General features: G+C 39.5%; 1 protein-coding gene across 1 annotated transcript; it reads right to left on the bottom strand.

Annotated features, from left to right (window-relative positions):
- Nucleotides 1-80,609: 80,609 nt before the first annotated feature.
- On the bottom strand, nt 80,610-224,438 carry Ikzf2 (IKAROS family zinc finger 2). The gene is made up of 8 exons (XM_057761398.1): nt 224,344-224,438; nt 224,021-224,069; nt 223,123-223,227; nt 129,229-129,495; nt 122,090-122,257; nt 96,002-96,139; nt 89,943-90,086; nt 80,610-85,359 (listed from the first exon to the last, which is right to left on the bottom strand). The coding sequence occupies exons 1-8, from the start codon at nt 224,392-224,394 to the stop codon at nt 84,635-84,637; spliced, it is 1,647 nt and encodes a 548-aa protein (XP_057617381.1). The 5' UTR covers nt 224,395-224,438; the 3' UTR covers nt 80,610-84,634.
- Between the last annotated feature and the right edge of the window lie 63,920 nt (nt 224,439-288,358).

The following is a 288,358-nucleotide window of genomic DNA, read 5'->3' as shown; positions in this document are numbered from 1 at the left end:
CTTGAAGGTCTGAGAACCTTCAAGCTGATGGTATTGGCTCAGCCTGAAGGTTGACAGGATCAAGATCTAAGATGAGCTGGTGGTCCAGTTTGAATCAAAAGGCATGAAAAGTCAATATCCCTGTTCAAAGGATACCATACTGGAAGAATTAAACAAAATTAATGTATTTATTTGGATCTATTCTGTCCTACCTTTAATAAGGCAAACTAATTTTCTCGTTCTAGCCACAAAACACTAATTAATTCTGAACACACTCTTATAGATATACTCAGAGTAATCCTTGATCAAACATCAGAACATTCCAAGGCCCGGTCAAGTAGATGTTGATGTACAGCCTGGACATTCACACATGCTGTCCTTCTATGCCCTGGAGCCGTCCCCCTTTTACCACTCATCTGCCAAGGACTATCTTTTCTGGAAGTTTTCGTTTATAGATTTCTTCCCACTCTCAACTGCCTCTAAGACTCAGAGTCAAGCCATGTCTGAGTCCAGGGTAAGTTGGTGTATTATACCAGTGCTTACCCAATTAGGTATATTTCTTTTGGTAACATCAGCCACAGATAGAATTCTTGTCATATTTTTCAGCAGATCTCCCTATATCCTAGCTAACTAATAATTTTATTTTTTCACTGACGTTCAGAATTTTTTTTCCTAATTGAAAGATGCTTGAGGATTATTCTCACAAAAGAATTTGCTACTGAAACCTGGGCATTGGTATTGTATTTGAGGACTTGCTTAGCTGAGACAGTGGTGACTTTCTGAAGCACTGTTCTGCTGGCTAGATAAAGAAACCTGGATTCTCACATTTATATAGATTTTTCCTGGAAACCCGTAGACGGTTTACTCATTACTACATGTGTTCAGTATGATATCAAGTAGGTTGCAAGCTGTGCTTGCAAGGGGACAATTACCGTCAGGCTACTGGAAAGACTGTACTAGTTAATGAAGATACCAAGCAGACAATGATGCTTTCCTCCCATGGTGTCTAGCATGCCCATTGGTTGATTTCAGCCAATCACATTCTGACCATGGTAGAAAAGATGGAACTAAATAGACAGCAATTACAAGAAAGTGCAGGTTTCTGAGGAGCTGGAGATGCTCTCTGCCAGTGAGTTATTAGCTCCCGTCAGCAAGCATACTTAGAAGAAAGTTATGACCATGTGGAGGAAGGGTCAGGAGGTGAGAAGGAATTGGGGATTCTCTCTCTGATTAGACCAGCCCATGTCATTCTACCTGTAGAGCAGACTGCAGTCTTTGATCTTTCAGCTACTCTAAGCATCACCAGGTATCCTTATAGGACCTCCCCAGGCTGGACCAATGATATCAGGTCTTCATTTCTTCAGTACACTTACTTCCATGCCTCCTTTCTGTGGATGTCTCCCTTTTCAAAACCTCCTCTTTGCTTACCTGGACTCCTTATATTTTCAGGGTTTGGAGCAAAAGTACAAAGAGAAATCAACATCTTATGTAAGTGTTTGTAAGTTTAAACATTTAAACAAAATGTTTCATCCTGGGTTCTAGACTATAAAGTGAGGTTCAAATCTCTGATACACACTGCCTTTAGACAGTCACACTGAAAAAAAAATGTTATGCACGGAGACCTAGCCTTAACCTCAGGTTTTCTACTTCTACTAAATTTCTTAATGTTCGTGCTCCCAGCTCTATATTGTCCTGTTTAACAAGCATACACACTGAGTAAACATCTATGGTAGCCTTTAAGTAAAGCTTTATAACCTCATACCAGAAAAATACTTTCCACAAACCATGAGCCAGTGAACAAACAGGCTAGCGCAGGTCCAAAAGGTTCAGATCCTTTCAGGTAGAGCGTTCCAGTGAGTCTCTGGAGCCCAGACAGTGGTCTTAGAAGGGAATGTGCAGATTAAGGGAAAGGGGCCAGCCAGCCAGTAACCAGAGTCAAATATCAAAGGCCGGAGCCTAGGGCAGCATTTTCTCTTTGCTCAGGGCAAAGCAGGGGTTGGAGTGAGGTTGACAGGAGCTCTTATAGCTTAACTCAGAAAATTTAAAGCCATGTAGCTGAGAAAATACAGAGACTAGCACCCAGTGGAAAATTCTCCCAACTAGAAGGGTCAGCGTTAAAAGCTGCGGTCTTGGGAAATTTCCACACAAGCGGGCATCTGCCGAGGTTGGAAAAAACTCAAGTCCTTCACACAGCTACTGGGTGTCAAGTGCAGAAATTAGATTGCAGATATCCTGTGCTATTTTAACTAGGCTCTGAAGCTTAGCACGAAACAGACTTACAGGAGAGGCAAGTAGAGCACCAAGAGTGTTACCGCAACCTGCAAAAAAGAATCCAGATCACATGAGGCCAGAGAGGAGTACAAGAGAGACGGCGTTCAAATAGTGAGATTTTATTTCCAGGCATATATCTGTCCAAAACTATGGTTGCAAAAGTTGTGAGCCCGAATGCTAGTATTCAAAATGTATTTCCATTTCCTTACAGAAAAATAATTTTAAAAATTAGTTATGTGTTTAGGAAATGGGGATGGGGTGAGGGTGGGGACAAAGTTGTGCACCTGGTGGGAAAGTGCTACTTAGCTTTTGAAAATAATTTTGAAGGATACAAAGGTTTCTCCCATCGACAGTTTCGCTCCAGGGTTTGTTTTCTGAAGCTGCCCGGAGCACCGAATTCAAGAAAAAAAAAGAAAAACAGGTGTGTATATTTCCTATGGGAATCTGTCATCTCCTTTGGTTCCTCCCACTGATAAGAAAGAAAAAAATCCGAATTTCCTTCTTCCAGTCTTGCTCCAACATGTCAAAGAGACACCCACACCTGCTCCACTGTCCACACATGTCACTCATCAGGGCGCTGGTGGGGTTTGCTTTGGGAGGGAACAGCAAAAGGACAATCAGCAATTACCTGCAGAGCTGGGCATGGCCTCAGGTGGTTTCCTTGTCTGATGGCTCAGAGTTACAAAACTGGGAAGAGTCAGGGCACATTAGCCGCGTGACTCCCTTGCTGGGAATGAGGCTGGGAAACATCCATTCAGGTTTGTCAGCTCTAGGCACAGCCCAGAGAATGCTAAACGCAAACGCCGCCACTCCCGCCTGCTTCTGAATGATTTGCACACTCGTGGACAAAACCACAGACTAGAAAGAAATTACCCTGACAACTTCTTTTTACAAAATGTTGTATTTTCTCAGGGCTCCAGTCGGGACTTGTTCCCAAGACACACTTGTGGCGATGAGCGGGAGAGTTGCTCATCAGAATTTACTCAGAGTTGTGACCTCGCTAGACTTCACTTGCCTCATGGAAAGCAACTACTGAGATTTCTAATCACAGTTTAAATAATAAGTATGTTTTAAAAGAAACACTATAAGGGAAGTATGCATTTGTTTGGTGTGGGTCCTCCTGCCCTATATTATAGTGATATTTTATGTTTTATAAACAAAGCTTGCCTGAAGATCAGAAGGTAAAACTAAGTCCTTAGAGGCCAGCCATCACACACTTTTAATCCCAGGTGGGGAGACAGGCAGCTGGAGCTCTGTGAGTTCAAGGCTACCCTGGGCTACACAAGATCAATGCAGAAGCAGATCCTAGTGGTATTGGCTTGCACATTTAATGCTAGCACTAGAGAGGAATATAAGCTGGAACGAGACAGGAACTCATTCTCTCTTTCAGTCTGAGGAATTCTTAGAGTAAGAGCTCTCTAGTGGCTTGGCTGCTTTGCTTTTCTGACCTTCAGATTGAACCCCAATATCTGTCTCTGAGTTTTTAATAATTGTGTTACATTATATGTCCAAATTCTCTTCTCCAGAACTTCCAAGTAAGATACATTATATTGCTAATGTGACTTTGAAGGCGTGCCTAGCCACAGCCTTCCACATATGGAATGCAGCCTGTGTGATCAGGAAGATCAATGCAGCTATCTGATCCTTCCACGATGAGGGCAGACTGGTCTAAATGAGCAAGGCGGAAAGACTGGGAAGTGCTGGAAGTGTTGTGGTGTCTTTGAAGACGAAGGACAATGTCCATAGCCAAGGTGTCCAGACAGTCTCTGCAGGCCAGGCTGCAGGACTGGACGCAGCAGCCAGATCACACACCAATTGCGGCCCAGGAAAGACTTCTGACCTATAAATGAATGTGTTAACGATATTTCAGTCACAAATTCATTAAAACCAGTAATAAAACACAAGTGCATTTAAAAAGCAAAAAAGGAAAAAAAATCTACTCAAACCGTATGGTGTGCAGAACCGTATGTAGAGTCTACAGAAGCGACCAAAGAATGTCTTTTCACACTGTTGATGCTCCCTATTGTGTTCAAACGACGGTTTGTGAAATTATATGCACCGTACTTAGGCTTCAGCAGAAGTGTTTTTGTTTAAAGTTAACAGTCAATTTGTAGACTTGAAAAACATGATCCCATCAGTAGACAAAGACTTACTTAAAATAGTGTCACCAACTCAACACTGCTCAAGGAGAGAGCTTGCCAGTTTGTTCTGGTTATTTGAATAGTCAATGAGTAAAGGCTTACATGTTTTGGAAATGGAGTTTTTGTGCATATGTGTAGTCAACAGGAAATACCGTAAGAGTAATTAAACCCAAAGCCCCAAATAGATAGAACAGCTTACCACACGAAGAATATTTCCTAAAGCCTGATTTCCTCTGCTGTTTACTCTGACACAACCTACCGTAACCAGGCAGGTGCATGCAGGAAGGAGTCTGAAGTGAGTGCTCACCCCACACTCAACCGATTAGAAACTCTGTTGACTTCAGTAGATAAGGAACAGGTAGGGCATTTTTTTAAAGAAGAGAAGATAAATGAGTCACAGTGCCACAAGTGAATCAAAATCCACAACTATACATCGATGTGGGTAATTGTCTCTCATCTGAGACACCATGCTTAGTAGGAGGGAATCTCTCCTGAAGAGAAGCTGGGTTATCAGGGCCGGCGCTTCCCTGCTTACATGTGACTGACCAGTGTAGATGCACGCACTGCGTGTGGAAGGAACACTTAGAGGAAAAATCTAGTCTGGAAAATGAGCGTCTAGAATGTTCATACACCAGATTTAGCGAAAATCCTGCAATAGGTTCCCCAGTGTTTATGGCTGGTGGAATAAGGTGAAGTCTTTGGGTTGGAAGGTGGAGGCCCAAATTCTGTCATTTATTTGTTTATTTGTTGTTTTTGTGTGACAAATTACAAGCAAAAGGGGGCTGTGAATTTTTTTTGAGGACTTCACAATGAATCAAGTGTAATAGCACAGCAAGAGGGTCCTGATCCATCCTGATACAGACTGGGCAAGCAGAATCATAAGAAAATTGACCTCAATTTTCCAGAGTTAAGAACAGCTAGGAACTCCTCTTTTGGTGCATGAGTTGAGGGAGCCTGAAATGCTTGGAGAAAAGGGGTAATTTCCGAATCTGTGCTTACGATTCTTATCTTTCCGGTGCTGGCCAGCATTGTCATTCTCTCTTCCTTCTTGGTCGACCGATCAGGCGATGACCATGCTTTGAAAAGCTGCCTACAATTTATCCACACTGTCCTTGAGCCTGCTTGCCATCCTTCTCCCTCTGCTCTCGGAACTCTACAGGCCAGCCCGACTGTACCCTGCGTCTTCAGCATTATCACTAGTGATCTATTAAGACTCCCAAACAACAGTCTGTGAACTCTCGTCTCCCAGATCCCCTCAGCAAGCTTAGATAAGTTTTGTTTACTCCCTTCCTTTCTTTAAACAGGAGATCATAGGCATACATGCAATTATCCGTTCAATACAACATAGACACTTGCAGTTTATGACCGCCAAAGCCTCCTAAAGGAAGCATGCGTCTGTTTTCCCCCTAAGCTCCTGCCTTAAAGGATTGCTCCACCCTGTGCTGGGGGTGCCAAGAGCTTCAAGAAGAGAGGGAGTGTACTGATGCATTTGCCTTGTTGTCCGAGAGAGCTTGGATCTCTCCATGAGTTGCTGAGGAGCTGCAAAGCAAATACGCGCCAACAGCTCTGAATCCCAGTGGTGTTTAATGACAACCTTCCCATGTTTGCCAACTTGCTGCTTAACAGCAATCCTGTTGACACTGGGTAAAAGGCTTTCCAGGTCCTCCCAGGTAAATAACCCATTTCTCCGGATCACCTGGCTGCCCAGTTGAACTCTTTTATGAATACACCCAGGATTCAGAAAGATGAGTCATTCTTTTTGACAAATGTACCTTGACACATTCTAGAGTTCCTTTCTTTGTGCTACGTATCCACGTACTAATTTCAGCAAAGATGGCTGTGGGCAGGCATCTGTTTTACCTGACCATCTGAGGTAACCACCTCATTTTCCTGGACCATTGTCATGTGCCTCACTTTAAATATATTTAGTGCATGCATGCTATTACTTAGGGAGATGAAAGCCCCTTTTTCTTGGGCCGGAAACTTCTGCATTTTCCACCCACCACTTTCAGTGGAATCTGGTGATGTGCTTCTAGAAAGATAAGCGATTTTCATGTCATTAAATAATTATAACCAAATCGTGGATTTTTACACTGAGCAAGTGGGAGAAGTGTTAGTTTCTCTTAAGAAGGACAGCAATGAGTTTTGTGAAACAGAATTGTCAACAAAGAAAAAGACAACAACGGAAGGTAGATGAACAACTTTAAATTGTGGCTGGCTAGGCTGAAAAGGTAATTTAACCCCTTTCAGGGCAGTCTGGCAAAATGCCTGCAGGAATGGAGGACAAACTGGTGGAAGCAAAGGGTGGAGAGGGTAGTTTGTTGGATTGGCTAATTAAGCCCTTCCCTAACAGCCAAGAAGGAAATGGATTACCTGGGGCTGTGAGGAAGAGACCTATGGCCAACAAGCCAAGTGGCCTGCCCAAATCCTGCCAGGCAGTGTAAAAGTAATTCCAGCTCATGGCAGTCTTACTCAAGGTAGAAACTGGTAGGGAAATCTAGAGAAAGATCAGCAAGAGCTTTTACTTTGACAGGCAAAATAAGATAATGGGAAAAATGATTAAAGGTGACTTGAGATTGCTAGAACAAACTGTAAATGCCATAATTCGGACTCGGACTGGAGGCGGGCAGATCAACTAAGGGTTCTGAACTAAGAATCCACCGTCAGAAGAACATACATGGCAGCCGTATAGTGAAGCTGCCGAGGAGAGAGGCCCATTGCATGTGACTACTCTTGTTCCATGCTTACGGCATACAGGTAAGGCTCCTGTATGTTAACATCCTATAGTTAGTGGCAAAATCCATGGGTTCCAGAACCTGTTGAAACTTCTTTGGAAACCTGAAACTTGGGAAGTGGATGCATGAGGAGGCCCTATAGAGAATCACTAATTAACCACGGAAGGGATTACAAACTAGTAAAACAAACAAAGAGCCTAAGTATAATCAGGTCTAAATGTGTTTGAGAACTAATTTTAGTGTTCACCCTCCCAATTTGTTTTTATATTTAATTTTTTCTGAGAGCGCTTATTTTTATTTTTTAAATTGTTTTTATAGAGCTATATATTTCTCTCAGCCTCCTCCCTTCCTCCTCCCTCTCCTTCTACCCTCTGGTTTATTTTTAAAGTATAGCCTAATCACTCTGTAGTCACAATTTAAAAAAAATAGTAAAGGACACCCTGCAAATGTTGTGAAAACGATATAATTCATGTTATTCCCCTAATTTAAATTCTGGAAATGTGCCAGGAAGTGGTAGTGCACACCTTAAATCCTAGCACTCAGCAGGCGAGGCAGGTGAATCTCTGTCTGGTCTACAGCGTGCCTTCCGGGAGAGCCAGAGATATCAGAGAAATCTTGTCTCTAAAAAAAGAAAAAAATTCTAGGAAATGTTATTCAACTATGTTTAATAACTTAAAATGAAGACTTGTAATATTTCTATCTATAGATCACAAAGAAAATTTAAGCTATGCAGCATTAGCGGATCCTAACATTCTCACAAAGGAATTGAAGATTGCATATATAAGTGTTAAAATTACATATGTCTGTGAGTACATAATTATATTATATGTAACAGTTAACAGTCTTGTGCACACACACATGTATGTATGTATGTATGTATGTATGTATGTATGTATGTACATATGGACTAGAAAGAGAGCCCGACAGTTAAGAACATTGGCTGTTCTTTCAGAGGACTCAGGTTCATTTCCCATCGTCTGCTTGGCAGCTCAGAACTGTCCATATCTCCAGTTCCAGGGCATCCAGTGCTCTCTTCTGGCACTAGGTATGCTTATGGTGTACAGACATATATGTAGGCAAGCTACACAGAAAATAAATACGTAAACAATTAGAAAATAGTATGAGGTGACCATTTTCTGAGGCTTTGGCTTTTTCACACAAAATTAAGGTAAAGACTCCTGGTAAGTATTCTGCATGTTTAATAAGGGTCATCATCTATGGGACTTCTTCATTAATTATTGAGTCAGAATAACTTAACATTTATGGGGTAGCCAAGAAGTCTCTCTTCTGTACATTCATAATTCACCCCAGATGTCACTATCTTGAAATACATGATTATAAAGCAACTTCTCAATTATTATTATCAGTGTTTAGTGCTCATGGACAAATAATGATTGAGACACATTTTTTTTTAAAAAAATGGATTCTCAATCAAGACAGAAAACTAAAAGCAAGCATGAAATTAGTTCCAAATCACTTAATGCATGGTGATGATTTGTGAACTTTTCCCACTAATTTGTTATTTCCTCAACTGCTGCTATTGTTTCCCATTGTATGGAATAACAGCACAGCACGCAAACACGATGACACAGAGCTGTGACAAAATGCACAGGAGCCCAAACGGCAAGCACTGTGGTGCCTGGAGAGAGCGAGGATACCGTGAGAAGCTAATAGTTTACAATTTTCTTCTTAAAAGTGGTCATGATTTTGATCTTAGGAGTTACGCAGGCTAATTTTATGTCAGCTTGACACAGACTAAAATCATTTGAGGGAAGAGAACCCCGTTTGAGAAAACACCTGCGAAACATTGATCTGTAGGCAAGTCTATGGGGACATTTTTTAAAATTAGTGCTTGGCGATGGAGGGTCCTGCCTGTGGTTGCTCTGGGCATCCCTGGGCTGGTCAGTCCTGGGTTCTATATAAAAAAAGAAAAACAGGCTGAGCAAGCCATGAAGAACAGTCAGTAAGTGACACTCCTTCATGATCTCTGTGTCAGCTCCTGTCTCCAAGTTTCTACTTGGAGAATTAACTTCCCTTAGGGATCAACTGTGACCTGAAAGTGTAGCCAACTAAACCCTGTCCTCCCCAAGTTGCTTTGCTCATAGTGTTTCATCACAGCAATAGCAAACCTGACTATGGCATGAGAATCTAGGTATTTTGATAATGAAAGTAAACTAGTTGAAAAGAAGCCAGTGTTAGCAAATGGAAGGTCAGATATCAATACGGAAGTGTCAAGGGGCTTTGACCAAGGAGGACGCATATGATAAATATTAACTGTGGTAACAATATTATCTATTTTGCTATTAATTACCAGCACCTGAAAGGAGAAAACTCATGCAAATATTAACTTTTAAAAGGAAAGAATGAAATAAAATTCCATGGAAAATGAAATATATGCTCAAAAATAAAAACATAAAACAGAGAAAACTCAGTAGAATCTTTATAATAGAAACTCAAAATGTCAAGAACACATTTTACAGAAAAGCAGTGTATCCTGTTGCTTGTTCTAGGTATACAGTTAAAAAATAGACTATAGTGCTTGAAGTAGGAAGTGTCTTGAGGCAGAAGGAACACTGTGCTGATGAAAACATCGATGGTGGGTGCCAGATGGACCAGACCTTGTTTCTTTTTAATTTTATGTGCATTGGTGTTTTGCCTTCATGTGTGTCTGTGTGAGGATGTCAGATCCTTTCCCTGGAACTGTAGTTGCAGGCAGTTGTGAGCTTTCACGAGGATGCTGGGAATTGTACCTGAATCCTCTAGAAGAGCATTTGATGCTCTTAACCACTGAGTCATCGCTCCAGCCCCAGACTGTTTGTTAAACAAAAGAGGCCACAGTCATGATCAAGCCCACACTGCATTCCTGTAGCCAGGATTCAGGAATAAGTTAAGAAAGCTCCAAGCAGAGTGCTCTGCATCTCACTTCAAAAAACATTGTAGGAAATGTTGTCAGTGGTTGTTGTTGGAGGCTGCTTGTTCATTTCCCAGCTACCCAGACTCCCGAAATAATCACATAGAAACCATATTATTTCAAATACTGTTTGGCCAATAGCTTAAGTGTATTTCTGGCTAACTCATACCTTAAATTAACCCATCTCCATTAATCTGTGTATTGCCACAAGGCTGTGGCTTACAGGGTAAAGTTCCTGTATTTGTCTCCAGCGGGGCTACATGGCTTCTCTCTAACTCTGCCTTCTTTCTCCCAAAATTCAGTTTAGTTTTCCCTGCCTAGTTCTGTTCTGCCCTGATATAGGTCCAAAGCAGTTCTTTATTAACAATGGTATTCACAGCATACAGAGGGAAATCCCATATCACCTCCCGGTTTCTGTTTAAATATAAAAGGAAGGCTTTAACTTTAACCTAGTAAAATTACATATAACAAAAGTTATCAAGCAAGAATTACAATTCTACTTTCTCTTTCATCAAAACTAAGGAAAACTATAACTATATATTCTTCACCTCCATCAAAGACTCCAGAAGGATATAATATTACCTAAGCAAACAGGAAGTGCATTGTAAGCAACTTCCAAAACTATAGAATTGACAGAGACACCTTGCTTCCTGGACAATCACCTTTGGGGCATTCATCTTCAGCCTATTGTTTCATAGAATCCAGCAGACTTTTCCATGAAGCAAGAAATTTCAAAGACATTCCACCTATATTGGCAGTTTGTCTGTCACTTTTTTCTGTTTCCTGCAGAATGTCTAGCAGACTCTCTCATGAAGCAGGAACCCCGAAGGATCATCTTACCTTTAGGCAATTTCAGCAATCATTTCTCTGTGGGTCCTGCATGTCCAGTTCATATAGGATAGCATCAAGCAGTCCAGGCAAGAGCAGTTTCTCGCCCAAATGGCTGGCAAACTTCATAAGGAGCCGTTTTGATGCCCATCATCCTCTTGAAGTAGATTAGTGCTGCCAGGAGCAGATGTGTCTCACTGTCATGAAAAGTTCTAATTTCTTAAAACATTTTAAATGCCATATTGTGAAGTCTTTGAAAGGTTTGTCTGTCCATCTGAAATACATCTCGGTATGTATAGAAAACCTAAGTAACATGACTACAAATTTAACCACTATAGATGACTACTTATATTATATTTCTTAATTATATACTACATTTTTAAATGAGTTGGACAAACACAATACCTTAATCAAGAGCAGAAATATACATATACACAGTATAAATAAATTGACCTTAAATTTGTATCAATAAACCAAGATTCATACCAATGCAAATCTCTATAGCATATCCCCCTTCAAATGTAAACATAGATTTATAGACAATCATTTAGGTGTAGTTCTTTACTAATTGCTTCCTGCTTTTTGTTGAGTGAAGTATTTTGGGGGGTATTCATGGCAACCTTTTGGGAGGTCTTGGTCCATCAAACCATATTAATCTAGAAGGATTCCACAGGTTCCCATCCTCTGTGGAAACAAAAGAAAAACTTATTTTCCAAAACAACATATCCGTAGACTCATTTTTTTTGTTTGTTTGTTTTTTGGGTTTTTTTGTTTTTTGTTTTTTTTTTTTGTTTTGTTTTGTTTTTTTTGAGACAGGGTTTCACTATAGTTTTAGAACCTGTCTTGGATCTAGCTCTTGCAAACCAGGCTGGCCTCAAACTCACAGAGATCTGCCTGTCTCTGCCTCCCGAGTGCTGGGATTAAAAGCATACCCCACTACCGCCTGGCTGTAGACCCATATTTTAAAATCAAAATACCTTTAGAATATATAGGTTGGTTTAGGTTAGCAGCCTATACAATGAAATGTCTCTCGTTATGTAGCTCTTTAACAGTCAAAAAATTCAAAGAAAATATAATAATATACATAATCCAGACTCTCTGTGTATATTCTATCTTTATGTGGCTTATTTTTCTTTGCTTCTTTTAATCTGTAACTGTCTATAGTCTGTCTCTTAAAAGACTTTAACTTTTTAAAAAACCATTTACTTCTTTTTATAACCATCTATATTTTTTCTTTTCTCTCCCAAGCCTACGTACATTTATCCAACACTGCGACTCATTTAGAGGTCTTCTTTATCTGAATCTGTCTTTATTGTGTATTTGTAATCTTTTTCTAACCAGGATGGCTTCTTAAAAAGTTAAGTGCTTCTTACAAATCTAAGTGGTAGTATTGCTAGGGCAAATATGACCCTGCCTGCTTGCTCCACCCAGTACAACATGGCAGAAGTTGGTTCACTACCTCTGAGACTGCTGGGTGGGAGCCATACTCATCACCTCAACTCTGATAACCAGTTGGCCTATGTTGCCACCAAGTAACTAGCAACACGCTGCCCACAAACCCCATTTATATGCTCTGCTTCCTGAAAGATCCGTAGTTCATGCTGGCAGCATAGCCCAGATAGCTGTCATTTCAAAACCATTTCAAAAGCTACTGCTGAATCAGGAAATCCTCTCTTAAAGGAGCCAAGACATTAAGCTGTGCTTAACTCTGTTTTGTTTTGTTTTGCCTAGAATTCCTTCCCAAACTCTCAGGTTTTAAGTGGATTTTAGTTTGCCATGTTGGCATCAGAAAGTTAATTAAAGCACCAACTTGCCCTTTAGGGAACTTCCATTCAACTCATGGCCTTCTGCCAGTTCCAGTCTCACTGAATGCAGAAAAGCCAAGGACACATCAGATCACCCTCCTGCAATGGTCCTTGAAATTTATTTATACCACTCCTCCAATACCCATTTTTTTCCTTCTGTTTTTCTGACTTTTAACAACTTTATATGTATTTGCATTGGTCCCTTGGTTTTACTCATGAACATATTTAGTCACTTAAAAAAAATGTTATAAAATAGTTTGGCTTTTGCAGTTTGGTTTGGTTGGGTGAAGTAATGGTTGGATGCCCAGACCATATTGTCAAACACACTATAGCAGTGTATACCATAGGCTGGCATATATCTGCTGGCAGCCAGGGCAGATCTGCCCTCATCTTCCGCAACACTGTTCCAGTCCTATTCTCTTGCAAATGGGATACATGCAGATATTTTCATCATGTTAGTGAAAGAAAAAGGCAAAGCTACTTAGGCAGTGAGAGTATGAACCTTAGCATAAACCTGAGTAATGCAGAAGATGTTACCCACTGAATCAGATTAGTGCTATATGTGGTATCATTTCTTAATAATTACAAGAAGAGATACTGGAAGTTCACATTATGAAAAAGAATGCTTAAAAGGAATCCCACGCTAGCTTAGAATTGAGAAATAGATGGTTATTTATCTAGGGGTAGATTCACAAATCAGAATCCTCTGTGTTAAGGGCCGTGACACTTGTCCACAGAATTGTGCATTATCACTCCTGCTATAGGAAAGTCTCCCTTTGAATTTTGTTCCCTAAAAATCACTTGCAATAGTTAGGTGAGTACACAGTAATTTTTCTTAAAGATGTGGGCAAGAAGGAGAAAACTGTTATTTAGCTCAATATAGAAATATATAGTGTGTCTGGTTCAAAGTGTTCCCCAAGTTCCTCTTCCTTTTATTTTATTCAGCTGAGCAAGTATGCATAAAAAAGTAAGCACAGCAATTGAAGAAACCAAATACACAGATGATTGTATATTCCTGATTATCTCTTTTAGTGATATACCAAAGAAGTCCACTAAAATGTATACCTTGCTTTTTTCTGTCCCCCCCCCCCACTTTGTTAGACCCTTCAGGAACGGGAATAGTGCAGAATTCTATTCAGAGTTTGTTATTCCCTACATAAGACAAAGTAGCTGTAGCATGTGTCTATGGGTTTTAAATGTCCAATTAATCACTTAATTTGTCCCCATTGTATTAGATCATCCTCATTATTGCAGACTCAATCTTCCTGTCTCCGGAAGTCCTATAGAGAGACTTGGAAACATAGTATGGCTTCCCCTTGCAAATACTCTCAAAGCCCCAAGATTGGCCATGCTAGGATATTTTATTTGGGAAGGAAAAGAGATATATGCCTTTTTGATTATCTACTTTGTGCAAAGCATAGCACATCAATACTCAACCCAGGAAATAGGTATCCATGCTCCAAATTATACCTGAGGATTCTGAGACTAAAAAACAAAATTCCGTGGAGATGGGAGTAGGGTCAGGGAATGAACCCAGATCAGACAGCTGGAAAAAATAATGTAACTTTTCTATCACACCCAAGTTTCAGGTGGAAAAGATGTTAAATGTATTTTCCAAAAGTTTCACTTCTAGACTGTGGGGAATTTTGTTACTGTAACTTTTTAAACACATTCATATTCTCCCAGCAGGCAATGAGAGCCTATTGTGCTAGCTGGGCCAGATGGCTGCAAGGAAGTTCTTCTTTAGCAGATCTGGGGCACATTTAGGACTTCATTTCAGGACTCTGCAAGCTCTGAGCTACAAAATATACCCTGAAATCAATCGGCAAATTGCATGCTTGAAGCAAACTGGAAACTAGATTTCTAAATTCATGACAGGTTTGGAGGAGGTGAAGGAGTTTGAAGATCAGGACTAACCCACAGGCAGATGTGTGCACACCTGCTTCTATCTGCCAGTGGATAACACACCCTTGATTTTATAGCTGTGCCTTTGGAAGCTACTTTGGAAGAATGGAGATGTAGCATTGTGGCTGTCCTGTTGCTTAGTTTTTTGTTGTTGTTGTTTTGTTGTTGTTTGTTTGTTTGTTTTTGTTTATTGTGGTAAATCATATAACATAAACTTATCAGTGGTGTTCACTGTATTCAGCATTATGCGATAAGTTTCATCCATGCCCAGAATTCTGTCATCACCCTCAACAAATCCTCCAGCCAGTAATCAATCTCCCATTACTTCCCCCCAGTCTACCATCTGTCTCTATGAACCCCAAATAAATGTTTTCATCTATAAGAGCTGCTGTGGTCATGGCATCAGTATGTACATACTTCCCACCAGTCTATACCTTCAATCATGTCAAACCTGACCTTTGGTATCATCACTTAGTATGGTAATTTGAATGTAATTGGCCAATACGGCCATAATCTCATAGGGCATGGCACTATTAGGAAGTGTGGTTGTGTTGGAGTGGGTATGGCCTTGTGGAAGGAAGTGTGTCACTGTGGGGGCAGGCTTTGAGATTTCCTATGCTCAGGATACCACCCAGTGTCTCAGTTGACTTCCTATTCCCTGCAAGCCAACATGTAGTCAGCACCATGTCTACCTTCACATAGCCATGATCCTCACCATGATAACAATAGACTGAATCTCTGAAACTATAAGCGAGCCACACCAAATAAGTGTTTTCATCTATCAGAGTTGCTGTGGTCATGGTGTCTTTTCACGGCAATAAAAACCCTAAGACATTTAGATAGTATTTAAAGTTTATCCACTGTTGTAATTAAATATTCAGCTCTTTGTGGCTCGTCATTGTCACCACCGAGTAGAGGCATAGCAGCATGTTCTACTGAAACATCTAGAAATACCAGAGATAGAGACAATAAAAACATCCCATCTACAAAGCTAAAACAAAAATATTTGTTTTCATAATCTCCATAAATATATCATCAAATTTCAAGGTGATAAAAGATAAGCTTTATGTATACATTCAACATTGTACATACTAATATTTTGAGGCTAGCCATAATTACTTTGAAATGTTCTTATTTAGTAAAGCCTTAACCAGGTTCTATTATATTAAAAATACTGAGTGGAGCAGGGAGGTGGTTGCGCAAGCCTTTAATCCCAGCACTCAGGAGGCAGAAGCAGGCAGATCTCTGTGAGTTAAGAGACCAGCCTGATCTACAGAGTGTGTTCCAGGACAGCCAGTGTGACACAGAGAAACCCTGTTTTGAAAACCAAAGCAAACTAAACCACACCAAACAAAACAAAACTGAGTGAAACCAACCACTTTTTGATAGGATTTATAGTCCACTACAAAAGATAGCACCCATGGCTGGTATCATAGGTCCTAGAAAAGAAAATAGTATTATTGTTTGGCTGAATTATAGTAATAACCCACCCCTAGACCTTATCTTTATACCAAAAGGTTCCTGCATCTCTCCGGCCCCTTTAGAAAAGCTTATTTTGCAGTAGAGAGCAGTTAGTAAAGGGACACACAGCCAGTCAACACAAACAGAAGAGACTGTGGAGTCTTCAGCTCTAAATGGGGCATCTATATCGTACCCCATCCTCTCCCCAAGGCTCGGGGATCATCCTGGAAATGAGGGCAGAAAGACTGTGAGAGTCCGACAGAGTCAATGCCTAGAGCAACATAGTGTCTTTGGAAATGACAGCACAGATGCATGGATGGACTCTGAGTAACCACAGCTGCACGCCCAAGGCTTGCACAATGTCGGAGGGATTCCTGACATCTTATCCCTATCTGAGCAGTTTGGAAACTGATGACTGTTGGAGGAGTCTTCAGGTTTTCTTCAGGATTACAGTCCTTGGATGGTCACCCAAGCTTCAGTAGATGGTTCCACACCCATGGACGTGCACACAGCACTAAATGGTCTCAATGGTCATTGAATGGTTTTCTTAAGGGGAGGGAGGAGCACATAAAGTTGGGAGGGAAAAGTAGTGGTGAGAGTAAGAGGGCAGCTGAAAAAGAAAGTTTGTTCAAATATATCATAAGTACAAATGAAATATTAAATAAAATATTAAACATTATTTAGTACCATATACTATACTTTAAAATATCTGAAAATCATGTCTCTTCTCTTTCTCTTCTCTCCGAACTTGGAATGTTGCCTCTTCCTGCAACCACATATACATGGTTCAGGTGCCAGTGAAATGGTGAGGCAAGATCAAAACAAAACAGAATGCTTCTGCGGAGAAGCGTGTGGTCCTGATAAATACAGTTACACTAGGGTGTTGAATACATAGGGGTGTTGAAGATATGAACGAAGGCAGAGCTACCAAAGGTCACACTGTCTTGCGGCCAGAAGCCATGGATGGATGGAGCAGATCCAGCTTAGTCAGCACATGGAACTAAACCTGTGTCATGAGAGTGAGGGACAAGTCACAGTGCGGTCCTTTGTATCTGCTGCAGCCCCCCTTTCAGACCCAGGCAATGGCCTGTGTGTAACCATGCAGCCAGGTTTTGTTGAGGCCATGACTCAGGAAACAGATCCTGGGATCTGTTGGGGTACTGGAACTCACTGGGAGGTCAAGCCTGTCAGGACCAAAATGGCTGTTTTTCCCCAGGGTGGAAGAGTCAGTGGGAACAATAAAGGAGAGGGACTGCAGGTTTGGTGTCACACCAGTCTTGTGGCGCCGCAGAAGCATAAGATGATAACAGCCTGGTCCCTGGGGCTCCAAGGCTGCAATGTGGCTGGCACCATCTTCAATTACCACACACCCAATGCTATGCTTCCTGTAGCAATGGGCAGTCTCAGGGGTGAGTCCCAATTCCTGTGAGTGGGCACTGTATACATCACCATTTCTGATGCTGATGCCCCCTCTGAGCAGGTTTTCGGAGTTGCTCAGGTACCCAGTATCTTGAGCCAAGAGCCAGCAGTTGATGTGGGGTCTGTAGCATCTTCTGTTTGGTTTTGAGGAGCTGCAGATCCTCTAAGTCTTTGTGTGGTCTCTACACGGTGAATACTGCAGTCCTCAGGGATGTACTTGTATTTTGTATTTTGATAAATTTATCTGTATCTCAAGCTTAAACTTAGTGCTACCTATGACTATCAGGAAGGAGATTGCTGATTGCATCTGAGGGCTGTGACAAATTCTGGAAATCAGATGGATACATGGGGGTCTCAATATTCACATCACCATGTTTCAAGAGACAACTTAGTTTTTCCTCTTCCTGATGTACTTGTTCCATTGGCCAGTTCTAGGATCATAGACTTTGGCCAGGATCATGTCATCCACATCCCTCAGGATCTGTATATGTCTGTCCTGAACAGCATAACCCATGTGCAAGTTCAATAGTGAACTGAACTTGCACTCACCTGCGAGTTGCTAGCTATGTGGCCCAAGTCACTGAAGAGTTAATGTCCTTAGTACTCAAATGTTTGGGGGCCACCAAATACTCCTACCCGGATGATCCCTTATTGCTCCACGACGCTGATTTCTGACACGGGATGGGACAGGTGGCAGGAATGTGAAGCTTTAGCTATCCAAGGTTAATTTCAATCAGTTGGTCATACTGGAAGCTGAAGGAAGAGCCCAGCTGATTCTTGAATTCATCGGTTATATTGGAAATAGCTGCCTGTCTATCTCACTTAAACAGTCCTTTATCCTGGTGTTCTATGAGAACTGAAGTGGTAGTCTGTATTTGTGTTCATGAGTTTTTGTCATGGCAGTGGAGAGGACGTAGTCTGCCAGGCCTATGGTCTCCCATACTAGAAGAACCTGAGCCACCGTTCTCTGCAAGAGCACCTGCGACCTTCCCGATCACATCTTTGACTGGGGTCCACTGAAGAGGAGTCAGAGAGTTGCGCACTGCACAGCTTGGATCGTGTGTCCAGATTGTGCATAATTTTCCCACAAGATCTAGAGGATTCCATATCCAGGTCTTCAGAAGTGCCCAACATACTTTGTATTCACAGTTTGAGGGAAAGATATGTATTTCCTAGTCTAAATCTGAGTTTATGTCTTTTATTTGGGCACACTTCTCACTCCCAAGATGGTCTTTGATCAGATGCTCACCGTGAATGGCAAACACATCTTAGATCTGCCTCCCTTGGGTATTAACTTCAGCTTGGCTACCTGAGTTATGGCATCTGGCAAGGAACATCTTGCCTCATTCAGTTTCTTGGAAAGCCAGGTCACGTTTCTACACAGACTTTTCTCCAAGAGAGTCAGAAGCTATTTGGAAACGGTGTTTCTCTAACAGGCCACAATGGATGTCCACTGGGGTCAAAGCAGCTTCTCCCTGCCTTGATGAGCTGTCCATCCAGAGATTTCTGCCACCAGGTAAAGAATAGGCTGTAAAGCATCAATCTGTGAAGGATGACGGAAAAGCTGTGCTAGCTGTGTGACTTACGCCTCTCACCAGCCACCATCTTTCTAAACTGCGCTGTATATATAGTAAGGAAACACGTGGTTAAAAATGAAGAACTACTGGTGCTCACAATGAGTACTACCCACCCCTGACCCCAAGTCATTCCTATTCCAGGGGAACTATTAAGGTCTAAATATAATGGAGAGTGTATTATGAACAATGTGTTCCCAGAGAAATAATGCTTAGAGCCCAGTCTACAAAACAAAGCAAATCAGGGGAGGGAGTTAAAATATAGCATTCCATAATTTCTGACAGACATATTTTCCTGTTTTTTCATATCTCATAAACTGAAAAGCATCTTATAATCAACATAAAGAATCAGAAAATAGAAAGATATAAAATATATCTTTGCTTGCCTGGGGTTGGTTTTCTTTCTTTTGAGCAAATGTTTATTTGATTTGGGGTTTTATTTTTTAATGATTTCTTTATGAAACTTCTCTTTCCCACTGTTAATGATTATGAACCTAGAATTAAAATGGCGCAAGGAGCATTGCATTTTTCCCCTGACCATTAGTGAGGAATACCGGGCACTATAACAGAAAGATCTAGAATTGTCGTGCATAGCTGAGCCCACTTTGTGACATACTGGAGTACCTGCCTGCCTGGGTTTGAATCATAACCTCTTCTACCTAGCTAGCCTTTTGATTTAGATTACAAAGCAATTACTTCAGCATTACTAAGCCTCATTTTCTGCAAGTGATGGATACTGCTGTCTCCCTGAGTGTTGCTGAGAGTTGACTTTAACATAAATAAATCACTTAAAATAGTGCCTGGCACTGTCAAAACTTTCTTAGCTGTTCACTGGTACCATTGTGTCTCCCACATTGCGATGTTCTCTCTGGGTACCTGCTGTTAACTTTTTCTCCTATTGGAGACAAACATACACTTACATTTTTACTTTGAGTTTTCCTTCAGAATACCAGGTATCTATGTATATCCAACTGTTTATTCTGCTTGATTTTACTAACAGGGTCTCAACATTAATGCATCCCCAAAAGAGCTTCATTTTTAGCCTTCATCTAATTGCTATCCCAATCTCACCAAAATCTACCAATGATTAGAATTCACCTTTAAATTAACACCTTCGTCTTTTGGACCCATATCTAATTAATCTATCAAGCCTTCTAGATTACCTTCCAGTCCTTTCTTCAAAATAAACCCAAATCTGACAATTTCTAAGTAAAATCACATTTACTTTGTTTGGGTCAATGCAGAAACTTTGGCAAACAATTGCAGTAGCGTCCCTGGCTTCTTAGTCTTGGTTTTACTCCCTTTTTTCTCCAAGCAGAAGTGGTTCTTTTAAATGGTGGACATCCACATGCTTGGTCAACACCTTCCCGTGGCTTTCTTCACTCAGAGCAGAAGTTCTGACACGACCCCAATGTGGGAGCTGCTGGGGGCTCACAGCACTGTCTGTTCACTGATTCCAGCATCTCTATTCTGCTGCAGCACCTGGATTTCTTCATTGGCTCTTACACCATCTGGATCTTGCCATTCTCTTCGTCCAAGTATCCCACACTTCCCCCTCTCCTTCCCTTAGCTCTCTTTGGAATAGGTCTTCTTTGGCTACCTTGTGGGAAGAGGCTCCGCCTTCCTTCCCATGCTGCACTTTGTTTTCCCTCACTTCAGCCTTCCTTGTGCTCATCACCACTTGTTGCTTAGCCTCTGCTCTCGAAGAGGAAAAGACATTTTTATTCACAATCCCTCAGGTCTAAAATAGTGGCTGGATTTAACAAGGGATCAGCAAACACTGAATAAGTGAAGAAAACAATTGATGTTTTACTCAGAATGCTCTTTCTTTGTTGGGGTCTTTATTTGAGTGTCTCGGTTTCCCAAAACAAATGGATTTACGTTTGTTTTAGGGATCTGTGAGAATTTTAAACTTAGACTAAATGGAACATTTCCCTCCTAAAGTCAGCAAAATGCTTTCAGCTTTTCTCTTATCATATTTTTTCCCAGAGATCTGGATACTGTTTCTCACTTGTTTGGAGCCAATCAATGTCACCCTATAGGCTGCCAAAGCTGTTGCTGAGTGACAAGGCTTTCCATCCCTCAGCGAGCTTAAAGCACAGCCTGCTCTGCTCCCACAGTTGCTGTGAACTATGTGTAGAAATCTGGGATTGATCAAGCCAGAGTTGCAAAGGAGGAAGCACAGGCGAGGCACGTTCAGGCTCTGTGTCAGTTCAGGGCTCCTCCAGGTCATTCCTGTGCTTGTGAAGGAAAAGCATCATGAGCTTTTCATGAAAGTTCTCTCTGCAGCAATGCCCACTGCTCTGCAGGTCTCTGAAGTGACAGAGTGCATCATATCCTTTTGTGGCTTAATTTCTAATAAGATACCATTTGAACCTGAAAAAAAGTCCCCTGTGAGTTTTTCTGGGATAACTGGAGCAGTAAAGATCTCAGAATTTCTGCAGGAAAAAAAAAAAAAAAAAAAAAACCTAACCCTTTCCTGCTGTTAAACCTTTAAACCCAGTGCCTAGCTCTGAAAAACACTAGCAGATTTAATTTTGGCGAGTTAACTCACTTCTCCATGCCTCAGTATTTCTGTCTGTAAAATAGATGTCTGGCTGCCTTGCTAAATGCCAAAGACCTCAGTTATGACTCCTGCTTGGAGGACACTACAGTCTCATCTTTTAACTGCCTTTCTTTGCCACCTGTTACCGTTGCAAACACTCGGGAAGGTATTTTACTTCTCATGAAATACACTGCAGTTTTTCTTCCTGATTTATGGTGCACTGAAATGTGAAAAGAAGCAGGGTTCAAGTGTAAAGTATTCTCATGGTGTAGTGGGGAGCTGCAGGCTGTGTTCCTGCCACCCCAGCTCCTGGTCGCCTGGCTAGCTTATGCCCCGAAATAACAACACACAAACTGTATTCTTTTAAACGCTGCTTGGCCCATTATATCTAGCCTCTTCTCGGCTAACTCTCGCACCTGGACTAGCCCATTTCTAATAATGTGTGTAGCACCCCAAGGTGCGCTTACTGGGAAGATTCTAGCCTACGTCCATCCTGGGTCGGAGCTTCATCGCATCTGCCTTGGAGCACAGCGGCATGGCGTCTGCCCCAGAGAGGAGAGGAAATGGCGTCTGAGCTCACTTCCTCTTCCTCCCAGCATTCTGTTATGTTTACTCCACCCACCTAAAGGCTGGCCAATTAAATGGGCCAAGGGAGTTTCTTTATTAGCCAATGACCTTCCTCCTTCCTCCATCATCATGACATCCTAAATTATCTTCCTTTGAGTTGTCACAATCCGTATGAGTCTTACCAAGTATTATCTTACAAATACATAGGGAAATGTTGGTATTTAGTATTTAATTAATAATATTTTGTTGTGTTTTGTTTTTTTTGAGACAGAGTCTCCTGTGTAGTCCCAGATGCCCTGAAATTCACTATGTAGAGCAGGCTAGACTCAAACTCATAGACATTTCCATACCTCTGTCTCTGGAGCTGGAATTAAAAATATGTACTGCCATATCTGGCTTGATTAATAATAAATTAAATACAATAGTTTATATTAACATTTTAAACATTATCATTTCGTTTATCTCTCTGACATCTACAAGTTCTAGTGCAGAAAACAAGCCGTGAGGACAAATATTTATCATCCAGAGTGGTCTCTTTAAGTTATTAATCATTGCCAGGTTTCCCCCTTGTTGCTTGCCAAGATGTAGTGCTTCATGTATTATCTCAGCCTGGTTCATCCCACGTGTTTCTACAGAAGGTGGACATAGAAAGTGATTCAGACGAATAATGTCGTCCTCGGGGGGTGGGGGGTGGTAAGTTCCACTACTGAATAAAGATGACATGTAACATCCAAAAGAGCCAACTTCCTATTTTCATGAGCTATGAAAAGAGCTGAAGAATTGTGAACAAAGGTAGGCTATCTTCCTTCTGTAGCTCAGCAGAGGCTGCTCCCCAGGGACAGTAGTATCAGGGCTAAGACTAGAAGTTGGGCAGAAGAGAATCTGTATTTAGGAGGAGGATGACCCAAGAGCTCTGTGGTAGAGAGAAATCAAGGGTTCAATGCCCAATGAGAAGGGTAAGCTGGGAAGATCGTGGATAAAGCAGGCGTGGAGCAGATCATGTACTCCAAAGGAGAGAGTTTGGGTTTTTTTTTTTTTTTTCTAAATCCCATCAGAAGCTAAAAGACCTCAAGGAAGAGGATAAATACAGTTTTGCCACCTATTAAGGAAATAAACTGGACAACTGGGTGATTATTCCACTGCAGAGGGAACCAGTTGTGAATGCTATGGGCTCAGGAGTCAAAGTTCTGCTATCAAAACTAAAGGCGGTGGGACATTTCAGACCAAAGTGGTGGTAGGAGAGATAGAGACACTGACAGATGAAATATGTCAGGTGAGGAAAGGAAAAAAGAATTAAATACACATTTTTTAAACTTGTGCAAAAAGGAAAAATGAAGGGAGGCAAACTTGATAAGCTATCAATAGTTGCTGTTAGTATGTTAAACTCGATTGTTTATTGTAAGGAGTATTAATATCAGGCTAACACCCTATTGCATTAGGCTCTGCAAAGATTAAGGCATTTTTGGCATCTATGTAGTGCATGCATTTACAGGGCTGGCAAATCTGATAAGAGCGGGTACCTTATAGAGAGCTGAGAGGAGTGGGTGGCTAGCCAAGATCTGGGGTACTCTAGTCTTTAGAGGTTCCCCTTGCAAAAAGTAACTAGCAGAGAGGAAAAGAGTAGACCATCCAGAGAACACCAAATGACTGACTGGTGATTGACAATTACTAACAAAGACTATTGTGACAGCCCTAAACTCAATCCACTCATTTTTAGGTGCTAGTATCATATCACGGGCTAGAAAACCGGGACACGGTGAGATTCACCGATGTCTTCAGCTTTATACAGGTTGTGAGTGGTAAGCAAGGGCTTCAAATCAAAGCTATGTCAATCCAGACTATTTTCCTAACTCTAAACTGACACCACTACCTGCCTCATTATTTTGCTAATTCCTCCACTTCCTGCATGTGTTTGAAAGGCAAAATAAAATGGCAGAAAGGAACCTATAAGATTCAGGAAGGTCACTGCCTAATGGCTATTTCAGAGCAGCACTGGTACCCAAGTCTAAGACAGATAAAAGGTGATTCAGAATGGAGCAGGTACTAGAGGTCGGGTGGAACCGTATCTATGGCTAGTTCTTGTTAATTCTTTTGTAAAGCAGAAGTCTAGATTACAGATGGAAAGGGACTGGAGACACAAAGAGAGAGTGGTTACGTCTTCTGGGAGGTACAGCCTGGAATGGAGATTAAAGTATAAGCATGTACTGGAATGGCATCTTGGAAAGATGCTGATGAAAGGGGATAGGATCATGTAGGAAAAGTCTTTGGATCACAACACATCCCAGACCTGGGAAGGATGAAGTGATTCAATAGGAAAAGATTGTTTCTATTGTGGAGCCCGGAGAAAGTATCAGGAGCTAAACCAGCAAACTCTGTTGCCGAGAATGCACAAGGAGTGGAGCCTTGCTGTGTCTAGTCATTGATGGGAGTTAACTGGGGAAATCTAGGCCTTCACTCAAGGGCTGCAGTGGACTCAGAGGTGCTGCAGTGTAGCTAGAGGCTGTCTCCCTGCTTCCCTCCCGACAATTCGCCAGCTAGAGCTTTGGGTGAAAGGAGGATAATGGTATTTGGGAAGATTTAGATGGAGAGAAGACTGGGAGGGAAAGACAGATGAGGGGTAGAAGAAGAGAGAACTGACATGAAAGACTGTTTGAAAGCCATAGAGGAAGCCTTCTATAGTATAAGCTTCTGGATACACACACTCACACACACACTTTAAAACGGAGCAACCCAACATGGAAGATAGTACTCTTTTCAGAAATGACACACTGCCAAATAAAATCCAGTGCCAAGTGTGGGATCCAATCCCTCAAGTTGTTGGTCAGGGGTAAAGTCACAGATACTGTCCGCCCAAAAAACAATACAGGCTCTTGACTTGCTCTTGGTTGGTTCCCAGAGCTTTGTAGTAAGATCCTATTGATGAAGATATTACATAGTTTGGTCAAAAGGATATGAAGAAATCACGATGGTATTGACCTCAGAAGGTTCTTCCTGCCAGCTTTCTTTCATAGTCCCTGAAGGTGCTATGCAGGCTGTTAGGGGATGAAAGTCATTAACAGCTGCAACCAGCTGTGAACCCTGAAAGCTACGATAGAACTGGTCTTGTAAGATATTCCTTTGTATACAATAGTAGCATGAATCTTGTGGTGTTAGTTAAGCACTTCCTGATTGGACTTAACAGCCCATTCCACAGGCAAAAACTCATGGCTAATACTGTAAATCTGGTCAAAGACCTTGGATGGGGAGCTCATAGTCGTGAGTAGCGAATCTAGCATTATTATTTTTCTAAATGTCCATAGCTTCACACTGTCTTCTGAATGTATATGTCTACCCCATAGATTAGGACAGTCATGACCCCTCATCGGAGAAGCTTCCCATTACAGTCGATAGTGGTTCACACAGAGACGAGAACGTGATCACAGTGTGAGCAGGTGTCTGTGGAGTGCCGCCCACATGGAAGATAACTAGGTCACAGTTCCTTCTTCCTAGGCTCTGGGGATATAACAGATGATGAAAGTCAGGGGCCAAGGAGGCCTGGGGTTTTCCTAACAGACAGTGCTGTTGTGCTCGCCACATGGCAGCAACTCTGGGATTACCTGCAGCAGAGCATCCAAGGTCTAGCCAGACAGTATTCCAGCGCAAATGGGGGAGGGGCGCATACTCCCCTCCTCCACCAGCCAGTGGAGGTTGCTAAGGGAAGGATAGTCAGTTTTCTTTAGGGATGTGGTAGGTTTGCCATGCTACAAAGACCCCACATGCATGTGCATCTGGGCAACACTAGACTGTTAAAAAACAAACAAGGAGACCGGGAACCGTGTGTTTCCGGCTGTTGCCGGAAAGGTAGCATATGGCATCCTTCCTAGAGCAGTGGTTCTCAGTCTTCCTAATGCTGCCACCCTCAGTACAATTCCTCATGTTGTGGTGACCCCCCAACCATAAAATTATTTTCATCGGTACACTCTAAGTATAATTTCGCAATGCAAATAACTGTGTTTTCTGATGGTCTTAGGCAACCCCTGTGAAAGTGTCATTTAACCCTCCCCAAAGGGGTCTGACCCATAATTGAGAACCACTGCCCTGGAGGTTCTCTCCAATGCCAGCGTGCTGCTGAACATCAAGAGAGAACAGAGGTGACAGAATCACAGACAAAAATCAGCACCGAAATTTAACGTTATTCTATTCATCTGAGGCTAATATGTTTCTTTTCTTTTTCCTGTCTTTTCCTTTGACTGAAGGAAAAACACATCCCAGTATTTCAATGATAACAACGAAAGGATAAAAAGTGAATATCCATTCTGACAGGTGTAAGATGGTATCTTAAAGTTGTCTTGATTTGCATTTCCCTGATTGCTAAGGAAGTTGAGCATGATCTTAAGTGTCTTTTGGCCATTTGAACTTCTTCTGTTGAAAAGTCTCTGTTCAGCTCAGTGCCCCATTTTATAATTGGATTGATTAACCTTTTAAGGTCTAATTTCTTGAGTTCTTTATATATTTTGGATATCAGACCTTTGTCAGTTGCGGGGTTGGTGAAGATCTTCTCCCAGTCAGTGGGTTGCCTTTCTGTCTTAGTGACAGTGTCCTTTGCTAAATAAGAAGGTGAACCCAAAGAAAACATATAAGCATCCCCCTGAATATTAACCTTCATCAGGCGATGAAAGAAGACAGAGACAGAGACCAACATTGGAGCACTGGACTGAAGTCTCACGATCCAAAGGAGGAGCAGAAGGAGACTGAGCACGAGCAAGGAACTCAGGACCGCGAGGGGTGCACCCACACACTGAGGCAAAGGGGATGTTCTATCGGGAACTCACCAAGGCCAGCTGGCCGGGGTCTGAAAAAGCATGGGACAAAACCGGTCTCGCTGAACATAACGGACAATGAGGACTACTGAGAACTGAAGAACAATGGCAATGGGTTCTTGATCCTATTGCACGTAATGGCTTTGTGGGAGCCCAGGTAGTTTGGATGCTCACCTTAATAGACCTGGATGGAGGTGGGTGGTCCTTGGACCTCCCACAGGGCAGAGAAACCTGCTTGCTCTTTGGGCTGAGGAGGGAGGAAGACTTGATTGGGGGAGGGGGAGGGAATGGGAGGTGGTGGTGGGGAAGAGGCAGAAATCTTTAATAATTAAATAAATTAATTAATAAAAAAAGTGAATATCGTGAGGAAGAAAATGTCCCACTGAGTATCAGAACTAGACTTTCAAGCCTTTCAGCTCAACAGGTGAAGAGGAGACGCAAGCGGTGAGCCTGATTTTTAGGTGCTCAGTGGAGTGGATAGATATTTATCCAAAGCTGATGCACAAACGGACAACAGGAGTGTGCAAATGCCAACAAGGCCAGAAGTCGCAGAAATGCAAATTAAAGTCACAATGATATGGCGTTAAACAATAGCACAGTCAACAGTCAAAGAGATTTGAGGCTCCTGGATACTGTGAATGGGAACACAAAATGTTAAAGCTTTTATGGAAAACAAGATGGGGATTAAAACACGGATATACCACACAATCCAACAGTCCTTCTCTGGACAGTTATTCGGCTGGTATTACTATCGAAAGATAATCTCCAATGCTCAATGAAGCATTATCACAGTGGCCAAAATGAAGGAAGTGGAAACAAGCTATGTATCCATCAAAAACAAAGGAGATAAAGGAACTGACAGTTATATAAGAAATATTATTCAGCCTTAAAAAGTAGGCACTTCGGCCATATGCATCAATACGGATGAACTCTGAGGCTACTGTGCTAAGGGAGTTAGTACAATCAGGACAAATACTGGCTCTATTCAGAAGCAGTCTCTAAACCAGCAGAATGGGGTAGAGAGTAGCATCCTGGGGACCAAGAACTGCAGAGAGCAGGACACAGGAAGGTCTGCCCTTCCAAATGGAAAATCCTAGGTACCTGCTGCTCAGCACCACATCCGGGGTTAACAGCATGGAACGAGTCACCATCTAAGAGGGCAGGTCACATATTAGCGCTGCTCTGCATAAAGGGTAAGAGAAAAACTGCGCACTCAGATCTGAACAAAGAAAAGTTTCTTCCATCGAGATTTCTGATCTGTGACCGTCTGAGTGCTCACAACTCAACCTATATTCAAAGAATCAAGGTTCCAAGTTTGGACCTGATAATCAACATGACTGGGCCACATCTTTTTCTTGTTGTTGTTTTCCAGAGAGGGTTTCTCTGTGTAACAGTCCTAGCTGTCCTGGAACTCACTCTGTAGACCAGGCTGGCCTTGAACTCATAGAGATCTGTAGGCTCTGCGTCCTGAGTGCTGGGATTAAATGTGTGCACCACCACAGTCTAGCACCTGCCACATCTTAAAATCTAACTGAATTGTGTAATTAAATGCTGACATAAAATGATTCATGTAGATATTCACTTTTTCTTTTTTTTTTTCTAATGAGTGTAAAATATTCGGTGAACAGGTCAATGTCACTAAAGCTGTTTCTTGAACTGTGTCCCTGATATTGATATAAATAAAAACATAACCAAGAAGCTTACATAACAAGACACCAAAGCAAACTGTGTAAGATCACTTAACTAATTGTTTTTACTTTTTTTAAAAAACCTGGAAACACTTTGAAATAACGTTGTGGCAATCAGCAAACATGGATCAAAGTTTGAGCACATATATTGCAAATCACTAGGTTTATAAAACCCCAGGTTTGTCTTCTGTTTAATGGAATACAAGGTCAGATGCAGAGGTTGCATTAAAGTTTAGGGATGCATGCATTAGGCTCAAAAAAGTGATCAACTAAATGCTTTAAAATGACCCTGACAAAACAACTGAAAGATGACAAATTAAAAACAAATTAAAACAAACAAAATTCACCCTCACAGCTCACCCAAGGTACAGAGTCAACGATTTGTATTTTATCTCTGCTACAGCAAGTGTGTGCACACTATTTGTGAAACAAATACTTTCTGTCTGAATCAACAGGTTTCCCATTGTGTGTGGAGTGATTCCTGAGGTGTCAATTGCTTGGGGGAATTCATGGTGAAAATTACTCTAGTAATCCAGAGCATCATTAAAGTCATAACATTGAAGCGTTCAAAAATATGCACAGCTACTGTGCTCCCTGGGAATTTGGATGGGTAATCCCACATGGTTAATGGTACTTGTTATGTATGCTAGAAAATGATTCCAAAACAACAGAAATCACCAGGGGATAATGAGGGAGTTAAAAGGGAAGGGAACTTTGCTTTCCTGATGAAAATATAGCTCCTTGCGATTTGGGCCACTCTCTGCTAACCCTGTATCCTCTTCAAAGGATCTTAGGTGTTAATTCTGTTCAAGAACTGGACTCTGGAAGCATTCAGTTTCCTCCACCTTTTGTTTCCTATCAACACAATGATGATCTCGCTACAGACGGCTGACTTTGACACCAAGAGTTTCCTATCATACGGTTAAGTGGGTAGAGATGAAGTGTAATTTTGGTGGGAAAAGAGTCTTTGAAACATACTTGGGTGTCAGGGGTCCGAGCATAATATTGCTGCCTCAGAGCCGGTTAGACACAAACAATATCAGATACACAAGCATAAACAATCAGCTCCTCTTAGCTTTGTTGTGTTTTTATTTATGTGTACTTGGGTGTCTCTGAGTGGGTTTGTGCTCATGTCAGGGGGTGCTGGCAGAGATGACATCAGATCCCATTGAGCTGGAGATGCAGACAGTTCTGAGTTGCTTGATGTCTCCGTTTCTCTGAAAAAGCCCTTGTCAACACCGAGCCTTCTCTCGGCTCCTCTTAGGACCTTGTGTTTTTGAAGGGATTTTCCTCCAGGAAGCATAAGAAACCCGGCACTGAATCATGCTATAAGTAATGCCTCAGGCATTTCATTGTCATGAAGAAACAAAGAATAAAATAAAAGGCCTCTCATACTCATCAATTAGGAATGACCACTGCGAAGCAAGACTGACTTTGTGCACTCGGGAGATGGGATTAAGTTCATGCCACAATCTCTTTTCTTTTTGAAAGGTAAATTTCTCCTGGCTTCACAAAACAGCAATAATTATTCAGAATTCCTGAAGCAAACTAACCATTTGTCCAGAGGGCAAAGAAATCCTGCTTGACTGGCTTCTAGTCGAAACCAGTGTCAAGTTCCTGACCTTATGACCTCCCCAGAACAACGCTCACTAGAATAGGAGTGCTACTTTTTAGCTGCTCTTTTGAGTTTTTGTGTTCGTTAGTATGTTTGTTTCTTTGTTTGCTTTTTGTTTTCTATTCTTCAGTAAGAGCAAGCAATGTAGTTGTGTTTGAATTGGCATACCAAAATTACCATATTTTACAGATTGTTATCTTTTAAATGTTGGGTTATATTCTTCTTCATTTCCCTTCCTTAAAGAGACGGTGTTTTGTGAAGGGACCTTTCTTTCTGGGAGTGAATGGTACTGCTCGTAGTGAGGCAGGCATTATTGTGTCTGGGCTCTAGTAGCTTACTTTGTGATATGAAGTCGCTTGTAAACACGCCATCTAAAAATGAAAAGAAGTGTAGTCCGTTTAACAGCTATGAATACAATCCAAAGAAGAAAAGATGAAAATCATAAATGCTCAAAATCTGCTAACATTTTTCTGTTTTCTGAATGGGAATGGCAACATGTTCCCAAAACATGCAGAGAAAAGGATGCGACTACATGCTTAGGAACTCTTTCCTCTGGGAGATGCAGTGTGTGTGTGTGTGTGTATGGCTCCGACAACAACAAACCAAAGCGTGATTCCATCAAATCCCTACTTGAGGAAGCTGCTAGTTTACTAGACTTGCATACAGAGCCTGGGTGAATATGAGTGGGGGCAAAGCAGCTAGAGCATTGGAAAGTCTCCTCCCTCCGGCATGGAAGGAGAGTTTTCCGCAGCTACATAGATGCAGTATGTCCTCTCCCTTGTCCTCAGTTAACCATCCACTCTCTAGCTACTCTAGCTTCCCAAGACCCTGCAGTTAGTGCAGGCCACGAGGTGTGGGAGGAACAGCGGGAACCTCAGGTGAAGTTTCAGTGGTGCGGTGCATTTCTCCCCGTCATTGTGTGAGGAAAAGCCCTATCTCAGGGATATCTTGAAGATTTTTTTTTTTAATTTTCATTTTCTGTGTGCAAATATACATACACAATGCATGTGCATCAGGTTCCCTGGAACTGGAGTTGTAGTTATGAGGCACATACAAGTGCTGCGAAGCCACCACTAGTCATATGCAAAAGCAGCTAGTTCTCTTAAAGTCTTAAACCATTGGGGATAGTTTGGACATTGTCACAGCTGGTCTGATGGAGATAATGATCTTTAATCTCAGTGTCTAGCATTCTCCAATTCTACCTAAGGTAGAGATGCTTAAAATATGGGAAGATCTTGAAGCCTAGATAAAAGCGAGGGGAGTCAACCCCTTGGAAAAAGATTAAGTTAGAAGCGCACAACCAAATCACACAGAATGTCAGAACATGTTTGACTAGATTTCTTGAACAAAGTTTCTCCATATCAGCTAAGTCCTGTGATGAAAGACTGACCACCTCGTGAGTCTCGACCTCTGACTGAAGTCAGTAGCTCCTCCTCCTCGGCCCCATCGCTCTGAGCTCTGCTGCTCTTGTGAAAGATGGGAGCATCAGCAGCCGTGGTGGCAATGACTGTAACTTCATAAACAAATGCTTGTTAGGAAGTGAGCGTTTTACTTCACATTCCACTGAAAGCTGAGCTCCTGAGACTTCACCCACATACTGTGCTGTGCTGCGAAACTCTTGCAGAACTGTGGCGTTTGTTCATGAGGAGATACACATGGTTTCCAAACTGACTCTTGCTGAGGGGTTTCACGGATGCCTGTATGTAACATTCTGTCAATTTCAGCCTTGATTTGTGAGGAAATGCTGCCCATCTTGAACTAACCCTCATAATAAGCTTGGATAACGTACCTATTCCTGAACTCAAAGAATTAAAGTGCTTGGAGGAAGAACTAAGCCGTCTCATCTTGAGACATCCCTCCAGGGCAGGCTGAAGGTATACTTGGAAAAGCAAGGAGAGAGAACTTAGCAGTTTTCCCTCCACAGGAGCTGCTGAGCTGTCAACTCGGCAGCTTTCACAGGAGCTGAACCCACCTTTAAAGAAGAAGCGCTTGAAAGGCTAGCGCCATTAGCCATTCTGATTCTACGTGGTACAGGAAGCATAGGTTCTTATTATACCATGTTCTGTTTTTGATCTCCCCTGTATCAACCACCTCCAGTCTCAGCATAGCAATAGTAGAGAAATTCTCTGATGATAATTGGAAACTGCTCTGTCTTGCCCCTTCTCTGATACAGTCTGACTGTCACCTGAGGTGTCATTTGAGCTGTTCAAAACGGTGGGCATAGGAAGTCTATGTGGATGGTGCAGAAGCAAGTCACAGCACCTTATGAAAGCTTTGGTGGGTAGGCTAGAACACCGGAGCAAGGCATTGTGGGCCTCCATCCTAATATCCTCAAGCCCCAAGCCACACTGCACAGCATCCTTGAAATTCCTGGAGGGCATCGCCTTTACTTTTTGAGCAGACACCACCACGTGTGAAGAAGAGTCATACCACAAACACTGAAGACAGTTTAGCATGAGGTGTTTAAACCCGGTACCTTTGTCATAATAAAAACTGTAACAAGAACAGGAAGCGGCTCAGCCCAAATCCATCTTTATGATAATGATCTCATGAACACGAAGAGCACAGGAAAGGAAATAAAAGTAACCATCCCATCACCACCTTCACAGGATACCTTCCCTAACCTCATCTCAGCTAACCTCCCTGTTCTCCTAGCACCCTACTAACTCGTCCTGACTAACGGGCAAGGCCAATCACAAGACTGACCTTCACATGGCGTGAGGGTGGGAGGGTTGGGCTACAAAATAGCCTGGATCTATCCATGTGCAGGACGAGGTCCACACTCTCAGCGCTGTCTCTGCTCCACTGGAGAACTCCTTATAGCTGCCTCCTGGACAAAAGCAGGTCAGATATAGGAGAACAAAGAGAGCTAAAAAACACAAGAGTTGCCTGGGAACAAGGTGTGTTCGCCACCCTTTATCGGGACAAGGAAACCCTGAACATCCCGTAAATAGAGGCAGTAAACAAAGAGGGCAGCCGGAGGCTTTGCTTCTGTGTAGCTTCGAGAGCTCCTTGGCTCCGGGAGGGAAATGGAGCTTCCAGCTCATGTTCTCACTCTTTCCTATCTAAAGAGGTTGCGATTTGATTCTGGTTCACCTCAAAGAACAAAGGAGGGTTTAAGGGATACAAGGAAGGAAGCCAGGAACAGGTGAGGTCCATCAGAGGCACTCCGAGCTGGCGCTGACACAGCAAACTGCTTCTTGACCTGAGCATCTTTTCCAGGAGGTCTCTCCTGTTTGGAAAATGATTAAGTCACATTATGTGAAATGTATACTAAATCATCGTGCCCCAAGATGACGACTTCAGATATGAGGGGGTGTAGAGAAGAAGGATGTATGAGTTTGCCAAATACTAGGGAAGACGAAAGCCAGATTGCCTGGAGAACTGTGCCCACACCCTGCCTCAACCAAATGTCACTCCCTCTGCCCAGCTGGCTAATAAACTCCTTCCACAGCATCCAAGTCTCTGCACTATACATTTTCTTCTCCTGGGGATTTGTCCCGGCAAGCAAACTGGAGTGTATTTTACATTTATGTATCTCGGTTATCTTTCTCTCGGAGGTGATATTCTACCTACCAAGTGGCCCTGATTGGCTAACGGGGAATGCAATCGTGTTCCTTGCCCTGGCTATTTGTCACTTGCAGAGTGATGTTAGGAGATTCCCAGGCGATTTCACATCTGAAGATTGCAAGCGGTTCTCTCCTTATCAGATGCCATGCAAAATGCTTTCTGTGGGGCACATCAGTTTCCCAAGTATCCTGTCCGATTCCTGAGGCTGATAACACTGAATTTATCGTTCCAGAAAGAGGAAGGAAGCCCTACATTGTAAGTGGGCTAAAAGTAAAGCAGGTTTAGCACCAAAGGTTAGCCATTTGGGAAAGAATCGTATATAAGAAAAAGAATACTGTAAAAAACTGACTTAGTCGTTTTCATCTCTAACAGTTAAGAGATTTGAATGGATTATATATAAATGATGAACTGGGACAACAGGCTGCTTTGCTTATTTTAAAACATTCTATGATCCTCTTTGTTTTTGTGTGTATGTGTGTTTGTATGTGTTTGTGTGTGTGTGTGTACATGTAGCAAGCAGAGGCCAGAGGTTACTGTTGCATGTCTTCCTCAATCAATCTTTATTTTTGTTTATTTATTCTTTTTGATACAGATCCTCTCACTGAAATCAAAATGCATATAATTCAGCTAGCTTGACAGTCAGATCAACCCAGATAACCTCCTGCCTCTGCCTCTCCACCACTGGGATTGTAGGCATTTGCCGCAGAACCTGGCTTTTGTGTGTGAATTGAAGATCACACTCAGGTTTCCTGTTTTGTGAAGCAAGCACTTCACCCCAAACCCTTTATAGTCAGGGGTTATATATGTTGTGTGATCAGGACAACCAGAATCTGGTTTGCGTAGATAATGGACCGCCGTATTTATTTATTCATTACTTATGCATTTGCTGGTGGATGATTGCTTTATTGTTCTGAATCTTCCCCTTTTTTTGTGTACAAATGACTATTTTACACACCCAAATGGCTTTATCACAATTCATTTTCAACCTTGCACTATTGTGGAAATGCCCCTGTGGTGATCACTAGAAAAAGGACCAATCTGACAGCAGGGGAGAAGCTGCTGCCACTGGCTATGCAGCCTTGTGGACTGTCTACTTGGCATTTCTGATTGTGAATGTTCTTCCTTGAAGGTTGAAGAGATTCATCTCTTCCATACTGAGAGACTCCTATAGCTCTAAAGCCCGAGATTCTGGTTTTTTCTCCTTTTTATTTTTTAAAATGTGAGCCCATAACTGTAATAGTACATGCCCTGGATTTTAATGGCCATCACAATGAATACCTTTCTATAGAAAAGCATCCCTCTTCATGATTATAAAGCTTTATACCTCCCATTTCTTATTATTTCATATAGTTTTTTTTTATTTTAACAAGTCAGAGTCTTCAATGTTTTCTTTGTGTCAAATTTTAAGGAAAAATGTCACTAGACCAGGATAGTTATGGAATGAGTTACATGAAATTTAAAGTACAAAAGAATCATGGGGTAGATACAGGTTAGAAGAGATTCTTGCCACCACATTGTATGGACAATATCCAAGGTAAGGAAATTATAGTTTTAACAACTCCACTCGACTCAGGGATGTGGAGCTGGCTCAGGTAGCAACATGCTTGCCCCAGAAAATAAAGACCTTCATTTAACCCCCAGAACCCATGTAGAAATTCTAGACATGGTGGTGCATGTTTGTAATCCCAGTGGTGCTGAAATAGGGGCAGGAAGATCCATGGGACTCACCGCCAGTCAAGTCTAGTCTAATTAGTGAGCTCCAGGCCAGGGAGATACCCTGTCTCAAAGGAGGAAGATGGTGTCATTTCTAAGGTTGACATTTGGGGTTCTCCTTTGCCCTCCACACGTACATGTATGCACACACTTGTGCACCCACACCCATTCAGGAACAGGCACACATACATCCATTAAAAAACAACAGCAGAATTATATACAACTCAATGGGAGAAAAAGTTTTGTATTAATAAAGTTCTAAATTTTATTTGATACAGAGACTTTAATTTCAAAGCCACCATATCCTAATTTTTAAAGAAATAAACCATTTCCTATATACATAATTTGAAGTATACAGGACCCAACATTCCTATTCTGGATAAGTACAATTCACCCAGAAATACCTCTGTGTCTCTACACTAGCTACCACTTAACACAGCTTTTCTCACCGTTGCTATCTGCTGTGCTCCAGCACTCTCTTGGGCAATACAAGTTTCAAAGGATTTCACACTGCGGGACCACAGATAAGAAGGTCCTAGGCTGTGTAGACAATAAGTGCTGACCACAGTAAGGTGTCATTTTCCACCCCAGAATTGGTATGAACTGAAAAGGGAACTTCGTTTTTGCTTATCCAGAGACTTCGTGTCATTTCAAATTACTCCACTTTGACATCCTGTTTCCCAATCCCACAGCCACTTGGGGCTGTTCATTTATTCATTTGAATAGTTGAGTTCACCTCATGTGAAATTCTTTTCCACCTAAAATATTAAGCAGAAATTCCAAGCAGTCACCTTACAGAGTGTGCAGGATATAGACACTTCCTCCCGTGCAAAGACAAACAGTTAACACAATGTTGTCATCCTGCTGTGCTTCTCTCCGAGTTAAATGACATCTTCCTACAGGCTTTAGACTGTGCTCAAATTCCAGGCTGTGTTCTGATGTTAAGATGCCTTTGGCTAACCTTAGAAACTGGTGATCCAGCAGCTATGACTTTGTTACTAAAGATTAGGAAGACCTTAGAAGAAGCAAAGCAAACATTACACACAGATTCCATCTACTACAGAACAAGTAACCAAAGTAATATAAAAAAAGAGCCCCAAACATTTCCCTAAAATCATGTTTTAGTGCTCCATTTGTCAGTCTGAAGGGTTACATGTCACTCACAGTTTTGAAAGCCAGTTCTTTAGGAAAAAAACAACAGTACAACTATGAATTGTGAGGTTGATTAGAGAATTTTTAACAATAGGACACTAATGTTAGCTATTACGGCTACATATCTATGCATTGGCTACATATCCACCCAAAATGTACTTCAGTATTGCTTGTTGCACTTGTATGAGATATAGAAATGTGTGTAGTGCTGGACTGCCTCTACATTTGAGGTACTCTGATAACACCACAGGCCATGAAAATCATTTAATCATACTAACGCAACTGAGTGCAGCATCTAACACCCCCCCCCCCAAACACACCCAAGGAAAAGGGTAAATTTGCAAAGCTGGAGCCAAATTAGTAACATCTCTAGAAAGAGCTCCTTTTGCCTCTACTAGGATGGCGAAGGCTCTGTGAATGGTTGTGTTTTGTGAGGATACTGGAGAAAGTTGAGAAACGAATGAGGCTGAGTGTGCACCTCATTGGCAGGTCGTGGGAAGACAAGGAGCAGCGGAGCGAGCCTGAGAACAACAATGAGAATACTGACAGATGACTTAAAACCCAATTTATGCACGTAGAGGATTTTCAGCAAAGATTTACATGGGCGTGATAATAGAAACCAGTTGGTACTTAGATAAGGCTCCCTGTAGAGAAGGAAGTTTTGTATATGAATGTTGGGGTTGGTAGCTAAGGCCGAAGACAAGAGCCCTACTGAGGACTGTCAATACAGCACGGAGGAACAAGGTGTGGTAATAACTGTGAACCCGGGCATTATTGGGGATTAGGATGCTGGAGCCCAGATATGCTTAATTTCCTGGAAACAGGAAAGACTGATGCTAGGGAAGTAAAAGCTGCCCCCAGTCAACCATAAAACAAATAACATGTTCATCCTTCTTTCTTCCTCTCCCTACATCTCTGGAAGTGGATTTTTAAATAACCAAAAAAAAAAAAAAAATACAAAACAACACAGAACTTGGACCAGGGAGGTGCGTAGAAGTTGGTTCACCCCTTCTTGGGTGTGAACTCACCAGTACTTGGGAGGCAGAGATAGGTGGATCTCTGAGTTTGAGGTCAGCCTGATCTGTAGAGGGAGTTCTAGGACAAAGAGGGCTACACAGAAAAACCCTGTTTCAAAAAAAAAGAAAAGAAAAAAAACAACAAAAAACTCGGAAACATAAAATTCACAATTAAATGAAATGGAACAGTTCCTTAAGTATTTTTATCACACATACTGACATTGAATGGTGGAGAGTAATGGGAAGAGAATATTTAATGGCCAATAGTTACCGGCCATGTTTCATCCTGTACTAGGAGAATTACATTTGTTTTCTTACATTCTATCACCATTCTTCATGTTGATAGATAATCTAGTTAATCTCTTACTGCTTAAATAATAAGGTAATCTACATAATATATAATACTTTTCATCTGCTTAAATGTTTAAAAGAAGGAATGATTTAGGATAAAATGAGTATAAATTAGCAGTGATATAACGATGGTATATTAAGAAAAATGAAAGCTTTTTAATTTTAATAATGGAGTATAACATTAAAAAACATAAACAAGTAACTACTCGTTATTTTCCTTTTTTAAAAAAAAAAGGGAAAATATTCAGCAGAGTAAAAAAGAAACCTTTACAAATTTTGTGGATGATTCAGAATCTTAAGCAAAAGATTCAACATCACCTGAGGCAAAACTCCTATTTCAGAACAATGCTAGGAAAACCAAGACTTTAAGGCAGGCTTTTTTTTTTTTTTTTTTGAAGATTCACTAGTTACCAGGACTTTGTTTTGAGAATGCAAGTACTACTTACAAAATCCACATCACTGTTTACATTCTTAAAGGAACAGAAAATGGCAATCTGATGGGTAAATTTCTTCAAAATAAGTTTGAAGGTAGTTTTCCCAGGAGAGAAGTACTACGTTGTTGATGATTCTGGGTATGCTACCCTTGTCTGTGGTATCTTTCTCTAGTGCAGAGCACAGATAAAAGACTAATTTCAAGTCAGACTAAGTAAGACATATTTTCTGTCTTTCAAATTAAACGACAGAACCACAGTTAGCAAGCGCTCTCACATATCATAGCTGAAAACAAGGATAGAATAGCATAATGTCAGCGCAATATTACATTTAAGTTTGTCTTAAGCAATAGCACAAACTTATTGGGGTTTGTAACATTGGTAGACATGATTGAGAAAAGCCAATGGTAGGCATCTGATAGTCTGATATTATAGTGAATAAATTATAAGAGAATGTGTACAAAATCAGGCAATTTCTTTAAAGGAAGCTGACAAAAGGACTGGTATTCACCAACCAGGAAAACCAGATACAACTTGGAGCTGGCTATTGTGACCTCAACAATGTACTGACCTGAGAACAACAGAAAAGCTTTAAGATAACATATGGGCATATTTACCACCAATACAGTTCAGTGAAAAACGAAGGCAGAACTCAGGATCATCAGAACTACCAAAAGCATCTCCAAGAGCAGGGACTAGAGAAACACCCCAACAAGCCTTATCAAGTGTTAGGGGTACCCAGTGACTGCACAGAAAAGTTCTTTAAATCAGTCCTGACTCAAATGCATCTATTAACTTTTCAATGCCATTTCTCATAGTTTCTTTAAGTTTGATTGAACTTAAAGATTCAATAGGCCAACACTGAATTCATGACTTGGAAAATAAAGACAAGTAGAGGCTCGTCATTACGGACAAAGAGCAGATGCCCCAGCTTTTGGATGTGATGTGCTCCTATGCTGCTGTTTCAAATCCACTGCTAAATAAGACAGCAAACATGTCTTACTCAGCCTGACTTGTTTTAACTTCATAACATCATGTGACACAGGTACATTTGGTCTTTAGAATTATCCACATTTTACTGTAAGAAACGCGGTCATTATTTGCCCAGGGAAAGCAGATATGAAATCTGTATTTAGCACACAGCTCAATCGTCTCGAAATTCTTTCTAAGAATGGTTGTTAAGTGTCAGAGGCAGAAGGATGGACTTTTACATAAAAGCTGAAAATTTCCCTACGCATGTGGAAGCGGGGAAGGCAAACAGATACAACATAGTCTTCAGAGGGAGTTTGGCTGGTATTGTACCTTAACTCCTCACTGTGCTTTGGATAGTAAACATTTTCACCTACTATCTAAAAGACATTGGTTTTCAAAGTATCATATCCCACATACTTCATAAGAAAAATTTAAAATATAAAATTCCCTTGGTCAGAATATCAATTCCTCTGTATCCCTATCCTAATCTTTCCCTTTAAGAGAAAAGACAAGTACACTTTATTATAAATCATGTCCTACTTGGTAATTCGTAACATTTGAAAAGTGAAATGATTAAACTTCACCATATCTATGTCCGTTGTCTGTACAGGTGGATCCCAAGAGGGCACTAGCCAATCAGACAAGCTGAACGATGAGCTAGTCAGTGAGAGTCGCTGCTCAAAAAATAATGTGAAGAGACATCAATCAGAGAAGATACTAGAAATTGAACTCTAACCTCTGTAGGCATGTAAACATGTGTATGCATGTACCACATGTATGTATGCAAATACTCCCATGAACATGAACTTATACTATGTGTGTACACCATGCATGCACACACACTCCAATACACAAAGTACACACACTGCCCACAGATGTTATGACTTCAATGAGATCATGCAATGTAGATTTGTGCCATCCCTTCTTAAAGTATTGCTCTTTCGACTGGTTAAAACAGATCCAATATTGTTAAATAACGGTCGGAATTTTTGCAAAAAAGATGATTCTGCAGAGGGAAAACAAAGGATCTGAATGTGCAGATGATGTTACAATGAGCAGGTGGTGACGTGACAGAGATGCACTGTAGAGTTTGGTGGTATAATCTCCTTTAGGCACAATTAGACTAAAATTTCAACTGCAAACATGTATTTCTATTTCAAATATTCAAGTAAGTGTTCAGAGGTCTAGTGATTGATTATTCATGTTTTTTGGGGAAAATTCTTTACCCCTTGATGAATTATTGAATTTTTCTGAAATTTTAAGGTAATGTAAGGAAATGTAAAATTAATCAATATTAAGCTAGCTTTATAGCATGGGTTTCAAACCTAGCTGTCCATAGCTTCATATCTGAAGACTTTCAGAACTTCAAGGATTGGGATTTGTCATCGCAGGTATTCTTGTCATGTAACCAATGTAACCTGTTATAATTCTAGACACTAATAGATCTGCTACAAACCTGTAACCATTATAATAAAAAATGTACTGTCAGCCTCTCCCTTACCCCTCTTAATTACTTATTTTAGCTAATGCACAAGGATGGGGTGTTACTTTCGCATCTGTCAATTAAAACACATAACAATCAAACACTGAGTTTAACAGGGCAGGAGGCTGCTGGAACTGGCCAATTGGGGCAAGTGATTAATTCTGAAACAGTGAAAGCACAAAGCTTCGGGCTTGCAAGGAAATGATGACTGTGAAATTTGTGACACTTGACTTAAAATCAATGCTCTTGGAAGGTGGTATAATAGCTGTAAGCTGAAAAAAAAAAGTACGTGCAGGGAGAATCAAAGTTGACACAGTGGAACTGCATAGAAAGAAGTGGGTAGGGTAACGACTGCGCTGACGAGCAGTAATGGAACTAACGAGGCATATGGGCATATCGTGATGGAGGCAGAGAGCTCCTACCTTCTGAAGCAATTCGCTCTTCGCTGACTAATTTGCTTACTCATCTCTTCCTAATCTCTTAGGGAGCACTTGGGGGTCTGCTGCTTTATAATATTTCTCAGAACTATCCAAATAATACCGAATAGACTAGTGCGACTAGAGGAAGTGTTAAAAGACCTTTATCTCCTTTAATAAAAAGATGGTCTTCTAATGCCAACACAAACCTCCGAGTCACTTCGCTCAATGAAAAAAAAAACTATTATTTTCCCAGAGACAGTGGGAAATAGCTTGCACTTTAAGAAAAAGGAGTTTTCTTACTTGAGATCAAAGAAGTCTATGCCCTTGTTACATTGTTAAATGTAAGTCATTCCTATATCTTGTTTAGTTTGTAAAGAGACTTGCCAATACTCCCTTTTATGTTCTTTTGACTTAAAAATAGTAGGAGAAGCGTGTACATGTCACTAAATGAGAGTATAAAAGAGCTCCCAAAGATGTTTGTAGCATGACAAGCCAACTTCTTAAAGCACCTGTAGCGCTTGTTCTCGGAAAGCTTACTTAACTCAGCTGTCATGAAGGTATCACTTTGGATGAGTTAAAGGGTCTCAAAAGATAGAGGATTTCTTTTTAATCTTGGTTAAACTGACAACTTGTCCTACTTAAGCAAGTAATGTAAATTTCCTCCCACAGCTTCATGATCGTTAACTCATAATTAAGGTAATAAATATGGAATCACCAAACAGATCAGTGGAAACATCATTGTGCTAAAAATGAGAGGGAATGGTTCTGTTATTCTGTTTCCACTAGTCAGCAGAGATCTGTTCCAATTCCCAATGAGACTTGTATGTAATTACCATAAATCCAGCAACTAGGATGAGAAGGAACGAAAGGACATGGACATGAACACATTTAACAGACCAGGTGAAAAAGAAATTAAAAGTATTCTTTAATACAAAGAATAGTTATAATATTTGCAGTCCACAAACTATCTAAGTAGGCTTCTCAAACATATTTTCACACAAGAATAATTTTTGCAAAGAGGTACTTTCTAATTCTGGGAGAATCAGGGGCCTGGAGCCATAGTTAGTAGAACTTATATAAGTGAGTCAAAACGTCATGTAAAGAAAAAACCCAAGCCGGGCGGTGGTGGCGCACGCCTTTAATCCCAGCACTCAGGAGGCAGAGGCAGGTGGATCTCTGTGAGTTCAAGGCCAGCCTGGTCTACAGGAGCTAATTCTGGGACAGGCACCAAAGCTACAGAGAAACCCTGTCTCGAAAAACCAAAAAAAAAAAAAAAAAAAAAAAAAAAAAAAAAAAAAAAAACCCAGAAGGAAAGCTTTGTGAAGGGCAAAGTCCACAGTCCACTACAACACTGAAGATTTCTGGGGTGGACAGACACCAGGAGCTACCTGGAGACTTGCTTTTTCCTTTAAAGCATCACCAACAATAAGAATGGTAATTCTATCTAGTTTGCTTGTGTTCACCTATCATTCTGTTTGCAAATTGTTTATAGATAGGCCCTTCCACCCTTAAAACAGTCTTATCTGGTAGCAGTCTAAATCATGTCTCTACATGTTATGTGTTTTCTGTCTGTCTACTTCTGAGCTCCACCCAACAAGTGAGTTTTAACATCGCTCAAGATTTTATAAGACTTGATTCAGGTGGGCACCATACCCCACAGGTTGTCTAAAAGTAATGGCAAGGTTATGGAGGACACACTTTCTGGAGAAGGCCCTAAAAGTGCTCTTGGACTGCTAGGTTTGTCCTGACATAAGTGAGAGTAAAATGCACGAAACTCTGTTTCTCTGTGGTTCTTAGCTGCGCAGCCCTGCCCTCTGATCAGACCAATGGGCGCCTTCATAAGACCATCTTCCTTGACACCTGGAATCCCCTCTAGAGCCAAGGCTCTTGACAACCCTAAAATGACTCCCTTAATTAAGATATCTGCTCTTCTATCTGCCCTCCTCCATCTCAACAATCCCAATCCCCCAAGCTCTCCCCAATCCTTCCCTTCTCCCTTCTCTCTCCCCTTCTTCCCTTCTCCCCACTCCACCCCCACCCCCATGCTCCCAACTTTTGCTTGGCGATCTTGTCTGCTTTCAATTTCCAGGAGGATCTATATTTGTTTTTCTTTGGGTTCATCTTATTATTCGGCTTCTCTAGGATCACAAACTATAGGTTCAATGTCCTTTGTTTATGGCTAGAGTCCACTAATGAGTGAGTACATACCATATTCATCTTTTCGGGTCTGGGTTATCTCACTCAGGATAATGTTTCCTATTTCCATCCATTTGCATGCAAAATTCAAGATGTCATTTTTTACCTCTGAGTAGTACTCTAATGTGTATATGTTCCACACTTTCTTTATCCATTCTTCCATGGAGGGGTATCTAAGTTGTTTCCAGGTTCTGGCTATTACAAATAATGCTGCTATGAACATAGTTGAACAAATGCTTTAGGAGGAAGAAGATGAGCAAGGAAGTCAGGACCGTGAGGGGTTGGTTCACCCACTGAGACAGTGTACCTGTTCTAATGAGAGCACACCAAAGCCAACTGGACTGGGACTGAACGAGCATGTGATTAAACCGGACTCTCTGAATGTGGCTGACTGAGAAGCCATGATAATGGCACTGGGATTTGTTTCTACTGCATGTACTGGCTTTTTGGGATCCTAGTCTATTTGGATGCATACCTTCCTAGGCCTGGATGGAGGGGGGAGGACCTTGAACTTCCCACAGGGCAGGGTATCCTGCCCACTCTTAGGACTGGAGCAGGAGGAGGAGGGTGAGTGGGGGAACGGGAGGGAAATGGGATGAGGGGAGGAAGTGGAAATTTTGAACGAAATTATTTATAAAGCAATAAGAAAATAAAATGAGGTGCAAAAATTGGAAAAATATAAATAAACCATGGTGATCTGAAAAAAAAAAAAAAGACCAGCTCCGTCTGCCCACAGAGGATCCTCAGAGCTGGGGTCTCCCTCTGTTGCCTTCTAGCACAGGGGTGTCAGCCACTCCCCTCATCCATCCATCTGCAGGTCTACCAGAGCTGCACGGGGCCTGAAGGGGCTTAGGGAGAGACTGGAGTATGACTGGGTAAAACTATGGGATGTTGGCTGCAATTTAAAATATTTAGAATGATAGATATATGTATATAAATAAAAATTGTTACTGTTAATGAATAGATAATAAAATCTTACTCTGTCTTACCATTAACAAAGCTAATTAAATTTTCTACTCCATATTAAAGTCGTATGTAAGCATACGACAGCTATTCCCCATGTATGTGGTATTAATTTATAATTTTGTCAATACATTCATACTTCTTGCTTCTTAGTGAAGGCAAAAAGTTCTTTTCAACACTATAAATTTGTTCATCTAATACCTGAAGTCTTCTAAAAAATATTAATGATCTTGCTGTTCATCAGATATTTTTAAACTAGGACCGATGTGGACTATGGTTTTCCCGAACACAGCTGCTGGCAAGTCTGAAAATGTCATCCCGGGGAGCTGGAAACAAGTTCACACAGACATTAACCAAAGTGGCATAGACGGTCAAGACCCATAAAGGCTGCTTTAGAAAGTTAATACAATGCAGAAGAGAAACTGCCTACGTCCAGGAAGGTGAGCATCTAAACAGGTTAAGCTCCCACAAAGCCAGTTCATGTATTAGGATCGAAACCTAGTGCCATTGTCCTTGGCTTCTCATCAGCCTTCATTGTCCGCCATGCTCAGAGAGTCCAGTTTCAACCCATGCTTATTCAGTCCCAGACCAGCTGGCCTTGGTGGGCTCCCAATAAATCAGTTCCACTGTCACAGTGGGTGGGTGCATCCCTCGTGGTCCTGATTTCCTTGCTCATGTTCTCCCTCCTTCTGCTCCTCATTTGGACCTTAAGAGCTCAGACTGTTGCTCCAAATTGAGTCTCTGTCTCTACCTCGATCCATCGCCAGATGAAGGTTCTAAGGTGATATGTAAGATATTCATCAGTATAGGATAGGGTCATTTCAGGTTCCCTCTCCTCAGTTGCCCAAGGTACCAGCTGGGGACATCTCCCTGGAAACCTGCGAACCCCTCTAGAGTCATGTCTCTTGATGTAGATAGAAGACCTTCATCTTCCCGCAGGGCAGAGAATTTGGGCTGCTCTTCAGTATCGAGAGGGAGGGGGAATGGTGTGGGGGGAGGAGAAGAGGAGTGGGGATAGGGGGAGGGGAGTGGGGGGAGGGGGCAATATTTGGGAGGAGGGGAGGGAAATGGGAAACGGGGAGCAGGTGGAAATATTAATTAAAAAAAGAATAAAAAAATAAATAAAAAATAAATAAATAAATTTAAAAAAAAAAAAAGAGAAACTGCCTGTGTCTGAAAACTGAAGGCTAAATCCTATATTACAGATAAAAGAATGGATAAAGATGATAGAAATTGCTTAAGAATTACAGTTGATGGAAACAATGACCAAGGGGAGGGAGGTCACCGGACACCTCAGTGTGTTCTGCAGCACCCTTGCCATCTCGGGGGGCCATGCCTGGAAAGAGAGTTTACCTCTTGGAGCACACCCGAGTTCCCAAGGCCACACTGCCCAGCACATCCCCTTCTCAACTCCATGCACGGACCGTGTTGTTGCTCAGATGGACTTTAATTCTGAAAATAGACAATTCCCATCCTCATTGGTGTACCTCCCCATCTCAAGCTTTTATGTGATACACAATGAGTCGTAGGAAATAGTAATGGTCACTCTGGGTGTTATTCTGAAGTTGAATGCTTCACATTTATTTTGAGGAAGTTGGACAATGAAGTACAGAATCACAGCTTTGATTGGTGGCTCCTTTGGGTGACTCTTCATTGCTGTTTATGGCAACTCAGTGCACAGAATCATCCCAGTAAATACATCAATCAAGTGAACAGAATGTGTCTTTCTACCTCAAAAACAGTCTAACAACCTGTCCTTTCTCTTCCACCCTTAGATATTTTTTTCCTTCCTTCCTTCCTTCCTTCCTTCCTTCCTTCCTTCCTTCCTTCCTTCCTTCCTTCCTTCTTTCCTTTTTTTTCTAGATGGGGTTTCTCTGTATAACAGTTCCTGGAACTAGCTCTTGTAGACCAGGGTGGCCTTGAACTCACAGAGATCTACCTGCTTCTGCCTCCCGAATGCTGGGATTAAAGGTGTGTGCCACCACCGCCACAGCTCTTGGATCTTTCAATAGAAAATTTTAAGCCCCTTCTTTCTCCCAATCCTTTGTCTCTAGAACATTTGGGTCATGACGCCATGTTTACTCGAGAGACAGGTTCTCAGAGGATACATCCCTCAAGATGAAAGAAGTGATAGTGGTAGGTAAGGTGGCCTCTACCTGCTGCCTCCCTTGCTCACTGTGCTTGAGAAAAAGATAACTCCAATACAGCTGATGTACACTCATGTACAGGAGGTACAGGTAATAATGAATCTGTTTATAATTACATATGAGCCATGACTGTGAGCTATGGAGTTCAAGGTGAACTGCATGGCCTATTCTGTCCAAGGATTGCATCTTACTTTTCTTATTTGTCTGTTGTGATGTCCTTTCTCCCTCAGATACCTCAGATACCTTCAGAGAAGATCTGGAATCCAGGTGTATCCTACAGAAATGGTGACCCACTAGGGTTATTGGCTAGTGCCAGGGAGAGCTATTTACTTTTACACTGAGAGCGATTTAGGTCAAAGTTATTAAAGACAACGCTAAAACAATTCAACATGTAAACAATTCCGCTCTGCTGTGAGTAGAGAAATTCTTTCAATCTAGACTATCTGCTTAATGTCATTAGAACAATATAGCTATTCTTTGTCAATAGTATGTTCAGGCTTGTCATAACACTGGACAATTTCCAATTGCATCCCAAAAATAGGTCCTTCACTACAGGGAACATTTAGGAGAACTACAAATCCGACACAGGAGTTGCTGATCAAAGACCTGGAATCTTATCCTCCCACGTTATTCAAAACCCAGGGCGCTTGGTGTCAGTTTCTGTGAAGGGAGTGTTCCTTTGGGAGCAAGGACAGAAAGCTCAAACCTGAGCCATGTAAGTGGAGTAGGAAGCGTAGCTGTGAATACAATTTAATTTTTAAAACATAAGGAAATGTCAAGGTACGTACTGTGAAAGGTGAACTCGGGGAATGTGAGAGCTGCAGAGGCCTCAGGGATGAGCTAGTTCAGCCTGCCAAAGCTTAGGAGCAAGCAGGTTCAATCCAGCAGAGCTTTCTCAAGCATCCCAGTGGCAAAAAACTTGGGAGTCACACGATGACTTTGGTTTCATCACCAGCCTGGCATTTGCTAAGATGTGGGGCATTACGTGTACTCCTCTGTTAATCTGTCTCTACCAGTTTTCTCCATTTATGGAATCGGGAGTTTGTAGAACTACTTCTGCATGGATTAAAAACATATACTTATATAAACGAACCACTCATTTCAGTACAACTCACATAATGAAATTCTTTCACAATTATCTACCCAGGAAATTTTATTTTTTTCTTTATGACTTTCAGAATAATTTAAAGAGGATACATTTTCTATTGATATGCTATTCTTTGAAGAAATCGCATTTTTATGGATTTCAGAATTAAAATGCGTTCAGTTTTGGTTGCTGTCTGTCACTTACGTGGGTCTTCAGTATGAGTGTATGGTCAGACCGGAGGACACGAAGTTCTTCAACACACTGCACAAGCCTTCCAAGTATCATCGAGCCTCGAGGAAGGGGAAGAGAGAGAGTTGAATGGCTTCCCCTACTCTTAGATAAGCTTTCTACTCTGTCACCTAAAGGGAAGAGTAGAAATTCATACAAAGAAAAGGTGGGGTCTCCTCATCCCCAGTTCTATAACCCAACAGCCGTAGCTCAAATTGATTTTTTTTTTTTTGAGACAGAGTTTCACTGTGTAGCCTTGGCTGTCCTGAAACTTATTTTATAGACTAGGCTGGCCTCGAGCTCAGAGAACTGCCTGCCTCTGCCTCCTGAGTGTTGGGATTAAAGGCATGTGCCACCATTCCCGGCAGATTTATTTTGTTATTCACATATGAGTGTTTGTCCGAAGGGTTTATGTGTACTACATATGTGTTGTGTCTGCGGAGGACAGAAGAGGATTTTGGATTCCTTGGAACTTGAGTTACAGACAGTTTTAAATTGCCCAAACTGGGTGCTGGTAATTGAGCTCAGGTCCTCTGGAAGAGCGGCAAGTGCTCTTAACCATCCACGCAGCTCTCTGACCCTCAATTTGACTTTCTTACAGCCCTGCCTCTCCTAGAAGTTAACTCCTCAGCTTTGTTCTGTCTGTTATACTGCTCCTGTGTGCCCATTTCACCTTCCTGTGAGATTGTAAATAGTTCAAAGTTCTTGGGAAGTTTTGTTTTCTGTAATTAACTGGTTGACTAAAGAAAGAAACAAAAGTAATGAAGAAAAATACAAAACAAAACACTGTAACTCTGATGAATTTGCCAGGGAAGCAAAAATACACTTTACTCAAGCTGCACCCTTAAACAAACAAGGAGGAGACAGCCAAAGCAAGGGCATTGCGGAGCTCTTCCACTCAACTTATCTTTGACTACTGCAATGGATTCCTAACCAGTTTCTTCGCTACCAATCTGTGTTATCCAATCCACTATACACATGGCCAGTCAAATGATCTTAATATGTTGGGCACTTCAATAATGTTTACCTACATTTACTAAGCATTTCCACTTACGAAAACCAAATACATTTATGATTTAAACAGTTATATCAGGCTGTGAGTGAAATAACAAAAAACGAGAATTTAAAGAGTAAGAAAACAAAGTTTTGCTACAACAGGCAGGTGGTTTATGGGGTGACTCCCTGCAACATCAAGATCTTTGTTAATTATTTTACTAGCAAGCATAGAGTAGTAAGAGTTCGCTTCTCTGCACGCAAATTATGAAGTGAGCATTGCTGTTAGAAACTGTAACTCAGAGAACAAAATAATGGCATGAATCCATTCATCACTTCAGCACATTGATTCCGTACCTACTACATTCCACATACCCAGACTGATAAAAGACTATACAAGCAAAACAAGAAATACTAGCATGCCACGAGAACACTGCTTTTTGTCAACCATGCTTATAGGTGAGCACATACCTTTCAAATTAGTCAGGGTCCAAGCAGGAAACAGATGGATTCAGAATGTATGAGAACAGTTCAATGTCGCCTTTAGGAGGTGGGGTTAAGAAAACCAGGCCACTGAGATGACCCGGGAGATAACAGAGCCCTGCACAACTCCTAAGTTTGAAAGGGAAGCAGGGACCGGTGGTGGTACTAGAACCTAGGGAACTACAGAAAAGATGCTAGCACAGAGAGGAAAGCTTTGAAAGCTCAGAGGTTAGAGCTTGTGGAATGGGTACCTGACCACACGCCTATTCTTTGCTGTGTTTTCTAGCCTGCCTAGAAGTCAGAAAGCAAGAAAACTTTTCTATGGAATACACACTTCAGACATCCAGGCTTCTGGGCATAGTGGAGGAAGAACGCACTCAAAATTCAAGTATCCTAATGACTTTGTCCAACATCCCTTTAAGACTTTGTAATAAATATTTATGTCATCACCATGGGACTGTTAAACAGTACAGACCCATACTGAAGGAGTGATTTTGAGTACATTTTACACTTACCTTTAATTGACATATAAAATGCACATACTTATGTGGTAGCAAATGATGCTTTGACATACATACATACATATATATGTGTATATATATATATATATATATATAAATGTTCAAATAAGGAAAGGCAGGTCTCTTCAAATATTAAGTCATCTTTTTAAAAGTACCATAATTTCCTACCAAGATTCTTAAGGCAAGGTGTCAGAGAAGCTGTCAACATTGATGCTGTTTATAGAAAATGGAAAATTAATGAAGCAAGAAGAAAAAGATCAATTCAAATTGGTTTGACTATATAAAACTTCTAATTTCAGTCATATATATTAATTGCTTGCCATTTATGCCTAATTACCATGTAGTACAATAATGTGTATCATTAAACAAGTGCTAAATTAGCTTCACTGACTTAGTGCTGTGGAGCCTGCTCTAGGAGAGTTTTTGTGAAGTTTAACTCGTGAGCCAAACTCACACCTCTCTTGACTCTAAGAAAAGATTGGCTTCTGTGATATTCTGCCCATTCACCTCCTCTCCAAAGCTGAAGGAAACACAAAGAGGATATTTTGTGGGCAGACCCTACTGAAATAATAGATAACTTAATTTAGTAGTGCATAGAGCCAAACCAAAGGCCAGGATTGGGTGATCAGCTTATCCCAGTCGTGATATAATGTGGGGAAAAGGTCCTGCCAGACCCTTTATAGCTCTTAAGTCATAGCACTCAGCATGCAGCTCCCTGGCACCAGGAGGATCAGATGGGAAAGGGGAGTGCTATCTTTAGCAGATGTATCCTGATCAGTACAGCCACATTCCACTTCACACTTGAACTAATACTGCTTGATGGTGATGCAGAACTCAAGACCAGATTGCTCCCCATCAAACCCGGGATGACTACAGTTATCACAGTGCTTCAGATTTGAATTCCCAGTCATGATCTTATTCGGTTTGTGCTTTATTCTGAGGACTTATCATAAACATTTCATTTTTACCTTGATAAATGGACAATAGATGCCACCCATAAATTCCAGAGCCTTTTAACAGCTCACCAGAGAGTGTCTGAAATATATAACAAATTGTACTTAGAAGTTCAGCTTCACTGTATCAGCTGTTGTAACTCATCCGTAGGCTTACAGCTAAGGGGAGTTCCAGGTTCGAGGCATTTGAAGCATTTATTTTAGAGCCATGTTCCCTTTGATCCTAGGAAAAGAGTTAAGTTACTTTGTCTAACTTTTGGATAAGGATCTATATTCAGAAATTTAAATTATAAATCTCTGTAAACCATGGGCCCAACTACATGGCCTTGCAAGATACTGAACAGCGCTTCCACTGAAGATGTCTTCTTGGGTTTTATCTTCTAGGGTCAGAGGGACTATCGCTGTTACTGATTGCTCACTGTAGAATTTCCCTGTGACAAGTGGGTAAAATGATGGTATCAAGCCCAAGTATAAATCAAAGGAGAAGGGAACATTCTCATATGAAGAAGGGTCTGTTAGCGCTTTGACCTCATCCTTGCCTGGTGATTTGTTATCTTCAGTTCGTCCATCATTTTTTAATAATGGGGATGAGTACATAAATCACTGAAGCATCAACAGACATTAACTGGACATCCCTGGTTAACAGATAACAGAATCAATAGACTTTGGGTGTATGTATTTTTTTTTTTTTAGTTAAGAATATTTACTACAGGGTTGGAGAGATGACCCAGCAGTCAAGAGCACTAGTTCTTGCAAAGGACACAGGTTCAGTTCCCAGAGTTCAGATCTGACCATTTATAACCACCTGCAACTCCAGATCAGACCTCTGCATGCACTGGCACCCATATGGTGCACATATACAAATTCAGGCACATGTATATACACGTAATTTAAAAAAGTGAATTAAAAAGTGGTATATGACATTATACAGAATCTATGGCTACTCTAAACTGCTCACATCTTTTCTAACAATGCCAACATTAATCAATTCTTTGAACAAGCCCTGACTACATGAAAAAGGCAACACAACAGCACAGCAAGAACGAGACAAGGAGATTGGATTTGACACAAACTCATGCTAAGGCTCATCTACTTTTCACTGTGCTGGGAGCCTGAGCAATGCCTCCCAGCCTTCTGGTTATACTTGTTTTTATCTCCATGGAGATGTCTGCCATCTCTGTGTACACAGAAACCCACAGCTTATCCCTGCTCTCTTTTCCTCCTGAAACATCTGTCTTGAGTAATCTTCCTGAAGCAGTGAGCAACTAAGATAAATGAAACGGAAGTATTATTAAAAGCTTGGGCTTGGAGCAGAGACCTATGGGCTGTGGTCAGTAGATCACAGCATGGAAGAGTCAGTTTGGGGTTGGAGACGTTGGCTAGTATGACTTCTTTGATCAGAAATCTATTTCTCCCCTCCTAACGTTTTAACATATTTACTCCTGAACCAACCTTCTAGTGTATGGCATATAAACAAAACGAAAAATCAGATTCCCTATAAAGCATGTCACACTGGGCAGACAATAGTGATGTGCGAAACTTGGTAGATGGTAGTGTCTCTGATACAGCATAAATGTCCATATTAAAAGTGCTATGCCTGGTGAACCAATCCTGGTTATTCCCTGGCATCTCCTCTGGCAACTGTACTTATTTTATTGCCAGTTTTCATCTAATCCATTGTTAGAACAAGGCAAATTTGCTTCTATTTCGTGCTCAGGAATCAGTTGCCCATAACCCTCGTGAGAAGACGTGGTGAGGAGAGATCCTGTGGCAGTGGGAAGGGATGGACAGCGAATGACTAAGTCGGTGCTAAGGAGTGGAGGGTTGTCTGGGTACGTGTATTTTCAAGAATTCTGCTGGCAGAAATTATTTTGTTTTTCTGAGTTTAAAACAATTAACACACGTGCTCCACAGTTTATTCTTTCCTGAGGAGGTTCAGGGGTTAATAATTAAGGATTTCTCCTTTGTGAGGCGTGGGCTGGCCCCTGGCCTTCCATCTCATCCCTTCCAAATTCCTCAAGAGTCTTGTCCCCACACGTTTTACCTTCATCTCTAGAATCTTTGTTTTTTTTCTTCTTCTTCATTACTTTTTTTTTTCTTCTTTCAGACTTCATCATTAGACCTGTAGCTCACTTCACTGTCCCCTCTAGCTAACCGCCTCGTTTATCTGGTTTTCATTTCACGGCTTTCTAAACAAGTCGTTTAAAGTCACGGCACCAAGTTTCTGTCTCTCTCTCTCTCTCTCTTTTTTTTTTTTTTTTTTTTTTTTGACATGCACATTGGAATTCTTTTTGCCCTCTTCTTGGTACGTTTTCATAGATAGTTTTTAACAGCACCCATCTTAAAACCCTGCTGAATTCTTGATTCTCTTTATTCACTTTTTAAACTTTTCACTTGTTTTACATCTGCTGTGGAGTAGTGACTTAATGAGCCATTTGCTCTTTTCTAACAGCTAGATAGTACTTGATAGACTGGACACATACGAAGTGTACTATTGAAGTTCTGACATATTCATATGACATCGCTACAATTATGAACATACGTGTGGCCCTCTAAAATTTAGTCATGGGTGTTTTTAAACAGCTAGGTTATTTTTGACTTGGTTATTATATGTAAACATTTCTATGAACAAGTGTTCAAGTTTCCCTAAGAATATATACATATATACACTTTCAATTTTCCCTTTTTATTTATTGTATGTCTGTGTGCTCACAGGCATGAGACACACACACACAGAGAAAGAGAGAGAGAGAGAGAGAGAGAGCGGATGTGGAGGACAAAGGACATATGTGCATGTTGTGGATATTGGTTCTCTTCCTTTACCATTTATGTCCCAGAGATTGAATTGCAGGCTTGGTAGCAACTGCCTTTGCTTGCTTAGCCATCTTGCCAGCCCTACTTTCATTTTTACTGTTTATTGCATAACTTACATGTTAACATACATGTTAGCTTACATGCTAGCATATTACAATAATGAAAACAACAATAATAATGCGACATCCTGACAACTTACTTTCAAAAAACAAGAATGCTGAACAGGTTACATTTCTGACAGTAAAGCAATGGGAGCCCAGCTCTGTATGAACCTCCTAAGTTCTCTGGGTAAGCAATATACTAACGTCAGCCACTCGTGGGGAGGTCTTGTGGTGGTCCCCTCAGCTTTCCTCTATTTAATAACGATGTTCGACATGGTTTTTGGTTTTTTTTTTCCCAGCTAATTGACATCTGTAACTCTTTCTGAGCGGGCCTGCTCTTTCTTTTTTTGTACTGACTTTGATGCTTCTTTCTTCTAGAAAATTCACTGTATTTTGAATGTTTAGGTCTGTAGTCCATTTGCAGTTAATTTTTATATTGCATGGGAAAAAATTCATTAAATGATGTATGGCTATCCAGTTATTCTAGGAATTGCTGAGAAGACTTTCTGTCCCATCTCTATCCCTCCGTGCCTGTGATGAGGCTCAGATCATCCTTCTGCATGAGTGGGTTTCTCTGTGCTCTGTTGCAGCAGAGTGTCTACCACACACAGATGCCACACTCTTGAATAAAAAGCATTGTGCATCTTGGAATCAGGTCTCAGAAACCCTCCAATTTGGTTCTTGGCCCCCTGGTTTTGCTGAGCCTCTAACTGTGCTTTTCCAGGAATGCACAGAGGTCCACTTGAGATTTTTCTCAGTGTTTTCAATGTTCGGTTTTTTTCGATGTTTGCAATACGCTAATCATACTCAAGCTTCTCCTTTGAGCCCCACGTCTGTAGCTCTTCTGAATCACAGGAAAGAGAATCTTGGCTGTCTCCTCCCCTCACGTGCCATCTTTCTTGAGTACATTTGGTGACATTTAAAATGTTTGTCCTGCTGCTGTTCTCTGTCACTCGGACTTAAAGCAGCTTTCTGGTTTGAACTCTGTCCTCTGGAGCCACAACAACCACATCATAGCTGTTGGCTTTTTCATCCAAACTTGTTGATCATGCACGCGTGCTCCCGTGTCCTATTACTGCTGTTACTCTGCCCACAAGGCCATTTCTTGTTACCGAATAAGCTGATTGTAAGTCTGACTGAATACTCACTTTCAGCCTGGTCCCTGCTTCAATCCTCTTCTTAGATTTATCGCTCCACACCAAAGTTATTTTTCTTTTCTTTTTTTTTTTTTTTCGGTTTTTCGAGACAGGGTTTCTCTGTGGTTTTGGAGCCTGTCCTCTTGTAGACCAGGCTGGTCTCGAACTCACAGAGATCCGCCTGCCTCTGTCTCCCGAGTGCTGGGATTAAAGGCGTGCGCCACCACCGCCCGGCCCCAAAGTTATTTTTTAAGTCATTCTCTGGCCTAAAGTTTTCCAATTCTAGTTTTGCTTTGTCTTCTCTTTCTCCTTATTATCCAGTCAAACTGATTTTCCACACTCACTTTCTGCCTTCTTTGAGATAGGCAATGCTCTACCACTGCGTTAGTTACAGAACTAGCCCAGGCTATTCAAAAAATAAACAAACAAAACAATAAAAACAAAACAAACAATACTAAATCCCAAAGTATTTTCCTTTATACGAGGAGATCTTCAAGAACATGTAAAGATGTTCTAGCAAGGCTATGAAATCATTACTTGATTCTGAATACTTCTGAATCATTACTCGATTGGATCCTGATGTTACTACTCTAAGCTGTACTTTGAGAGTTTTGTTGAACCGGAAAGGTATTCAATTATTTGACAGTAAATGATTTAATTTAAACCTATCATTTCTGTTATACTCTTGTAAGGAACAATATAGGAAAAGAATCTGCAATGAAATGTTGGCCTATAGTGGTGTACACTTTTAATCCCAGCAGAGGCAGAGGTAGGCAAATCTCTGAGTTTGAAGCCAGCCATGTCTAAAGAGTGAGTTCCAGGATTGTAAGTGCTACAGAGAGAAACCCTGTCTTGCAAAACCAAAACAAACAACAAACAAACAAAAACATGTAAACAAGAAAAGAAAAAAGAAAAGTTGGCCTGTAAGAACGATGACATCTCACGAGCATAGGCAAAGGAAGGAGAATTTTTAGAAGCTGCAGTTTACTAAGAAGCCCCCACCCGATCCCCTTTCAAAATCCAACACATTCCATCATCCTTCAGAATTGTTAGGGACAGGTTAGACTCATGGGAAATTCAATTTAAATGTGGGTAGAGGGTGCGTAGCTCAGGTCATGGACAGAGCACTTGCTAGCAGGTTTGGAAAGCCAACAGTTCTGTCTTCTACAACACAGACACATTTATACACACAAACACAGAGAGAGAGAGAGAGACACGGGGTGAGGGGGAGGACACATATGCACATTACCTGCCTATGTATTTTGTAGAAAAGGTAAAAAAAATACAACATTTTCCTAATTAACAATTGGTTTCCACTAATGAAAATAATGCTTGCAGATAAATAAATTTGGTAATAAACATTAAAAAAATTCTCAGAACCTTCCTTAGAGACATGCACCATGAGGTATGTTTGTTGTCTTCCAATTTTCAAGAAGGTGTTGTTCTAGACTTGGAGTAATTCATTCTATATGGATACCATAGACAGCCAGAGATATCTCACTTTGTTATTCTGGGATAGTCTGATTTTTTTTAAATGCAGGTATTTTATCCCCATCAGGACAAAATAAAGTAGTTTCCTGAGCCCAGCATGTGTTCTCCATTTACATACTGGGTTTAGTAACACTGTTTCAGCGATGGAGCCAACACTGGCAATGCAAACCATAGTATCAAGAAGTCAATATGATTCCTACGTTGCAAAGAAGAAAATGAAAAACTTAAAGATTCTAAGATGCAATGCTTCTTAAGCAAAGAACATGAAACAACAGGCTTGACTGAGAGCAAGGACTCTAGAAGGGAATTTTCTGTCGTGTCAAGAACTACATTTGAAATACTAACGGGTAAAGAGAAAAACCAAACAAATGCATTTTTCTAGAATACTTTCTTCCAAGGAGCTCCAGGTTTTTTTTTTTTTGTTTTGTTTTGTTTTGGTTTTTTGGTTTTTTTTTTGTTTTGTTTTTTTTTTTTGGGGGGGGGGGAGGAAGCCTCCCTTATTGTCAAGGACATGCAGGTTCAGGTACCTGAGTTTGTATGGGGGTAAAGGTGTCATAACCTAGGGCATGGCGTTTACAACACCAGGGTCCTGTGCACTATTGCACAGTTCACCTTCAGTATTGTTTCGAATGATGGAGAATTGACTTCTCTGGATTCTCAAGGATAAAAGGAGAGCAGTTTCATTTTCTATTTCACATATGAAGAATGTGGGTGTACAAAGGATATGCCACATCTAAACCTACACAGTAAGACAACCCACAAGGGGCAGTTACATGGTCTGGCTACACAGCAAAGATACCCACATGGGGCAGTTACACGGCCTGGCTACACAGCAAGACAACACACATGGGGCAGTTACATGGTAGTTACTGCTCAGGTCTGCACATCACTCACTGTCTCTGCTCAAGAAAGGTCAGGAAGTGCAGTGCTTTGTATGAGAATGTAAGAAGTTAGGTAAGACAAAGAGCTCGCATGAGAAAACCATTTAGTCTATGTTCTAAGTCAGTGATTCTCAGCCTGTGGGTAGAATAACCCTTGCATAGGGGTTGCCTAAGGCCTTCTGCATATCAAATATTTACATTATGATTCATAATAGTAGCAAAGGAACTGTATTAAAGGGTCACAGCGCTAGGAAGTTGAGAGCCACTGCTCTATGCAATGTGAGGTGAAGGTAACTCTATAAAATCTGCTGTTCCTAAGGAAATTCCTCCACTGTCCAAGGGGTGGGAGATCAACATGAAAAGTTCAACACTAAATAAAAGGCATAAACAGTTTAATAACATGGAAGAGTAAAAGTCAGAAAAGGAGAACGAGAAATAAATCAAATCACAGGGAGCCTGCTATGTGGTTCTGTTAATTTCAAAATGGCATCTTCAACATGAAGAGGTCTGTACAGACTTGAAAAGCAAGAGAGCACGAGAGAGCAGCTTGGGAGAGTGAATTTGTCCATTTAAGCGTGTTTCCCCCCAGCTCTTGCTGCTCATCTGAAACCAAGAAGTAGAGCGGGTCAGGAAAAGGGTTATAGTGAACACTGCAAGATGAAAGATAAGCAACCAGGCAGTTAGAAGCCAAAGCATTTTATCTAGAAGAGCGAGCACGTCTGGCCTTGTTTCCATCTTGATAAGAATTAGATTGGAGAGCTTGTTTGTCTATAGCCTAGGATGGGGAGGAGGGGTGGGAGGACAAAAAGGAGGACAGGGAAGTCTAAGGGAGGGGGGCTACGGCGTGGTGGCACACTGCTAATGTAGCTGTCATTGCCTCTTTTGTGTTTTATGTGTATTTGAACTTTGGGGTGTTAGAAATGTCTATTTCGATAGCACGGGTGTGTTTCTGATATTTGTGAGGACTTTAAATATCAAGAGAGTTGTGGTGGCCTGAACAGGCTCATTATCACTGTAAAATTTTCAGACAAACTGGGTGGCATGGACTTTTAACTCGAAGGAAATGAGAGCTGAGGTTAAGGTCCTTTTAAAGCGCTGTTATTCTAACTCTGATGCATATGTACCATATACTCTATGTTCCCTTAAAGTTGGGTTTTCATTTTAGGCATTTTTAAAAATAAAAAAAAAATAGATTATGGTTATTTCCAAGTTCACCTTGTGATCTGGAATTATAACTTGTTTACAATTGGTGTTTTTACATAATTATCAAAAATGACTAAGATCTAAGATTGCCACTTGGTTGCAAAGATTGCATTATATTATTCTTTGTGATTTTTTTTCCTAACTACTTTTAGAACTTTGTCTAAATAGAATTCATCAGTACAAAATGAAACTCCATCTATAAACAGGCCTTGAAAATCATTTACAGCTAGTCAAAATATTTTTTTCTCATTGTTGTGGATTTATACTTCTGAAGCCATTAGTCATTCAAGTCAATTTTATTGAATATTGGGAGTATTATCCACTCTTGGACTGGAGCTAACAGTCTATACTTAGAATTCTGAGATCAACAAAGACATTTTAGGTTAGACAGAAAACCAAATTTGTAAAAATGACAAGTGGGAAGAGGCCATCTTAAAACAGTATATCCCTCCTTATCTTGCTCCTTAAACTGCCTGGCATATGAGCTCATCTTCTTCATGATCCTGAGGCCTCCTTGATCCCCACAGCACTGCTCAGAAGGCTCTGGGGAATACTTCTTCTCCCAGAGTGTGTGCCCCTTAAAACTTTCCTTCTCTAACCTGTGCTTGGCTATTCTGCTGATCTCAGTCAGTGCAGAAACTTTGAAGATGATTTTGAAGATGTTGTAAGGGTCAACAACAGCCTTGCTGGCCTGGGAGCTCCCGACAGCACATTCTCTCTTTCTGAGTTCCTCCAGTGGGGTGTGGCAGTCTCGAGGCCCTCACTCTGCAGCACTGCATAGAAAGATTGCTGAAAGATAATTGCTTACTCTACCATTCTATGACCTTCTGGGTATTTTGCATTTTACTATATCATAAAAATAATGTTTTTTTGTGTATAATGTAGGAATTTGTAATTATTAAAATAAAAATAAATCTATATTTTTCTAATTTTTTTCAAAATATTCAATACCTGGGACACATTGTTCACTCAATGGTGGGATCACTCTTTTCACATGATTTATTATTTTTAATCTATTAATATCTTTCTATACTGCAAAATATTTAACTACATATTTTTCAATAAAGCATGAACATATGACTTCTTTTAATCAAGCTTATCATTATTTTATCAATTTAACAAATCTTCACGTATTTTAGGCTGTGCTAAGAACTGTTAGGAATACTTACCATGTTTATTCTGGAGTGAAACTCACTTCGTCTGCAATCCCTACTACTCTTTCTGTTCTTAATCACAGAACCCAAGATACAAGGATGTTAAACACCTTGCCCATGCTTGCAGTGCCAGCAAGCAGCGAACCCGAGCTTCCAACTCAGAATGTCATCCTACAAAGATTATCTTCCCAACTCCTGTGATGGGGATGTTGTCATAACAACGCTGTGATGAGAATCCAAAGTTTTTAGGATGAACCTAATGACCTTATACGTGCAATGATAGTCTTTCTAAAGCTCTGAACTTTTCTCTTCCACATAATGTGGAATGCCAGACCTGGGTTAGACAATTTTGGGAACTGTAAATGAAAATTTCTCACAGTTATTCTTAATCTCTTGCATGGTTTTTGGGTCTTTATCTTGCTCGGCCACCCTATGGCAGCTGGTGAGGTTTTATCATACCCTGCTCTTGGTGTAACATCATCTTCTGCCACTTCCCTCTCTATCTTGTATCTTCCCTCTCTTCCCTGGCTGACACGCTTCTCTGACCTCTTTTTTCACTTTGGAGTTTCTTAGCTCACCAAGTGGGTCTCTCCTCATGTTTCAGGCTCCCTGTAAAATCTCATTCAGTCCCATGACTTCAGTCACTATTTAAATTCTTTGCTTCTCCTGAAACATCTCTCCTAAAATTTTCACTTATATACATAATTGTCTACTCATTGAGATTCTCAGATATACTCTCAAAGCTTTTGAAAAATTATGTTTAAACCCGAACTCATCATTTCTTTTCTGTACCTAAATTTCTTCCCATGTATATAATCTGCATTCATAAGAATCTCAGGCAAGCCAAGTACCTGATGTGTCAGTCACTCAATGTTTGGAAAAGGAGGAATGATATTGATTTGTGAATATGCCATGTGATTTAAACATAGAAAATGGTTTAATTCTCAAAACTCTAGTTTTATTATCTGTAAAAAGTGGATAAAGATATTTAGGATACAAAGCTATTGAAAAGAAGAAATGTATATTGTTAGTTCTTCTTGGAGTGTCTGGTCAGAATGACTAAGATCAAAAATCCCGAGAAAAGTTTATGTGGGAAAGGATGTAGAATAAGGGAACACTCCTCCACAGACTTGTACAAACTTGTACAGCCACTTTGGAAATCAGTATGGTGGTTTCTCAAAAAATTGAGAATCAATCTTCCTCAAGACCCATAGATACCACTCTTGGGCATATACCCAAAGGATACTCAATCATACCACAAGGACACTTGCTTAACAATGTTCATAGCAGCATTATTCATAATATCCAGAACTGGAAACAATCTAGATGCCCCTCTACTGAAGAATGGATAAAGAAAATGTGGTACATTTTCACAACGTAGTAAGTCTCAGCTTAAAAAAAGCAATGACATCCTGAAATTTGCAGGCAAATGGACGAAACTAGGGGAAAAAAACCATTCTGAGTGAGGTAACCCAGATTCAGAAAGACAAGCATGGCATGTGCTCACTCATAAGTGGATATTAGATACGAAGAAAAGGGCAACCAGACTACAAGCTAGGTAAGAAGGAGAACCCTAAGGAAGGCACATGGATGGTCCTGGGAAGGGGAATTATATGAGATTTTCTGGGTAAACTGGGGTTGAGGGGTGATGATAAAGGGGAGGCAAAATGGGATGAGAACATGAGGAAATGGGAAGGTTGTGGAGGAAGAAGTATGGAGTGGGAGAGCAATGAAAGAGGTATCTTGATAGAGAGAGCCAATATGATGTCAGGGAGAAACCTGGTGCTAGGGAATTTCCCAAGAATCCACAAGGATGACTCCAGTTAAGACTCCAGGCAATAGTGGAGAGGGTGCCAAAACTGGCCTTCTCCTGTAGCCAGATTGGTGAACACCCAAAATAGCATCATAGGGTCTTCATCCAATAACTGATGAAACCAGATGCAGAGGTCCAAAATGAAGCACCAGGCCGAGTTCTGTGAATTCAGTCAAAGAGCGGGAGGAAGGATATATGAGCAAAGAAGGCCAAGATCATGAAGAAGAAATCTACAGAGACAGCTGAACCAGGTCTTCCATATGTGGGAGACAGTGTTGAAGTTAGGCCTGAGAAGTCCCTGGCAGTAGGAGCTGGGTCTATCGCTGGTACATGAGATATCTTATTGGAGCCCGTTCCCTATGGTGGGATGCCATGGTCAACCTTAATGCAGGGGGAAGGGGCTTGGTCCTGCTCCAACTGAATGCACCAGACTTTGTTGATTCCCCATTTGAGTCCTTACCAGCTGGGAGGAGTGGATGGGAGGGGGGCTGGATGAGGGAAGGCAAGGTGGGATGGAAGGAGGGGTGGTAGGAAGAACCATGGTTGGAATGAAAAATAAAATTAAAAAAAAAAGATAAAGTTTAAAAAAAATTAAATTGTGGGGCATGGTGATATACACTTTAATCCAAACACTAGGGAGGCAGAGGCAGGAGGATCTCGATGAGCTCAAGGTGAGCGTGGCATACATGGCAAGTGCTAGGACAGCCAGGGGTATAAGAGAGAACATGCTTCAAAAACCAAAATAACAAGAGTATTAAGACTTTGTAGATGGGCTGGAGAGATGGCTCAGAGGTTAAGAGCATTGCCTGCTCTTCCAAAGGTCCTGAGTTCAATTCCCAGCAACCACATGGTGGCTTACAACATCTGTAATGGGGTCTGGTGCCCTCTTCTGGCCTGCAGACATACACACAGACAGAACATTGTATACATAAATAAAGAAATATTAAAAACAAAAAGACTTTGTAGATGATGCAAAACTTCTCACAACCAATTAGGTTTTGAATCTATTTTTTGAAGATTTATTTATTTTTATGTGGCATATTGCCTGCATGTATATCTGTGTGAAAGTATCAGATCCCCTGGGACTGGAGTTACAGATGGTTGTGAGATGCCATCTGGGTGCTTAGAGTTTAACCCAGGTCATCTGGAAGAGCAGCCAGTGCTCTTAACCACTGAGCCATCTCTACAGCCGCTGAATCTTGTTGTTTCTGATCTTGAGCTTAACCTTACAAGTCCTTTTTCTCTTTATCATCTCTATTGGTAGTACTGAACTCGAAGCAACTGCAATCTCCTCTAACCTGATATTTCTCAGTCTTCTCTCCCAATGCCCGTAGACATGATGGACGATGTTCAATACGTGGAAATCCCTCGCTCAGTCAAATCTGGTGTTAAGCACAATCCTAGAGTTTAGGCTCCACTCCTCTCTTCCCCTCCAGCTAGAAAGTACTGCATGAGGAAGGCAGGAACAACATTAGTAAAAGAGCGAACTTGAACATCCTCCATCTCCTTAAGTCTTGGAGAAATTTGAGTGCTGTGTTTTTTGTAGCAAATTGCTGTGGCACACCTGCGTGCAAGCTTTGGGAAACCTAACTATTCCCTTTCTAATTCCCATGTGTTAATTATAGGCTCGATACTCTTGTCAAAGCCAGCTAGCTTCCTTTATGCGGAATAATCTCTGTTACACTCATAGTTGTACTTTTAGTATCTTCTGACATAAAACTCAGCCCAGTCTACCTTCAAATGCAAGGTGCTCAGATCTGCCCTTCTCGTGTGTTTTCGGCTTTCCTTATTCTCCATCCACTTTGCAAATGATTTTTCAAATAGCAAAACACTGGCACTCCCATTCACTTTTTCCTCATCTCAATATAGCCTTCAGTCTTAGTGCTTTAGGGTCTACTAGACACTCCCCAGACAGTGACCTCAGTTGGAGACATCTACATGCAGCCTACATACTGTGCGATTTACTGGGTAGTTTTTGTTTGGCAGCAATGGATATTTAGAAACCCTCTTCCTCCTAATTCTCTCACTGCTCCTTTAACGATCTTAATTTTGGTTTCCTTCCCTTTCTATCTGTTCCCTAACACTTCTCCTCAGTCTCCTCCGAAGCAATTGTCCTTTCTTCTCTTCATGTTCTATTCACTGTCCCTGGGAGAAATGCTTTATTTACATTTTATGTTTTCAACTACTGTATGTGTTCAGATGCTGCCTCCTCTCCTCTTCTTCTATGGTGTGTATATGTTGGTGGGTGTACCTACATTTGTATGTGGGGGGGCCACAGGACAACCTCAGGTGTTCCTCAGGAGCTGTCCCACCACCTTTTAAAAAGCCAGTTTCATAATTGCCTGGAGCTCACCCACTTGGCTAGGCTAACTGGTCTGCAAGCGCAGGGATCTGTCTGTTTCCACCTTCCCAGTCCTGGGATTATCAGTGCATGCCATCGTCCCAGATTTTTTTTTTTTTTTTTTTTTTTTTTTTTTTTTTGCAATACTGTTTGGCCAATAGCTTAAGTGTATTTCTAGCTAACTCTTACATCTTAAATTAACCCGTTCCTATTATATTTTTTCTTTTTAAAATTTATTTATTTATTTATTAAAGATTTCTGCCTCCTTCCCACCACTACCTCCCATTACCCTCTCCCTCCCCCAATCAAGTCCCCCTCCCTCGTCAGCCCGAAGAGCAAGCAGGGTTCCCTGCCCTGTGGGAAGTCCAAGGACCACCCACCTCCATCCAGGTCTAGTAAGGTGAACATCCAAACTGCCTAGGCTCCCACAAAGCCAGTACGAGCAGTAGGATCAAAAACCCAGTGCCATTGTTCTTGAGTTCTCAGTAGTCCTCATTGTCTGCTATGTTCAGCGAGTCCGGTTTTATCCCATGCTTTTTCAGACCCAGGCCAGCTGGCCTTGGTGAGTTCCCGATAGAACATCCCCATTGTCTCGGTGTGTGGGTGCACCCCTCGCAGTCCTGAGTTTCTTGCTCGTGCTCTCACTCCTTCTGCTCCTGATTTGGACCTTGAGATTTCAGTCCAAAAGTCAGTACTTCAACTGAGCTATCTCCCAGCTTGCTTTTCTTCTTTCCTGAACTCAATATGCACAGTTGCTCCCAGGACTTTTCTCCTTTATATGTCTTTGGTCACAAGTATAGTGATTCCAGGGAGGAACGCCTTATCTTCTCTATGTTCTCTGCTGTTCCATTAAAGTTGCTGTTTGTACAAACAGCACCACACAACACATTTCTTAAACCAGGAAGTGGGAGACACATTTTCTCTGTCCGAATCAACTGGTGTCATATCTGAACTACAGTTGTATCATGTTAGATTATACTGGTTGATTCTAACGCCTATCATATATCCCCAATTCTGTTGTTTCCCCCTTAGTCCATGCCACCGACATCTCTTTCCTATCGCCCTTGTGTCTCACTTTTTGTTCATGTTTTGCTTGAGGTAACTGCTCCGCTTCCTGTCCCTGCCACCTTCCTTTGCCTTCCTTTTTACTTTAGATTTCCTACTCACTCAAAGGGACCATCTCTTTCCATCAAAGATTTCTAGCATCTGCATCATAATACCCAATTCTTTACCAGAAGTCTTCTTGTCTCATGAGGACAAGCAAAGAATATATAGGGTCTAGAATGAGAGATCAGTTAGAGGACAAATTATTTAACCATTTCACTTAAATGCAATTATGCACCAGTTAGTTGATGGAGCAATGGTCATTAATTTGGATGCTGATGACCCACGCAGCTTTTCTTAGTCACAGGGCACTGTCTGTAAGCTCTCGCTTCCACTTCTCTGAGTGGAGTGAAAAATAAGACACTGACAACCCGGTCTGAATGTGGACTTGTGGGGAATGATATAGCAGTTAAGCTTCCTCCACCCAACTAGAGAGAAATAATTTTTTAGCAATTTATTTTCTTGGCTTTTTCCAAAATAGTCAACTTATTTTCAAAGAAGCAACTCGTTCATTTTACACTCTATTTCACTAAATTATGTAAGTGATGTTTAATTATATTACTTGGTTACAATAATAAGTCAATTGGCATCAACAGTTTGGGAATAAACACAACTAACTCTTGGCAGGGATGCAGCTGAACCCATGAGAGCAGTGTGTGGGCTTACTGGGGCATGGCTACTCACTGTAAGTTTTCTTTTGGCTCAGAATATTAATCAGGTTATTTTCCCAAAGAAAATGGATAGTATTGGTTAATTTGCCAAGTCAGTAGAGTCAATTCTGTTAGGAGCACATCTGCCCACTAAATTGTCTCCTTTCCATGTGTCGTAGAGACACTGTGAACATGGAGAAATATGGATGTCTTAGAAATATGGAAATGAGTGAATAAATACATTAATAGCAACCCATACTTACCTCCCCTCCTCCATCCTTTGATCATAGCTCAGGTGTTAGCAGTTTATGACCCTGGCTTTCCATGGTAAACTCCTAGTTCCCTGCTCCTTACAGCTAATGCACTCACTACTTACTCCCAACATGACATGCCATTCTGAAATAGTCTGATTAACATTTTATTTTGTTTCCTATTAATCTATGGCATACCTCTTGAGTGGAATTAATTAATTTTTATATTTTATGTTTAACATATACATTATATATGCTATTTCCTCCCCCAGTTAATTGAAAGATAAAAGAATACATGAAATAACCCTGCCTCACATTCATGTCATGACTGTAAGCAAGGAAGGAAGACCCCAAAGATGAAATGTCATAAGTAGGATTAAGAAAGCAAATCACACTTAGATCCTTGCTCTGTGTGCTTTAAAGCTCGTATTTTCCTTCAACTATGCTGTCTCCTTTAGTCATCTAGGGAGATAAACTCTCTTGTAGGGAAGGGAGGAAAGTACTTCTTGGCCTCAATCTGTTCTTTACCAATAGCTGCTTGTGTGTATTTACATTTGCTTTGCTTGATATGTTTTCCCCTCAGGCACTCAGAGGTAAACAAGCAAGCAGGAGGGGTTGGGGATGAATGCTTAGGGAAAAGGAATTTGAACCTAAGCAATAAGGAAGATTATGTGGTCTGAACCAGTCAAGCAGAAGCTGAGGGGGGCGATGAGGTTAGAGAGCAAACCTGACGACAGGCTAGAGACTGATCCTAGGGCATTCTTTAACTCATGGGATGAGCACACATGGATAAATTACCCATGTCATTCTTGCAGTCTGTGGAGGATACTGTAGGCCCTGTGTGTGGTTTGGGAAGACTTCCTGTGAGAAACTGATTCCAGGTCGTATCTTGAATAGTAGAGAAAATACAGCTCAGTTTTCAGAAAAAGATCTAATTTACAAGGTAGAAAGGACAGCAAGGTTAAGAAGTTGGGCTAGTGGATGGCTTGGTGAGTAAAGGCACTAGCTACCAAGACTAACGAGTTGGGTTCAATTGTGGGAATCTACGTGGAGAAAGAGAGAAACAGCTCTCACAAGTTGACCTACACACACACACACACACACACACACACAAAGAGAGAGAGAGACAGAGACACACAGAGAGAGACACAAATATATATACACACACACAGACACACACACACACACAAACCACAGAACAAATGTGCCCATACACAATAAACACATAAAATTTATGATTTTCAAAACAAAGATTAAGAAATTGATACAAATAAAAAAGAGCAAATTCAATGTTGCATAGAGGGTGACTGGAACATTATCACCATAGAATCCCTGAAGGCCACAGGGATTCTTGGACTTCATTTGAATCAATCTTTGCCTCACATTCATCTTGGACTTCATTTGAATCAATCTTTGCCTGATACACATCTTAGTTTCTTATGCAATATATCATTTAGTCATTCTTTTAGCTTATAAGCTTGCTGATTTTTTATTTTATTTATTTATTTTTTGCTGATTTTTTAAAAACACTTTTGTTGGTCACTTTCTTGCCAATCTCCAATAATGCAGATTCAAAACTACTTGGATTTTCCCACAAACTCAATTGTCTTTCTAACATTTCATGCTTATGGACACTTGTTGAACACATTATCAAGATGTGCTCATGGACACTTGTCTTTCTAAAGCCTCATTAAGACGTGCTCATGGACACTTGCTCAACTATATTCATAGCAGCTTGATTTGCAATAGCCAGAACCCGGAGAAACCTAGATGTCCCTCAAGGGAGGAGGAATGGGTAAAGAAAATGTAGTACATTTACACAATGTATTATTACTCAGCTGTTAAAAACAAGGACAACAGGAAATTTGAAGGCAAATGGATAGAACTAACCCAGACCGAGAAAGACAAGCATGGTGTATTCACTCATAAGTGGATCTTACCTGTAAAATAAGAATAACCATGCTACTATCCACAGTGCTGAAGAGGACAGGTGAAAAGGAGGGCTCATAGTGGGGGACACCCAGATCTCCCTGGGAAGGGGAAATAGAAGAGATTTCATGGGTGGACTGAGGACGAGCAGGAAGGGGAACATAAACCATCAGGTAGGACAGAGCAGAGGAGGAAAGTACTGAAAAGGGGGAGCTGTCAGAGTCAGGTAAGGGAATCTCCCAGAAATCTACAAGGAAGACCCCAGCTTAGACCCCTGGCAATAGCAGATACCCAGCTTTAACTGGACATCTCCTGAGACCAGACTGGTGCCTACCCAATCTACAGCAACTGACGGAAACAGATGCGGACCCACAGCAGACATTAGACAAACATGAGAGTTCAGGGAATCCTGCAAAAGAGGACGAGAAAGGATTGGAGGAGTCACAGGGGTCAAGGACACCATAAGAAAACACAGAATCAACTAGCCTGGGCTCATAGGAAATGGAGGAGTGGACTGAAGTGGGCTGGAAACAGAGAAGGATGGGGGAGGGACTGAGAGAAGAAAGGGAGGGAGAAACTGCAGCATGGAGGTAAAATCAATCAATCAATAAATTTATATATATAAAATATAAATAAACATATATTAAATATAAATAAATCTATATATGTGTATACACACACATATACATACATACATACATACATATATATATATATATATATATATATATATATGTATATAATGTCCACAGTACATACTGCCCTTCCTACAGTATGCTTTGCTTTATCCAACAATGTTATGGAGGGTTAATCCCCTCAACTTCACCCTTCTATATCATTTTCTTTTACTTTACTTTCTCCCTCTTTTTCTTCTAGTTTTCCTTTTTGCTATTTACAAATTATCTTACTATCCCACAGTGACACAGAGCAGTGATGTGTGGATTTTCCAACTTTCAAAGCATTTTAATCACTTTATCTCCCCCCAAGAGTATACTTTCCTCTGACATGAACTATGTTTACTGAAAGCTATACATGTAAAAACCATATAAAAACATAAAATAATTGTGAATCTCATTTGAATATACCTGCATATGTTCCTGTTAGAGTCTCGGCCTCTCATCTGTTAACTTGGCAGCTTTAGGCAAGACCTGAACTCTTTTGAAGCATCTGGTCATTCTGTATAGAAAACAAGACTGGTGGCAGCAATGAAGCATTGCTTTGAAACATAAATATCGCTATAGCAATTGCCATGTGAATACTATTCCGTAGGTAGCTATGGTCGTGACTATAACACAGAAGTACATACATAGATCTACTATTAAATCAGCAAAATGTAGCTACAAACTGAAATACAAACAGTATTTTAAATGTAAAATACTTTAAATATAAAATACATGCCAGGTTCCAAATGGGTTAATTGGTTAACACGTGTTAATTATTTATTTGTATACTTACAGGTAGGAATAATTTAGACACTTTGACATAAGTAAAATACAGGAACTTAATTTCATTCATTTAAAAAATATGTATGTTTTACCATGGCTACTAAAAGGGTTTTATTTCCTTGGGTTGTTTGTGTTTATGGTGTGTTTCCCATTCCCTCTCTGCTGGAGAAAATGATCACGACCAATCCATGAGTAACTTAGATCCACTCAGAAGTCTTGTCCTAAGCTATTTCTGGCTGCTGATGAGATGTTTTAAAATTTTGAAATTCATTAGAATGAACTTTTTCTCTCTATGTAGCAGAGTAAACTTCTTCTTATCTTTTAAAGATACTGAGAATATTTTAATATCTTTTATCATGCTGTGTATAGAGCTCCTTCTCTCTTGGGATTGTACATATTTTGAAGCTGAGAAAGATAATACATTTTTTATTATAATTTGATATTAAAAGGTGATTTCAATCATTTTCACAAGATGCTCTCCTTAGGTTGGCTACAAAAATGATAAGAATTTACTTGAACATATATATTCCTGAATCTCATTAATTTTAGTATGGTTTGGTTACCTGAATTCCTATATGATAAGATAGAAGAAGGCCTCGTTAATTTAACTCAAAAGTTTTGGAATACCGGAAAGTTAGAGTTCTCTTACTTTTAAAATGTGGTTACAACTGGGTTTTGGTGACACACATCTTTAATCCCAGCACTTGGGAAGCAGAGACGGGTGGGTCTCTGTGAGTTCGAGGCTAGCCTGGAACTAGCTCCAGGAGATCCAGGGCTGTTACACAGAGAAACCCTGTCTCAAAAATAAATAAATAAATAAATAAATAAATAAATAAATAAATAAATAAATAAATAAAATGTGGTTGTAGAGGTTGTCTGAAATTCTGTGTGGAAACAGGGTTGTTCTAGGTAATTAGTTCTGAAGAAAACCTTACATAAATCTATCAAAAGCCTCAGGACATGGGCCTCAGTTTTTAATCTCTGTAAATGGATATGGTGTCTAATAAAATTCAAAGAAGGATAGAAAAGCAGGGAGTATGTAAGTGAAAACTTGTATAGGATTCTGGAGGATCCTACTGAATGACAGTCTACTCTGCATCTCAAAGACAAACCATGAAACATTCCTGGTACAAGAGATGCAGATGGTTAGACTTCCTGAGGCCTTGTTGAAATACAACAGGGATGGGCCAAAGCTTGGGCTCACTGCTTCTGCTCTCCACTTCACCTTTGTGGGCACATTCAGATTCCAAGGGAATGAAAATGCAGGTACATTGCACTTAAAATTCCTCTGCAGTATTATTCCCACCAAACTTCTAAGTTGTCTATCCAAACTCTTCCAAACAAAACCAGAAAAACAAATCCTCTCTTCAGTGACACCATCTCTTCAGTCACACCCTCTCCTCAGGACCTTCCTCTCCTCAGGACCTTCCTCTCTTCAGGACCACTCTCTCTTCAATGGCACCCTCTCTTCAGTGACACCCTCTCTTCAGTGACACCCTCTCTTCAATGACACCCTCTCTTTAGGACCACCCTCTCCTCAGGACCACTCTCTCCTCAGGACCACACTCTTCAGAATCATCTTCTCCTCAGGAGGAGATTGCTGCCCTTCAGACTTTCCTCTACCATAAAATTCCAGAAACTCACTGATGACTTTTCTTGATAAATTTCTTTTTTTATAGGACATTTATACAAATCTCATATTTAACTAAATGAAGTACAGTATTCTATTGACTTTAACCTTTCTATTTTTGTTGTGCAGTCTCATGATATAACCTCACTAAATCTGTGATTTAACCTCTGTCTCTCCTGTCTCTGTCTCTGCACTCTATTCAGATACTACCCCTACTGCATGTTTCCTCTTGGCTATCTCACTGGCCTTTCACACTCAGCATGTTGGATGAGTTCAGCATCTTAGTTCACTTTTCACCTGCTTCATTTTCCATGTTCTTGATAACAATAAACAGCATCACCATGCATCTACCCTTCCCAGTACGAAACTAGAGCCTTATCCTGAACTAACTGCATTCCCACACTACCTACATGCAACCTAGCACAAACCAGTCCAGCACATTCTACCTCCTAGGTATCTTCAGAATCTCACCATCCCTCTCCGTTTCCATACCACTCCCACAACACAAGCTATGGCCTTACCCTAGACTCATGGCAGTTGCTTTGACTTCCAGTCTGGCATCCTTTGCAATCTGATCTCACATGGAACCTCAAGCAAATTTGCAAATCTAATTAGTTACTCCAGAACCACCTTCATGGGCCCCTGTTTCGTTAGATAAAAACTTCAGATCCTTATAACCCCTACCTGGCACTGCGCTTCTCTCGTTTCATCTCTACCGAACTTGCTTCCTTCCCATTTGCAATCTCTAGTAAGCACGCAGTTCTCTACAAGGGACCCTCCATTTTTTCACTGTGGACTGTCTGTTCCTCCTTTGCCCCCTCCCATCCCCACCTCTACATCTGGACTCAGAAGACGCATTTCCTCTGCTTACTGTTTCCTTTTGAGACATGAACGTAGTGGATGATTTTCTAATGGATACAGAAATGGAAACTGATCATGAAGAAAGGAAGCGTATAGGAATAACAGAGGTAGAGTTTATGATCTTTTCAGCTTTCCAAGTGAGCAGCACTTTACTGCTGGGAACAAAATCATCTCAACATTCTGTTCGCTCAAAGTCTGGCCCTACAGTTTAGCTCTAGAGCAACCTGCTCAGATTTCCCCAGGATACAAATTAGCCTTTCTGAAAATCCCACAGTAAACAATGTTCTGAAGGGTAGAGTCCTACAATGGAAGTGGAGACATGGCACTTCCTATTCTTTTTTATTATTATTATTTTTTATTTTATTTTTAAATCCTGCTGGGACTATATACCAACCTGTTTGAGGTACTCAAAAAGCAGCAATCTGGGGAATTGGAGAGATGGCTCAGTGGTTAAGAGCACTGACTGTTCTTCCAGAGGACCCTGGTTCAATTCCCAGCACCCACATGATGGCTCAACACTGTCTGAAGATCCAGTTGCAGGGGATCTGACACCTTCACACCAATGCACATAAAATAAAGTTAAATAGACCATAAAAAATATTTTTAAAAAAAGCAGCAATCTGATTTTCAAAGGATGATGGCATTTTATTTCTTTCATCTTGAATTTAGGCTAAAAGTGGGTTAAAATTAAAATTACGTTTTCAAATGTGTGTATTTTCATATCTGGATACTCTTTGTTCAGTATCAGTAAGTCAGATGATCAAGGATGACTTTCACATTTACACTTTTCCTGGGTCTACTTTACTTACAGTCTGATATCAGAAGGCCTTGCTGTGTCACGATTAGGTTTTTCTACATATAAATCAGACCTGTTTTGTACACTGGGATGGATGAGGTGGGTTCAGTCATTCATTTCTCCCGTCATTCAGACAGTCAATGATGTAGCTGTCCTTGTTTCTACAGATTACTTTTATTATGCAGTGTGGCAGCAATCGTCTGGATAAATGGAATTAATTCAGATCTCATAGATCAAGGAAATTTTAGAGGAGAAAAACAGGTGTTAGGTCAACCCCCCCTAAACAACTGCATTTATGATTTACATGGTTCCCCAAACAGTGAAAATAAATCTGACTTAAAAAATAGGAAAAGTAGAAAAAGGTCTGCTTCAGAGAAATACAAGGATAATTTATAACTCAGCCCACAGAAAACTGCAGAACAAACAGCAGGTAAGCAGGAAGCACAGTCTACATGTTTTAAATGAGGTAGCAGTACATAGGTGATGGTAGTTACGCCCTACCCCTGTCCTTGTGACTGATGGATGATGCTCTCCGTCCTTCAGCAGAATGGCAGAATGCCACTGCTGGTATACGGTCCTCAGTGGGCCGAAATGCATGAGATACTAGTATTGCTACTTAGGAATGTGTTTATAGTGACTAATTATCCTAATTGAGTTATGAACACATTGAAAATGTGGCTAACAAGGTATTTGATATCAATATGAAATATAATTTCAGAAAGGAAAATATGTGTCCTTCATTATCTTCTTCATTTTAGGGGGTGTTTTAAGTGGTTTTATTTGTATAGGATACTTGTGCCATGATTTATCTAAGTCATAGATAATAGAAATATAATATAGTTTATCCATTCAGAACATCTTTACATTCATAAGACATATTGTTCACAAAAAATAAAAATAAACAATATCATTAAGACAGTCTAAAAGACATGTAAAAGAATTTCTATACAGTACCAAAGTTATCACATTTTATCAATATATTGTCTTTAGTGTTCTTTATAAATAAGAAGATAGGGACTAGGATGAGTTAGCAAGAATTAAAATATGTTAGCAAAAATGAGCATTTACTAAAACTAAGACATATTGCACAGCGTGGAGAGTCTTTCATGCAGATATTGAATACATTTTACAAAGTAAAGTATACTAGTGTATAATTAAGGGAGAAGAGGTTTGTTTTCTAGCATGCTATAGTTTAAACTGATATCATATACATATTAGAATCTCAAGTAAAAATAAGAAATTAACAGGTATTTTTCTGTGGAGTGCATGCTTACTATAGAGAATTGAGAAAGGATACATTCTCTACTAGGAAAGTGACTTGAATTCTTCTGGGGGGATCCCCTTTTCCCTTTCTACGTGTGGAAGATGTTTTTCTTTTTATGCTTCTTGTATGACCAAGTTATCCTTTACTCAGCTGTAATCAGTCTTGTCAAAACATTAAAGGAGAAAGTAGAAAACTTTGGGCGTGTGCTTGTAGCTTGGAAAATACATTGGTGTTATGGTATAACCAAACTACCATTTGTCGGGATGATCAAAAGGCAATTTGGCTGAGTGTTTGGAAAAACATGACTCATATGTGTCCCAGTTTTCCCCCTTCTTCCCTGTATTAGCAAATGACAGTGATATGCATGCAGATTGCAATCTGATATAAATAAATAAGTAAAGAGTGCAGGGAGGTGTCAAAAAAGAATAGGCTCTTTGAAAGCCAAAAATGAGGTTACTTACTTAGATTGTAAAAGACAAGGAGGACGCAGTGGTAGGCAAGGCTCCAGCAGCCCTCCTGGAATATGGCAGCAATTTCCAGATCAAAGCCATGAGGATCCAAGTGGCAGTAGATGCCTCATTCCTAGGAAGAGATAACAGGAGGCTGACTTGGATGATAAATATATCGCTCACTTCACAATGCAAACAGATGGAGGTGGATACTGGTACACTTTATGCTTTAAAACTAACAGCAAGATGAGAACTTGGTAGAGAAGTTTTAACACCTGTGAGGATTACCCACAATGCCCTGGTTGCAATTTATACTGCTGCAACATCTGGGTCTCAGAGCCATCGCTTTTGATGAATTCCTACATTTTTAACAGGTTAGGTTCAAGGTTTTTACAGAGAAAGGAGTAAGACATCCAAACATAAGCATTGGAATTCAAGTCTTGAGATAAAAGAATAAACAAAATGAGTTTAGGGATAGGAACTCAATGATAAGTAATTTCATAAACTAGAAAGGGGACTTCAAAGGTAATTCTTAAAAACCCACATTCATTAAAACTAAGTAAAAGGTCTTCTAGAAAGCCCATTGAATAACTTAAAACTTTCAAGATTTTAAATTTCAAAATCATCTTTAGTAAAATTTTAATTTCAGATGATTTTTTTTACACCTTAGTGCTCTTTTTCTTAGTACCCCTCCTTACCTTCCACATTGACGACACCAAGTTAAAAATTCAGAATGAGCAGAACACTAAGGTATTTCTGTTTATAATTTAGTATTCTTTATTTTGCTGGCCACTACTGTGCAACATTGTCTCCTTCCCTTTATTAGTGGAGTTTAACCATCAAATACTGAACAAATTGGTTCAGGAAACAAAACTGGTTTGAGGCAGAAAAACAAAGAGAAAGAGAGCAAATGAATATAGGAAAAACTATAATATAAAGAGAAAAGGCAGAAAAAGAAGTTAAAGCAGTAAAGGAAAAGAGAAAAAAAAGAAAGACAGCCTCTCATTTCCTGCTATGGATATCCATCCCGTTTCCAAGGCATGCATCCACCTTCGCTACCTCCACAAACCAGCATCCCGAGTTACTCATGGGTCATTTTGAAAAGAGAATATTAGAATTAGAGAATTGAGCATCATAAAAAGTACTCATGAATCAAAATCATGTAGGCTTTTATCCTCAGAACCAATAACACTTGGGTCCAAGTCATTGATATTCATTGGCCACTGTTGCCGATCCCTGCCTACACACTAAGTCATTCACTAGGCAATCTTGGCAGAGTTTCAGCTGCTAAATTAAAAGGACAATGCAGAACGGAACCCTCCTCCTGTACCACAGGCTCACCCAAGCTGCAGCAGAACCCAGCCCCTACACCCTTCCCTTACTTCCCTTTTACCTTTGGATCTTCCTAGAGCATTTAAGCAGCCAGCTTCTTCATAGACATTCCAGTTGGTCTGAAGGTCATGTTCAAACAGTTCTTCTAAGGGTTTCTAGAATAAACATCTCAACACCAGTTTGGGCACTATCTGTTTATACTATTTTGAGGGGCTTTTGTCTGATGGGAGGCGTCATCTAAGAGTATGACACGGGAAGAAACGACGCTGGCATGTAGATTTTTCTTGGAGTGACCATCTCTTTGGATTTTCCCCCACCTTTATCCAATTTTACATGGGCTTGTGGGTTTCCAAAGACTTTATTCCCTTTTTGCCCATTAGAAAGTTTAGGCAAACACCGCCCTTAGGCATTGTGAAAGCCTACCTGTCAAATTAAGATTAAAAAACAGAACACTGGGAACTTCCCTTAGGGCTACTATGGGGTTTTGTTGACATTTATGGCAGGAAACAACAGGAGGGGGCATTGTTAAAACATTCTATGAAATTACTTCATCAAGTGACTTGTCCTTCAAGACAGGGCCTTTGGCTTGAGCGTTGTGATAAAGTATATTAGCATAGCAAGATACCATCTTGCTTCTGACAGGATTTCAGTGAAATTCAAGAGCATAAGGGATGTTCAATTAAAAAAAAATTGGCTAGATAAACCAGAGCCTAACATTTCTGATGAAGAAAGGCCCTTCCTAAACCTAATACTAGTAGTAATTTGGTAAGTTTATTCTGCTTGCTATTTTCATACACCATTGTCCAGTCATGGGCTTCTATTTTGAAAGATGCTCTGGCTGAGGTTATACATGTTCATTTGAATTTGTACTATCTCTCATTTGTGTGACATATGGAAATGAATTTATTGAGAACTATTGCAAATATCCACGGATTCTGTAAATATGTACCAATGAAAATGTAACAGCTATCTCAAATGTGTGTGGGACTTTATAAATTGGCACAAGAGCTAAGCGCATAACTAAAGCTGAGTAAAATAAAATTTCAGTCATCTGGACCCTTTTAGATTTCTACTCAGGAATTATCTTTGTAATAGAACAATCTTCTCATGGAAAAGATGGTCCTTGTGAAGCATCACGGGCAGAGCAATAGGAGGCAGAGCTAGCAATCGAATCTACTCAGGGCTACCACCAACCTATGACTTATTTCATTATTTTTAAAATTATTATCCTGTTCTGGTTACTAAAAAATGCTGGTTTATAATATGATTACTGGCCAAAGCACTTGTGTTTACTCCATGGAAATCTGGAGTAAGCTACATTTTCCTTTCCTCATAAATGATGCCTTTTAGAAAAGGAAGAGAGACTCTGACATGGAGGTCCCTTAGATTAATTTTAAAGGTAAAGACAGGATTACATGAGAATTATCCGAAGTATAGTTTTCATGCTTGAAAAAAAAAGTGATACCTTGTTCTCTGCCACAGCGGACCCTACAAAGTGCTAGGGCACAGCTAATGACTAATATGGGGCCCAGTGAGTTCATACACATTCGTGCTGCGGGACAGGACCGAGACACACAAAATGACAAGGACCAAACCATTATTCACAGCTCAGTCTTCAGGGGCTGGAGGGATGGATTTGTGTACAGAAATCTCCACAGAAAGCTTTTATAACAAACCATTTCTGTCAGAAGTTTATTTTATTGGTAAAATATTAAATAATATACAGAATTAAAAACTGCACTTACACTTCTGAAAAGAAATAAATCTTGGACAAATTATATGCTTGTTCCTGAGATTGGCTAAGTTTATTCCAGTAGCTGTGCACTCAGACAGTACAAACGTTTATAATATTAACCCTTTCACAAAGAATTACAAAGGTTCTGCAGCTTCTTTAGTCGTCCACGCACACACACACACATTCACACATGCATATACACACTCACACATCATCTACACAGTATCCACGGACACGCACAGAGAGTGCATGTGTGTGCATTAGAAACAAAGAAAACACAAGTCCCACACTTGAGTCTGCAGTGATGAACTGTTGAGTGGAGGTCTCCCAGTAGGTGTGCAGCAGAGGGACAGCCCACACAGCTGCAGAGGCTGTGGCAGTGCTTCCACAGTAAACCCCATTTTCTGAGGTATTTGAGCCTTAAAAAACAAAAACAAAAACCCTACATTACACTGAGCAAACCTGACATACAAGGTCCGGAATTTTAATTTTACAGATATTTATAGATATATTTCTTTTTAAACAATAGTTTTTATTTCCCCAAATTATTAGTTGAAAAAAATGAGGTTTACTGGTTTGATTTTTTTCTTTTTTTCTTCTAAAAAAATCAAAGTATTCTAGAAACTGTCAAGCAATTAGTCCTTAAAATAGTCTAATTACCTTTGGTATTGTTAAAGAAAAGAAAGGTAAGTAGCCAAGACACATACTGTACAAATGCAGCAAATGCCTTAGAAAGAAATGTCAAAAAATGTTACTTTTTAACAAAACATGTATTTACATTACAGCAGTTTTACTACAGGAACACAGGTATTTAAAAAAAGAAAAAAGAAGAACACGCTACATATAAATATGGATGATACAAAAGATATTCCTCAATCTGCACGAAAACAGGTCTGCTTCAAATATTTAAAAATTTTTCTTCAACAGGTAATATGTATTTAAACCTGACCTAAGTGCTTTGATGTTTATTTTCCAAAAGGAAGAGAAATAAAAACATTAAATATTAGTTATTTAACTTAAGAGCATTATACAAGAATGGGAGAGAAAAGTCCAGTCTGTTAGGATTTCAGTTTCAGGGTATACTTCTCACTCATAATTTCAAAGGTTATTTAGGCTAAACGAAGCTTCCAAAAAACTCAGAAAGTCATTTGTTTCTACGTTTTTTAATTGTTTGATAGTGGAGTGATTTTCATCTTTGCTTGCTGTGTCCTTTGACATGTTAGAATTTCCAACGGTTTCTTTTTGCCAAAGAAGAAATGTCAGACAAAGAAAAATTACCATAGTTTTTAAGACTTCAAGAGTGATATTGCACTTTTATGAAAAGAACGAATATCTGTTAAACTAAACAGAAGAAGCAAAGCCTTCTGAAACTGCAAATAACGCATGGTTTAAAAGGCTGGACTACTTGCACAAGCCCGGGGCTCGGGGACCCCTTCTGAGCTTGGAATATTACCAAAGAACTGTTAAAGTACTTGTCCACCTAGTTGGAAGAAAGCTAACTCTTTGCTTTACATTTTTATTCTCATTCAAAGTGTTGGGAGGGGGGTGTCTATTCTTTTATGACTTGTATTTTAGAAGAAAGCTAAACAATTTAACAACCAAGCAGAAAGGAGTCAGACAGACACTCTGATTACAGAACCTCTGGAGTCACACAGGGTGTCTCATCCTTGAAGATGAATCAAAGAAAGGACTACATAGCTTACTGTTTCAACCCAACCACGCTTTAAAAATATAAAACTACCCTTGAGTATAAAAATACACCAGCAGATTATACAGCTAAGAAATACTACTGAAAAAAATTAAGACTTAATGAATCAGAAGCTCAGAGTTGACCTCCTCTTCTATTAGGAGCATCAGGAAAAACACCCGAGACAACCGAGGAACGGCTGTGAACCGTGGAGACAAAGATGTGAGAACTTACAACCAAAAAGGTGAAAACCTATCTTTGCCATTCAAAAGGGCACGCGATTGATGCACAAAATCTCAAGTGCTCCGCAGTCAAACTTTTCTTTAGATCACAGTTTTGTAATTTGAACAACTTTTTAAAAAGAACAAAACAACAACAAAAGTATCAGCAACCCCTAGACTCTTTCTCTCGTTAGTTACACTGTATTCTTTTCAAAATCCATTTCCAGTAAATGAAACTCAGTGACATCCTAGCATGTGCATAGCAGGGGATTTGGTGACCTCCATCTGCCCAAGTTTTCCTTACTATGTGTTACATGAGGTAAACCGAAGGCCTGATGTACTGCAAACTGGCTTATTTGTACCTATAGGAAGTTTTTACTCTGTACTTAACAAGGCTTTTAGCACATGACCTCTAAATTTTCATATTAATTCATAATATAAAAGTCATCTTAGGAAACTAGATGTTCATGTACCACAGTCTATATGGGATAAAGGTGAATTTATAACAAACATGTCAGAACATATACAAATGGAGTATTATGGGAGAACGACACCATAAATAGAATTTAAAACTCATCTCTAAGTGCATATGAAAAAATATCCACAAACTCACAGTACAGCAAGAGAAAACAAAATAGAAATAGAATGTTACATAAAATTTTTGTGGAAATTGCAAAAATTTAGGTCTCTATAATAAATGTAAAAATGTTCAAGGTGTCATTAATTTGGCCTAAAGTACACCACGACAGAAGGAAACACTAGCATAGTACAGTTTCTTGGTCACACGATGTCTACATCATACAACCAGCAGCTCAGTTTCAGAAAGCTGTCATAGTTTAAGACACCCTCACAAGTGACAGACAGCCCTGTCCTAACATCCGAGATGGCGCTTTGGAGAACAGCTATGTCACATGAATGCTGAGTGTTCTGTTCAAGGAGAAACAAGGATCTGCATTTCTACATTATTTCATAAACCAAGCACCTGCTAGAAGATAGAGGATCTAAGTAAGACTAGAACAACACTAGTTGGGTAAGAAAGATGCAAAACAATACTGTCATGATTGACCCCAAATTCTATGAGAAAACCTTGTGTGATGCAAAACATATTCTACCTCAAGAATAAAGCAAAAACACACGGAACAATTCAGTTCGCTGCTAACTTGTGACTCTGCCTTCTATTTTTCCTCTATCATATAATAGTGTTCAGATATACTATCAAACTAAAAAGATTCAAATCTGATTTCAAAGTTTCCTCTCACTTTTGCCAGCTCAACTGAAAATTTGGAAATGGAAATTCTTTTAGCAGGGTTTTCTCTTTTTTATTTTCTTTTATTTTTTCTTTCCTTTCCTTCTTCTTCTTCTTTTTTTTTGCTAAGAACACAAATGTAAATTAGAGAGTACTTAAATTTTATGTGATTTTTTTAAGAAAAAAATACACAGTAAAAGTGTGGTAGAGCTAAAACAGCTTACCAACACTCTCAGTGCATTTTTAAAAGGCACCAATATAAAATTTTATAAGTATTTAATACATTATATTCAGGATTTAAGAGACCAGTTACTGTATATTTTAATTATTTTGCAGAAACTGGAAGACTAAAATATTTATAAAATAACTTTTATATATACAAAGTTTAAATTTACCCCTTGTTTTTTTTTCCCTTTTGAATATGGGGAGTTTTAACTGTAGAATACATACAGACAGTACTTTTTAAAAATAACATGTGAAATATAACTGATGATGACCACAAATCTACAATTTTATAATAAACAAATAATTCAAGGCTAAGAAACATGTGTAGCCAGGTATCCTTGATAGTCCAAGCGCTGTCCTGAATCTAGGAGCAGGCAGCTTTCCTGGTCCAGCACAGCCTCCTCTGCTTAGCTTCCTACCATAACTTAGCATTTTGGAAATAAGATGAAGTAAGACTTAGAAAATACAAAGTCAAAATTTAGAATACACAAAAGTCGGGGTCTTGTGAAGAGTGGAACTGTGACATGATCAGCACAAATACAAGACCAAGTTGCTAAATTATTTCCTGCATTTTCTTCCTCTCATAAAAAGAATACATATTTCTTTAAATTTTCAGCAGTCAACTTAATATCTTTTCATTGTTTCACTTTTTTTCCCCCCTGGATGTAGAAAACGGAGACTTGGAATCTAAGTTGCCACTAGCCCTAAAGACACACTGATAACATTGGGATTTCTTAATACAACCTGGTAAAGCAGACCTAAGTGCTGATGTATCAGCTGTACTTCTAACTCTAAGCTTCATAACACATCTGGAGATGCTAACCGTCTCTTTCCAGGACTCTTCATTACGAGAATGTGCGATACACATGTGCCTGCAAATGTCATGCCTTCAGTCACCTGTGTGTATGCCAGCCAGCCAGGTTACTTCATCCTAAATCTCAATGATCAACTCTCATTTCCCCATTCTATTCAGAAATTTCTCAACGGAATGTTTGAATGGCAGTGTTCCTGCCTCTCCCTTGGGCTCACCATGCTGGCCACTGTTCTAGAGAGCCTTAATAGCAGCCATTCATCACTATTGCAAAGAGGCAATGTGCTTCTCCAGAAAGAACTGGTGATTAAAAAAAAAAAAAAAATTCTGGGCAAGATTAGGACAGTCATCTGATAAATTTTTGCCCAACTGGAAAACACAGATGATAACCCATTTTCACGCCCCTCAAATACTCTTTGAATTGTAAAATCTTGCTTAAATAAACTGGGCTTGTAACTGCTCGGCAAAGTTGATGTATTTGGTATCTGAACCCCTCACTTATTTTTAGGCGCTATCATGTCACCAATTCTCTTTGGTGGAAACGTCATTGAGAGTCCCTCAGACAGCATTATGTCCACAAAATTTACTATGACCTACAATTCTGAGATCACCTTGTCCTTGTTGTCCCTGTCACGCCTCAGCCATCTATGCCTTATCCTGTACCTTGTGTTATGCATCTTTTAAAAACTGCTAGTGTATCTGCATAGCAAACATTCTGTCATAGCTAATTTCTTTGAATAAATCAGGTTTTCCAACAAGATGGAATTAGAAAGGTAGAGAGTATGTTAGTGCCATCTTCATGGGGGGGGGTCCACAAATCTTTATGTACACTTAAATTCAGCTCAGTCCTAGGGCAGGGAGAGGCGTGGTTCTTAATACAGTAGGTATGAGGAGAGAGAATGAAGAAAATTGATAAAGGATGCCAGCAGAAATTCACACAGCCGAAATTATGAACACTTGGACAGGCATCCAAAAGCTTTGTTAAATTGCAATAAAAACAAAACAAAACAAAAAAACATGAGCCTTGTCATTATTTACCTCCCTCACACAGAAATGGCATTTCCATCATAATTTGGGAGAGAGTGTACAGAGCTAAGCGGGGAAAGGGAGTCTTGAGAAGACCCTTTGTCCCTGAGTGAGCTGTGTTTTCACAAATTACCAAGGGATGACAACAAAATATGAAAAACCCAACATCCGGCATTAGCTCTATCTTTGGGTGTGTTCTCTTACATGTAAAGGAATCCTCTGGACATTTCTCGAGAAATAACCAAGATAGGGCTAGTGAAAGAGCTCAGTCAGAACTTCCCCACCTAGGCCTAGCTATGTTAGAGCTTAAGAAAACGGATGAGAACACAGCTCATGGGTGGCTCGTTCTCCAGTCTCGATACTACCCACAGCACACCGCAGTTGCAAGGTTTCTGCACCCTGTTCAAGGGTCTGCTGAACAATTATTACTGTGTATCGGACCTTCCCCGTTCATAAATGACTATCAGGTAATCCAGTCATGGTCAGACTGTTTTCCTCAAACACAAGCAGTGAGTTATGTCTGCCAAATGCATTCCCCCAAATGACTTAGGATAGTGTGCTCCAATCCCACCCACAAATGCCAGTGAACTCCAGAGAAAAAGCCAGGCACTCACAGAGATCACCTTAAAAGCTACACATATGGAAGTATATGCCTTGTGCAAATAAAGAGAAGACAGAGAATCTACTAAGGGATTGAGATTAATTTCTGACAAGGATTTATAGAGTTGAATTTTTAATTTTTTTTTTAAAGTGCAGGACTTTCACCTGAAGGCTGTCACATTCTCAACTCCAAGAAGGGTAAAAGAAAACTTTGTAGTTCTTTTGTTTGACCTGCGGTGTGATATTCAGGTTACAGAGAAGTTCCCTTTTGTCCGCAGCAAAGGTAGTAACTGTTATTACTGAAGAAATGGTGGAATAAAGAGCCCTAGCTCATAAATGACCTTCCAGTGTTCAAATGACCACATTCAGGTCCAATCAGCAGTTGCTCCAAGATTTTGAAAGAAGGAGCCAGGCTTCTTAAGATCTTCTATTCCAAGAGTCAGAGAGGGATGGACTAAGAACGGAACACTGAGTGGTCACAGCTTGAAGAAAAATACCAGGCGAGGGTTCTCAGAGTGGGATTTCCCCTACTGTTAGCCTAATTACACTTTTCTGCTGACCAGCTAACACTGATTAAATGTGGAGAAAGTGACAATCGTAACACATCTTTAGAAACAAAAACAGATATTAGGCTGCCGTCACATTACAATTGAAAAGAAAATCCCAAATTGTGAAAACCAGAAATCTTCCTGGAAATTGCTGACTGCCTCCTATCCACTCTCGGACCAACCATATGTTATTCTGAAAACTACATAAAAATACTATTTGTTACAGGTGTTAAAAGTAAGGCTGCCAGGGTGTCTATAAAATGCCAGTCATCAAAACTATGGAAAAACAGTGAGCAAGTTTAGAAAAATAAGATCAAAGGACCTCAGGTGTATCGCAGTGGCCCCTAACTACCTGTAGTTTAAAAGTTTTACTATATGATACAGTGTAAAACATACTGAATTATAAATTCCATAGGGGAGGTAAACACAGAACCCACAACAATTCAACTCATCCAAGGAGTTAGTGGAAAAAACAATGTGTTTGTGTTCCATCATCTCTACGAACAGAAAATAAAACGGGCTTACATTTTGAAACATCTTTGAGGGTAAAATTACTTAGAGCATTTCAAATTGCCAGAGTCCTATCCAGAAAACTCTCAATTTCCCTATCTTCCATCACGATCCTGAACATCAATGGCAAACCAGAATATTTTAGGTGAATCTCTGTGAACCAAATGATTTCCCAAAGCAGGACAGGCCTCAATCTGGACGCATGGCAGAAATAGACTGCTTTAAACACCCACAAAATAAACAAGCCAGGTTACCAGTGAGTATCCCACCCCTTTTCTTGGGTTTCTTTCTTACTATAATCAGGCAGAGCAAATGACATTTTGTCCACAAAATAAGAATCATAGCCAGAGACACTATTTAAGGAGAGAGAAGGTCACCATCAGAGGGAAGGTGGGGTTATAAGTGCAGTATCTCTTCATGTGCAGTTCTTCATGGGGGTCCCCTTTGGAATGAAAAGGCCTAGTGGAATGTGTGCTCCCCTCGAACAATGTGTGATGAAAACTCGTAACGGTCCTGGCTTCTGTAGCCACAGATGTTACATTCCAGTGGGTCCCGGTAGCCATGGCAACCCATGTGAATGGTGTACATGACATGGTCTAGGAAAAGGACTCGGCAGTGCTCACACTTGAAGGCCCTTATCTGTTCTCCGTCTCCATTGAAAACCTTATAGATGTCCTTCAGAGAGCCCTTGGTGGCCTTGGTAGCATCCAAGGCCTTGACATCCTCCTTCATGTAAGGTGGGCTTTGCTTCCTCTTGGGGTTTAAGGCAGGGTTTCCTTGGTAGGACTGGTGGTCATCATGGCTGCTTTCTGAGTCAGTAGAATCGAGGCAGCTATTGCTGGGAGAGGCCTCTCTTTCCTGGGGTCGACTCTTTGGTCTGATGAGAGAAATGGGGCCATCCATGTTGTTTTCGTGACTGTCAGACGTCTCCCTGCTAACGGGTCTTTCTATCCTGCTCGGATGATAGACCTGAGAATAAGCTGAGCTTAGAACCGGGGCCACCTCGGCGATTGTGCTTGGTGCATGCTGCATCAGAGGGTGAAGGGCCTCAGCTCCAAGGTAGGTGATTGCATTGTTGATGGCTTGGTCCATCATGTGAGACTGCATCAGCTCAGCCTCCTTCTCATACGTTAAGTTCATATCAAAATGAATATCTGGGTAGCTGAACCGCATCAGCTTTTCCCCTAAAATTAAAAAAAAAAAAAAAAAAAAAAAAAAAAAACGGGAAGAGAAAAGAAAAGGAGAAAACATAAGAAAATCAGTGGTTGGATTAAAAAGGTAAAAAGGTACAAGTTAACTAAACACTTGCTCCATTTTCCACAGGTGAAGTGTTTGGGCATTTTTCGTTCTGTTGAGATGCACAGGTACTGTGACCATGCTAAAGAAATTGGTAATGAGCCATTTGCACTTGCTCTAATGCTGTCCCGGAAATGCCCAGCCTGATAGCTTCTTACTTAAATTTTAACTTTTATTAAAATTTCATTTGCATGACACTCAAGATTATAGGAGAAAGAATAAATTCCAGGTCAAAATGAATTAGAGACTGTGCTCATTTCCACATATCTCAAACACAGGAATGAACTACAAAGCCCAGGAGAGCAGAAGGGATCTGGTCATAGCCTGTGCTGTTTTACTAGAGGAGGAATAATTTGGCTGATTTAACTACTACTTTAGAAAAGAAAAGCTATCGAGTCAATATACATCAGTCAGTAGAATGCAAACAATCATTATTAAAGTGATTTAAAAGCTGATAAAATAAATGTAATTAAAATGTATTAAGAATTGTTTCTAAAAACACTTGTTCACAAAGTTGAAAAGTATTTAAGTTTTGTTTTTTGGGATTGGCGACTTTTCAAAATTCTTTTCTTGTTTTAAGTATATTGTTTCTCCTTTAATATTTACTGCTATTAAAAAAATAAAAAACATTTCCTGAGTATTTTATTTCAACACAAGGTCTGAATATTAACCATGAAGCAGTTTGGGGGCTTCAATCAGAAAAAAAAAAAGCAATATTCCTATTTGGCATAGTAGTTCCTCTCTCTCTCTCTCTCTCTCTCTCTCTCATCTGTTTTTCAAGATAGAGTTTCTTTGGAGCTTTGGAGCCTGTCCTGGAACTAGCTCTTGTAGACCAGGCTAACCCGGAACTCACAGAGATTCACCTGCCTCTGCCTCCCGAGTGCTGGGATTAAAGGTGTGCGCCACCACCTCACTCAACAAGAGGATTCAGAAAGCTGCTGTCGTGAGAGGCCTGGGCTAGAGCAGTGATGGGACAAATGGAGAAAGGTTGATGGAACGGACAGTGCCTTTGCGCGCACTGCTGCTAGCTAGGCCTTTGCGATTCTCTAGACAGAGATAATGAGAAGCAGGAAGCATGAAGGTGAGTCGTCAGTCTTGGGAAACAGAGTGGATGATAGCAAGATAGAAAAGGGGATAGCTTCAGTTTGAAGATCAAGATGCAGAACAGGTACATCTATCTGGTGAGTACTCAGAAGAAGTATCTGGGTGGGAGATACAGATGCGACAGCCTCGGTTGGTAAAGGGCAACTCTAGAAGCGTGACAGTTGATAGCATCACTCAAATGTGGGTAAACTGAAGTAAAGGTCAAGAAGAGTGCTGGGGAAGTTCTTTTGTGTCAACAGTCAGAGCCAAGCTGGATTCTCACACTTTGCAGTGTATCTAGAAGGCCCCGAACCCTGTTTCTCATGGAACGAGGGTTTCATAAGGCCAGAGAATGCAAGCTTCACTCTTCTCTGTATAAAGACCCTAGAATCCCTCAACAACAGCTTCTGGGTGAGTTTCTAAGGTCTGTTCATCCTATGCACCAGCAGTGCTATGGAGAGCACGTGCCTAGGTCGATCCCTAAAAACATCTGATTCTCTACATGTTATCTGTGTGATCCAATAGGCAAACAACTTGTATGTAGATAGGGGCACTATGAGTGTGTGCGTGTGCACATGTGTGTGCGTGTATGAGTGTGTGTGTGGTTTTGAAAATGAAAAGAACCAAGAATGGATCTTCCATGGGGCAATTATGTACTCAGTTCTGAGATCTACTAGGGAGCCTTCAGAATTCTATACATGTGGACAGTTCAGTGAGGGGGAACAGAGAAGCTGTAAGAAAAGGAGAAAGACAAATGTTCTAGAAACCAAGGGAAGAGTGTTTTTCAGATGGGTTTAAGATTTTAACAGTGGCAGGCGCTCTTAGGATGTGTGTGTTGGACACTGCCTCCAAGGAGCTCATTGCATTCAGAACCATGCAAAGGGGTTGCAGCCTTTAAGAGAATACTTTCAGGGAAACCTAGGCAAGAAAGCCAGGTTGCATGCCCCGGAAAAGGAATAGAATGGCATGGGAAGGAGGCACTAAGAATTCCATCTTTGAAGAGGAGAAAGCAGAGAGAGACGTGGGCTGAAGTTAACAGAATTGTCATTGAAGTACAGATAGCAAAGTGAGAAAGATAGAAACAAAATGAGTATAGGACAGAGAACTCAGGGGCACAAACCCCAGGAATTAACCTCAATCAGAAAGAGGGATGCTTCTTTCACTAAAGGAGGGCAAAGCCATGAGGTATTTCCATGGATGCCCACAAACCTAGAGCATTGGTGATGGTATAATGCAATCATCTCATCTGTTCCCTGTGACTATAGACATAAGACTTCCAACGACAGACATACGAAGTGTGTGGACAGTAGAAACATGTGGAAAATGGCCACGTGGGAGTAGGAGAGAAGACTATTGAGGATATGTTGGAAGAATGTCATTACATCCTTCGGGTGGGCAATCTGGTATTTCAGATCAATTGCACATTTACCTATAGTGGCAGTCATTCACAGGAATTTTGCCAGAAATACTTACTGGCAGCTGAGACAGAGTATGGAAAAGATGCTGTGCTTAACTCATGGGACAGTGAGATGTCCCCAGGAGGAGTAGGATGTGGTAAGAGAGTCAAAAATACTGGCAGGCCGTGGTAAAAGGGATGAAGTGTGAATCTCAGCTGTGTAAAGTAGGGTAGAAGAGACAGACAAACAGAAGGTCAGGAATTACTGCCTGGAGAATGCAGGAGGTCAGACAGCAGTGTTTAACTGAGGGGCATGCGAAAAAAGTTCATGCAATGTTTAAATGATGAAAATTTCCATTTTAAGAGCAGTCAAATAGAGAGTTACTCAAATGATGTAGCTATTGTTTGTTGTATATTACCAGAATATATTCCAAATAAAGAAAACAAAAATCAAGTTTAAATAAAAAATATAATGTTATTTTAAAATCATACTGTGGTTTTATAAAATCCTCTCTTTAAGGAATTCCAACACTTGGAAGGGAGAAGCAGATGGATCTCTGATTTCAAGGCCAGCCTGCTCTACACACAAGTTCCAGGCATCAAGGGCTAAAAACACATCCTGTCTCAAAAAACCAAAAAAAAAAAAAAAAAGAAGAAAGAAAGAAAGAAAGAAAGAAAGAAAGAAAGAAAAAAAGAAAAAGCAAAACAAACAAACAAAGTTAGCATTTCTGAGTCAAAGGGAACACACACTGTGACAAAGAATTGGCTAAATAAATTCGGAATTTAGAAATAATAGTAGCTTGTCCTTTCCAACTACATCAGTAGTCGGTTAGGTATGAATATATTCCCTCACAAAGGAATCTCTTTCTAAACCAAAGGAAGACTTGGACATGGTATCTCCTGCTTGCAGCAGCAGCATGCAGTGGGCAGCGCAGGAGGATCGCTGTGGATGAGAGTGCAGCTGGATGAGACACAGTCTAAAAAATACATAAGAAAAAGTGCGTAAATAGAGCCTAGATAAAACAAAAGATAAAATAAGGAAGTGAACTGCCACCTCTCTTCTGTTCATAGATACCTTTAAAGGGGAACGGGAGGAAAAGCTGCCATGATGGGTCACTCAGTACAATTTAGAGTCTCTCTCTTACCCTGCTCTCTGGTGTTAGAAGGTGAGAATCTTTTTTACTAGTTTTACCTCTCTTTTAAAACCATATGACTATAAGAAGATTTTACATGTACAAGAAATAATAGTTATTTAATAATGCTTCCCACTGAAACTCTATCATGCATACATTCTTTTAAAAAATGCAAGGCCCTCTTCCTAAAAGGTGACCCCCAACATACAGCATAGATAAAGACAGATGCCAACACTGGGAACACCAGAGAATATCGAAAGACTTGGAAATGAATAATGATATCCACATAAATATATGATTTTTCATCTTTTCAGCTCAAAAATCAAAGGATATATAAAAAAAGAGGATCAAAACACAAAGTACAGATCCATGTTTTAGATGGACACTGCTACATTAATTTTTGAAGGCAAAGTTTGGAAACACCTAAAATGTCTTTTAATTGTAGATCAAATATTCAGAGACTTAATATTAGAAATTAAAATAGTCAAAAAAGCTGATACTAATAGATATGAAAAGATACCACAAATGTGGCCAGTAGTGTAGATCCCATCTCTTACTCAGTATGAATTAAATTGACGTTAGTTTAACACATGATCTCACTTTACATATCACTGCATGCTGAGATGGTGCTTACTATCTAGCAATTATCCTTTAATACTTTGCTATAGGCCTAAGGCTGTGCACACGTATGTGTGCATGCACATTGCACACGGTAGGTCATAGAGCGGGAGAGAAGATGTAGCAAAGACATGATTGTTCTCACATCGTGGAACACACCACTCATGTCTAATGTATGGAGCTGTCTTGTTCCATCGCAGTGCCCAGATACAGAATCAAATCATCCGTCTGTGCTGCTTACCCACAAACTTTTGTGGAGTGGAGCTTTTGCGCTTTCCCATATTTGCCGTGAGCTTCTCTATGACAGCAGGTCTCTCAAAAGGCACCAGAGAAATATTGTTGTCCATAATAGGCTCTTGTTCCTTACAATCTTCCATGGGCGGTACTGCACAAAACCATATAAGAAGGCAATCTGGTGAATTCTTCAACATTTGAGAGACACAGATATGTATGCTATCCTGATATGTGTTATATAAGATAACTTTGTCTACTCAGATAAAAGGAAATGAAACAACACAGTATTAAAGAATATTGTTTAATACCACACACACACACGAGTTTACTTTTATGAATCCCTCTCAGATCAGTGACACAAACTGTTACCACTGCTGGTGACCAACATGTTCATCTGATTCTTTTTCCTCACTTTATTCCTCTGAAGTATGTGTAGTATAGATTAAAGTTGGTAATTCTTTAGACTGCACTGTTAGCAAGACTTTTTGACTTGACTTTTCTAAAATAATTTACATCTGTCACCCTGTTTTGGAGGAAGGCTCAGCAGCGGCTGGGTATCGATGACTCTTCCCCCACGTGCTTTCCTGCTGCCGGCTTTCTATTTGACGAGGCCTCAGCCTTACCGGCAGCACAACCACCTGCACATGGTCCCTCACGCAGGGGGTCCGGTTCTGCGCTTGTCTGTGCAGAGTTAACTGTAGGAGCTTTCAGGCTGTGGTTCATCTCTAAAAGCAGCTCTCGAGGAGGAGGATGAAGGAACCCATTTCCAACCTGGCTCTCTGGCTCTCAGAACTGCTGCCCTAACTCCTTTGATGGCTCCACTCACCATGCTTGTCTCGGCTGCTGCTGGCCTCAGTATGGACATTGCTAGGGTAGACAAGGGGCTCAAAAAAGTCGCTTTTCAGTAAGAATCCTGTCCAGGATATTTAGTTAGGAAGAGGGCAACAGTCCACACAGATCAGATGGGGTGATCAACACTAGTGCTCAGAGGAAGGACCAGAAGGTTCTTACACCTCCTGGGTGCTCTTTCCTCATTCAGCATCCACTGTTGAGTGATTCACCCAGGTCCTTTTATTTGTAGAGGACAGACCTACTGCATGAAACCCAGTGCGCTCTAGTCTCCAAGGGGGGAATCCCGCTGATGGACAGCAAAAATTTTAAAGCAAAGCTGGAATGAAAACACATGTCATACGACTTATTGATTATCAAGACATGTTGCCGATCTTAAATGAAAGAGATCACCAAGAAGCCATTCTTCATTCGGCCATTTTTAAAATATCAACAGTGAGTGTCTGGGTACCTTACTGGCTCCACCATGAGAAGTTAAACTTTAATCTACATTTAAGAAGGGACCCTCTGGCTCTGAATAACAAGGAATTCTCTAGCTGTTGGATGTCAGCCAGCGTGGAAAAGAAAGGCAAGGTGAGAATGAGAAATATGGGCATTAAGCACGGATACTGTTTATGATACTATCGAGAGAAAAATTTCTCCCAAAGGATTACATAAGCTATTATGTGATCTTTTAACAACTATAAATAACTTGGAAGAAAAATCAAAAATTTTTTTTTAAGCAAAAGGGTTAAGAAAATACAGTACCAAGTTGATCACAGACCTCAACTAAGAGAGCCAGGAGGCAGTAGGCTGAAGTAATGGCATTGGCATGGCAAGGAAACAGGCAGTGGGATGAAGATTATGACCTTGTGTTTTCAGTAGTAAATTCATAAGCACTTACTACCGTAATAAAATAATGACATGCTGGGCATGGCAGCTCATGCCTGTAACCCCAGTTCTTAGGAAGTTCAGGCAAGAGAAGTGCCATAAGTTGGATGTTAGCCTGGGACAGGTACCAGGAGTCTGTTCCAAAAACAAAAACAACCTACCAAACTACAAAGTAGTCCACGTGTGAACCAAAGAACATACATATCACGGGCCTAGACAAAAACGAAAAATATTGGCAGGCAAAAAATTGTTGTAAAATTTGCCCCAAAGGCAGTAAAACTAGTAGATGGGGTTTGCCCTGCAAGTTAAATATGCTAATTGGTTCTGAAATGAGTAGTCTAAAGAGTGGCAGTTTTGCTTTAGGTTTTACACTGAATTTTCATATTTGCACACACCTAACACTCAAAATGAAACCTGGGTGGGGACTCTCCCACACCACATCCACCTCAGTTCAGATGACTTGTCTCAAGTTCAATGAAGCTCATGTGAACTGAAAACAATGACTATAACAGAGCTTGTTCTATTCTCTATTTCACAACAGCTCCTCATGCCAAAAGACGAACTTTCTGCCACCCTGGCAGTGATACTGATGGACAGAAACTTGGTAGTAAGCACTACTTCAAGGCTTTACATTTAACAGTCTGCACAATACTTTCAAGTACCCAGGAAGCAGGTGTTCTTCATTTTACAGGCAGGGAATCGACGACACCACGATTGGAGGCAATATTTTGCTGTGCATCACTATCAGGTCAGAATGTTAATCCTGAGAGGTTTTGCTTAGCGAATGCCTGGACTGCGCTATCATATTTTTGTAGACATATTTTGAATACTGACATCATATATAACATCTCGAAAGCCTTGTAAATTCATTGGGGAAAAGACCTGACACGCTTTTCCTTAATTATATAATCTGAGATTTTGCTTTCATAAATGTGGTGCAACTTAACATATTGTTTCTGGATCTATATTATTTAGAATTCAAAACAAATTTTCTAGGTAGTTCATGTCTCAATTGTATTAATTACATAACAAGAGATTTATCTAGACCGAAGGGGTGTGTGTGTGTATGTATATATATACACACACACATACATATGATAATAGCTTCATTTGTTATTCCATAACTCAGCATCTTCATCTTTTTTTATTTTATTTGAAGTAATATGGAGGATAAAAGTGTATCTAAATTTTCATATCATATTTCATCACATGAATAAACCAAAATGTAGATCAATAAGAGTATTCCCAACACTGTTTCTTTTTATCAAAAATACCTTCAAATTTCAAATTCTAAGAAAACTTCATTTTCTTTCCATTCAACTGATATTTATAAGAGCATTTAACTCTCTTCCTAAATATGCCTTCAGTACTTTGCCCTACTCCTTTATCTTGACACTGCCTTTGTCTCCTTTCCTTGGCATCACTGGGACCAGTCTGCTCATACTTTCCAATGACCCAGGGAGACATCAAACCTTTCTCCACACTGATGATGCTTCCCTTTAGTGGACACTGATTTTAATCACCCAGTGGCTTCTTATCGATTAAACCATGACATTCACAGGCTGGTGCAGCATACAGTGCTTTTGCCTCCCAACCTGTTAGTTCAGCCTTGCTTTTTGTTGCTCTTTCAATTAACTTGAATTATCTGCTTATTTCTTTTGATGCCTTCATACCTCTTCTCTGCATGGGACATACAGTCTGTCAGCTGTCAGATATATGGACTTTGTCTCTCTTCTCATTCTCAGATCTGATGCTATGCAAGTTTGAAGCTTTCCTCAACTTCTCCATCAGCGAAGGGCTGTGGCCTTGGAGAACTTCACAGACATCATTACTACAGTATTCGCTTCAGCTCATTTGGTTATTTTTAACCTGGATTGTTCACTAATTAATAAAGGTATATAAAGCGCAAACTTTTATCTTTCTACTTCCAGGATGCTCCATAGCAGGTCTTTGAGAGTCTTTTCTGGATGGAGTGGAAGAATATCACTTTTTCTTCAGACCCTTCTTCTCATGAAAAGCCAGTGTGGGGGACAAACCAGTTTTGGAAAAGAGAGGCTAAGAAAATTAACTATCTCAGACATGGAGTTGAGGCCAGCCATACTAATAAAAACGTCCATTCATACAACTAACAGAAAGGGGGAAACAGGTAAGAGGACAGAAGAGAAAGAAAGAATAACTAGGAATTTCTGAGATGCAAGGCAAGCTATGCATATGAGACAATTAACAACTGTAATGACAATCCCACCTTTGCTTCCTCACACGCTCAATACAGTTCCCTATTAAATATGTTCATGGAAGGAAAAGGAGACTTACTACGCTCTCAGAATATTACTATGAATCCAGAAAAGCACAGCCACGCAATGGTGTTAACCATGCAGTGAGTGTGGTTGAGGCATTATCTAATAAATAAGAACGAATGTTACATCCTGAACATCAAAACCTGTCAGCATTTTACTCCTCCCTGGCCTGGTCCTGCTGGCCCCAGCGTCTTGCCTTCTCTTTCAAGCTCATTCTTACTGCGTTTTAGGTTCATCACCAGAGTCTACGCTGGAGAAGGACTAAAAACCTGGGAAATGGGACAATACCAAAGCCCCAATTACTTAGAAGCCACATAGCTATCTCTCCAGAATATATGACACACACTCTGAGATAGGTCCATATACATATAATTCTCTGAAATGAGATAAAGTTATGAAAAGCTCTGGCTTTTATCTCTGTGGACATGTAATTCAGAAGTCTGTAAATGAATGGATAGAAATAAATTAACAGAATTTGCATATGCCCTCTAACCAAAGGCCGGAATTGCAGTGGGGGACCATCCCAAGGAGAAACCAATGAGGACATTAAGGAGCATCTTGGGAGAGTTTCTGCATGCAGCTGAACCTGCTGCGGCCCTCTGTCTCCAGTCAGCCCCCAAACCAACCATTTAAAACGGCTGTTCTCAACCTCAAGCAAACCCCTGTCTCAAAAAATACTAACATTATGATTCATAAGAGCCGCAATTCATGAAGTAGTAACAAAAATAATGTTATGGTTGGGGTCATCACAACATGAAAATTCTATTAAAGGGCTGCAACATTAGGAAGGTTGAGAGCTATTAATTTAGAAGGCTATGATTCGAGTAGGCAAATGCAAACCCCAATGTTAAACAGTGATAACATTAAAGAGAATGGCCTATTTACCGGCTCTTAGTATTAATGTTGTAAAATCTAATAGCAAAGTAATCACTTATATAACCTATTACATGTAATTCTCACAACATACCTATGACCCACATATTCAAAGACCAGATAGTCAAACCAGATTTCTCAGGTCCAATGCGCACAACTGTATAGCCTCCATGCTCTGGGTACTATGATACCTCACTCATCCGTTTAGTTGACAGAATCAGTTCTTTATGTAAGGACTCAAACTATGGTAAATAACTAAAATATTTAAAACTGTGAAAAAAACCCAAATTAAAACCTACAAAATCACTTCCACAGTATAGTATGTATATAAAAACAAACTAAAAAATTGATAAACAATCTTTGATTGTCTTTATCTAAGTCAATTAATATTTATATACTTTAAAGTGACTTGAGGAAATTATACCATCTAGTATTAGTCAATTCTTTTAAAATAAAAAACACAAATATACCAATAAGAGATAAGGGCTTTTGCTTTTATTTGTGTGAAATCACTTGGTATAAGTAGATAAGAGAGACACTAAGAATTTAAAGATCACCTTTGTCAGAAGACTGATTTGCTGAACTAACTGACTTCCCTGTAGCTGTCACACCACTGGGACCACCTTCCACACTGCTAGGACGTTTTCCTGACAGAATGTGTTTTAGGAGGAAGGAGAAGGGTCAAATTTTGGGCTAGGTTATCTCTTGCATGTGTATAAAGTAAAACTACCAATTCCCTGAATAAATTATTAGGCACAATATCAAGTTGGTTATGCACCTCTGAGAGAAGCTATATCACCCTGTGAGGAGTATTAAGCCCCTCTGCATCCATGTACAGAACTCAGATTTATATGGAACCACTGCCATAGAGAGATACAAGAGAAGACTGAACAGTCCTTTCCTGTGGCATTTCTAATGTAGCTCTAATGCTGGCTGTCATTACTGTGTTAATTCAAACACATGCTATCAGAACTGATTTGGGAGTGCCACGGAAACTCAAGAATCTCGTTCGTCGTGTGTTCCAAAACAGCTCATGTCAACTGCTGAGGAAGATAATCCCATGCAAAGCAAATGTGGTTGAAAACTGTAGAAAGAGAGAAGGGACGGTTTAACCCACGAGAAGGACTAGACACAGCAGACTAGGAGGAAGAAGAATCACAAATGCATTGTTACCCACCATGGTGACTCATGACCTGCCCGGCAGCCTCCATGCTGACATTCTGGAGATAGTTGTGGCAGCGTTCCTTGTGCTCCTCCAGTGAGCTGCGCTGCTTGTAGCTTCGTCCACAGTAGTTACACTTGTGAGGCTTACCCACTGTGAAGAGAGTCAGGGTTAGTGTGCTCCTCGCCTCAGCAAATGAACAGCTCAACTTCTGATATTTGGAAGAAACGTTTATATGCTCTTCAGACTTAGTCTTCCTCCTCCACACTCCAATTTAGGCAAAAACAATAAATTGTCTACTAAAACGAAAGACAGCAAGAAGATAGGAAGATCGCACCTTCAGGGGAAATACTGAATCAACTCGTGCTCTGACTGTATTGTCTGCATTCCCATCCTTGGGGCTGATGATCAGTCTGTACATAATGTGACTCTTAACCCATTAACCTTTACAGTTAGGCTAGGGTTCTCTTATTTAAAAAGACTTATCAGGGCTATCCTGCATACACAGTAAAGACTCAACACACATATGAGTTTTAGTAAGAGCTGAGAATTTTTCTGAAGAAAAACTAAAAATGCAACAGCTTGAAATGTCACTGTTTAAATAAAAGAGATTATTCATGAGTACCAAGAAAATTAAAAAGAATTCAAGCATTAAAAAATTATAGATAGATAACTAGAGAGGTGGTTTCTCTGTCTGTCTATCTCCCCGCACTGGGTAGTAACTGTCCACATACCAGAGCTTTGCAACAAGTGGGTACGCTCTCTGTGCAGATCCTGCCTTTGTGCTGCCAAGAATTACCTTACAAAGTGCTGTGAGCGGAGGACCACTAGAGCCCTAACATATTTAGTTTCCATGGAAATGGTGCCTTCCACAACATTTCATGTCATAGAAGGGAATTTCTCCTAATAGCTATGGAGCCATTATCTCAATACAGTTACTAAAACATGTACTGTGATGTTTATGGTGAACAACTTTGAAAAACTCATAGAAAAAAACCGTACGGACTGAGGGATATTTTGAGACAGGATTATCCTTAAGGTTGTCATGAACACTTTGCTTCTTGGTTTGACATGGATCCAGAACAACAGACACCAGAAGAGCCCCTGAAGGACAGCGGGAATCAGGGCAGCTAATCTCATTTGACTCCCCAAGGAATCATTTAGTTTCACCTAGAGAACAAAGAACAGCCTCAGTTTTCATAGTAATATCCTCACTGCCAGCAACCTTACAAACCCAGGTGGTGACACGCTAGAAACCGTAGAACTGTAGCAAGCAGAAGCACTCAAAGTTGCTTAACCTTTGTGTTGCTGATCAGAAAAACAAATGGACAACAACTGCAAAATCAACCCAAACTGTGGATCCTATCTGATGCACACACACATTCAAATCGATTGTTTCATAATGCAAACTTAATAACGCACCTTAGATAAAAGTGATCTAAGGCAAGATTAGCCATTTAAAAATACTGGGGGGAAATTCCTCCTTTCGAAAACCAGGTATTCATTGTTCTACTTCTGGAAAGTAGCTGTTAATACATGTGTAGAAAATAGTCTTCCTGGGAGCATTAAAACGTAAGCAAAAACAGATTAAATAATATGTAGCTTATGCAGCTGCATGTATGTACACTGTAAGATGTGAGACTACCAACAGTGTTTTCATTTTTTATTACCATAGAAACAAAGATGACAATATGCTGGATAAGTCTACTAAGCATTACTATCCACCAGACACTTAAAGTATAGTCCACTATGAGTCAGTTCAGTCACCCTCCACCGTCCCCGGTGTTAGTTTGCTGCACCGGACACTATGAGATCTGTTTCTGATTATTTTCACATGGTTTCTCCATGTTACTTTCAGCATCCTACGTATCACGTCAACTTACCTGAAGTATGGCTATATGTTACTGTTCTTGGCTTCTAACCTCTGTAACCCCCAGTTTATTCGATATAGTAACAAACACAAGCGCACAGACAGACAGACAGACAACAGACAGATAGACAGACTTTTGTCTGAGTATCTCTTCCTGTTGCTGTGATGCAATGCCCTGATAAAGCAACTCAGTAGAGGAGCTTATTTCAGTTCACGACCCATCCTGGCTGGGAACTTAAAGCAGTGGGAAGTCACATACCCCACAATCAGCAAGCAGAGAGCAAGGAATGGGAATGTTTGCCATTCTTTCTTCTTTTTATGCAGACAAGGATGCAAGCCCAGGGAGTGGTGCCAGTGAATTTTAGGGTGGTTTCCCCCTTCAATGAACCTAATTAATATAACCCCTAAGCTACGCTCAGAGGTTGACCTAGCGACACAATCCCTCAAGATGTTTGCTCTTGGTCATTCTCCTCAATGTCAAGTTGACAGTCAACATTAACTGTCACAACATTTTCCTGATGCCAACTCATTTCCCAGATTCCCTCTTTTTTGGAGCCTATCTCACATTTTAATTCTTCTCCCACTTTGTCATTTATTTATTTTCCAAAATACTAGTCCTCCCTCTGCCTCCCATCAGGTTCTCAGTGAGATCAATGGGGGTGTCAGTAGTTAACTTTTTATTAATATTATTTATTTACTTTTATTCTTTTTTAATTAAAATTTCCACCTGCTCCCCGTTTCCCATTTCCCTCCCCCTCCTCCCAAATATTGCCCCCTCCCCCCACTCCCCTCCCCCCATCCCCACTCCTCTTCTCCTCCCCCCCACTCCATTCCCCCTCCCTCTCGATACTGAAGAGCAGTCCAAATTCCCTGCCCTGCGGGAAGACCAAGGTCCTCCCACTTCTATCTAGGTCCAGGAAGGTGAGCATCCAAACAGGCTAAGCTCCCACAAAGCCAGTTCATGTATTAGGATCGAAACCTAGTGCCATTGTCCTTGGCTTCTCATCAGCCTTCATTGTCCGCCATGTTCAGAGAGTCCAGTTTCAACCCATGCTTACTCAGTCCCAGTCTTTTAAAACTGACTTTTACTAGTATAAACTAAATTTCATCACCTCTTCATCTCCACTTTATTTCAATAAAACAAATATCTGGTGATATTTTGGATTCTGAAGTGTCTTACTAGAATACTATTCTATCTCAAAGGAAGTTGCTCTGGAAATATTCTACCCTCTCTTTAACTGCTCTCATTTATTAAACAAATATTTATTAAAAAGAACAGCAGGTAACAATACCATGCTGAAACTGCCATGTACGGCGCAGAACAAATTCTTAGGGTTCCCATGTGTATATTACAGCCTGGTAAGGACAGAGACTCTGTTTGCTAGCAATGCATACTACAGACTGTGATAGGGTCTGCAGTGTAAAACCACGGGGACTAGTACAATATACGGAATCTTTAGCATAAGATGATGGGAGGAGAAGATGTGTCTGAGGTAGGAACATCACTTACAGAGGGTGTGAGAGCCTCCACGTGAGCGCTGGCAACCAAACTTGGCTCTTCTGGAAGAACGGCAAGTCCCTTAACCACTGAGTTATCTCTCCAGAAAGTTTACGTTATTTTTAATTCAATGATTATTTTTATTTTTACCAGTTATACACACTCATGTGTAAAAAGAAAACTTAAAAAATTAAAAAGGTGCCATTGAAATACATTAAATCCTTTCTGTGTGGCCAATAAAATCTAACCATAATCCCCAAAGCAACGTCTTCCAATGTCTAGTGATTTTTATCCCATTAAATAATGTACCTGTTTTCTTTGTTCAACAGTGTTAGAGGTGATAGGTTGTCTTTCGGTAAGAACTCAGCCCCACAAACATCTTCTCAAGCCTCCTTTGATTTTAAGTTACAAGACAATTTCAAATTAATAGTATAAAAATGGAAATATCCATTATTAACGGAGATATTAATCATAGCATATTATTATATAGCTGAATCCAATTCCATTTCAGTTCTTGTACAGTTTTTCAGTTTTCTTATTTAAAAACTGCATTGTTTCAAACTCTTCTTTGTGGTATTTTACTCAGTGATCCTTCTTCCCACACAGAGGTCTCAGGCCTAATAATAATTGCTATAAACATTCCTAGCCCAACCCATTCTCGGGTCTTTGTCATGCCTCCCCCTCACTTCTTGCCTCCTTACAGCCAGGCGTACTTCATACTCGTCAGAGCCTATGGAGCTTTTTGACTTACTGTATACATGTAGTGTAAGCACTTCTCACTGTTTCTCTACGACTGGCCTCCCTGACCGCCTAAATCTAATGTGTTTCTCTCCCTTTATTCTTTATAGGATTCCTAGGTTGGAGATAAAATAATTTGCCCTTTACATTTTGAGGCTTTGTTCAACTGAACTAGTAGTCTTTAGTTTCTTTTCAAATGCCTGATACGAATGTGGTTTTATATGTAGCATGTTCACTGCAAAGCTCTTAGCATCTATTCGTATTTGATGTTGGCCCGTTTCTGAAATAAGAATTGCATCCCTTTAATGTGGAGCTTAATGCATGCCTTTAGCTTTCAATAAATGTATGTGCATCATGTATAATATTTATAAAACTTCAACATATATGTACATAGATAGCACATAAACATGTAGCTATATACACGTTATTGTTAAAGATGCAAACAGTATGTGACTTTTAACCTTTACATATACATGTTAATAGCTCTTCTTTTGAAAATAGGGATAGCTATTGTTCCATGTCACTTCTATAAAATATTATCCATCCTGTCCATGAAAATCAACTGGCTACTTACTGTAGTACATTTCTAGACTATATTCCATTCCATTATCTCTGTCCATAAATCATCAAATTAATATTTACCAACAGAGTCAGTCTTTACATAAGTCACACAGCCTTCCTTTTCAAAATTCTTTGAAAAAACTGAGGTTCTTTTTTATTTCCAAAAAATTCTGCGTAAGTTTGCCAATGTTAATAACAACAGAAATCAAAAAGGAAAAACCCTGCCTGGATGCTCACTGAGACTTCATGGAATGGACAGGCTTAACTTTAGGAGAACTAATATCCTTTAAAAATTCTTACTGTATTTTATGTTCAGGTGTCTTGTCTGCAGGTACTTCTATGCACCACTTCTGGAATCCAGAGAGACTGGAAGAGGTGCTACATATGCTTGTGAATCACCATGTGGGAGCTGGAGATAGAACACAGATCCCCTAGAAGAGCGATGGGTGCTCTTAACCGCTGAGATGTTGCTCCTGTTCCCACGGATTAATATCAGAGCAGTAAATGTTTTCAAACATTATCATACTCTATCTCCTTATTTACTTGGGGGGGGATGAGAGAGGGAGAGAGGATGAGAGAGGGAGATGGGGGGTGGGTATTGGATCCTATGCAATTGGAGTACAGATGGTTGTAAGCCACCTGATGTGGGTCCTGGGACCCAAATTCACATCTTATACAGAGCAGCAAATTCTCTGAACCATCTCTGCAGTCACATGTTTCAGAATTAGGTATCCTTTCTTATGCATGCTTACTTAAATTTATCTCCAAGTATTTCATAAATTTTGGATGCTATAATAAATGGCAATCCATTCTAAATTCAAGTTGCCAATTGTCCGTTCCTATCACATATATGAACACACCTGACTTTTTCTTAGTATTGTTAAGCAGAGAGCTGATTTATCATTTACATCACAGCATAGCTGGGTGCTGTATGTGGGTTGGGTGTTAGAAAAACATTTGTTAAACTGTATAAAACTGCTGTAAATTAGGAGGAGTAAGGTCAGAAGATCTACTGTAGAATGTGACGGCTGTAGTTTAATATATTTTTGAAATTTGCTATGAGTGTAGATCTTAAGTGTTCTAACGAGAAAAAAGAACAACATAGACTTCTGAGCAATGCAAAATAGCTTAAACTTAGTGATTCAACAATGTGCACACATATCAGAACAGCTTTTTGGTCATGTTAAATAGATTTTATCTTTTAAAATAATTAACTTTTAGGAAAAACTAACTTGGAATATTGGCCTTAAATTTTGAAAAAAATCAATGAATACTTCTCACCTTTTAGTACATTCCTTGGCACTGCTATGGCAGTTGATGACTGCTATCATCAACACTTCAGGCCATTTTACTGATGTGTTTCTACCCTGTAACTCTCTGTATGTCCTCTCTCTTCCCCTACCATTACTACACTGAAGAGACCTCGGATGATGTTGATCGAGCTTGGAGAGACAGTTTTCTTGTGTCTCATGATCAGGTGTATTTTGTTTGTTTGTTTGTTTGTTTGTTTTGCTTTTAGCATGATACCAGCAGAAGGTTATGCATGCCCGACCTTCATGTCAAGAAATTTCTTATTATTCTGTTGTTGGAAACTTTTATTTTGCTTTAACATTGCATTATGACAAACTTCCTTTTTGAAATTATGAAGATAATTATACAGTCTGTATTAATGAGTTAACTGGAAAAATTCTATTAATGAATTAGTAGTAATGTTAAACCAACTTAAAAACCCTTGTAAATATCCCACCCAACTGTGATATGTTGTCTTTTCTATTCTAGAGTCAACTTGTTGAAGTTTTAATAGAAGGATTTTGCATTTATGTTCACTACCATTGCTGCTGCATAACCTTTGGCCTTTGTCACACCTGTGATTTGGTAACAGGTGAAGCTGAACTCACAGAATTCAACTACAGATTCGACCCTCTTTTCTCTCTGGAAGAGTTTGTTTCTCTGATGCTTTCCCTCCACTGTGTTTCTTTAAATAATTAAGAACTTACCAGTGACATCAAGTGGGGTTTTTGGTTTGGAACAGTTTTATATTCCTGTTTCAGTTTCCCGAGTAAACAAAGGTTAGCTTAAGTATCTGTTTCTTCATGAGTGAGGTTTGACAAATTCCTTGAAATGCAGAAATTATGTCAGCAGCTTGAATGTACCAATATCAAATTCTTTATCCTAGTTTTGCATTATGCTTGCATCCAGTGCATCTAGGACTGACACAGAAATCTTATTTTCATTCCTGACTTTGGTCAGATGTGCGTTCCCTCTTTGAAAATTGTCCCTTTCACCAAACCAGCTTTTGTATTCATCAGCTTTTCTCTCTTTCTTTCTGGTTTACGTATTTTGTCTTGGTCTTTATTTCCTTTCTTAAGATACATTTGGTTTGAACTTGTTCTTTTCATAATGTCTAAGAAGGAAGTGGAGAAGGAGCTGAGCATTTTCTTTGTATTTAATACAGGCATTAATGGCATACATTTCCTTCTCGGCTCTTCTGTTCTCAGCATCTCAATACTTCCTCTCCATCCCTGAGCACACAATAGAGAGTTAATGTATCGATTTTATTAACTTTCCCTGCTAAATCCAGCATTTCAGTCATTTCGGGACCTGGATTTATGTAATCATTATTCTAATTATGGACTTTTTTTGCCCTCCCATGTCTATTAAATTATAAAGGGAAGCTGGATATTGTGAATTTTGCGCTAGTGGATTTTAGATTTTGTTGCCTTTCTTTATAATGCTGTAGACATGTTTCCATATTCATCTACACTGCTTAGGGTCAATTTGGTTATTTTGAGGTTCACTGTTGTCGTCTAAGGAAGGCCCAGAGCACACAGAAAGGGCCAGGTTAGACTCGTTCAGGATATTACTAGAAGGTCTCTCTACTTTGATTGATGAAAATTAAGCATTCCTAACCTTCTGTACACTCTAAAAGTATTTGGTCTTCTGCTTTCTGCTTGTTGTTTTCCCAGTGTTAGGAAAACTGATCACCAGTTTACCCTAAAGATCAGTGGGTCAACCACAAACTTAATGTCTCTTTCTGGACAGTTTTCTAAGCTCAGATCCCTGCCTCTGTGTTCAGCTCAACCGCCTGGTACTAGCTGGATTGTCTGGCTGAGATGTTGTAGGAAAATTCCTGCAGAAAGTCAGCTGGAACAATTTACAGTACTTGACATCTTTGTTGTTCGTCACTCAGGCATCGACGTCCTACACAGCCTATTGTTATATGGAAAATTCGGTTAATAGACCTTGCGGTATTCTAGATGATTACGGTGGGAGGGCAAATCTGGCCCCAACATTCACCATGGTTGGAAGCAAAAGTTGCATTTTTAACTGACAAATACTGAGAAGACATGCAAATAGATACCAAGAAGTCAGGCTAATTTTGCAAATTTTAGTAGCAATGCAATTCAGGTAATTGGCACCAAGTTTCTCATGAATGTAATTCTAAGAAGATAAGTTGTGACACTTGGGATTCGTACAGACAAACAATGTGGCCAGCATTTATAACTACTTCTAAAGTTGTTGTCAGTCTTTCCTTGAGCATACCTTACACTTAGTCAAAAATCCTATCAAAACATACAACCTGACTTGATCAGTTAGAGCTGTAAATGCAAACTCTTGACCTGAGGAATTGACAGGAAATTGAAGATTCAGCAAAGTGAAATAAAGCAAACGTTTGAATTGGCTTGCTGTTTAACAGTGCTTCCCTGTGTATCTTGGTAAGGACTAGAAATGATTACCTGTTCCTGTGTATTGGAATCCCCTTAGCCCTGCATAATTTAAGAGCAAGCCAAACACCCACAAAATCTTCTGAAGTAGGAATGCTGATGGTAAACTCAAAGCCAACCAAGTCTTGTTCATTTATATTTTCTTGAAATAGGCCAGTTCAACAGTTTTTCTAATGAATGTATAACACAAATCACAATACAGTAATTCACTGATAAATTTTTTTTCTTTACGCAGATGTGTGACTATGTCTGCACAGGTAGAAACACACAAAAAACCCACATCTAGTATGCAGAAAGTACATTTATCATTTCAACAGGGACACAATCATCAAAAACACATGAATTACATTTTATGTTCATGTTCCTTTAACAAAACTGAATATATCCACTTATGAATACGTTTAGGGGTTGCAGTATTAAGAGATTTTAATATGATTTTATTAGATAGTTGCTTGCAGATTTATAAATTAATACAAAGAAAGATTATTACTAACATGGTACAAGTGACATTTAATTTTTTTCTGTCTTTATCTTCAAGTTACACTTTGATTGAATTAGTGGTTTGCTATGTTGTATAGATTCTACTCTTAAACAATTTTAAATTTCTTGTGCGTACGTGTGTTGCTTGTGTGTGTGCAGTATTTGCAAGTGTGCAGGTGTATTGGTCCACGCATGTACATGTAAAGGACTAAGGTCGATGCCTGGTGTCTGCTTCTATTGTTCTCCACCTTATTTATTCATTTGTTTTTTTATTTGAGACAGAGTCTCTCAGTGAACCTGAGGCTGCCTGTTTTCATGATTTGTAGCTGTCAGCGAGCCCCTGGGATCTGCCCATCTCTGTAGTCACTCTCAATGAATAGATTCCCGGCTGTTCATGCCTCTATGCAAAGCTTATAAGTAGGTGTGGAAGATCCGAACTCATTTTCCCCTGCTTGTGCAGCTAACACTTCATGCACTGGTCCATCTCCCTGGCCCACAGTTTTAAGGTTTTGAGCTTTTAATGCTACAAAATCGACGAAAAGATGCTCTTACAAATTTACACTCACTCTAGCAGTCTATGAAAGAGGCATTTTCCTACACTGAAACTGACGACAGAATGCTGTTATTAAAATAGCAAAATTTCCACTAAGGAGCTAAATTAAATCTATTTCCCAAAATTATAGTAAGGGACATTGGAGTGTAAAGCTGTGACTTAGGAAGTCCATACGAGACATTCTGTTACAGAGGTAGACAATAATATCTACCCCTGCAAGAGCCGATGTAATCTACTTGCTCAGTTTTCAATGGCCTTTATCACATTCCATTTATTCAACGAGAATGTATTTGTGGAGTTTGGCTTCACCCATTGTTTTAGTGTAAAGGAAGTCCTCTGTACAAATCAATACGGAATAGGAATGCGGTGGTTTCAGTCCAGGTGATTCCTAGGTCTAAAGTTGTACCCATGAAGGAATACAGTCACAGTTATGCCCTGGTTTTATACAATAATGGCATGAAAGCATTGCTTCTTTTCTGAGTTTACATAGTATAATAAAATTGTAAATGGCTCTTACATAGTTAGGATGCAAATACTCATTAGAACCTGATTATGTAATAAACTATTGATTATTTATATTAGCCTGAAAAAGTTACAAAAGCAATGACAATAAGTAAACCAAAAAAGTCCAGAAACTTCTATGCTGAACAGTATACATTGCTTTTCTTTTTTTCTTGTACTCATGAAAGTGAACAATAGATAAAGAATTTTAGCCATAGCCGGGCGGTGGTGGCACACGCCTTTAATCCCAGCACTTGGGAGGCAGAGGCACGCGGATCTCTGTGAGTTTGAGGTCAGCCTGGTCTACAAGAGCTAGTTCCAGGACAGGCTCCAAAACCACAGAGAAACCCTGTCTTGAAAAACCAAAAAAAAATAAAAAAATAAAAAAATAAACAAAAACAAAAAAAAATTTTAGCCATTCATATACTATTCTTTTTTTTTTTTTTTTTTGGATTTTCGAGACAGGGTTTCTCCGTAGCTTTTGGTTCCTGTCCTGGAACTAGCTCTTGTAGACCAGGCTGGCCTCGAACTCACAGAGAATCGCCTGCCTCTGCCTCCCGAGTGCTGGGATTAAAGGCGTGCGCCACCACCGCCCGGCTTCATATACTATTCTTTTAAATTATTCAGTTCCTTACCTGTTTATCAATTAAGTCTCAATGCTGTAACTTTCCCATCAACTTAACCTCTGTGTATATAATTACTGGTCCCTCTTTGACCCATTTTCTAATAAATGTCTAACAAACATTTGTTTTAAGATTGAGGATTTTTACTTTCATGTGGTCAAAAACTTGATGTTTTTTCCATCTGTGATTTATTTTTTCTGATACAATCTGTAAAATATTGCCTGACCCAGAATGCTTATAAATGCTCATATCTTTCTCCTTAAAAAAACTAAACCTTACAAGTATTGATGACTTCAGATGTTTTTGAATAAAATGATTAAGTGGGAAGAGAACATTTAAGTAAAGAGGCAGGTCTATACCTGAAAAGCAAGCTCTTCCCCCAGAGGATCCTTGTTAGATTAAATCATGTCAGTACAATTAGATGTCAGGCAAAATTTATCACTAATTATTTTCCAGTCTCCAGGAAGTTTACTAGTGTGGTTGGGAGTTGGAGAAAAGAATGTGAACTGTTTTAGTGGGTATTTTTAAATTAGGTCAATTCACAATACAATGTGTGCGTGCGTGTGTGTGTGTGTAAGGATTTTTTAAAAAATATATGTTTAGAGTCTTTATAACAAGACAAGAAAGTAGAAAAATAACATTTTTTTAACCCAATGATTCTCCCAACTACTGTAAACATACTTTTCTATTTTAGCAACTACTAATTTCCCTAATAAATAGATGTGTCTTTGCAGATGTTCTGGGAAGTTATCTTATAATGGACAGCCCAGGGTGCTGTCATTGATGTGCTTTATATTTCATATGTAGGTTCTGGTGAAATGTAGAGACTAGGCTTCTCTTACCACTCCACCAATATGCATTATGGAACTATGAATATGATAGATGTCAAGGCAGACATTGTCACCGTGTTTTGTTTTTTTTTTAAAAAGCTCACTACTTCATATCTTCCCAACATTTTCATTATAATAATACTAATAACATCGACTTTGGAACTCAGTTAAAAACCTTACAAAAGACAATTTCCCCAGGGGAAATTGTTTCAAAAATACTGGTGGTGTTTGAACCAGCAATATGATTTGTAGGTGGAGCAGTTGTCCAGCATGCCTGAGACCCTGGGTTCAATTTTCAGCACCACCAAACAGAACCACAGAGACCAAGAAAACAAGAACAGAGTAATAACACAACTAGGAAATAAAACAACTCCGAACCCTGCCATTGAAACCAAACAAATCACAGACATCTGGAAGATTAAGAATTTATCTGTGTTTTGTCCACTATGAAGAAGGATGAGCATGATTCAATGAAAATAGACTCATGTAAGATTATTTTCAGAAAAGTTCAAATTTTTTATATTTAATTTGTATATCACTTTGTTTAGGTGACAATTTCCCCCCATTCCTTGAGCTGAATGCCTCAATTAGGAAGCGAAATGAACCAAAAAGCAGACCGCCAAGTGCTCTGAGAAGCATGCTACCTGCACTCTTCTTTACTACATAAAATGTCCTGTTTCCGAAGTATGTCTTATTTCACGATAATTACCTAAATAATAACCAGATAACTTTAGATATGTCAAATGTTACAGCTGTTTAAAGCACATACACAGAATTGCCAAATTATTCTACTATTGCTAACCATAAGGAGCTCAGAGGAATGCCCGCATTTTCTTTGTAGTTATAGTATAAATTGACTCTCTGATTGATGAAGGAGAGAAAGAGCTAGAGAAACTGCAACAGTATAGAAAGGAATAACACAGCAAGGAGGGGTAATACTAAAATCTAAGAAACAAGGAGATAGATTTGATCCTTTTATTATTATTCATATATTAAACATTCATTGAAGGAACAAAGAAGTAAGCCAATTAGGAACTTTCTAGACTCAGACAAACGGATAACCCAATAACATAAACTCTCTCTTTGATGTACTTTCTATTTTTCTTCATATGGGCACAGTGTATATTAGAAACTAGGGCCCAACCTCAGGTGTTGCTTCCTAGGAGCCATCCACTGTGTTTTGAAGCAGGGTCTCCCCCTGAGAGCCAGGATTCACGGATCAGTGAGTCCCAGGGATCTTCCTGCTTCTGCTTCTCCATGTTGAGATTACAAGTCCATGCTACCATGCCTGGTTTTTCCTGTGGGCTCTAGAACATTTCAGCTCTATACCAACAGAGCTGGATCCACGGCCTGTGGAATTTCTCTTCTTGAACTGTTCTTCTGCATCTCACTTTGCAGTGCTGTACTAACTGGCATAACAAGAAAGCAACAGGCTTGGAAAACACAGATGTCTGAAGAGAATTTATCTGGAAGCAGGAAGATGCTTCATTTAAGTCATTATAAGTGTGTGTGTGTGCGTGCGCGTGTGTGTGTGTGTGTGCGTGTGTGTGTACACATTCAAAATCTAGTCTCAATACAGATGATGTATGAATCCTAGATTAATTTAGATGAGGCAACAGTTGAATCTAGCATGCAACATTTCTCTAAGAAACTTCTAAAAATACATATGGGACAGACAACATTTAATAATGTTGATACAAATCACGTACTATATTAGAGGGCAATGAGTCTTAGGCTATAGAATAAGAGTTATCATTCACTGGGCATCAACAACATGTATGTGTCTTAAGTTTCTCATATGCAGCTAAAATTGGTTCTTATTTATGTTTACTGATTATTGTTTTTTTCTTATTTATTATGTTTACTGTTATCTCAATATTACTTAAGTTTCATGGGATAACTCTTGTTCTTACTTATTTTATCTGAAATTTGTCTAGAAAAGTTCCTAGCACCTAGATGGCCAAGAAATTCATATTCAATGAACAAATTTGATTTCATTATTATAGCTTTTGGGGCTTCCCTACATTATAGCAAAGATTTCTCTGCTTTGTCTATTACCTAGTGGTGAGCAAAAGGCATGAGTTCCATTGAATTTGACAATGAAAGGTACCTAAATCCCTAGACAGTCACCAAACTCCAGGAGTATTAAGTGATGATTAACAAATTAGTATTTCTTTCTACGGAAGTATTTTTGTTTGCTTGTTTTTTTAAGATAAAATAGCAAGGACTCTAAGATTCTCTCCATGCAAGCAAGTCAACAAGCAAGCACTTTTTGCTAAGCGTTCTGCCCCACACACCATGCTCCTGATGGATCTCACACCAAGGAAAGAAGATGAGCAGTGTAGGGACACACAAAAACCACAGATTTGGAACCTTTCTTTTAAGAACTCAAGTAGGGGCAGCAAAGTGCAGAGTACCAAGAAGGCTTTACCACGACAGCTGTGGAAGCCACTGCTTTCAGTGGAATGACATTTACGCTCACAGGAAAGAAAACGATGTAATCATGCCAAGAACTGGGGGAAAACTGGAGGTAGCGACTTCTAGGCTCACCACAAAATGAACAGGTAGGAAAGAGAAAAGGAATCTAAGGTGAAAAATTCAAAGGAAATAGAAAAATGGTGTAAATTTAGACAGGAACTTTGGGCAGAATTTCCAACGGCTATCTATGTAGCTTGGCTTTATTTCAAGGATAATGGAAAGCCACACAAAGGTTTTGAACAGAGAGGTTACATGACTGATATTCATTTTTAATTTATTATTTTATTATTTTCTTGAGGCAAGAACTCTTGTAGCCCAGGTTGGCCGCAAATTTGCTATGTAGGTTGACAATAGCCTTGAACTCCTGAGCCTTCTTAAGCCCGGTTTTCAGGAACTGGGATCACAGGTGTAGGAGACAAGACACCCAGCTTAAACTGATTTAAAACCTAATGTTGTGGTGGTTGTATGAAGAAAAGACTGGAGAGTAGAGGCACAGACTCAGAAAGCACAGGCTTCAGGGGAGGACAACGGAAGTCATAGCCTGGTTTCTCCTAAGTACCTTAGCTGTGTGTAAAATGTGCACTCGGGGGGCTTCAGTGGTAGAGATTTTATCATACCAGAGCATAATTGTTTGAAAGTACTCTCCAAAAGGTAATCTATTCTATTGTGAGATTTATTTTATTATCAACAACTTCATGGTTCATCTCAATTATTGTAGATGATTTTTAAGAACATGGTATAACACTTTAGTTTCATTAGGCTGCAGTTTATGAAGTCTCAGCTAAATAATGCACTGTTGGCCAAATGAAACAGAAGGAGAAGTGAGGTAGAAGCATATTGTCTTAAAGTAAAGGGTAATACTACATTTAAATATAATGTGTATGATAAGTAATAATACATGTGCAGGTACAACTTGATATCCTTCAATTTGATTTTCCTTTTTGTAAAATAAAGCCCTAAAGATGAGGCTTGCCATAAAAATAAGAACCCATGAAACATTGACTATGACAAATCCTTTTAAAGGACAAGTAGCTATAACATTCTAGAAAACAGGGCTGAGACATAGCTCAGTAGCAAAGCACCTGTTGAATATGGTCCAGGCTCTGGGATGAATCCCAAGCATAAAAGGCGTGTGTGTCGGGTGGGCAGTACGAGGTAAGGGAGAGAATGAGACTGGAAAATACGTCCACCTGCTCCTGATAGCCACTCATCTTAAACTTTTTAGTAAGAAAACTTGTCCGAACAAATCCATCCATTTATTCCACTGATGGGCTGAAAAAATGACTATAACAAAATCTCTTCATTTGAGATGCCAGGTTTAGTACATCTGAACCCTACGAATGTATTATTATCATCATACTGTAATTTATAGGAATACTTTTGACTGATGATTTATACCATAAATAAAATGCTGGTCACATTCTAACCATTTGAATGGTGATAGTAAAAACTATGCTGTATTTTTATTTGCTTGATTTTTCTGTCATAGAAGTCTTCTTTTGAGATTTGCAAGATATGACTGGCTACAGATGAAGAGGGTTCTTTGACAACTTTGGTTCAAGTGGGGAGCACAATGGAGCAAGAATGGAGGTTAGGATACAAAAATCAATCAATCAATCAATCAATCAATCAATCAATCAATCAATAATCCCAAACAGTTTCCTGCTACGGTGTTTCATAAGGAGTTGAGGCTGATGTGGAACCTGTCTACTTCAGTTCTACAAGGAAATGTGAACTAACACCAAGTTAAGGTTAAGCATGTCCATGCCAACATCCACAGAAGCTCAAAATTGCTAGCAAACCCTGGAATGAGATCAATGTCTGCAGAATGCTTAGAACAATGAGAAAGTGGTCTATGAGTCCTGCTGGTTTCTTTAGAGCTCCTGAGACCAGAGAAAGGCAGGGAGGAAAAAGGTCCAAGTTGATGTTGTTCTAGAAAACAGGGCTGAGACATAGCTCAGTAGCAGAGCACCTGTTGAATAAGGTCCAGGCTCTGGGTTGAATCCCAAGCATAAAAGGTGTGTGTGTCAGGTGGTTACACTAAAATGAAATGAAAATAGTTTCATGCGGTGAAAATATACCACAGAAGAAACCTCTCTTCAAAGATGTTTTTCTAAAAATGGATAGGAAGTTTAAGGAAGAACAAACATTACCTGTATAAGACAATGTTGCATATGCTGATAAAGTTATGATTTGTTTTATATAGAGAACGTATGAGGTGAAGCAGATAGGTAATGGTTATTACTCAGTAGACATTGGCAGATTGTCATACAAGCTGGTATGACTCAAAGTGACTTTTATCTGGTGGTCACAGCCTTCAGTAAGACAACAACAGCCTAATCGCATCCCCTCTCTTCAGTGGAGAGGGCACAGGCACTGAGGTGTCATTATCAGGACTGCATGGGTGGAATCAGCACTCCTCGGTTATGCAAAGTATGTGTGCAACTGATACTGCTTGTGTGTTTATCAGTGTAATCCAGTTCTATCAGCCACCTCCAGAAAGGAAAGGAGGGTGTGAGGGTGGGGAAAGTTCACACTTGGGAGATAACCTAGAAAATGGGCCAGGTGCTGGGCTAAGAGCAATTTAACACAGTTTGTTCTCATGGGAAACCAGCAAGGCAATTTCTGCCGCATTTCAAGCATATTGTCACCACTAGCAAGAGTTCTGCTAGATTCAGTTTATGAGCTAGCATCATTTATTCTAATGTGACTATCACTGCATGGATCTCTACAGAAAGAACTCCTGGGGCTGGAACAGTGGTACAGTTGGCGAAGTGCCCACTGCAGAAGCACTAGGACCTCACCTCAGATCCCCAACACCCATGTAATAAGCCAGGAATGGCAGTGCGTATATGTAACCGCAGTGCTGGAGACTGGTATGGTGGTGGAGACAAGTGGTTCCCCAGAAGAAGCTGGCTAGGCAGTTTAGCCTAATCAGTGATCCCTGGTGCCACTTAGTACTTATATGTACACACACACACACACACACACACACACACACACGAGAAAAAGAGTGCGAACTATGGTTGATATAGTCAACACATTGTTTCATGTGAGATTTATAACTATAGCAATTGACATTGTATCCTTAGAATAAAGACAAAGGCTGTCCCTTTTCAATTAAAGACAGATAATACTTATGAATTTTTAAACATTTTATGTAAGTGAAAAAGGCCATCTGTTCTACACAACTCTCTGAGGGAACAACGCCTATACCTCTAAATCCCCATTCATTCCTTTACCATCCCAACATAGGAAAATGTGCAAATATGTTCAAAGGAAGAAGAAGTCAATAACTTTAACTCCATGGGGAATTCTAATAATAAAGGTGTAATTACACAACTTGTATAAATTAGATGGTTTTTACAAGGCAAATTAATGAGTTTTCAACAATTATGACATTATTTGCTTTTTTAAAAAATCAATATTGAAACATACATAAGCATCTGATGATTCTAAACTATTTTTTGTGTGTGGATAACACGTAGCCCTTGAAATTACAAGGACATGGGTAATCAAGACAATTCTTACAAAAATTTAAAAATGTACAATAGGGAGAAAGATGTTTTAACAGATGGGCATTTATGTGACACATCTGGTCTGGTTCCCTTTTATAGGACAAAATTGCTTTAAACTGACAATTAGACATCAATAACACATTTCTTGAGCTAAAAAAATGTCAAATATTGGAAGGCCATAAAGTATTGTTTAAACAAAAAACAACATTTTTAGAGTGTTTAGAAATAAGTTCAGTATTTCTTGAGAACACAGGCCTATTCACCAAAAGTCACGGAACTTTAACTCTGGAAGGTCCCTCCATTGCTGTAGTGAGGGTTATGATGCAGATATATAATACAAGGTGGTTTTCCAAAACATTTAAGTGATATATACGAAGACAATCTATACCAAACAGTTATTTACGTGAATGACATTATTTCACTCAGAATTGAATGGAAAGTGTTCCCATAGACAGATTTTATTATTAAAATGAGGGTCGAAACCCTGAATTAGAGTAATGCCTGCACTGACCTGCTTCTCAATTTCTTGCTCACATCTACCTGTGAAAAGTAACTCAGTGTCTGACCTAAGGACACATTAAGGAGTATTTGGCTTTATTTAGATTTCACTAGATAGTAATGAGACTTCCTTACAGAGACAGTTTCCTTTTCAAATGCTTTTAACTGTTGCCATTGTTTTAGCAATCTCTTTCACAGGAATCAAAATCTATCGCCTGTTCATGGCCAATGCTACTTTCTAAATTTTACTTTATATGAAACAGTGGTCTACCTACCCTTATTATAGCACCATGTGCACACACAGTAACCACGAAGAACAGAGTACGGCTTTGGATCCCCTAATCTGAAGTCATAGAAAGTGGACAACTGCCATGTGGTACTTGGAACTGAACCTGGGCCTCGCAGGAACAGCCAGTGCTCTTAAACCCCGAACCATCTCTCTGGTCCTGACACTAAATTTTTGATACGACATAAAAAACTAATGACCTTGTGAGAAAATTTTTATTATTTTTCCTTCACCTTACATCTAATAAAATATGTTTTGTAGACACTAAAATAGTTACATACTTAGAATTTATTTTGAAAATTTTTCCTGCATTTTCCTTTCCTTTTTGGTTGTTTTTATTTATTTATATTTTAGTTAAGAGTATGTGTGTGTCTATGTGTGGGTATGTGTACATGAGGACTAAAGTATTAACTATAAAATACATATACAATTCTAGTTCCTATGATGTTTTGAAAAATTAAGAGGGCTGTTAGGTATTTTTATTTAATAGGAGGCCCAAGGATTAACTACAATACTGCTTCCATAGAGTACTGTCTGTGATAAAATAACTAAGGATAAAATATAAAATATGCAATATACCATTCAATATCTAGAAAGGAGTTTATAATCATTATTTAAAATTAAAAATATAAGAACAAAAGTAACATAAACTGTTTTTGAAGCAGTAGTACTGACTCCCTGACTTGACATAAAACCACATCAATATTATATTACACTATATATGCACATAGCATATACACATACATACACATCTAGTGTACATGTGTATTATATATGCATGTAGTGTGCACAGTATATATGTGTACTACATATGTGCATATATAAGTATATGGTGCATTGTACACTATAGGTATATAGTGTGTATAGCACATGTGTACCATTTATCTGTATAGAGTGTATATGTACACATATATGGTGTATATAAAGAGATGACTATAAGGTAACTCTAGATTGCAGGAGAACAAGAGTTTAAATCTGTGCCAGCATCTCCAATTCTTTTACAAATGCACATACTATAAATCTGGGACGTATTTTTCAAAGTGTAGTTCATCTCTCAATGTGTTGAAAACTCGTCAGTGCTCCTTAGCTCATGTACTGTGGACAACACATGTCAGCTCTTCATTCGTCCCTTCCCTTTCCCCCTTCATATCTTTTCCTTTTGTTAAGATGAAACTGTGTGTATGGGTGTGTAGACGCCTACGTATGTCTACACAGCGTATTCATGCAGTAAGTACCCTCAGAAGCCAGAGTCGGAACACCGTGGACTGGGATTCCAGAACTGAACCCGGGTCCTGCAGAAGAGCAGCGTGTGTTTGACCAGCGACCCTCATCTCCAGCTCTTTGCTTCACTTTTCCTTCTGTTGCTTGGATTTCTATGGGAAAGTTTTCTTTCTTAGATGTGGGTAGCAGGGAATAGCAGAAGAACAGTATGATCACTGACAAAACCTTTATTTAATGATTCCTATATATTCATTTTAAAATTTAAAATAAACTGGAAAAGCTAAAAAACACACAAGCAACAATGACAACAAAGTCTGGAACCACAGAGAATGCTCTTTTACGCTTGGTCACAGGCTGGGAAGTTGACACAGCACACTTAGCAGATGGCTGACAGCAGCCCAGGAAGACGGCAAAGACGAATGCAACACCTTGACAAAGTGACACAGCTAACTTGCAGCAACCTCATTCCTAGACCCAAGTGCCCGACTTACTGTCTAAAGGACATGTGCATGCTCCCCGGATTCTCCCTCCCTCCCTCCCTTTCCCGTAAATAGTAACTTTAAGGGCATTTTAATGGGCAGTTCCATGGACCACATGGCAGCAAAGAGGACAGAGTTTGGAGTTTGACTGCCTTGGTTTGAGCCCTCTTTCTGCCTCAGCCTCCTCCCCTGCATGACAGGAATAACAGCAAGAAGTTCTTTTAGTCAAGCTCCCATCATTACCTTTCTGTCTTCTCTGTAGACACACTGAGGAGCAACCTGAATCTCACTGGGAAGATACAGCTCAATGGATAATGTTCTTGCTGTACAACATCAGGACCACAGACCCTAGGATCCAAGACTGGCTTGGCAGTGCACTTTAAAAATCCCAAAGCTCCTTCAAGCGAGATGCAGACAGACTGGTGAGCCAATTACCTGGCTGAGCATGTGTAGCTCTTAAGAATAGAAGAGAGACCCTGGCTCAAACAAGGTAAAAGGTGAAGATTAAGCCCTGAGGCTCTTATCTCACGTCTACATGCCTGGCATGTTATGAGTACCACCGCACTACCATGCCCTTGTGCCTAAACACACACAAAAAGAGTTACATAAGAAAGTAGGCCTGCCTATCCATGTCAGCCATATCTGTAAATACGACAATATAAATCGCTCATATATTCAATTTTCAATAATTACCAAAAACGAGATTTCTATTAAAACACATTTTACCACTTTGGAAAGATTCAATAAAGATGACCTGATAAAAATAATGTTAAAGAATGGTGGGTAAAGACAATAATAAAGATTATTGAAAACACATCAAAAACTGAACAGAGATCTGATTGCTTCTCGAAGCTCTCTAAACTTTTTGAAAACTGAAAAAAATATATAATTATAGATGATGCTTTAAGGGTGTGATTTAGGTTAGAAAAATTAAAAATGAAACCTAAGCTCATCCCTGAAAAAAAGGGGCCTGCCTTTATACCTAAAGACACATCGTTAAACACACATGCAATACTTATGTTTTAATGCAAAGACTTTCTCATTAACAACATTTTCCGTTACTAGACTTGCTGATGTGAGTGCCTCCTTTTGCTGCTGTGAGAAAGCAGAGTTTGCATTGATTACGTAATCCATGGAAAGGACCTCGTACAGTGCTGTGCAGCGTGACAGCTCACGAACGCTCGGTACTACCTGCAAGTCCTCACTGCCGAGCCGATGCAACTAACCCACGGCCGACCTGTGCCTTTAGACGACGCGAGTCCTACATTGACAAGTACCCAGCTTATACAGTAATCACAGAAGACATTTATATATCCGTGTATCCATAGTAGTACTATTCCAAGCATTCCAGACATCTTTTTAAGTGCTTGCTTTCTTAACCTAGAATATTTGTGGCAGGAATATACAATGCTCCCCAGTGCCGACCTATCGCTACCAACTACTCACAGAAATCAACACAGAACAGTTTCAAGTCTACAACACAGGAAGCAGATACAGGTACTAATATCTGATATGATTATTAAATACAGCAGAACAATGATGGCTGGAACCAGAGTGAAGGGCAGCAAAGTCTTCCTATCCAGAACAATATCCTTAAAAACAGACTTTGATGAAAAGCCACTGTAAAGCACCAGTTCTTAAATGCTAGTTAAACGGTTTGGCTTCCATGGTCATTTTCTTAGCTTCTTTCCTCTACGCTGCTCCTATAGAATGCTAATTTCTATTGCTGCTGTAGGCTCCCCTCTCCTCACTTCTGGTGACACTGAGTTATGGTGAGGCACCAGGGGGACACGGGAAGGTAAAGAGTTTGTACGTTGATGTCACAGGTCCACTCAAGGTCAGCACTCAAGTCCTTGCTACTTAATTCCAGTGACTCCTTGGTCCCTTGCCTTTCAGACTAGTGGGCGGAATACCAGAAACAGCTAGCTTCAAAACAGCTCTCTTCTGGTCTCCATGCCTAACCATGCTCTAGTAAACACCTGCCCTTTATCGGTCCCCATTGAGTGTATTGTTTTATCATTAGGTATTGTTTTACCATTAGGATTCTAATGGGTAGAAGAACAGCCTAAGGCTGTCCAGTCAGTCTAAACAGAATTCGATTTTGTTGCCAAGGCTTGAGAAGAGTGACCAAGAGCTGGACCTTGGTGGGCCACTCGTTAGTATGGTGTTGCCACTGCCAGCAGCACGGATGAAGTGTGGCACAGGGGAAGGACTGGGAAGCTGTGGCATCTCTATGATACTAAGGGTACAGTCATGGAAGAGAGAGTAAAGCTTCCCTTGTGACTAGGAGTTTTAATGGCTGAAGGGAAACACAAAATGAAAGGACAAACGGACACTCTTAAAGGCTCCAGTAAGACAGAGGTGGGGTCTCAGAGAGTTTATCTGCTTTAAGGGGCCCTTGTTTAGCTAAGCCTAGAGCAAATAAGGCCAAAGATCGATCTGAAAGGCAAACTTGAGGGGCCGTCGAACTGCACTGCTATAAAAGAGGAGCAGCACCCAGACTAGTTCTTCTTCATGGAGCAATGACAGGGAAGACACGATACATCTACGGGAGGATTAAGATGTCAGTGACACTATCAGAAGATGGAAAGAGTAGGAGCAGGGCTCATGCTATATGCCTAGTAAATTGGTTATTAGAGCAAACCGCTGTATAGCTGGGTCTGTGGATGAATGTAGACTTAATCTGACCGTAACAGCAAAATCTAGTGCCATTCACACTAAACTCGTTACCACAGCCACTCCACTCCACCCCACTCCATTCCACCCCACCCCACTCCACTCACACAGCTACCAGGATTTCTTTGTGAAACAGCTCCTGTCCCCTAATCGGAACAAGTGTGCCTCCTCACTGCAGGGACAACATACTTTACTCTCTTTCCTTTCCTCACAATAATAAAGTCTGGAGAACTCTTTATCACCACCTACATGAGACAAGCTGGACTGCGTGTGACAATGCAGCAGCTGGATTTGGTGACCAGGAAGCATCAAGCGTCCAAGATGCATCCTAAGGCAAACGCTAGAGGACAATAGATAAAGTCCCGCTAGAGTCCACGGACATTCTTCTCTGGTGAAATATTATAAACCCAGGGGTTGTGCTTGCTGAAACACATCTTCCACGCCTTGTGATAAATTTCTGTAACTTGCAACCTCACAAAACTTGGCCTCTGAATTTTGGAAGCAGCAGAGGCCACATTGTTGCTTCGACATATGCCCTAAGTAATCTAGACTGGAGTTCTGAGAGGAGTCTGGGGGAAAGGTGATGGAGGAAGATCATTGGCTAATAAAGAAACTGCCTTGGCCCATTTGATAGGCCAGCCTTTAGGTGGGTGGAGTAAACAGAACAGAATGCTGGGAGGAAGAGGAAGTGAGCTCAGATGCAGGGCAGCTCCTCTCAGAGCCAGACGGGATGCAGCCCGCCGCCAGGTCAAACATGTTGAATCTTTCCCGGTAAGCGCACCTGTGGTGCTACGCAGATTATTAGAAATGGGCTAAATTAATACGTGAGAATTAGCCTAGAAGAGGCTAGATATAATGGGCCAGGCAGTGTTTAAAAGAATACAGTTTGTGTGTCATTATTTTGGGACATAAGCTAGCCAGGTGGCCAGGAGCTGGGTGATAGGAAAGCAGCCCGCTCCCCTTCAACAGAAAGGGGGCTGGAATATACACCCATGGTGAAATTTACCCAGCGCTGACTTTTAAAGGTCCAGCAACCACAATTATTTCTGGAGAAATTGATTGCAAAGAGGTGCGAGGTGACATTTTTGTCAGGCAAAGCTCAGAGTGCCAAGCTCTAATGATTCTGTCATAAAGATTTGGACTAATAGCTAATCTCGATTTAAAAAGCTGCTCCTAATTTACTAGTAGATGCTAATTATGCTAACCCAAACCACACTTTATGAACTAGGTATTGTCTGAAAATCATATAACATAAGAGGGATATAACAGCATTTCACTGTTGAATGAACTTGAACCAAACAGTTGGAGATCCCAAACATGCTTCATGAGCAAGGGGTTCAGATGTCCATGGTAACTGGTACTACACAATCTCTCTTCTTCAACCTACACCAATCACCTCGTGGTGTGTTATCAATGAGCAGCTGATAGAGAAGGAATTGTGGTGGGTCTAGTTTGCAAATGTACTGCATAACACTTGGTGCTAGCTATGACAAGTGTGTCTTCAGGACCACTTTAGAGAAGCTAGCCTTGACAGAGTGGAAAGAGATTCCTCAGCAGCCAGGATTTCACCAAGCCATACTGTGCATGGCAGAAGAGACAGCCTGAGGAAATGACACATGGCATGGCCATATGGCCAGCAAAACAAAAGACTGAAGATAGGGATCTGGAAGAGTTACTCAGATGTACCCCTCAGAACTGATACAGAATACAATGACACAGTATCCTACATTCATTTCTTCTTTAAGGAATCCACTATGGAGAAGGATCTTAGTAATTTGGGTAGAGTAAAACATCTCCTGACATCAGTCAAAGTGCTTACCTTACCACCCTGGTGTCTGCTCATAGACCCGTGTTCACATGATAATAGACTCAAAGATACTGTGAACTCAGTTACATGTGCTCCCTACCCATCTGTAACTGACTTCGCTACTACTATTGCTGGGCTCAGAATTTTTCAATTCGGAGCCCCTGTTAGTCCCAAGCGATCAACCAGCAAGTGGAACCAGGGAGGTTATACTGGACTTCTTATAACACGGAAAATGGATAAATTGATCCTCATAGGAACTGAAAGATGTTTAAGGAGGATTTACCATGCCTTCCTAGGCTGCTTCCTGAGTGGATTTAACATTTACTATGATAAATGTCACACTGCCTTCAACAAGAAACTCATTTAATGGAAAGAAATACAGCAAACTCAAACCTACAGACTTCATCTACATTCCTCATGTTCCATCAGCCATTTTCAGCTGGCTAAGTGGAGTTACGTCAAATGGTCTACCACTGGAAGGCTTCCTGTGTGGCTGCCATCAAGGCCTAAAGATATCCTTCCCACAGAAAGAACACATGAATCTGAGAACAAAGAGGTTAAGATGTTTACAATTACTTATGAAGGTGAGGCAAAAAGTCATACCCATAAACTCTTATGAGGTACATAGTCCTTAGTTTAGTGACACTTCAATGAGTTAGAACATATAGGTAGCTGATGGAAATACCTGCATCTCTTAAAAATATCCCTCAACTTATAATACTTTTTATAATAAAATAATGTCACTGTAATTGATAGAGTGTCATAATTTTCAAAACATACATGAGATGTAAATAAATGAATTATTTCTGACTAAGTAAATATTGTCTTAGAATATTTTGTTTTCATATGCATGTTAATTTAACTTTTATAATTGTCCCAAATTTAATAGTTAATGTTTAAAATTGTTTTCTATAATACACAGCATATTAGAAAGTGAAGTTCAGCCTTAAAGATATCAAGAGGGTATAAAGAAGGCTAATATGCGCATGCATCCCATCACATGCTACAGTTGTCTGGATTACAGTCTTTCAATGGCTTTCTCAGATCTCCACATTGACATGAAAACTTAAAATGCCATGATAAACAAGGCATATCCAACTGCTCTGAAAGTATCTTATTATAATATTCTACCCTTAACTCCTCAGCAATAGCAGTTCATGCTTGAATCAGATGAGAGTCAGTCAGATTTCTGGTTATTCTTCCTCATTTATATATTGCTATGTTAGTATTTTATTAGCACATCAAACACTCTAGGTCATTAAATCATTTATGAGGCAGATAAAATGCTCAGCTCTTTCCCAATAAGTACAGTTGGAAAGCTAGCAAAATAAGCCAAGTTAAATGAAATATAAATTCCTCTAACAGTCAATTTTCTAATGAGTACAGTGCTTTCAAGTTTAAAAAGAACAGTATTTGATTTCCTCACTGCCATCTAAGCCCGAATTCTACTGGACTGTTAAACTCTACAACTTTCATGCCTTCTGGAAACATCAGAAAGTGTAACATTTCACTGGGCTCCAATAACCTGGTATGAAACATGATTACTGCTCTGATAATCATAAAACCTGAAACTTTATGTTCTAGCTGTGAGACACTCTTTAGTGGCAGTGTCCTTTTTCATGTCTGTTGATCTTTGAATATTCATGTGCATCCTACAAATGCCACCAATAACGTACAGGATTCTCTAGGCCAAAGCTACATGCTGCTTAGTGTGATGCTGTGACACATCATTGGCTTCAGCTTTGACTCGGTGACACTTACCAGAGTGGGTCCTGAGGTGTCCCGTGAGAGCGTCCCTTCTTCTACAAGCATAGCTACAAAAAGGACATTTGAACGGCTTCTCTCCAGAGTGTAACTTTATGTGTCTCAGAAGGTTGCCCTTCTGGGTGAAAGAAGCTCCGCACTGGTTACAGTGGAAGGGGCGCTCACCTGAAGACAGAGTGGGAAAGACCAAGCAGGTTATCGCGAGGGAATAGTATGCCATCCACAGTTAACCAGAGACAATGCCCTAGGCTCACAATGAACATCTTCCATATATACTAAATCTTCCCTTTCGCCTAGGTGAAGTAGACATTTCCTCATTTCATATAAAGATTTCTGTCGCTGGTTGAAAGGAGCAATAACAGTATCCACAAATAGCTCTCACCACTCAACTGACCACTGCCTTTCACAGAATAATCTAATCCTCACAATCCCATTAATACTTAGGAAGCATCAATTTAAAAGTAGGAATGAAGAACCAGAAGTCAGCAATGGCAATGTATCCGATAATATTGACACTGAGATCAGAAGCAAAACAGGCATAAACAACAAAGAAACCTTCAGTGTGCACAGAGGAAATCTCTGGATAGAGAAGCACTCCTATTCTCTTGGCCATAAACAATAAAACCTGTGGCAAAAATCCCCAGTATACCTGAGAGAATCCAGAGAATATTATATTTCCAGATATTTTCTGCATGCTGTTTTGTGAGAAAACATTTGTTTAGCAGGAATCCTTTTTCATGGTTCTCTACAGTGAAGCTGTCAAAAAGTTATGCAAGTCTTCATTATCAGTTTTGTGTATTATGCTCAACTGGCAGCCACCAATGGCATCAGAGGTAACAAAATTCATACAGGCAACAAAATTCACACTGGCAAGATCAAAAGGATAGTATTATCAAACCGTGAGGAAAATACTCTGGCTTCTCATCTGCCTGTGTCTAAGCACAGATGAAATAAGTGATGAGCTGACATATAAAAATACGGTGAAAAAGCTCACCCGGAAGCTCAGAGTTTAGAGAGAATCAAATGAAACACTTCCTTAGAGTTGCCAGGGCCTTTTCTGTATGTCACGTGACAGGTATGACTTCCACAGCTTTCATGATTTGTACACGGAATTGCCAGGCTCATGTATCTTTAGCTAGAGTATTTATATTAATAGTGAAGTGTACCTCGGAAAATATTTGGCCTTTACACAATGCAAACCAAGGGTTTCTCTTTTTAAAGAAAGCTAGGAGGTAATAACCAGATAAAGCTTTGGTCGCTTCTGGCAGCCACCCCTGTATATTCACAATTTTGTTACAAAACCTAAAGATTTTAAGACCAAATAAGGTCAAGCAGAATGAATTGTACAGCATGCATTCCTCGGGAAAGGCTTGTGCGTCACTCTTTCAGACACGGGATTGCAGTTTACAAAAGGTCCTGAAAAAGGTATTATGCTAAAAACTCAGCATATCAAAGTTAGCTTAGACTGAATTTCATTTAACCAGTTTCATTTGTTAAAACCTAAATGTCTCAAAGACTTATCATTTAGTTTTAAAATCTAATTCTGGCTGGCAGTGGTGGCACACGCCTTTAATCCGAGCACGGGGGGGGGGGGGGGGGGGTAGGACAGGGATCTCTGTGAGTTCAAGGCCAGCCTGATCTACATAGTCATATCCTGTCTCAAAAATCGATGATCAAATATTCTGTCTTGTTTTTTGAGAGGGATCTTGCTGTGAAAACCAAGAAAACACACTTTTTTTTTTTTTTTTTTTTTTTTTTTTGCCTTAGAGTGTCCAAGCGCATGTTCTTGGGTGGGTGCTGCAATGATGGGTTTTTAACCCTAAATTTTTAAGATCTTTTTAAATTTTATACACATATGCAACTTAGCTTTGATTCTTTGATTTTTTTTTCTCCAAGGAAATAACACTGTGCAATTTTAAAAATCATCATTATCTGCCCTCCACCCTGACATGGAATTTTAATAAAAGAAAAGAGAGGGATACTCAACAAAGCAGCTTTGCGAATAAATAAAACAGCAAATATAAAATATACTTTTTACTTCAAATGTTCAATTTTACTCTTGGACTCTGTGTGTAAGCTTTTCCTAGTAAAGTGGCAAATTGGGACACAATAACTTTAAACGGAAATTAAATTAGTAGGTCTGTTAAAAATTTAGATTTGTGTTTGCTTTTGCAGCAAGCAGATTGACACTGTCTTCAAATCATTTCTAACATTTGAATTGATGGTTTTAATCCCTACATTCAAGTAGTTAATTCACTATTTAAAATAAGGCTAGTCTGAAAAGAAAATAATACTACAGAGGAACAAATTTCAAAAATTTTAATCTACGGTTAGGGTAATGTAGTCAAGTTTTGAGACTAATGATGGAGTAACAGAGTTAATAATTACAAATGCTCCAGATAGCTTTGAAGCTTTTACTAAGAACACCACAGAGAGGGGATGAAATGACAGGGACTCTATGGACATCTGGTAAGATGACTCTGTTGCTGTGTGGGTAAGGAGGACTCTGCGTCCACAGGCATGGGATGTAAAGAACCAGGCAAGGTGTGCTTTAACCTGGAGCTCCCTCTGAAAACAGAACAGGCTCTCGCAGCAGGCTACTGTGATTTCAGAGAGACACTGGCGTGAATTAGTATTACTTTCCCAGTGCTGCTCTCTACTCTTTGGCTGCCAGCTCCAGGCTTTACTCATCTTAGGATGGAATCTGTTTAACTACGCTTAGGAGCTGGACTACAGAGAACTGGCTAACACTCTGACAACACAGTTGTGTTACTGCTTTCAACACTGAACTTATAATTAGAGTAATACTCTCAATAACACCAGTATTAGAGTATTAGAGTAGAGGATAAAGCAGATTAACTGTTCTTTGTATACATAATTAAATATTAGGATTACTTCAATACACTACATCTCTATCTATCTATCTATCTATCTATCTATCTATCTATCTATCTATCTATCTATCATCTATCTATCTATCTATCATCTACCTATCTATCATCTATCTATCTATCTATCTATCTATCTATCTATCTATCTATCTATCATCTATCCATCTATCTTCATAGTTAATTAATAAAAAATTAATCAAATAATTTTTAAAATTCTATAAAATGTTAGGAATCCTGATATTCGATATTGTAGGATATGCCCCAGCCTAAACATTATGGAAATACAGGTAGAATTATCTTAAATTTAGGTAAAAAAAATTACCTACTTTTTCTCTATATAAATGCAAAACAATGATATATTGTCATAAGGGCTTTAAACAATGCATAATTATTTTAATTTGTTCTATAAACCAAATGGAGAGTCAGTTGGTTCTTTCTGAGTCAGTTTACTTTATATAAAGTATTATATTCTTCATATACAAATGGAAACAAAAGTTTTAAAATCCCAACAGCTTTCTTGCTCACAGCGCTAATATTGCAGAACAATCTGGTTCAAAACCAAAGTAGGTTATTGGATTGGTGACAACTGATCTTCCCATTGGTGGCTACAGAAGACTAGACTAACAGTAAAGAAAACTAACTGAGATGTCACAGTACACATCATGTCCATTCTAAAGTTGATTATGGGTGTTTGTGTGCCATGACTTTAAGATGTAAGGTGTTGGGAAGCTCAGATGGCCTTGAACTTGTTCTGTAAGAGAGACTGGTCTCAAACCCCTGTTCTTTCCTGCTTTGTATCCATACATCACAAGTGTGCTTCTTCATGCTAAGCTGTTAATTGGTCTTTAATGCCAGCCCACCAATTTACTGTCGAATGATCAGAACAGAGCCTTGGAACACAAGAATGAAGAGAAAATGCCATAGTTTGCAAAGACAGGAGAGCTATATCCCAAAAAGGATCAAATTTAAGGATTGTCTGTATTTATAATTTCATCACACATTCATATCCATGTGTGAACTAAGTCACTACCCTTATTTATTCATTTATATATTGGCTTGTTTACTTATTTATTTTTCTGTACCCTACATTCCCAGTGAAGAGTGCCTGGAGTATCTGATGAAAATATTACCTGATTATTTATTAAAGTAACAGTGCCAAAGAAGTAACAGCAAGCGATTAAAGACACTGGAACCGGCACTTTAGTAGAGTATAGAGAGATAGAAGAAAGATGCATTAGACCTGAGATCCCATGTAATTGGAATAAATTGGGTGGTTTTATACTTTCTATTCACTGTCAATTGTATATTAGATAATTTATGAGCTTCTTGAGGGCATCACCAAGGATTTAAGAGAGTGGCTTTTGTTTAGCTACACATAAAATGTTTAAAGAGTGAGCAGCACTAAAATGAGGACAGTACTTCTTAATACACTTGGCTAAAGACTAGATTCTGACTATATAGTTCTACTCTTAGTTTAAAGAAACTCAAAGAAGGGCCGGGCGGTGGTGGCGCACGCCTTTAATCCCAGCACTCGGGAGGCAGAGGCAGGCGGATCTCTGTGAGTCCGAAACCAGCCTGGTCTACAAGAGCTAGTTCCAGGACAGGCTCCAAAACCACAGAGAAACCCTGTCTCGAAAAACCAAAAAAAAAAAAAAACCAAAAAAAAAAAAAAAGAAACTCAAAGAAGCCTGTCACCAAACAGTATTACAGTGAAGTGAGAACATGACAATCAATTGGGATCAACTCAGTCATCAGAAACATATAGTCAAGGCCTATTTTAAGATGACAGCTCTAACATAGCATTCCAGTATCCTAACTTTCTCTATGACTATCTAATTAACAAGTCTCCCAGATCTGAAGAAGGAATTCTAGTGTTCAAAATAGGTCAGTAAGGCAAAGGAGTTTGTGCTCTTGAGTGAACTTCAAATGGTTGCTTAGTAATTTTATCCATGTCCTTATTAGTGAGCCTCATATTCTCAGACCTGTACAAATCTGTGGAATGATTTACAATCAAGCCCTATACAAATTACATCATTTTCAATGTTCAAATAATTCTATTCCACTTTTGTAACAAATATGCAGTGGAAAGGGGAGTACGTGTTTAACTATTTTATTTAAAAAAAATCAGTGAATTTCACAACAGATACAATAAAATACAAATTAAAATTACATCTTCAAAAAACAGTTCTTTGAATTTTCTTAAATAAGAACACAAAAGATTTATTAAAGATTTTCTCAAACTAGTACTTAGTATAGACTTCAGTCTTAAATATATCAGTAAGTAAAATTCAAATACTACAAAGTAATTGAACTGTTCTAATATTGCAAAGGAAAATTAAATGGGTGTTATGTTCTACGAAATACTCACTCTAACATAACATAATAAATGGGGAGTTTTGTAGACTCCTTTTCCAAACCAGTATTATTTCCTAGGCATGGAATAAAAGTAGATTTATTTCATAGTCTTGTCCTTTACTTTCTTATTGAAGAGAAACCAAAGTTTGGTATATCTTAACCTTCCCCAAGACTTTTAAAATATTAAAGGAAAAATTCATTAGTGATGTAAACATTTTAAACATAATGTTGTTAAAAATATTCATAACAAAGCAAAAAATACTAGTTGTGATAGAAAATGAATGAATGGGAAGGTGATGATATGATTACATTCATCTGAATGTGAAAATTCTACTTGGCCAGTTCTTATTTAGTTTCTAGGGACACTTTATAATAAGTTGTTGGTGTAGTGATAGTCCAAGCGTGTGTGCTCACAGTACACTAGCCTAGAAATCACAGTACCACGGTTCCAGTCTCGCTGGTGATTTTTTTTCTAGGTAAGGGACACAAGTCAGACAACTTGACTGTCCTCAAATGTGTGTCATGAGAGATCTAAACTAAAAATGTTTTAATATGTAATTACAGCATATGTTTTAGGATAAAATTTTTAAACTGATGATTTAGAATTAAAATTTTTAAAGAAATTTCTTTCGTGTAACTTCTCATTCTCTCCAAAGACTATCAGAGTTTACAACTGAGAATATTAATTATTAATATTTTACTAGAGAATCCCACCATGTTTTATTGAAAGATACATTCCTTTATTTTTTCTTTCTTTTTTAGAAAGGATCTCACTATACAGCCCTGACTATCCTGAAACTCAGTATGTGCACCACCAGGTTGGTTTTGAATTCACAGAGATCTTCCTGCCTCTGTTTCCCAAGTGCTGGTGCTAAGGTGTGCGCCACCACTCCTGACTTGAAAATTTTTGTTGTTGTTTGGTTTGGGGACAGTCTCATGTAGCACAGGCTGGCCTCAAACTCTCTATGTTAGGATGACCTTGAATTTGTGATCCACCTGCCTCTAACTGCGAACACTGGAATCACAGGTGCATGCCATCATGCACTGTTCAACTTGAAACTTCATACAAGATTAACTGTTATCCTTTTAAACACACAGGCACAACCTCATTGTGTTGCGTTTACCCACTCTTCCCTTCCTTGCCTCTTGGCATTTTTTTTCCTACTTCCCTCAACCAAAAGCTTTGAGCAGATTTATCTAAGACTCTCCCCTCCTCATCTGGCCTGTTTTTATGAAGTACTTGCAGCTCTCAATGCCTAGAAGCATATATTAAATTATCCACAGGCATCTTCCTCACCTCATCCCACAATTCAATATTTCTACCTACATACCCACCCTAACCATCTTTTTACAGAGATAAAACTAAAAATTGCGAGAGGATAGTAACCTCCTTGAACTAGAGAAATAACCCCTGTTGCAGAGACCTTTGATAGGCAAAGACTGACCAGAAATAATATTTCACAGAGTTAACTAAAGTGAAAATGGTCCATACTTATATAAATGTGTGAATGCTATTTTGTAGTATAAGGTCCTAGGAAGCAAACTATATTACCTGCCCAATGGGTATGGTAAAATACGTATACAAATATAAAAAGATTAAATTACTCAATGAAATTCTCCTATACCTTTTGAACCCTTATCATATTATTGCTATATTAAGAACTATGGAAACTGATTCCCAAACTTCTTTTCTGACATGCTATTCAGATTTGAAGACTGGAAGTCAAGACCCAGGCTACTTTCTGCTTCCCAGCAATCCAATACTAGCAGAATTTTGAAAAGGTAACTTCACATTGCCACCCCTGAATAAAAAGGAAAGAGAGTAGATGTCAGGTAATATCAACATCAGATGCCACGGGCAGTCATCAGGTTATTTGTTTAGCTGCTTACCAGTGTGACTCCTTTTATGTACCATAAGCACATTGGGCCCAATGCAAACCATGCCACAGACGTCACATTTCAGTTTACCATTCGGAAGCCGGATTCCTCCCTCGCCTTGAAGATCCTGGACTTTCCTGTTGTCAGTCACCTCGCTGCTCTCAATTAGGGGTTCTTCTAGGCTGCTCCCCTCATCATGGCCCCTGATCTCATCTTCGCGGCTCAGGGGTTTCCTGTCACACTCTTCATCACTCTGCATTTCTAGCTTTACGGAATTTGCTGTAAGTTAAAAGGAATTTAAGACATTGGTTAGGTGCTGCCACCTCCATTTCTCTCCTGCCCGCTGTCACTCTATGGCACGAACGGGAAGGATACATTAAGTCATCCCATGCTCTTCCTGTGAGCCAGGCTTTGGTGAGAGGGAACACAGCTCTGGAGCCCTCTGGCTGAGCAAGGGACCCCTCACTTCCGCAAACACTTATTTATTTCACTTGGCTATGCTGCGTTGACTAATTCTTGCCATTAACGAATTCTTGTATTTGTTTTAAGTTCGTCACTAAAGTTAACGAGAACGAAGAGCGTGTGTGGAAAACTCAAGGTTAAGTATTGCTTAACCCACTAAGCCATGCCTCCTCCTGGTTTAACAATCCTGTTCACGTCACATTGTCTGCTTCACATAAGCGTACGTGTGTCAACCTGCCTCTGCACACAGCAAGAGAAACAACTCGAGCTCTTAATCCCACAGATGTCTGCCACATAGGGAAGGTACATTGTCGAGGCCAATGTCCCCAAGTCAGACTAAACACAAACATTCAGTTGAGAGCTGTGTCAATGTGAGGTAAGGCGCATAAACCTTGCCATCTTAAATTACCCTGCTTTTGTTTCCTACATGCAGCAAAAAGAGGCCTCTATGGAACATACTAGACTGCAAACCAAAGTGCTCGAACACTGATGTCTGCAAACCAAGGAGCAACGAGTGACAGGAACGGCACGACATGCATGTACACACTTGCGACCGTTAAGAAGTGTAAGGCCTTCTGTCTGCTGTTTTGGGATCATCCTGCAGAAAAGTTTGTGCACAGTCCTTGATCTAAATGGCTCACTCCTTTGACAAAGTAGAGGCAGGCTTTAAATTAGCATCAGGTTTTTGTTCCACGATCATCAAAGTTTCTCAGAACTTAAGAATTCATATTGAATCGATTTGATATTACAAGTAAGTTGGTTACTATCTGGATAGAGGAAATGAGTTCAGAGAGACAAGCACGCTCTTTTTACTGCAGTTGTTTGCCTGGCGAAGTTAGGAACCCTGGATTCAGGACTGGGTGCCATCACAATGACTTTCTCTGTCCTCTGTAGAGCTCTCTTCTCTAATCAGAGGCAGTGAACTGCATACTGCCAGCGGCATAATCCTAAACTAATTACTTAACTTATGAATCTTACATCGTGCGCTTGAAAAGGGGAAAAAACTCAAATTGCTGACTAAGGTTTAGACAGAACCATTTGGTGAGAGTGGAGAGACTTACATTCTTAAGTTGTTAGGCATCTTAAAGAGCTTAGCATTTTCTCTGTCCTCCATAAAATGGAGATGGCAATGTCCCCACTCTGTAGGGTTGCTCTGTGCTTTAAATGAGGAAACTCATTTAATGAGTAAGCGTGCTTCTCTTTTTCTTCAGGCAATATGGTGCTATGATTACTTTGTAGGATCTTGGAGAAGATTAATTAACCTAAACCATGTAAACTGTTCTGTAATCCACAAAGGGAAAACCGTTCATATGGAATCTATTAACTTATAAAGTGATGTGATCCTATTGGTTGTTGAGACTAGAAGAGACAATATTCTACTCAATGCTATGTCCCCAGCATGCCCACAGGCCTTGTGATATACAAGAGATGTTCACGCAGTATTAACTCATGAGTTTTACTAAAATCATTCTGTGTTCCATTTCTCCAACGCTGTGAAGAAAGACAAAACCATATGAAGGATCAAATGTGAAAATTAAGTCATTTTTAGCAAATGTGCAGAATCCCCCAGTCTGTCTCTAAAGAAATCATGATTATATGCTCACATTTAGAAGTCTATCTGAATCCTTTTAAAATGAAAAATAAATTTCATATCTAGACTATCAGCAGAGATTCATGATCGTCCCTTCTTTGTTGTTATTAAATATATAGATATTCACATAGAATGATCAGTGTGAAGTCTTGTATTTTTACCTGTATTTAAAATTATGAGTGAAGTTCATTGTTATAAATTTAAATGGTCTTTCTGAAAATGTTTATAACATTATTTGCCCATTTTCCTATCAGGTTGTCAAACTTTTCTCACTGAGTTTAAATGTTCTTTATTCTGAAAACCAAAATGAAAAATTTTCTAGTATCTAAACTGATTTTAGGACTGATGTAACACCACAAGCAGAATACTTCACAACAACAATACAAGACAGTATGCATGCATGTTGGAAATACTATATAGAGTTATGTCTGTTTGGACCTCAGATCTCTTGCCAAGATACCTCACTATGTATATCAAACATTCCAAGTCTGACAAAAAATACACTCTGTTAGTGCCCAAATTTCTGCAAGGCTTGTTCCCTGTTACCCAGGATCTTAGTCCTATACTGCTGGAGTATTTGCAGATATCCTGGCTTTCCATTTTATTCATGAAATAGTTACTGTTTGGTAAGGCATGTTTAACCAGCATAAAGTTTGCCAGAGTTTCTCTGTAGAACTCAAGATATATAGCCCTGCATGTGCAGATTTTTAGCAGAAAAGTATAGACCTCTCAAATATTAAAATAGGACAAAATTATAAAAAATATGGTTTGATTTTAAACATCAGAGTATCTTTTTCTTAGTGAGAAAACATTAAAATGAGGATATCCAAACCCAACAAGGGACATGGATAAAATGTCATAAAAAAAAACAAAAAAAAACAAAAAACCTCTGTCAGGCCAGGCAATGATGGCGCATGTCTTTAATCCCAGCACTACTCAGGGAGGCTGAGGCAGGGGGATATCTTTGAGTTTGAGGCCAGCCTGATCTACAGAGAGATTTCCAGGACAGTTAAGGCTGTTACACAAAGAGACCCTGTCTTGTAAAACAAAACAAAGCAAACAATCAAACAAAACCACTGTCAGATTAAAATATACTCATCAGGGTCTGTTCTCCCAAGAGAGTATACTGGATGCAAACACTAGGGAAAGGTTTATTTTTGCTGTAACTGAGACAGAAAAAAAACTGATAAAGTTACAGTATGGGTTTTTTATACCAATGTTGTAAGAAATCATATTTGTCACCTGTAAATTTGTGTCCCATGCTGACCTTATACAGTAAATTATTAAAATGCAACGCGTTTCAATATACATATCATTCACTAACTTCACTGAAAATGGAAGCTCATTCACAACACCACCACCAAAATATTCCCATCATAACTCATTTCTGACATCTGTGTCTAAAGGTATTCTTAAATTCTATATTAAAAAGCAAGAAATTAAATAAAACAGTCTTTAAATCCTAACTATTAAACAGAAGCCATTTCTAGCTCTAAAAAAAAAACTATGGCATGATTTATTTTCAATATAAGATATTTCTAATTATAACAGAGCAATAATGTTTTAAATATTTAATGATAAAATTCAAGTGTTAGAAGAAAAAGTAAAAGTTCAAATTTCCATAATAAGAAAGAGTTGACTATCAATATTTAAAGCATAATGAGCCTAATACTACTATCAATCACTAAATATTATTAATTTTTGGAATTGGAGTTTTAACCTTCACTGTATGAACTTATTCTGACAATGTGGTCTAGAAATATGTTCTCATAAACAGGATAATTTCACTCTATATAAGTCTGAGGCCAATTTGATTTTCTGTAAGTCTGATGTGTTCTTCCACACTGTGTAATTCAAAGCTATAACGAAGCTTGTTTGGAAAAACTGACTTCTCAGTCAAACAATCTTATACTATAAGCTTCTCCAGTAAGTGTATTGGGGTATCTATCCTCAGAAGCTGCACCATACTGGGCTACCTCCACTCAGAAGCTTCACAATACTGGGCTACCTACACAAAGAAGTTTCAAAAATCATCATTGTGTCTAGAGGTATTACAAGGAATAGAGAGACATACTATAATTGCCTTTTATTCCTTAGTGAGACATTAAGGGGAATATTGAATGAAAGTTTATATACACGTAAATAGATACATATTATTATCTCTCTCTCACACACACAGACATGCACACATGGTAGCATCTATAAACAAATAGTAAAATAACATTAGCAAGTTTCACAGCCGTTAAGAAATTAATTCAGTTTGATGTATGTAACCATGCAACTTTGCTTTACAATTATGATAAAATAAAAGTAGATCATGTGACAAGTATAGCTAGAAAGTAAAATGTGAGGTATGTGCCCACACATGAATGCAACATGCATGAACTGTCTCCCTCACAGCGCAGGAGACAAACACAGACTTTTCTTTAGAAGTTGGTTTTTTTTGTTGTTTGTTTTGTTTTGTTTTTGAGGAAGATCTTAAATTTGAGTGAATAGGGAAGAAGAGAGGAAGGAATTGGGGGAAGGGAAAAAACATGATAAAATATAAATATTTATAAATTCTTTTTTTTTTTTTTTTTTTGTTTTTCGAGACAGGGTTTCTCTGTGGCTTTGGAGCCTGTCCTGGAACTAGCTCTTGTAGACCAGGCTGGTCTCGAACTCACAGAGATCCGCCTACCTCTGCCTCCCAAGTGCTGGGATTAAAGGCGTGCGCCACCACCGCCCGATATGATTCCATGTTATACAAATTGTTTAATTTTATATAAACATCTGTGGTTAAAGTACTATGTATACATATTGTTGTAGATAAATGCCATAAAACCATACAAGGATAGGAAACAGAAATTAGGATTATTTTGTTATTAATAAGACTCATTCATTGCCATGAATCAGCACATTTATTTAAGAATAAACTTAGATTAATCTATGTAGTTTTTAAACTCAAGGGTAAATACAAAAACATAAAAGAAAAAAATATAAATATTTTTAATTGAAATACTTTAAATATAAAAACTGTTTTAAGTAACAAAAATCTACTACTACTACTACTACTAAGAAAGGTCACAGACCAGGAGTCGAACCCAAGCCAAGTGCTTGATGAATACTCAGAGACTTGGCTTAGGTCCCTAGCACGACCTTCTTAACAAGAAAGGGAAAAACATTCTAAAGTACCTGCTGCTGTTGCTGCTTCCACTGTGTTTAACCCTTATTGGAGGTTGGTGATTAAAAATAAAACAAAACCCATTTGCTTCATAAGAAACTTGCATTAGCAAGGCAGTATGCTCATAAAAAGAAGTCAAGAAGGAGTTTGTGCCTAAGAACAGTAAAAATTCCACTAGTATAATTTACTCACACAACGAATTTACTGATGAAATACTACAAAGGTTAAGTAGAGTTTCCTTTGAACATTTTGGATAAATTGGATATTTTATTATATATCTATAACTCAAATTTTACCCAAGCACCCATTTCTGCAAGATGGGAGACTCTGCAATCTCTGGTGATTGATTCATTCAAGAAATATGAAATAATTATATTTTATTTATAACTTATATGCATGGTGGAATATATGAAGCTAATTTTGAATTGTCAGAATTAAGAGGATAAACTTTACTTTCCATAAGACAAAATTTGGTTTTGAAAAATGATATCATTAATTCGAGACCAGCCTGGTCTACAAGAGCTAGCTCCAGGACAGGCTCCAAAACCACAGAGAAACCCTGTCTCGAAAAACCAAAAAAAAAGAAAAGAAAAATAGTATCATTAAATTTTAGTTCAAAAGTTGTAGAAATACAATAGCAACCAAAACAGGAAGTGTAATTATCAAAATATTATGATCATATAAACTTTATACAAATTAAAATTTTATTACTAGTGTGACTGGATTCTACTAACCCACACGCAGATTAGTTAAGCTTTCTGGACGGATAGCAATACATGGGGCTTGTGATTTGTTTCATTCACTTGCAATCGTGTATAGATTAATTATGTAGAACATAGGATAAGTTTTTCAGATTGTTTTCTGTCTAATGGTTGTGTGTAAAGGTCAGAGAACAACTCTGAGCTTAGTTCAGCTGGTATCAGACACCTTTTGAAACAGGTTCTGGCCGGGCGATGGTGGCGCAGGCCTTTAATCCCAGCACTCGGGAGGCAGAGGCTGGCGGATCTCTGTGAGTTCGAGACCAGCCTGGTCTACAGAGCTAGTTCCAGGACAGGCTCCAAAGCCCTGTCTCGAAAAAAAAAAAAAAAAAAAAAAAAGAAACAGGTTCTGTTTTTTTCTGAGACCGGGTCTCTTACTCGCCTGGAGACTTACCAAGTACACTGGCTAGAAGACCAGCAAGTTTCAGGGATCCACCTATATTTGCTTCTTATCCTTGGGATTACACCCCAGGACACCACATCTGGCTTTTGACATAAGTTCTGTACATTGAACTCAGGTTCTCATTCTTATATGGCAAGCTCATTACTACCTCCCCAGCAGTAAATTTAACACAAAACAATTCAATGGAAGCAAATATTAGGGGAGTTCAAGTAATGTTGGCTTCATATGAAGAAGAAGACTAGAATGTCATTCTTCCCAAATTAAAGCAGTTATCATGTGTGATTCTATTTTTAGATACTCGGTTTCTGCTGTGTAAGAATTCAAGTGGGCACTTAAGGGATTTTAAAACTCAGAAACAATTTCTCTCAGTTACATGAAATGATGTTAAACACACTAATTGATTTAATACTCCTATCTAATCATCTGCTGAAGCTGAATCTATACCAATATAACTTTCTTTTAAACGTTAGAAAAAGACACACTAAACTTGATTAAATCTACGTTACTACTCCAGCAGCTGATTCAATAAAGTGTTAGTGAACCAAAATAACTTCAAATTTATGAAAATCACAATTATTTACCAAACCTACCAATAGGCTAAAGGAAACAGAAATGATCATAGCCAGAGTTATCTTAAAGTCTATGCGATCATTTTTAACTATTCAGTAATTTTAAAGGATATGAAAACTTTAACCCTGTTGAGTGTGAGTAAGTGATGGATAAATCTTGCGAAGCAGCTTCCTCACAAAATCTTTCAAGTATTTGTTTTATGAAAGGTTGGACAAGTCCAGACACTGGTGTCACCAACAGCAGCTGAGCAGTTTGTGGGCAGCACTCTGAGGCTGTTCTTCACAACACCATGAAATGTTCCCCGTGTGTGTGTGTGTGTGTGTACACACACATGCATGTCTGTGCATTTGTGTGGGGGCTTCCAACCTGAGTGCACTCTTTGGTTACTTTCTACCTTAATTTTGAGACAGGTCTCTCACCGAGTCTGAAGTTCACCCTTTGGCTCTGCTGGCTGGCTCACTAAAGAGCTCCATTGATCCACCTGTTTTCATACCCCCACTCCACCTCAGCACTGGGGTTGCAGATATGTGTCCCCATCCCTGACTTCTGCTGGAGATCCACATGTTTTTCCTTAGGACAATGCGTCAGGCACTAAAGAAGCAATGCCATCTCCCCGGCCTTCTCTATCCAAATAAGTACACCACTAAGGCCAAATCAGTTGTTACCATTTTCAGGAAAGTGTTCAGGCCGCAAAGTTTGCTTTTAGCTAACTCATGTTAGCCTTACACTTTGGCGATTTCATTAATTGTATAAGCTTTAATTTTACAGTGCCTAACATCACAGTCACCAAAGGAAATATAGTGTAAATTCAGAGATGCAACAGGGCTATCCTTACATGATCTCACACACTCTAGCCACTTACCAAATATTTTGCTGAACTGTTGTTGCTGACTTAGGCATTTGACTCTACTTCTTAAGTTACTAAAAACTTATAAAAATTAATCACACCTAAGAAACTTATAGAGGTAAGTTTCAAGCACAAAACACCATCAATATCACTGTAGGACAAGATACAGTTACCAGGCTACTAAGAGATTTAATAGTAACAACCACTAAGCTATATTTTCAGCTTCATATTATAGATGAAGATACGGGTGAAATGACATGTCTGAGTTGCACAGCTATTCAGAATCAGCTAACGCTGGGACCCAGCACTCACTGAGTACCGAACTCTTGTGATATTGCTTGTTCATCGTAAGCAGGACAGTGACTTGTAATTAGTGAATAGCAAAAGGAATGCCAGTTCATTAGGGAATGATGACTAAGCACAGTGTGTACATATATAATTCCACGTCTAATATGGGGGATTAGTTTGCCAGTTTGGAGTAAAGAAAAAAATGTGTGAGAGTCTGTTTGGAAAAAAAGAGCCGCTCGTACTGCCAAATTTTCTGAGCATGGATTTCATCTCATGTAAGAGCAACTGACTTTAAACTGGTATTTGGCAATCATGTGTTTAACATAACTATGGGAGGCTTACAAAACAAATTACATTGGGAAATAATTTTAATAAGAGGAGAACAAAATTCTTAACCTAACTTCTGTACAAAGGAAAATCATTACTATACAATCCAGTCCAGTGGGCAAGCTCCCAAAGAGAAGCACAGCACAGGATCACCAGAGGCCACTAAGGACATGTAACCAGGTCAGAAGGCAGCAAGGAATGGAGCGGGGGTGTCTAGTATGGAGCAGTTCCAACAGAGGGAAGATCCAGTCCCTGGATCTTTGGCAGCTCAGCATAGTCTCTAAAGTGACAAGAAAGGCAATGCTGTCCATACTCTGAGTTCAACCCTGCTTGGGGGAGTCATACATATTAAGATCAAGGCCGGAAGGTCCTCCAAAGGTCTGCAGCATTTGTCTGCAGCACGCAAAGATTCCGCACTTGGCCCGTGCAATGTAGCCGGTCAACGATAAATGAGAGCCCACGAAACCTATCAAGTAGTGACCAAGAGAAAACCCATGATTAAGGGACAGTAACCTGGAGAGCTGCCATGCAAATCTTAGTACTTCTAAGTCTATTTTCGTTTTCCACAGCCTTCATGCCTGGCTTCTGGTTCTATGGAGGGAACACTCTGTGCAGCCATACAGAACATCTACATTAAAAGGAGAAAAACCCTCACAAAGCAACATATGAGGGAGTGGAAAGGTAGATTAGAATACCTGTCTAAACTACTAGTGTGTGAATGCCACATCACCTACCAGTCAGTTCCCCCAGTTCCTACTGTACATATACAGCGGGATAATATCCTCTACATAAAACCACAAGACTGTGCCACACGGTCAATTAGAGCAATCAAAGATTCTGAGCATGAGCTAGATCCTGGAGCTTAAGGCCACAGGACCTTAGGAAACCTGTCTCGACTTTCTTGTCTAATAAGTATCAAGATATTACATTCTGAGTATTAGGCATAATAGTATATATAACACAGAAAGATATGTTACCTATTAAAAATGTTAAACAAATCCATATCATAAATGTATACCACCATATAAGATGAATATTTGGCGTATCGTTACTAAAGTAAAGGTAAGAAGGTCCCATGGTGACATTTAAGACAATACTTATATACATATAACATACAAGTATCCCACTCTACACATATAATAGGGAATAGGGAGATTTGGTAGGTGACTTAACATTCATACAATACTTATAATTCAGTATGCACTAAAGAACATAAATAATAAGGCAACAGCTAACATAATGCCAAATGGAAAAAAGAAGGCTCGTTCTCAAAGATCTTGAATAATCCCAAAATGCCCACTTTCACCTCATTATCCAACTCAATACTAGAAGTGATAGCTAGAGCAACCCAACAACAGAAAGAAATAAAGATTATCCACTGGAAAGGAGGAAGCCAAGTTGTCAGCACTTGCAGATGACATGGTATTTTATAGAGAGAAAAATCGTAAGGACTTCATAAAAAATCTATTAGAAAATAAGTATAGCAAAGATGCAGAATACAAAATCACATTACAAAAATCAATAGTATTACAATACAGTAGGATCCAATTATGGGAAATAGAAATCAAGACAAGAATCCCATTCGTAATTGGTACACAAATTGCCTATGAATAAACTTAACAAAAAGGAAAAGAATTTCTATGGTGAAAATTATAAATCATCAGTTAAAGAAATTGTAGATCATGCACACACAGATTGAGAAGAAGGCATGTGTTCAAGGATGAGAAGAGTGGACACAATTAAAATGCCCACCCTACCCAAAGCTAACCACAGGTTCAACATAACCCCTATGGAAAGCCAGGGACATCCTTCACAGACCAGTTTAGGCTCTTTTTGTCATTTACAAAGGGAAGTGTTCTATGCAAGTCTTAGCAAATATTGAGTCAAATTAAAAGTCTATATGTGGTCCCAAGATGCAAGGTTGGTCAATCAGAAATGTATAGCCAATAAAGCACTTTGACTAGTGAGAAAGAAAAACAATAGTGATTAAAATTTACCAAGCAATTTTTATAAACATATCTGTGCCAAATACCAATTTTGTTCAAAGTAACAGCATCATATTTATTAATTATGAACATACCTTATTTCCTAATCTTAATGAATGAACACTTTCTATAAAATAGAATATATATGTACATATAGCAGATATCAGGGTTATCACGTGCTAATTTTCTGGAACAGAAATGAAGAACCTACACCATTGATAAGAGTTTCAAAATAAATAAGTAAACAAAGAAATAAACAAACAATATTGCTACAAATAAATTTAGCCAAAGAGGCAAAAGATCTCCTCAAAAAAAAAAAAAAAAGAAAGAAAGAAAGAAAGAAAGAAAGAAAGAAAGAAAGAAAGAAAGAAAGAAAGAAAGAAAGAAATTAGAGCTGGCGAAAAGGCTCAAGGGAGTAAAGGTGCTTGCCACCAGGCCTGGGTACTCGAGTCTGATTCCTGGACCCGGCAAGTCAGGCCGTGACCTCACACATGTCAATGGCATGCATGTTTGTGTATAAAAACTTGCTCGCGTTCACAGATAATAAATAAATACTGTTTAAAAAAAAACTGAAGAAGTCATAAAAACAGAGCCACAAAACTCTCAAATTGCCAGAGGAAATGGTAAAAGGAGCTACAGAGGAAGCCTTCCATTGTCACACCCAAAAATGCGCTGCAAAGTTCTGGTGCTCAAAACAGCATGGCAAAGCATTAGAAACTGGTATGAAACAATAAAACAAAACAGAGAGTCAGGTGTTGACCCTTCTTCCTATATATACACTTGGCTCTCAACAAAGGCACCAAGAGCAAGCGTGGGAAAAGGCAGTCCTGACCGCAAGCCTTGCTGGGGCAGCTGCACATCTGTGTGCAGTATAATCAAACTACAACCCTGTCTCATACCGGTTATAAGAATGAACCAAAATTAACCCAAAATATTAAATAGTGAAATTCAAGACTTGCCAATATGAAAGGCCAAGGAGAAAAATCCAAGGGAAATGCTTCAGGGAATTAAACACAGCAAGGAGTTTGCAGGGTAAGACCTCAAAGTCAAGGGAAATAAAACCAAAAATTAGGCAAGTGCCGGTTTACCAAACTGCAAAGCTTCTGCATTGCCAAGTGGAGGCATCACTACAAAGACATATTTGTAAACTATATGTCTGACATGGAGTTAGGGGCTGGGGAGGCGCTCAGTTTGTGAAAGGTTTGCTGTGTAAGCATGAGGACCAGAGTTAGGGCCCAGCACCTGGGGAAACATTGAACATGTCCATGCATGCCTGCAATCCCAGTTTTGCCAAGTCTAGATCCAATGACAGGCCTCTAAAATAGTCCTCAAAAAATAATAATAAAGTGGAAAGCAGCTGAGGGAGACACCTGATAGTCACCGCCATGCCTTCTGTATACACACACAAAATGTACACAAAGAATCAAATAGACATTTAACACGTAGAAGACATGTGAATGTCCAACAGCTGTCCATGAAAAACATTCACCACCATTAATCATGAGGGACGTGCAATCCAGAAACACATGAAATATCACCCGTGTAGTAAGAATGCTTGTTATCAAAAAGACAAGAGCTAAAGAGTGGGAAGCAAGTAGATTAGAGACCCCAAATGCTACTCGAATTAGGATAGACTTTGGGCTAAAAGCGTTCCTCAAAATCTTAAAAATGTGTTATTGTATAAACTGCCAATCTTAATACTCAGATATTCCAAGGACATGGATTAGTCTGCTAAAGAAACAGCTACACACCCATGTTCGTTGCAACACTAGTAACAACAGCCAAGACATGAAATAAATCTATATGCCAATCAAATGATGAATAGGTTAAGGAAAGACAGTAGATTCGCCATAGATTATTATTCAGCTATAAAAGAAAGAAATGAAATCCTGTCCCTTATGGAATGGGAGCAACTAGGGATGATTATATTAAGTTAAGAAAGCCAGATACTGCATGATGTTATTCACACATGGAATCTAACACACCCGACCTCCAAGAATGTGGTTAGCAGGCACCTGAAGCAGGAGGGAGAGAAAGATGGGAAGTGTCTGCCAATGGGTGCAATGTTATAGATCAATAGAAACAGGAAGTTGTGGTGTATTCAATGTGGGGGGGGGAGTAATTATAGGTATGATAGGACACCACATACTTCAGGAAGGCTGAAGACAGTACTTTGAATGTTTACACAGTGAAGAAATTATAAATTCAAAGTAGATAGAAGATTCTAGCTGAACTTAAATACCACTCCATGTATGAGTGTAGGAAACATTCATTACATTGTCCTACAGATATGTACCAGACTCAGTGGCATTGCAGGGCAATATGTGTCATGCTCTCAGCTGAAATGTATGTATGTATGTATGTATGTATGTATGTATGTATATATACCTGCATCCCACTTTATATGTGAGTGGCTGTGTGCTATAGAACACAGAGACTCAGAACACCCTGATCATGAACTACTACAAAAGGACAGTGCAAAATATAAGGCACAAAGACCGAGAAATGCATCATCAGTGGAAAAGAACAAGAAACTTCTGAATTGGGGCCACTTTAAAGGTGCTTTCCTTCTATTCAACAGCAGAGTTTTGATTACTCATGAGTTGTTTGTCTCCATTTGCAAACACCCATTTAGCTGGCATTCCGAGCTGGTAAGTGAAGTACAAGGAACACTGAAGTAACGATACAGTTCTATGTCTGAAGGGAAGCAGTCCTCATGTAGTTGAAGTTCAGCTGGTAAAGGTAAGCTACTGTGCTTACCAAATGTAAGAGAGTACTTTACTTCACTAGTAATGCTTCATGCGCAGTGCTTGGTGTTTCTGGGTAGATAGCATAAAGAGTAAAATCTATCTTTTTAAAACTTATGATTTAGCACTGAAGGTGTGATCCTTGTCACCTGTAATTGCACAGGCTACCTTCTCAGAGGCCAAAACTCCTTACCTGAGAAATGGATGAAGTTAGTATGCCAGACTACCCCACTGAAGAATAGGATTGTTGAGCGTCCCTCTACTCTGTAGAATTTATATTTCCAGAACATACCAGAGCATTTAAATTTTCATTATAAATAACAAGTTACAAAATTAGTGATTATTATGAGTCTTTGGTATGGCAATATGAATTTATCTACAAAAATACGTTCTTAGGTATAGTATTTGGAGAAAGAATCAACTTTCAGTTTATATATTTAAAACTTCTGGTTTAACACAGTATTCTTAATTCCTTGTCTTACTGTGTTTCTGAAGGTCATGGTGAGAACAAATTAAAGGCAGGTGCATGTGTGTATATGTATGGCATATACAAAGGGAACCTGGCTGGCACGGGTGTAGGGTGTTCTTTATTAAGCAATAAATGTTTGTGACTTAAGCAGATGAGACTGCAGTGTGATTAGAATGTCACCCTCCTGTGTTTCTTTAAGTGGAATATTGGATGGCATCCAGAAAGGGAGAGGGGAGAAGCTAAGCAAACAGAACAAACTCAACTCAACAAAAGGGAAAAGTGCCACAACCTTCACTAAAAGCGTAGAATTCTCGACTCAAATAGTTATGGACACTCTTGAATTTCTCCTTTCTTTTACTCTGTCTCAGTCAGGATGTGAGCCCTGCCATTATGTATGGCTCGAGGCTGTTTGTGAGCTTCCTCCCCATCTGGGACTGAGGCAAATTGCAGGTTTCCAGGGAGGGGAATGCTTTTACAGCAGGGATCACCGCTTTAGCGCTTCGTGTGAACTGTGCCAAGTCTGGTGACACTACCTGCCTGGCTCCCTGTGACAACCTGGGCACTTGGTTTTGTATTTTTAGTTACTGAAAACATATAGGGGCATTTCAGAAGTCTGGTACTATTCTTTGCTTGAAAACCATAAACACGTGAACAACCATTAAAAGTCATACTTCTTCCCCACCTACAAAATGAATGTAATTACTTCCGGGCACACACACACACACACACACACACACACACACGCCTCAATCTACATTTTTGTTCCTCTCATCTTACAAAGTCCACAGTTTCCTTTCAGGTCCCTAGCAGGCTGCCTTTTCCAAAGGCTGCAGATGCTGACTAAAAGCAGCTCTCATTCTGAGGAAGCTGTCAGCAATTACTGCAGTGAACTTTAAATCCTGCCTCTAACGACTGCGGCAGCCCAGAGATAATGACACAACTTCTCATTGCTTTAAAATGTCAAGCTGACCACTCAGAAATTTCGGCGAGGTTTCTCCAGGAAGGCCCCAAATGATGAGACGCTTTATGAGCCTTCTATTTCATCTCCTTTTCATTACTGTGCTGCCTAACACCTTCACAGTGTAGCAACACCTTCTGGGACACGCTGAGCCCTAAACAAACCCCGGAAGCTGCCACCAGAACAAAGAGAACACCGTGTGCCTGGCACCAGCAACCTATCTTTCCCCTTGATCGGACACTATCCTTTAAATTACATTCGTTTTTCTTCCATATTATCCCCTTCCTAAGTAGTTTAAACCTGTTGCATGCCTTTACCCAATGGAAAGGTAGCTTTCCTTTAATTGAACAGTAGAATTTTAAAATACATACTTGCATATATCTATTAACACACACCACACACACCACCACCACCATTACAACTAGCAACAACTTTTGTTTTTGTTGTTCTTACTGGCCTGGAACTTTCTATATAGGCTGGCTTTGACCTTACAGAGTTCTGGGATTAAAAGTTTGTTCCACCATGTTTAGCAATAGATGACTACTTTCATACATTCAGTATTAGATTTATTATCAGATGTTTGGGTCAACTTTTATAACCAGAGGGGGGGCCCTCTCCAAACTTTGAATTAACTTTTTAAAAAAATTATTCATTTATTTTAAAGTTTTTATGAACACGAGTATCTCTCTCTCTCTCTCTCTCTCTCTCTCTCTCTCTCTCTTTCTCTCTCTCTCTCCTCTCTCTCATCTCTCTCTTTCTCTCTGATGTAGCACATCAGGCCAAGGGCCTATGGAGGCTGAGGGTTGATCCTCTAGAGTCAGAGTTAGAGGTGGTGTAGATTCTGGGAGCTGAAACCGGGTCCCTATAAGAGCAGCAAGTGCTCTTAATTGCTGAGCCATTTTTTTCAGGCAGGAAACTAATTTTCCTAACTTCATGAGGCTTACAGGCCCAGATGAGATTAGAATTACAAAACTACAATATGAACAGGAATAGAAGAAAATTATAATTTAGTTTAAAAAAAAGAAAAGAAAAGAAAAGAAAAGCCTATTTTTGACTATTTTCGAAATAGTATGAGAAGGGGGACAGGCTATCAAGAGACAGAGGTTAGATGGAATGCTGTAAACCAGAGACAAAGGCCTTGACGATGGAAAACAGCTTCTTTCTCCTTGTATTAAAATTCTTCCTACTATACACTGGGTGTTGTTGGGACACAGCTATAATCCCAGCAGTGGGAGGCAAAGGCAGGAGGATCAAAGTTCAAGGTTATCTTCTGCTCCCCACCAAATCTGAGGTCAACCTGGGATACAGGAGATCACGCCTCAAGAACAAACAAATCGTTTTTTACTATTGTTTACATCAAATGTACAGAGGATGTGCACGGAGAGGCTGTATCTATGGCCTTGCAATCCGCACGCATTCAGGATGGTTGACCTTCTTGTCACCCCTTCCCCATAAAGTTACAAATTAATAGGCAAGCCTAATTCATATTAACAAAATGTGATCCAGACTCCAGGCACTTGTTAGCGACCCCATGTGAACAAAACAGGCCCAGTTATAATCTACCTGAAGACAGAGATGCCAAACAAGGAAACTAGCTCCCTGGAAAGGACACAATCCTGCCCGGAGAGTAAAGGCCTCTGCAGGAAGAATCATCAAGTGCGATAGTAGGAAGATGATTCAGGAAAGTCTCAATAGCATTTCCGGAAACAAAAGATTTAGTTCCTTTACGATTAAAACCAGCACCATGGGAGCCATAATGATTCATTCATTGCGAATCCTTTTAGAAAAACAACAGCTTTCAATGGAAGGGGTGAGTGAGCAGGATGGGAAAAAATATCCTGCAAAGGCCCCTTCAGGTGGGTGGGCTGTACCAACAGGCATGTTAATGCTTAAGTCCACCTGTCTGGGAGGTACTTACTTTAATTTGGTAGAAAACGAAATCAAGGGCCAGAACAACATCATAAAGCTACATACCCATGTCTGCGAGCCAGTCAAACACCTACATAATGCATTTCATCGGTACAAAGGAAGCCAACTGACTGGAATTTAACATTCATGAAGCACTGAAGGAACCATTCACACTGTACTAGGAATTAGATGAAAAATATTTATTAATAACTATAGTGGAATATTGAAGAATAAATTCAGATGTGTAATGTGAAACGTAGCTCCTTGCTAACACTGAATGTGATGTCATCAAACAGTGCAAAACTCTGCAGAGAAGGAAGCAAAAGCAGCGAGAAACGCTACAACTGTGCTTTTCACCTGGCTCCTGGGGGGCAAGTCATATTAGTCCCACCCAGAGATGGTGATGGCTCACAACACATTTTCCAGACACTCTGCTATGCATCAAAAGCATTACAACAACAATAGTTTTGCCTTCATAATCTATGGCAAATGGGGAGGAGGAGACCATCAGAAGAAAGGCCCAGACTGAGGAAAGAGGGCGCAGAGGCATGCACTAATCCCTGTAACTAAGGACTTTTAGGCCTACCACACCTCAGAATAAGCTTCACTTTATTCGTATTTTACTGATGATGGTTTTAGTTTTTACAATATAAACAAGCGAGGCAGAATATTTCCTGTTAGAATTATGCATGCCAGCATCAACTGGCAGTTCTCACTAATAATTCCTAGACTGTCTCCATCACAAATATAAACACAAGCATCTAATTTTTTTCCAACTAGGAAAGTGCATCCCAATACAAACCTGGTGCTGGGAACCAGCACACACACACACAGAGAAGTTAAAATAAAAACCTAAAATGAAAGCTCCTCAACCCATTATATTCACCATCATTAAATACAAGATTGTCATGACAAGTAATAGAAAATTGGTCCAAAAGTAATAGCTGGGTTAAAATTTCTCCTCGCTGATATTAGTCACCAGCTTTGCCGGTGCTGCCTATTATCTGTCGTAATGATATTCACCTGTCAGTTCCATTTTGAAATCATGAATTCTCGTGCTGAATGACAAGAGTAAAATTAAAATCTCTTCTCTTTCCCAATCAAATCAACTAATGATGAAAAATAAGAAATAAGTAAGTCAGAAATTTCTGTCACTAATTGGTCAAGGAAAGATTCATCTTCAGATCTCTTGGCGCTTGTCTTCCCCAGTGATCGTCCGGAGGGTTGCCAGTCAGCTACGTGTCTTCTAAATCACTGTGCACCGGGTAGGGCTCCGAGTACAACTAGCTAAGGCCTGTAGTACTGTGAGACAGTAGGGAACAGTGCGGAGGACGGCCTGTGGTCCGTGGACATTACTGTCATTATCCTTCATTGGGTAGGGAACCTGTCTTACAGCTGAAAATGTCACCACAAACCCCATTCTAAAGTCGAGGAGGCAAAAGACAAGTCTCCAAGTCTCGTGTTTAATTATCAACTGCCTGAGCTCTCAGAGTAAGTCTGATGAGAAGAAGAAACGTATTTATTTACCTCTGTTTCCCGTGTGGGTTAAATTGTCAAGCCTGGGTACAGGTTTTATATTTACTAGTATACTTATTTCAAACTTCTAAAGAAAACTGTTTATACACACACACACACACACACATCCAAGAAAAACCCAAGTATGAAGCCGGTGGTGTTGTCCCAGCCTTTGATCCCAGCACTTGGGAGGCAGACAAGTAGATCTCTGAGTTTGAAGCCAGCCTGACCTACAAAACAAGTTCCAGAACAGCCAGGATTGTTACACAGAGAAAACCTCTCCCAAAACAAAACAAAACAAAACAAAACAAAAAGAACCAAAAAACAAAACCCTCAAGTATGAGCTGGAATACAAAATGAAAATTCAACTGAAATGGTATGTGAACAGCAAGTTTCAGTTGTTGGAGCCTCAATTATACTCAGTTCTCTAATTGTTTACTCTTTAAACTTATACTACATCCTCAAATTATGCCTAATCAATTTCTCATCTTAAAAATTCACTTACTAAGGTATAATAAGCCAGAGAGTATTAACGCAGAATACTTATCATACAGTACAGCACAGTGTCATTCTGGGCACAAAATGGCAGGAAGTGTAAAGGAACAGATATAAACACTTAAAAATCTAGAATCTTCCAGTGTAGAATCTTGGCTGACAGAAAAGGAAAAGGATAACAGTTTTTTATTGCTTAAGAAAGATCAAAATAAAAGTTAACAAAAGAAGTCAATAGTCACTGTGGTACCGGAAACTAAGAAAAATCCAGGTAGAACTAACTAGGTATAGGATATCCATCTATTTGTTGGTTATAGATAGAAATTGGTGAGTAAAAACAGGTTAAATATTAGTATTGCAATTCGCTACTGAGTTAATGGAAATAAACTAAGTTTACTAATTACCCCTAACGATCTTTCTCTGGGAGGTAAACAGAGAACAAAGGGTCACTCATTTTCTCTTAAACATGGCCGTGTCCTATGCTAGGACAGAAACAGTCACATGCTTAATGGGTAGCAGATCGCACATCTGCTCGGAGGGTCTCTACACCATAAGAAGAGCAGTAGAAACCAATGCATGCCTTCTGGTCACCAAACAGGAATTGCAGAGCATGCAAACCAGGAAAATGGAATAGCTAAAGGGACCCAAGAAGTCTAGTGGAATTTACCATTAACCTAAATGAAGGAAACTCAGAATCACATGAAATTTTTTTTCTAAAATACACAGGTTGAGAAAAAAACGAATTTTAGTTTCATAATACGTGAGGTGTAGAAAATTGTACTATTTGATCTGGTCTCTATAAATCATATTCCTGGAACCTGCATGAATTTTAATATTCCCACAAGCTTATGAAAGCTACAAAATGCTTCAGGATTTTGCTGAAAAAGTTCGGAGTCCCATCTAAAGATCATTTAAAGTGATAAGTGAACAAAATTGCAATATGTAAGAACAGAACTTTCCAGAACATAGCACCCATATTGGTTGATTATGTTTTGCCTTTCAGTGGCAACTTACTATAAAATTAAATAAAAGAAAAGAGGCTGTTCTGGCATGTTTATAATGATTATATATAAATACAAATATTCAGTATAGAATATTATTTTGTACCTAAGATGAATGAACTCTTATCTCAGATCTACCAGTATGCTACAGCTACCAGTATATATATACATGGAGAAAGTTCTATGATATTAGATAGAAGCCAATTCAAATTTCATTGAGAAACTCGATTTTGCTGTTATTTCAATATTTGCCACTGTTTGCTAGAGCTATTTCGACTAGGAAAAAAGCATCCCCTATACACTCTGCAAACCTTTCCTGAACAAGACTTTTAAGGGAATTTTGTTACATTTTTAAAATGCCCATTAAATGTAAATACCCAGGGCCAGTGGGATGGCACAGTAGGCGTAGACACTTGTCAGACAAGTCTAGGAACATGGGTTCAATCCACAGAGCCCACATGAAGGGGAAAGGACTATTATCCTCTGATGGACAGACAGACAGATACACACACAGGCACCCACATACACAAAGTTTTTAAAAATTTAAAAAGTAAACATTTAGAAGAGGAGATAGGCCTGGATCTTAATGACAAAAATGCTTTTCTTAAAACCAACCTTTAGTGATTTCAGATTATACCACATATGTTCCAGAACATGCTAAAAAGGCACAGACATTCGACTGTTCCTTTGCTGCCAATAGCACTACATGGTGTTACAAACATAAATCTCAGGTAAATTAGAACAGTGAAGTCTCCTTCTTCTTCTTCTTCTTCTTCTTCTTCTTCTTCTTCTTCTTCTTCTTCTTCTTCTTCTTCTTCTTCTTCTTCTTCTTCTTCTCCTTCTTCTCCCCCTCTCCTCCTCCTCCTCCTTCTCCTCCTCCTCTTCTTCTTCTTCTTTAAGTGTATCACCTTGTTTATATGACGTAATTAAGACTTTTCCCAAACTTTGCTTCCCTGTGTAGTGCAGGCTAGCCTGGAAATTTTTATGTAATCCAGGCTGCCCGTGGACACGTGATCCCTGTGCCCTGTACCCTTATGCCCTGTGCACTGGCACACTAACTCTTCTACCAGCAAAACAAAGCAGTATGGAGCCCAAGACTGCAGCTTCTGCACACACTAAACAAACGCCTCAGCACTGAGAGCTTCCTGTAACTTCTCATTTTAGTTCTTACTGTGCTTAGTTATATTTTGTCGGCCTTAACTATGTCCTCATCTCCATTTCAATATGCCCCATTCCCACTCACTCACATGAAATATAAAATGCTAAATCTGGGGGCAATTTTCTGAAAGTTATTGTATGCATCAGTGAAACAAGATTTTATGTATGCTGCATATGTATAAATAACATACATTTATGTATGTTGTATAAATGTATATGGATTAGTCAATCAGCCAAACACATAAGACTAGGCATTGCTGGACACACTCCACATTAATCAAGAGGAGAGTATTATGCTGACTACACGGACATTTAGCAGGAAGGACATCTGATGCAGTGAGGCCGCTGGGTCTCAGTGCAGAGGATCTGTCAAAGGTTTCTAAAGTGGCAGCCAGTTAGTTTTTCCCTAATGCTAGCTGGCTACAACCTGCCATTTGCAAACCTTGCAAACCTTCATTTGAGAATTATAATACAAATCCTTCTTTCCCTAGGTACTAGATAACTTCTTTTAAAAAACTTTCAGTATCCTTACTGAAAATATTTACCTAGCAACATCATAATCATTTGATTTTATTATTTATGATTTATATTAAGATTTAAACAGCATATATTTAAATTGGTTGCTTTACAGTTAAAAACAGTGCAGCTCCAGCACTTCCAAATCACTTCTGTCCTGACATAATTCAAGCATTGTCACACAGTAAGCAATGAGCAAGAGTAGAGCCACTGAGATGGTTCTTTATTAAATTTGAGTTACATGGCAAAGATGAAAGCAAATGGTGCCTCACTGAGAGTAGATGCAAATTTAAAGCACATAGATGCATCATACGATCAGGTCACTGATTATAAAGTAATTGTTTTAACGCTTTTCTAAAAGTGGAATCATTTAAAGAAAACTGGATTTGTGGAGGGGCCAGGAGTGGAGGTCAGAGGACAACCTCTGGTGCCCATCCTCATATGCCACCTTGTTTAGACAGTCCCTGTGTGCACCAGGCTAGCTGGCCCGTAGTGATCTGTGGACTCCCACGGAAGCACAGGGGTTATGGGCACATGTTTACTGTGGGAGCTGTTACACAGGCCTGGGCATCTGAACTCTGGGCACTGGGCTGGCACAGGGGTTATGGGCGCATGTTTACTGTGGGAGCTGTTACACAGGCCTGGGCATCTGAATTCGTGGCACTGGGCTGGCACAGGGGTTACGGATGCACGTTTACTGTGAGAGCTGTTACTCAGGCCTGGGCATCTGAGCTCGGGGCATTAGGTTGGTACAGCAGGTTCTTTAAGCACTGAATTATTTCCCTTCACTGCAGAGCCATAAGCTAGATTTTTTAAAGCAATCATGAAAACAAGCAACAACATGATTTTTTAAAAGGCCTGAACTGAACCTCATAAAATTCCATTAAAGTACTTAACTTTTCCCAAATGTTATCAATGCTCTAATATCAGATAGTTTTCTACTCTTATGGAAAAAAAATCTATTTATAGGTATTCGATTTATTTCAAAATATTGACTGTGTTTCAATGAAATAATGATAGTGAAATGTTAGCATACTATATACAACCTCATTTTCAATAATGATAATAATAATATATTCCTATGTGTATGACAAAACAAGATACAAATCAGCCAGATCTACTGGAGACATGCTATTATAAATATAAATTAGGAATATAATCTTACTGCGAGAATTGACTGCGTTTAATTAATTCTGAGATAGCTATATGCACAGCCTCTCTCACCTTCAGCACTCACCCCCCACCCATAATTTATTGAAACTGAATGTTGGTGTGAAGACCCTTTCAACCCCAAAGTCAAATGCACTTAATTCAAATGTATAAGTACAGTTATTACACTTTTGAATTAAATATTTAACATGTACATTGAAAGAAGCGGGATGTCTCATTTCCTTATATTCAACACTATGGGATTGGTAATTTCAGTTGTTTATTAACAGTTAAAAAAAAAGACCGATAAATGTACCCTGATTCTATAATTCACTTTAAGAAATCAAAGTATATGAACTTAGAAAGTTGATAGGCATACGACTAATGTAAAACTTAGAAAGAGGAAAATTTTGTTTTCCTTAGAACAAAAAACAGTCATACAATGGTAAAAATACAGCAAAAGGACCGTAGAGCATCTCTAGGTAGCCTGCTTACCATTATAAATATGTGCCTTATGTATATGACATTCACTGATGCCAGTGCAGAGGGGCTTATTAATCTCCTAGCAACCAATTCTTAACTGCCAGAATTTCAAAGCAAATGTATATGAAAAACAGAGGGAAAAAAATAGGAATGCTAGCTCAGTGTTTATTTAGGTAAGTGGTTCTTAAACTGTATCCTTGAGAAGTGCACACGTCCCATGGAGACTTCTGTAGCTCCAAGATAATACTAATGTTTGTTGGTTGGTTGTTAATATAAATTCTAGTTTCTTAAACTATATAAACTTAAATTTTCACTTAGCATTTTTATTAAACCACTGTCCTTAATTATCTCTTATGTTTAACGAATGTGGGCAAAGAGAAGGAGAGAGAGGAGAAGAGGGAGATGCGTGGGATGGGCCTGACAGTACATACTTGTAACCTCTTCTGTGATTACTCAGAGAAACTGTGAGTCCCTCCTAGCCTGGCTCACATGGGAAGACTTGTCAAAGACAGAAAGAAGAGAAGAAAGAATCTGATGGCCCAAACTGGTAACTTTAGCATTTCAACTAGCAAGCCTTTAACTGACCTCTCTGACTAGGTATATTCGAAATAAATAAATAAATAAATAAATAAATAAATAAGATTATGTTTACCTTAATTAAAATGCTACTTTCTAAAATCTAATTGTTTATGCTTCTTTTCAACTTTAAATAACTATGATTTCATTAAAGATCCAACCAATAAATCTACATATGCTTGTGTCCTCAAATCTTCTAATAGAATATCTATCCATGTACCTTTTAAACATTCATGGATATGCAGACTTATTTATCAAGATCTACTCATTTTAGAAAAGAGACAAAAATGGCTAAAGTTAGTAAAGAAATAAAGTGTAGATGGCAATTCACCAGTGGTAAATGGGAATAGCATATTTTTTTTCTATATAAAACAGAGGTTGTCTTAACTGCGGGAGAGGAGACAAAAGGAAATGGAGATGATCAATGTTGATTAATCGTACCCTGAGACAACCAGAGAAAAACCTGCTAATGTGTGCAGTTAACATGTGTTAATATGACAGATATATTAATGGCCATTGTCTCCTTCTATGTGACATTTTATTGGTTATTTATTGCATATCAATTGTTGTGCTTTCCAACAACAATATTTATATCTTACAGAGGTTATGAGAAACACTATTTGCTTATGAATTTATATGAAAATGTAAGCTAGGCAATTCTGAGTAAGAAAACTGAGTAGTTTCAAATCCTCCATCTTATTACATATCACCAGAACATGATTTGGCAGTGCTAGTATCCTCTTTCAGCACATAAAGAAACTGAGTCCCAGAAAACTCAAATGATTTGCACAAAATCACATAATCAGTAGTTGGAAAGTTGGCTCAGCTCCCGCCCAACACACACACACACCCCTCCCGCAATCACTGTTTCTCAACCGTTTGAAAACTCAGTCTAGAACAGTAATTTAAAGTTCGGCAAAAATAAGGTGAACATGGATCACCGAGCTTTCAGTTTTCTGTCCTAGGTGCACAGACCAGACAGAAAACTCATTCCACCCATCAGAACTGGAAGCACTTCCTGCCATGAAGCCTTATTCCTTTCATTCATTTTAATCATTTGGGCTCATGATCAATAGCGTTCTTTCATTTCCATCACCAGATATCTGATAAACAAGTTTTTGGATGATGGGTATTACTGTCTGCTATATCAGGGTAGAATGAAAAGTTTAACCCATAATTTTAAGAACAATTCTACCGAAAAAGAACTTCAAATACAGTTGCTCCTGCTTATTTCCAGGGTACACGTCCCAAGACCTCTGCTCTAAACTGAATAGCACCAAACCAGGCATATATGTTGATCCCCATAAACTCTACAGCACCGCCACGGTGCCACCGAAACTTCTCCATCCACGCCTATGCCCAGGGCCTCCTTTGTATTGTCACCACCATGTTTTGGAGCCATTAAGTAAAATAAGGGGCACTTGAATATAAGCACCCTGACACTGTGACAGTCTACCTGACAATCCAGACAGCTGTTAAATGGCTAAGTGGGCAGGTAGTTTCCTAGCAAGAATGTGCTGGAAAAGAACTGATCTGAGTCCCAGAGTGAGACGGAGCAGGTGCTGGGAATCTTCAAAGGGGGTGCAATTTAAAACACATTTAACCAACACCGGAGTGAAAACACAGATGAAGGGGACTAGTACACCACACTTTTTTCTGTTTTGTTTTGAGGAACAGACTCCACCATAGGCCACTACCATAAAGGTCTTACATGCCACTATGAGGAGCCCGGTATTGTCCGTTATAATTGGATAAAATGCTTCCAAGTCTGAGTAAAAATATAAAAGACAGTTTGCCCTCCACCTCTCTCTCTCTCTCCCATTTCCATTTCTCTAAAGTGTGAGCACCCTGAAGACATTTAATTACTGCCCATATGTTTTCCATCCCTCCACTTGGACACGCAGTTCAACCTTCCTATGACAAACCCTAAGTGAGCAATGCTCTGAACACGCTTCCCTGTCAGCTCGCAGGATTTCTCCCACTGTCTGGAAGGCTGCCAAAAACTTTTCAAGAAACCAATTACCTAATCTGATAAACTGATAAGAAATTTTAGTAAAGAATGTGATTTATACTTAAAAATCTATGCATATCCCAATGCCAGTTTCTATGAGTTACAGTTAGAAAGTCAGATAGAACAAAAAAAAAAAAAAATAGAAGAAAAAGACGTATGCAGCAAGCATGTGCTTCTGTGCACAGTGAAGTGGCTTAAAGACAGACACATAAATGAGAGAGGACTCTTGAAACAGTTGGTTCTAGTGTAATATATGAGAAAAAGGGGAGTTTTGCGGAACTAGTAATTTGTAACTATTTTATTATGAACTTTTAAAGAAGTTGGGGGTTTGCTTTAAAGCAATCTAGAAAAGGAAAGGTTTCAAATACAATAAAATGAAAAAGATCTGCGTATAAACTAATAACTTTGGAAGGTAAGCAGCTAGTCATTTGACTTCTCTACAAAACCAAGCTTTCCATATTAAGAGGAAAAAACAACAACAGAATAGCAAATCATCTGAGCAGTCAATCAATTCAGGGGCAAGAGATATGGAAACCCAGTAATTATAATTAAAGAAAAAAATTGAAAATGTTTGCAATATAAAAGATCAAGAGAGAAAAAAATACTTAAAATAATGGCAATAAGCTGTATGTGAAAACTCTTAAGTGATGGACATTTCAGGTGGTATACATATGAGAAAGCTAAAAGATTATAAATGCTTGCAAATAGTTTCTTATGCCAAATAATATTTCACTTTCTGATGCATAGTTTAGAGAAGCAACATTTGCTTTAAAAACTGTAATAAATGTAAAATGGAATATTTGGAGAAATATTTTTATAATGATTAAACTACATGATACCAAATGTCAATAACTTAAAGTCCTCATTATAGTCTTGATAGTTGAACTACACATGTTGGGAGTGACTTACTCAATTCTTTCTATAATCCACTTAACAAACACACTGTTAGTATATAGTTTTGACCTCTCATCATTAAATCTCCCTTGATAAAGTGTTGGGCTTGATTTGCTTATAGTAAAGGGATAAAGATCATCATTTTATTAATCTCTCTACTATTTGTCAAGACAGACAAACTCAAAAGTCTTAATGGACAGGAGGCTCAAAAGGGAGCCCAGGAAGCAGGTCAGGAGGATGTAGCCGTTATTCTCCCAGCAAGCAAATGATGCAGAGCTACACAGAACTCAGATATCAACCAGAGGTAAAAGGAAACAGAGAAAGGAGGAGAAGGAGATGAGGGGTGGAGAAAAGAGAAGAAAGAGAAAAGAAGGAGGGAGGGAGGAAGGGTCAGGGACTCAGGACAAAACTGTGAGTATGCCACTGGTAGGTGCAGGCCAGTTGATCTGCACCGATCCAAAATGGGGTAACACAAATCACTCACATCTTTGAATATTTACATAAGTGCAAACAGCTCAATATCCCATTGAGACAGCAAGTCAACAGATGAGGACGATACAGCACGATGAGCACTCTATGTTAACAGGAATAGAGCAGAGAGAGCCCACGGCAGTTTGGAGGGCTGGGAAGGGCTTGCCGAAGAGAAATAAGCCTCACCTTCAACATAAAAAGGGATTGGACAGTTTTGCTGGACAGCGGACTAAGAATAAATACAGATGAGTATGGAAGACTCGAGTGCCACAGCTGGTAGTAAAGATGTTCATCTGGGGCAAGAGAACCAGAACCCTGTGAGCAAGCACAAAGTCAGACCAAGAGGGAGTGAGATACCAAGGTGAGACCAGGGATAACATCACAGGGATTTAGATGGGGACCCCACGAGCCATCTCACTGCTCCCAACATTCTCCCAGGCAAGGGTCACAGCAGAGTCTGCTATTGCTATTCAGCTGCAAGGGTCAGAGGCTAAAATAACAGGCATGTCATTAACCACATTTTCTTAGGAAATATAACAAGTTATATTTTATAAGAATTGCTTACACCCAATAAAGGGTCATGAAGACAAGTGGAACAGATGATGAGGTTAAAGCCGAAGGTATTACGTTACACAAATCAGATATTTAGATTCTCCACAGTGCTAGTCTATTTGGTGTTGTGCATTGGACGCCGAAACAACCGATTATAAAATCCAGCAGCAATAAAAAAATATACTGAAGGTCTGCTATATAAAATGGTTGTGATGTCTCTGCAGAATAGAAGTCATGGCGGAGAATGAGCTTTGCCCTTGAGAGTTTACAGCCAAATTAGGGAAATAAAACAGCTACCTAAACAGATGAGAATTTATACAAAGTTAGGCAATTGTCAGGTAAGCTGTCTCTTTTATTTACCAGTGTCTTTTTGTGGGGCCCTGTGGTGCTGAGCCAGCCAGCCATGATGATATGAGAGAAGCTGCAAAAGAGAAACATTCATCACCAAGTCTGTGAGACTGGGGGCAATGAGGCCAGTCTTCTGACGCAGATGATACTATGGCTACCACTGGGGGATTTGGAACTTAACATGAATGCAGACATACATTAGAGTTACTCAAAACCCTGTCCTTGAAATGCAAGAAAAACTTAAGCCCCATCTTTTGAAGTTACAAAATTCTTTTTACGAAGACTGATGGTAACATGGTTATGTTGGTGTTGTCGGCCCTGCGTAAGTACCAAAAGGACTGGTCACGAATTTGGTGATAATTGTTTTATTTGGGGTTTTCAGCTGATTAGCTTATAGCATCCGTAAAAGCCGGGACAGTTTACAACTTCTGACAGTTCTAACCTTCCTTTTTTCCATTCCCAAAATGGGCTTGCGAAATAAAATTCCAAGGGAGAGGCTTGGCTTTGCAGGTAGCAGCGACACACACGGGGTCACGCCAAAGCATTTTAGGTTTACTTTGTCCTCCTTTCTGCTTACATGATGGACGTTTTTCTGCCTGTGACGTAAAAAAATGATCTCTCAAATCCTTTTGTTAAAATGCAGCAAGTAGATGGGGGAGGGGGTGGAGGAGAGTACTAAAGCCTAAGGCAGTAGTATAACAAACAGCCCGGAACTAAGCAATGCCTTACTCTGTGAAAACTCGCTTTTACAGTGTTCAAAGTTCAGCCTGTGTCAGGTCAGAGGAACAAACACTGGAGTAAGTCAAGCCTTGCTTTTTAAACACTCAGACTGACTGTCATTCACCGGTTACTGATGCACACCCATACTGCAGAGAAGCAAGCACCTGGGTCGGGGGCAGGGAGGGGGGGGACCTGCATTTCTTCGTTTCAAATCCCAAGTCTGATATTTAGCACCTGTGCATAACAGTGTATGTTAGCCTCAGTTTCCCTACTGTTGAAGGCTTCTTTAGTTTGAAATTCGAGACGTAACCACTGCTCTCCAGAGATGGGTACTTTAATGAGCAAATGAGACACATACATGAAGTAAATACAAGAAGAGTCCTTACATAGTGTCTAGCCTACAGCTCCACCCCCTTTCCCACTACAAAACGGTTCTTGTGGACTAGGGTTCACTCACAGCCATATTCAGTGTTAGAATATTCACTTCCTTGGTCAGTGTTGGAAAATCACTTATTATTTCATGACGGACAAGGAAATAAACATATATCAGATCTTATAAAAGTACCAAAATTTACACAAGATACCTTTGAAACAATGATAAAATATATGAATTTAAGCATTGTCTGTGCTACTCAAAAATGGGAATATGCTTGAGAAAAATTATGGCTTCTACACACTCAAAGTCCCGTGCTGGCAGATATCATGTCTCTCTCAGCCACCTAAAGTCCCATTACAGACCACAGTGCACCCTATAGGTAGATGAATGTGCAGTCATATAAAAATACACTCCACAGAATAATAAAAGTTAAAAAGTGAATAAATAAAAAATACAAAACAAACAAAAACAACAGAAGGGCTTCAAGCTCAGGAAATCCTCTTAACTCATTGGAAAACTTCTGCAGTTTTCATTTTTAATGGGACACAGTCTGTTGAGTAGCAGTGAGAGCTAAGGGGTTAAGAGCACGCACTGCTCTTCCAGAAGACACAAATCCAGTTCTCAGCACTTACTTCAGAAAGCTCATAACTACCTGTAACAGCAGCTGTCAGAGACCTGATGCCCTCTTCTGGTGTCTGTGAATAATCTATCACACACACACACACACACACACACACACACACACGGAGTTTAAAAACTCAAACCCCAAATCTATCTTCTGCAAGAATTTTTTAGCATGCTTTTAGTAAATTCAACTCTACAGTCCCAGCATTATCTGAAGGTTTTCATATATGCCCAAACTGCATATGGCCGTCTTAGACAAGAAGAACATTGACCTAAGTGGAAGCCACATTCTGCCACCTTGCAGCGATCCCATTTACCCAGCATGCATTGCTGGAAGTCTGCTCGCGTGGCCCTCCTTTCCGTCGGACGTCCCCATTTGTCCTGATTTTCCAGCTCCCATCATTCACGGCAAGGACCCAACACTGATTTCCTAGGATAATAACCCATTCTGACCAATTCTGACCAAACTAATGGCTTCTTACAGAAGAGCAACTCTATACCCCAATTGTAAGGGGCACGAAATTACCCGACTGCCTCTTCTATTACACTGTACACTGTGACCCAGGGACAAGTTCATTCATTCCGCGGTCCAAACACTTAACTCGGAGACTAGCACACTGCAATGCTCAGAGAATGTTTACTGAATCAAACTGAATCCTTTCCCAGGCCAACCTTTTCTTTCCAGCAAAAGAAGTACTTAGAAAATGATGGCAATAATTTAAAAGCCAAGTGGTAAGAATTTGCTATTATTAAAAGGACGCTGCAGACAGCATAAATACTGCTAGTTACTTGTGTTATTAAATAGACTGGACACGTGCTGTCATTTACTAGTGCAGTGAGTAACACCACCGGCATTTTAACGCGTGGATGGTACATTCACTACTGGCACCTTAACGCGTGGATGGTACAGATACCAACATTCACCACTGGCATAGGTCGCTATCATTCCACACATATGAAGCTTTGTTTAAAAATAAAATATAGGACTTTATCTTCCACCTCCTTATCCCAGGGACTATTTTTAACGTTTTATTTAGCAACAGTGTCGGCCCCTGAGAGTGGCCAGTGCTGGTTACACAGCACTGTAATAAAAGAACAAGAGAGTAGATATCTACTCTGGAGAGGTGTTGCAGCTTTAATGACAAGGAAAGTGACCTGAGAAAAACACCCGAAACCACAACATAATCTGTAGAAGGAAGGAGGCAATGAGACATTGGGTCAGCCGCCCAGAGGGCACAATGTTCTCTATATAGGAATAACTTATCCTCCAGTACAGCCTGGTTATGTTTTATTATACGTTCAGGGGGGCAGCTCTCCTTGTTCCCTTGTTGTAAGGAGTCTGCAGGCTTGTTAACGAGAGGTGTCAAGATCTCCAGAAGAGATGGACCTCACTCACTGGAAAATGTGGAGACTTTCCGCCATCACTCTGGCCAAGTCCTTAAACTTGAGAAGGCGGTGATTAAAAGTTAGCAAGTGGCTGTGTCGCAGTGAGATGCAGGGTAAAGAATGATTGCTGCCCTAATGCACCTCCACAGTTACACAACCTGAGGCTGCTCACTACTGGAACACGGCTCCACTAAGAAGCAGGAACTTGCTTTGGAATTCTTATGTCAACAATACACTAGTGAATCTTACAGGCAGCAATACTTCTCAGTATTTAAACCTAACTCCAAATGTGACCCTGCAGAATTCAGGGAAAGAATTCCTGGAATGTTGTAACTGTTTGAACAGTTCAGACACTACAAATACCTGCATCCAAAAAGGAGGTGGGGGGAGGGGATAAGGGCTACAAATGTAACCTATTTACTTTCGCCAAGACTTAAGCTCATTAAAATAATTCTACAGTTCCCCATGTGGCCAGAAGAAAAGAAAAGTGATCCTGATTACCTGGAAGAGTGCAGGGGAATGACAGGCCTGGGGTTATTTTTTGCACATAAACACCAACAGAGGAGGCTTTCTTCTTCATTCCTCGAGACACCTATCAGTTCCTCCAGAAAGAACCTCTTGCAGCAGGCGCCAGCTCAGCAGCCCCTAGCTGTGTGCATTTTAAGAATGGGGATAGAAATGGCATATTCCCTGGAGAGGAATGAGAGTGGGGTGGAGGCACAAAGGGGCAGGGGGACAGGACTGACAGGGCACATTTATCCCTATCAGTCACCTCTTATTAACTATTATGCTGATGGGATGAAATCTAACTTCATACTGGCTGTGGCTGGCTTTCCTCCAGGTTCAACACTATTGCCAAAGAGACTGTGGTTTTCTTAAGTGATCTGGCCTTTGCTCCTCAAGCATCTGTTAATGCAATAGGGGGAGTCTCAAGATTCTGCAGTACACACTGACTCTACAAATATCAAGACAAAACATAAGTTTTAGAATATGAGTCCTCTGAAAGCAGTAACCTTAACTTTTAAGGCAAGAGGTAAAGGAAAGTCTAGTCAGTGGAAACCCTGAGCAAAATCAAAAGTTGGGGAGCTCAACCTATGATAAGATTAACCCAAGTAGAGCAGAGAAGAAAAGTGCAATCCAAAGACAACCTGATGATTGCAGTTTGACTCACAATTCTCTGGGAACTCTGATTTGCATAAAGTACCGCAGACCCTACTTAAGAGACCATGAACACCACCTCACCGCACTACACATAGAGATAAACCCAAGCCCCACATGCTTACAAAATTCTCATTTATGGGTTATAATACTTCTATGTAAAACAACAAGGCAATTCAAATGAGATAAATGTATGTATCCACATATTTATGTACTTGCAAAGGGCTGCCCATTAAAATTTATTGGCTCAAATCCTAATCACTTTCCAAAACATTTAATCTCAGCTTAAAAAATAATATTCCTTTTGCCAATGACAACAACAATAAAACAATTGAAGGTGTTTATTGGGTGCTAATTGCATGTTAGGCACTATCAGAGATTCACCAACATTATCCACTTTAATGTTCAAAATAATCCAGTGAAACAAGCAATATATGGTGACTCGCACATGATGACGGCCAAGTTGTAAGAACTCCTGGCAGCTCTGGTCCTCCACCATACTGTGAAGGCGTTTCACAATGGCCACACTCAGCAAGAGCAACCTGGCTCTCTAATCCTTTGGCTTAGACACTAGATTAAGACACATCCATCAGCATGACTTCTAGAAATAAATCTTAAAATTCATTTACTTCAAATAGAGTTCTGCCTGTCAAACTCCATGTCCACTCCTCTCAACTCAAGAAATCACACAATTACTCATTGGGTCATTCTCTCTTCACTATTTCTAATCCAACAGCGCCAGGCTTTAAAGCACTGATGCTTACAGTTTTTCTACTCTGTGTCCCCCTTCACTAGACAAACACTGACATTAACCCAGATACACAGTTACATAAAATAATTCAAAAATATTTAGGGGAAAGAGATAGCAGAGTTACCTCAAAACAATTTTAGCATATAGATAGTCATACCACTTCTTAAACGGATAAGCAAGTTTGCATCATGAAGTGGTTGTGGCTATTTTGCAGAAACAATAAAGTCTTGCCTGAATATTTGTGCTACAGAATATAGACCGTCTTCAACATTTTTCAGAGTTGACCCACTCTGGTGGTTTGAATAAGTCCCTCCAAACTCACATATTTGACTATTTAATCCCTAGTTGGTGGAACTGTTTGGGAAGGGTTGGAGGTGTGGTCTTGTCGAGGGAGGTAGTCTTTGAAGGTTCAAAGGACTGAAAGCACTCTCAGTGTGCCTCACTGCTTCCTGCTTGCCAGTCCAGATGTGAGCTCTCAGCTATTCCTGCTGCCAGGTCCTGCCATGATGAACTCTAGAAGACCACTGACACTAGAAGACCAATGAAAAGCTTTCTTTTGTAAGCTGTCTTGGTCATGGTGTTTTATCAGAGCAATAGAAAAGCATCTAACACCAATACTTAGATTCTATACTCAGCAGAGCTGAGAACACCACTTCATATAAATATGGAGTATAGAATGGCAGAAGTATGTCCGGAACTATTTGATAAATTGTTGGAAGTTTTGTTCTAATCCTAAGACAAAATCCATCAGGCAATTTTTTAATGAAACTTTCATCAGCAACTTTAAAAGCAACTTTTAAAATCAAACAGTTAATACCACAGTGCAAAGGTTTGATAATGTGATACATGCTAGATAAAAGTAGTATATTTTGATTTCTGTAAACTTGTTTCCTTCAGAGAAGAAAATATCATATATAAAGATAATGTGATTCCTAACACATTGAGTCTAAGCTAAAGTGTTTCAAGCATCTTTTGCAGGCATCTCACAGTGTGAGGTCATGTGCAAAATGAAGTGAGCATACAATGTGTTCCCCAGCAGAGCTGAAGTGGAGTCACGGCAGGCAACACTAGTGAACAATGTCAGGCACACCCTAGATGCATTACCCACTTGACTCTAAACCAGTTTTTCAATATTACACATTTAAAAACTGTTTTTTAAGAAGTGTGTGTGTGTGTGTATGTATGTGTGAATGTCTGCCATGTGTATATGTGCATGTATGTATGTACACCTACACACACAGAGATCAGAAGAGGACATAAAATCTCTTAGAACTTGAATTACAGGCATTTGGGGACACTTGACTTATTATTACATGGGTGTTAGGATCTGACTTCTGGTCCTCATTATTGTACACCTGAGCCATCTCTCCAACCCTACTGCCAAGATTCTTAAGAACCTATATTCAGTTACACAGTTTAAGAAGCTGGGCATGGGGCCAGAGAGATGAATCTAAAGAATGCCTCCAGCTCTTCAAGAGGACCTGAGTTTCGTTCTCAACGCCTATACCAGGTGCAACCAACTGTGCTCCAGCCGCACGGATCCAACAGCCTCCTTGGGTCCCCGCGAGCACCTGCACTCCTGTGCACACATCTCCACGCTGACACAGGCACAAGTTTCAAAAACAAAAAGACACCAGAAGATGGGCCCCAGACCACCCCTCCATAGCTCTAACCTAGCTGGAGCACTCAGCTCATCTTCCTGCAGGCCCTTCTAATACACCACCCAGTTCTGTCTGTCCAGTCTCCCAAGTCCTAGGCTTGGCCCTTTTGAAACACAGATTATCTTCTACTACACTGCCCTTTCCCTCATTCAAGTCACCTTAACCAGACTAAGGATCTTGCTGCTTCTCAAATATACCAAATATACAAAGTTTACAATCACTAGTAATGATTCCACTAATATATCTAATCCTTTGTATAATTCTAAAAATTTAGCTGAAAGATCTGGTTCCCTTCAAATTAATCTCCACTCATTAACTTCAATGCTCAGTGCTGCTACTAACTACTTCTGTGCACAACAAGCTTTATTCTTTAATGTAAAGAGGAGGAAGCAACCAAACTGAGGGTGACTAACACAAGCATACAGAAGAAAATACAAACAATCATTTGATCTTCATCAGACTATTTGCTTAAGATTAAATGCTTAGAGTTTAAAACTGAGGTTCAAAAATGATAGAGCTGTTTTGTAAGACAGGAATTTTAGAATAAAGTTACTATCAGAACCGGTCAAGAGCATGTTCTAGTACTTCAAGTACCAGCACAGATGTAACAGGTCGGGAAAAGGCTGGGGCAAGGACTCCTACTAAGGAACCCAGAGCCACCCATGGTATCCTGGACAGGTATGCTGGTTTAAAGTTTAGGAATGGGATTCCCAGGCTGAGGAGGAAGACACTTGGGATCTAGGGCAGAAAATTAAGCCAAGTTTGGTGACAGTCAAGAAAATGGACAGATTTGAGGTGATGGCGATTGCTCAGCTATTAGAATCAGGGCAGGGAAGAAGAATGTCCACATCTCAGTTCAGTGGGGGAAACAGCAACTACCGGATTCCAGTTCATAAAGTCTCACGTGTCATCCACGGAAGCCACAGCCTTGAGTGTCAGGAGCACGGACACTCGGCCTATAGGGATGTAAGAAAATGCTCCCGTCTCCTCAGCTTTCTAATGTACACTAAACAAACACGTCATCTCAGTGCTACTAGCCTGAGGCTCGTTTACTTTGGCATTCATATTTTGATGCCATAGCCATACATATTCAACCAGATGATATCACCCTGTTTTCACCAAGACAGTACACCAAATTTAAAATTAGTGTTTTAGAAAAAGACCAGAAAAAATGAGGGCATGAGGAGGCCATGCTGGAGTAGGAAGGATTCTACCTTTACCGGGGTAAATTTGGACACAGAGACATACAGAGAATGTCATGGAAAGTAAAGATTAGAGCGATGAACTTCCAAAAAGATCCAGAAAGCACATCCAGCAACCCGTGAGAAGCCAGGAGAGAGGCACAGCACAGGCTCACTACGGAGCTGCAGGAAATCAGTACAGCTCAGATCAAGAGTGTCAAAGGGGATGCAGGCTGAGCAAGAAAGTGCTCTGAGAACCATCTAAGAAACTGTTTCAGAGAAGGACGCCAGACACTAAAAATGATTGAGTTTTACAATTTTTAAAACTAAATCTCAGAGAAGTAAGCATGCACAAGTGAAATCTACACAGCACAACAGAGGGATTCATAGGAGATACAAGAACTTTTCTCCTTTTAGCACTGAGTGCACTGATTGGTTTTATGTGACAACTTGAGTCTCAGCTGAGGAAATGCCATGATGAGATCCAGCTGTAAGGCATTTTCTCATGTAGTGATCAATAGGGGAGAGCCCAGCCCAGGTGAGCGATGCCATCGTGAGCTGCGGGTCCTGGATTCTATAAGAAGGTGGATTGAGCAAGCCATGGGAAGCAAGCCAGTAAGCAGCCCCCTCCATGGCCTCTGCAACAGCTCTCTCTTTTCATATTCTCCAAATAAATAAAATTCTACCAACTCGTGCAAACCTCTTGAAACACTTTTTCATTGCACTAAGATCTACTGGAGATCTACTGGAGATGGAGGAACTGATGGTTGTGAGTCACCTGATGTGGACTATGGGAACTGAACTCCTGTTCTCTGCAAGGGTGACAGTTGCTCTTAATTGTGGAGCCACCTCTCCAATTCACCTACATTCATCTTAAAAAATGTCCCTCAATGCAAGATGCATAGCAGACTCCTTTGGGTAAACCAATGTTAAAAATAACAATGTTTTCATATAAATGAACATACTGTTGAGGTTGCTTTAGTTTTCTAGATGATTCTTCTGGTAGAAATATATATCAACAAAAGGTTGTCGAACAAACTAACATTTCAGCTCACACAAAGAAGCACATTTTACTGTTATTAATTCTAAAGAAAAATAAGCTACTGCATATATTTCACAGGAAACTCGGGAGGGGGGGGATTCTAATTTAAAATTTCAAGTTCACCTAAGGAAACTGTTTCCATTAGATGACGGAAAGATAATACAGACAGCTGAAACATCATTTTCAGATTGGCCCAGAGCAGTGGTTCTCAACCTTCCAAATGCTGTGACCCTTTAATACAGTTCCTCATGTTGTGGTTATTTATTTCTACTTCATAACTGCAATTTTACTACCTTTATGAATTATAATGTAAATATCTGTGTATTCAGATAGAAGACCGTTTGAAAGGGTTGTCTGACTCTCAAGGGGTCATGCCCCACAGGTTGAGAACCACTGATCTAGAGTAATTTAAGAAGATAACTACACACACATTTCATTTGGTGGGTCATTAATAATAGTTGATAATCATAAGTAAGCCATTGTCTGGTGATAGTAATGTCTCAATATTAGAGCCCAAGAGAAAATATACCTACACAAGTCTCTGAGAACTACTCAGGAGCGTACATGAAAGGAAGAGCTAAAAGGAAATTGTTACACATATTGGCTGAAGGTATGCGCTCTAAGATTCGATTAAGAGAACCTAAACTTTGGACTGGATGCAGATTTCACATGACTACAACTTCATAGCCACACTGACACAAAAGACTGGCTCAAGAGACGTCTTCAAATCTTCAGAACATCTAATTGCACACCAAGCCTGACCCTCCCTAATCATGGCTCTAAGAATGTATAAACCTTGCTCTTGTTCCTTGCCCCCTCTTCCCCCCTAATAATCAGTATACCAATGTCTCATTATACAACACTGGCTTACAGAGACCTACATAAACCAACATCTGAACACATTGGGACTCAACACGTTAGTCTGTACTACACTTTGAATCCCAAATGGCCCCCCAGACAGGTCTGAATACTTGGTCTCCAACTAGTGGTGCTATTCGGGGAGGTTCTGGAGACTTCTAGAGGTGGGTCATTAGTAGTGGGTCCCTGAAGATATATTATCTTCAGCTACACTTTGTCAGTGTCTTTCTCCTAGTCAGTCATGAACTGAAGCACTGTCCTGTGTGACACAGTCCTGCAATGATATGTGCCAAGCACACATGGACCTCTGAGACCCCTGAAATCAGGGTGAAATGAAAAAATTTGGGTGTAAGAGATGGCGGAGTGGGTAATGTATTTATTGTGTAAGCATGAGGACCTGAGTTTGAATTCTGAGAACCCATCAAAAGCTAGGGCCAATAACACAGGTGCAATCCCTGTGTACTTCTAGCAAGATGAAAGCCAAAGAGAAAAGAATCTGCAGAAGCTCATAAACCAAGTAGCCCAACACGCACAGCAGCAAACAGCAAAAGGGATCCAGTCTTGAACAATGGGAAAGATGAGATTGTCCTCTGACCTCTCCACGAGTACCATGGCACAAAAATCCCCACACTCATGCAATTAAGAAACACATCATACATACACAAACATGCTAGACAGTATTTTCCAGCTATGACAGAGAAGCTGCACCCATGCAATCTCAACAGTACAGTTGCCTAAGCAAGACCTGCATCATGACACCATCAGTTGACATGCCAGCATGGATGGGGTAAATTTTGCAACTCCCCACACCTAGATGAAGGGTTACAGAAAGTGAGCTGTTGAAAGAGGGGGAGTCAGTTTAATCCAGCTTCCTACTAGGCTATCCAATTCCAAGTGTGTGTGTGTGTGTGTGTGTGTGTGTGTGTATTCAATACTAAAAATTAAAGAAGTTATACAATTGAGAGAATTTGGGAGGACACAGAAAAGGGAAAAGAAAAGTGGCAATGATATAGAATACTCATATATGAAATTCTTTAAAAAAAACAAAAATTTAAATTTAAAAAGGAATTCATTTAGTTTTGTCAGGTGTTTTAGCCACACGGAGAAAAATTATCTGATATACTATATCTTTCTGTTGTATCTTTTTAAGGAAACTTGAGGCAGTATTTATTAATAAACTATGGACATATATATTACATACTGTAAATACAGTTTACTCCTCTAAAATATCTTAAAGCATTTCTCATGTCACTAAGGAACTCTTGATCATCATAATTATAAAACACTACCGTAATTTACTTACACACTGACTCTCAAACTAATTTCTATTAGTGTTTCATTTACAGTACTTTCTCATAAACCTCTCTCTGAGGTCTGCCTGTGCCACGTGGGAACTTTCCATATAGGATTCCCATTCCCACTCCATCCTGCAGCAACTAGAGGTCCTGTCTTCTCTCGCTTAGGGCCCCTTCATCGCTTAGAACCACACTCCAGGCATTGACCACAGCTTCCTGCATCCATCCGAACGAAAGTTCCAGGACCCCAGCCTTCATGGTCTTCTTCAACAGCAGGAAACCCTGGCTTCACTTCCTTAGGCCCACCTATGAAGCTCCAAAACTTCCTGCAACAGCCCCACAGAAGAAAGTGAGTATTTCAACCATCTAATACTTGTTTCTCTTCTGAATATTGTACATACTTCCACTAAAAGGAGAAAGGTAACTTGGACAAAGAAAGAAAGAGAGAGAGAGAGAGAGAGAGAGAGAGAGAGAGAGAGAGAGAGAATGAAAGAGGAATTTAAACAACAAAAAAGCTACATTAGATGTTAGATGCACAAGTCCCAGGGCAGAAACAGAAATGACATAAAAAAAAAATAAAAAGCAAGGCCCCCTCTACAAATTATAATCCTATATTAAAGACACTTAGTGAAAATTACCTAAAAGAACTTGCAGAAAATTCAAAAGGATGACTGTAAGTATTTTCAAACATCTCAAAGAAGAAATGAAAGTGAATGATTTTAGAAATAGAACCCTTAATAAACCAAATTAGAAACAGTCTAGTGTCTCACCAATAAAATGGATCATGTAGAAAACAGAATGAGGACAAAAAGACAAGATAGATAGGCTGGATCACTTAGTCAAGATCAACAATCAACAAATGTGAGCTACACGATACTATGAAAAGAGCTAACCTTCAGATTATGGGCATTGAAGAAGGAGATAAATACCATAGCAAAGGTTAGAGAATATTTTTAGGAAAAGCATAGAAGAAAATATGTCTCATCTAGAGAATGAGATGCTCTTCTGGGTTCAAGGCACCTACAGAACTCCAGATACACAAGACCAGAAAAGAAACTTCTTACAGCATACTATAGTTAAAACATTAAAAAACACAGCATACTATAGTTAAAGTATTAAAAATGGCAAGAGAGAAAGACCAAGTAACTTATAAAGGCAGACCCATCAGATTAACATCTGATTCTTTGACAGAAATTTTTAAAGCCAGAGGGGCCCGGAAAGATGATAACTGGGAACCCAGACTATTACACCCAGAAAAACTATGTATTAATATGAAAGGAGGAAGAAAAACTTTCCATGATAAAAACAAATTAAAGGAATTTATGGCCACTAAACCAGTTCTACAGAAATACCAGAAGGAATGCTTCAATCTGAAGAGAAGGATAAACACACCCAAGAGTTCACAGATGGTAAATAAAGAATTCCAGAACAAGCACAGTAAGTCCAATAGAACACCGCAAAATAACAAAAGGTCAGGACGCAGTACACACTGTTTAGTAGTAACTCTCAACGCTAACGGTTTAATTCCACAATAACAAGACATAGATTAGCAGATTAGATTCTGTAACAGGGCCTACTTTGGTTTTACTTGTTTGAAACACACCTCACCATCAATGATAGTTACCACTGTAGGGTAAAGGGACAGAATAAAGGTATTCCAAACAAATGAAAATAAGCAAGAAGTTGTGACTAATCTAATATCTGACACACATAAACTTTGGTCAATATTTTATTAGTTTCTTAGATTAGAGAATTAAAGGAAGCCTCATTAAATGCAACAATATACAGATACTAATTTATATAATTCATATCTGAAACAAAGCATCAATTTGTATTTTAGCATCAATGCATAAAAATATCAATACTATTGTATTGTAATATAATAATGTCATATTATAAAATAAACACATAGATGTAAGATAATCTCATAAAAGTAATTTTTAAGTATCACAGGTATTTGAAATGCAAATTATCTTTTTGTGCATTTCAGTGATCACAAATAGAGAGAAACACTTATATTTTTTATCTTTCAAGGCATTGCAAAGATGAGTTCATTGGGTGGTTCATTAGCTCCTACAATTAGAACACTTTATGAAAAATGCTAATTTATCAGTCACTGAAAAACAGAACAATGCAATAGCATTCAGCTTGACGGTACCTTCTCCTAAAACAAGTAGCGTCCTGCATTAATAAGTAACAGCGGAAGAATAATCCTGGATGTCACGCTGATCACAGTGGTTCTCAAAACCATGCAGTACTTAGAAACAATCACATTTATGTAGAACTGATAGATACAGTTGTGCCCTAATCAGAGGGCTTACTGGCAATATTTTAGTTATTTTAGGTCGGTCAACCATAGTGTGAAATTCTGAATGGAAAATTCCATAGGTAAAGAAATCATTAAGTTTTAAATTGTAAACGGTTCTGAGAAGAATGGTTAAATCTCACACTGTCTTGCTCCACACTTCCTGGTGAAACCTGCCACCAGTCTGTCAACTGCTTACTGTCTTACTTATTCCATCAACTGTCATCCTACTGCGGTACTTGTGCCCAAGTAACCTTTGGTTTTGCACCACAGTCCCCAAAGCACATCAAGCTAGTGATCCGTCTTCTTGGTTAAAGAGAAGCTGCAAAGAGTCCTTCAGCAGGAAAGCCAGATGTTCAATACAATACTGTGAGACATCATTCGGATAACGTTTGGTGCATACTGTATAATTGTTCTCCTTTATTGTTGATTGTTATTAGTCTCTTACCCTACCTGACTCGCAAACAAACCGTTATACAGGTAAGTCACGGAAGAAAAGCGTGTGGATAGGGTTTCCATACTGCCCATGGTTCTAGTATCTCCTAGGAGTTAGAAGAATGCCCCCTTTGAACAACAGAAGACTGGCATATGATATTTTAAACCTTTTTATGAGTGAATAATGATATTCAAACCATTAAAATAAAATTCTACCTAGTAATTACCAAATAACTAAAGTACACACAAGCTACACAGTTAGACAAGTATTATTATGCAAACCCTGAAATATATTACTTGACATTTCCCTGCACAGGACTATTTTTCTCTGTTTACCTAAACCTCATGGCTAGTTCCTAATATTACATTTCAAATGTTAATTTTAAAACTCGTGTATGTGGGGGACGCTGTGCATGTGAACACAGTTGCCACAGAGGCCAGAGAGGTGTCCAATCCACCTGATCGGGAAACAAACTTCGGTCCTCTGGAAGAGCAGTATGTCCGCATCACAGCTGCCCCGCCCCTCCAGCCCCCAAGTTCACACTCTGGTCCTATGCAGAAATGTTCACATGGTGGTTATGAGCAGAGGAGCTGTTCAGATGACTCTAGGGTTACACTCTAGAGAGTCTATGACACTAAGATTCAATTAATTAGCAAACTCTTTAAGTACTGACTCCTTGTTTATGAGAGGCCTGATTTCTTTACTAGAGGCTAATCAATTACAGAGTATATCATAGCACACAGAGGTGCTGAATTAAAACATCCCCTGTCTCTTTACTTTCAATCCCCCACTAGTATGTACTTAAGGATGAAAAAGTGTTTGTAATTAAATGTTGGCACAATATGATATAATCATGCATTTATAATATCCATTGCCAAACACCTTTATACTCTATTAATGAGTATTATCTGAGTGCATGTCCATTTTCAAGATGTTTTACCATGTCAATACTGAGAAAAATCGACAGACCTTGCAAGGGTGTTTAGAAGGGTTGGTAAGTGCCAATTAATCCACTATGATTACAGGAGGAAACCCAGATTTCCTTTTCATATCCTCGGTTCTGGGCCTCGGAAATACATCATAATTAACCCTCAAAATACAAAATCATAACAAATGCCCAAGCTGAAAAGATCTTTATTAAACTAGTATGAGGGAGGCCTGAACATCTCCTGAGCATAGGTGACCCTCATGTTCACAGTTGACTTACCATCTTAAGTTACAGGGGTCTGGAGTAACTAAAAGAATGTACAAAATGAACCCCTGCCAAGTAGAGAGACTAGGATTCAGGAATCTGCTGGTAAGAATCAGAAAATACTCAAGCTGCAGTGTCACAGACATAACTTGGAAGTGATGAAGCCACTTCTGGGGGAGCTACCATGCTTAATTGGCATTTAACCTTACACAAACGCTGAGAGTCCACAATCACCCCTTAACTATTGCCATGGTCCTCCCCAAACAGGCTACCTTAATTTCTAAATCTCCCTTTTGTTCTTAAACTGAAGAAAACAAACAGCAACAAGATCAAATTACAGCATAATGTAGAAATTAGTAATTAGCTTGTATATAAGGGGAAGTAGGTCTCCATAAAAATGAGCAAACATCAGAAAAACAAATACAAACAGAACCACCGCCTGAGGTGATGGGCAGAGAGGCTTCCAAGCCAAGCATTCTCTCACTCTTGTCCTGGTTAAAACCTGTTTGTCTGGGGATTGGCTCAGCTGCCCCGTTTCCCGCTTCCCAGCCTTCCAAGGTGTTGCCGTGACCTCGGGTGTCTCTTTGCTGGAGCTGGATCCAACTAACAAAATCCAACACACGCAGGCACTTGTTTCTCCATTCTCCAGTCCCCTGAAGGGCAGCAGAGAACCAGGGAGTCAGTTACCTCTGCTAGTCCTGCCGGTGACAGTGACAGGCTTGATTCTCAATCTTTAAACTCTGCTCGGAAGCAATCGGGTGGAGGGACGTGCTCAGCTCCACAATTTATCAAATGAAGACAAACAAAACATAAACCCAATAAGGTACTAGCAGTGAAATTACATGATTTTACAAAAGGAAAGTGTCCAGTAAGCCGACTTGAGTTTGCCTGGACACTGACGAGGCTCTGACGGCTTGTCTTGCAGGAGACCCTACACTGCCCTGCCTACCATTAACCACTTTGATCCTCCTTTACCTCTCTTCTCTTGGCAGAGACAACTACAGAAGTTGGAGGAGAAACGATCTTAGGTACTATGTGCATGTTTTAAGGAAGGTGAGTATCTACATCCACAGAAAGAATAAGGCTCACCTCCTCTGCCAGGAAAATGTATCCTACCTTAACAGTGTAGCAGTGTGTTTCTCTCATTGGAGCACATTTACCTTAAAGTCTGGATCAGCACACTATAAGGTCAGGATCAGCTGAGGATCAATGCGTACATGAAGAAACCTCAAGAAAATGCAGCACTGCAGATTGGCAAACATTCGTTCACCTTTCCCCTTTTACTTCTCGCCAGCTCCTGATGTGAGGGCATGGCACATTAAAAAATATCAAACAATGCACACACACATCAAATACTACATAATCTCTTTCTTCCTATTACAAAATAAAAATAAAAAAAATAAATGTGCATCTGAAACTTCCATCGCTCACCCTAACAGGCAAAATTAACTAATCCCCCAACTTCTTGCACAAAAGAAAGGAAAACCATGCAGACAAGATAATGCAGAATCCGGTGAGACGGTTAGTTCCCAGCTTTAACATCTGATGAGAATAAGTTACTTCATCTCTGAGCTCACCAGCTTTCCCATCTGGAAGATAGAGATGTCATCATAGCAGGGCTGTAAAGCATTAAACAGAATTGCCTATGTTCACTGAAGGCAGACAGACACTTGGTACTCATTTCATTCCTTTGAAGGATCTGAGAAGGAAACCATCTACCCTATCATTTTCCAGTTTCGTAAGTATGTTCTAATAAAATTACAAATCCCTGCAGAATATCTGAAATTTAAATATCACCGATTTCTCAGACCCTTCATTCTAAGGACTAAAATTAGCATGTGTGTAAAAAGAAATTAGCATGTGTGTGAAAACAGACACTCTCACACATATTCCCAGAGAGACTATTGATCGACACAAACTCCAAAGGGCAGTTTTAAAATACCCAAATCCTTACAACTATTTGATGATATACTTCTACATTGCTGAGTTTATTGTAGTTTGATAAGGACACTAAAACTTGTAGATTTTTGTTACTTGTAGTAAACATATTTATAATGTACATAGCTGGAAATCACTGAAACACATGTCCACAGGAGATAGTTAAATAAAATGCAGAATGGCCACTGGGAAGTTGTGTACAGGAAATTGTTATGAGCAGACTAAAATCAGTCTGCAAAGGCTCATATTTGGGGCAATCATGTAAGGATGTGGGATTCCACTCTGTATGCTATGAATACCATTGGTGAACAGAGAAACTGCCTTGGCCTTTTGATAGGTTAGAACTTAGGTAGGTGGGGAAAACTAAACTGACTGCTGGGAGAAAGGAGGCGGAGTCAAGAAGAAGCCATGTAGCCCCCTAGAGTCTGGATGGAACTTTACCTGGTAATCTACAGCCACGTGGTGATACACAGGTTAATAGAGGTGGGTTAAATTAATATGTATTCCTTTTTATTTTTTTCATTCAAAAATTTACACTTCCTCCCCTCCTCCCATTCCCCTCCCACTCCGTCGTGACTCTCCCTCCCTCCTTAAGAGAGGGCAGGGAACCCTGCCCTGAGGGAAGTCCAAGGCCCTCCCCCTTAATATGTATTTCTTAGCCAATAAGTAACTAGAGCTAATAGGCCAAGCAATTATTTAATTAATACAGTTTCTGTGTGATTATTTTGGTTCTGGGTGGCCGGGACGAACAAGTGGCCTCCTCCAACAATCGAATATTGAAAAACCAGTGGGTATTATTCTGTTTGTACCTGTACATCATTTAAAAATCTGGTGATGCCAATGTTAACAGATCTCTATAATGAGAGAATTCAGATAAGTAATTCAGAGACCTATATGTACCTGTGGACTGGAATGCTATTGAATGTACAGAATCATTAGAAATGAGGCAGGCAATGTTCATCCACCCTTGGTACAAACCTGCGATATGATTTAACTTTAAGGTTAACTCGAAGGTGGAAATATTTTTCCATATTGTCCTCTAGTAATATTTTAATAGGAAGAAATTTCTTTATAACCAGAAGCATATGAAGCTTCCATTTAGAAATCGTAACTCATTTCTTAGAAAAAGATAAATGGCCATTTAGAAATTTTGAGGTGAATCTGTAAAACACCCATTAGGGCTTGTCATTATTCACTACATGACCAACATGACAATTACATGATCAATTTTAACTTACTAATACAACTCAACATAGCTATGTTAAATAGCCTCAAAATGTTTTCCCTAAAATAACTAATTACAAACATATAACACCAGAATTTATGCAGAGTAGTTAGATTACAACACTACATTTTAAAAATTAAACAAATATTTTTCTTTTAGTTAAAACAAGCAAAGCTTCACCTATGTGTATACCAAGAACATTCTTCATATGTTCTGCTGTGTTCCTTCATCTTGGGAAAACAGTAAGTACAGAAGCCTACTCATATTATAAGCCATGTGTTAATGTATTCTTTGCTCATTAGCTGAATGGCCACCAGAACATTCATTTAACTGTTAATTTCACACTTAGAATATGAGGGAATGTGTGGCTTACCCCACTCTGCTAATAGAAGATAAACTGAGACTAAAAGAACAAACTCTGCTATACATCCCCATTGTATGTACTCAATATATGGTATTATTAAATATACGATCAGAAGCTATGCTTCCCACTTAGTAAACGCTTGTCTTCCATGTACAAATATAAAGAGTATATTGTTATCTGCACAGACAGGCCAGCAATGTGATTTGGCTTAAAATATGTGCACATTTTCACACATAGCATTTAAGTTAAATAGCAATGAACACAAGTGATCCTCGTGCATTCTAAAACAGCACTCTTCACGTGATATTTAGGAAAAGTTCAGTCTCTAAAATCTTAAATTTATCACATCACAAATGCATTCTTATAATACAATAAGTGTGAAAATTTGACCAACTCTAGCCCAAAGGCTTCAATTTTTTAAAATTATGACATATTTCATAAATGTTTTAAAACTTTTTTATTTATGTCAAGGCAAACTGGAAAGAAACACTTTCTATTCCTTAGACTATGAAGTGGGTAGCAGAACTGGTCTAAACACTTCTGGAGGGACTGGCAACATGGCTCAGCAGTTAAAGGCACTTATATCTACTGGGTTTGATTCCCAGTACCCACTTGGTGGCTCACAACCATCCCTAACTTCATTCCTAATTCATTCTTCTGATCATCAAAGTCCTCTTCATCTGAATACATCTGGTGCATGTACAGACACTCAGGCACAAACATACACATCTAAAACACTAAGTTTTAAAACGTATACTTGACAGCTGGGCAGTGGTGGCACATGCCTTAAATTGCAGCACTCGGGAGGCTGAGGCACACAGATAGATCTCTGTGACTCTGAGGCCAGCCTGGTCTACAGAGGGAGTTCTAGGACAGGCTCCAAAGCTACACAAAACAAAACAAAAAACCAACCAAACAAACAAAAGAACAAAGAAAAGTATACTTGACATCACAATTGATAACAACTATATAATAAGCTAAAATCTCTTAGCAGTGATATTTATTTAGATTTGCCTCAATACTACATAGAGAATAAAACAAAAGCAAGACAGTCAATATACCATACTGGCTCCTTCCAAAAACAAATGCATATTGAATGCACTGCCACAGAAAGCTATTTGATGAAGCTACTACAATGTAATTTAATATACAAAGAGTATATAATCACTATAAAACATAACAAATAACGAAACCTCATGTGTTTGCATATTAAGTCATTACTTAATAACTCGGGGACACATGGCAAATTGTTATTAATTTAGGTTTTATGAAAAGAATGTGAGAGGCATACCTATATAAAGAGAACCCTTGTATTATAAAATAACAAAAATCTATAACATATATTAATGTTTGGTTTTTAAGTTTTATTTGGAAAACAAAAATTTTATTCAGCATTATCTTCTATATAATACTTGTTCCAACAGAATACCCCATCAGTTCCGGCATTAGTGCAAATTAGCAACAGACCTACCAATAGAGCTGAACCCATGAGGGCCAATCTCTACATAAATGTGTACGTATATATGTATACATACACATGTGTGCACACATATAGACACAAAAACCTCAGTAACAAAACAAAAATCTCCTAAATTCATTATCTCTAAGAGAATGTAATACAAGAGACAAGATGGACAGAAACATTAGCCTAAGCTTGGTTTTCTTACCTTCAAGCCTGACTTAAAACCATCTCAGAAAAAATGAAAATCAGTTCCACTGGTGACTGAAAACACTGTAGAGTGAGTGGGACTGGAAAGGAAGGTAAGGGGCAATTTCTTAACTGGAAATACTCATTATTCCTCCATCTTGGAAGATGGTTTTCTTCCTTTAGATGTTATACTGAAAGTATCTTTACCTCATGTAGTACTCAGAAGATTCCAGTCTAAACAGAATTTTAATTCCAATCCACCTGAAGACTACACCAGGAAAAGGAGATAGAGATACATGAATTCTCTTCATACTGAGGTTTGCTGCAACTGATACACCAACTATTCAGATAAATCTCAAATTATATAAATAAAATCAATTTATACAATGTTTCAAGTAATGAAAATCCTTATATTAGAATCCAAATTAGTTCCATTTTTTTTAAAGCAATGATTAAAATGCATAATGTCCACAAATAAAAAGACCTAGTCTCCAAAGTTGTCAGATTGCATTCAGCTATTGGGTGACTAATCTTATGCCTTTCCAAGTAATTTTAATCAGCCTCTGTGCTCCATCATACATGAAACACGGGACAGCTTGTTCCATGTTGGATCCAAGATGCTAATGATTGTAGCTGTGGTCATCAAATTAGTAGCACAATGATGATACATTCACACCTAAAGTGCAAAGGAACATTCTTACCACTTGATTCTCACTTCAGTTCTGTCTAAAAGGACACAAAATAATGTTTTTCCTCCCTTAACAAACAAGCCTGACATTTCGGATAGCTGATCCTTGACAGGTTACTAGTATTCAAAACTGGCGTGCAGAGCAGTGTCACCATGGGAGCCAACAGGAAGCAATTTGCAGGCTATTGACCTGAATTTGCTACCTAGAGTTTTCCCAATGTTTCTGGTAAGACCATAAAAGAGGTGCATGGAATATATGTTTTTTAAATCATGTTCCATATTTAATTTAAAATTTCAATCCTATTATACTATATTTTCACTGACCTTTATGGGTTGAGTTTTCCATAGGGGAACAATATCTACTCTCAGAAATACCAACTACTTTCTGTACCCAGGAAGGTGAGGCGTAGTGTTGTTGGCAGTTGTCAAGGTATCTGTTTGCCCAACTTTTATCCAGATGGAGCAAAGGTGGTAAGCTCTTGATGCACAAAGAGAGAATGGAAAAAGTCAAGGCCTATAGACATTCTTTTCAGGACTGAATGAATAGGCATACAGTCTTTGTCCATAATGGGCAGTACAAACAAAAGCATGATAGAGTTCACCAGTCACCAACGTACACTCTAACTTGTTTGCTTCCAATGAATGAGCAATATAGAAATTTAGAAGGAAATAATATATCAGTTATAGTATAACATAAACTGAAAATTTAGAATGCATAAAAATCTATATAAAGATGAGCTATTAAAAAATACAATACTAAAAGAGTGGATGTTGATAGTAATCAATCCACAGAGGCACGTGCTATTGATACAACTAAATGATCAAACATTACAATCTTCTTGTCATAACTCCAGGTCACAAATGGGCACAAAAGACACTTGGGACATCTAGAAGGAAGAAGTATGAGAAACAGCCTCCTCCCCCACCCCACATACAGTTATTTTTAACTACAGAATATTGTGGGACAAGCACTAGAAGATAAATAAGAGATGGAAGACAATATGGAATTAATGAACAACAGGTACTCAAGCTCATATGGTGGGTGATTATGATAACTGCATCTATGTGAAGTAATATTTCATTTAATTCTAACAGTCCTTGCAAATATAAGTATTCTTACCCTATGTATAGGCAACCAAGGCCAAGGGATATCAATTTATTCATACAAGGTCACTCAGTAGCTAATTACTCATTTGTGTAAACAATAAGGAACAGACACACATATCTTGAACAGCACAGCCAATGGTAGCACTTAGATTTGAGTCTAGAGCAGGCTGACTGTCTCCTAAATCTGGGACTGATAGTTTAATAAACAATTATAAAAGGTTAATAAAATATTTTATTGATGCTTACACAACAACTGAGTTTATCAAATCAATATACTAAAAGAGAAACAATGAATGGAGGTTTAGTATCTTGAAGGATGAGAAAGCTAAAGATGACAAGTGGTAAATCATCAGAACTTTGAATGAATTTCTTGTTTTTGCTTTTGTTCATGTGTTTTGAGACAGGGTCTCATGTAGTTCAGGTTTGCCTCACTATATAGTAGAGGATGACCATAAACTTCCAATCCTCCTGCCTCTGCTTCCCAACACAAGGCTTAACTATACCCTAGAGAAGTCCTCTACCAGCTTACCTACACCCTCAGCCCAGCAGGCTCCTCTCAAAAAGTCTAGCTCCTTCTTCTTCCTCCATTCTTTGCAAGAAAACATCTTCTCAATAGAAAACTATATACATGACTTTCCAAAAGGGCTTGCTTTGTAAACTTCGGGTAATTAGGAAAGAAACAATATCAAAAGGTAATTTGCATTAAGAATGAGCAATTTTTAGGGGTTCATGGATGTGTTGAGGATGCTATACTTTAACAGTTATTGGAAAAAAATATATGAAGTTCAAAAATTCTCATACAATCTGTCTTAGCTATAAATACAGTGACTGAAGTTATAAGTAAGTGTTTAAATTCTCTGAATTTTGCATGTTTTGAAATATGTTCAGTGATGACAACTACATAAGCAACATGATCAGGGGATGGCTTCTGGGGAGAATGGTTTGTCATTTCCATAAAATACCCACACACTTCGCATTCTTTTTGCAACGTAGAGAAGGCAAGGGAGGAAAGCAGCTAACACTCCCACACATGGAGGTGTCACCGGCCCTCAGAATCCATTCTTGGTACTGTAACAACAAAGCCTGTGAGCTTTCTTCTTAGGCTATGCAGCAAGCGTAGGTTCCTTCTGCTGCAGTTTTAAGGCTTTGGTGTCGCACTCTTTCCATCTAACGAAGAGTTAAAAATCAGAATGCATCAGTAAACCACAGGGTAGAGACAAGGCATTCTGAGCCCATTCTTTAACAAACTTGTCGCTAGTCCAGTCTGCACCATCCTTAACTCTCCTAGGTGTCCCTGGCCTTGAGCCAAAGGTATCGTTTTACTGAGTGAAGTAAAAGTTTCATTCTTCTGCCCTGACTTTGTAATCTTGTTTTTCCACATTTCCTAACAGTACAAACCAAAGCCTTCCCCCAAATATTTGTAAAGAATGAAAACAAAAGGAAGAGAATGAGGAGGAGGCGTCTGGGGACTTTGGTTGAGTGGCTGAATTTCTCTCGGTGGATAGTACTCACAGTACTGGGTACTATTTGGGACATTGGTAGGGTATATGTGGGAACAGGACTCTGTTCTCAACTAGTCCGTTCAGGTAATGCATGCATTGTTCCACACTGCTATGGTCTGCTGCCGGGAACCTGGACTAGAATAAGCTTGCCCTGCGTTTTCCTTCGCATTTAGATGGCAGCTTTGATAAGGTCGTGCCTTAAAAGATCCGCATAGCATGCAACTGGCAGATAGCAATAGAGCCCTCAGCCATTCCCATACTCAGATAAGCTTGAAGAACAGAAGGGGAAGCAATCAGAATCAGATTCCCAAAAGCAAATAGGTTTCTAGAGCTAGCCCAATTATACTTGCACCTCTGCAGACCCCCCAAACACTGGCTCCTAACTGGAGTTCAAAACATGATGCTTGAGAAAATAGGATCTCTCCTCTGTCATCCTGTCTTGGAATTTTTCCTTCACTGGTTTTATTGGAAGAGCATCCCGAAGAGGCTTCCTTCCGTATTAGCACCCTCCTTGTTTCTATTAACAGCAACTCCCTAAAGCATCTAGTTCCTGATCCTCTGGGTTGGTCAGTTTTATGTCAACTTGACATGAGCTACAGTCATTTGGAAAGAGACTTTAAACAGACAATGTCTTCACAAAATCAGCCTATTGGCAAATCTGAGGAATATTTTTTTTGTGTGGGATGATTGATGTGGGAAGGCTCAGTCCATTGTGGATAGTGTCACCCCTGAGTAGGCGCTCCAGGCTTGCTTAAAGAGCAAGTGAGTAGGAAGCATTTCTCTATGGCCTCTGCTTTGGTTCCTGTCTCCAGGCTCCTGCTGTGAGTTCCTTCTGAATCCCCAGGTGAGGGACTGTGGCCTGGAAGTGAAAGATGAAACACGAACCCCTTTCCTCCTCAAGTCGCATGGCCATGGCATTTTATCACAGCAACAGAAACCCTAACTAAGACATCTTCTCTTCCCCCGAAACTCCCAAAAGGTTTGACTTCTACTGCCAAGCTCTCTCCCATGAGCTTCCCATAGAAACCAGTTCCCCAGAGGGCCTTCCTCCCAGGCATTCCCTCAAGATCCAGTCCTCTTCTCCCTGGCTGTTTTCCTTTCCACCTGCTCCCAGAAGAACCTAACCTGACATCACCATGACTGAAAATCCACTAGAGAGTCTGAGGAGGGGAAGAATACCACAAGAGCAAAGGAAGCGCAACAGAGCTCTCACCATCCCCCACGCCTGTCCCCCGTCTCTGTAAACACACACACAAACACACACACACACACACACACACACACACACACACGGCACCATAATTCATGAGGTTTGTTCCTACTTTGCTCTATATATGATACATCCTACTACCTCAGGTACATTCACACATTCCCAAATTATTTGATAAAATGGTACCAGGTGGAGTTCTTAAATAAATGCAGAACATGTGCGTATGTGTGTATACAAACACACACACACGCACACGCTCACACATCTTTTTCTACAAAACTTAGAAAATCGTAACCAAACTAAAATGCAAGCACAAACACTCATTTAAACTACCTATCAAGCCCTAGAAATCTGAAATACCTAAAAACAGAAACAACAACAACAACAAAAAGAAACAAAAAAACACACAAACAACAACATAACCCCCCAGCCCAACGCTCACAGTCTGCATTCAGTTCCGACCAACCCTCCAGTCCAATGCTCGCAGCGTTGCACTCAGTTCCGACCACTCCTCACAAGCAGCCAGCCCTCTAGCTCCTGCCATCTTCGAGTCTTCAGAGATTCACTTCACTCTGACACTGGCACGAAGAGCTGAGCATCTCCAAACAACCTCTTGGACATTGTGGCAACTTTCTGTCTACTCTAAATAACAAGGTCTCTGGGGCGAAAGGTGACTCTATATTCTATCTGAAACCTCTTCAATCAATGAATTCTAATAAGCAGAAATACAGTAATAAGAATAAAGGACTTTATTTTTTTGCCTTGTAGGATATAAATTTTACTTAAAGTACTAAGTGACGACTTATCTTTAAAATTAGCCCTACTATAATTGCTCAAAATAATTAATAGTAATTAGTATTTAAATATTCAGAAAATTAATCAAATACTGTTTTTTTTCTTCTGTGGTTTGAAAAAGACCATTAAAAAGACCAATTTTTCTGTTTAAGAGAGTCTTTCTTTTTAAAAGAAAAATGAAAACATGGTCTAATTCCTTGGTATTTCTTCCTAGTAGATTCCCCTTTGGGTTCTGGGTCTGATGGATTAACTCACAATCTAAACAACCCACCACCCAACGGTACCTTCATCCTGTTTCTCATTTCTGATACTAATATCTAAAAAGCCCTTTCTGCCTGAAAAAAAATCTAAAAGCAAACTACAGTGGTTTCGTTCTTCATCTCTCGCATTTAATACTATGAGCTGAACGCATTAAGGCACGGATGTGATTAATATGTAACACTTGGCCGGAAGAACAAAAAGAGTCTCCAAAATTCTAGCTGTTAGAAAAAATAACTATCACAATTTTTACTCAAATTATGTCACTCATCAAGAAAATCGTCAGATGGTACAAAACAGATATATTATGAAGTTGGTAAGGGAGAAAATCATTAATTTTTACATTAAATTGATCACATACTGGAGTCTGGGACTAGATGGACTGACATTTGTCAAAAGCCCCAATTGTATGAAATGACCACACTAAGCCACCCTTATTCAGAAACACTTAGGACTCCTCCAGGAACAACGGTGAGGGCCATCAGAAGGTCCAGGAGAAGGCAATAATGGTCTTCATAGGGTTTTCTAACCCTAGTCCATGAGAAAGTTGACACATAAGTCGAAGTGTAAGTATTTCTTAACTGGGCAAGATGTACTGAATTCCTACGAAGGAGGCTCAGTCTAAGGTCTCCTACCCTCAGCCGTGGCATCTGGAGAGTGGGATTGCTGACGCCCTTACGAGCCGTGTCACTGCTTTATGTCAAAAAATTGTTTCTGAATGTTCTTCACTGACGAAAGAGCAGATTTGCCCAAATTTCACGAGAGCCTGAATGGAACTTTCCAGGGAAAATAAATAACTCTTGTTTTGTGTTGCAATTTTGTTTCTCTGTGCGTTAATCTAGATATGTCTCTTTAAATGAACAGATAACAGACAGACAGACTCATCACTCCCTGAAAATATCACAAGAGTCCAGAAGATTGGTGATGACATTTTTCGAGAATTAAACGTAAATTCTGGATGCAGCAGAACACAATGCAGCCCTGAACTGGGATGTCAGAGGGCGTGAAGTGTGCAGAATGAGTAACTTGGTGAGCTTCCTTAATTTAATACTTCCTGGGTCCTCTCTCTCTCCTCCCTTCCTTCCTTCTGCCCTCCTCCAATCCCTCTCTCCCCCCTCCCCATCTTTCCCTCCCTCTCCTCCCCCTCCCTCCTCTAAAAGGAAGGATTATACTAAGATTATGATTAAATGAAACATAAATAATCAGGAATAAGATGCTAAGTTGGGCAAGAAACAATGACAACATCATGAATTTTTAGGAAGACAGGCTGAATTGTGGAGATCTTATTGAAATCTCAAGGCCTTGGAATGGGTGCTTTGTCTAAGGGCCACAAGATAATACCAGGTAAGCAAGTAATGGAGACTATAGCAGGTGATTTGTGCTGAGCAGGGGCACAGGGCCACCTCACACATTTTTAATAATCTCTTCTGTACCCGTAGAGCAGACCCTAACTTACATTGGTGTAGTCTTTACAACTGCCATCCTCAATGTTGTGTGGTACGAACAGCAGATCATGCGCATGGAAAGACATCGGGATCAGGGTTTCTGAGAAATTCTACTTGTGGCCCAGAGTTTCAGAGAGCTGAGCTACACGCTGAGCTACTGAACTGATGTGACCTGAGATCTGATTCCACTGCCACGGCCTTCGGGCTACAGTGGTAGTGTTACTTTACCAAAATAATCTCCCCCCAATAGGAACACGTTCCAAGGGTGCTTGCAGGTGCCAGCTGCTTCTCTTCTGGAATAAGATTCCACTGGTCTAATGTGGGGAACTGTTCTTCTTCCAACGGAGCTCGTATATTTAGACGATTCATCCTGAAGGCAGGCTCAAGGAATTCATGCAAGTACACTACGTTTCCCCTTGCTAAGGAGGCAGTGTCTGTTCACTGTAAAGTGTAGTAACAACGACAATAACATCTAAGAACGATAGAGGTAAAGAAATCACTAAGAACCTCAACACGAAATATACGGTGATATACACCTCCCCTTTTGAATAACATATATATATATATGTGTGTGTGTGTGTGTGTGTGTGTGTGTGTGTATGTATTTACATACATGTGTGTGTGTGGCAGCCTCTCATTTATAAATTTGAGATTCTTCTATATAAATCTGCAAGACTTTGGAAATCTATACATTCTGGAAAATTCTTCTGCTACACTTTTGGCAGCACATGGTTTTTAATACCTTCATTTTATTCTGTTTGACAGTTATGCGTTGTTTAGAGGACAGAACACTTAAAGTAACAGTCGACTGTTGCTACAAAGCACTCTGGGTTTGTTATTTTTAACGGATTTTAACAGATGAAACCACACGCTCTCGGTCAGTGAGAATATCAGCAAACACAAAATCATGGCCGTGAAAATTTTATGATCAACACCTCTGTTAATTTAAGAAAATCAGATGTAAGCTGTAGCCAACTGCATGTAGGCTGGTAAGCATGCACCTTATAGTGACAAGGATACAGACCACAATGAACACAGCAGCCGAAATGAGCAATGATGGCACCGGGCTTTCCTTATGTCCAAGACACTGTGTTAGGTATGTCTGACCACACTCCATCTTGACCTCAACTTGTGTAAAGTAAACATTAGTATTTTTTTTTTAGATTAAGAAGACTATATCTTAATAGACACTCAACAGTGTCACCTAAAGTCCCCAGTATCTAGGCATACTTATCAGCTGAGAGAGAGAGAGAGAGAGAGAATTATAGTACTAACTCTAACAAACACCAACCACTACTGCTGTCACATCACAACAGAACAACTCAGCAACGCTGTTTGCAAGATGAAGCAGAGTGCGATCAAGTTCATAGAGATTCTGAACTCTCTAGATTCCAAAGATGCAGACTCTATAACAATGCCTCATGGTTTTGAAAATTGAATATCTGTCTTGATTTTTACATAGCTGCTGAAGTTTTATGGTAGTGGTGTTATTGGGTTTGCATTTTAATCTTACAGGCATGGTCTCACACTGTGGCCTAGGGTGGCCTCAAATCTGAGGCAGTTTTTATTCGATGGCCTCTCGAGTGCTGGGATTACAAGCACAAGCCACTAGGCCTAGGCGGCATCTGGCTAAACAGTCTGTTCCGGACTTCTTTAGTAGTTATACTGGGATTTGAACTGAAGGCCTTGTACACATTGTGCACACACATGCTGCACCACAGAATTGCATCCCAAGCCCTCCCACAGATACTGTTCTCAGACCATGCCTTGCGCACAGAGAGAAGTTGCTTGCTGCATGCAAATATAAGGACTCAAGACATAAAATGTAATCAGAACCACTGAACACACAAAAGAAATAAACTATCACTGAGTGGTTTGATTGAGAAGAACGTACATTTAAAGTGGGTGTGAGTGTCGGGGGCAAACGCATGTAGCTCACCAGATCCTTCCAGCTGGTACTGGCTAGGAACAGCGAGGTGCGCTAGTGCTCCCTCTGTGCTGACGCCAGTCACTCCTTACTTGTCCTTTTCTTTTCCCTTTCGAGGTTGGAAATGACACTGAGCTTCCAGAGAAGCCTTTTCAGGTGCATAGTTCCACATTTTCTAGAGACCTTACAGGCAAATGTTTCCCTTTTTCTTTTGCACAAATATAAATAAATTTTTCTTCCCTTTTATTTTGGGCTCTCTTTTGACTTAGGAATATTTTGGAACTCTTTTCAGTCTTGTAAGATTCTTCTCTTTGTGTACACCCCCACACAGTGCCCGAGGTTGACTGTTTAATACATTTGTACAACCAACATTTAACAAGAATATTGAACACCTAAACTGTGTGCATTTGTTCCTATCATACTGCATCTGTTTAGACTCCAGTCAGCCGTGCATGAAAATCCCTGGTGCCCTGCAGCTCTGCCAACAGGGCATTCCATACGACAGGGTCTTCGCTCGTGCTGTAAACCAGCGCGTGGCTCCTCTTATTTTGAGTGAAGCCTCGTGTTTCTTTACATGGGTAAAAGCCAATTCTGTAGTTCTTTGAACTGTACATTAGTACAATTTGACCAAATTTCCCTTAGTTATATTCTTAATTACTAGGAAATTGGACACATTATGGAGATTATTTCTTTATTCACAAAACAAGTTATGATTTTTCATTTACATTTGTTCCAATTCAGAACTTATCCTGAAGTTCATTATGAGATCTGGATGCAGGCACATTGACCCGTCAAATAATACACCATTACTCCACAGTCTTAAGAATCCTTTCATACAACAAAACAAATTACCGCAGGAAATGTACTTTAATTTTGAATTCCTTTTATATTGAACTGTTTTATTGTTTAAGAACTGTCACTCAACTGCTTATCTGAAGTTTCTGGGTTCAAAACCTTACCATTTGTAACATATTTTATAAACCATTGCCTTTCACTATTTTAGGACTATTTTAATTCTAACTACTTTAGTAATTTCTTCCAGAGTAGCATTTAAAGGAAGTGAAGAACGTGACCACTACTACATTATTGAACATACCTGTGTGTTTTCCCATAAGTACTGCAGCCTTTGGATAGATTGTAAATACATTTTAATACAACAGAAAAGTCTTCATTTATTCTCATTTACTAAACACAGAGAGAATTTGTTAAAAGGTGTGTGTGTGAGTCTGTGTGTATGTGTTGCCTGCCTTTAATCCCAGCACTTGGGAGGCAGAGGCAGGAGGATCTCTGTGAGTTCAAGGCCAGCCTGGTCCACAAAGTGAGTTCCAGGACAGCCAAGACTACACAGAGAAACCCTGTCTCAAAACAAACAAAAAATCTACAGTTGTTAAATGGAAACCAACATTCCTCAAATATAAATTCTGAAAGAAACAAAACATTAAAAAATGGAAATTATTTATATTATAATAAAAGTAACTGCAAGTATGCCAACAAGATCCAAATGTCTGACTGTTTTAAAACTAGACTTGAGCTGCACCTTTCTTCTAAGGAATGGATTAAGTAAACATCAAGGCCTCCTCTTTTTCCTCCTTTCCACACAAGAAAAGTCATTTTATCTGAAGCTTTCGTGAAAACCACTAAACATACTAAGAAATTAGTTTACCTGTTCATTCTTAAAACATTGCATGCATTTTGATTAGCTACACCGTGAGCTTGTTAACTATTACACAGTAGTGAACAAGGCTCTCTGGCATGGAAGAGACAATTTTATACTCCAGATTTCACATCTGTACACTTGATAAGACAACACTTGTCTGCTAGGCTGACAAAACCTTACTGTTCCTGTGTCTGTCTCCTGTGCCCTTCAGACTTTACCTTAGTACTGGAAGGGACTGCCATTAGCAACAGCATAGGGAACTCAGTATCCATCCAATTCCTGGAATCCATGAGCTCACCATCCCTCACCTGAACTGCCACCGGAATGGCTGGAGTCATGAAGTGAGTAGGTCAGCAGGCCTCGTGGGAGGCAGAAGCAAGCTTTACTTCTCCAAATTTACAAGCTAAGGCGATACCCAGAAGATTCCAGAGGAAGCAGAGAGAGACGAGCACACAATGGGCAGAGCACAGGCAAACCAGGACCTAGTGATCATTCCGACAATAATAGAAAGTGAGTGGTTCCTGGGTGTCTCCCTAGACTATCACACCCAAGCGTACTGCTGCCACAGCTTCACCAAGTCGTTTTCCAGATCTGTCCTGAAATGGGGGTGGGAGATTCCTAATCTTAATGGTATTTAAGGATGAAGAAACCTCAAATCCAGCCTGGAGAAAAGGGGTAACCTCATTTCTACTTTAACTTCCAATATCCCAGCTCTAGCCTAAAGCAAAATTTAGAGATGACAGAAACAAGTTTTATTTGACATAATTTCACTGCTGTGTCTCTTTGTTGGCATCTACCCATTAAGTATGTATCAAACAGTATTGATATGTAAGCTGCCTTTGGCATGTATGCTTACTACTCTAATTCCAGGTACAATCTAAAGAACAAATATGTAAAATTAAATCATGTTCAAAAGTTAACCTATTTTGGAGTTGAGAAATCTGTTTATTTTTAATCACATCTACCGAACTTTGGCAAATTTATTTCCCTTTCTGTAGGAGACTCTGGGTGAAAGCAGGGCTTTGTTTATTTTACCATGTACCTAAACCAGACTAGACTTATATTCCTGAAGTTGGCACGCACTGAGCAAGGAGAGGCAAAGGTACATATATTTGACAGAAATAAAAGTAAATAGGTATTTTTATACTTATTACAAGGACACGGAGTGCCAGCAAAGTTGGCAGAACACTTATCTCATGCCTCCAAAATGCTACCTCTTCCTAATATACCTATAATACTACATGGTGCCTCTTCCTAATATACCTGCAATACCACCTGGTCCTAATACATCTGGTTAAACCATGCTCTCTGCCCTTGGGTGTCTTCCAGAATTTCTCCAACACCCAGGCCCAAATCTCAGAATCTAAATGCCAGCAGAATGAATCTCTCCAATGGGTTTTTAGTAAATCCTATTTGCAAACAAAAGTTTCTTGGAAGAGAAATGTGCTTTCTTTCTCAGAGACATTTACCCTTCCTTTAAAGCAGTGGTTCTCAGCCTTCCTACTGCTGTAACCCTTTAGGATAGTTCCCATGCTGTGGTGACCCATGACCATAACATTATTTTGCTGCTACTTCATAACTGCAAATTTGTTACTATTAGGGATCCTAATGTCAATATCTGATATGCAGGATATCTGATGTGAGACCCCTGTGAGGGACGTGACCCACAGACTGAGAAACACTGCTCTCAAATGAACACTGTATGTGACAGAAACAGAAAGTGAGAGAAAAAGATAAAACATCGCATGCTTTAGATGTAATGGGCTTGTTTTGTTGATTTTAACAGATACTCTAATAGTTTACATTTGATAGAATCGGAATATAAAGTGTTACACTAACAGCATAGTTTTAATTAAATAATATATTAAGACAACCCAGCCTCCCCCTTCCTTTTGGCCACCTATTGGGCAGTCTTGAGAAACGTGAGAGTGATCATATTCATTGATCTGTTCTGTCTCTGAGACTGTATGTATTCCCCACAGTAGAGTGGGAAAGAGAATATGAAACTCAGGTCGTCAAGTAAGAAATCCTCCCAAAAGTCTCACTGAAGAAAATGCAAAGGCCCTCTGTAACATTTGATTCAGTGCAACTGGTCAACCCACGGACCACTTTAGGAACAAAAGCATAAATGTGACAGAGAGAGAGTTCCAAGATGAATGCAAATGCATGGTAAGCCTTCAAGGCCGCAAGAGAAGCACTGCATCTGGCTGAATGAAGGCAAAACTCAGTTACGAGCATGGTAACTATGAAACAGCTGGATAATCAGAAAGAGTAAGTCATGCTTCGTGTTGCAGTGTAAACCTTAACCTAATTCACTCAAAGAATCTGCAATAAGCTCCCTGAAGTTTTAGCCAGTGCGTTGGTGTAAGGAATTAAACTTACATATTTTAATACCTTAAATATAAAATGGTCCTAATTTGAAACTGGAAGGGGAGAGTTAATGGTGACTAGAGGAGAAAATAAACTCTTTGAATCCTCCTAAGTAGGTTCTCAGACCAAATGTTAGAGGTTTGAAACAACGGCAGCATTAAACTCAAGTGGCATGTTTCCCTTTGTTTTCTGGCACCCTGGGAAATGGCCTGCTTTTGTAGTGAGGTCTCTCCAAATGATAGCACTAATCAGTCCAGGTTCTTGACATACTGGAAGCTTCCCTGGCTAACCAGGCAGCCTGCCCATCAACTTAAGATCCACATATCTCCTGAATTATAATCAGAGACCGGTGTACACACCCTGAAACTGATCCATCGCTCAAATCTTCTGCCTTAAAAATAAGTTAAGGGAAGAGGCAAAGTCACCACGTGACTCAAACCGGGTGCATCTCAACAAGGCCATCCCAGTTACTGTCACAGATAATGCATATTGCTGTGAGGCTATTTGTCCCATACAAGCTAAAAATCATCTTTTAAAATACAACTGATAAATGTAAAAGTCAAAGTATTCTCATGGCAAAACAAATATCAAGGCCATATGTAAAACAAAGTAAAACTCTCAGAAGTGTTAGTGACCAGCTGGGCCTCACTGCACATGAAGAAACACTAGATCATAGTGTCTTTCTAGTTTGCAAAATTGCAAGTACAGAACAATATTATATTAGCAGCACATTAAATGTTAAGCTCCTTTAGTTGCAGGAACACAAAAGTTATGTATGGCTAGATTGATTATCTTAGAACAACAATCTGCAGCTGTTTAAAACTATATTATACACAAGCTTAGCAACAAAACAAGAAATGCTTAGAATGTCGAATGTTAAGAAAAGTAATCATACCATGAAATTTTTCTCTTATATATCCCCTTCCAGTCCTGTGTTTATATGGGAATAGAAAAATAACTCAAATGGACATCCCTGGAACATTTAAGGGAATGTTATGGAGAGTGTTTAGGACATGCCTTCCACAGCACATGAGAACTTCCACTCACGATCTGCAGATCGCTCTATAGCCCAGGCTATCCTGAAACTCTCTGCAGAACACAGGCTGGCACTGAACTTCTGCTATCCTTCTGCTAGTGGCACCCTTCACTTGTTACAAAAATAAGATTCTTACTCCTTAACTAACATACCTTCTTCTTAATAAAATACTTATAATAAAGTCTACATCATTAATATACAAGTTAGGGCTGGTGAGATGACTTAGTGGATAAAAGTACATGCCACACAATGCCCGATGTCAAGGGTTGGATTTCCAGAACCCATACGAAGTCAGATGGGGTGACTCAAAATCATCAAAAAGATGTATGGAGAAGGATTAAGCAACAAAATTTTAAGCATCTTGGCAATCTGTGCTTTACTATGAAATAAATTAAGTTCATGGGAAGATTAAGCCCCTGAGAACAAGAAGATAAGCAAATACTGTAACATTGCATCCAGAACTCAGTGAGCCCTCAGAGTTGCTATGTGCTCCCAGCAGCCTCCAAACTGCCTCACCTGCAACACCTACTGGGTGCCCGCATGGCATGCCCCAAAGCTGCTGCTATCTGCTTTAGTGCCTCATGCCAATCAGTCCTCCCAACAATCTCAAGAGGAGCACTGCGCACTCTGTAGAGTAACTGGTCAAGATCATTGCACTGGTAAGCGCCTGTATTTGAGCAAGGGAAAGATGAGAGTTTCTAGTCCAGAACTCCTGAGACCCTACGCAGGACTAAATGTAAGGTGGAGCAGAGTTGAGATCGTTTAGCTGCAGTGGATTACCTTTGATCTACCACCAAGAGTTCAAGTAGAAAGTGTGGCCCTGGTGTGCCAATGACGCAGGCAACGGAACCATGAAGAGGTGGATCTGGTGGGAAGTCGGGACATCATGGGGGGGATGCATTTCTCAGAAGCTAGTGAGGCAGTTCTCATGGAACCCTGCTCTGCTCTCCTGGGAGAGTTTTCAAAGACTGACCCCTCCCTGGTGTCTCTGGCTTCCTATCTCACCGTGAGATCTCTCCCTGTGACCTTTCCTGCTTACACACCCACCTGCCAAGATACTATACACTATGAAAGAATGGAGCAGGTGAGGCCATCACCAGACCTGAGCTGACAGTAAGCCCGGAACCCAAAGCTCCAAAACTGGGAGGTAAACTAACTCCTTCCCTTTCTAGGTTACTCAGCCTCAAATACTTTTATGATAACAGTAGCAAACACATTAATACAAAGGTACAACAATGAACATCTGCTTTGCCAGAGTACCTAATAGTTACACCCACCAATCATTATGTTATTATTATTGGTTTTGTCATTATTTAATTTATATTAATGGGGAAACTATACATATTAATGGTAATGCGACATTCTGATATTTGTATACATTGCGAATTTTTAAGTCAAGATATGCATAGCTATCCCCTCAAAGGTGTGGGGGTTTTTTAATGCAGAAAAAAATTAAAAAATACAACATTCCCACAAGGAGAGGAGGGAGGGGAAACTATGGTCGAGATATAATATATGAAAGAAGAATAAATAAATGCAATACATCAGTCTAGCTTTTCACAGTATACAGTGTATCATAGTACTCCACAGTCACCCTGCAACAGTTCCCGGAGCATCTAGCTTCTCCCTGTAACCGAATACACTTCACCACCCGTTCCCAATCCAACCACACACTCTCACACTGTCTGTCTGCGAGGTGTCATTTTGAGCCTGACAACTCACCGCGACTCTGACCAGAATTACCCTTTTAAGATGAAGTTTCACTATGTAGCCCTAGCTAACCGAGAGAGAACTCACAATGTAGAACCCACTGTCCTCACACTCACCCTCTGAAGTGGATAGATTAAAGGTGTGCACCACCACGCCAGTCTTGACCAGAATTCCAATTACCTAACCTCTGTTCTCCACTTGACTGTGAATAGAGAAAAATATACTTCTCAAGTTCCTAAAAAAGTAGTGCTGATTTGCATAATTCTCTTATTTCCACCAATCAGATAATTATCACATGAATTAATTCATCCATTTGGTTATTTGGGAAATAAAGCCACTTACTTTTATAATGTTTGAAATGGAAAAATCTTTTCTTTGTTCTTTTTCTTTTATTAATATTCAAGAGAGAAACTGGGCTTTTATTCTTTCCTTTTAGTGCACAGTTTTTCTAAGTCCATTTTATGCTAATAAAGCAGAAACCATGAATCTGGGAAATTTAGCAAAAAAATAAATGTAGTTGTCTTCATTTGGAGTCTGGGAAGCCACATTGAGCAGCATGTGGCAAGAGCTAAGGTCACCACAGAATACTGGGAGACATCACGTGCTCTGAACATGGAGGGCGAGCAGCACGAGAGCTCAGGCCTCAGTGCCCCTGTGTAGTCCCCAACCCCCTCGTGGGGTCTCACCCTCATGAACTCTCAGGCATCCCGACTTGTCTCTGGGGAGGCTCAAACACCATCAGCACCTGAATTTAGGGGTTAGGCTCTAACACAAAGTCATCTGGGAGATGCTTCAATTGTCACACAGTCTTTACGTTTAGGGGTCGGTGCACGCACTGCCATAACCAGGACAAAATGAGAATGTATTTGAACACCGTAGAGAGCAGTTTATAAGTAACGAAGAGGCTATGCAGTACACCGTCCCCATCAACCAGGTTTTCCCGCCTCCCTGGGACCGGTATACTGGATATCTGCAGAAAACGTTGCTATATCTTCTCACAATCTATTGTTTTTATAACTGTGGCTTTATTTCTATTTGAAGGATATTTAGAAGCTGTGGATTGTGGAGGCTTATCAAAATTGTCAAAATTCTCTTCTATGGAAGAATCTTAGCCAGCGACAATTCTTACTAAGCACACATCTTTAACAGTAGAGAAGACTGAGCTCTGCTTGGCGTGGGTGACAGGTTAAAGGAGGCCTCCTGAGAGTGCTAAGTACCCGTTTATGTAATATTCAGTTATAGTCATACAACATTTGAAGAAGTCAGTTCTGTATTTATAAAACTATAACTCAAGTGTTCTTATATTCACAAAAATAAAAAGCACTAACAAAACAAGCTAAGGAAAGTAACTGTTAATCTGATTATTAGTTCAAAATTCTTGTTTCACACCCCTCATTTCTTTCTTGTTTTCTTTTAATTTTTGCTCTGTTTGTTTGTTTTTCCAACAAATAGTTATTTGAACAAGGTCAAAAAGTAGTCAAGGACTCACCTTTAGGATCCTAAGATTATCTGACACTTTTGTAACCTGAACTCAGATGTGGTACTACCACCTTTGGTCTGGGAAGGAATTAATCTTACTAATTTTATTCATTGTTCAATGCCATAAAATCTCTTTCAAGACCTTGGCATAATATGTTACCCGAAATTCCTATTATTTGAGATTTATTACTCTGGTGTGAGTCGTCGAAAGTTCTAGGGACAGATACACACACACACACACACGTACGCACCATAAAGCAGCATAAACTATGTCAATCTCTAATAACCCCAACCTCAGTCAGCTGCCTTGAGATCTTCAAAGACATAATCAAAAGCTGAGAAGAGTGCCCAGAACCTACAGACAGGGTTTGAAAGGAACAAAGGACTGGCAAGCCTCATCTCAGCACTGAACAGTCTTAAACTAAGAAGGAGGACATGCCGGACAGTGAAGAGCATCCAAATCACAGTGGGAGTGATTCTCATGTTCCTGTTCTAAGATTTATTTTAAGCCATCTGTAGTAGCACATGCCTTTAATCCCAGCACTCAGAAGGGAGAGGCAAGTTGATCTCTACAAGCTCAAGGCTAGCCTGGTTTATAGAATGCGTTCCAGGACAGTTAGAGCTACATAGTGAGACCCTATCTTAAAAAATAATAATAAATAACATTTTATTTTTGTTTATGCCTCTGCATTTGCCAACAGAGGCCAGGAGACAGTATTTGATCTCCTGTAGCAGGAGTTATAGGTGGTTGTAAACAACCCAATATGGTTGCTGGGAACCAAACTCAGCGAAGAACATCAAGTTTTCTCTCTCTCTCTCTCTCTCTCTCTGTCTCTCTTTCTCTTTGATTTTTCGAGGCATGGTTTCTCTTTGTAATGGCCCCAGTTTTCCTGGAACTAGCTCTTGTAGATCAGGCTGGCCTCGAACTCACAGACATCCTCCTGCCTCTTCCTCCTTAGTGCTGGGATTAAAGACATGCAACGCCACCTCCACCACCACCACCACCCAGCTACATCAAGCACTGAGCCATTGCTCTAGCCTGAGGTGAAGTGGGTTTATTGAAAGAGAGAGGGAGGGAGAGAGGAGGGAGGGAGGGAGGGAGGGAGGGAGGGAGGGAGGGAGGGAGGGAGGGAGGGAGGGAGGGAGGGAGGGAGGGAGGGAGGGAAAATTAGAATGTTAAAAGCAACCCAAAGAGAATTCATAGAATTATCAGCGTCAGCTTCCTCTATATAGGACACCATATATAACCCTTGCTAGGGCAATGCTGACACTCAGCTAAGGCAACCTGGCATGCCCCTTCCTGCTTTCGAAGGACTCATCCCACCACAACTTCTTCATTCTTTTCCCCCTTTTTTTGTTTTGTTGTTTTTAATGAAATAGGTCAGCTTGACAAAGGGCAAATGACTAAGCTGAACCATTTCCCTAAGTGTAGCCAGAGGAAGTTTCATTAGACGACGAAAGCCATGAGCCAGCACAAACAGGACAGATGAAAGTGTGGGAGAGAAGAAACATGAGAAGGACAAAGAAGAAAGGGTGTTCCACTGTGATTCTGTTACAGATGACACATAGAAGGAAGTCTGTAGGAATCTGCTTGTTAAGTCTCTAGCCTACTGGAGACGCGGCTGCAGACATACCCATCTTGGTTAGCTCCACGTTAACGCAAAGCAAGCTCTTAGCACTGAGGGCAAGACTGATGTGGACTGTGATCAGGATCCAAGGGTTGCCAACTCTATGGCTCTCTACTGGATCCTGTGGCCCCAAGGGCAGATCAACTCAGATCAGAACTCACCTTCCCTAAGATGACAAAGCAGGAAAACTTCGCTAATGAGTTCAGGAGTGCCAAGAACTCAGGAAGGCCTCCAGAGAGGAAGGAACAGCCTAACCTGGGAAGGAGAAACCTTACCCATTTGACCTAAGTGATAGGGCGGCTATTTGTTTGGAAAAAGGATTTGCTGTTGAAGACAGACCTTGCTACAGAAGCCTGGGTCCCACCCTTTTCTTTCTTTCCTCCCTTAAGGAAGCCACTCCAACTATCTCCTCAAATAGTCCCTACCTCAGTCCCTATCCCAGGCTGGGTACACTCTGGGCATAGGCACTACAGAAGACTGTCCCTGCTCAGTATGAGGTACACAGGCAGGGAGGCTGCAGGTCAGAGAGTGAAGACTGTAGGCTCTATCGTGGAGATCTCAAAGTCCATCCCAGGAGGCAAAACCATAAAACAATAACAATACACCATAACAAATACAATAATGGCGACTACACATGCGTGGTGCTGCAGGACCATGGGGGTGACTAATAGTTCAGAGAAGTACTGGAGTTTACACAGACGGGAAACGGGGTGGAAATTCAGGGAAAGGAGAAGGTCCGGGTAACAATAAGGCAACGTGAAAGAATGTATTATGTTCAAGGCATGGCAAGTGTCTGACTGGAAGCACAGAATGAGGGAATTTCAGGAGATAAAGATGAATGTTTAACAGGGGGCGCGGAACGAAACACAAAGGAGAGTATCAGACTTCATGTCACACGTGAAAGGAGTCATTAACGTTTTCAGGAAGGGGATAGCAAACAGATTTTATTATAGAAAATGATGAAAAGATTATAGAAGGAAAATGGTAATTCTATGAATTTAACTAGAAGGCAGACACCCTCCAATTCTTCCTCAGCAGTCGGTATTATCTTGTGCTTTAATTATATGGGTATCATTTGCAAACCATTACATCTGCCTGAACGTCTCAAACCCGCACCTAAAATATTCAAATATTTAATTTTCTAATTTGCAATCTCATCCTGCAAAATTCCTCTCTCCTTAAAGGGCGATTTTAACGTCCCTATCCTATATACAGTGCTTTATTTTTGTCAGCTACTCAAAAGCCCTTGCTAATTAGCCTGTGGCCATCACCCTGAAGATTCTTTTCTCTAGATGGCGTTTTCTAAGTGCCTTTCTACCTTATCAATTTGATTCGGTTCCCTGATACAATTTCCAACTTAGTTCTACGGACTGCTGGAGAAGGTCAGCCAGGGAAGCGTTTGCAGACACTCATTTAAACCACGCAGCTCTCCTTTCCTTTTGGCTGCAGGTCGTGGGGCTATGACTTCCTATCTTGGGCTAATCAGTACTTGGGTGCCACGCTGACACCATTGGGTGTATTTCTTACATTCAGTAGTAATTCAATGTGGAAGCTAGAGTCCCCGAAGCTGCAGCAGATCGTCTAAGACATTCCTAGACTTCTACCGGCACTCTTCCTAACATCTGTAGAGCTGCTACGGATAAGGAACTTCACTGGGTAGTTTCTGACTGTGGTATATGATTTGTATATTACGGGACAGTAAATGTTTTAAAAGTTGCTATATGGTCCAATAAAGAAAAAAATAGCAGGCCATTTATAACCTTAGAATTGGCCTAAAATTGCCATTATTGCATTTGTCGTTTAGAAATCTAAGTGGAGTAATTTCTGTTGTCATTCTCAAGGGTAACTTCTCAGCTTGGTTAAGGGTGCTCTAATCAGCTGGTGAAATCTAAACTGATTATTTCTGAAGTGTCAACAGATGCACAAGCGGCCCCCACTTCCCCCATCCCCACCCCTTGCCCAAACAGGAACATGTGTACGTTTTTCATCAACAGCTTAGAGGTAGAGAGAAAAAATACTCAGTCTCATCAAACTCAGCAGGAAAATATTACACATGACAGTATGCTAACACACCAAATAAAAAAATCAGGAAAAGACAAAAAAACCAAAAAAGAATAAGGCAGGCAAAAGCAGATTCAGAGTTGGAGGAGGGGGAGGGAGGGGAAAAGGAGAGATTTTGCTTATTAGAACAAAAAACTATACAGGCAATGCATATTTACATTTTAATTTATTTTTTTTCTTACTAAAGACATATAAACTCCCTACCCAGAACTCTAAAGACCTAGTTCAGTCATGGTTTACCACTGACTGCTGCAAAGCCAGGGCCGCTGTCTGGTGCATGCTACAGCCTCCAGCAACTGCAGCTGCCGGGTTCTTTCCCATTCAGGACATGGAACGTTGCTTGATAAGGGTTCTCAAACCTGTCTGACTGATGATCCAGGCAGGAGTCATCAGCTCCTCCCTGGAGGATTCTGATTCAGAATACCTGGGGTGAGGTCTGGGAACCCTAATGTTTCAGAGCCATCTGTCTTAGGTGGTTCTTATAAGTTAGCAAGATGGCAAACAGGACTTCGTGACATCGATATTTTTTTAATTTATTTAATTTTATGTGTATGGAGACATTTTGGCTGCATGCATATATATGTGTATACATGCTTGGTACCACATGGATTCCGTGGAACCAAGGTTACAAACAATTGTGGGCTGTCATGTGGATGTTGGGAATTGAACTGGGGTCTTCTCAAGGAACAAACAGTGCTCTTAAGCACTGAGCCATTTCTCCAGCCCGACATAACCGTTTTAAAGAGCGTGGTTGTGAGAGTTCTTTCCCCGAGTCCACAATGTCTTCATGACGGGAGGCATCTAGACAGCATCTACCTTACACATGAATCCTCAGCACGCTGCAGTGGCATAATTCAAGAGGCTAATGGAACTCTTGCGTGTGCAACTCATCATTTCCTAACTAGTGACTATCCAAAGGATATATTTCTCCAAACTAAAGCAAAAATACACCTGACAAAATTTAGCCTGGTTAATCAAAAGAGACTGGACCCTGCCTAGCGCTGGGTTGGGCCATAGGTGGCCAGGAAGGTGGGCGGTATTTAATGTGAGCGAGTCACCACCCTAACGATTTAGACTGCTAAGTTGAGCACACTGAAATACACGCTTCCCAGCACAATTCCGTATCAAATGACAAGAGCAAATCAAATAAGGGATCGGTAAAACTGGCAGTCAGGCGAGAGAGAGATATGAAGTGGTAAGCCAATTCAGACACTGCTGATATCCTCAGAGGAACAGAGGTCAGCGACCAGAAGCCTTTTAGAAATTTGGTATTAACGTTTTTCACCTGGGAATCTGCCCTAAGAAATGCCAGTTGGAAGAGTGTGGTCCATTTCCACATCCTACGCTGAAGGAAGCCCTCAGGGATGAACATTTCGTCACTGTCTCTATCTCTCCTCTTCTTTTTCTCCTTCTTCTTCCTCTTCCTCTTCTTAATTTTCTTAAGACAGGGTTTTTTTGGTAGCCTGGCTGCCCTGGAACTCACTCTGTAGACCAGACTGGCCTAGAACTCTGAGGTCTGCTTGCCTCTTCTTCCCAAGTGCTGGGATTAAAAGCCTGTGCCACCACCACCTGGCTTCTCCCTTCATTTTCTAAGCACTGCTTTTAAGTCACAAAGTGTCTGGTTTTATAACTCCCATGTACAGACAGAGGTGCTACATTATAAATAAAAACAGGGCATTTGTCTCCAAAACATGCACAAGTTTCAAGCAAAAGATTACTTTAGCTATAATCAAATTTGTATTGCCAAGTCCAAGATCTAAAAGCTTTAAGTTTAAAATCCCTAAGAGTAACATAAATAAAATATAAATAAATATATACATTATAGAAAATACATGCAGAATTTATCTAGCTTTTGTTCTTTGCCATACTGGTTTGACTTACTTGCAACTATATGGACAAAGGTGGCAAGAGACAAAATTTCTACATGAACATGTTATAATTTCCTTAAGAAACTATTATCTTAAGAAGCTATTATCATATTATTTTCTTAAGAAATTAAGAAATTAATAAAGAAATAAGTCTTTCACAAAGGTTGAAACTAAAACTTAATAAAAAAATCTACAGGGCAACCTGGTTCACATGCACTAAGACAGACAAAGCAACAACCATCACAAGCAGTGGCATTCAGGAAGGCAGAGGAGGGCAGGCCATAAAAAAGGGCTTTCTAGGAATCCCAGCTGGTCACAATGGGACAATCTTCCACTGCTAGCACTGGAAACCTTCAAGTAAAACTGCAGGGCCCACCTGCTACCAATGCTGTCAAGGACATTTTTGTTTTGTTTAGGTAGTTGTTCTAAATGACCTTTGGGGTCATGTCCAAGTGTCTCATTCAAGGGTTATTTTCAGTGGAGACAAATAATTAACACACACGTGCGTGTGCACACACGCACGGACACACGCACACACACACACACACACACACACACGCAGAGTTGTATTCCAGAACTTGGAAGTCTGATGTTTTAAAACATGATTTCACAGGTGCGGAGCAAAGGGGATCAATCATCCCCTCAAAAATTGCCATTCTAGGAGAAGGGAAGGACACCCGGGATTTTCCTATCTCAGGATTCTCATGTTAAAGAGCAAATCCGGGCCTGTAGAATATTCCGTAACAGTCTGACAACCATCTTTTTCTTGGGACAGACTCAGAGGAAACCAAAGGCTACCACACACGTCCATGCATAATTGCTCATGTAAAAACATGTCACACCAAGAACTGTCCCTGCTCTCTACCAGACTAGGGGTTCTCAGGGAAGGAATGCACTTCCTGAATGAGTTCACAAAGGACAACATGTGGACTTCTCTTCTCAGGAGCAGGCTTAGCCTGTGAGTTTCTAGACAACTCAACAAACATCGGTGGAGCGATACAGACCGCCACCTACTTTGAGACAGTTTCAGAAGACAGCAAGTCCACAATGCCTCGCCCCCGACACAGCATGACACTCTCTTCACAGTTCGCCAGTCACGAATATAATAGTTGGGCGCCTTTTTAAGTAAAAGCTTATTTTTCTTTCAGGATTCCTGGCTGGCTGCTTCTATTTTCTAGATAGGCATGCTCTCCTAAAAGAATAGTTAGAGGGGATGGACAGTTTCTTAGTCTAATAGTGAAGCTCTCTTTAACCGCTGAACTCCCCTGAAGTGCTGTGCTCAGTACCTGAGGATAATTTATGTGATTTATAGGATGAACCAGGTGAATCAAAGTAGACGGGGTGTGGTTACTTGCCCCTTCCGCTCTAGTGTGTGAGATATTCAAGTCTTCACCTAATTTTAATCCAGTAACTCAGGTCCTCTAAATATCTTTAATAAATAAATATGTCTCCCCCCCCAAAAAAAGTACTTTCTTTTTTCTTAGTTCTTTTTTTTCTTAGTTCTTAATAGTGTTCTAAATTATAAATTCTCTTGGTCTATAAGGCAGAAGTGTTTGTCTAGGGCAGAAATTAAACAAAGACTTTCTAGTCAATAAACCTGAAATGATTTATTGCAGATTATTGATTTTAGGTATATCAATTTAAAAAGCATTACACATACATATCACTGTTCCCTACTAGATCCACCAAAATCGCGAAGAAACACTGGTCAAAGCACAGAACAACAACAACAACAGAACCAGAACTCCATCCATTGCTGGGGTGATCCAAAGACAATCTACCAAAATCGCGAAGAAACACTGCGGTCAAAGCACAGAACAACAACAACAGAACCAGAACTCCATCCATTGCTGGGGTGATCCAAAGACAATCTACCAAAATCACAAGACTTCCGGGCACAGTGCAGCTTCCTGAAAGTGCTGAGCTATGTTGTCTTACGGGTGTATGTCAAGGAACAGACATGGACAGTCCCTATGAGAGCTGGAAACAACCTAGATACTCAAGGGTAAAGATCAGATAAGTAACAAATAAGCCTGCGGGTGAAGGGCACCACTGTACACCTTCAGTGTATAGCAGACATGTGATGAAAAGAATAGGGAGTAAATATAAAAATAAAAATTTTTTAAAAATCAAGCATGAGTCAGTACACACCCTGTTGGCATTATCATTAGAAAGGGAAAATACACACAGACACTTGCATGCACAGTACAACACTCTAAAAGATAAGGATGGATACTTAAGTATTGCTAATGCAAGAAACTGACCAATTTCACTTTTTACTTGACATCTTTCTTGACTATTTTAACTCAATAGTATGCTCTTACAGCATTTGCTTTTATAATCTCTACTTAAATGGATTGCTCTTGAACCCCCAACTGTAGAACGCTGCAGTCGCCTGTGGGGTGAAGCTGACCACACACCTTATCGTGTCCAGCACGATCGCACATTAACACCAAAATCCTAGCTCCAGATTAGAAGGCTACACCCAGAGCCTTCGGCCCATCCCATTTCTCTCTTATTTCTCCCTGAGCAGGATCAGTTAAGCAATATGCCTCACTTCCTTCAGTGGCATCCAGCCCAGTGCTTTAACAGTACTCGCTATAAGCAAACTTTACATTGCTTGTTGTGAGATCAGAGCTTTAAGGTTAGAATTTTAATGTAAAAAACACGAATCTTCAACTTCCCTGACCATGCAGATGTGGCTATAAATTACTTCCAAATTAAAGAAACAATGTTTTAATTAAAGCATAGAAATCCTACTTCAACATTAAGCAAAGCAACTCTACAGGAAAAAAGACACGAACCTTTAAGAATTCCAAGGAACTATCCCAAAAGGTTGGGAAAATTTTAAACAAGTATGTTGATTGGGGGCGTTTGATTGAAAAAAGAAGAGTATGACGGACTGGGGAGAGGGCTCAGTGGGTAGAATGTCGGCTGCACAAGCAGGAGGGCCTGACTTCACATCTGCAGCATCCAGAGAAAGCCGGGTGCAGCGTCATGAGTGTGTCTGTCATTCCGGTGCCAATGGGAAGACACAGGCATCACTGGGGCTCCATGGACAGCCAGCCTGGATCCATCAGTGAGCTCCAGGTTCGCTGTCTCAAACAGTAAAGATGAAGGTGCCTGATGTCACACTTTGACCCACACAAGTACATGAATAGTTATGCATACACACGAACATATTCACATACCACATAAAAGTAAGATTGATATATATATACATAAATTTCTTTATTTCTTGGTGTAAACTATCACCTCTCTCTCGATCTCTCTCTCTCTTTCACACACACACACACACAAAACAAAAACATTAGGTTCAGCTTCTGGCACACATTTATAACTGTGAATAGGAACCACACATCAGAGTGGACTGATTATTGATTTCTTAATGGATTACTGCTGCACAAATTTACACTCACCAAAAAAACCATCAATCTTTAGGTAATAATTATAAACCTATCACAGTACATGCAGCATTTTGCCTGAATTGAAACTTACTGCTACCTGCCGGGAAATGACCAATTTTCTATTTCTCTGGTCCCAACCACAACACGGAATGGGGAACAGCTGTTGACAGCGAATGCTATTATAGGACCTGGTTTGCAGAGCCACAGCACCTATCATCTGCAAACTGCTATTAGAGAGGTGAACAATCAAGTCCATGTGGACTTTTCCTTATAATTCATTGGCTATGAAAACTGTAAATAAAATAGGTAGAAGACAGTTATGCTTATTAATTACCAAAGGCCTTTCATTACTGGCAGGTTGTGGAGACAGGGTCAATGGGACCCTGACAAGAGTTATGCTTCATGTCTAACGTCAAGCCTCTCTCCAGATCTGCATAAGAAGCTTTAGAAATAACTAAGATACAAAGGTAGGTCTCTGTTTAAACCCAAAACAATTCTTGCTAAATATTGCTTTCAGTATATACCCAGTGGGACACCATTACAGTTAAGAAAATTCTTGCCAGCACTCCTTAATCACTGGATATCACTGTGAAAAAGTACTAATCAATTAATGTTTTAATGCTCATATTTTCCAGCTGTGGGGTTTAGATACTAACACCTCCTTCTAGACAGTTAATTCCATTCTGAGCTATGATGGGCGACATGATGAAAAGAGGAAGTTCAACCCAAATACAGTAGTTATAGTCGACAGTATACCTGTTTTCATGTCCTAATCAAAAATTTAAGCTATATACATTCAATCTTCTAAAATGTTGAAGATTTTTTTCATAGAATTAACTACCTTTAAAAAAAAGTAAATTCTCTAACATCCAAGGAACTAAAGAAATGAGACTTGATTGTTTTAATGAAGCCTTTACTTTCCTAAGTACTATGAGACCATTAAATTACAATGATAATCAACCATAATAATTAAAATACTATTAAGTATAAAATAAAATCAAATAGGAAAGCTAAATAAAGTTACCATTGTAAAGTTAACAAAATGGGTTTGTGATGAACAGGCTTGGGAGAGTGAAATTTAGAGAGGGCAAACTTGGTTTCTCGTTTGTTTGTTTTGTTAACAAATAAGAATTGTCTAAATATTATAACAATCAATTCTGAAAAAAATATATTCTTTGGAATACAAATGGTGCTTTAGACTGAGTAGTTCTTCTTAACTTTCAGCCCTTAAGAACCCCATGTAGTAAGTGTAAAAATATGCAAATAGCTACAGGTTATAAAAAAAAAAACACAAAATAGTGCTGGAAAATAGGCAAAACTTATGCAAATCACTACAATTATTAAAATGTGATATATAGGCATCATTATTACTGTTATTTATATAATTGAAGAAAATTCTCAAATATAATTGAGAAAATTCTCAAATTCATCTACTAATAACACTTGAATCCAGCTCTGAACAACTTGAAAGTCAGTATTAACTACTTCTACAAAGCTATGCCAAGCAGCTACACCTACGGGGACTGCTATGGTCCATTCACGTACCCATTCTGTGTTATAAATGAAGCAAATACACAGATAAATGGGGCTGGGAGAAAGGAACACCCTGTTAAAGCCACAAGGCTAGACATCTTATCACTGTGTACTCTCCCCTCATGAGATCTTGGTCCTGTTTAGAGATTTCTACAGTGCAGGCTTCGGAGTGGATATACCATGCTTGATTTATAGATAATTCTTTTCACCGAAGGGTCAAGATAGGAAGCTAACTAATCCATGAGTCCATGTTTATGTTCTACTGTGTCCCTTGCTGTACTGCAGATATTGAGCTTACTACAGTGAACAAGACTAGTAATATTCCTCAAGTATGTATTGGGAGAAAAAAAACCATATATATTCAATTATTTCAGACAGTGTTAAGGCAATAAAATGGAGAACTATTAAAGAATGTCTAGGGAGGGGTTCATAACTGTTGAGCTTCAGTTAAGAGGCAACCAACAAAATGAGTGAAGAGAAGAATACCTTCAAGTAAGAAGCAGGAAGAGTGTTGAGAGGAAAACTGACTTGCCAAGTCAAGGAAAACATACCAGAAAAGAATGAATGTAAAGAGGACCTTCCAGACTTTGAAAACCGATTTTCATTTATTCTGCTTCAATGTAAAGTTTGTTTGCTCTTTATTTATAGCAGTGAAGTTATAATCTGATTCCGGCTTCGGCAAGTCCAGGTCTATGGACTATTGAGATTCTTGGTGATGAAGGTGGCAGAATGAAGTCAGAAGTCATAATCTGCCACACCATGGTAGGCTTAAATGACTGCAGGCTGAAGTAACAGGACAAGGCAGGGTATGACAGCTTCCACTTAGGAGCTACTTGGGAAACACTCACTGGGCAATGCAGGACTGTTAGTTTGCAGAAAGCAATGATACTAGAGGTCATTACATTGTTAAATCCATCCAAACTCTCTATAGAAATATGAGAGAAAAGGACTGGCTGATGGAGACAGACTGGTTGCCTGTAGATGAAAGTCAGTAGCAGATTCTCTATCCCACTGACTACAAGACCTCCAGCGAGGAGATTTCTTAATTTCCTTCTCTTAGAGAAGATGACACCACACACTTCTACCAAAAGCTTCACATTGCTGATGCCAACTTCCTGGATGACCCCCTTCACTTTCAACAGATACAGTAGAAACAGAAACTCAGGACTTTTAAAACAATACGTGTTTTGCAATAAAATGATAGATAGCATCAGTTTCCAGATTGTGACTATTCAGGCACATAATCCTGAAGACACATTAAAACCCCAAATATCCATAAACTTAACAATAGAAAGAAAGCATGCAGGGCATGCTGAACTATCCAGTCATTTTCAGTTGCTTGATTTTGCCCATCGAACTGAATCAATTTTAAAACTGAATTTGTAGTTGGACAATTTCATACAAGTATATATAATATATTCTGATTCCTCTCTTCCACACTCTCTCTTACCTCCTTCTTGGCCTTACCAACACTCACCTCCCATCCAGACCTGCCCCTTTCCCAATCTTTTTGGTTTTGTTTCATTTAATCAGAGTTGTCTACGTAAGCACTGAACTGGAAGTGTCCACTGGAACCTGGTCAGTGTCATTAGGGGTCACCCAATTTTTAAATTATAATTTAAAACAATCTTAGATGGTGGATAAAAGTATTTTATAGCAACTCAATGTCCTCACAAAATCAAAAAAAAAAAAAACTCAAGCAGAAACTGACACATTTATTAGTGCCCAAGGTTCTTTACAACCATTATCATTAAATAGCTACTTCAGCTTTTCAAAAGATTTACAAACTCAAACTTGAATCTTCAGTTAGGATTAAATATGCTGTTTTCCCATGTAATGTTACCAGTTAAATATTAAAGACTTAATTCACAGATCTTTGTGCCAAGCAAATTACATTTTATGAGCTTGCAAATAGCATAAAATTTTGTTGTAACATTTAAAGAAAAAAAAAAAGTTCTGAGTAGAAAAGACTCAGGGTTAAGATGGCCCGTGGCAGGGAGATGGCTGGGAGGTATGGATGCTGAAGTCCTGAGCTGTTCCTGAGACCCCCATGATGAAGGAAAGAAGTGGAACCCATTCCTGAAAGGGGTTCAGTGACTGTCCCACGTGTGCTTGTATACACACACACACACACACACACACACACACACACTCATAAACACATAAATGTAATGAAAAGATGCCCGGATAAAATACAATGACACCACTTGGTATTCCCTACACTAATGAGCACACTGCCTTGTATCTTGACAGACTAGATAATGGTTGCTCATCCGACAAACCGCTTGGATATTGTTTAGACATATTTAAAGAATACTTCAAGAAAAGATTAAACTATGGGGGAAATGTTCGGTAAAGGCTGTGTCTCTCACTCCAGGTACTATCATAATAATGACATCATGGACAGATGGGATAATTATCACAATTGCCAGAGGAAAATTGAGGTCTGGCCTCCCGCTCCAGCATAAACAGAACTGTCCAACAGTTTCAAGGAAGAGCTGTTTGAGTCATAAGCTTTACAGTGATCTTTCATTTCTACATTCTAGACAAAAACTGAGTCAAAACAGCACTATTGCATGCCTTTTTCATGTATTTACTGAAGGGCCAATTTATGTTGGGAAGAACTTGGATCAGAGCCATTAAAAATACCTCTGGAAATAAAACTAATAACAATGACTTTAGAACTCCAACTTTTAGAATTCCAACCTCTTAACTCATACTTCTTACCCATAAATAACCAAACTATCCGGGGGGAGAGGGGTGTTAGCTCTTTTAGTGGGGGGTGTGAGCATCTGGATACCCTCTACCAAACTCCCCTAGAGTCTAAACACCAGTGATGCTGTCGGCAAGACTTGCTTCTTGAAGCCACATAAAGCTCCCAAACACCCGAACTTCTACTCCAATGGAGTATTCAGCTCTGGTGAGTGTGGAGAAGATAGGCTGAGCTGGCACTCACTGAGTGCATTCATTTTAAAACAGATAATGTGGGCCGGGCGGTGGTGGCGCACGCCTTTAATCCCAGCACTTGGGAGGCAGAGGCAGGCGGATCTCTGTGAGTTCGAGACCAGCCTGGTCTACAGAGTTAGTTCCAGGACAGGCTCCAAAACCACAGAGAAACCCTGTCTCGAAAAACCAAAAAAAAAAAAAAAAAAAACTAGATAATGTGATCTCTGATGTCCTCCACAGAGAACGCAATTGAAATGACCAAACCAAGTAACTTATCAGGTGGCATCTAGGCTAACTAGGATAGGTGTTTAATTCACTGAGCCAATTCACACAGATTAACTTGTAAGCTATTACCAAGTCCATAGACAGCTTTCTTACCTGAGAGACTTGAGCACCATGTTAATTAGCTTTTGTGTAAATAAGAAACTCATATTTCTTTTTTTTTTTTAAAAAAAAGGGGGGGGGTCTTGAAATGCACTAGACATTGTAAGAAAAGCTTTCTAAGTTCCCCTTATGAATCCCTACAGCCAGAGAAGATAAGCATCAGCTTGTCCCACTTTACAAATCAGTAAATGAAGTCAGAACACTACACAGCCCAGATACAGACCCCAGCTCCAAAGCCTGACCCCGTCAGCTGCCCTTAAACTACACAAATTAGAAGGCCATTTTCCCTGCCCTCAAACGGTTTCCAGTCCTTCAAGAGAGACAAGGTGCTGCCACAGTCACCAAATAAAAAGAGTAAGGAAATACAAGATGACAAACTCTTCCCAGCCTTTAAAGAGGTCACCGCTAAAACAAAAGGCTGGGCAATGCGTACCAAAGGCATGTTCATGTCTACAGATGAAAAAAAGAAGAAGAAGAAGAAGCAGCTCTACCTATACTCTGATGTTAAATCTTTGGAAGGATGTCCCATCTTGTCCCTGATTCCTCAGAAGATAAGAGGAAAACCAGACCAGACACCTGTCTGACACAAAGCTCTGAGACAAGCGACAAAGAGATGACAAGGCATATACAGGATGCTTAGTATGAAAAGCCTGGAGATTTCAGAGTCACGCCAGGAGTTCAGTTCACTCACTGCCACTTCTCAGTATGTAAGCAAACAAGCTCACTCTAAAGAAGAAAACAAAAGGCAAAGAAAAATAAGTGTCTCTGGACAAGGCTAAGAAGGTCCACAAGTCTGGCAGCCCTGGCCTGTCCCCAAACACAGCTTCTGAGTCGCCACCCTTAAAAGAAATGCATTACTACTGCGTAATTACTCCTTCAATTATTCCCCCATGCAAATATCGTAGGTTTGCTTGTGATTTGCTCTAATTAGGTAATTTTGTTTTCATTGCTTCAGTAATTGATTTGAATACAACAGCATTAATAACTGCTTTATATCTGTGTACGCATTTAGTTTCAAACAATATTCCTGAGTTTGTTTACCTGAAAAAATCCATACAGATGAATAGCAAAACATCTAATGAGACATGCAGGCATACTGTTAAGTTCTTAGATATGATTCAGACTACTTTCAAAAAAGGATGTTAATGAAAAGCAAAGAGCAAAAATCTCTTCTTTCGTAGAAGACCATTTACAATAATACAAATCCAACAGAGGTATGGGGTCCTTCTTAGCTCCTGCCTGATTCAGCTTTTCTCAAGTTACAGTTCTTATAAGCAACTCATGAATAACTATCGTTCTGTATAATTTGTCAAATGCCAGTCACTGCTCCAGAAAATGCCCACCCATAATTTCTAATGCTCATTATTACCTTGTTTCACAATCAAACCGAGACCCTACGAGATCTGTCCAGGATACCCACATTTAATAAGAATCAAGATAAAGAGAAAAACACATTCAATTCTATAGATTTTAGAAATATGAGTAAATTATTTTTCAGTAACAAATTACAAGCTATTTAGGTACCACCCAAAAACTGTAGAGTCTTCTGAGAAGGGCAAAGTATCAGGCTTAGTCTATTCTGGAAATTATATTTTGGCTGTGAAATCATTTTGCAAAATGTGTCTTACAAATAAAATAATTACTTTTAATAGTCTTTAAAAATTGTTTTCTTCAGCATGTTAAGCACATCCCTGACTTTTTAATTTGTTTACTTGTTATTTTTGCAACAAGGTCTTCCTATGTAGTCCTGGCTAGCCTAGAACTCAATTTGTAGACCATGCTGGCCTCAAACTCACAGAGATCAACATATTTCTGCCTCCCTTGTGCTGGCATTAAAGCCCTGAACCACCACACCCACTTGGCCTTATTATTTATGGGCCTCGTGAACCTCTTCTTCACTGTAATTTACACAGTATAATACACATAAATTTCATCTCATATCTCATAAAATTTTATTAAAGAATTAACACAGGGTTAATTTCAGAAAAATGTTTCAACGGGAAAAAGCCAACCTGGGGCTCCCAGAAAGTCTTCTCATGCTGCAGTGAGAAGAAATGGCAGCTGAGGGACAGGACCAATGTTTAAGGCATCCCTGTCAGTTTCAGAATACACTAGTTGGATATTTTATATACAGAGTATAGTACTAACACATTATGAAAAAGATAAAGACAATCAATGAGTCCAAGGTGGCCTCTGGTCACAGTACCAGTTCAGTCCATTAGATAATCTTCTGTAGATACTGCTAGCTACACACACACACACACACACACACACACACACCATTCTCATATCTTGGGCTGGCTTCCAACTAGCTATGTAGCAAGGAATGACCTACTCCTGATCTTTTTGGTTTGGTTTGGTTTGGTTTTTTGAGACGGGTTCTCTGTGTAGCCCCGACTGTCCTGGAATTGGCTCTGTAGACCGAGCTGGCCTCAAACTCTGAGAAGCACCTGCCTCTGCATCCCGAGTGCTGGGATCAAAGGCAAGCATCTCCAGCGCCTCCATTTGGCACTCCAGATCTTCATTCCCCTTCCTGAGAGCTAAGATTACAAACAGGCGAGTGCTGCCGTGCCAGGTTTATGTGCTACTAGACACAGAACCAGGGCCTTGCGCATACAAGACAAGCAGTTCACCAACAGCTCCATCTGCAACCCCTGCACTCTTAACGTTGATGCTGCTTTTACTAGCCAGTGATTTAGGTCAAACACTTTAAGATGCTGGTCTTCATCCACCCTCCCAGTTTGCAGTTCAGGGAATCTGAGGAAGCCTGCTTCTTCCCACTAAATCCAGAGGTTTCCCGTTCGCCTTCCCCACATCCACTCTATGGCCATATTCCTCACTCAGAAAGAAGGATCCTTAAAAGACTGATAAATTTTGATTTTCTTCTGTTTACATTTTATGAGAAAAAACGAACAGGAGATCCAGATTCCATTTCATTTGCCATCTGACTGTCTACTAGCTCTTATTTTACCAATTCCAGTGGAGGGATTTCTCCCTCACTTACGAGTTTGCTATTCTAATTCTTCTTGCTTTGTCTTTGGTTTTTCTCACATTTCACACCTCTACTCTTTATTTTTCCCCCTTTTCCTTTTCAAATGTCTCAACTTATTTCACTGGCCCTACCCAATTAATAGTATACCATAGTCATCTTACAAAACACAAGTTTTGTCTAAACATGCTCACACAAAATATTAGCAATCCTTGGTCTGGGGAGATGACTCGGTGGAAAAACTGTTTGCTGTGAGGGCATAAGGACCTGAGTTCAGATCCTTGGAACTCACTTTAAAAAAAAAACAAGCCAGTTGTGGTAGGATGCACCTGTAATCCTAGATCTGGAAGAGGCAAACACAGGCAGATCCCAAGGCTTCCCTGCCCAGCCAGTCTAGCCAAATAGGTAACTTCTGGGTTCAGCGAGAGAGCTACTCTCAAAAGCAGTACTGCAGAGAAAAATAGGGGAAGACCACAATGTTGACCTCTGGTCTCACATATGCCCATACACACTACACACAGAAATAAAAACAGAAAATAAAATTTAAAAACACAGAGCAACAATCAATGGAGTCATAAACTGATAAGCATTAAAAAGAGAATAATAAGGCTATAATAAGAAATAAACTTGTAGCCAGGAGGTGGTGGTGCATGCCTGTAATGCCAACACTGGGGAGACAGAGGCAGGTTAATCTCTGTGAGTTTGAGGCCAGCCTGGACTACAAAACAAGTTCCTAGACAGCCAGAGCTGTTACACAGAGAAAACTTGTCTCAAAAAACTGGAAGAAGGAAAGAAGAAAGGAAAGAAGGAAGGAAGGAAGGAAGGAAGGAAGGAAGGAAGGAAGGAAGGAAGGAAGGAAGGAAGGAAGATTTGTTTGTCCTATATGAGACAGAACAGAAAATCTATATAATTTTTAACTCCTTCTCATATTTCTTTTCCCGTTTTCTGCTACAATTTCTCCCTTGTTTTTGCCAGAAATCATTTTAGCATCTTGATATGCATTATTGAGTGCATAACATCTTAATCTATGAATGAATAGCACCCACATTTAGGAGTACAACACATTACCTGGAATTTTAGCTGCAATAACTAAGAAAATACTTTACAGACAACTAAAACAGTATCCAATCAATATGAGGCTAATATTTGCATCCAGAAGTGCCCTTGGGTTTCAGTATTTACCCTCAGTAGCACTTGACCAGTTCAGAAGATGCGACAGCACTGCCATTTGAGGCTGAGCTCCTGGGGGAGAGCTGCAACCAGCTCTCTTACAGAGCAGCTCCACGTTTCGGTTATTTGAAAGAACGCTAACTAAATTCACTTACTTCTTCATTTTAATTACACAAGTAACAAATGCATTTGTTCTTTATAAGAGTTTCAAAGAATTAAATCTCTTTACAATTAAAAAAAAAAGACCTGTCTACACACAAATCATAAAACTGCATAAAGGACATAGGTTTTATCTTGGTTGTGGTTTTATACACATGTTCATATATGTGCCTTAAAAACATAAATAGCATTTTCTTGTACAAAATGAAATGGGACTGTTATCTAATTAATTAATGGGCTCTCTAATTTGTTGATTTGTACTCAAACTAAAGGCACTCAAATTCATTAACCATGTACAGAACTAGCTTTGCTGTGATAAACTGCATAAAAGCGATCTTTTAAATTCATGTTGCTGAGACATGGGGGATATATTTTTTCAGTGTATCCTTTTCCCCAGATCCTGAACCTAAACAGTCATTGGGTCGTAAATTTGAGACAGGCGAACAGCATACAGTTTAGGCTTTGAGAATTTAGATTCACAGCTAACAACAGTATTCTTTTCCTAGCTCTCAGTGTATATAAGCAAAATCAACTACTGTTTTCAAGTACTTTATAAAAGTTTAATATTGTAATAGAATTCACTTTATCTTTTGAAATAACATAATCACCAGTATTCTTTATCTTTCAAAATAACACAGTCATCAGCATTCTTACTCTGTGTAATTTTGAAACTGTACCCCCAAATGATTAGCAACTGCCTACTTACTGTTTGGCAGCTACATATTCTATTAAAGGGCCTACTTTCCAATTTTCAAATAATAAATAAGTGATCTCAGCAATGCTTTGTGAAATATTTTGGACAGATATTTTGTAATTGGTAATTAAACAAATTCTCAGACATAAAAGTTACATAAATGCAACTTCTCAACCTAAACAGTAATCAATATACTGAAACTTAAGGGATATCAGACAATGTAAAAGATAAATATTTATCCAAGTCTAAATAAAGATCATATAAAAGCATTTTATAAGAGAAATCTATTTGTGCAAATATTATATATTCAAAAATGTATATATTTTTAAAATCAAAAGTAAAACCTGAAACCTTATGAGAACAGCCATAGTAGAAATGTCTATACAGTTAAAAAACAAAACGTGCCCTTGCAGAACTCAACTGGAAATTCTCCATGTTAATTCAACTGAAAGAGAATAACGCAGTACCCTCAGCATTTCAAAACATTCCCAAGCCTTACATTTAGTAAGAAGAAGGCAGAGCTGATACGGTGAAGTGTAAGGAGATCTACAGCTTCAATGATAATAAGAGAGAAATGACAAAAATGTCAAGGGTGTCGACACCATGAATGTTAATTTATTAGAACGTGACTTTTCCCTGATTAATTACATGCTCTTCAAAATATCTGCAGTGCACAAGAAAAGTTAATTGAAGCATTTCATCTTGTGCATGCTACTAAAAACAGCTTTACACAAGTGACAGAGAAGAGAGTTGCCTTTAAAATTACATATGGAATTCAATCTGTAAACTCTAAATGTTCTATGGAAAGATGGCACAATAGTACTGGAGACGATGATACCTTGCGGAAGCCCTAACAGCATCGTTATCTTAGGGCCCGCTGAAAATGATGGGGCGGGAATACTTTAAAGAGAGCGTAGACTCTAACAGAGCATCTTTATGGGACTGCCTTCAAAATGATAAATCTTTTAGAATGAGGTATTATAAAAATAAACATGTACTTAGAAAGACACAGGTATATGAGGATTTAAAGTCATTTAACATCTAAGACATCAGAATTCCAAATTGCATCGCCTTGGTCAAAAGCACCTATTTTAAGTAGGTGTGTAATGTGGTGTGTAACCTTAAATAGTTATTTCATTCAATAAATGGTTTCTGGCCTCCTACAGGACATAGCATATACGGTGACTAGGGAGACAGATAAAATGTGACCATGGCCCCAATGGCAGCAGGAGAAATCTCAGACTTGTTTCTTTGCAATCAACTCGTGACCCCATAATACAAATATATGCTTCAAAAATATTCGGTAATCTGTACACAATACTTACAATATCCTTTATAATAGCTACCATGAAATATTACAATTCTGAGAGAGAATCTCATTTGCAATGGTCAGATTATGTCAGTGGTTCCAGGAAACCAATGCTTTGGCTTTGTTCTTTCAACCTTGAGCTCACTGAAGGCGACTTTCCCGAGTGTTGGAGCTCTTTCCCGGCTTCATCTAAAGCAGCACTAACGCCTCTACACTGCTGACCACATTCACCTGTCGATGTTTCTGTGACTCGAAGCTGAAACGATGAGGGAGCCTATACAGGCAGTGTAAGATTGCCTTTACCGAGTTAAGGTTTAAAGTCAACATTTAACAAATTTAAGACAGATATAAATCACATTAAAGAAAATGAATAGACCCCAAGTATTGCTTATAATTTGATTACTTGTGTTAATGTAGGTAACAGACAGAATTTGACTGAGCAGGGTGACAGAGGTAAGAGAAAAAAAGAGCAGAAAAGGGGGAGGAAGAAATTATTGTTTTATATTATTATTATGTTATTATTATTATTTATTAATATTATTTTGGAACTTTTGGCTAAAACCAGAGCTGGGCACCTACATCTACTACCATTTAAAGGAGAAGGAACTATTTCAAAGAACTTCGACTCCCAGGGGCAGCACTACCTCTGTGGTGGGCTGAATACAGTGCCCTGAAATACTCGAATCTGTACCTCTCACCGAATGGCCTTCACAATTACCCATGCAGTCAGTTCACAAGAGAGAAATTATCTGAAGAAGCCAACGGGGTGGTGCAGGCCCTATGTTGTGGGATGAAATAGCAGTTCACCGGACCCTTAGAGATGCTCTCTTCAGGACACCTAACTCTCCATCCCTTAACAGCAGCCATGTATCACATAAAGTAAGTGTTAATAAATGCTTGCTAGACCAATCAAATGCTCACTTTAGAGATCTTTGAATGTATCACATAACAGAAGTCTCAGGTGTTTTTGCTATTAACATTCATATAGAATATGATGGCATCTTAGGAAATTACAATTTTAAAATCAAATTCTCTAATACATATTTTAAACAAAAAGTATGTTAATTAAGATATTAGTGGTAACACATCATTCCCTAGGTAATATTATACATTTTTTAAAAATAATAATATAGGACCTACATACTTATCTCAAAGTTCTTAAAAAGAATCTGAATTAGAATGCTAAAATTCCTTGACTATGTAGCAGAACTGACTGGCACCTAATAATTAGTCGTGTATTCTAAGTTACGTGTTTATTAAGAAAGATACAGGTTACAGGATAAAGGTAATTCATTAGAATATAAACATTTGGATTTATGGTACATATTAGGCTTAGAGTTTTTAAATACATATAATTTATAACAACAAATATGCCACAAAAACTTTAAAGAAAAGGATTCAGATATTTTATTTAAAAACCAGTGAGTCAACCCCATAAGTTAACTCAACTTCTCTAAATAGAATAAAGGGATTCAGTTAAGCAAGGAGTTTACAAAGTCATGTGCTTATCCATTTCAACAGAGAATTTTTACTCAATGGGATAATCAAGGGAATAAGGCCACTGGTCAAAATTCTAACAACTATTGCTGACTGAATTTTTAAGAACACTGAAGTGGCATTGAAGTGATGCCGGACAGGACAATGAAATGAACGGGCACAGCTGCCACTGACAAGGGCCTCCTGCTTCAGTCTAGCCTGTCCCCGCTGACTGCTATCACCTCCCAAATTCAAAACTAGGAATATTTTTTCCAGTGACTTAGCTCTAAGTGTTTCCTGTCTTTGCTGACTGACAGGACACAGCCCAGTCTAACCAGCAACTTACGGATCACACTCAGTTTCCCATCTCCTAAATGTTCCTATCAAAGTTCTGTACACTTTAAAATGTGACCCACATCCTTCTCGCCTTCTTCATCTCGTTACCACTGGCTCTCATGGCTCGTCACTTAATCATTACAGCAGCCTGCTAGAGATGCCCCCACTGGCCATCCACAGCCTGCTCCCCACCCCCACCTCCATGTTACAGCCACTTAAAACCACGTCAATCAAAAAAAAAAAAAAAAAAAAAACCCGAAGTCACCTGCTTCCTTAGCACCCTGGGCTCCACTCAAAGTTAAAGCCAGGTTTCCTGTCATACAAAATATCCCAGCGTCCTACCTTGATTAACTCTCCAGGGTCACCTGTGCCTTCAAATTTCTTCAAATTTCAGGCCAGCTTTACACCACAAATACCAACCTACTCCTTTCTCTTTCCCAGAATGCCATATGTTATTTTTCACCCGTAACTGGGAGTAGCCATTTAGAGAAAGTCTTTCGCTTCTTTCCTAACTCCTTCATGCTTACTCCATGTCAGCTAAAACAGCTTCTCTCTAGAAAATTCCCTCTGAAGTCATATGACGTCTCACCTCCTAGAATCAACTCAGCTTACTACAGTATGATATGGGCATAAGTTGCTGTCTGTCCCAGCAGAGTATAGCTCGTGAGGAGAAAAGCTAGCAGACCTCTTCATTCTCCTCACTGTAGAGAGACTAGCAGGCCAGCATTTGCCAACCTAATCTACTAGGATAATACAGCAGAGTGGCAGTCATCTGAGACTAATAATCATATTCTAAATTGACTTCAAATAATTAAGATATCATACCAAAAATGTACAATGTGGACTACGAAATGATCACAAGATAAGAATTTATGGCACTCTGGGCTAGAGAGATGGCTCAGTGGTTAAGAGCACACACGGCTCTAGCAGGGGATCTGAATTTGGATTCCAGAACCCATTACCACCTGTCACTTCCCTTCTGAACTCTGCAGGCACCTGAACATTGGCACAGTTATCCCCCTGTAGACATACTCATAAATATAATGGAAAACAGAATAAGTTTTTATAAAAGAACTTATCATACCGAATTCAGAAGCATTAAATGAGATTAAGTTTAAGATGGGGACTCTAGGAAAAGAAGTGATGGTCACCGTGGCTAGAAACTGCACTAGGATTTTCTGTTTGCTGTCTTAAGGACAGATGTCTCTGTAGCACAAACGATAGGCAAGGGCCTCTCAACACACCGCAAAGATCTCTCCTTATACCACAACGAAAAACCTTTAGTTATGAACACTGAAACCACTAAAGAAAAATCCAGTACTTAGGCAAACTCTACTTTTTTCTAATCAAACACTTCATAGATGCGCTAAGTAACAGATGATATTTTCTTCTATTTTTATACCAAATTATCAGAGATACTGCCTCTGTTCTGTGCCCCATGCAGTAAACAGCCAGAGCAAAAGACCCAGATTTCAGTCTGCATCTGAAGACAATCCTTTTTTCCTTATGAGTCTTTAGTACATAAAATAAATAATAAATAAATAAATAAATAAATAAATAAATAAATAAATAAATAAATAGCTTGACTATTCTGAGCAGCAGCCTCCATGATGACGACGAATCAGATCCGACCATGTGCCGGTGGTGTTGCTGATCAGTTTTCCTGTACTGTCTCATTTAACTATCCGCAACAGTGCAGTAGGGTAGGTTTTAGTCGCCCCCAAATTCCTAGTGAGAAACTGGAGCCCAGGGGTGTGAAGTGAAACACTGTACTTCACATGTAGATCAGAAGTTAGTAGGTCATTGAGAAGGCAGGCATTCGAGTGAACGCGCGCACACCTTTCCATGTTCAGCTTTATGCCATCAAGCGGGGAAATTCCTTCCCTATTCAGAGAGTTACTGTGGAGACTAAGTCAAGAGCATGAACGCATCACCCAGGCACCTGCTGTACCCTCAACAACATCAGCACGTCTACCCCTCCCAACCCAGCACTGATAAGAATTGTAAAGAAAAACGAATTCCTAAATATCCCTTATCAGTTTCAAGTAGAGACAATGGAGTATCTGCTGACAAAGGAAAATACTATCAGATACATATAATACATATTATATATAGGATGTACATATACATATATAAGATATAAAAAAGAAAAGCAAGGTATTTTTGCTTCATTTTTTGGACTTTGACATTTATTTTCCATAATACCACAAGGTCAAAAATACATCAACATTCAAAATATATCAATGTACCAAAAGGGAAGAGAAGCATTGGCTCCCGAGGTCTTCCTGCATGACAGCTTATAGGAAGAATCCCAGTGAACTTAGTCAACCATGTTACATTTAAAAAGAGAAAATGTCCTTCAAGTAGGAGAGACAGAGTCTGACATATACATAACTTTTTTTACAGGAAGCTGTCTTGTTTTTGAAGAAAGACCTTAATTCTCATCTCTAAACAGCCTAAAAAAAAGAAAGAAAGAAAGAAAGAAAGAAAGAAAGAAAGAAAGAAAGAAAAAACGAGGCTAGAATGAGGTGCAGGGGAAGAAATGCAATAGTTTTGCTGTTAATTACCAGCAAATATACGCTTGCAATTGTTCCTTTTAAACTTTTTTCCTTCCTTTCTCCTTTTGATACAGTCATGACGCTTAACTCTGATAGCTATGAAGACAGCAAGCCAGAGCTTTTTGTTGTTGCTTTACATTTATTAGCAAATGAGAACTAAATGTCAACATATATACCTGCACACGAGCAACCGTGCGCGCGCGTGCACACACACACACACACTTCACTGCTATGAGTCCAAACCTATGGTGTTACCTTAGGAACATGGAAACACAGCTGAGCATGACTGCCAAACTTAAGCTGTAGAGGACAACTCAGAAAGCCACACTGAACAAATCACCTTGGAAGGTAGCTTGAGAGGAACAGTGACATCTCTCCATCTTCACAAAGATTCTCCTCTACTTCTAAATGCTGGTCTTTTGTCACTAACCATGGCTCAACATTGGACACAGCAGACACCATCACAGGCTGGCATGGTGGTGACAACAGTTAGCTAACCAACCCCGAAGGCAATATCCCAACTCGGAATTTTGTCTTCCTTCGGTGTCTTAAGAGGTCAACTGACTTCTTCCAGCCTCAATTTTCACATGCAAGAAATAGAACTCGGGATACACGTCTGCCTCACTGTGTTCTAAAAACAGAAACTAGCTATGAAAAGGAGGAATGTAAAACGCTATGAAAAGAATAAACTAGATTTTCTGACCTGATTATTGAGGAGAGCCCTGCAGAACTAGAATGACTACTTCTTCCGATTCCATACGTGCCACCTGGCCATCAAGCTGACTGAGCAACCGCAGTGACTGCACAGCTGGGGCTTTGCAGTGACAGAAACAAAGTTTAAGTCACACCAGATTTTCATATTTCTTAAGTTATAACTTGCTACGAGATGCAATTTCTTGTCATGAAAGTAGGTGCAAGGGAGATTATGAATTTTAACCTTAAAACAAATGTTCAAAGGCTGATGAGATGGTTCAGTGGGCAAAAGAGATTGCTGCCAATCCTGAGAGCCTGAGTTTAGTAACCAACAATCCACACGGTGGAAGGAAAGAACTGACCGAAACCAACTCCCCTATGGCCTCGCCATAGCATGTGCACATACATACACACTGATTAATTAGTAGATATATTTTTAAACGAAATGTTAAAGCCAGTCAGCTGTTAAGTATAGACTATTTGAAACTGATACTCAGGCAAGGTCACAAGAATTGGGAACAAGCTAACCCAGAAACAGACTGAGTCACAAGCGAAGTTTCATCTCATGGGCCAAAACACAATACGGATTATTTTTATATCACCCTGTCTGAGCTGTCTATCTCAGATTCTTAACTTCCAGATTCTGTTTCTAAAATCACAAACACTGTGGATTTCCAGTGGCCATCAAGGTACATACTGTCATCTCTGACATCGAAGATCGTCAGCAAACTCAACATGGACACTAATGATCTCAGGCAACAATGCTCATCCACCTATCAAAGAGATTTTTATTCCAGAAGAAAAAAATCTAAAGCGTTCGATTAAAAAAAAAAAAAATCACTCTAAAACATAGGAAGGTATCAGTAAAGACATTCCGATCAGTAATATCTGTTACTTCCTTGAAGGTTGTCTTAGTCATAACTTTAAAACTCAGAACTGTCAGACGTGATAACATTCTTCATTCTCTCCCAAGTCGTCTGCTCTATCCTAGTACTGTCAAATTTCGACAGCCGCTGTCACTGTTTTTACGCCATGGCTGGCACCCAGTGTACAGATGCCCTTCATCTTAGAATAGTCACCGAGGCCACTAAACTGATGACCGGTATCTTACTTATAGTGATACTGATCCCTTCCCTGACGGCAGAGCTGCTGGGCTATCATCCCTTACTGGCGCTATTGGCGGTATGCTAGTTTTTAAAAGACCATGCATTGTTATTGCTGTTGTTGTTGCTTTCTTCTTTAAGCTTTATAAAAAGAATCCCCAAACACATACACAGATCCATCTTTCCCACTACGACATGCTGTCTCATCCAAAGTTTTCACACTGACTTCCAGCTTTAATACCTTCCAGCCCAAACTTTAATTCAATGTTTGGAAGAAGCGCACTTGCACACAATACACTGGAAGACTATCTTTTAATGCAGAGAACATGTTATTTTCATGTATCAAAGTCAATGGCGTGTGTAAATGGATAAAGAAGCAAGTGATCTTACATACGAGTGCATTTTCAGGCCCCACAAACAAAATGTATTCCAAGTTACAAACATCTGAGGGAAAGGTCTCTCTTCTAGTTAACAAATAAGAGTCTTTCTTGAACTCTGTTTGCTTGGGCCATCTAAAATGCTGATATTCTCCCAGATCTCACAGAGAGGAAAACTGGGTATCTTCTCCATCTAACACCTAAGTGGGTAACCTAGATACTGTAAATAGAGGCTACATGAAGGAGGCAACACACAGCTCTGAAGTTTGAGCCAAAATATTTAACCAGCAACTCTAAAAACATGGAAAGCTTAGCCAAAAACTCTACTAACATGGAATTGCCACGGGCTAGTAAATTTAAAAAAAAAAAAAAACTCACAAAACTATCAAACTTACATTTACTGTTGCTGGGTGAGGAAAGATCTAGTGTGAACAGAAAAAAAAGCAATTTGTTCAAACTAATCATTGCCATACTTTGCAATGTTTATTTTACAAAAGAAGAGAGATGCCTCTTTGAATGAAGAAATCAGAAAAGCAGATCCCAAAGCAAAGATCTGTATGCTAATTTTCTGGCAGTTACTAGGGATGGTGACAGATTACTCTGACCAACAGGACTCTCTCTTTTATAATCTCAATGATTTTGAAAGTAGCTAAAAATTAACCAGAATCCAGTAGGAATTCCCTATAAATCTAACTTGACCTACTAGACATTTTTATGAAAAAGTTGTTTCTGACAAATAAAAACATATTCTACCAAAGTACTAATAACATTAAATATTAAAGTGCAAAATCTCTATATACTATTACAGTAATATAACTTTTCTCAAATCAATAAGCGAAAAAAAAGAGCGCTACAAAATCCATCACAGGAGAGTAACGATATAATTCACTCAACAACATCATTATTTTTCCCTTCTACAACATAGTGGGATTTCAAAGTCTGTCTCAAGAATGAAATTTTCTGAATAAGCTTTCCTCATTCATAAAAAGAAATAAAATTTTTAAACAAAGTAAAGTCAAAGAGTTCAATCACAATTTCAAGTCGTTTGCTAAAATCATTTGAAGGTAATGAATGTGCAAAATGTATTCAAGAGGAATTGACAAACTTTTGCTTAGAATTCAGAAGTCTTCACTAATTATAAAGTTTATAACTTCACAGGAACTTGTCGGGTTAAGGAGAGAACATGAAAGGTGAATTTCTCTCAGATAACCAGAACTGATTTAATATGCTTATAATTAAGTAGGTTATTCAGTTATCAAATCTTCAAAAAAGAAAAGTCTCCTTCACATATCACCCAAATAGAAAAGTCGTAAATTAAACTAAACTTAATATAAACCATGGTCTTTCTACTTAAGACTATAACATAAACCCAAAGTAGAAAGGAAAAGACCTCTCAAGTTGTTCTGAGGAGTGGCAGACCATTGGCACTTAATTAACTAATCTGATAAAACGTTCTAATTAGGAGGCAAACTACAATCTTAACAAATAAAAGCATCTTGTCCTCAGACACTGACAGCATGCCAACTGCCTTTTGGGTACACCCAACAATGAATATTCCATATTAGACAACACTAATATTAATAAAGAGACCAAACTGCCATGCCTGCAGACTGAAAACATGCTTTCCAAAAGTCTTCCTTCTTTTCTGGACCATCTCAAACAAGCTGCTTTTGACTTTGCCACAGAAAGGGATGTGAATGAGCTCCACAAATTGTCAATGACATTGCACTTCTAATCCTTTGGGGGAGAGATTTTTACACTGCCTCATCTCTTTTTAAAAAGCAAGCAACACTTCAGTTCTACCACTGGTGTTTCAGCTTCATACCAAGACAAGAAAAAATTACTTCTACTTTAGAAAAAAATAACTATGAAGAAGACTTTGGAAAAACAACACATTCCCATAATTTTTTTATCATGCAACAACAAAGCTAGGTATGAACTTGGAAGTCGAAACAATAGTCAACAAATCCTAACATTTCTTACCTGGCACAGGTAAGCACCAGCTCGCAAACGCCACCTTGGGATAGTTCAGACTAGTAAGTAGGCTCATGGTTTATGATACTAGAACGAACGGAAATAAATCTGACTTGTTCTTTTCCTTAGCAAACGCTACAGCAGTAGCCGCACCGCAGAGTGAGCAGACCCCACAGACTGGACAAGTTCAGATTTCTCACTTGAGAATTAAAAAAGAAAAAAAGAAAAAAAAAAAAAGAACATAAAAGGAAGACTTACTGCTAGTCATGTGACTTGGTGAGGCGTGCTGTCCATTGGGTGTGCTTGAGGTGAGGTCAATGGCCATACTGGCGTGCTCCCCTTCAGGTGAAAGCTCATTGTCACCTGCTTTCAAAAAAATACAATCTTTTGGTTTCTGTTCATTGTCACATAACATGTAATGACTCGGACTGCCTCAGATTCAAAGGGCATGCAACACTGAATGCTTAAGAAACATGTTTGTCTTTTAAGAGAATCTATAAAGAAATAAAATATACAGTAAATGAATGAAATGAAGAAACCAAAAACACAACTAGCCCATAATTTAAAAAAAAAAAAACATGAACAAACTTTATTCATAAAACTCCTACAGGTCAATGGGGAAAGGAAGTATTTAACATCCAAAATTGTCCTAGTGAAAGCAGTAAGTTTTTTTCCTTAAGAATCAAAATTAATTCCTCCATATAGAATTCTTAAAGTGAACGGTTTCTAAAATGTTAGCTGGATAGTTCAAAAAGAGCTTGCTTTAAAAAAAAATGTGACTTTAAGAAGCTAATTTTTTCATATTATGTGTCTGGAAAATTAGGTTACCTATTAGTAAATCTCTAGTACACACCACACTACAAGATATATCTGTAACGGAATGTATTCTAAATTTAAATCCAATGGTAACCAATCAAATGGTAAAGCTCTGTAAGCTACAATCATTAAATAATGTTTTTTATTAAATGAGTATATTTCTATGCTCCCTTCTTATTTTGCTTCTGTTAGAACTTCCTCATATTCTTTAATATAAAATGGTGACGAGAAGATAAAATTAGAGAACTCGTAATAAAAGCTCCTGGTTCAGGAATTCACATGCAGGTAACACAAGGCTAACTTTATTACCCACGGCAAATTAATGAAAGTGAATACTCACATGTTAAGTAGCCATCAATAGCCTCTGCTTCCATAGTCAAAGTGCAGTGCTGTAAAACAAAAGATTATGACCTTAACCCAAGGAGTCCTCCTTGGATCTGCCATTAAATTCTTAACTTATTTGAAGCCCCAAGCAGTTAGTCCATGTTGCTCCTGCAACCTGTGCCCAAGAAACATACTACAGTGTACTGAGCGTGCTCATTTGCAAGTCATTGAACTCTCTGCAAATGATCTGATTCCTGCTGGAGATAGGATAGGGAAGATTAAGTGTGCTGTGAGATGGGCTGAAGCAAGAAAAGAATGCCTCTCTTAACCAAAATTTACCTGTTTTAGCAGGGAAAAAAATGCAGAGGGGGTATACCTCGAATTTGCCATCTATCTCTGCTATCTAAGTATTTTACCATTCCCTACTTCCCAATCACACTGTTCTTTGAGGACTTCCCTCGTATACAGACGGCTCTATTCACAATTGTTGCAAGTTGGTTCATCATGTTCTAATAGGGAGGGGGAGAACAAACAAACAGAAGAAAACAAAACAAAACAAAACTACTCAGTGCTAGATTGTATCTTGAAGACTTGTGCAGCAGTTGGCCAACTCTCGGGTTTGTATTGACATTTTAGCCTACCCCAAATTCTGCGTAAGCACCTGTTCATCGTACCCTTAATTTCCTGCCAGACCTCGGCTGGAGACAAACGCCAAGCCTACTTAAGACATTCGGATTTCCAACATTTCAGAAACTTTTGGCTGTGCACGAGGGGATCATTTTCTACCCAAGTATGAGGGAATGGTTTTCAGGCACCAGCAACACAAAACAGAACTTAATCCTCAGAAACAAAAGTAAACTCCAAGAGACGACACCCCCTAGCTTTGATTCCATAGTGAAAAGATCGATAATCTAACTGTATTCTTTGAGAGGAAAAGTTAAAGAATTGACAAGTCCTAAAGAGATTTTTTTTTACTTATTTTTTTTTTCTTTGGCCCTGGTCCTTTTTGCCTTTAGTTTCAAAACTCTCACAGCACCAGCAGCTAAATTATTCACAATGAGCCATTTCTGTATTGATCGCCAAGTATATTTAGCCCTGGCTCCTGGAATTTCTCCATTACTTACTGGAAAACAGGCAGCTTCACTTCTTGTCTCCAAAACCACTTCCCTTCTCCCTCCCTCCCCTTCACCACCAACCTCCCTACCCCCCCACCCCAAAAAACTTTTCTTTCTTTCTTTATGGAATAATCAGATCAAATTCTCACCTCAGTAACTACATAGCAGTTAAAGCCCGACCTGCCCGACTCTTATCAAATTCTTTCAATTATGATTACATAAGGTTTTAAAGAAAGGGATCCATAAAGTTTAAAGGGGAACAGTTTCTACGGAGATCTTACAGATGCGTCTATCTCTTTAAAAATGTACACATTTAACACACACACTAAAAGGAGGCGTCAGTTAGAAGCAAAAGAAGTCTACCCCATCAGTGAAATGGTTATTAAACCCTCAGAGAAGGAAAAGAAAGAAAAAGAAAAAGGAGAAAGAGAAACGAAATGTACATACAAAAGAAATTGTCCTTTGATTAAAAAACATTCATCACCATTTCCAGCTCTGTCGGGAGATCCCAGCTTCTTCTAACCCCTCAAAGAGGAGGTGACAATGTCGGGCTGAAGAGAAACGGAGAAAGAAAGAAAGAAGTTTTTTGTGTCCCCCCCCCTCCCCTCCCTGGCCCCCTCCAGGCCAAGCCCCCCGCAGAGTTCAAGGCGAGGAGGAGGGGAAGCACTTTACAGGTGGGTCATTCCGAGCCCGAATCCAGCAAACAGATCGGCTGATAAACAAAACCAAGAAATGAGAGAGAAGGAACACTCCCCCCCCCACCTCCTCCTCCTTCTCCTCCTCCTTGTCCTCCTCCTCCCCCGCCCCCGCCCCCTCGTCCCTTTGGGATGGTCTAGTAGGAAAAGTCACTCAGGAATGGCACCACGTACTTTCAGGAAAGAGGAAAAAAAAGAGAGAGGGAGGGAGAGAGAGAGAGGTCAGTCAGTGCTACAGCAATGCGATTAACAAGAAGAGAAAAAACTTGATCCACCGGTTCCTTAAGAATCGACCAAAAGCTAAGACAAGAAAACTGAAAGAAAAAAGGGGAGGGGGTACGAGGGGAGGGACAGTCAGGCAGAACCCAGCAAGGAACCTAGGCCAACTTCACAGGACTGTTTTGTGGCCTCTGGCAAAATAGAAAAAAAGAAAAAGAAATTAAATCTTCATTCCATCTCTCTCGCCCATACCAGAACCTGTCAAAGCGATTTAACTGCCGCTTTATACATGTGTCACCCTAGGTTATTTTTTTATTTATTTTTGTTTTGTTTTGTTTTTAATCTCAACAGGATAATACCTTCTATCTAGACAGCTGCAATTTATGCCAGGCTATCCAAGCTCTCCTCTTGGAATTCAAGTTAAAACAAAGCAAAAACAAGTCCAAATCCATGACAGCTATAGAGATGAGAACTGATGAATCCATTAACATCCCAGAAGCAGATTACAAGAAGGGGACGATACATTAAGGACATCATCTTCAACCAGATTCCCTGAGCGTCCTTTACAGAAAGCATTACCCTAATCAAAGCCACAACCCATCCCTCCCAAAGAAAAGCACCTATCTTATTATTATTATTACTGGTTAACAGCAACAAGTCATTCGATCACACCACACTGCTAAACAAGATTCCATATAATTACACTTAACTTTGAAAACACTCCCCCCTTTGCAAACCATACACAAATTGATATATAATCTATGAATCAGAAGACAAATAAAACAAGAGCTGTTCTTCCCCACGCAAAAAGCCAAGCGGAGATTTACCTCAGCAGTGCATGCAGTAAAATAATCCCATCACCCTTTTGTTTGTGTTTACTGTTAGTGTGTCCTCTCCCTCTCTCTCTTTCTTTCTTTCCTGTGCCTAACGTGTGTTTGTGCACTGCAGTTGGTGGTGGAAACTAAGGCAGTGGATCTGTAGCTAAGGGTAATCCTGTTTTTACTTCCTCCATCTTCAGCGAGGAGCAGGGTTAGCCCGGGACAGCTGGTCAAACCCCGAGAAACCGATCCGGCGGAGCCCGAGCACATCTCCCCCGCCGGCCGGGCTCGCGCAGACACCCGCGGGCGGAGGGCAGGCAGCGGAGGTGGCGGCGGCAGCAGCGGCGGCGGCGGCGGCGGGAACGGGGACGCGCGCCGGCTGGCGGGGACGCTCGTGCGCGGACGGGGGGGGGGTGTGGGGGCTCGTGCGCGAGCGCCCGGGTCCGTGAAAGCCAAGCGAGCGCGCGGGCGGGAGGGGCGGGTGCGCGGGTCTGCGCGCTCGGCCGCTCGCTCGGCGCGCTCGGCAATCGATTACAGGACAAGTGCCGCGCGGTTCCGCGCCTCCTCCTCCGCGCCCCGCGCGCCCCCCGCGCCGGCCCCGCCCCGCTCCCCGCTCCGTGCTCCCCGCTCCCCCGCGCCCCGCTCACGTTCTCCGCTGGCCGCGCGGGAGGCACGATCGCGGGTTCCCCCGGCTCATTTCGGCCGCGGGAAGTTTTCTCCTCGGCCCGCCGCCTCCCGGACGCAGTCTGGAGGAACCGGGACACGGAGCCCGGCGGAGGGGCCCTCGCGAGTGCGCTCGGAGAGCGACTGTCCCCATTGTGAAAGTGCTTTCCAGTGCAAGTTTAAAATTAGAGTGTTTACTTGCCGTTTATATCCAATCCCGTCCCGGCGTGTGCCACATCCACCCGAGTCAAAGGAACCGTGAGGGTCCAAAAAGTTGTTAGCCTGGGAGTGTTGCCTAGCCTTATGTCAATCACGACGTTTGCGTTTGGGATGGGAGGTGGGGGTGAAAAGTATAGGAATCGTCCTGAGGAAAACAAATGCATGTTCAGTCTCCAAATAGCAGCATTTACTATCTTTCTTAGACCACAGAAAAGGGAATAGAGACTTCTATAATTAAAGGGAAAAGGAAAATGAAAGGAGCTGAAAATACTGAACTGTGTAGTCTGGGTGGGTTAAGTTTGAAAACACATGAAATTATCAGGACTGCCAAACAGCATTTCTGAGAAACCGTATCGCAAATTGTGTAGAAAATCAATGCTGAAAGAGGAGCAGGCGCTGTGCCTCCCACTCCTTTAAAGGATCCCAGAAATAGTTGCTGAGAGTTTTCTCCCTTCCCCCCTTTCGGCTAAAGCAAGCGATATGACACATTGAAAATAAAATCAACTTTCATCTGAAGCACCACTCTGCCTTGGGTTTGGATTTTGGTGTGAGCAAAGGATTCATTCACTGTGGTACACAGCGGATACCCTAATAATGTCTAACATGTTTATTTTTACTTTTTAAAAGCTTTTTCCTTGCATTGCAGTTATTAAGTAACAGTATTTGTAGACTCAGTTCATTTTTATTTTTTTAAGTTAGGGCAAATGATGAAATAAAGCAAACAAGATACAATATTTTATTGGAAAGAAATCACTTGTTCTTGTCCTCAGGTTTTCAAATGTTTCTGATTTTTTTTTAAAGTTGCAATATCGATGGCATTGTTAAAATTAAATCCTTAACCTATTTCTTGACTCCTTTAATAAATTTTTCCCCTAAAGTAAGATTTGGAAAGGCCAAACTAAACAGAACCTAGGAGTCAATCAACTCATTAGGCAGCAAATCAAGAAAACTGGAATGTATGACTGTATAGTATATAAAGGATAACATACTATAAAGAAAATTGTATGTATACAGAACTGAAAGACACCCGCTAAACGTTCCTTCTCTCCTGAAGCAGGTTTCAGTGCTCTGTAGTCCTTAGAAAGGTGAAAACGTTCAGTACTAAAAGGCGACTTCTTCATAGTTAAAAGCAACAGTCTTCATCAGCAGGAGAAAATCCATTATGAAATCAGGAGGATCCGTGGTCAAAAGAGCTAACTACCAGAGCTGACACAGTCCTCGCCCCTAACTGACTACTGCTTAATTTAGAGCCTTCCAAACTTACCCAGTAATGAGCTGCTGTCATTGGCTCCCTAGTCACCAGAGGCACACCTTCTCCCTCTAGTGGTTAGACCTTTAGCAGTCACTGACTTCCCCAAGAGTGAGATAATTAGGCAGGGACTAATTAGGAAGCACAAATTTTAGGGGGCCAAAATTCTGAAGTATGAGAATTAGGCCATCTTTTTAACATCCCATGTTTCTTTCTCATTTGCAGACCAAGATGAACTCAACTGGTCTGACGAAGTCATGAACGTGTTTACAAACTAAATGGGGTGGTTCTGTGCTTTGCCTTTGAAGTCGGTGTTCAGACTCACAATGAAATTCATTCATGAGAAAGTAACCATATATAAACTGTAGCAATTCACTTTGTGCAAGATTTCCCTCCATGATATTTTGATAGTGGTTAAAGAATGGATTTCCTTGTGTCCTTGGCCATAGCTACACTGTATAGTATTTGTTAGACAGCTATATACTTGAACTGTGTAAGAAAAACTACCACCAGGAGAGGAGAGTTCACTTTATCTTGCTGGAAAATAAGATGTTCAGTTCAGAGAAGGTATGACAACGGAGCAAAGCATCCCTTTCTTCTGCCATTTCTCACACCGCCATTCCCTTCTCATCTTTTCTGCTCGAGCTGTGGAAGCTGATCCTTGTAGTGAGCATCATTCTAGAACCTGGCATATGTCCAGTACAGGACATTTGTGGATAGTCTATCCATATGTTGATTCTTTAAAATAAAACTTAACTCCACAGCTAGAATTCACTCTTGGTTTTTATTTGTTTGACTGGTCTGGTTTTTTGAGACAAGGTTTCTCTGTGCTGCCCTGACTCTCCTGGAACTCACTCTGTAGACCAGGCTGGTCCCGCACTCAGAAATCCACTTGTCTCTCTGGAGTGCTGGGATTAAAAGCATGCACTACCACGGCTCAGCTAGAGTTCACTCTTGTAATGATCAGAGATTGTGTTTTATGAGTTCACTGTTTGGCACTACGTTGATATTAAACACGAATGAATGAATGAATGAATGAATGAATGAATGAATGAATGAGGAAGCACATATCTCCTTCCATGTGTTAAGCTATTGTCAAGGAACACACATAGCAAGGATAAATTCTGATTCCTTAATGAGGTGAGACAGCTCTTAGCTGGCAAGTCATGTCACAGGTGTCCTTAGCACGTTAGTTCTCCCTTGTCTACATGAAGGATATCGATGTCTTCGTAGATATTATGAAATACATTACACAGGTATCAATTGCAAAGGGGACTAAATTGCATGCTAAATGCAAAATTCTGTATAAATATAGCATTGATTGAAATTCACTTCTACGATTCCTCAACTTCGTAACAAATTATTCCTGGTTACCTGACAATTCAGGAAACCGGGTGACTAGCCATTGCAGCCCATTTAATTTTATAACCACTAAGTGCAATTAGTAAAAGAAACATTTTACAAGGCAGTGTGTCTAAAATGCGAATTATAAAATATGACCACTTTTTTTTTTTCAACTGAATGGTTTCATGTTAACTGTTTTAGCTTCACAGACAATTCCCATTAAAGGAACGAGGATAAAAATCTCACATTTTATTGTTTTGTTCAAGGGATTAATTCTACATTTTTCAGCTTTTTCATTATGTAAGTGGGATAGGAGGACAAATTAGATCATTGTGATTCTTCCGTATTCTTTTTATTTATTTATTTTTTTATCTTTTTATTTTCGAGACTGGGTTTCTCCATAGCTTTTTTGGTTCCTGTCCTGGAACTAACTTTTGTAGACCAGGCTGGCCTCGAACTCACAGAGATCCACCTGCCTCTGCCTCTCGAGTGCTGGGATTAAAGGCGTGCGCCACCACCGCCCGGCCTTCCGTATTCTTCTTATATCAAAGAAGATGCCCTTCAATGGAAGAATGGATGAAGAAAGTATGGAATATATACATATTTGAGTACTACTCAGCAATAAAAAACAATGACTTCTTGAATTTTGCATGCAAATGGACAGAAACAGAAAACACTATCCTGAGTGAGGTAAGCCAGACCCAAAAAGAGGAACATGGGATGTACTCACTCATACTTGGTTTCTAGCCATAAATAAAGGACATTGAGCATATAATTCGTGATCCTAGAGAAGCTAAATAAGAAGGTGAACCCAAAGCTGGGCGGTGGTGGCGCACGCCTTTAATCCCAGCACTCGGGAGGCAGAGGCAGGCGGATCTCTGGGAGTTCGAGGCCAGCCTGGTCTACAAGAGCTAGTTCCAAGACAGGCACCAAAAGCTACAGAGAAACCCTGTCTCGAAAAACCAAAAAAAAAAAAAAAAGAAGGTGAACCCAAAGAAAAACATATAGGCATCCTCTTGAATATTAAACTTCATCAGGCGATGAAAGGAGACAGAGACAGAGACCCACATTGGAGCACTGGACTGATATCTCAAGGTCCAAATCAGGAGCAGAAGGAGAGAGAGCACGAGCAAGAAACTCAGGACCGCGAGGGGTTCACCCACACACTGAGACAATGGGGATGTTCTATCTGGAACTCACCAAGGCCAGCTGGCCTGGGTCTGAAAAAGCATGGGATAAAACCAGACTCGCTGAACATAGCGGACAATGAGGTCTACTGAGAACTCAAGAACAATGGCAATGGGTTTTTGATCCTACTGCACGTACTGGCTTTGTGGGAGCCTAGGCAGTTGGATGCTCACCTTACTAGACTGGGATGGAGGTGGGTGGTCCTGGGACTTCCCACAGGGCAGGGAACCCTGATTGCTCTTTGGGCTGACGATGGAGGGGGACTTGATTGGGGGAGGGGGAGGGAAATGGGAGGTGGTGGCGGGGAGGAGGCAAAAATCTTTAATAAAGCCGGGCGGTGGTGGCGCACGCCTTTAATCCCAGCACTTGGGAGGCAGAGGCAGGCGGATCTCTGTGAGTTCGAGACCAGCCTGGTCTACAAGAGCTAGTTCCAGGACAGGCTCCAAAACCACAGAGAAACCCTGTCTTGTAAAACCAAAAAAAAAAAAAAAATCTTTAATAAATAAATTAATTAATTTTAAAAAAAAGAAGAATTTCCTAGAACTACATTGCATTATGTTTGACGGCTTTCTCATACTTGTCGCAGCAGTTCAACAAAGTACATATTGGAGCATCGCCTCTAGAAAAATGGAATTTAAAATGCACACATAGATAGCGACTGTTAATATTATCTTCTTAAGCAGGAGAAAGGACGATGCTGTCTTGTTCTTTCCACTTAGCTGGACACTGAAGGAGTGGGAAGCCAGAGACTGAGGATACTTTCTTCAAAACTCTGATTTGGTTTCTGGCTTCCCAAGTTTCAATGAAAGCATTCTAAGATCCCAAATCCAGTACCTAAGTCAGCATATTTGTACCTCCCAGCTTGGCCTCGCAAGGTATAGTAAGAGTCTTGGGTCTGGCTGCTTGATCTGTGAGGCCTAAATCAAGAAGCTCCTCCCACCCTCTCTGCCTTAAACACTGTTCCTTTAATAGTCTTCAAGAGTGTTAGTTTGTAGTTAGAGATAAGATTCTCATGCAAATACCCATGTCCCTAGAAGAGATAACACAATTGCATTTATAACTTGAAATGTTGTTTTCTTCTGGGAAGCATTTTCCTGGCAGAACACGTAGATGAAGAACTACGACCATGTCAGATGAGAGTTGCAAGCTGGGTGATAAGCAAGGGAAGTGAAAAATTTGCAGGTTTCAGAATACAAATGAAAGCATGTATTTTTAAAGATGTCGTTAAAATCCATCATAATTGCTTTTAAAATGCAAAAGTTTGGATTTGAAAAATAAAAAGCCTTCTATCTGTACAAAAATGGAATTTCAAGCCACAGGAAGGGGCACTGTGTAAAACCAGCCCTGTCTGAACGCCATCAGAAAGACATTCTAGGAAACCTAAATGTTAGCACACAAAAAGTACAGGAAAGATTTTGGAGTGCCCGATAAAGTATTCTCACAAGGAAACAAAAGCATCAATTCTCTAGAAACCTATCTTGGAAATAGAGGATAACAATAAAATGGAAAAAGAAAGTCTAGTGAACATGACATTAATTGCATTAGACATAGGTTAAAAAACAAAAACAAAATGAAAACCATCTTCAATAGTCCAGAATATTTTTAGCAACCTAATTTAAGAGGTGGGAAAGTTTAATTTGCCAGGAATTGGAGGAAAAACCCAAAATGAACTTACACTTGTGGAATTTGGAGGGGAAAATGCAAAAAAAAAAAAAAATGGACTAAAGTTCTTTATAGCAAAGGGTGGATTCCGCTGCATGGAGCCATTAAATGGAAGCTGGCAGACTGAGAGGTTACATCTCAAGGGAAATGTCTGCCAGCCAAAGCAGTATCAATAGCAACCCCATGCAGTCTTGTCCAACTCGTGGAAAACCCATGGAAGTCCCTGCCCAGCCTTTGTGAGGAGCTTCAACACCTTCTGAAACAAATTCTTTCATTACTTGCTTAGTCTCTCTCACATATCCACGGATTCGACCTCCTGCCTTTAATAGTCAGATGGTCGCAACCTCAGTAATTAAGAGTCTTAAGGAGATATAGCTTTTTGTTGTTAGACAGTTCTAAACAGCAATGCATACAATGGAAAGAGGATCAGACTCAAAGAAAGGTCATCTCCAGGTAATAAAGTCAAATGTCACCCCCACCTCATCTTCAAGGCTGTGGTTTAGAGAAAGGTTAGCTTAAAACAGGAGTTAGTGTGGCCTTCGGAACTGTCTATCTTAAGATCTGAGGCAGAAAGGGAGAATATTACCATCAGTACCTTCCCCGGCAGCTACGTTCAAACTTCAAAGGGTACTTCACATTTGATGTGATGGTAAGGTGCTCGACACCTGGGGAAATCCCACGTAGACTATCACTAAAGGTCCTATAAACCGTGTTCCAAACACTTCTGCACATGATACACTGCTTTGTTTAAAATGTAAAGCTATAGAGAAATAAAAATACATGCAGAATCTATAGCGTTTTATTTTTGAAACTATTTATTTATTTATTTATTTATTTATTTATTTATTTTGAGAAACGATGTCTCTGTAACTTTTGATCCTGTCCTAGAACTCATTCTATAGACCAGGCTGGACTTGAAGTCACAGAGATTCACCTGCCTCTGTCTTCCGAGTGCTGGGATTAAAGCTGTGTGCCACCACCACCTGGCTAGAACACACTATTGTAGAACCAATCTAGCTTCAAATTCCCAGTGATCCTCCAACTTCTGCATCTCAAGTGCTGGGATTATAGGGGTACACTGGCATGGGTGGCTTGCACCCTAGACTCATGGTACTACTTGATCCAATAAGCTGGAGTATCAGTTTGACTAGAAAGATCTCATAAACCATCATTGCTATAGGCATTTACTTTGTCCCAAGTACTCAGGTAAAGCAATCATGTTCTGTATATCTTCTCATTTGAAACCCACTATCATTTATAATATAGTATATTCCTTCTTTTCCACATGAAGTTGCAGCTTGGAGATTTAATTGATATTTCTGAGCTCTATGGCTTCAGATCATTTCTAAAACACCTATATTCAAATTTCTTCTACTCATATCTCCTCTATCTTCTTTACTCATACACACTTGTTTTTGTATAAATCTTGCCCTGTCAGTAACTGTCCAGTGAGAGAAAACTGCATGCCCAGCGCATCTCCAGAAGGTAAATCAAATATAGAACTAAAGTTGAAGTCTGGCAACCCCAGGGCTAACCTACATATGAGCTGCAAACTCACTGGTGTTTAGTGGTGTGCTACTGTGGAGGTGTTCGTTGCTATCCCTCTTCTGGACAGGTGGGGGACATGAAAGGTCTCCTTGGAATAAAGTGAAGCAGCGACCACCTCGTAGCAAGTTAAACCGATGATGACAAAGACAAGAACAAAATTTAAATTTGTGTTGCCGTGCGTGTCTGTACATTTCATTTCAAAGGAGACCACTTCTGCTTCCCTGTCCGGAGAAATAGGTTGGCAATATTTCACCCTGCTCTAGGCTCCAGCCACACGTGCATACAGGGAATGAATGGTGGATGTGATGAACACTGAGCTTTTAAATTGTTATGAAATTGTTAACTGATACTTTGGATTTCTCAGGAAACACGATTTGTTGTTGTTGTTAATGAAAACAGCTGTCAGTTTAGGATTTTAATCTCACATTTGGTTTACAAATAATGAACATAGGCATAAATGAATGAAACTATATGATTTTTTTTCTTTTTTGATGCAGAGTCTTATGTGTCTAAGGCTAGCCTTGAACTCACTGTATAGATGAGGATGAACTTGAACTTCTGATCCTCCAGCCTTCCCCTCCTGAGTACTAGGATTGCAGGTGTGAGCCACCATCCTGAGTTTACATAGTCCTGGAGATTGAAGCAAGGCTTTATTATTCATTATTGAATGAGGCTTCTGATTAGTTGAAAGGAATGTAAGGACTGGGCATGCTCTCCCCCAAGTGAGCTACATGCCCCATCCTTAAGTCACTTTTAGCTAAGCAGCAAAAGGTGAAAACTTGTGAATTCAAGGCCAACCTGGTCAGTAGAGTCAGTTTTGTGCTATTCAGAGCTACATGAAGCAAGAACTTGTTTCAAAAACAAAACAAGTAAAATAAGTTGCTACAGACTCTGCATATAGATTTTTTTTCCTCAATAAAAACAGAGTCAGGCTGTGGTGGTTCATGCCTTTAATCTCAGACTTGAGGGCAGAAGTAGGTGGATCTCTGTGAGTTCAATGCCAGCCTGGTCTACAGAGTGAGTTACAGGACAACCAAGGCTATACAGAGAAACCGTGTCATGAATAACCAAGTAAATGAATAATAAAACAAAATAGAATATAAGCTTTCTTAAAGCAGAGTTTATTTTTAATTAAGAATAAAATGAGACTTTTATTTGAAAATAAAGACACTATGAAGGAGGCTTATAGTGGTTTTCGGGAAAACAGCTAAAATTTAGGACATACTGAATTACCTATTCCCATACAAAAGAGTTATCCATATATCTGGAGGTAATCAAGAAATAATATTAAAATATCTGTATATTCATAAAGTTGTTTCATAAAATTTAATTTCCAGATATTTATTTTAGAGAATGAACTAAACTGATGGACTGTTTAGACAAAAATCAGACTTAACAGCATGATATGGGTGGAAGGGAGGTATCTTCCTTGCACATCTGTGGAAATGATTCTGTCAGTGTTCACTCCCCTATGGAGTTGGACACTGCAAGGCTGTAAGAACTTTCATCGTTAGCCTACCAAGAACTGCTTTATAAGCCTAATACCAACAGTAGCAATTATTGCATATTTTCACTTTCTGTATGACTCCTCTTTGAGGACAGAGAATACTTGAAAATCATATATTTCTCCATAAATAAACGATGTTTATGGCTTTTTACTGTCCTTTTCATATGAGTTTGAAAATTTATAGTTCTCCTTTCTAAGAAGAGTATAGTAGTTTAACTTTCAACTTGAGTTTTCGTCAACCCTTCATGGCTAATAGCCAAATACTTGACGCTGAATTCCACGAAGATATGGCATTCTAAGGTGCCCCTTGAGATGATGGGCTTGCCCTGTTACCTGCCTTAGAACTTCAATTGGTCGTCCAGCCTCCATCAGGTCACTCCTCTGAAGGAGAGTTATGGAGGTAACAGTATTTCTCAGATAGTTTGTCTAAATACAGCCCCTCACAATTGGGAGGGGAAAGCCCGGTGAGGCTAAAAACGAGGAAGGAGATACGAATGGCATCAAATGCTGCCCTAAATTATGAAAGCAGAAAACAGAGTAGTTATTAAGGGGGGTATAGGAAGTGAGGTGGTAGAGGGCATGAATACCAACAATAAAAATGATTAGCTATACAAAGAAAGATAAAGAATTATCTAGCAGATCATGGAGGGCTAAAGGAACATGTGGTTGGATGATTACTTGTTTGGTTGCTTGTTTTTTTCTTTTAAAAGAATACTTGATCATTTCCAATACTAATGTAAATGTTTTAACAGCAACTAAGGGATTGAATGAAGGTAGTAGAATATGGATGAAGAGGAGTCTCTGTTGGGAAAGGATAGAAAGGACTCTATTACACAGCTGGCAGGATGAACTTCAGGTGAGAGGGGACATACCAGGCTGGGCATAGTGGCACACATCTTTAAGCCCAACACCTAGGAAGCAGAGGCAGGGGGATCTATGAGTGAGTTCCAGGTCAGCCAGGGCTTCACATGGTTATGCCTTTAAAAACCACAGAGAGAGACCCCCTCCACACACACACACACACAGAGAGAGAGAGAGAGAGAGAGAGAGAGAGAGAGAGAGAGAGAGAGAGAGAGGACATACCTTGCTGGGTAACACAGATAATCTCTGTCTCAAAAATACAGGAAGGGGGCATTCCTCTTTGAACTGCAAAGAGTGATAGGCACAGAAGCAAGCTAATGTGTCAGTTTTCGTAATGGTAAATTGAGAAATAGTTTTAAGATGTTATCAGTGTTATTTACTAAGCATAAATGGAAGAGCACCAGATTAATTTGAAATAACTACTATGAAGAATACAAAGGGGATTCTAAATCTAAAAAGTTATAGAAAAATATAATCAGCATAGAAGACTCATCTAAAGCTGGCACAAATAAAGCAAAAATATGTGCAGTGCTACAGTTACCTCTGAGCTCAAAGAACAGGGTAGTCTGGAAACACATAAGCTACAGGTTGGAAACTAAGAGGTCTTCTAGATGGGGAGCTAGAAGACATCGAACCAAGAATCTTCAGTTTAATTACAAGAAGAATATTGGAGCGATGTGGCCCAGAGTAAGCTGCATAAAAGACACCAAGAAAGCCAGAACAGGAAGAGAGGAGAACAGACAGGGAGAGAGACTTAGCCTGCGGGTCTCGATGAGCTTGTGTATAAGGGAATGACAATAAAAGAGTCAGTAGTATAAAGACCAGAGTTCACATTTCTGATAGAAAGCAAGGCATTAGAATGAAGAAGTAAAAAAAAGACAGAATACTGAAAGTCATATTAACCAAAATGACAGACTAATCAGAAGATGTAATTGGTTGAGGAAATAGTGAACCAGGTAGGTGCAGAGGCTGGTGAAGAGGGAGGCTGACATAACAGTAAGAAGGAAGCTGGGGGGCGGGAGGGGGCGTAGTAGAAAATAACCAGCATCAGGGCAGCGGGGCTCTTTATGGAAGCGTGCATCTCCCACAATTGTCTAGGTTCATAGGACAAACCGACTCCAGATTCTAACCCAGAGCAAGATGGCCCACAGGAGATGGCTGTGCGAGGGCTGAGGCAAAGCTGCAGCCTTACAGGAATTACTGATACAACTTAAGTGTCTTGATGGTTGTATGAAGAAACCTCCTCCCTCTAGTGGAAAGGGAAGTGGCAGCCTCAAAAAAAAAAAAGAGAGCTCTTTCATTTGGGAGAGACATGTGCTTTTTGTTTGGTTTCTCTTGGGAGATTTTGGGTGTGAGGGTGGTGGTGAGGAGCAAGAGCATTGTCAAGTTAGGAGAGGACATTGTCAAGTTAGGACAGTGTGGTGACTGAGAGTTCAGAAAAGTGAGTTGGCATGAGCAGGCTCTACCATAATGCATCTTTCTGTTCAGATCAACTTTCTTACTGCAATCTAAAGTCAGATGGAAAGTCAAGCCATCTGAGGTTAAACATGACCAGAATTATTCAAATCTTAGCCTGATAGCCTATGGCAGCACAAGAAGAAAAAATCAAGTTAGAGATTTTCACAAGCATACATGTTCCCCATACCCTCTGTTTCCACAAACCATCACTGTATGACGTCACTGAGTGGTATAGCAGCCTCAGAACACTGGCTTGCCCTGGTACTTACATGTTAAGTGTTCTTTATTCTAAACTTAGGCTAGATTTGGCTTTCTCTACCAATTCGACTCCATTGTTTCCTCTAAAATTAGAATAAGAAAACAAGGCAGTTTAAAACCTCTGGATCAAACCAGGACTTTGGTTTATTCATCAAGTCACTAGATTTGCCAACCATTGTGTGCTGAGAGCCAATGACAAAAGGATGATCATACTTAAACCACACGAAAATAGAAAATGCAAGTAGAAATTACCACCATTGTTAGACACAAAAATCCTCTGATGTCTCTAAGTCACATCCACAGGCTCAAAGGCAATTTCAAGTCCAATCTAGCAGGCACCCATGATGCGTGACTTTTCCGGAATGGATGTCAAGAAACATCTGTCCACATCAGATGGAGAGCACGGACAGAGCAAAGAAAGGATTCAACCATGGAGAGCTTGACGAATCAGAGAATTTGCTGAACTTACCTTTAAGAGCATGGGAGACTAAACGCAACTACACCACCGGAAAGCCCCACCCCAGCATAGTTAATGTGTCAGAAGGTGCGCGGCTGGACTTCTAACGCCATCGGCTGTTTACCTCTTATGATCTCGGAGAGATTAATGTGATGGTATCCAAAAGATCTCTTGAGGGGTTCGTGAGCCTCCTGCCTTCTACCATAGGGGTCTAATTTCCTAAGGTCTCCTACAGGTGATTACAGTCACTCTGCATGAAGATGGCATTGGCCGTGCACACCACAGAGAAAATAGTTGTACCACATATTAGAACTAAAGGTCTTCTCGTAAAAGGAACAATACTTTTTTTTAAACATAGAAGACCCCATTCTAGCGTTATCACGGAAGATCTTCCAGTCAATGACATCATGCAAATACTACACTTAAATGCAACTGAGAATTAAAGCCCACTGCTGTAACATATAGAAATACAAGTAAAATCACTCCACGAACCATAGCCAGTCTTCCATATTATGACACATAAGTTAATACTTACATACATTCTTATTTTTAAAATTCCAACTTATAGATATACATGTCAATTAAATGCATGCTTATGTTTAAATTCCAGTTTACAGATGTTCTGACCATAGGAATCCTCTAATGCGAGCTTGTAGCATCATTTCAAACTCTGAATTGCTTACTTAAAAATCCATATCCAAGTGCTGGAGCGATGGCTCAGTGGTTAAAAGCACTAGCTGATCTTCCAGAGGTCCTGAGTTCAATTCCCAGCAACTACATGGTGGCTCACAACCTTCTATAATGAGACTTGGTGCCCCCTTCTGGCATGCGGGCACACATGGAAGGAATGGTGTACATATAATAAATAAATAAATCTTTTTAAAAAATCTATATCCAGTTCCTTCTTAGCATTATCTCATAATAAGACATCAGTCAAAAAACCCACAGTTTATAAGCATGTTATCTGTAACTAAGCAACCGTATGTTTAATACATCATGCTAGCTACATAGTTGCATCTTTCATTATCTAAAGACTTTCTAAACTGTACTCCCCCACCCTCATTCCTACTGGAATATCAAGGAATTTGAACTGTTACAGCTGTTTGAAGCGTGTTCACGCAGAATAGTATTCTTCTGTTGGCTGGTACAATCTACCAGTAGATTATATATTTATTGACTCAGTGCCAGAATATAAAAGTAAATTGAGCAGAATGGAGTACAATATATCAACACAGAATAAAATTAATTTAAAGACAAACATTTATTTCAGAGATATATGTATCTGCTGGTTCTCATGTAAATTATACACATAGTTTTATTCCCCATGGAGTACATGGTAAAAAATAAACAAACAAACCAGAGTTAAAAGCCACTGGTCAAGAAATTAGATAAATAAATTTAGATGCAGCATTACTATGTACATACATATATATATGATTTAATATTTCATACTATATGACACCTATATATAAGACATATATCAACACATATAAGATGTACACACACACATATATGTATCAGGATTACGTAGAAGACCTTCAAGTCAATGAGGTCATAAGCCTTCAAATAATACCAATTGAGGTATAAAGCCCATTCCTGTAACATATGAAAAGTCTAAGTAAAGCCACTCAGGAGAGAGATGTCTGTATTTATATATGTGTGTATATACACACACACGTGCACACATATGTATATACATATATATATATATATGGAGAGAGTTGAATGAAATAAGCCAATTGTAAAAGGATTTTAGATCATTTTAATTAATCTGAGAACACAGAAAATAATATCTATCATTTGCTTACATATGTACATGCGGGAAATGTACAACATAGAAAAGGAAGACATCGCTTTGAGAATAGCAGTAAGTTCAATTGGAGAGAAAGAGACAGAGACAGGAGGAGGTGTAGCCGCAAGGCTTAATTCTATAAAGAACAGTTCCAGATGCCAAGAGACCTTTGCTCAAATTCTGTTCGCTCTGGGTCACCCCATCAGTCTCAACCTTGCTCCTTCATCTGGGAAATTAAAGAACAATAGAACAATAGTACAGCAAGACAGAGCAGGGAGCTGGAGGAATTGGGACTCTTTCATAAAATTGTGCCCATATAATATGTCCCTTGTAATGAAATGATTTGATTCATTATAATCAACCAGCTCATTAGTGGCAGAATTAAGGTGAGACAGGACATCCTGAATCATTGAGTTTTATCTTCTACTTTTGGAGTAAAGACATTAAGATGGCATCACTTTATCTAGGATGAAAAACTCAAGAGATACCACCATTAACCTCGTTGACATCCCATGAGAGCAGCTTCGTGGTCATTGTTTCCTCTAACGTGCCTGAAGAATGGATGAATGACTGGATGAATGAATGAACAAATGAATAAATATGCGTTTTATTAAAAATTAAAAGGTACGTTTTAGCCATATCTCATTTTAAATGACTGTTAGTGACTCTTTGAATTATATAATACTGATTTATGGCTATTCTTTGAAGCTGTTGATTGATTTATCCACTAATACTCTCTAAAAAATTAAATCATAGTAAGTTCAGAGAATACCAAATGTACACACATAACTGAAAGAAATTAAGAATCTAGTGGGCAAATTATCAAAAAATTTTTTTCTATAAAAAGTGACTAGAGGGCTGGAGAGATGGCTCAGTGGTTAAGAGCATTGCCTGCTCTTCCAAAGGTCCTGAGTTCAATTCCCAGCAACCACATGGTAGCTCACAACCATCTGTAATGAGGTTTGGTGCCCTCTTCTGACCTTCAGACATATACACAGACAGAACATTGTATACATAATAAATAAATATTTTTAAAAAAAGTGACTAGAACACTTTTAAAATCAAGAATAATTATCTTAAAAACTTTAGTGTATGTCTGTGTATGTGTGTGTATGTGTGTTCCCCAATTCAATTTGATTTACAGGGGTAATGACAAGAGTATCATTGGTGGAAAAATGATCAGGAACTTTTGATTCAGTAGCATAGTTCAGAACTCAGTTCTGTTACTAACTTGTTACTTCACAGTTGTTCATAGTTCTTAACCCTATACCTTCATTCTTACAGATATATGGGAGGAAGGGAGCTTAATCTCACAAGTTTTAAGAAAGCATGAAGTGAGTTAACATTATAACTGGTCAAGTCTGGGGTGGTGCTGCTCCTTCATGAGGGTTTTATCTTTTCTTAAACTAGGCAGCAGGCAGCCTGGTTAGCACTTAGGTGAATGGCCTTAAATCAGTGTGATATGAAGATATTGTAGTCATGACAACAGGAGCATAAAAGTTGGTCCTTGCTTTGTCCCTTTGTTTTCTGTTGATTTCCTTATCAATGTTTGTTTTATTTTCTCAAAATAACTAAAGTCATTTTTAAAAGATAACAAGGAAAAATGAAAAACATATTTTCTTCTACATGAATCGGGCATATTTGTTTGTTTGTTCGATCAACTTCAAAAAGCAGTATTTCTACTAAAATACATCACATTTAGGGTTTTGTTGTTGTTTTGTTTTATTTTATTTTGTTTAATCTAGACCTCAGTCAGGTCCTAGCCTAGGAAAGCCTCATGTGACAAAAATGAACTAAATTAGTATATGCTGACCTAGGAATCACATGGTTTAGGACAATTTGTCAAATAAGTTGTCATTACCCTAGACTAAAAACTGGTTTTTCTTTGCTTGTCCTTATTATGAATCTCTAAAATAGCTAGTTTTGTCAAAAGACTTTTAGATGAAGTCAAAGCATAGATGGGGGGGGGATGAAGGGAGAACGGGAGAGTGGGAAGGAAGGGAGAGAGAGGAAGGGGAGGGAAGGAAAGAAAAGAAGAGAGGAAAGGAGAGGAGAGGAGAAGAGAAAAGATAAGAGAGAGAGAAGTATCTACAGACAAGCCCCATCGCTTCCCACCCCTTGCTCACCTGTGGCTTTCATTTCCCTGGGTCATTTGAAGCACACATTCATTTCTGCAGCTGGACTATGCTGCCAGCAGACACTGCAAATGTGTACCTGGTTAGCTCACTAATTTATTAAGTAGTTGCTGTCCATATCAGTAGGGTTACTCCTTAGCTGCCAATAAAATATATTTTTCATGTTTTGTGTCTTCTTTTGTACTGTAAAAGTCATTGTAGAGAAAGATGGCTCATTTTGATTGTGATTCTTTCTTTAAATGCAGTCTTCGTACAGATTTTATACTATCTCTGTTAATCAGAATTTTCATAGAGATGAATTCTTCATGAACACAATATTCCAATATTTGAAGTTCATAGTTAAAATATCTTATGCATTTTTTTTCTCTTTTTCTATATTCAAAATTTTTATTTTCTTATGTTGACCTCTGTACTTTCCTTACACCAGTCCACTATCTCTTCCTTCTGCATCTCTGAAACAAATATCTGTGTACTTTCTCCTAAATCTTTTTAGTGTTTATAAAAATCTTATTTGTTGACTGGGCTGTGGTGGCACACACCTTTAATTCCAGCACACAGGAGGCAGAGGCAGGTGGATCTCTGTGAGTTCTGTGATAGCTTGCTCTACAGAGTTAGTTCAAGGACAGTCTCTAAAGCTACAGAAAAACCCTGTCTCAAAAAACAAAGCAAAAAATTCAAAATACCACTTGTATTTCTTTGTCCTCTTTTTCAAAAGTTATAATTGATTCCAGTATTTAGGTTCACAACACGTGACTCAGATACTACGTCTGTTTAGGCGTTTAGGACACTGTATTCAGACTATGTGTCTTTAAAAAGTGAGCTTATGTCTTAAAATAGTGTATGACTTCACTACGGCCACTGAACTAAGTAGGACTAAAGTTAAGCCTTCAAGAAGCACCAGCGGACTAGTCTTGATTTCCTTTAAATCAGACTGTTAAAACACAGCAAGCATTTAGTTCTCACATTTTCTTAATTTTACTTTTCACGTAATTCTTCTAGTTCTTTGTGTTTCTCAATGAAAAAAAATTACTGAGATGCATAATTGGAAGTAAAGTGTACAGATATCTAACAGCAATACAGAGCTCTAACTTATTGTGCCTTGGTTTTAATCTTCCACTTTGTCATTAAAAAGGCATTCTGTGGAGGTTTCTTATCAGTGAAATGATGAAAACAGCTGATTTGTTTACTCTCTACTGTTCATAGCTTTCATTTAGCTGTTACGAGAGCTTGAAATTTTATTGGGAAATTCATGTCACAAGTCAGATGTAGTGGTTTTTTATTGCAAGGGCTAAGAACATTATTATAATTAACCCATTTTATTATATAACTTTGATTACTTTTAAGAAATATTTTGAACATACTGAAAGAAAGAAAAAGAAATTTGAGGGAATTAATTTAGTAGAGTGTCCATGATCATCAAGGTATTAGGACTAAACCTGAAGGAATGTAATGGAAATACTATGATACATTTCGAAACAATTCATTCATTCGATATATTTTATCACATATATTGCATTTCAGAAGCTGATAGTCAAAGAGTTTGAACACCATTTAAAAAAAACTCTAATAATTAAAGTGAAATTAACTGTAGTGCACAATAATAAAAATTAGAAGTTACTGTCACTTACAGATTGCCCCTAAGTTTTGATTCCTTACTAAACGGAGCTGCATTCCATATCTACGGGCAGACGTGTGCTTTAGAGAAAGCATCTCAATGTGATTCATCGTCAGAGCCAAAAGATCTTTTCAACAGAATTAATAAATTATTGCTTAGATTTATTTTTAACAAAGCATTTTTTATTAAGCCTTATGCAGCTAAGTACAATAATAACAAAGGAGGCATCAGAATCACCCTCATTACCTGCCTCTATGATTGTGCGCACATAAAGTATGCATGAAGCCTTTGAAAGCGGAGATTATGCAGGCTGAATGCTAATTCTGTGAACACTGCAATTTCAGGTCTGCTATCCATGTTCAAGCTGGTTGTGCTTGAGTAACAGCTGAGGCTTTATGGAAAACTTTGTAAAACATTCTATTTAGAAGCGATTCTTTTCCTGCACATTATGTGCTCGGGGTATTTTTCTCCCATTGTGTTTTATTTTGAGAACATTTGTATGGAAACAAGATCTTTGTTTCTTACAAGCACATCTGCTCTCGCTGCTTATAGATTACGGGAAGTCATCATCCTCTGTGACATCATAATCATTTCCATGGCAACCGGCTTGGTGTTTTAAAAAATGATTTAGAAAATTATAAAATATTCGCGGCAGCAAAGTGTTCAGTCTCAAATTGGTATGTATCAGCTTCTCAGAGATCTGCATCCACCTCATGCGGTACATACTTTCACAGTCTTGGAGTTTTAGCCTATTGTATTTACTTTTCTTAACATGCATACAACAGCAAGTACTAATCATGCAAAGTTACAAGAGAGAGAGAGATACAGACACACACACACACACACTGAGAGAGAGAGAGAGAGAGAGAGATACAGACACACACACTGAGAGATACAGACAGACAGACAGATGGACAGACACATACACAGAGAGAGAGCGCGTGCTCGCGTGTACAAGGGAGAGAGAGAGAGAGAGAGAGAGAGAGAGAGAGAGAGAGAGAGAGAACAGAACACTTGGGTACAGGAGTTCTATGATGACTAACTTTATTGCATGTCAATAATGCCCTACCATGCAGCTCAGACAATGATAGTTCGGACCTTGGTGCTTTCTGCTCTGCTGTAAATAACAGCAGATATTTGAATAACAGCTAGAAGGAACTTGGAGTCCTTTACTTGAAATGGTTTTCTGAGCAGGTACTGCAGTCTCTCAGCCCCTTCAGCTTTGTTGCTACTGTGATGAGATGTGGCAATGAGGGGCTGTGAGCACAACCATTTGGGTAGCAAACCAAGGCTGCTAAGAGAACATAGGGAAGACACTGTGGCATGATTGAGTGCATTAGGATTTGCAAAACTGTAAGTTTTACTTTAATCTCTTATGCTTTAATTTTCTATGTGTAGGTGTATCTTTTACCTTAATATATATCTCTGTGCTACATACATGCCTGATGCACCTGGAGGCCAGAAGAGGGGCACTGGGTCCCCAGGAACTGGAATTGCATATGATTGTGAGCCACCATGTGGGTGCAAACAATTGAACCCAGGTCCTCTGGAAGAGCAGTCAGTGTTCTCAACTGCAGTTTCGCCAGCTCAAAACTATCAATTTTTAGATATAATAAACAAGAAATCCATAAAAGAAACTTATTGCATACTTGTTATGTGCATCTGTTTTCTTTAGTCACTGGTAAAGGCTCTCCAATGACAACTGGGGTAGTCACCAGTGTGATCACAGGAGAGAGCCAGTTCAAGCTATCTGTCCACTATTACTAGGAGTCTTAGCTGGGGTCATCATTGTAGATTCCTGGGAGTTTCCCTTGTATCAGGTTTCTACCTGATCCAAAAATCTCCCCCCCACCACCACCATTTCTAGTCATCTCTTTCAGTACTCTTTCCCTCCAGCCCCTAAAGTTCCCACCCTACCCATCCCAAGTCCACCCAGGAGCTCTCTTCTATTTCCCCTGCCCAGGGAGATCCATGCGTCACTCCTTGGGCTCTCCTTGTTACCTAGCCTCTCTGGGGCTGTGGATTGTAGCATGGTTATGCTTTACTATTCACTTATAAGTGAGTACATACTATATTTGCCTTTCTGAGTCTGGGTTACTTTACTCAGGATGTTTTTTTTTTTTTTTTTTTTTTTTTTTTTTTTTTTTTTTTTAGTTCCACCCATTTGCCTTCAAATTTCCTGATGTCACTGTTTTTAGCAACCGAGTAATACTCCATTGTGTAAATGGACCACATTTTTTTCTTCCATTCTTTGGTTGAGGGTCATCTAGGTTCTGGCTATTTCAAATAAAGCTGCTACGAACATAGTTGAGCAAGTGTCCTTATGGTCTGATTGAGCATCCTATATCTGTATGCCCAATAGAGCACACTTTTCTTTTGAAAGTATTCCTGAGCAGCTTAAGAAATCCCACTGATCTTGTGACCCTTGGCTGCTCTTACCAAGTATATTTTTCTTCTTTTAATTTTAAATTGCATTTATTTATTCACTGGAGGAGGCTGGGTGCCACCTGGTGTTTGTGTAGAACAGAGAACAACTTGAGGGAGTCTGGTTTCTTTTTTAACACTTGGGTCCTGAAATTGAACTCATATTCTCAGACTTGACAGCAAATACCTTTATTTGATCTACTTTCTGGCTAGAAAGTCTCTTCTTTTTGTTTGTTGGATTGGTTGTTTGGTTTTTTGAGACGAGGTTTCTCTGTGTAGTCCTGGTTGTTCTGACACTCACTCTGTAGATCAGGCTGCCTGAACTCACCGATATCTGCCTGTATCTGTCTCCCTAGTGCTGGGATTTAAGATGCGTGCCACCACTGCCCATCTGAGAGTATCTTCTTAAACAGGGTCTTGCATGGGAATACTGGAAATGATTGTTTAGGAATGTTATCTCCTTGGCAGTTGGGCCGCCTTCATCTTTCTACTTTTTCCCAAGCTTTGTTTGAAGGCTCCTTTGACCGTGGCTTGGAGTTTCTTTAACACTGTCATTTCTTAGAGGTTTCTGTGGTAAGGGATGGATCTATTTGCTTCCATATCCTTCCTAGTGGCCAAGCTTTATATTGTACAGTTATTAAATTTGCTTTACTCTTTGTTAGGAAATCCCTGTGCTTTTCCTTCAACTAAGCCAGCATCTTGAGGCTACCTGAAACAATACGCCAGGGAGGAAAGGATCTCGTGTTTACTGAAGGACTGAATTGTTGGAGGAATCTCACTAGCCCCTTGTTTCTCAGAGCCATCAGCGTTTCAGTCATGTAAGATCCTTGATCGCTGAATTTCCTTCCCCCATTCTCTGGCTCAGAAATTAACCCAAGCCCATGTGGGCACGTCTCTTTCTTGCTGGTGTTGTGGTCAACACAGTATTATTCTGGCCTTTCTAGGTACATTCCCCTACAGCTAGGAACTCAGTAGCTGTGTGGTTTGTCTTTTACATTTTCTCACAAGAGCACCACCAGAGTTACTGAGGCACGGTAGAACTTTACCAACATCCAGTTTACTAGATTTTAGCCTCATATTTTTTGCTGACCAAAAACTAAACCAGGGCCACTAATTTGGGGTGAGGGGTGGGCTATTATAATTGTAAACAGATTTAAGTGTCAATTTCTGCATTGATCAAGACAAAATAGCTACTGTAACTAAACACCAAAATCACAGTGGATCAATATATAAAAGTTTATTTTTACTCATATAATTTAATGCAGTGATCTAAAGAACCTTAGTCTACAACTTTGTGACCAGAGAGGCTCCCAATATCTTAAGTTTTATTGTTGTTACCAAGTGTATTTTTTCTAAATTCCTGGTTTAAATATTTCTCTTCAAGGAATAAAGAAATCTGTTTGGAATTCAGTTTGTTGTAATACTTTGGACTGATTCACATCATTGTTAAAGACCCCGAACAACTAGAAACATAGATGAAGGAAAATGAACTTACTTATCTGCACTGAAAGGTTCACGAGCTTCAATCCTGTCTCTGAGGCTATGCTCAGAGTTTGTTAAAGTGTCACTTGTAAATTTAAATTTCTGTCTTTCCTGATCTTAACTAGTAGCTCTCACAGAGTAATAAAAAGATTGACCATTGTTTTCCTCATAAATACACTTTAAATTCACGGAAATATTTTAACCACATTAGAAAATTGTGTTTTTAAATGATCTAGTTACCAGAATATGTCATTTGCTTTTTTAAAATATAGCCAATTCATTTATGCTGTTTCAAGTACAAAAGAATTTTTAAAAGTGGTAGTAGATATTACTGCAAAGCTTCCTTTTTATTGACGCCCTCCTTGGTGTGATTCTTTAGAAAAGTGATTACTATTTCACGGAGGGGCAGAACGTGACCTCTACCATGGAGGGAAGGACCTGTTTACTTTTCTGTGGATATCTCTTTGGCAGTGTAAGCAGGATCAGCACAAAATATCACAGAAGTTAACAGAGAGAGCCAGACCCTGAAGGAAACACCTGAATCTCAAGCTCCCGGATGAGGAGGAGAATGGAAGGGGACAAGATACAGTTCTGAAGAAAGCAATAAAAGGAGCCTGGCATGTTCGTAAAACCACTTACCCACAGACGTGCAAACTGTGAGAATGACGAGACTAAACTAAACGATGAACTAAGAGTCTGACAATGGAGGCACAAACGAGGATATCTCTGTTGAACTCTTCAGGTAGGGAACGTGTCTTCTCAGAAAACACAGATTATTATATGTGAGAAAAGACTCTCTAATGCTGCCTCTTCACCAGACAAACTGGAAATGTACCATACTGTATGTGAGTAGAAATCATTATTGTCTTGCTAAGATATCTATTTTATAAAAATGGGATTTTCAGCAGAAGAATTGACACAAGTCCAAACATCTATATAGTGAGTCTATGCAGTGACTTGCAGGCAAGTCAGGTCTATATGCAAAATTCAGTCTCAAAAACAAACAAATAAATAAATGAGCAGCGTAATGTAAAATGAGCCAGATAATGTTGTATTACAATCATCTTTCCATCACGATAACAAAATACTTGAGATAATTAGTTTGAGAAATCAACATTTTATGCAATCTTGTAGTCTACTTTGCTGCTGTCTGTCAGTTCATCCATGACCCTGAGCTGTAGAGAGGCAGCAAATGCATCAAGGTGGTAATATGTGCTCACCTCGTGGCCAGAAAGCAAAAGCAAGGAAGAGAAATGGACCAAGATCAGCCCATCTGAGGGCGTGCCTCAGCCACCTAAAGACCTTCTGCTCTGATGTACCTCTTGAAAGTTCAATCTTTTCCCAGTAGCATCAACTGAATCAAGTCTTTGAATGTGGCCTTTGTGGGACACTTTCTCAAACCATTGCAGACTCCTGTAGTACCATGGGATTATCAGAATCACCTACTTCAAGTGTTATTACAATAAAAAAGTCATACTCAAGAAAAAAGATAGACAGCCCTTGGTTGGGGTGGGGCAAAAAGTTGCCTAGGATGTTCTCTACTATAAAAATAGATATACTAAATCTAGTTTTATCTCAGTGGAAAAGCACATACAACATCAGGGTCCACTCACATTCACCATCAATAGCTTTTAATGTATGTATTTTTAGATTAACATAATTGTGCATGAAGATTCTAATATTTTCTCCCTTTAGCTCTAAGAGATTTTTCTGCAGACCATTGTCTGTACACACCTACTATCTTGACGACTTTGCCTGGCCAATGGCCAGCATAGTCAGACCATGCTAGCTCTCAGTGATCATCCTAAAGGCAGGAAGAATCTCACACCTTCAGATCCATCTCCCACACACCATGCTCCCTGACTCTTTGCCCATGGCTCAGTGTTAAAGTGCCATGGCTGCTCATCTCCGTGCTGAGTGATATTGACAAGACGTCAGCCTTATGATTACTGATGGAGGACAGCGCATCTTGTCAGTTCGAGCAACTCTTTTCTCTAGTTGAGATGAAGCTTAGAATGATTTTTACTTTTTAATCTGATTGATTCTTGACAAACCAAGCAAGAGATCTTAAAAAAGAAAAGGAAACGTGTCTTAAATTTTGTCTACACGATGAATAGGATTTTGTATGCCTAGCCAATAGCTTCACAGGAAGAAGACAGCTTTGAAGAAACAAAAAATTTGAAATGCATGACAAATTATACCTGTGTTTTTTTGTCTTTTTTTCCCAACATGATTTTAAAAGTTTTATATTTATAGGGAAATTTTTAAATGATCTTTAATATATAGACTGTAAAATTGAAACAATTGAAATAATTTTCCAGAAATTGTTTGGCTGGTTGCCTTGTTTTAGTCTTTGATATTTGAAATAACATGCATTTAGTATTATTCCAATAGTCAAGCAAATCATCACAACATTTGCGAGAGGTGACATCACTGCTACAGCTAGGACTTTAGGACATAAAAAATTCTACTTAGAATAAAAATCTAGGGGTGTGACCTCTTACCTCCTCAAGTCAGTATAAAAGAGGTCAGCTCCCCTATGGGAAATAATTTAGGAGGTTTTGGCTTCATTTCAGATACAAGTTATTATCAATATATGTAAACCACCAACAGTTTCTGTTTACTGTTTAATGAGACTGAGCCTGAAGTCCACTGATGCTCCTTGTCAACTCTAGGACAAGAAAAGAGACACATTCAGAGGCATAGACACATATCTGAAAGACCAGAATGGTCCAGAGTTAGAACGAGTTTGCAAGAGCTTAGAAACTTGTCACTCAACATCCCGAGAGGGATTCCAACTTAACTAAGAATCTGAAAGGGGTGTGTCACTTACACTTTCTGTCTTTAGAATGTGAAAGCCTCCTCAACAGAAGTCTCTATTTTACATGTAAAAACTGACGAGCATAGAAGTAGCTCTCAGAGAAATTCCTTGACAAATTAACTCTGAAATCTTGATGATTTCTGCTCTGTAGAGGGAGTATGAAAGGCCACCAAGTTGCAGATAGAAGACTTAGAAAAAAGAAACTCACAATCCAGCAATATGCTTAAAGAAACAGAACCCAGACACAAAGTACACTATACCACAGCCCCCAACACCTCCCTCCCCACAGAGAGAGAGAGAGAGAGAGAGAGAGAGAGAGAGAGAGAGAGAGAGAAGGCAGAGACACAGACAAACACACAGAGCATACATGCTTACACACAAGTGTACATGGATTTATCTAGTATGGGAATTGGTACACATGAAAGAGAGGAGACACTCCATCTACTGTATACATAAAGAAAAAGTAAACAAGGGAAACCAGTCCCGGAAGGCTGAGAACTAGGGCATGAAGAGGTATAATTTATGTTGTAGGGTCCAGAGAACCAAGTAACAGGAGGTCTGCCGTTCCAAAGCTCAGACGTTCCAGATCAGGAGAGGACAGATGTCTCAACCTGTCTTAGTTACTATTTTATTGCTATGAATAAACACCATGTCCAAGGCAACTCTTATAAAATGAAAGTATTTAACTGAGGGCTTGCTTACCGTTTCAGAGGGTTAGTCTGCTATCATTTTGGCAGGGAACATGGAAGAAGGCAGACGAGCAAGGTCCTGGAAAAGCAGTTGAGAGCAGGCAGCAGGCAGAAAAGGAAAGGAGAGAGAGAATTGGAGGGAAGGAGGGAGAGAGAGAGAGAGAGAGAGAGAGAGAGAGAGAGAGAGAGAGGGAGAGAGAGAGAGACGGTGGGGGGGGTATAGGACCTGGCACGCGGTCATGTGGTTTTGAAGCCTTAAATCCTACTGTCAGTGATACAGACAGTATCCAACAAAGCCATATCTACTAACCCTTCCCAAACAGTTCCACCAACAGGGGCCAAGTATTCAAACATCTGAGCCCAGGGAGCCAGTCTCATTCAAACCATCATTCTGCCCAAGAAGTAAGAGAGAGAATTTAGTCTTGTGTGCTCTTTGCTCTATTCAAGTCTGGAAAGGCGAGAATGATCTTGTTTCCTTGTTTAACTGTTAACTTCTCCTAGAAAGTTAATCTATCCCTCAATATCATCTATTTTCATACATCTATTAGTTACCTCATCTACCCACATATACTCAGAATGATTTTCCAGTTACGGTGCATCTCTCACCTCATTCAGATTGGCACATACATTCACCACCCTAGGTGCCATAATTTTAAAATGTATGTGTCCTATACAATGGCCCAAAAAACAAATAATAGTTTATCTACAGCACATGGGAAAGCATGTATGATTTGATTCTCCAACATCCAAATGATGGTCTGTACTGTGGAACTGAGAGTGGTCACAAAGGACAGATTCCAGGTGGAAAAGCTTGTTGACAGAGGTAATAGTGATGTGATGCTCATACATTTGGACAGTATCGAGCAATTATCTCCACACAGGATTTTCATTACCTGGTACATTCTGACAGCAATAACATTGGAAGGAAGCAGACTTTGACTTAAAAAAAACAACATATGCTTCTCAGGCTGAAGGAATGGCTCAGTGTATAAAGTTGTTGCTATACAAGAGTGTGGGACCAAAGTTTAAATTGCCAGAATCCATGTAAAACATTGGCAGGTATGGCTGCCACCTGTAAGCAGAGACGGGATATCCCCAGAACAAATCAGCTAGCTAGACTAGCCAATTGATAAGCTTAGCTGTCAACTGAGAAAGCCTACTTCAACAGATAAAAGTGGAGATTCTGGAAGACATCTGATGTCAATTTTGTTCCTCCACATGCACATGCATGCATGTCAACTCATGCGTCCATGTGCTTTGCCATACACACACACACACACACACACACACACACACACAGAGAGAGAGAGAGAGAGAGAGAGAGAGAGAGAGAGAGAGAGAGAGAGAGAGAGATGAAAAATCTGTTCTTACTGGAAAACTGATTATATAACATCATAGGATTTATGATTTGCAAGTTAGTTGTCGGAACTTCTATATGTTTATATTTCACATAACAATGATTGATATTTTAGGGTGTTATTGTGCACCATTAGAGAGAATCTTTTTTAGTTTCTAGGTAGCCCAATAGTTTCATATCATTCCATTAAAGTAATAGACTTCTATATTACAAATTTCGTGCTACTAATATGTAGTCTCTATTGAGTATTTAATAAATGTCTGGGGAAGTCTAAGTATTTTATTCACTAAAGTGGGGAAAAAAGCAAATAAAAAACAGTAAAGGGTTTAAGATTTAGCTCTCTGCAAGGCCCTAGGTTCAGCCTTCAGTTTGGGGAAACAAACAAGAAAGAGTGGACGCAAACATGCTGGCACAAGGCTGTAATCCCAGCACCTAAGAGGTAGAGGCAGCAGCATGAGGAGCTCAAGTTCAGGGTCAGCTACATAGGGGGTGTAGCCATAGAAGACCCTCTTTACAAAACCAACACACTTGTAGCATTATAATCTCCAGTTTAATGGTGAGAAGTGGAGTGTTGGAGAAATGTACATCTAGTAAGACTGGATATGCAAATCCATATTCTGTTGATTCCAAAGCCTGCAAGTGTGACCACTACACACATTCTTACAAATTTTGATAAGAATAACTCGATCCCATTTTTCACCCTGCTTGCTCAGCATCTTAGCTTAAACAAAATGATGCCTGGCTACATGATTGGAGACCAGGGTTGGGCATGAGCTTGTCATCTTAGAAACAAGCTTTTAAAAAAATTAATATAAATTTTACTTTAACTCACTATTTGGCAAAATTAATTTAAAAGGGTATGATTAGCTTTAATCGAAAATTTCATTGCAGTAATTGTATACCATTGTGGCAAAAGAAACAGAAAATCCCATAGGGTGAGCTTTGTTTCTTTTCTCCAAATAGTAACATTTGGCAACACTAGAATACAATATTGTGATTGAGGGATAGAACTGTTTATCTGACACCTTTACTCAGATGCCTCAGTTTTATTTGTACTTGTTTGTGGAGCTTGTGGTGCACATCTGAGCATGCGTGAAGTTTGTGGAAATTGTGGTGTGCATCTGAGCATGCGTGAAGTTCTCTATCACGTGTTTTATTTCCCATCTTTTGTCACTGCAGTCAAAATTCCAACACCATAGCTTTCTCCCGCCTGACCTTCAGCCACTAAACAACTCTATGCATCAAGAAGCTCCTGCTTCCACTAGCACGCAAAGGTTGAATTGGGCTCAAGATTTCTGCTCTCAGTTTCTCCGAGAAACACTCACAACCTCCTCTGACTGTGATTCCTGAATCTGTGTGCATGACTCTACCATCTTCATACATTTACCTCTGTGCAGAACAGACCTGGACGTAGATGTTCTGTTATGTATGTACTCCACACTCAGTTATCTTCCATTGAATTAGAGATTTACTCCTTAAAAAAATATCAAACCAGTGACGACTTAGTTACTTGGGTTAATCTTGCCAGACTCTAGTTCACCCTTCATAGCCAGCATATCGCCTGATTTTATCAGCCGTGTATCACATTAAAGACTGTTTGTTAAATATAGAATGTTAAGAAGTCCTATGTAGATTCTTAAAGCTTTTTAAGAATTAAAATGGCTAAAAATGCCAATGGGTCAATTAAAACACCCATCCGTGATTAGGAAATCACAGAAGACTGTAAAGAGGAAAACGGTAAGGTGAACTCAGGTGTGCTGCACACTGCTTAAATAACCTAGGTAGAAACAGAGTGGACATTGAGGAACTACTTCGGAGACATCTGACCAAGCTGCGTACTCTTCCCAGTCACTGGTGCTGTTGGCTGGCTGGGCCTCCAGAGATTTTCTCACCAGGAAATGGAAATAAGCCCATTATTTGTAAGAGATTAAATATTGATCACAATTTTATATTTATTTCATATTAAAATCTATATGTAAGTGCTTCATTATTGAGTTTAGTTTCTGTGTAATTGTTCGTTCAGATAACAACACAATAGGATTTGCTCCAACTATAAATATAAAAATATGAATACAGCATTATATGAAGCAATGGAGAGGCCTCTTGCTATGAGATTTAGTTTTAACCACAAAGTGAACATTAGTAAGCGGTTGGCTTGGATAATGAAATATTGGAGGTAGAACATCAAAAGGAACATGACTTGGGTTCTGGAATCAGGATGAAAAAGTTTCACGATCTGCTACTGAATGAGGACAATATGTGAACTCTGGGTCTTGACTTCTCCATTTGTAAAACTGTGATGACAAAAACAATAATCTTCTATAGTATTGAAGGAGTCAAACTATTGATATGTATATTACATTTGAAAGTGTAAAACAATATCCATAAATGTGAACTGTTATTATAGTAAATATTTTCAGTACTTTTACTTTTACCCCAAGTACCCTACTATAAAAATTATACTGAAAACAAGTACCACATTTGCAATGAACCAAACAATAATCTAAAAGATTTTGCACTGCTTCTCAGAACCAGCTACTGAAAATTGATTTTGCCTTTAACATTGCTTTATCCTTATCATAATAGCTAACAGAAGCAAGGTTGAGTTCTGATGAAATTCACGGAAAACTGTGCTAGCTATAGTGCAGTTCTTTTGCATATGTTAACAACAAGCAGTAGCTAGAGATTTGAAGGTGTTGCAAAAATTTTACAGGTAATTTTGAATAAAAGAGAGATTGAAGGGAAATTGGTATATAAGCTATTAGCCTCAGGAGATATTTCATTTCGCTTTATTTTTTCTGTCATCATTCCTCTCCTTGACATTTCCCAGCACCTTGCAATCTGTTATTGCTTATTTATCATATACCATATTTAATACCAAACATGACATTGTATTGATCAACCCATTATGTCTTTTCAGCTTGTCTATCCGCTGTTCTGATGGCTTTACACATTAGCTCTTTTGAATGATGATGTAATTTGATTCAGTGTCGCTTGGTGCATACTATTTCTTGAGAATATATTAGGCATTTTAGTAGGCTGCTTTAGGTCGATTTAGGCAAGAAACAATACATTTTCTTTATACTTCCTATTTCCTCTTACTCTCCCTTATGATATCTCCTTTTCTCTCTGCATGCTTCTTTTGTGTTTTTCTTTACGATTATATCATGGGTTCTATTTGATTACCAACTCTATGGTTGCTTGGATTATCTTTGCTTCAACAGGTCTAATGCTAAGCTGTCTACTAAGTTACTCAATAACATAACCCTAACATTTCTATATCAAGTATATCTGTCGTTATGGCAGATCATACTAGTATCTAAATTCATCAATGTAACCATTTTCTTAAACCTGCTGGTACCTATTGTAGATAGGTACCTGGGAACTATCCTTAATGGTTTATTCCATTCATCCTCCACCCCAACTCATCAGTACTAATGAATCTATCCTATAAATCAATATTGATTAGCCGCTTTCTTTTAATGTCTAGTCTTAGCTACCAGCATCTATTAGTGAGACAGGTGGATCTTTGTAAGGTTTCCCTTCATTAGAGGATGAGGTTCAGTGTGCTGTCGAAGCATTTTTCTTAAATATGAATCTAGCTGTATCTCCTCCATAATTTTTTTTGACAACTTTCTCACTCTAACAACAGAATTGATACCCCTTGTTGTGGTTTCTAAGACTTTTCATAAACTACCTGAATTCTATAAATCACCCAATTTAGTGTCAAAAGTTGAAGTTCTAGGGCCATATAACTAAATTTAAATCTTAGCCATCTATTCACTCACCCATTTTTTAAATTTTAATTTTTAAAAAATTAGCTTACAGAATGACAGTAAAACCTTAAGTCATTTCATACACACTTCGTTTCTTTCGTACCTCCTTTGCACTTCCTCCACCACTCCCTTCCCTTCTCTTTTCTAACTGTACCTTCCACCTTTCCCCACCCAGATATTCCTCCTTCCACTTTAATATATTAAGTGGACATGTTTAATATATTAACATGGACAGCCATCTTCCCCATCCTTTCTCCCTCTTTACACCTTTCTAGGCTTTCTTTATATTTACTCCACTCCCTTAGATGCACACGGTTGGCAGCTAGAAGCTAGGATCCACATATAAAATAGAGTTTGTGGTATCTGTCTTTCCAATTCTGGGTTATCACAATTAATACATTTTCCAGTTCCATCTATCTTCCTGAACGTTTTTGTTTTTCTCTGTGGTTGAATCAAGTCCCACTGTTTATATGGAACACCCGTCATCAGTTAATTGGCATCTAGGCAGATACCATTTCCTTGCTGCTGTGAAGAGAGTAATAACTCACATGACTGGGCAGATATCTCTGCAGAGTCCATTGAAATATGACAGCTCTACCTTCAGTTTTTATGAGAAACCTCCACATCAATACCATAATGGTTGCACTAGTTTTACACTCCCATCAACCTCCATATATTTTATCCTTTTAAAATTGTTTTTCTTTTATTTTTGAAATCGAAATATAATTGTATAATTTTCTCCTTCCGATTTCTCTCATAAATTCTTCCATCGTTGTTCCTTTTCAAGTTCATTTAGGAGGGGGCTGCTTATTCATCCTGGCTTCCCAGTACCAAAATAATCACACAGAAACCATATTATTTAAATCACTGCTTGGCCCATTAGCACTAGCTTCCTATTGGCTAACTCTTACATATTAATTTAACCCATTTATATTAATCTGTGTATTACTACGTGACTTTGGCTTACTGGCTGAAGTTCTGGCATCTGTCTCCAGGGGGTCTACATGGCATCTTTCTGATTCCATCCTTCTTTCTCCTTGCATTCAGTTTAGTTTTTCATGCCCAGTTCTGTTCTGCTCTGTCATAGGCTCAAAGTAGTTCTTTATTAACCAATAAGAGCAACACATAGACAAAAGAACCTGCTACACTGTTTCTCCCTTTTTGTTTAAAAAAGGAAGGCTTTAACTTTAACATAATAAAATTGCATATAACAAAACAGTTCTCAAACAAGAATTACAGTTACAATATTTATATCTACTTTATCTTTTATCATAACTAAGGAAAACTATAACTATAAATTCTTCAACTCCATCAAAGATTCCAAAAGGACTTAATATTACCTAAGTAAACAGGAAATACATTGTAAGCAACTTCCAAAACTCTAGAATTGACAGAGACATCTCACTACCTGTACAGTCACCCAAAGTTCTTCTGTTTTGTTGGGGCATCCATCTTCAGTCTACAGGCCCATTGTATCCAGCAGACTTTTCCATGAAGCAGGAAATTTCAGAGACAGTTCTGCCTATAATGGCAGTTTGTCAGTCACTTTCTTCTGTATCCTATAGAATGTCTGGCAGACTCTTTCATGAAGCAGGAACCCTGAAGGATTGTCTCACCTTTAGGCAAGTTCAACACTCATTTCTCTGTAGATCCTGTATGTCCAGTTCATAAAGCAGTCCAGGCAAGAGCAGTTTCTTGCCCAAATGGCTAGCAAACTCCATAAGGAGCATCTTCAATGACAATCTTCCTCTTGAAGTAACTGGTGCTGCCAGGAGCAGATGTGTCTCACGGTCATAAAAAGTCCTAAATTCTTAAAACACTTTAAATGCCATAATCTGTAGCCTTTGAAAGATTTGAAAAATCCTTATCCATTTGAAATACATATTTGTCTAGAAAATCTAACTAACATGACTACAAGTTTGACTCATAGATAATTATCTATTAACTTATATTTATTAATTATATACTACATTCTAAATGAACTGCAGAAATACAATATCTTAATCAAGAAAAGAAATATACATATAACAAAACTGATCTTAAATTTGTATCAATAAACCAAGATCCATACCAATACAAATCTTTATAGCATCTCTCCCTTTAAATGTAAAGAAGCATTTACAAATAACATTTGGGAATATGGGTGTAGTTTTGTTCAAACTTCTTCCTGCTATTTGGGGACACTGTTAATCAAGTCTTCCATGGTGTATCCTGTGTTTTAGGTTCATCTCAGTCGGCAGTGGGTGAAATAATTTTTGGGGGTGTTCAAGGCAACCTTTCAGGGGGTCATGGTCCATCAAACCATATTAGTCTAGAAGCAATCCACAGGTACTCATCCTCTGTGGAAACAAAAGAGCCTCTTTTCCAAAGCAACAAGTTAATGGTCTCTCTCTTTTTTTTGTTAACTGTTATTGCATGCATGCTTGTGTATGTGTCTGTGCACATTGGTGGTGGGATTGTGAGCATGGCTACCTTCCTTCAGGCTACCTTCATTTATTTTTTAGCAACAACTGTGTGCCTGCAACTGTTCATGCCCTGCAGATACAGCAGTAAAGAGCATCACTTGCGCTACTTGGCCTTTGTTGAGGAAATATGAACAGTTAACAAAGGGATAGACTCAGCCTGTTGCACGGCAGTGTCAATAAAGGAGTGTAGACCTTTTGATGACATGTTCTATATCCCAGAAGCAGAAGACGATGGTGCAACTTCAAAATAGGAGAATTTTGAAGAGACTTTTTTTTTTTCTATAACCATCTTGTTTCTGGGGTTATTTTTTGCTTACAAAATTTATTACCTAAAAAAACTCCACAATTCGTGTAGAAAATCTAGAAAAGGAAGCCAGAACATAAGTATGAATAGAGTTAAAAGCTGTTAGAACTCATCCAGAGCAGAGGCAGAAGTACAATTTCAAAGGTGGGTATGGTAGGAATTACCTTGCTCTGGGTTGATTTGAATACAAGGCACACAGGTCTTCCTCATGGATACAAGGGCAGAAAAACAAAGTTTCAAGAGTGAGTCACAACTTTAACTTAAAGGACTACAAATGATGGAGTCATTTACTGAGACTCTAATTTTAAAAGGGGAGCATCAAGTATCTATTGTTTGGAAACACCAACGTGGAACTGTGGAACTGCCAAATTATTATGGAAAGTCCACCAGAGATGACCATTCTGTCTCAGTTTAGAGCCAATTGAAAGTCTTTTCTCCAGTTAGCTAAGACTATGTTTGAATAGTCTGAATCTCAGTGTACCCCAGAGTGTCCAGAGTTTTTGAAGGCCAAAAATCATGTCCTGGCATCATCAGGGGTGAGCTTTGCACAAGCAAGCAATTTGACAGAAGCAGCTAACTGGAGGTGGTTTGCACAAGCAGGAAGTTTAACAGAGGGTAGGGCAGGTTAGCTGGGGCATCTCAAACTCAGGTTCCGAGAATAAACAGAGTTGGGTAATTCTCCATGAAGGGGACCAAATTCTAGGTAAACCTGAAATAGTCTCAGCAAGAACACAAGATGGAGGAACCTGTACTGTCTTGCCCTGGCACCAAAAAGGAAGTTAGATATGATAAGGTGGAATTCAAATTAGTAGTAGGGAGTAGATGTAACATTTTGCATTGTTTATGGATAATGGTTTTAAGTTTAGAGAAGAATTGAGGATACTTGAGCAGAGGTATAGATGAGAATATGCTAAAAATGACGGTGGCACATGCCTTTAATCTCAACACACACACACACGCACACACACACACACACACACACATATATATATATATAAAATCTTTCCAAAATATGGTAAAGGATACTCATTCTACCATCATTGTTACCTCACCGGAATTTTTTATATGAGGAAAAGTCATCTCAGTTTTAATAAAAGAGCCACAAAAATAATTTATTATGGAAATAATACAGTATGGGAGCATTATATCTTAAGTAGCCAGACATCAGATTTGTGAGAAGGTGAATCTAAGAAGCCTGGGATCACAACGCAATCCTGAAAGAGAGTTAATTGCCCTCTTACTGCGGGCATGAGGTCAGCTCTCAGCCATATGCTGCCATTTTTTTAAATGATGGGTTTCCTTCTTCTCTGGAGGATGTATGAAATATATCTAAAAAGCAATGAAATATATTTTACATTAAAATCAGAACAGCCCCTTTACAGTCCTATATCAGTCATAATTTCTCCCTTTTAAAAATAAAATTCCCTTCTCTGCTCTCTGTTCTTTCTGGCCCAAATCCCCTCATTTTCCTGGGTTGACAAACCTTGTGACCATCCTTTTTACCTGCAGAGCAGGCAGAATGTCCCATGGTGTATTCATTGTTCAAGGCCTAGGATCTTCCTTGAGAGACACGTAAGATATATAGAATAAAATTACATTAGCTGCCAATTAATGAAAAGCATACCATGCTCCCAGATATGTGATGAGAGAAGTTGCTTCAAAAATCTTATCCTAATGGTTTTCATAATTGATCTTTGCAAAGCCAGAAATAGAACTCTTAGAGGCTTCTAGAAAGGAGAAAAGAATCTATTTTATTTGCTTTGATGAATATAATGTTTAGTTATTTTTTGCTGTTGAATTTCTATAACAGAAATAAGACATTTTCTCCCTTACATTAGTTCATGAAGCATTAATGAAACACACACACAGACATGCACACACATATATTATTCTTTTATATATATATATATGAAATGTGGTTTGGATGAGAACTATCACCCATAGTCTTGTATATTTGAAATTAGTTCCCAGTTGGCGATACTATTTGGGGAGGCTTAGAAGGTGCCACTTTCCTGAATGAAATATGGCAGTGTGGGCCCCCTTTGAGGATTTAAAGACTCCAGTCATTTTCAGTCCCTCCCTTTCTTTTGAGTCAAAGTTCAAAACTGTAGTCTTGGCTTTCCCACCTGTCATGCTTCTGCTCCACCATCATGGACTCTGCCCCTCTGAACATCTAAGCCCAAATAAACTGCTTTCACAAGTTGCCTTGGTCGGAGAGTTTGGCACATGAACTGAAAAGCAGCCACTGCTTTTGTTAGTAGAACTCCAGGAATGGGCAATGGTAGTGTACACCTTTATTCCCAGCACTCGGGAGGCAGAGGCAGGTGGATATCTGTGAGTTCCAGGCCAGCCTGGTCTACAAGAGCTATTTCCAGGACAGCTAGGACTGTTTCACAGAGAAAACCTGTGTTGAAAAAAACCAAACCAAAACCAAACCAAAACGAAACAAAAAAGTCCAGGAGTGGTGCAATTGATGACTCCTCTTGCAGAATGAGCACTTTTCAGCGAGTGCCTAAATTACCTCTGTAAGGAAGCACCATCCCACTTTCTGCATACAATTCTTTCCTTAAAATGTACAGTACATATAAAAATCAAAGTTAACGAAAACTCACTTGCCCAAGGACAGATTATTTCTTGGAATTTTGAGGGCTGTGATTCCTGGTGTTAAGACAAAGCCATGTCAAGCTCAATAGAGGCCTGAGTCTCAGTAGTTTACCCTCAAGGAATACCTGGTTCCGAGAAAGACCACAAACTAAGACTACCCAGGCACCACCCAGGAACAGACCATCCAAAGGAAATTCCTAACATTCCACTGTAGATAGGATCACCTGCCAGCACACACCTATCACTTCTCATCTGGACACTCCTAGACAAATGTCAGCCAATCAAGATTGAACCCACCACCCCACTTGCTGCTAATGTAACTTTTCTGGCTTTTGTCTTTAAATAGTGACCTCTAGAAGGGTACCTCCTCTAGCTGCTGTGCTCATGAGATCCCTGCTGACTTTTAATTGTCCACTCAATAAATCTTGCTTTTGCATTTTGGTGAGTCAGTCACCCTCATGGTTTTTTGGGGTGCGATAGACTGGGCATAACACTGGGAAATAACAAGCCACGGGTTTTCTGTCCCCTAAACAAGTTTGTTTACACTGGATTTGCTTGGCTAGATGTGGGTAGGAGGTAGCAGGTAGGAAATAGGTCAGGATGTATGCTTCTCCATGATTGGACCTGATGGGAGACTCGGTGGTCAAGAAGATTTGCCTTTTTAAGCCTCTGCAAAATGTGACTCCTGGCCATTTCCTGAGAACCCAGAGATGACCCTGGCCAGGGACCATCAACCTGGCCAGTATTTAAATAAAGCATGTTTCAAATTTTACTTATATTGTGTGGAACTGGTTTTTCTCTCATAATTTTCAGGATTCACATACCTTGAGTGAGTTTACTGTATATGCATTAATTTTTAAATTATTTTCTTTTACTTCGGTATAACTTCTGTAATTAAACTTTCTGAAATGCTTTTTGATTTACACATTAATTATAAAGTACCTGAGCTTAATCAATTCTCCTCTCTCTATGAGTCCAAATCCATACTTAGGTTTGAATAACTTCAGGAACACAGTCTGATGCATGCAAAACTTCCATTGACTTTTACTGGAGTCAGTGAAATTTTGTCAGACATCCAGAATCTAATTCATTGCTACATCCCAGAATACGAACTACAGTCGAGAAACTGGAGAACTTTGTGCCATATAGCATGGTAACATTCTTTTAATGTTTTTCCTGATCTCAGTGGGGCTTTTTGATGAGTAAGTGCCATTTATAAAGACATTTAGGTTCCTGGTAGATAAATATTAATTTACAATATATAAATATCCTTAGCGATTTTACTGTATAAAATATTAATATTACTATTATTTTCCTTCAGATTTACATTTTAGGCATCCCAGTTAAATGGCCATTATACTAAATCAGCAGTTTCTCTGGTTACTTAATCCTCATAGTTTATAGTTGAGAATGGAGAGATGAAATATTTTCCACATGTTGATAAAATAAATAAAAGATCATCTATACTGGGGTGAATTAAAAGAAAGTAAATAATTACAAAATTATGGCAGTATAGGACAGGTGCTCTACCGTTCAAAAGAGGAACTTAGATCAAATTAGGACAAGAGCTAAAGTAAGGGCAATAGGACAGTGGGGGCTGAGGAGAGGAGAAAGACTTGCTGACATTGGGGGATGGTTATGAACACAGATGGCAAATGTCATAGGGATTTCTTGCAAATATAGTAGTGCTTAGTACCAAATTAAAGGACAATGCCATCTTTAGAGTAAGTATTATTCTTTGGGAAACCGAGAACATTCTGGGGGAAAAAAAAAAACAGTTAATATATGAGAACGAAGAGTGGGTGCAGCAGACAGGCCCTGAGAAAGGACAGGACTTTTAGGCCCCTTCCGGAGCAGTTCAGCTGCATTCCAAGGCCATGCTGGCATCTCTGGAATGTAGAGCCCAGTCCAGGCTCACCCTGTGTCTTTGATAGTTAAGTGAATTCCCTCAGGTGAAGGAAAGGATCTTCCTAACATGGGTAGTGGAGGTCTAAAGTGGTGAGAATACAATGGGTACGCCGGAGAAGGGAGCGGAAGAGATTTTTCACCATATGAAAAATGAAAGAGCAAACATAGCAGATAGGGAAAACAGAAGCAAGGAAAACAAAGCAGGGAAAATGGACGCCAAGAAGAGGGGGATGAGATCCTCCTCCGCCGTAAGTCAGCAGGATCTGGGCCTCAGGTTTCTCATCTCCAAAATAGGGATGACAATCAATCAACCAATACAGGGGCATTAATTGATAACGTGTCATGTATGTGGTAAAGAATTGTGACGGTGCTACCACAGACCTTATTCTCTAAGTGCTGATGGCCTTTACTAATACACTTTCATGCATTCAAACTATTAAATTATGTATTTCTAATTAGTAAACATAAATGAAAACAGGACTAAACTAGTTTAGCTAACAGATAAACCCTTAAATTGGGGGGGGGGGGGGGGAAGCAGTCTGTAAGGTGAGTAAAAGACGCTCCTGAAATAAACAGCTGGCAAATTCACGACAAAGGACAACGTGCTATAAAAGCTAGTTGTTGTCCAGTCGCAGCTGCTGTCTGCAGTAGTGTGTCCCCACCTAAGGTCTAAAACACTTAAGCACGTGTCTAGCTCATCCTTGGCAGCAGCTGACTCTTGCAGTATGGAAAATGACCACCCCCCGGCAGCCTCTGCTTGGTGTCAGGGATGGAAAGGCTGTAGAAGGGGTCAGGTGCAAGTTTTCTATTTAGGAAATGAAGCAGAGGAGCCTTAAGAGAAGAGTGATGCTGGGTAAAACTGGTAGCTTCTAGTAACCTTAAAAGAGTAGAGGAAACACACACATACACACACGGGTCGACACTCAGAACACATTGTCAGATGGGAAATAGATAGGGAAATACAGCCTCAGGAAGCATCCTGGTTTCTGATCCCTCCTTTGAGAGCACTGACTGACAGTAGTCCTCAACTTGATATCCTGAAGCTGAAGCCTAAGTCAACTGGGGATTCCTGGTACCCTGTCTTCTCTGGCGCACCTTCCACTAAAACCTCCTCACCCCGTGTGTGCGATGAGACATCCTTCTGTAAATTCATCCTGCTACCAACCTTTGGAATGTAGCACAGGGGACGGGGTGTGGAAAATAAGCAAAGGCAGATTAAGGAAGAAAGGTTCTTTACTGTGAGTTCAAAACGTTTCCCTTCAGGGCCCTGAGGCTTAAGCCTTTATTTCTTGAAGAATGGGGAGGGGAGGAGCTAGTCCCATTTGTTGCTAAGCGACTAAAGCTTAGCCAGGTCACGTTTGCTGCTTTTGAGAAACAGTGACAAGGTGGATGTTGTGAAGCGAAGAAGGACCTCTCATTTCAAGATTTCTGGTTCCTCGTTTAAGCCATAGAATTCCCAGAACCAAAATGATCAGGACACCCATCAAAGTTCTTCAAGGATGGCATTTTTAGGAAAAAGGTTGATCGGGGAGACAGGCTGAGTTTCAGACTCAAACCAACACAGCAAGGTATCTCACCGCCCGCTATGGAGGAACCCAGCACTATTATAAAGGTGCTAAGAATGCATTTAACGCTTCGAATCTGTTTGAGGATAAAGCACAGGGACTAATCAAGTGGAGGACACCAACAAATAAGACACCAAATGGAGATTGCATGACCTTGTTGCGACAAAACATCCCGTGAGGATGTGAGCTTTCACTGGCAAGCAGAGCACACAGGTGCCACTGTTTTTTGTCACGACAATATAATTTTTATCTATATGGAAGCCGAGATGTTTAGGAATATCCAGAAATTGTCTAGAAAACAAGCAAGAAGAAACAGTTTAATTCACCCATGATGCATTAAATTGTATGATTAAGGTGTGACAATCAAACAGTGTCATAGTCTGTGCTCCAGCCTCAGAATGAACAGACAGGGCAGTAGAAGAGCCGGGAACCCAGAAACAAATCCAAGTGTAAAATCTGTGGGAATTTAGTAAGCTCTACAGGTGAAATTTCAATAGGTGGATTGGATTTTCCAGATTATTTCAAACCAAAAGGCTAGCATTTGCAAAAATGTTTTGTTGAAACAGTATTTTCCATTGAATTATATTTTGAAATCTGAAATAAGAGACTTCAATGGAAAAAAGGAAATTATAAAGTAGCAAGACAATTTTAGGTCAATAGCATCATAATCCTGGGATTGAGGAGGATATTATCCTGTTAGAACTGCTGCCACAAAACTTGAGTGTTTAATAGACAGAAGTCTATATTCTCAGTTTCCAGGTCAGGAAGTTCGAGGTGAAGGTAGAGCAGAACACATGACCCTATTTCTTGCCATGTCTTCATGCTTCCCTGTAGGAGAGCATCCTTCCTCTTCCTCCTCTAGTGATATCAGTCATATTTGATTAGTCTCTAAGTCACATTACCTCATTTAACCTTCAGTACCTCTTTGAAGGTCTTCTCAAATATAGCTACAATAGGACCAGGCATTCAACACACAAATGCTGGGCAATAAGTTTAATTTATAATGGGAAGTACTTTCTAAGTATCATTTCAAAGAAATACCACTAATCTCATTAGAAATAGAATATATTTTTAAAAAGCAATAATATAGCACCTTTTATTTAATTTAAAAAAATCTTGATAAGGTTCATCATTGGTGGTAGAGAGTTCATGTATTAAGAACAGTGAACTGGGCAAACAGGCTATTCGTTATATAGCAATAGATTTTTATAATAAAGAAATAGTTCAGAGTTGGGGGTGATAGTTCAATCAGTAAAATGTGTGCTTTACAAGCACAAGGATTAAAGGTGCAACCCCAGATCCTATAAAGAAAATAGTGGGGTGTATTGGGTGTACTTGCAATCTCCGTCTTAGGAAGCAAATAATGCACATCTCTGGGGTTTATGGGCAGCTAATCTAGACCTCTTGGTGAGCTCGAGGTCAGTGAAAGACCCTGTCTGGAAAATCCAAGTAGACAGTGACTGAGGAACAACACCCAAACAACCAAAGTTGGCCTCTGGCTTCCATATACATGTGCACAAGTTTATATACCTCACCTCCTCACAGAAACCCAAAAGCACTCACACACAAACACACACACAGAAACAAAGAAAAGTCTAACAAGTGAGCAAAAGGCATGTAAAAATTTTAATCATTTCTCAATGACCAGAGAACATTCCATTTTATGAACAGAATCTTAATTGGCTCATTCAGTTCCTTAATTTCTAACATCAAATTTGTTTCCCATGTTCCAACCATTTTTCAATCTTGGATAGATTCAGAAAATAAAATGAGAACCAAATTTGATGTTAATAAATAAGGGATTGAAGAAATCATTTAGGAGGATAGTTATACATGGAGATAAATGTGAGTTTGCTTTTTAATATACATAGTAAGTTGATAAGCTTTCTTGATATGGACATAGAATCTTTAAGACAAGATGTGAAATGAGCAAAACAGGTTTCATTTATGTACAAAGCAGAAATAGAAGTACATATGTTATATGTTAGATATGGTTGGATTATTTACACTGAATGTACAATATTTTGCTAATTAAAAAAGCAAGCTGTTTTGTTTTAAAAACAGCCATTTGCAGAAATAAAAAGAAACACATTCTATGTACAGGAAAGTGTACTTAAAAGAAACAGGAAAAAAACAGGAAATGTAAACAGATAAAATATTTTTGTTTTATCAAGAGTCTCCAAAAGTAGAGAGGAAAAAAGTCCTTAAAATATATGGGTTTTATATATTTTGTATATAAACAGACTTAGAAGTTTTCTTGTGAAGCTATTGATGAGTTAAGTGTTGCATCTGAGAAGGCCTTTGACTCCCTGAGTATGTTTGAGAAGGCTGTCTGCATGATTGACAGAGGCACCCTGATACTGACCTAGGGATTGTCCTCAAAGTGCACCTTTAAAGTGAGGGAGTGTCCCTAATGTGAAGAAGGGTGCAGCAGATTTTCAATATCAGTGATGTCATTGATATTGTCATTAAAAGCTGTTAAAAGTTTTCTAAGCTGTAGTTTCTTCTATAACTCTGGGTGTATTTGCAAAATGAAATGCCACCTTGATTTGTTTGCTCAACGTATTAAAACAGACATATGACTTTTATGGACACATTATAAGAGATGAATTAAATCCCTACAATATATATATTATGTGACAAGTTCCTTGTTGACAATCTGTGTAAGACTTGCTATTACACCATTTTTGGCAACCTTACTTTTTATCTTTCTTCTTCCTAACAAGGTGGAGGTATATTTTAAAAGTTACCTCTTATGGATTCAATACTTAGTCTGTTGGTTGATCTGACCACATATACCCAATGCTACAAATAAATACACTTTTATTGAGCATGAGTGCATTTAAGCATTGGCATGGATGACTTCTTCCTTTGGTGTTGAAAGGGACTGTCAACAAGATGGGAAGGATTAATGGGTTTTAACTACAAATTATACACCTGTGATCCTGCCTCACTTGTTCTTCTTTAGACAAAAGGTCTATGCCAACATGTAGTCACATCATCAAGTCTGACTTTGGATCTGTTGGATGAAGCATCTGGCTGGAAGAGCACACCAAGATAGGGCTGGACAGATAATTGTGAAAAAGGATACAGGCCCTGGGAAAGTTGAGTGTCAAAGTCAAAGAAATAAAGACAGTAGGAGAAAAAGCATTTAGGCTTAGAACAGGGAAGTGCCAAGGATATTTGGTATTTGCCAAGTTTCTTGAGGCAACCTTTGACCAGTCTTTCCCGTACCAAACACGTAACAGAACTTCACTGGGAGGAAAGTGTCTTAATTCATGGTGATGTGAGCCAAACCTAAGCCAAACTTCTGTTTATGTATGCGGTGTTTAAGAAGATAAAAGTTGTGCCTTCAGATATATTTCCTTGATTTTGTTTGCTGTTGTTGTTTGTTTGTTTTGAGACAGGGTTTCTCTATGCAGCCTTGACGGACCTGGAACTCTCTATGTAGACCAAGCTGGACTCAAACTAACAGAGTTTTGCCTACCTCTGTGTTCCAAGTCCTGGGATTAAAGATGCGAGCCATGATATCTTTTATATAGAAGCACTTTAAAGATGAAATTCAATGTGGAAAGATGTCTACACAGATGAAAATTGAAGAAATCCAGAGGTGACATGTGATTCAGATTAGATTTCCCCCTCCCTCCCTCCCTCCCTCTCTCCCTCCCTCCCTCCCTTCCTCCCTCCCTTCCTCCGTCCCTCCCTCCCTTCCTCCGTCCCTCCCTCCCTTCCTCCGTCCCTCCCTCCGTCCCTCCCTCTCTTCCTTCCTTTCTTCTTTCCATTTTTTCCCTTCTTTCTTTGTGTATGTATGTACTTGATAGAACCAAGATTCTCTTGGGAAGAGAAAATGTCAACTGAAGAATTACTATATAAATTGACCAGGGAACAGCTTGTGGCAATTTTCTTGATTATTAATTGAAGCAGAGGGGCCCATCTCACTGTGGGTGGTGCCATTTTTGGCAGGTGGGCCCAGGTTGACTGAATGAGAGAATTACTGAATGTGACCCTGGGAGTAAGCCAATAAAGTAACATCCTACCACTGTTTCTACTTCAGTTCCTGCAGCCAAGTTCCTACCCTCACTTCCTTTGCTGTGGGACTTGAACCAGTCAGTTAAAAGAAAACTTTTCATTCCAGGTTGTTTTTGGTTACCACAGCAGCAAACAGTAAGCTAGATCAGGATCTGCCTGCAGGTCCTCATGGGTGGGCACCATTCTTATCTTAAGGGTTTACTAACAATAACCGTGGAGCATGGGTTGTGAAGGCATTAGTGCTTGCTGAAGATACTGAGATTACACAGTGACAGAAATAAAATATAAGTCACTCTGAGTACCTCTGGGGTGGAGGCTGACCTGATGTCTTGAATGAAAAGTTAGACAAAAAACAAAGAGGAACAACAGGAGGGGGAGATGCGTCTGTGGAGTAGCCTGGGCAAAGGTGCCAAGACAGAGTGACTTGCTCCTTTTGGGAACAGTGAACAGATCATAGAGACTGCTTTGGGGTAGGAATGGGAGAAGGCAGAGGAAGTAGCAGAGAATGAAGTAGCAAAGATGTGGAAAGGATTTGGTCTTCCTTATTGTCTAGACTTCACACCATGAGATAGGGACCAAGGAAACACGTTTGGTTATTTAGATCAAATCCTATTAGAACGAGCTGGAGAAGGTGAGATGGCAGGGTAGAACTTTTCTCAAGGGGCTCTTGTCACAAACCAGACACAGCGTGCTAGATATCTGGATTAGCAAAGCCGGTTTATTCAAGAGACTAATATAATGTTTAATCTGGAAAAAGTGTCAAATTTCATAATGTAAACAAGTCAAGATGAAAAAGATAGGCATTTTGATCATGTGACTGGAGTCATTTCTTAAAATTTAACATACCAATGGAATTTTAGAAAGAATGACCACATAGTAATTCCTGAGAATTTTTAAAATTAAAAAAGAGAAAAGAAAAGGGAAGTTTACATTCAATTAAAGCAGAATGAAACTCTCCAAATTGGCTTCAAAAAAGAAACAAAAATGGAGAGTTCTCTTTCTACAAAGGTGTGGCCTTTTCTAGATTGCTCATGATCCAGTGAGTAGCTAGATATACATGGACATACATACAAATAACATTAAATATATTTATTAAAAGGATAGAAATGTAAGGAAGTTGGAGGAGAGAGATTAGGGGTGTGGATACAATCAAGATATATTATATCCATGTAGGAAGGTTTCAAAGAATAGACAGGCTGGGCGGGCGGTGGTGGTGTACGCCTTTAATCCCAGCACTTGGGAGGCAGAGGCAGGAGGATCTCTGTGAGTTCGAGACCAGCCTGGTCTACAAGAGCTAGTTCCAGGACAGGCTCCAAAACCACAGAGAAACCCTGTCTAGAAAAACCAAAAAAAAAAAAAAAAAAAAAAAAAAGAATAGACAGATCAAATAAACATATTAAAAGCCAAAAGATCTAGTAAGTTCAAAAATATAAGTAAAAATAACAGGTGACTAGCACTTGGAAAGAGACATTTAGTATGGCTGAAAGAACGAGTTTTTCATAACAGTACATAAGGTTACATGAAACAGTTAAATGAGGACAAAGTATACAAATAATCCCCTAAATGTAAGCGAGTAAGCAATTAGAACATGCTTACTGAATAACGTTCATGTTTATTCTTATATAACCCAAAACTTGCAAAAAATTACATTTACAACATAGATCGGGAAGAGAACGGTGCTGAGTGCTAAGAGCATGTGGGGAATGACTAATTGACATATTTCTTATGAGAGCAAATCCATAATGAGTTCAAAATCTTCCTGGGAAAAATTTCTTTTCTTTTTATCTTTTAAAAAAATCTATCTATCTATCTATCTATCTATCTATCTATCTATCTATCTATCTATCTACCTATCTACCTATCTACCTATCTATCTATCTGAGACAAGGTAACTCTAGCCTCTGTGAAGACCTGGTAGTCCTGAAAACCACTGTGTAGACCAGGCTAGCCTTGAACTCAGATATTCAACTGCTTCGACCCACAAGTGCTGTGATTAAAGGTGTGTGTCACCAACACCTGGCCCTGGAAAATAATCTCAACAACATGTGCTTAATATTTAAAAATGCACTTTGAACCAGGTAGGCAAAAAGGTATAGACCTGTAGTCTTAATACCTGTAAGGCATCCCAAATTCCAGGCCATCCCTGACTACTTTTTGAGAACCTGTGTTTTGAATTCAGCATTTCCAGATCTAGTCTCCCAAGGAATTATAAATCCGTGAATATATATAGTTTATTAGCCTATGTAGCCCTCAAATAGACCTTGAAGCCTAGGTTTTGAGATGAGTCTGCAATTAGAGAGTTATCTTAGAAAGTAAGAAAGGAAAGATGGGGCACAGTGAGAAAAGAAAGAAGGTCAGAAAGGGTCAAGTTATCAGTTCAGTGACATTATGACTGCTAGTTACTGTGGAACCTTCTGGAAAGCCATCTGAAACTCCTGAGGGAAAGGAACACTTTCATGTACCTGGTGTTATCTTCCACTGGGCAAAAGTACACCCTCTCCAGGTTCCACTTGAAACTACCCCCATCCCCCTGCCCAGTATTTCAGGCACATGTTTGAGGGCTGTGTGTGTGGATGTGGCATACAGCACTGTCTATTCACACTTGTCTGGTGGCTGATCAATGCCCTTTGAGTACCTGGATATGAAGTCACAGGATCGTGAATGCTGCATAGAAGGCAATCAATAATGCCCACCATTTGCAACATTTACGTCTGCTGGTATCTTCAGTTGTGTGCATCTCTCCCGATTGGATTATGCACTTTTATTTTTATTTTATTTTCCCCCAGTACAAGTTTTTTTGTGACTTCTTCCTTGAAAGAGAAAAAACGTAAGATCAAGGATATCAGAGGACAGACAGTCTCTGCAAAGCCAAGATGGGTGGAAAACAACAATGAAAAACAAAAACCTCTGCAATACATACAACTCGTCCCGAGATTAAAATGGACACATTTTCTTTCTCTGTTACCAACAACCAGTTCATGCTTTTCTCCTTCATGACCATCACACACTCCCCAGAAGAAATAGGGTCCAATACTGGAAACCTGCCCCAAACTGCCTGTCCCATTTTCTTCAAGGCTTGAGTCTGTGCTGTGCTAATCTCTACTGCTGACTATTGACTACTCAGTAGCTCAGTTGTAGGAGTAATTACGTCAGTCTAGATGAGAGAGAGGCCACAGAGTTCAAATAGAGTCTATACCATGCCCATATAACCATTGCATTTCTGCACTTGTGTGGCTAAAAAGAGTTCAGTTGATACCTGCAGGATACCATACTATTCTCTCTCTCTCTCTCTCTCTCTCTCTCTCTCTCTCTCTCTCTCTCTCTCCCCTCTTTTTTCGAGACAGGGTTTCTCTGCTGTAGCGTTTGGAGCCTGTCTTGGAACTAGCTCTTGTAGACCAGGTTGGCCTCAAACTCACAGAGATCCACCTGCCTCTGCCTCCTGAGTGCTGTGACTAAAGGCATGTGCCACCACCACCCGGCTTACTATGCTATTCTTTGTGAATCTCAAACCCTTTTGTTTTATGACCAGTATGATGGATAGAGATACAATTATATGCCTCCTTCACAGATTTCTCTGTAGTCAATTTTCAAGTTATTTTCTTTTTTAGTTCACTTAAAAACAAACCTCACCCTTTGCCGTGGCTGTGCGGGTCTCTCACCCTAGATCACTTTTCCTCTTAAATGAACTGAGTTCCTAAATGTCCTGTTCACAGTCCTCATCCCACTGGGAGAATTTTCCTTCATCATTGTCATTTAGGGCCTCACCGAGTTCTGTTATGATGCAGGGTCCATTTTTATCCTGGTCATTGGACCAGGCTCTAACACTTTCCTTCTTTTCTAATGAAACTGCAGATAAGTCAATTCTTTCCCTTTTGAGGCAAATGTGCACCATGAAGTGCCTGGGTCATATGTTCATATCTTGACATAAAAAGTGGCCCTATTGTGTTTACATAATATAGCCAGTCCATATATTTTTATAGAGTTTGTCATTCACCCTTTGACTTCTGTAGTTTTCCTAAGGAATATGGGATGTTTACCACCTGCTTTTCACCAGGTCTAGTTAGCATACTGCCATTTTTTTCAGTAGATTAACTGGAAACTTAACCTCACATTTCCTGGACTGTCTGCAGCTCTGTGTTCCTTTCATACAAATGGCTATCAACACTGTCTGGATTCAACAGAAGAGGGAGGCAGACTACCTTCTGATCCGAGTGTACTTAGTTTCTAAAATAACCCATTGCAAGAAGATGATGTGGTCGTCCCTGGAAAATAGAATCTCCTCATACAGGCTCTGTGCTCACATGATCCATTCTCACCTACATAACCCTTCAGACCCCCACTTTCTCAACATTGTTCCTAGGATGTTCCGGCTTTTAAAGCTTTCTCACTTGCTCTAAGTTTTAAGAAACCATCCCTGTAGAGTATCAGATGCTGTCTGTACTTTTTGACTGGACATTGTATCCTGAATTACAGATGAGAACTCTTACATGGAAAAACTTTATACTCTCAGAATTGTATTCCAACAGGGTCATGTCTATGCTTGTGATCCATTTCTCCAAGTTTTCCTGAATCCTGTGAACACATTTTAGTCACAGTAACTCCTTTGTGCTTTTTATATCTTCCCAGGACAGATACTGCATTGCAGCTCTTCAGAGATTCAGGGAGTCTGGCCCAGAGGCAGTGATGTGTTGCACAGGCAGCTTGTACACAGTCACAGATGAGGTTCTCACAAACTCTGCATACAAAGGAAGATAGTGCTCTTCTGTCAAAGGGCCAAATTCAGCAAAATCGAGGGCTCTGAAGATGCAGGCTGGTGACCCGGGTTTATTCACTCAGATGTCTTCATTTCCGCCCTCAAGCACAGACTTCTGTCGTTGGGCCTTGAATGATCTAGAAGACCTTCCAAGACGCTCTTCATTGACTCATCATGCTCTGCCATCCTGACACATGTACATTATCGAATCACCAGCTAATGCTTGTCTCAGGGCTTGTCATGATCAGTTTCTCCTTCATGATATCACCGAGGCCTTCAGAATTCATATTTTCCTGATTTAACAATTGGATAATATCTTTATTTCCTTCTTATTGTTTTAGATACTGTATCTCATGAAACCTGAGCCTCCTTGACTGCCCTGACTCACGCACAGCCAGGTATGATCCATCTTGAGCTCCTATTCCTCCTGATTCTACCTCCTGAGCACTGGGATTACAGGCTTTACCACACCTAGCTTTACCAGATGCTGGAGGTTGAGCCTACAGCTTCATGCATGATAGGCACGTACCCCACAGTCCCCAGCTCTAACTATTGGGAGACATCTTTTCTCCTCTCAAAATTCCCTACGCAGTTAACAGAAGTCTAGTCTATGGCCAAATCCATGCATTTATAGTAACTAAATTTACTCCTACAACATTCTAGTAGCTAGTCTTTTACCCTTATCTCATCTCAATCAAAAGAGAAAGCCTTGATTATGATGCTATTTAATAAGAGAAATGACCACTAGTGTGTGGCTAAGGGGGGCCTTACTGATGTCTGACTACTGAGTAACCTAGGGCCAACTTTCCTAGGTTGTACTTGGCACCATGTTTCATGATTGTTTCTGCAGAGAACAAAGCCTAAAATGAACACTCATATGTACGTTCTGTATCTGGAGAAGCAGAGGCATAAGAGAAGCCAATCGAGAGAGAGAGAGAGAGAGAGAGAGAGAGAGAGAGAGAGAGAGAGAGAGAGAGAGAGAGAGAAATGACTATGGACATCTGGTTGTTAAGTCCCATGGTAACCTGAAAACTTAAAAGTATAACACACAGGGGGAGGGTAATATGTATATATCAGTTTTAATCCTCATTGATTAAAAATTCACCTAGGTGTGATTGCCAAGTGGTCCCCTGACAAATACCTTAAACCCAATGGAGAGTTCTTGAAATGAAAGAGAGATTCTTATCGTAGGTGTGTGAGCCATGCCACTGTCTGATCAGCACGTGTGCAAAACTGATTACTACAGAAGAATCTGAAAGAGAAGTCAGGAGTACAGCCTCAATGAAATTTGTACATTCCAGGGTAGGAGCATGAGGATGAGAATTATTAAGCAAAAGGAACAGAAATGTGAGAGAAATAAGAGATAGAGAAACGCAGAGCAGCACCAGGTGGGACATTCAGTGAATACTGAACCGTCCTTGTTTATTTTCCACACGCTTAGGGGAGATGGGCGGAAACAGACTTCATTGACACGATATAAGGAATAGATTTGATTTCTCCGAACTTTGGTCCAGGTGGAACAGATCTACCTCTGTAATTAACCACACCCTAGGTCAGGGTCCCATTGATAACCACACCTGTTGTCAGAAACTTTGAAAGAGCAAAAGCTCAAACTCTCTGACTTTTAGTCATAGGGTTGGAACAGGTTCACATCTGTGGACCCCCACAAAGACACACTAGACCTAGGGAGACCTGAAGAAAGTTTTAAAAAGTGCTCTCAGGGGGCTGGAGAAACGCTTGGGTGATTATGAGCACTGACTGCTTATCCAGGGTTCATTTCCCAGTGTGCACATGGAGGCGTGCAAACATCTGTAACTTCAGTGCCAGGGGATCTGATGTCCTTCTAGTCTTCGTGGGTACCCGCCACACATGAGGTGCATAGAGGGCCATGCGAGCAAAACAATACACATACAATAATAAATTGAGCTAAAAATAATTTTAAAAAGAAGTGCTCTCATTCTAGATGTCCATCAGCGATGAAAGAACAATGAAAATTAAGGAATTTACACAGAGTAATTGTATTTATTCATCATAAAGGAAAACAGAATTATGAAGTTTGCAGGAAAAATGGGTGCAACTGGAAAATATTATGTTAAGTGAGGTAACTCAGGCTCAGGAAACACATAATAATGTACTATGTTCTCACTCATGTAGATAACAGTGTTAAATAATATTCATTCAAGATTTGATGAATAAATGATGATGTTTCATGAAATACACCATGTGTCTCTAACAACAAAAGGCAATGGGGAAGCCCAATATGGTGATGTATAACTGTAGTGTGAGCACCTAAAAGGCCGAGGTACAGGAATGGAGAGCTCAAAGTCATTGTAGGCTACAAAGTAAAGAGTCTAGAATAATAAAAATGATACAATCAATTTTTGATTAGAAAATCTGGTGATATTGTCAATGCAAATTATTTATAAAATTAATTCTTTTAAACAACAATGTTCTTGTTCTTATGAAACTCAAAACTTACCTTCCTGTATTTATTTCATCATTTCCGAAGTCCTCTGTTTCCTGCCTGTTCTTCCACTGTAAACTGACTTCCTGCCCTGCTTCTGTCTCTTTCCTCTGTTTTCCTCATCCTTCTTCACAGTCCTCTATCATTTGCATCATATGAGATGGCGAGTTTGCTACTTTTGGGTCACAACACAATTGATTACCTTATATGGAGTCACATTCTCTTAGAGCTGCATGGAGTACAGTTGGAATCTAATTCCTTTTTTTTTTTCCACAAAAGAAGACTCAAATTTAGGAGCCTGCACGCAATGAAGCTTTGTGGGTTTTTTTTTGGGGGGGGGTGTGTGTGTGTGTTTTGTAGAGTTTTTAATGAATTAAGACAGCATGCAATGTAATGAGTTTTGGTCTGACATTTTCACACATAAACACCAATACACTTGGCTCTTGTTCATTCCCAGTCTTTCAGTTCCAACTCCTGCTCATCCTGCCTTCCAACTGGTTCCTTAGTCCAGTCAAATAGTCTTCCTGATTTACTCCCTCACCTTCCTATCACTGAAGACCCCTTCTTCCCTGTAATAGTCCTTTCCCCAGCATTCACCCCTCCTCCAACAAATCCAGATTAAGTATATGAGAGAACTATTTTCTGATTCTGGCTTACTTTATGTAACATAATGATTTTAAGTTCCATCCATTTTCTTGCAGTGGCTATAATTCCATATTTCTTTGTAGTTGCATAAAAATTCCTTTGTGTACATATGCCACACTTTTTTTACATATTTATTTGTTGATGGACATCTACATTAGAGCAGTTCTGAGTTACTGCATATAGTGTTGAGTATGGCTATATGAGGACTTCTGTGCTATGCTGACTTGGAATTCTCCTGTTAAATACTCAGAATAGTGTAGCTATGGGCATGTGAGTGCAGGTGCCAGAGGAGGCCAGGAGGGGGCACTGGATCCTTGTAGGGTGTCGTGTACAGCCAGTCCTGGGTGCTAGGAAATGAAGTTGGGTCCTCTGCAATAACAGTTTGCTCTTAATGGTGGAGCTATTCTCCACTTCCTATTTCAGTTTTTAGATAAACATTTGTATTTACTTCCGTAATAAGTGGATTAGCCTACAGCCCCACTGGCATTGTATAAGGCTTCTTTTTCCTCACAGACTCACCAGGATTTGTTGTCTTTTGTTTTCTTGATAGCCATTCTGACTGGGTGACATGGAGTCTGAGAACAGTTTGATTTGCTCTTCTATGATGACTGCTAATATTGAAAACCTTTTATAATTATTTTTCTTCTTTTGAGAGCTACCTATTCAGTTCAGTGTCCCACTTGTTGAATGGATGGCTATTGATGCTAGTCTTGGCATTTCTTTGCATATGATAGGTATCCTTCCATTTCTGATGGTTGCTAACCTTTCTCTCACCATCTAGGGACTGTGTCTTCATTGTGGTGATTGCTTCTTTTGTTTGGTTTTATAAATCACATTTCTGGATTTTTACGCTTATTTCCTATGTCATTGGAATCCTCTTCAAAATCTCCTTTCCTCTGCCTAGCCATCCCTCAGTTATGTTTTCCTCAGGCAATTTCAAAATTTCACATGTTACATTAAGATGGCTAATACACTTTAAATTGATATTTTTGTGGCATTTGAGCTATGGATCTAGCTACATTCTTCTAGGTATGAATATCCAGTTTTCCCCCCATCATTTGTTTATTGCAGTGTTATTGTTCCACGTTTTAACACCATTGATCAAAACGCTCCTCCTGTAGCTGTGCAGCTTAGCATCAAGTCCTCCTTTCCATTTGTCTGCACATCTGGTTTGTGGTAGTGTGGTACAGCTTTCTTACTATGGCTCTGCATTATAATTTGGTGACACCTCCAGCCTCTCCCGCATTGCTCTTTCTATTCAGTAAGGTTTGGCTGTTCAGAGTCTCTCGTATTTCCAAGTGAATTTTAGGATTGCTATCTCTAATTCTGTGAAGACTATCCTTCAAAATTTTAGAGGGATTGTATCGAGACTACTTTGGGCAGCATTTTTTTTTTAACAATAGTTCTATAAAGCTACAACCAACGCAGATCTTCTCAAATTCTAATATCTTCTCAATTTCTTTCCTTGGTGTTTTTTTTTTTTAACAGTTTATTTATTTATTTATTAAAGGTTTCTGCCTCCTCTCCGCCACCGCCTCCCAATTCGCTCCCCTTCTCCCAATCAAGTCCCCCTCCCTCATCAGCCCAAAGAGCAGTCAGGGTTCCCTGCCCTATGGGAAGTCCAAGGACCTCCCACCTCCTTCCAGGTCTAGTAAGGTGAGCATCCAAACTGCCTAGGCTCCCACAAAGCCAGTACGTGCAGTAGGATACATATTAGAGTACTACTCAGCAGTAAAAAACAATGACTTCTTGAATTTTGCATGCAAATGGACGGAAATAGAAAACACTATCCTGAGTGAGGTAAGCCAGACCCAAAAAGAGGAACAGGGGATGTACTCACTCATAATTGGTTTCTAGCCATAAATAAAGGACATTGAGCCTATAATTTGTGATCCTAGAGAAGCTAAATAAGAAGGTGAACCCAAAGAAAAACATATAGGCATCCTCCTGGATATTAACCTTCATCAGGCGATGAAAGGAGACAGAGACAGAGACCCACATTGGAGCACCGGACTGAAATCCCAAGGTCCAAATCAGGAGCAGAAGGAGAGAGGGCACGAGCAAGGAACTCAGGACCGCGAGGGGTGCACCCATATACTGAGACAATGGGGATGTTCTATCGGGAACTCACCAAGGCCAGCTGGACTAGGTTTGAAAAAGCATGAGATAAAACTGGACTTGTTGAACATAGCGGACAATGAGGACTGCTGAGAAGTCAAGAACAATGGCACTGGGTCCTTGGTGTTTTGAAGTTTTCATTGTAGAGGTATTTCAAGGCCTTGATTAGGATTATTTCTAGGCATTTTACTTTCTTTAAATATATTATGAATGGGATTCTGCCCCCATCTGATTTCTCTCTTGGTATACAGAAAAAAATTGCTTTTGTTTGCTGATTTTTGTATTCTGATACTTTGCTAAAAACATTTATGAGATGTAAGGGATTTTGGGTGGGATTTCTAAGGTCTTTCAAATATTGAATCGTGTTATCAACAACTAATGGTACTTTGACTTCTTCCTTCCTACTGCATTCCTTTATACATTTCTTTCTTAACATTATATTTAATAAGAATAGAGAGAGTGGTCCTTTGTCTCATTCCTGATTTTAGAGGAAACACTTCAATTGTCCATTATTTAGTACGTTATCTATAGACTTGTCATATGTATCCCTTATTGTGTTTAGATGTATTTCTTTCATTTCTTGTTCACTAAGGAATTTTGTCATTAAGGTATCATGAACTTCATCAAAGTTTTTTTTTCATCTCTCTGAGCTGAATATGTGGTTTTTGCTTTTAAGTCTATTTATGTACAATATTACATTCATCGATTTACATATGTTGAGTCGATTTAGCAGCTCTGGGGTGAAACTTAGACACTTATAACATCTTAATGTACTCTCTAATTCATTTCTCAAAAGTTTTACTGAAACTTTTAAATCTGTGTGCAAAAAGGAAACTGGATTGTGGTTTCCCCTCTTGTGTAGATAGTTTTGGTGTTAACATACTGGGCTTGGGAGTGTGCCTTCCCTTTATATTATGTGGAATAGTTCTGGGAGTATTGGTGCAAGCTCTTCTTTAAAGGATTGATTATAATCCAGTTGTCACTCCATCTAGTCCTGGTCTTTCTTTTAGTTACTGTTTCAATGTTATTGCTTATTATAGAAAAAACTTTTAGATCATCTTGATTTAATACTTGTAGGTCAAATGTGTCCCAAATGTATCAATTTCTTCCATATTTTCCTTTATTCTCAAATATGTTTTCAGAGTATTCCTTAATAATTTCACAGATTGCTTTCTAAATTATTACAATATTTTTACTCTAATTTTATTAATTTGATACTTTTCTTTAGTTTGGTTAGTTTGGCTGGAGCTTGTCAATCTTGTTTATCTTTTCAAGAAATCAACTTTTGATTCTATGTATTCTCCTTTGTATTTCTTGACACCTGTTGCTTTTGGGTTTAGTTTGTCCTTGCTTTTCTGAACTCTTGAGGGGTACCATTAGATCATATCTTTTAAATAGCTAAGATTTTTTTCTTTTGAAACTGGATCTCACTATGAAATCCTCGCTGGTCTGGAACTTGATCTATTTGCCTTGACCTTCTGAATTCTGGGAATAAAGAAGTTCTCATAGATTTTTTTAAAAAGTATAACTGTTTATAGCTATAAAATTTTCTGCTAGAACTGCCTCAATGGTGTTCCAAAAGTTTTGATAAATTGTGCTATCATATCCACTTAGTTGGAGAACCTTAATTTTTCCCTATTGAATTCAATGGTCACTGTCCATTGTGAGTGCGTTATTCAATATCCAAATACTTGTGTACCTTTCGAGGTTTTTTGCTATTCATTTCAAATTCTATTCTAACATGAAATCATATTATACAAAGAATTATTTCTATTATCACATTGGCTAAGGCATGCTTTTTTGTATGCACTGTGATATATTTCAGACAAAAGTTTTTTGGTTTGAGAAGAAAAATATAAATTCTGTATCTGTTAGACTGAATATTCTGTAGATAACCATCAGGTCCTTTTGGTCTCTGAGGTTTCTTGGTTCATTGTTTTTCAGTTGCATCACCTAGAGAGGGATACTGAAGCTACCAAATGTTGTGCAAGCATCCTTTAGTACTTTTTAAAGTACAGCATTCCCAGTGCATACATCTACCATCTTCGATCATATTAGAGAGCTGCTTCCGCAAGTCAGCTTTTTAATGGTGTGTTTTCTTTATATAATAACAGTCCTGAGGTTAAACTAATCCTAAAATATTTAGAGTAATAATAACAAGCACTTACACTAGATATGTGTTGTGTCCATCAGAGGTCTAAATGCCTTTCAATAGTTTAGATATTTAATCATTATACTTATCTCAGAGTATGGTGATATTCATATCTTCATTTTACAGAAGAAGAAACTGAGGCACAGAACCTTCTAGTAGCTCGACCAAGATCACATGATTAGTGAGTGACAAAATTAAAGGATGAAATCTATCCATTTTTTTCCATTCTCCTTTGCCATTGCTCGTTTATTTTTCATAAGGTTTCTGTGATCTCTAGGCCAAATGAAACTCCAAAAATAACAATCTTAATTTCCAAATTGAGGGCATGATTTCTAAATGGACCAAGTTATTTTTGTGAACCCTACATAAAATTCAGGAACAGAACTTTGGGAAGGATCTTCCAGATGGCAGCAAATCTTCCCAGTTCAGTAATTAAGCCTTTTGAGAATGTGACTCTGTGGTAAAGCCGCTGACTGATTAACTGTACAATATCAATTATATCAAATGGAACTACTTTAATTCCGTCAAAATTTAGAGAAATCTGACATGCTGACATGAGATTCTGTGAACTGTGATAATGAGCCGCCAAATGTCACATCGTGCCACGGGGGGTTGGGCACCCTTGCTCTCAGACTAAAGGTGGTTTTTACTCTTCGCTCCTATTATTAAACACCACAGACAGTCATATATACATACGTGTCCTATTGAAATGAACAATCTAATCTTTTGGGTTTATATGACTCAAATTGTTAAGTTTATATGACTTAAATTGTTGAAATGATTTGTTAAATTTGCAGAAAATAAATGTAACATTTGTTTTGTGTGTAATTGAGAAAGATCATATACTTATGAAATTAGCCCCTCATTTTTTCCTCCCCCATTTTTGTGAAGCATATCCATCAAGTCTCTAAAGTTTAGAAGTTTAGCTTACCTAATTTTACAGTGGCAGAAACTTATCTGGCCATTAAGGACAAATCCAGACTGGTTAAATAGCCAAGCAAGAGTTACTGAGTGACAGAAACTTTCAACAGCTTGACTTTCCTGAAGCAGAGGCATGTCCTTTTTTATAAAAAGTAGAGATGATCATCAATGTACGAATTTGTCTCATTAATGAGATAGTAAGACTACCTTTAGGGAAATACATAAATGTAAAATGTTTGTTGTGTTCCAAAGGAGACAAAGAGAATCCTGTATATAATGACTTAGTAAAATGCCTCAATGACCTTAAGGAGTGGCCTGCTGTGGAAAATGCATTATTTTTTTTTAATATAGAATATTTGTTGATTATTGATTGCTCTAACAGGCTGCCGTAGTTGTCACCCTTGCCTCCTTTTAACCTTCTTTCATGCACTTCCATTAACCTCCGGATCATTCCCACTTGGAAACTCCAGTCTCCCACAAAAGTTAAAAGTCTAAAGCCCAACCCAGCCATTTTTTTTAACCAGCTTCCTTCCTTTTTTTTTTATTAATTTTTATTGAGCTCTATATTTTTCTCTGCTCCTCTCCCTTCCTCTCCTTTTGCTTTTAGCCATCTCTCATGGTTCCCATGCTCCCAATTTACTCAGGAGATCTTGTCTTTTTCTACTTCCCATGTAGATTAGATCCATGTATGTTTCTCTTAGGGTCCTCATTGTTGTCTAGGTTCTCTGGGATTGTGAATCATAGGCTGGTTTTCTTTGCTTTATGTCTAAAAGCCACTTATGAGTAAGTACATATGATATTTGTCTTTCTGGGTCTGGGGTACCTCACTCAATATGATGTTGATAGGTCCATCTATTTGCCTGCAAATTTCAAGATGTCATTATTTTTTTCTTCTGTGTAGTGATAAATTGTGTAAATGTAGCACATTTTCCTTATCCATTCTTCTGTAGAGGGGCATCTGTGTTGTTTCCAGGTCCTGGCTATGACAAATAATGCTTCTATTGACATAGTTGAGCACATGTCCTTGTGGTACGATTGAGCATCCTTTAGGTATATACCCAAAAGTGGTATTGCTGGGTCTTGAGGAAGGTTGTTTCCTAATTTTCTGAGAAATTGCCAGAGTGATATTCAGAGGGGCTGTACAAATTTGTATTCCCACTAGCAATGCAGGAGTGTTTCCTTTACCCAACAACCTCTCCAGCATAAGTTGTCATCAGTGTTTTTGATCTTGGTCATTTTTACAGGTGTAAGAGGCTTCCTTCCTTCTAAGACTCCCCCTTTGCTTTGACCATAATAATAATGTCAGTGCTATGGGAAGCTGGCAGTCTATGATCTTCATTCTCTCTTCCTCTTTGTCTCGCCCACCTTCAGTTCTTTATGAGCTATTTACTGAATTAGCTTATTCATTGTATATTTTGACTTGGCTATAAACAGCCATTTAAAAAGTTCTTCAGGCAGTTTCAGGAGATTGATCACAAGCGTGAGGACCTGAGTTTTGCTCTCTAGACCACATGTAAAAGGGGGTAGGGAGCTGTGGTGGCCAACCTGTATTCTCACAGAGCTGGATGCAGACATGACGACTCTCCAGAATATGCTGGCTAGAAAGACCAGCTCAAACCACGAGTTCTGAGTTCAGAAAGAGAACCTGCTTCGGTATCCAAGGTGGAGGGTGACCTTGAAGGCTCCTAATGTCAACCCCAGATCACCAGAAGCACACATGCACATATATGGTTATATACTCACACACAAATGTACTCACACATATGTGAACATTACTCCCCAAACAGACACAGCACACATACATATACAAAATGAATAAATGAAAGAATGAATTTATTGAGTGACTTTTGGCATTCAGGGATGGTATTTGGCAAACACTTTGTTTCCATGGGCCTCTTTGTATGAAAATTGTGTTTTTCAGTTACCTCTGCTGTACTCCACGGCTACTCTCTGCTGTTATTCTCCTTGGTGGGTTTTTGTAAAGTCTGGTAACCTCTATCTATGTTCCTTGACTTAGTGGATATTTAGACGTCCCTACTATGATAAATGGCAATAGAGCTGATGAATACAATGTCTTCCTGAGTTTTCACAGTCATAATTTTTCAATTAGATTTTTTCTTGCCTGTAGTTGACTAAGGAAAAGAAACCCCGAAGCATCCAATGATTAAAGTGGAGACAAGTGCTTCCAAATTTTTACAAGCGATAAAGCTTTTACCTCATTGTCTTCTACTAGCTGTAGGAAGGAGGGTGGATTAAAATCCCACATTACTTCGCTCTGCTGGTTCTCTGTTTATAGAGACAGTGAACCAAAGTACAGCTGGGATGGCAGTTAGAGGGAGAGGATTGCCAGTCCAGCTGCCTTTTTATCTCGAGCTTCTATGATTTACTCAATTACTTGCTACTATATTTAGAGAGTAAGATTACTTAAGACTCTTTTCCCTGAACTTTTGGGCTTAGTTACCAGTTCTGGGTAACTAACAGGGACAGTGCCACTTAAGGCCTATTGCAAGTCTATTTCAGGGATGACATTTTCGGCCCCGCTCTCCAGCTTGCTGAAGTCAGATTTTATAGAGTTAAGTTTTCAGAGACACTGATGCCCCCTCCGTGTGTTAACAACTGCACGTGAAGGCCTCACCTGATACTCGATAAGAAGGTAGATGGAAAAAATTCATGTCATATATTTACGTTGACATTCTTATCTCCCTAAACTTTATTTCTTTCATATTCCCAGAAGAACTCCTAGACTCTCACCTTCAACCATCATCTATCTACGATTCTACATTGCAGCGAAGCCTCATCTCTAAGCTTTTGATTTAATTGTTGAAGTATATGGAGTGAATTCAGACATTACTTACGACTGGCCCATCACATTGATCACTTCGGCCTGGTGCACTGTAGCCTTCTAAACCCTTATCTAGCATTATTAGAATCCATATTCCTCAGAAAGTTGTTGATCTAAATAAGTAAAACATTGTGGCATATTAGGTGTGGGGAGACTATGCTGTCTCTTGATGCGTAGTTGGGTCTGATACTGGCTATAAGTGTGCAAGGCCAATGAGGTTTGCTGTAGGTAAGTGCAGCGTATAGGATTTATTTTGTCAGGCAGAGGCCGTAATGAGGATGCTGTGAGCTCGACACGCAGGCAAACAGTTGCCTTCTCACATTGTAGAACTGATGACTGCTTCTGATGGCAGGAAGCTTTTGCACTTAGTTCTCAGATTCATCTGAGGGATGCTAAATTGACATATTTTTCTTGTTCTAGAGCCCATTTCTTTCACAATTACAGCTGTTATATAAAAGTCCTGGCAGGGATGGGAATTCATATTCTGAATTCACTATTCACTTAGTTACCTAGTCTAGTTCCCAGCCACTTCTTCTCCCTAACTAGCCAAGTTGTCCTTCAAGACACATTTCAAGGTAAAGAAGTGAGAGTGCACTACTCCAGTGCTCTAGCAGAAAGAATTACATACTAAAATATTTACTTTATTAAGAGGAAAAGTGAACTGGGTAAAATGAATGGAATATAGGGAGCAGCATTTTGTGAAGAAATCAGGGATAACTTAGAAAATCAAAGTAAACATTCACTTAGAAGGAGACTCAATTAAGGAATGTACCAAAGAAATGGAGATAGAAAGAAAAACTAGGTGTAATAGATCTGATTATTACTTAGTAAATTCCACACTCAAAATCCACGTGGGATTTACTGTTTTACTGAACTGGGTTATATTTGGATGTGGATCTGACTTTGGTCAATGGAGTGTTGACAGATGTACTGAGACAAAAGGCTTGAGGTGTGCAGACCTGTTGCATTTGCTCTCCTGCTTTCTGCTATGACAAGAATATGCTCTTGTCAGGAAGATCAGAGATACCCAGAGCAGAGCCAGTGTCCAGACCAGCCAACTATAAACTGCTCTGTTCAAGAATGCACAACTAAGAAATGATCTTTATTGTTAAATGCTCTTGGGAGTTTTTTGGTTGTCAGCTAAATAACAAAATCTAAGTGATATATTAGATACCAAGGTTGTAAAAGCAAGGAGACTGGGCTTAAAACATTTTAAGCTCCTTGGTTATTTTTTGTATGTGCGGCATTGATTAATGTAAAGCACAATACACGCACATGTTCATGTTATACACATATGCACATATTGCATGCTAAGGTACTCAAAGCAAAGTTTTCCTATATTTTCTTACTCCACATGTGCTTCTTTCCTTCAAGGACAACCGCTGTTGCCAGTTTCAGAGATTCCTTTGAAGGGACATTTTGTACATATGTCTTCATTTACCTGTGTGTTGATGTGTATATGAAAATGATAGTGTATTGTGTATATTCACAGATGATCATTGGATTTTTTGCAAAACTGCATAGCTAGAGATGGTCCTGTGTCAGTATATTCAGGAGAGCCGACATTTAGCACATGTAGAGTTGCTTAATAACCTATCATTTAGAACAATATAAATTATTTAATTAAGCACCACATACATGGTATGATTATCTTACACATTACTAACCAAACAAAGACAATTTTTCAAAATATCAATAAACTTCTAAACTAGTTTTGGGAAAGCAGAAGGGGAAAAGCAGTCAACTCTTTAGAAAGCAAAAATGTGGGGAAAAAAGAAGGGAAGAAAATGTGTGGCAAACAAAGTTTGAATAATATGCAAGAAAAATGCAAATCCCTCATGCATCTTCTTCATGAAATATGATGATAATATTTTAAAGGAAAATATTCTCAAACTTCATATTTTTTAAAACCCAGCTACATTAACAGAGTGTTCACAGAAGATGGTTTAATATATGTGAATTGAAAATGAGATATCACATGATATTTATCAGATATATTGTGGCATAGGGATCATACTAAATTACTGTGTTGAGTAGTATATACAATTATAATGCAACTCATCAAACAAATGAAACACTTCTCGATCTGCTGACATGAAGCAATAGGATATCTACTTCTACAGAGTGAAAACAGGCAATTTACAGGAATATATCAGAATTAAATAATTAAAGATCTTCCTTGAAAGGGAAGAATGTCAAACAAAACAAAAAGGTAATGATAAAAAAAGTGTG

Source organism: Chionomys nivalis, chromosome 2, assembly GCF_950005125.1.
Source record: "Chionomys nivalis chromosome 2, mChiNiv1.1, whole genome shotgun sequence".
Classification (NCBI taxonomy): Eukaryota; Metazoa; Chordata; class Mammalia; order Rodentia; family Cricetidae; genus Chionomys; species Chionomys nivalis.
This window is presented reverse-complemented; position numbering and strand designations above follow the sequence as displayed.

Excerpts from the sequence above, each read along its gene's own strand:
- Ikzf2 (XM_057761398.1), bottom strand. The coding sequence starts at position 224,394 with ATGGCAAATTCGAGGTATACCCCCTCTGCATTTTTTTCCCTGCTAAAA. Across the intron at positions 224,070-224,343 it reads TTTTTTCCCTGCTAAAACAG|CACTGCACTTTGACTATGGA; the intron begins GTAAATTTTGGT and ends TTTGTTTTACAG. Across the intron at positions 96,140-122,089 it reads ACACCTCAGGACCCACTCTG|TGGGTAAGCCTCACAAGTGT; the intron begins GTAAGTGTCACC and ends CTCTCTTCACAG.